Source organism: Polyergus mexicanus, unplaced genomic scaffold (genome assembly GCF_030449975.1).
Source record: "Polyergus mexicanus isolate NDT 795.1 unplaced genomic scaffold, iyPolMexi1.0 SCAF_3, whole genome shotgun sequence".
NCBI lineage: Eukaryota > Metazoa > Arthropoda > Insecta > Hymenoptera > Formicidae > Polyergus > Polyergus mexicanus.
The window spans coordinates 8698836-8982771 of record NW_027223323.1 but is presented as its reverse complement, the minus strand read 5'-3'; the positions used below and the strand labels follow the sequence as shown (position 1 = coordinate 8982771).

The 283936-nt window shown below is 36.5% G+C and overlaps 30 protein-coding genes, 1 long non-coding RNA gene and 1 pseudogene across 63 annotated transcripts in view; 15 read left to right on the top strand and 17 right to left on the bottom strand.

Moving 5' to 3' along the window:
• LOC138931811 (uncharacterized) overlaps positions 1-11494 on the top strand; it is a 121725-nt gene extending 110231 nt beyond the window's left edge. For 2 of the 3 annotated variants that reach the window (XM_070292951.1, XM_070292950.1), the window contains one exon: positions 6608-11494. In XM_070292951.1, coding sequence (XP_070149052.1) covers positions 6628-8034 — 1407 coding nt within the window. In that variant the 5' untranslated portion in view covers positions 6608-6627 and the 3' untranslated portion in view covers positions 8035-11494. The remainder of the gene's footprint in view (positions 1-6607) is intronic. The other variant, XM_070292952.1, reaches the window with a different exon arrangement.
• Calypso (ubiquitin carboxyl-terminal hydrolase calypso) overlaps positions 1-17154 on the bottom strand; it is a 240391-nt gene extending 223237 nt beyond the window's left edge. For 2 of the 5 annotated variants that reach the window (XR_011446682.1, XM_070292946.1), the window contains exons 1-8: positions 16699-17154; positions 16316-16530; positions 15454-16214; positions 15014-15147; positions 13010-13114; positions 12623-12939; positions 12340-12488; positions 12121-12182 (exon numbers count right to left, since the gene is read on the bottom strand). Coding sequence is in view for 4 of the 5 variants with exons in the window: in XM_070292946.1 (XP_070149047.1) it covers positions 12121-12182; positions 12340-12488; positions 12623-12939; positions 13010-13114; positions 15014-15147; positions 15454-16214; positions 16316-16530; positions 16699-16756 (1801 nt within the window). In the remaining variant the exon portion in view is untranslated. Of the gene's footprint in view, positions 1-5299; positions 5450-8356; positions 12183-12339; positions 12489-12622; positions 12940-13009; positions 13115-15013; positions 15148-15453; positions 16215-16315; positions 16531-16698 lie in introns of those variants that run through there. The other 3 variants (XM_070292948.1, XM_070292944.1, XM_070292947.1) reach the window with 3 other exon arrangements.
• On the top strand, positions 13239-15217 carry LOC138931810 (uncharacterized). Its single transcript, XM_070292949.1, has 2 exons — positions 13239-13597; positions 13688-15217. Exons 1-2 carry the CDS (start codon positions 13427-13429, stop codon positions 14960-14962), a joined length of 1446 nt encoding a protein of 481 aa, XP_070149050.1. The 5' UTR covers positions 13239-13426; the 3' UTR covers positions 14963-15217.
• A 513-nt stretch (positions 17155-17667) lies between the features above and the next one.
• Positions 17668-19318, bottom strand: Galla-2 (MIP18 family protein galla-2). The gene is made up of 3 exons (XM_070292960.1): positions 19130-19318; positions 18772-18851; positions 17668-18681 (listed from the first exon to the last, which is right to left on the bottom strand). The coding sequence occupies exons 1-3, from the start codon at positions 19248-19250 to the stop codon at positions 18412-18414; spliced, it is 471 nt and encodes a 156-aa protein (XP_070149061.1). The 5' UTR covers positions 19251-19318; the 3' UTR covers positions 17668-18411.
• On the top strand, positions 19148-22033 carry Oxa1l (OXA1L mitochondrial inner membrane protein). Its single transcript, XM_070292955.1, has 8 exons — positions 19148-19614; positions 19924-20095; positions 20327-20503; positions 20626-20769; positions 20871-20956; positions 21055-21321; positions 21482-21653; positions 21823-22033. The coding sequence occupies exons 1-8, from the start codon at positions 19549-19551 to the stop codon at positions 21978-21980; spliced, it is 1242 nt and encodes a 413-aa protein (XP_070149056.1). The 5' UTR covers positions 19148-19548; the 3' UTR covers positions 21981-22033.
• A 47-nt stretch (positions 22034-22080) lies between these two features.
• LOC138931808 (transcription initiation factor TFIID subunit 6) lies at positions 22081-26105 on the bottom strand. 2 transcript variants are annotated; one of them, XM_070292943.1, is made up of 9 exons: positions 26012-26105; positions 25430-25663; positions 24942-25260; positions 23987-24390; positions 23708-23911; positions 23407-23589; positions 23051-23240; positions 22618-22955; positions 22081-22523 (listed from the first exon to the last, which is right to left on the bottom strand). In XM_070292943.1, exons 2-9 carry the CDS (start codon positions 25577-25579, stop codon positions 22428-22430), a joined length of 1884 nt encoding a protein of 627 aa, XP_070149044.1. In that variant the 5' UTR covers positions 25580-25663; positions 26012-26105; the 3' UTR covers positions 22081-22427. The 2 variants fall into 2 exon arrangements, with proteins under 2 accessions (XP_070149044.1, XP_070149043.1); XM_070292942.1 differs by having other exon boundaries at positions 22087-22523; positions 23024-23240.
• A 638-nt stretch (positions 26106-26743) lies between these two features.
• Positions 26744-30988, top strand: LOC138944927 (armadillo repeat-containing protein 3; the record flags this gene model as incomplete). Its single annotated transcript, XM_070316000.1, has 12 exons — positions 26744-27015; positions 27087-27408; positions 27479-27646; positions 27750-27950; positions 28064-28199; positions 28307-28425; positions 28997-29055; positions 29228-29392; positions 29497-29612; positions 29748-29865; positions 29958-30264; positions 30470-30988. Coding segments are annotated over 12 exons (2163 nt in total), but the record flags the coding sequence as incomplete, so codon positions are not given.
• On the bottom strand, positions 30723-36240 carry Egr (TNF superfamily member 12 eiger). 7 transcript variants are annotated; one of them, XM_070292926.1, is made up of 8 exons: positions 35871-36240; positions 35278-35521; positions 34309-34788; positions 32877-33109; positions 32383-32727; positions 31989-32175; positions 31535-31819; positions 30723-31303 (listed from the first exon to the last, which is right to left on the bottom strand). In XM_070292926.1, the coding sequence occupies exons 2-8, from the start codon at positions 35371-35373 to the stop codon at positions 31097-31099; spliced, it is 1833 nt and encodes a 610-aa protein (XP_070149027.1). In that variant the 5' UTR covers positions 35374-35521; positions 35871-36240; the 3' UTR covers positions 30723-31096. The 7 variants fall into 7 exon arrangements, with proteins under 7 accessions (XP_070149027.1, XP_070149028.1, XP_070149030.1 ...); XM_070292924.1 differs by having other exon boundaries at positions 30728-31303; positions 31535-31885; positions 35871-36239; XM_070292927.1 differs by lacking the exon at positions 35278-35521 and having other exon boundaries at positions 30726-31303; positions 31535-31885; positions 34309-34897; positions 35871-36239.
• Positions 36163-45662, top strand: LOC138931799 (uncharacterized). 2 transcript variants are annotated; one of them, XR_011446681.1, is made up of 12 exons: positions 36163-36298; positions 37938-38122; positions 38269-38673; positions 40344-40714; positions 41142-41667; positions 41871-41927; positions 42120-42247; positions 42333-42529; positions 42827-42943; positions 43612-43794; positions 45063-45302; positions 45608-45662. XR_011446681.1 is itself a non-coding variant. In XM_070292931.1 (9 exons), the coding sequence occupies exons 4-9, from the start codon at positions 40418-40420 to the stop codon at positions 42933-42935; spliced, it is 1314 nt and encodes a 437-aa protein (XP_070149032.1). In that variant the 5' UTR covers positions 36163-36298; positions 37938-38122; positions 38269-38673; positions 40344-40417; the 3' UTR covers positions 42936-43582. The 2 variants fall into 2 exon arrangements, 1 of the variants encoding a protein (XP_070149032.1); XM_070292931.1 differs by lacking the exons at positions 43612-43794; positions 45063-45302; positions 45608-45662 and having other exon boundaries at positions 42827-43582.
• Gbb (glass bottom boat) lies at positions 44331-57237 on the bottom strand. The gene is made up of 6 exons (XM_070292932.1): positions 55523-57237; positions 52293-52479; positions 49287-49441; positions 45691-45879; positions 45474-45550; positions 44331-45275 (listed from the first exon to the last, which is right to left on the bottom strand). Exons 1-6 carry the CDS (start codon positions 55923-55925, stop codon positions 45015-45017), a joined length of 1272 nt encoding a protein of 423 aa, XP_070149033.1. The 5' UTR covers positions 55926-57237; the 3' UTR covers positions 44331-45014.
• A 3326-nt stretch (positions 57238-60563) lies between these two features.
• Positions 60564-62500, bottom strand: C12.1 (spliceosome-associated protein CWC15). Its single transcript, XM_070292923.1, has 3 exons — positions 61960-62500; positions 61437-61740; positions 60564-60913 (listed from the first exon to the last, which is right to left on the bottom strand). Exons 1-3 carry the CDS (start codon positions 62088-62090, stop codon positions 60671-60673), a joined length of 678 nt encoding a protein of 225 aa, XP_070149024.1. The 5' UTR covers positions 62091-62500; the 3' UTR covers positions 60564-60670.
• Positions 61948-74839, top strand: Ziz (dedicator of cytokinesis protein Ziz). 5 transcript variants are annotated; one of them, XM_070292918.1, is made up of 29 exons: positions 61948-62501; positions 62847-62963; positions 63230-63408; positions 63500-63569; positions 63721-64161; positions 64288-64779; positions 64914-65080; positions 65211-65372; positions 65483-65562; positions 65943-66196; positions 66288-66529; positions 66603-66732; positions 66951-67322; positions 67412-67609; positions 67755-67901; positions 67975-68161; positions 68251-68286; positions 68642-68820; positions 68975-69186; positions 69289-69696; positions 69819-70119; positions 70431-70590; positions 70763-70923; positions 71053-71382; positions 71495-71636; positions 71863-72125; positions 72266-72623; positions 72728-73019; positions 73095-74839. In XM_070292918.1, exons 1-29 carry the CDS (start codon positions 62403-62405, stop codon positions 73327-73329), a joined length of 6414 nt encoding a protein of 2137 aa, XP_070149019.1. In that variant the 5' UTR covers positions 61948-62402; the 3' UTR covers positions 73330-74839. The 5 variants fall into 5 exon arrangements, with proteins under 5 accessions (XP_070149019.1, XP_070149018.1, XP_070149022.1 ...); XM_070292917.1 differs by having other exon boundaries at positions 71495-71645; XM_070292922.1 differs by having other exon boundaries at positions 61949-62501; positions 66633-66732.
• Positions 74840-75642: 803 nt separating this feature from the next.
• LOC138944926 (juvenile hormone acid O-methyltransferase-like) lies at positions 75643-77539 on the bottom strand. The gene is made up of 5 exons (XM_070315999.1): positions 77288-77539; positions 77012-77183; positions 76704-76839; positions 75981-76125; positions 75643-75845 (listed from the first exon to the last, which is right to left on the bottom strand). The coding sequence occupies exons 1-5, from the start codon at positions 77469-77471 to the stop codon at positions 75643-75645; spliced, it is 840 nt and encodes a 279-aa protein (XP_070172100.1). The 5' UTR covers positions 77472-77539.
• Positions 77540-78938: 1399 nt separating this feature from the next.
• On the bottom strand, positions 78939-81933 carry LOC138944924 (juvenile hormone acid O-methyltransferase-like). Its single transcript, XM_070315996.1, has 5 exons — positions 81750-81933; positions 81474-81645; positions 80827-80962; positions 79279-79423; positions 78939-79141 (listed from the first exon to the last, which is right to left on the bottom strand). The coding sequence occupies exons 1-5, from the start codon at positions 81931-81933 to the stop codon at positions 78939-78941; spliced, it is 840 nt and encodes a 279-aa protein (XP_070172097.1).
• A 1383-nt stretch (positions 81934-83316) lies between these two features.
• Positions 83317-85179, bottom strand: LOC138944923 (juvenile hormone acid O-methyltransferase-like). Its single transcript, XM_070315995.1, has 5 exons — positions 84993-85179; positions 84716-84887; positions 84415-84550; positions 83687-83831; positions 83317-83519 (listed from the first exon to the last, which is right to left on the bottom strand). The coding sequence occupies exons 1-5, from the start codon at positions 85177-85179 to the stop codon at positions 83317-83319; spliced, it is 843 nt and encodes a 280-aa protein (XP_070172096.1).
• Positions 85180-86662: 1483 nt separating this feature from the next.
• Positions 86663-88182, bottom strand: LOC138944922 (juvenile hormone acid O-methyltransferase-like). Its single transcript, XM_070315993.1, has 5 exons — positions 87999-88182; positions 87723-87894; positions 87422-87557; positions 87001-87145; positions 86663-86865 (listed from the first exon to the last, which is right to left on the bottom strand). The coding sequence occupies exons 1-5, from the start codon at positions 88180-88182 to the stop codon at positions 86663-86665; spliced, it is 840 nt and encodes a 279-aa protein (XP_070172094.1).
• A 1404-nt stretch (positions 88183-89586) lies between these two features.
• On the bottom strand, positions 89587-91452 carry LOC138944921 (juvenile hormone acid O-methyltransferase-like). The gene is made up of 5 exons (XM_070315992.1): positions 91266-91452; positions 90990-91161; positions 90347-90482; positions 89925-90069; positions 89587-89789 (listed from the first exon to the last, which is right to left on the bottom strand). Exons 1-5 carry the CDS (start codon positions 91450-91452, stop codon positions 89587-89589), a joined length of 843 nt encoding a protein of 280 aa, XP_070172093.1.
• Positions 91453-92941: 1489 nt separating this feature from the next.
• LOC138944920 (juvenile hormone acid O-methyltransferase-like) lies at positions 92942-94450 on the bottom strand (annotated as a pseudogene).
• A 3307-nt stretch (positions 94451-97757) lies between these two features.
• Asta-r1 (allatostatin A receptor 1) lies at positions 97758-108176 on the top strand. Of its 2 annotated transcripts, none has more exons than XM_070293013.1 (5): positions 97758-99635; positions 101920-102049; positions 102146-102403; positions 102488-102738; positions 106920-108176. In XM_070293013.1, the coding sequence occupies exons 1-4, from the start codon at positions 99214-99216 to the stop codon at positions 102734-102736; spliced, it is 1059 nt and encodes a 352-aa protein (XP_070149114.1). In that variant the 5' UTR covers positions 97758-99213; the 3' UTR covers positions 102737-102738; positions 106920-108176. The 2 variants fall into 2 exon arrangements, with proteins under 2 accessions (XP_070149114.1, XP_070149113.1); XM_070293012.1 differs by having other exon boundaries at positions 102128-102403.
• A 17258-nt stretch (positions 108177-125434) lies between these two features.
• Positions 125435-144135, top strand: LOC138931788 (trehalase). The gene is made up of 9 exons (XM_070292908.1): positions 125435-125702; positions 129720-129836; positions 132421-132722; positions 133418-133596; positions 133814-133995; positions 134583-134829; positions 135193-135433; positions 138025-138224; positions 142804-144135. The coding sequence occupies exons 1-9, from the start codon at positions 125593-125595 to the stop codon at positions 142954-142956; spliced, it is 1731 nt and encodes a 576-aa protein (XP_070149009.1). The 5' UTR covers positions 125435-125592; the 3' UTR covers positions 142957-144135.
• Positions 131036-149446, bottom strand: LOC138931790 (B9 domain-containing protein 1). 3 transcript variants are annotated; one of them, XR_011446680.1, is made up of 6 exons: positions 148833-149446; positions 148033-148144; positions 147746-147854; positions 146437-146555; positions 145614-145791; positions 131036-131158 (listed from the first exon to the last, which is right to left on the bottom strand). XR_011446680.1 is itself a non-coding variant. In XM_070292910.1 (5 exons), the coding sequence occupies exons 1-5, from the start codon at positions 148956-148958 to the stop codon at positions 145688-145690; spliced, it is 570 nt and encodes a 189-aa protein (XP_070149011.1). In that variant the 5' UTR covers positions 148959-149446; the 3' UTR covers positions 143463-145687. The 3 variants fall into 3 exon arrangements, 1 of the variants encoding a protein (XP_070149011.1); XR_011446679.1 differs by lacking the exon at positions 131036-131158 and adding an exon at positions 143462-145259; XM_070292910.1 differs by lacking the exon at positions 131036-131158 and having other exon boundaries at positions 143463-145791.
• A 76-nt stretch (positions 149447-149522) lies between these two features.
• LOC138931786 (aconitate hydratase, mitochondrial) lies at positions 149523-154457 on the bottom strand. 4 transcript variants are annotated; one of them, XM_070292904.1, is made up of 9 exons: positions 154280-154457; positions 153230-153384; positions 152996-153162; positions 152142-152897; positions 151859-152061; positions 151413-151701; positions 150974-151247; positions 150455-150803; positions 149523-150317 (listed from the first exon to the last, which is right to left on the bottom strand). In XM_070292904.1, the coding sequence occupies exons 1-9, from the start codon at positions 154310-154312 to the stop codon at positions 150180-150182; spliced, it is 2364 nt and encodes a 787-aa protein (XP_070149005.1). In that variant the 5' UTR covers positions 154313-154457; the 3' UTR covers positions 149523-150179. The 4 variants fall into 4 exon arrangements, with proteins under 4 accessions (XP_070149005.1, XP_070149003.1, XP_070149006.1 ...); XM_070292902.1 differs by lacking the exon at positions 154280-154457 and adding an exon at positions 153852-154261; XM_070292905.1 differs by lacking the exon at positions 154280-154457 and adding an exon at positions 153791-153854.
• A 7148-nt stretch (positions 154458-161605) lies between these two features.
• On the top strand, positions 161606-171767 carry LOC138931785 (mucin-22). 3 transcript variants are annotated; one of them, XM_070292899.1, is made up of 10 exons: positions 161606-161967; positions 163832-163975; positions 164252-164397; positions 164602-164774; positions 164869-165139; positions 165255-165377; positions 165576-165746; positions 165829-165989; positions 166082-166332; positions 166528-171767. In XM_070292899.1, the coding sequence occupies exons 1-10, from the start codon at positions 161907-161909 to the stop codon at positions 170727-170729; spliced, it is 5703 nt and encodes a 1900-aa protein (XP_070149000.1). In that variant the 5' UTR covers positions 161606-161906; the 3' UTR covers positions 170730-171767. The 3 variants fall into 3 exon arrangements, with proteins under 3 accessions (XP_070149000.1, XP_070149002.1, XP_070149001.1); XM_070292901.1 differs by lacking the exon at positions 161606-161967 and adding an exon at positions 162972-163099; XM_070292900.1 differs by lacking the exon at positions 161606-161967 and adding an exon at positions 163107-163154.
• Positions 171768-172331: 564 nt separating this feature from the next.
• Positions 172332-176227, top strand: C1q-vp (C1q-like venom protein). Its single transcript, XM_070292913.1, has 3 exons — positions 172332-172465; positions 173979-174144; positions 174347-176227. Coding segments are annotated over exons 1-3 (489 nt in total). The 5' UTR covers positions 172332-172463; the 3' UTR covers positions 174668-176227.
• On the bottom strand, positions 175946-196410 carry Adsl (adenylosuccinate lyase). Its single transcript, XM_070292909.1, has 6 exons — positions 196176-196410; positions 178445-178648; positions 177889-178171; positions 177465-177616; positions 176942-177340; positions 175946-176630 (listed from the first exon to the last, which is right to left on the bottom strand). The coding sequence occupies exons 1-6, from the start codon at positions 196329-196331 to the stop codon at positions 176367-176369; spliced, it is 1458 nt and encodes a 485-aa protein (XP_070149010.1). The 5' UTR covers positions 196332-196410; the 3' UTR covers positions 175946-176366.
• On the top strand, positions 178882-182543 carry Ssk (smooth septate junction protein snakeskin). The gene is made up of 4 exons (XM_070292914.1): positions 178882-178993; positions 180080-180286; positions 180638-180757; positions 180996-182543. The coding sequence occupies exons 1-4, from the start codon at positions 178943-178945 to the stop codon at positions 181095-181097; spliced, it is 480 nt and encodes a 159-aa protein (XP_070149015.1). The 5' UTR covers positions 178882-178942; the 3' UTR covers positions 181098-182543.
• LOC138931791 (uncharacterized) lies at positions 183807-187791 on the top strand. The gene is made up of 4 exons (XM_070292912.1): positions 183807-184551; positions 184932-185140; positions 185368-185553; positions 186863-187791. Exons 2-4 carry the CDS (start codon positions 185051-185053, stop codon positions 187085-187087), a joined length of 501 nt encoding a protein of 166 aa, XP_070149013.1. The 5' UTR covers positions 183807-184551; positions 184932-185050; the 3' UTR covers positions 187088-187791.
• LOC138944870 (uncharacterized) lies at positions 188222-192672 on the top strand. Its single transcript, XM_070315937.1, has 14 exons — positions 188222-188239; positions 188293-188463; positions 188708-188865; positions 188948-189056; positions 189200-189412; positions 189726-189904; positions 189968-190238; positions 190403-190554; positions 190707-191057; positions 191616-191711; positions 191814-191849; positions 191907-192018; positions 192091-192186; positions 192447-192672. The coding sequence occupies exons 1-14, from the start codon at positions 188222-188224 to the stop codon at positions 192540-192542; spliced, it is 2058 nt and encodes a 685-aa protein (XP_070172038.1). The 3' UTR covers positions 192543-192672.
• Positions 191836-199137, bottom strand: LOC138931787 (uncharacterized). Its single transcript, XM_070292907.1, has 4 exons — positions 198871-199137; positions 197568-198043; positions 197114-197314; positions 191836-194953 (listed from the first exon to the last, which is right to left on the bottom strand). The coding sequence occupies exons 1-4, from the start codon at positions 199079-199081 to the stop codon at positions 193829-193831; spliced, it is 2013 nt and encodes a 670-aa protein (XP_070149008.1). The 5' UTR covers positions 199082-199137; the 3' UTR covers positions 191836-193828.
• Positions 199138-200602: 1465 nt separating this feature from the next.
• Positions 200603-205561, top strand: LOC138931782 (uncharacterized). Of its 4 annotated transcripts, none has more exons than XM_070292893.1 (7): positions 200603-200693; positions 201464-201542; positions 201816-201942; positions 202056-202153; positions 203107-203326; positions 203490-203970; positions 204510-205561. In XM_070292893.1, the coding sequence occupies exons 2-7, from the start codon at positions 201504-201506 to the stop codon at positions 204829-204831; spliced, it is 1287 nt and encodes a 428-aa protein (XP_070148994.1). In that variant the 5' UTR covers positions 200603-200693; positions 201464-201503; the 3' UTR covers positions 204832-205561. The 4 variants fall into 4 exon arrangements, with proteins under 4 accessions (XP_070148994.1, XP_070148992.1, XP_070148991.1 ...); XM_070292891.1 differs by having other exon boundaries at positions 201388-201542; XM_070292890.1 differs by having other exon boundaries at positions 200603-200860; positions 201388-201542.
• Positions 205508-280525, bottom strand: Myo10a (Myosin 10A). 4 transcript variants are annotated; one of them, XM_070292872.1, is made up of 37 exons: positions 280439-280525; positions 279883-280012; positions 278976-279263; positions 278483-278519; positions 236789-236873; positions 231024-231134; positions 228925-229013; positions 228788-228851; positions 228596-228705; positions 228061-228345; positions 227793-227970; positions 227453-227731; positions 226745-227074; positions 226348-226635; positions 226108-226265; positions 225642-226019; positions 225091-225434; positions 224503-224971; positions 224221-224423; positions 223877-224148; positions 223551-223727; positions 222809-223259; positions 221806-222599; positions 221135-221239; positions 220379-220848; positions 219991-220275; positions 219692-219903; positions 219392-219587; positions 218205-219195; positions 217890-218132; positions 208951-209324; positions 208069-208372; positions 207244-207824; positions 206900-207032; positions 206598-206802; positions 206260-206396; positions 205508-206197 (listed from the first exon to the last, which is right to left on the bottom strand). In XM_070292872.1, exons 5-37 carry the CDS (start codon positions 236807-236809, stop codon positions 205967-205969), a joined length of 9468 nt encoding a protein of 3155 aa, XP_070148973.1. In that variant the 5' UTR covers positions 236810-236873; positions 278483-278519; positions 278976-279263; positions 279883-280012; positions 280439-280525; the 3' UTR covers positions 205508-205966. The 4 variants fall into 4 exon arrangements, with proteins under 4 accessions (XP_070148973.1, XP_070148977.1, XP_070148976.1 ...); XM_070292876.1 differs by lacking the exon at positions 221135-221239; XM_070292875.1 differs by lacking the exons at positions 279883-280012; positions 280439-280525 and having other exon boundaries at positions 278976-279281.
• A 63-nt stretch (positions 280526-280588) lies between these two features.
• On the top strand, positions 280589-283312 carry LOC138931784 (uncharacterized). Its single transcript, XR_011446678.1, has 5 exons — positions 280589-280812; positions 280959-281491; positions 281894-281935; positions 282541-282857; positions 283272-283312. It is a non-coding gene; the product is annotated as an uncharacterized lncRNA (long non-coding RNA).
• The last annotated feature ends 624 nt before the right edge of the window (positions 283313-283936 follow it).

The window sequence follows — 283936 nt, the reverse complement described above, 5'->3', positions numbered from 1 at the left end:
TGCGTGCTTGCGCGCGTACAGATGTGCACGTGTACGCGCGTATTACGTGAGCGCTGACCGCAATCGTGACACGCACAACCGAGAGCGGTATCGGATGGCCGGTTAGGCATTGTGCACATGCCTTTACGTACACCCGTGCGTACGAGTTCGTCGTACCCAGACTATTTTCGGGCGTTCGCGCGCGCATCCTTTATTCAGCGGTTTTTCTAAAACGCACATTCCGCGAGTAATAATAATATCTGACTGACGCGACGGCTTTCCGACATCGTCTTACGTCATACACGCGCCGAATATATTTATTATGTATTTGTTGATTTAATTCAAATTTACTACAATTTTCTCACTCTTGTGAGTTGGAAATTTATTTTACGGACTCGTAAAAAGCTGTATAAAATTATTTAGCTCCTATAAAATATGTAGTTTTCTTCTCTTAAATAAATTAATTTTATATTATTCCTTTCTCTCTCTCTATCTCTCTTTCTGGCAAGATTTTCCGGAAACGACCCTGCACGAGAAATAAAATAAATAAATTTCCGGGAAGATTGAGCTGTGCGCGGGTGAGGATACGTCACGTATGCATATTATAGGCCATTTCCTCGAACGAGTGTATCAGGACAGGGGAAAAAAAAAAAAAAAAAAAAAAACGCTGGCATCAGGTCAACGGATGACTTAATCGCGACACGGCATGATATCATGGTAATTTTAACTCATCTAGCGACATAGCATAGCACTAATTATTTGTATTCTAAACTACGATGTCGCTTTCGTAAACATGTTTATGAAATCGCGATAAAACAAAGATAATATCAAAAATAACAACAATTCCGCTTTTCCGTACATTATATATACATGTTGCAACGAGTATTTTGTAGAGGCTATTTTTACAAAAATTTATTATATATATATATGTATAATATATAGTCGCATATCTTTAATCGCAATATTATGTGCGAGAAGCTCGCTTCGGGAAAATGAGTTATTCGCGAGTCATTAAACAGCTGCGCGGAAAATTGAGGAAAGATGATGTAGTGCGTTGTTAATCTTGGAGAACTTTTTCCAAGTTCCCCGCGAGAGAGGAATCCGAATCTCGCGAGAGAAACGTAAATGCGAACGACGCATCCGTACACGCGCAACCGGTCACGTGCGGCTTGCCTGCATTGCGTAATACGCGGCGTCGAAACACACACACACACAGTCACACACACACACACACACACTCGTCGATATAACATGCTCTATCTCTTTTCTGTTTTTTTTTCCCTTCTATTCCCGGAATAATAGGTGACACCGAAGATAAGATTTCCTCGAAAAAATGCTCGATTAAAATATGAGAGCGGATACCATACGCGGAAAGATGCGCATTCGGAAGAAGGATTCGCGCAGTTGGCCACAATCATTTTTCCGCTACGTTGTTTATCGCACGGACAACAAGAAATATTAATAGCGCGTAATTCCGTATCGAGTCATCGACGGCGAAATTGGCTAACAAAGTAATTTTTCCGTGACAAGTTGATTCTTTGATATTTCGAAATGAATAGTAGCCTCCTATCTTCGAATTTATGACAGAATCACATTTTAAAAATTATAATATATTATAATATTTTGATATTTAGTTTGATATTTCGAAAGATTTTCATGCGCGCGCTTAAAAGTTGCGCATTACATATTTCAATGAGTTCATCATTAAATATATGTATGTATTATGTGTGTATGTATAATATACACATATCGAGCTAAGTTATCGTACGCGTTTGTATTTGTATCTCCTATATCGTGTATAATAATTTTTCGAAAAAGCACATTGCAAATGTATATTACATATATATATATATATATATATATATATATATATATGGTGTGTCTGAACGAATTAGGCAGACTGTGTCGTAACGTGCCGGCGGAAAATCCGTAGGTGCAGCCTACGATTTTACGCGCAGCCGGCACGATGATTCGGCAAAATAATTGCGAGAGAATCGAGCTGCATACGTGAATCAATCTCATTTATTTTTCCCGATGACGCTTCGGCCGCGTATAAGATCACTCGCGAAATCATTCCGACAAGGCGCGTCACTGTATATATATTTCACGAGTATTATTTAAAGATATCCTCCTTCGCAAACACGGACGAAAAAAACTACAATAGAATTATACAGTCATTTGATAGACTAATAATACGGAAGCGTTAGCGATTGATGGAATTGCGTAATGTTTTTATTTAATCTCATGTTAGAGAATAAACGCGCTTATTTCCGTAGAAGACACCTTTATCACTTAGCGGAGAAATGATAGAATAATGCCGTACGTTGACGTCATAAGAAGCTGTTTTAACCTCGATTTGAATATCGGAATACGTTTTTTCGTATTAACTCTTTGCCAGTCTACGCGTGACGCGATCAATTTTTTTAATAAAATCTGATTTTAACAATTTGCAATTTGCAATGAAAAATATTCGGGGAACAGAGAATTCTATTTATAATTTTACGTTGAAACACTTGAAGAGTATATCTAGACACATACACATGTATGTGTTAGAATACAAATAAAATAGATTTTTGTTTTGCATTTTTTGTCACAAATTATAGATTTATCGTCTCAAGCTGTGCCGTAAAATATGATGAATTCTGATAACAGCAACGCACACATAGATAAGATAAATATCACATATTTACGTAGACCGCAGACTTTGTTTATCCGAATCGAGTCACTTCCATCGACGTATAACGTATACATATATGATGTAATAATCGCGCGCGCGATCAACCGCTGCAATCTGCATGCAAATTAAACAGCGGAAAGGAACCGAAAGAAAAAAAATAAAAATCTTTTAAATTCCCGGCTGGTCGAATCATGGCCGGATTTTTCGCTCGTGCAAAATTTGCCGATTATTCGCGTCTACGTCGTACATACGAGCGGAAAAACGGAACGTGAGATTCTCCTCCTTCCATTCTATCTATCAATCCGACTCTGGACGTAACACGTGGCGTACGTCACGCAGCGCGGTGTTTCCGTATGCGTCACAAACGCGTGCGACTTGAAACACGACCTATCGCGACCGAATCCGATCACGGCCAGTCGTTTGCGCGATTTACGTCGGAATTACATTAGCCAACGATGATATATATTCGCCGTTGATTAACAATTTACGTGTTTAATTAATCATCGATGCGCCGAATACGATGAACAAGCGCATTCGCGGAATTATTTTTTGTCGCGCGAATCATTATCTCTTTCCTCGGTGCGTACACCGAGGTATTTTAGAAAGATACGCGACAACAATAAGCGTGATGTACTCAAATAGACGCATTCGAGAAAATTTACGAGTCACCGAAATAATTCCGAGCTAATTCGGAAACTCAGAGGTGTTTTGGGAGATCGGCGGTCCCCTCGTCGTAGGCGAAAGTGGCTCTAGTTTTGGAGCGCGTCCATCGAGATTTCGCGAAATTGCGATTTCAACGTACATCGCAACATTGCACAAACTTTGTTGGATCTTTGATTTTTCTATGTAGGTATATGTATGTATAATTTGGATACGATAATACGCGCGCGCGTATTTCTATGTAATAAAATAATTTTCATATTTTATTTTACGTTTTCTTTTTAAACGGCACATATTTTGGTATTATTCGATGTCTATTTTTATTCGAATGAGAGCCTTGTGTAGTTGACTTCCGGGCGACGCGGAAAAATCGACAGATCAGATTCCGAGCTTTCAGTAACACGAGTCACACAAAATCGTCGTACGTGTAATTGAGCGAGCGACTGGAATGTCAGAAGATTGCTCAATTTCGACGACGTTTCGTGTCCCGATAATTTATTGCCCATATCACGTAGTTGATACGTATCTGTGTTGATGAAACGGATTGATTTTCGGATTGTAATAGGCCGATTTACAATCCTTTAATTCTCAAGATTCGGCGAGCGTAAAACCCAGTATATAATTTTTTTGAAAATTTATGACGGTCAAAAATTATAATTGTTAATCGATTTATTTTGTGGGATATATCATTCAATATTCTTTTTCTCTATTAAAGGAGGCGTTATAGTGATTGTTAATGCTACTCTTTCCCGTAAGAATAATAAGTACAATGAGACAGCTACGGAAAAGAAATTAATGATTCGCATTCCCGAAAAACAAGCAGCAACAAAGTTGCGTAATATCAGATTAAATAACGAGCGAGAGAGCATGCGTCATTCGGTGAGTTGTCCGATTTCCATATTAGGATCCTAGAAATTTTTAACTTACTCTTCCCCCCTTCTTCGAATTTTCAAATTTTCAGCGTATAATTTGCAATCGGGGAAAATCGTGTCGATAAACTCATCGATCGACTCGGTATCCGATACTCAGTCGTGTTGAATTTGTTTATTCGTAAAATTCGAAGAAGAACACACACACACTTGAAGTTACCTTGATTTCATATTTAGTTTAGATTTTTGATTTTTTAAAGATTTTTATTTTTTAGAGGAAAATCATTTTTTAGTTTTTTATTTTGTATAAAAATTATTTTTCAAGGAAAAATTTTTTTAAATGTTATTTTCTAGGAATAGATATTAAACTTTTTTGCGTACAAGTTGGGATTTTTTTATTTACTTGGTATATTTTTTTTACCCTTGTGAGGATTTTTTTTTGGGGGGGGGGGGTTTGTTTATTCGTAAAGTTCGAAGAAGAACACGCACACTCGATCTTTCCCTCTCTCTCTTCCTCCCTTCCCCCTTTCCTTCTCTTTCTTTTCCCGAAGCATTATTGTTATTCACCAACGAACGCGTAATGCACGTGTTCCGCGAAAACGCATGCGGCTTACATAATGGGCGCAACTGCAATCTAATGCGCTTCAGGACGTCTTATCACTTCGTATGTCACTTCTTTAGAATCTGAAATTGCATAATTATGAGATGAGATAAGCCATTTTATCGCTAGAATTTTGTTTCTCATGCTACATCAATTATGGAATAATAATAACATGCTTGTAAAATAAAAGAAAGTGTATAATAAAAGTAGCTATATAAAACAAATTAAAACTTTTTTACGTAAAATGTATTGTCCATTGTGGCGCAAATAAAAACTAGCAAGTGTAAAAAATTGTTCGTAAAATATAATATAATATAATATAATATATATATATATATATATATATATAACTGAACACACTTTTTCATGTTTTTTTTCTTATAAATGGTCATAAAATTTGGAACCATGTATGATAACCATCGAAAAAACGCATGCATTTTTTTTACGCGAATTCCAGTCTACGCAGAATTATCGCGGTGATAATGAATGACGTGATTAGCATAAAGCGTGATTAAAATATTTGCACATGAAACGCGTAATGGAATTTATCTAATCTAAAAATAAATTCTTTATATATAGATCATACATAAAGATAAATCAACAACAGCCGGATGTGGCTTACGATTAACTCGTGGTATTCTCCGTGATTTTTCAATTATCTATCTGAAAGAGAGAAAGAAACAATGAGAGAGAAGAGAATACAACAAACATTGTATTCATTGTATTCATCGGGATTGCAATTAATTCATGAATATTAATGCGATTCGTACAACAAATATTAAAGGTCAGATAAATATATATTTCCCGAGTGTCACTCGACATTCCACGTGGAATGATTCGGCGAACGCACGTGCGCAGTTGCGTAACACGCAGTTCGCGGGGTAAAGCTTGTATACACATGTACGCGAACACGAAGGCAAAGCCGGAGTATTTTTATTCGCGAGTTAAAAATAAATCCCGCGAGGAAACGCTTTTCCTTGTGTGCGCCGATAATCGTGGACGAGGAGACGAACTAATTATACAAGCTTATGTCACGCATTGATCGCTAATATGATGATATTTCTATCAACCGGTGAGAGAATCTTAGCTTAAAAAGTCGCCAATAATCAAGGATCTATCGCGATCTATGGTCCATTATAAATCTCTAATTTTTCATAAGTTGTCTCGAATCGAAAGAATTAAGGAGAACCGGTGCGATTTCGTAAAACACCGCTTAAAAATTCGCAAAACAACTACGTTTGTCCGCGTTCTTTTTTTCTTCTAAATCGAAAGATGAACGAAGCAGATGCTGGTTGAACCGAGTTCACTGACACCTTCGACCTTGTGAGCGCGACCTTACCCAAGGCTATTTCGCGACTTTGGGCGAGAGAAGCGCCCGCGTGGGCAAGCCTCCCGATCTCTCGGGATTCTTTATCTTTAGCTGTGCGAGTGCACAGCTCTAATTCCCGACCACACCTACATCCACCACCTCGTCAAGACGATAATTGTCTTTGGATCGCCGAAATGCGCGCGGTGTCATCGGACGCGGCCACAAAAATCATTTATTGTTTGATGGAATGATAAAAAATTTCTACGTTTAATTGAATAATTTGTTTCCAAAAATTACCTTAAATTATTATTTAAAAATAAAGATAAATATTATATGTTGCGAAACCTCCTAAGAAACTTTTTATCATACAATCTTTACCTTTTAGTAAAAATATGGATTTAAAAGACAATTTCTCTTTCTCTCTCTCTAATCTTTTGCAAGTTAAAAATTATGCAAACCGACGAGATATCATTTTTAGCTATTCAACTAATTAAAGTCCTCTTTCATTCCAGATGTACTAAGAAGACAAATTATGGTGGCAGAATTTGTCGCCCGCCAGAGTGGATCGCCCATTAATGGTGAAACCGCGTGCCTGAACAGCAACATACCGGCTACGCATACAATGGCACACGGCGGCGGTCATGGCGCGCCCCATAGCGGGCCCCACGACGCCCACGGACCCCTCACGGTGCCCCTGACGCATCCCGGTCTTCACGGCGGGCCGCCGGTCGCGATCCAGCAGCATCAACATCAACCGCAGCAGCAACCGCCACCGCAACAGCAGCAGCAGCAACCGCCGCATCACCATCATCACCATCAGGCCCAACAGTCGCAGCAGCAGCAGCAGCAGCAGCAACAGCAGCATCTTCATCACGACCAGCAGGTAACGACGCATCACGACAATTACTCGTCCAATTTTGACATCCGCAAGGAGCTGTTCTCACAGCGTAAGCAGCGTGAGTTCATTCCCGACAACAAGAAGGATGACAGCTACTGGGATCGTCGCAGACGCAACAACGAGGCGGCCAAGCGGTCGCGTGAGAAGCGTCGCTTCAACGACATGGTGCTGGAGCAGCGGGTGATGGAGCTGAGCAAGGAGAACCATATTCTCAAGGCGCAACTCGAGGCGATACGCGACAAGTTTGGCATCTGCGGCGAGTCTGTCATCAGTACCGAGCACGTGTTGGCCGCGCTGCCAACGGAACCACCAATCAGCGTGAAGCGGGCGAAACTTCCGGCGTCAGCTGCGCTCCTGTACGCTCGCACGCCCAGCCCGGTGCATACATCGGTGATCCATCAGCCGGTGAGTGGCGCCCGATCGCCCAGATCGCCCGGCTCGCAGCTTTACGTGCCCGAGACGACGGCATATCCCGAGACCGAGAGCTTTCAATATCCGTACTCGCATCCGGCGATGCATCATTTGGATACCTCCCCGAGCAGCGCGCTCAATCTATCGTCGCGCGGTCGTCGGGCACAATCGCCGTACGAGCTCTCATCGGGTAGCGGTGATGAGGCTGGCGGTCCCCAGATAGTCTCCCAGAACAATCCGGCCGCCAACAACAGTCTGCCGCACAAGCTCAGGCACAAGTCGCGCATCGGCGACAAGGACGCCGCGAGCGCACTTTTGGCGCTTCAAGGTATCAAGCAGGAACCTGGACCGCGAGCATCGCCGCCCTGGGATAACGAAGGTTCGAGTGACGAGCGCGACTCTGGCATTTCATTGGGCGCCGAATGGACCGGTCCGACAGTTACCGCTGTCTCGGAGAGCGACCGGGAGGTAAAGATGAAGTTGGACCGTTTAGCGTCCGAGGTCGCGTCCCTGCAGTCGATATTCCGCCTTGGAAAACCGGTCTCGGCAGCAGCAGCAGCGGCAGCAGCGGCGGCCGCGGCGGACGGCTTGGTGACCGGACACTCTGCCGCCGCGGTCAGCGGGCCGTGAAGAACACACGACCCGCCCTTGTTTCGCGCAAGGATCGCGCGAGAATCCTCCTCTTCCTCATGGCCGGGATTCTTCAAAATTGAACGTAAAGGAAACGACGTTGAAATGTCATCGTGACGACGCATAGGAAAGGACGGATCGTCGCGGAGTCTGATGTCATGCCGAGCTGGGAATATCGTCGATTGATTGGAAAGAGACTTTTTAAACGTTTATTTAAACACGATTGTAAAGAATTCTCGCGTTTGTGGATGCAATTAAAGCAGATGGATAGAAATCGCGATTAATCTTCGAACGATCAATGACAATATTCATGAGACAAAATTCGTTTTCTAGAACTCAATTCTTATCCCATGATCACTCTCGTCTCTATTTTCATATATATTATATAATTTTATGCAGATTAATAAAATATTGATAAAACTAATTGATGATTCTCTAATCATATATAATCGGCAAGTATGCCAATATCACAAGATGAAAAGAAATTTCGTCGAGTTTTATCGAGATAAAACAAAATTTATATAAATCGTAGATAATTTGCAATCCCCGATTACTATCAGTCTGCTTGAGACACCCCGAACTGATAATCAGAAGTCTCGCCTGCGAAATTTTAATCCCTCAACCTGTAGATCGTATTTTCCTCTTCGATGAAAAAAAAATGTAAGTTATTACGATACACGAAAGACATTAATCGTGCTCGTTTAGAATTTCCGATCGATCTACCGGTCGAAGGACTTACAGGCATTCTTCGCTCTTGATCCTGAAACGAAGCGGAGTTAGGAATTAAGAGTTGATGCGATACTTATAGTGTTGTAAGGTTGTTACGTTATAAAACTCCCGTAGATAGGCTAATATCGTTCTTATATATTATCATTAACTAGACTTTTGTCGATTCGAGCAGTCAGTTGTATCAAACTAAGTATAATCGGTGAATTCTGGTGGATACCACCGCCATCCAAACGAAGCACTATATTACACGTGAGTTACTCACCGATTCGCGCAACCGGCTATCTCACTACCATCGGATATTCATAATACGATTTATTTCAGCGTATGAAATTGGATTATTTCTTCCTCTTCTTTTTCGTTAGATATTCGCATCGTCATATTGTCATCACCATTTTATTCACATGTCAAGCGACGAGCGACAATGACTTTGCATAGTGGAGCTTTAAGACTAGATTTTTCCATATATTAGAATCATTTATTTATTGCCAATAAAATTTTGTGTTACTGTTAATCTTGAAAATGTTTGAAAGTTTTATAAGCAATACTTATGTTGACTTAGGACATTTAGAGATTTAAAATATTTATTTTAATTTCGCTTCCTATTTATTATTTCTTTTCGCGTCTCGAAAATCGCATCAAAATTTCAACAAAGCTCCATTAGTCTTGGAATTTGTCTTTTTTGGTCTTTCGAATTATGTAAACTTGATACGAAGGAAGAAGAATGGCGAGGTTGCGTTTCTTTGACAATCGCGCCGAATTTTCGTCGACGTTTTCTCGCGATTATATATGTTGCCTCTTATTTTTTTATACTTTTGTTATCGAATCACTACAGTATCAATATAGTAGCGTGTCTGTATATATGTATATGTAAAGAAAACGAAAAGTGCATCTATGTTACAAACGCCGGACGAGAAACGCCAATATTGATGTATGTATAATAGGATGCGGAGAATTCTCTCGAAAGATGAAATTTTACGCATATTGAAGTATTAAGCGAGCCTATAAGTGTATGTAACATAGGATATATTTGCAAGAGTGCGTGCGTGCGTGTGCATGTGGTTACACGCACGAATATATATACATATATATTTTTTTTCAGATTGATGTATTTTTCGATATCGTCATTGAAACTAGTTATAACGTGTGTACAGTGTTTAATTGTGTCGTCGTCGATTCGGAGAGATACTCGATATAGCAGTAAGATTTGTCAATCGAACAGCGGGAATCGCGCGAATCGTCGAAATCACAACTAGAACCAAAGTGTGATTTTTTTCCAAAAGCGACAAAGTGACAAATGAAAGGATATCTATTGTCTCGACGACGATAAAGCGAGTAATCGGCAGACAAGTCGACGACGCGATCGTGGAGAAGGAATTGGCGAACTAGTATCCCGCTCGATCAACAGTTTATTTTTACCACATGTGATAAAATACGTGTAAAGCGATAAAGGCGCAAATCGACGTTAATTCGGGAATAACCGTAATATATATATACATACATACATTTTATATATATATATATATTGAGAAGAGGCATCTCTATTTATTGTATATTAATCATCTATGTTACGGCGGAGCGTACGACGACGAGAAAATTGGACGAGTGATTATTAAGAGCCACACAAAGGTAGAAATGTCTCACTACGTCGTGAAACTGTTTATTGTACTGATATCGCTCGCGAATAGGTTCTCGTTCATATTCCTCTCACTCCCCGTATCTTGTACATTACTCTCTTTAGCGTAATCGTTTTATATTTTATACGGTATGTTTGTGCGTAAAATTCCGCAATCGGTGTCGAGAATATGACGGTTCCCGCGAAAAATCTAATTGTCTAATTGTCAACTTTCAATTTTTTGGCTTAAAAATGTACACACAAAAATGCATCGATAATGTTAAATATTAAATAACCAATATAAAAAAATGTTCCGAATCATCGTCGCCGAGCTCCAACGTTGAAAAAAAAGGGACAAAATTTGTCAATAATATATTGTATCTCACAGTCGCGTCACTCGCTAAAATACCGAGAGTGCCTGTAATAACCGAATCATGTGCATTTTTGCCATGACTCCACTACTGATTGCTAATTTGTTGGGATTAAAAGTTTTGATAGCAAGAAAAAAACGAAAGTATTGTAAACGTGTTGTCTTCTATCGTTAATTAACGAACATCCACAATTTTCCGCAATCAGAATGAAATCTCGACATGATTTCAAATTTAATTCTTTATGCACATAAGCGCGCGCGCGCATACGTACACACACCGATTATTCGCGCACTTTTGCCTCGCTCGCGCCTCAAATGATTACGACGAGAGCCGATATATTATTATTACAAATTGTACATACAATCGCACCTTTTTTGCCAAAAAGCAGTTACGAAGATCGCTGGAACACCGGCCGGAGAAGGAATGACATTTTCATCCTCCCACCCATTTTCCCTTTTCTTTCACTTCCTTCTCTTCCTTCCCATTGTATTCCGTTGAAATCGTTTGCGCGCGTTTCGATTACAGTTCCTATGCACTATATTAACGATAAAACAAAGGCGAGGATCGTTAACCCGTCGTCAATTTATGATAAAAACTGTAATTCCAACCAATCTGATAAGTTTGGTTCTCCTTTCTCCGGCTGTTCGGAGATGTAAGTATTTAGATTCTAAGGGACATATCCGCAGCGCGTGTAGTGTACTTGTATATGAATACCGATAAATAAATATTTTCAATGTTTTTGACAAAACCCCTTTTCCTTGTAATTTCTTAACATCTTTCCCTTTTCTCTAGCAATTCGACAAAAAAGTGCAAGACAGAAAGAGATTCAAATACTTTCTGCGCTCTTAATAAATCGTGTATTTGAAATATAATAATAATAATAATAATAATAATAATAATAATAATAATAATAATAATAATAAAAAGTACTCGCCAAGAGAAGGCAAAATGTCACAAATATACCAACGATCTGGATAATATCACGCATGATTATACAAAGAATAGAAAAAAATATATACATCTGTCTGCGTATAAATTTGTATCTTGAGTTGATTCGTAAAAAGTAATTTCTATTCATTGCGATATAGAATTCGAATTAAAATTGTTTCGTATGCGATTGTCTCTAAAAATATCTGTATTACGCTAAAAAGCTAGAAATTTTTTCAAAAATTGAAAACTCGATAATTCGGAGAGAAACTGACGTTATTCTATAGCTAAAAATTGTATATGGCTCTCTTCACAAAAGTGATCATGATCTTTATAAAACTACCAAATGATAGTTTATCCATTATAAACAATTCAAATAGTTCCGAGCCAACGGAATAATGCTGTCCTAAACTTTAAAGTTAGAAAGAAATTACTTTCGTTTCTTACATTTTGTTCTGCCACGGCGTCTGCGCGAGGAATTTTGACGAGTGTCGGACTTTTTCGATGACCTGGAAATAAATGTATCAAAATTTTAGAAACGCGCATTTAACTTGATAAATTAATTTAATAAGGCTTATTAACTTAAGAAGACTATACTTTATACGAATTAATTTTGTGAAAATTTGGTGCGATTAAACATTAATAGATAAGCCGCGAAAAGTCTACCTGTGAACCCTGTTGACCGAAACAGAAGTATGTTTTTTCAATGTTAAATGCTGCTGAACCAATTCTGCCAGCTTTCCCTGCTGAGCGAGCATCGAGAGAAATGTGCAAATAAATTCGTCGTAATTATGCGTCCTCCGACAATCGTCGATCTAAAAGATTCGCATAATTTCTATATCATCCCTCCAGACTAAGATATTCGTTATTGAAGCATAAATTACGGTATCGAATTAATAATCTATCATGAAAATATAGCAGATGCTTCGTAATTCGTGAGCATGCGAACCTTATATTTGTTCCTCTTATCATTCTCATCCTTCAGACTAGTTTCGCACACGCTGATTTCGTGTTCCAAATTTTTTAACAGCGCCAAAAGATCCTTGGGCGCAAACGTATGCGGTTCGAACAATTCCGGATATTTGGAACAGAGCTTAGGATCGATCTTCTCGACCTTTTTTTCCTCCGTAACCGTGTCCCCATTGCTAGTTTTCACTCTCGCGTGAGGTATCCTAACTTCCCCCGATAGGCAGACCTTCTTGTGCAGGTGGCCGCTGTCAGAAACCAATCTCTTTCCGTTTATATTGATATTTCCCAGAGAACGGCCTGTGCGTAAATTACAATGTTAAGTGAAATGATAAATCTTACTAAACTCTGCAGTAAATCTGATACCTACTTAGACCCGCTTCATTCTTCTCGTCACCGGCAACTCTGATCACTACAAATTTTTTGAAATCCTTCGTCGACGTTGGGCTGCTCTGACCGGAATTCCAGCCCCAAGCTAAGAGATATCAAGATATTTTAAATCCTCCTTTCTCTGGTGATCCAAAGTTTCCAAAGAGATATTGTGCAAACAATCTCAAAATACTTGCTCTTATTGTGCGTATAAAGCATTTCCAAAATTCTATACGATCACTAAGAAACTAGCAATGAACGGTATGTTAACAAATAGGTCAAGTAACTGTACATAAAAGGTGCGAAACAAAGTGTCTTCCGGGACGAAGTGTTATGTGTGCGTGTGAAAAGTACATAATATCCATAAGGCAGACGCACGAATTGCACTCTGTAGCAGATTAGGTTGCGCGACAACGAAATGCGGCTCGTATCATTCTTTCTCGCGTGCAGTCCGATCTTTTTGACAAGTTCGTCGCGATGCCCGGAATCCAAGAAGCCGCATCTCACGAATTGCACAATTTTCTACAATTGTGTGAATTTACCTGACGATGGTTATGTGTGGATACCGTCGAAATGTACCGAAGGCTTGGTAAGATGTTAACGAGCAAATAAACACGTTAGAGACATTTCAGGAATTGTAATAGCGCCGCTAACACTAATATCTAAAATATGATTACAGGTATTCCAACCATATTTACGGATGTGCGTGGTTCCTGGTGATACCTGGACGTGCGACTGGACGCTTTCGACCGAGCATACTCTCGTGATGAACAGATACGAAACACTCACCGAACTTGTTGGATATCCAACGGATACAAGCTCATTAGGGTACACGCAGAATCCTTTCTCCAATGTGATCGACTCGTCCTATGTGATCGATAATTTCTCTGAGCCGACGAGTGAAGCAATAACCGCGTATCCTTTGACCGAAATTGAAGAATCGGATGTAATGACGCGCGAGGATGAGGGTGTGAGAAATATTTCATATCATAAGGAGGAGAATTATTTGTACGAGTATTATATGAATAAGCAAGTACCGTTGTCTCTAATGGAAGAATATAAAAATATTATAGATAGTCATTACAAATGTCTAAACGAATTGATTAATCGGTTGCATAATTACAAGAAGCTATTTGCGATATCGAATTCTTTGTCGATACCTATTAGAGATATTACAACTGTAAAACCGCCTAAAGCTATCGCCATATTTGCATCTCACAAACGGAAACATAATATAACGCTAAATTATTTCGTGCAAAGTTATACCGAAGGAAACGTGAAATTAAATGACGATAAGTCAACCGAAATGAAAGAAAACGAGGGACCTCAAATAAATGATAGCATGTCGTCAATCCTGGATAATGCTGTTTCGACAGAGAATACTTTGCAGTTGCTAATCGATAGTCTGGATTATGACAACAATATAATAAGGATTAGTGATAATCTAGGGAACAAACAGTACCTGACGATCGATGAGTACAAGACCGTCGCTTCTCGATTAACATCACGATTCATTATCGTCGTAGCCTGTACGAAGAACGTTCGTCTGCCGAACAGGACCGATTGTAACAGGTATTACACGTGCGATCCGAAAACGGCTTCCGTAGTGGAGTTCTCTTGTCCATTACACACAGCTTTTAACGTAAATTCGCGAATCTGTGATATCGAAAGCTCAAAAACGTGCCGAAACAAACTTCCGGTAAATGAGATATTCATCGAGCATCGTGAACAAACGACAACGGATTTTAACGAAAAATTGATAGAAGAGGAGAGATTGTGCCAGGAGCTCGGTAAAATAAAGGATCCCGCTTCCGATTCTCATTATTACATCTGTTACAGCATGCCGGGATCCGAAGAAATCAAATCGATTCGAATGAGTTGTCCGAACGCTTTGATATTTTGTCAAGGCAAGAAAGTATGCACTACTAGACGATTGTGCGATATGTTGCAATGATGATGAATTGCGAAAGAAAAGCGTGCACATTTCTTTTCCTTTCCTGTTTACCTTGAGTGGGCGAATTGAAGGCTGATCCTATTTCTGACGATGTGTCCGTGCTTGACGAACTGTGAGCCGGCGAGGTTTGAATTCGCAGCGGCGTGGCATAATCCAGAGCGCACATCACTACTTTCTCCATTCCACTGTAATCAAATGTAAATCCGCGCTACATAAGCATATATTCCGATTTTAAAACCATTTTTACAACAGAGAAATAAATTAATCATGATTATAAAGAAATAAATGAGTATAATTGCAATTTTTTTAAATTGAAATAATTGACAAAAAGCTTTATTAAAACGGTGCTTTAATCTCTCTCTTTTTCTCTACCATTACATGTAATCCGCAAAACTTGACCACATTATAAACTGAAATATTAAAGTAAAATTAGAAAAAAAAAAAATCGTACGCACTTTATCATAATAAAAAAAAATAAGAATTTGATTTACCTAGATTCGGTTTTACCAGATGCAATACTGGAAATTGATTCATCCATCACTACTGCAGAATCATTATTTCTTTCGACATTGATAGTTGGAATCGAGGGTTCTTCAATCTCCGTTTTAGTAGGCAATCCATTTTCATCCTCAGTCTTATGCCTTTTCTCACATTGCTTCTCTTTGTCGGAATCGTGCGAGTTTTTTTCGGCATTATTACTGTCTGGATGACTCAATTTAACTAATTGTTGCAAAGCCTCCAAGACTATTTGTCGATTGGTTTTAAGCATTGTTAATTTATGCGAAATAGCGAGACGTCTGTCGGGCACAACGGCCATCAGATTGAATCTGATGTCTTGCAACTGTTCGCCCGTGGCCATGCCTAAACGATCGGTTATGACGCGTCTAAATTGCTCTGTCCATTCCTCATGCTCCTTCCACGGTCCGTGATCCATGGGATAGGGTTTCAAACCATCCAGTTCAAAAAGTCTGCCGTTTATCGGTACATAACTTACAAAGTGAAAAGCTTCCCCGGTAAAACGGCCTGTAGAGACACCGGTGTTCTTGTCTTGGCGTCTCTTGGCTTGGGGCATAGCGTGCGAATTGTGCGCGCAGGCTAGCTCTGGTGTATTACCAATCGCCCAGCCTTTGTTTTCCGGACACATACCAGAGGTATGCATCTTCAATCGAGATAGGGTCGTACCTAAGTGAATATTTGGACAATTCAATAGAACCGAAAGCAGCGCATGAGTCGCGCAGCTGTTGGGAACAACCTGTTGTAAAATAATTATAAAAAAATATACATAAAGATTATACACACAAATAAAAGTGATATAGAGATTTGACATGTTGGGAACACCATTGTATGCTATACCTGCTGCGCAAAGAAAATATTATTGACGATCTCTTCATCTTTGACAAAACTTTCGTCCTGCTCCACAACTTTCCGTCTTGATCGCCGTTCTTCGATCCAACGAAATAGAAAGATGAAACCGTAGACCGGACCTTCGAGAGATTTTTGTAGATCGTAGATCTCTTCCACTTGAACCCCTTTCACCCCAAAATCTTCCAAGAGTAATGTGAATAAGCCTTCAACATATACAAAAAATTCACAATTTCCAAGTGTTACAAATTTACGACGTAAATGTGTGTTTCTTAAAAACTAGGAAAGGAATGAGACACAAAAATTGATACATTTGACAAATTATTGTCAATTACATTGACAAATATATTTCTCATTATTTTTCATCAACATACCCGGATCACTTTCCAGTTCTAGCCAACCCTCTGTTAATCGATTAATGTCAACGGGCATCTTTTAATGTTAATTAATCGAACGCGAGACACGGCAGAAATAGTTCTCCAGATAATGTAGACTTATCGAACTTTGACAGAAAGAACCGCCATGTTGCACCAAAACACATGTCACATGACATAAGTCACGTGGTAGAACGTAAAGCGCATAGCATAGAACGCGTTCCACTTAACGACCGCAACGCTCGCGAGCATCATCTGTCTTTATTTAACTTTCGGTGAACAACAAGGATGAAATGATACTGTAAATGTTGCGTTAAATGAAACGCGTTCATAGTATATCTAGACCGAGCGTTTGCCTTTATTTAAGAAGTGGGGGTAAAGATCACGTAGAAAAGGACATACTCCGTTTTGTGCCCCTTGCGTTCTCTTTCGCTCGCATGTAGCATAGCGTATCTTTCGCTATGTTACATGCGAGTGAGAGAGAGCGCAAGGGGCACGAAACAGTGTATATTCTTTTCTACATGCACCTTGGCCCTCACTCCTCAACACTCGTCTAGATATACTATGTCTATGATAAAGCGTCGAGAAGAGTCGCGTTTCTAAACGGCGAACAAGCATTGATTGACTAATCAAGAGAAAGAAATCTTTGTTTTGTTCCGATGCTTCCAGCATTTGTCCAGCTCCAGAGTCAAACAAACGTAGTTAGAAAGCGAATCACGTTAAAAGAATTTAATAAAAAAAGAAAATTAACAATGTATTTATACGAATAAACGCGTATCACGTATGCAAGGCGCCATCCATAAAACACAAGTTTTATAATCATCATATATATACATACTATTTCGATAAGAAAAATATATTTATATATATTAATATATAAAAATATATTTATATATATTAATTTTTATATATATATATATATAAATTCAATGTTCATAGAATATCAGTATACAAGTATTTTCTCTAAAAGTCTACCCTCTTTTCATTTTATTCTGCTTTTATTTTAACATATTAAAATTATATATATTAATTTTATTAAAACCTTATTTTAATATTCTCTCTCTCTCATAATATCTAATTACACATACCATATACACACATACCACATACACACGTGTATATGATACTTCAAATATTTCTATCATAATTTTTTTATATATATATAAATCTTTAATAATTTTTCGAATCATTCTCCTTTCGACTAATTTTTAGATTATGTAAGATTCTAAAATGAAATCTAGATAACCGAGCAGAAGGAATATACTAGTTTTGTTTGGCTCATTGCTTCGGTAACTGCCTTGTGAGTGTAGTGCGGAAGATCCATGAATCGAATCTTGGTGTTGCCTTAAATATTCTTCCTCTGCTTCTGGTTCAGGTTTAAAACTTCTACAGCTTATGTATTACTGTTTTGCTTCCAGATCAATTGTTATATTTGTCAAACTGCTTCCAATATTTGTCTATTTAAAATCTTATAATTATTATAAGAGCTATTATTTGTACTGCATCCAAAAATTTAAATTTTGCGATATTAGATAAATTTAGATCCAAATAATTTCATTCACTTTTTTGATCAAAAAATTTATGAGAACGATAAATTTGTAGCCATTTAAATTAGTAGAAATTTAAAGCCATATATATATGTATCCATGTATGTGTAAAACAAAATTATGCATGTGATTGTTGTAGAAATGTAAATCTTATAATTTATACATGTTAATTCTTTGGGGCTAAGCATTGATTGATCACTTCAAGTAACATAGAGTTTTCTAAAGCTGCAGCCACTCTTTCCTTATCTGCGAGTTGTTTGTTCACTGCTTCCTCCGAGACATGAGTACCAGGTGAAATTTCCACACTGACCTTAAACCTAGCAGGTAGAGCACGCAGCAATTGTACACGGATGGATAATCCAATTAAAGTGGCCATGCTGCAATGAGGTATTGTAGGTGTAAATTTTACATCTACTCTGTTCCTTTTATCGTCCACCTATAAAGTTGAATCTTTAGCAACTCCAAATTAATGTAATAAAACAATATCTGGAATGTTACTATTTACAAAAATATATATATATGTTACCTCGATGAGGCTCTGTTCTACTACATTTAGTTCTTCCAGAGTCAAAGGATGTTCTGGATCATTAATGTTTCTGATTATATCTACAAATCATTAATTAGTAATCAATATTAGATTCTTTTCTATTTAGAAATTGCACATATAACGCTATATAATTTATAGCTATATTATATCAAGTATGTGCGTATTGTTAAATAATATATAAATTAACAAAGACAATTATTCCTTATTCAATGTCAAATGGCAAATGTCAAATATACATATAGACACATTAGATGTATAAAATAATGCACACATAATTGGCTACAAGATAATTGGAAACAAAAGTCGATTACTGATAATATTTTGAAATTATACATACCAAAAATCTCTCTTGCATCAAATCCATCCGCAACATCTTCATCTTCCTCTTCGGCTGTGATTTCTCTGTCATTCAATCTTTTGTATAGCTTTGGATTGATGTTTTCCAAATTTTCATTCATCGTGAGCCATTGAGGAAACGTTCGCAAGTTCAATAGTGGATGATCTGGAATAGTTCAGTGCAATTGTAATTTTATCAAGAATGTCGGAACAGCACATGCGCAAAGAGACAAAGAGAGAATACCCACACACACACACACATTCTGTTCTATTATTCCATTGCAGTCCCACCAAAGAAAAACCACGCCGCTGTATTTATATATGTATGATGTATCCGTTTCAAGCCGATTCTTAATAAGAAAAGCACAAATATTGCAAATTAATTAAGAATTGATAGTTAAATTAAAAACCGGTGTAAAAATGTTTACACGAGCATCCGCGATCGCTTGTCGACGAGCGCTGTTAAAAACAAATATGATATCACAGGTAAAATATTTTGCAGCTTTCCTTAACGTTTAGGTTAGAGATTATTAGAATTTTGAAATATAAATAAGTCGATATCTAAAAAAATACGACGAGAAAACAATAACATATTAATTGCATAAATTGAATGCAATAATTGCATAAACTTGGAAATTAATTTGAATACCGATTATTATATTGACATTTCATTGACCACATTTCATCTATCAATACAAGAAAAATCTATACTCCAATTTTCTGCAGTAGTAGTTTTGCAAAGGAATATGGTAAGAAATATTATTCCTGAAAAATCTGTTTTGTTCTCTCATTTAGGAAATAATTACTTGTAGACATATTCATCTAATCGGTCAAATAAAAAGAACTCCTGGAAACAATTCCTTGTTTAATCTGCATAAAAACTGCAGAGTTACAGGAATCTCTTTAATTCGTTATGCTAGTACCAATGAAACATCGTCACAGAAGAGTCTATATGATGAAATACCAGGTATTTATAGAAAAATTGTACACTGTTAATATTTCTTTCATTTTCTTAATGCTTTATTATAGCAAAAATGTACAATTATCATACTTTAGTAACTGAACTTAATGTATGAGAAAGAGAGAGCTTTCTTTTATTCTTAATATAAAACTTCTCTCATGTAATTAAGAAAGAGAGAAAATAAAAAAGTTATAAAAGCTATTTTACTATTTGTTAAACTATAATTTATATATATAGATCCACCAACACCATTAGAGGATATAGTGGAAAATATTGTAAAAGTGCATCCAAATGGAGAGCTAACTCTGGAGAGCATAGGACTGGGTGGTCATTCTCCAGTCGGATTTATACAGAGATTTATGGAATTTATGCACATTACTTATGATATTCCATGGTGGACAACAATTGTCATAGGTGTCTTTTTTTATATTTATCTTAAGAAAAATATATAGATAAGATTTAATTATACATGTAATATGATTATATATACAATAAAGTTGTAATACTATTGCTAATATTATTTAAATTGTTTTCAGGTACTCTTTGTGTAAGGATTATTATATTTCCCCTAGTAATAAAGGCGCAGAAGAATATGATCAAATTCAGCAATCACATGCCAGTGATACAAGAACTACAAGCGAGAATGACAGAGGCCAGGCAATGTGGCGATCACATTGAAAGTACGTCAGAAAAATTTTGTAAAGAATTCTCATAATTTTATTACCAAAAACTATGATTGTAAACTCACAGTAACTAACAGAAAATTTTTTTTTGTGGGCAGGTGCACGGGCTGCAACAGAAATGATGCAATATATGAAAAAGCACAACATCAGTGCCTTAAAGAATTTCATAGTACCATTAGTTCAGGTGCATGCAATAATTCTGTACATGTAATAAATGTCCATAAAAAGAGATAAGATAGAAAATATATATATATAGTTTGCTAATTGATGTAAATTTTTCAGGCACCAGTTTTCCTCTCCTTCTTTCTAGCTTTGAGGGGAATGGCAAATGCACCTGTGGAGAGCTTGAAACATGGTGGTTTTTGGTGGCTACAAGATCTCACTGTACACGATCCTTATTACATAATGCCGGTAGTTACTTCTATAACAATGTATATTACAATCGAAATAGGTGCAGATGGCACTAATCTCAAGACTATGGGTATACTTCGATATGTCCTGCGAGCTGTGCCTTTTGTTATGTTGCCGTTCATGATACATTTCCCTGGTGTAAGTATAATAATATCAATGCCATATTATGATTTATTTCTATAAAGATTGATCCAAAAGCGTTTATGCATCACCAAATTTTCATATAACTAATAAGAGCATATATATATTTTTAAATCACATTCTCCAACACAAACGTATCTCTTCATATTATTTGCAGGCTATTCTAACATATTGGGTGTCGACAAACTTTATTTCTCTGGTGCAAACTAGTTTGTTAAGGATCCCATACATAAGAAAAGCTCTCGACATGCCTATAACAATAAAATACAATTCCTCAACGCCTGGCAGTTCATTAAAGAACAAGAACTTCATTGAAGAATTTCGAGAATGTGAGTATTCCATTGTATAGTATTATATCACACATTGGAATAAAATTAATAAATCAAGAATAATCAATATTCGCGAGTATGTAAATAATTATAAATAATAAAAAGGAAATATTATGTATATATATTTTTCACAAAAGAGTATGTGCGATAATTATTATTCCCATTTTAGCTTGGACAAATATAAGAATATCTAAGCAGTTAGCTGATAGAGAAAGAGCAGATGCAGTACAGTTTAATGCCGCTGCTAAGGGTCCTATAATTAAGACATTTAAATATGATCCAACGAAACAAAAAAAACAGTCAACTGTCCTTACGAAAAGTAGATAATTACATTTATAATTAATGTATATTTGATTACAATATGCAATATAATAAATTAATTGATAATTGTATCTATAATAAAAAAAATCGTATTTAATATAGAAACATTATTTTTAATATTTTAACTGTTATGTAGGATATCAATATTTGCAATATTTCTTTGAATGGGGGAAAAAATGTTTGTGTGTGTGTGTGTATGTGTTACATAAAGTTATAAAAATATAGAATACAAACGAAAAAAATTTGCAACTAAATAAATCAAACAAGAAAATACAAAGCAACATTTCATTAGACTTAAGAAATAGAAAACATCTAAAAAAAACCTTGTTTTAATTTGCATAAAAATTTATTTTCTTCTTTAAAAACTATTTGTTCTTATCTAGCGAATGTATTAATTATATGAGGAAGGATTTGGAAGTTCTATTTTCATATGTTTGTCAGTCACACACACTTTCATTGAAACGAGTGCTCCTCTTCTGGACTGAGTGATCCTTCGACATTTTGTTGTGTTACGAAGACATTTTGCGTTCTTGCCGTTAGATTTGTTTGCTAAAAATATGAAAAATATGATTTTTAGAATATTTATAATACATTGAAACTGAAATTTATATATAATATTGATGGATCAATTAACAGATCATACTTGCGTCACTGATGTATTAGTATGACTACTGGCAGACACGACAACTACTTTTGTAGTGGAATTTTGTACATGTGCCTTTTGTTGACCGACATTGGTCTGTGCCAATTTCATTTGTTGAAGCGGTGGTTGTTGTTGTGGTAGTGATGGTTGCTGCTGCTGTGCCTGTGACTGTTGCTGTTGAATTGCATTAGTATTTATATTAGAGGCAGTAGGTGTTTGTGAACGCGATTGCAGAATAACGAATTTTTGTCCACCAGCGGCGGAAGCTCCGCTAGCATTTCTGCTTGTACCAAGCATAATTGTGCGACCAGTTTGCTGTCCAGGACTCGAACTAGTCACTACAATATAACATCATGATAATTATTCATAATATGCATATTACTGCTATTAAGGATAACTCGTTCACCTGTTTGCACAAGTGTTCTTCCCGTACAATTGGAATTCTGTTGCTGATTCGTTGTAAGTGCTGTAGTTGTAGTTGTGGTTGGTAAAGCAACAGGTTGTGTGCGAGCTTTTGCAACTGCAGCACACAATGCAGGACCTATGTATCCATAATCCTGTTTATAATCATCTATGTAATCAGGTGGCGACCGTATTGTTTTCAAAACTGGAGAAACCGATTTCTAAACAAAAAATTTTTTTTTTGCTATACTCATATATTTAATAAATAAGTCAATATATATTTCCGCTTTATAATTTTTTTTTTCATTAATAAATGATTGTAAAGTATTAAATCTTCATGTATTCTATACATTTATAGAAAAAAACATATATTGAAGTCAATTTTACCACAAGTAGAGTTTTAATATGTCCTGCTCCATTTTTATCCACATTGGATATTCCTTGGCCCTCAATATATGATTCAATGCGGTCGGAGATGGACTTAATTTTGGGGATAACCAAAGCTTTGATTACTTCTGGCCCTAATTCACAGAGGCCTTCAATTGCTCCATAAAGAGATGCTAATGGCGTCTAGAGGAAAAAAAAAAAAAAAAAAAAAAAAAAAAAAAAAAAAAAAACCGCTTTAGTCTCATAGAATAAAATATTTTTTTTTTTTTTTTTTTTTTTGATATTAAGCTCTGACTTTTACCTGATTGTTCTTTGCCAATGCTTGACTAAACATACGGGTAACTCTAGTTTGTACATTATTTGTAGAGGTGTTAAAATTTTTACAAATCTGTGCCATCAGTCGAGAAGCAAAGTCTCGTAACGCCCAGTGATTGTCCTGATCTGGTCTCATACATAATTGTCGAGAAACTATGCAGGTTGCAACTGATGGTATCAATTCATGAAGCTAAAAATTATAATATTATTTCAATATATAAAATGAAATAATAAATTAATATTAAAAAATAGCTAAGTCTTTTACATATTTTTCCAGATAAAGACTCGGGTTATCAAGTAGAGCCTTGACCATTCGCATGAGGTAGATGAGTAGCGCAAGATGATTCTGCACCACGTTAACCCGCACACCTTCCGCAATGAAGGTGCACATACGCGCCAACATTTCGTGCAGACCCGGATCTGCTGAGAGCGATTGAAGAGCCTCCGCTCTGCGGGCTTCGTCGGATCCAACGCATGCTTCGGTTATTTCTTTGTAGTACAATTGCTGCTCCACGCTGAGCTCGTGTGTCGCAAGTTGTTTTACATGAATAGTCTCCACATTCCGTAACTTCTGACTTTTACCACCGCCGCCCGGTTTACCAATACCAATGTTTTGATTCTTGCTGGACAGTTTAGTTGTTGGATCAACACTCTCTAGTTTCTGGACATCTATAAAATTAACATGATGATATAGTTTAAAATTTAAGACACTTGCAAATTGTGCTGATATTTTTTGAGATATTTCAGTTTCTTTTTTTAATAATTTTAATATATATACAGGGTGTATCTGAAATGATCCACTAAACTTTAAAAGCATATTCTAGTGGTCAAAATAAGACTTTTTCCTATGAACATGGGTCTGTAAATAAACCCTCCTCCGAGCTAGAGGCCCCTAAAGTTTGGAGAAAAAATTAAAAATTGGCTGCATTTCAGAAAAAAAATGGCAGAAGGTTGAAATTTGATATAGCTTAGTAAATTATAAAGTAAAGTAAACCACTAAAATGAAAACGTATATTATGAAAACATTAATTTGCCAAGCTCAGGGGGGGGGGGGGTTCATTTGCAGACCCATAAAAAAAAAGTCTTATTTTGACCTCTAGAATACACTCTTAAGTTAAAGTTTAGTGCATCATTTCAGATACACCCTGTATATATATATATATATAAAGGAATAATTCTTTGTTTCACAATTGTATTCAAGATAAAAAATCAGATGAAACCTTTGGATACTGGCGGTGGATTTTCGGGTATGGTAGGTTGTACTCCATCAATACACAACCAATGAGCTCGCAATGTGATTTCCAAAGGTAGCTTAGGCCATGTTTGTCCACCAGCCATAGATACAACCTCGTTAAGATCAATCTCCTTTTCCTCCACAAAATGCAATTCCCTCCCACCACCTGATGCAAAGCGGAATGGTATGTGATCTTTAGCAAAAAATCCATATGTTGGCTCAATGTTTTTAATCTTCAATGCGTGATCTATATCATGCGTAGTCATTCGTTGGCGTTTTCCATGCCTCATGAATTTTGCAGCATCCTATAAACCAAAAAATTGTTAAATTTTATATATATATATATATTTAAATAAAATTTATAACAAATAAGGATTGTGATAATGTACTGAAAATATGAGTTTTAATAAATTTGAGATTAATGTCTTTTTATCAGAGATTCAAATTACACAAAATAGAATATATGTAATTAACCTGAATTATTTCTTTCAGCCTGTAGCTAACATCCTCTGCAAGATCCTTTGCAGCCTCATCTGGGAAATTGCCAACACCAATACTTTCTGCTATTACTTTGATAGATTCTTGAGACAAGGTTGTCCCATAAATGGATTCACTTTCACTCATTTTTGAAATGGTTTCAGGTATCACATTTCATATAAATATGACAGTTTTATTTAATAACCGAGTCCTTCTTATTTTTACAGCTTCCTATAAATAAACACAGCACAATATTGTTATACTAATGTCATAATATTTAAGGCTAAGAGAGAAACTCAATCCATAAGCAGAAATAACACACTTTTCCTTGCTTGCTTAAATAAATAAGACATTCACTTTTTACACATTTGATAAATGAATGGGCTAAACAATATATATATCGATTTTGCGATATTATTTTAGAAGAATATGAAGTATTTACAAAAATTAAATATCACAGATGCTTGGATACAATAAAAAATATAATTGTAAAGATAGCAAAGATAATCTTATATCATCATCTATACCAAGTGCAGGAAATTTTTGAGAGTGAAATTACAAGAATAGCATTATTTTTACCTTTCTTCATTAACATAATGATAACACTTCAAGATTATATTACGAAGTTAAATAAAACTACATTACGTTTATTTATGCTAGCTATGCACGCTGATATACATACTGCATACTGCTACGTTGAGCATGCCGGTTGGTCGTTGAATAGAAAATTTCACCTGTGGTTATATAATGTATAGTGTCGAACTGCATGTGAATATCTGCTCGTCGACTAGGAACCAATCAGGATAAAAGGATCAAAGATTTCTTTGTTCTGATTGGTCAATCAAGTGCTACTCTATTCCGATATAGATTTTCGAACATATTCCAGAGAGTACCTCTTGTATTTAAGTATATAAGACTTATTCGACCAATAGTTGACGAGCTTCCGCATCATATCAAATAGGATTGTTTTTCCAGAAATTTCTAAGAAACGAATTCTGCCATTGGATAACGGATGCATTCCGATATTTCCAACATTTGAACGCTGATCGGATGTTGCAAAGAGGAGAAAACGCGAACGGTAAAAGAATTCGAGAGTAAATATTTTATTGCGTAATTACGTTAGATTAATTATTATCCGTACAGAATTATATACCGTGTCGTAATATGCAACCACAGAATTCAAAAGTAAGATTTGTCAGATCTCTATGTCGTTTGGATCGAAAGAGACAGAGTCGCGTACAAAAAAATTCTAGTAGAAAAAAAAGTTATATCAATCTTTTATTGCGAAAATAAAATATTGTATGATATTTATATAAGAACGAAGAACGAGGAGAGCAGGAGAAAGATGAGAAAGAGGCGGAATTAAAATATATCCCATTTCGTTCATCTCTTTCCGAGACTAAAGATGTAGAATCAACAATATTGCTATTGCAATCTAAGGAAAAAGCCACTCTATTGGCAGTTATAGAAACTTTATCAAAGTATGCTAATAAATCGAAAGATAACGTGAAGATACTTTTCGATCTCGGCATCGTGAATAATATTCTTCCTATTATTGAACACAAAGATTTATTTATTCGAAGGTTTGTGCTATATATATAAAATATATGGAAGATAATTTTTTCACCATATTAAGCATTATTATATGTTGTAGATTTGCTGCAAAATTATTGGTAGAAATGATGGCAATGCCAGATGTAACAATTTATTTAATTGAGTCTAATTATTTATTACATTTTGCAAAGTTATTAACAAGCGAAGAAGATATCTTCATGCAAGAATATTTTTCTACGATACTTGCGAGATTGTCCAGAAATTCATATGCTACTGCTCTTCTGGCAAATCATTGTTTAAATATGAACTTTCTTTTTGATGGGATACAATCATCAGATCCAGATGTAAAGAAGAATAGTATAGAGATTCTATATAATTTAATACAGGATCCTGTAGCTGCACGTACAATTTTGAAAACTGAGGTTTGTTATGATTACAATAGAGAGTTTGAGATTCACTCAGTTTACATTTTCTATTTTTTATTGTCATTAGAAATTTAATTTCCCTCTGTTGTATCAACATTTTGAATCATCATATCCAGAGATTCAGTGTCTTGCACTAAATGCAGTTCTTGGTATAATTGAGAGGAATAAAGATGAAGATATACAATCTTTATTCTATGAAACAAATGGAGTTGGAGTATTATTAAATTTTCTGAAAGTTAGAGATTGATATCGCTACATTTTATGCTAATAAAGTTTTTATTTTGAATTATATTAATATATATAATACATATAATATAAATTATATTTATATTATACAGAATGAGTGGAATAATTTACATATTAAAGCTCTGAGAATATTACATTTTGCTGCTGAGAATTCAATTATTGCAGATAAACTTATTGAAATTGGAAGTATTCCACAAATATTAAGTTATATAGAGCATATAGCAACTCCAAAACTTTTTGTAGAGGCATTGAAAGTTATTGTACATATTGCAAACACTTCAAATGGAAGAAAAGTAATTCTATATAACATTTATATTTTAAGATATGTGAAAGAAGAATACTAGTTAATCTTTTCTTACATATGTGTGAGAGATTTGCACACATTTATATAACAACTGTTTGATAGGTTTTACATTCGTATGAGATTATTGACCATTTAATAGATGCGTTACAACGATGGATGCAACCTGATATTGCTGAAGTTGTTTGTTACGGGATTGGAAAAATGGCTCTTTTTACTCCTGCTGCAAAAGAATTTGCAAGCAGGAAACTTGTTAAAATTATTTTAGGTTATATAATTATCATAATTGAGAACTTTTTTCATAATTACATAAAGCAAGAGATTAGGAAAAAAATTATATTGTTTTAGACCTATTAAAAAAAGAGGACTTGCAGTGGTCCGCAAAACATGCTGCAGGTTACGCGCTCAAACAATTATTGATGAGTGATATTAGAAATTGCGATGTTTTCTTAGATATTAATGGACAAGTAATTATATTATAAATTCATATTTAATATATTCTTATTTACACTCACTCGAAAATAGAATAACAAACTTGTCTGATTATATAAAGAATAGTAATCTTGATTTTTTAAGGATTATCTATTGCAATTGATAAAACAATTTGTAGAACAAGTTCCTATAGAAACTTGTATTATTTTCCTTGAAGCTCTGTTTGCTATAGCATGTTATCCAAAGTTTAGAGATACCTTGATTAATCTTGACACTTTTGACACATTTTTCTTACTTTTAGAGGTATATAAAATAACAAGTATTATATGTATATATATATATATATATATATATATATATATATATCACACATTCTAATCTCTGAAACCAATGCACAGTATTTGATAAAAAATATTTATCTTTTAGTCAGTTTATCCATTTCTTGATGAATTAAAAATCTCTTGTTGCAATCTACTTTCTGTGTTATGCTTAGAAAAGAATGGACGATATTATTTTATAAAAGCAAATGGACCTCAAAGATTGTATTCTCTCATTACTGATACACATTCTATCTCAATAAGAAATTCTGCAGTACAACTTGTACAGATAATTTCCAGAGATTTAATTGTAGCAAATGCATTTGTAGAAAACAAGTACCTTTCATAGTAAGTTTGATGCTTACTCTTATATTTTTATAAGTTTTTTAGAGTTTGTTAGAGAAAAGAGAAAGGTCTTTGTTTATAAAAGATAGTATTGAATTTTGAAACATATCCATTACAACTACTATGAATCTATCGAATTTTCATGATAGTAATATATCGTATAATCATTCTGCAGCATGTTAAATAATCCTTTATCTTCGAGAGTGATACCTTCATGGGACACTTGCATAGAGATGCTTTTTAAATCGCATTTACCAATTAAATTTGCTCTTACGGGACGCCTCTCTCTACAAGATCTTACTCAGGATGGATTTTATGTTTCACGAAGGAATATATGTCCGTATGTAAATTTCTACTATTGCAGTAAAAATTTTGTATAGTTTGTCAAATTGTGTGATTGTGACACTTTTATACCTATTCATATTGTTACATTATTTTTTTCAGATTTCCAGTATTGGATGATATCTTTCGATTTAAATATTGTCCATTGGAGCCTATTTACGTAGTAAATTGTGTACAATCGTCGACTTTGTCGAATGTTTTACAGACAGCTGTCAAAGGTAATAAAATGTTACATAATGCAGAATTAAATCACGATTTCAGTAGCAATGGAACATATTTTATTAAATAATATGTTATAGAAAGCCGACATTTTAAAAAGCGATTCGCTTTAAAAGGAATATTTTTATTTATAGAAAATATAAATGTATTGTCTGAATCAAAATTCGGGCGATTACAATACGATCCATATTTTATTGAATACGTGGAATTCTTTAAATGTATGATTTTAACAACGGAATCAAAAAGAGATGTGTTAGTAGAATTTCCAAAAAGTGGTTTGAAATTATATATATATATATTAGTTACACATGATATAAAAGCGAATTCTTTTATATATGATACAGAAATGCGTCAGATAAGTTGACTATCCGATATGTTCCTTTGCGCGCAAAAATGTTAGCTCAATTCGTGGCACGTCAAATGTCCGGTTTCGATTCGACGAGTAAATGCATCGATCATCAGCTTGAAGTTCACTTAAGGGAAATCAAAGAATGCTTAGAAATGAGTGTGATTCCGATCGGACAACTTCGCGTAGGCTCTTATCTCGAACGAGCTTTGCTCTTCAAGGTAATAGCTGATAGAATATGTCTTCCAGCGGCTCTTGTACGCGGGGAATACGGTATATCGTGGGTCGAAATAGCAGTACCTCAAGTAATATTATCACTTATGCTATAGATACATACATTTTTAATTGAATTGCTTATAATCCATCGAATGTCTTCTACAGATAGAAGATTCGAATGAAGAGAAATTATTTAGTGCTTATAACGATGCATGTCATGAAGAAATAGTTATGTCTGTTTCTCCCAGATTGTTAGATAAATCAAATGTCTCATTACATCATAATGAACATAAGATTGAAAAAATATCTTCTTCAAAAGATTATCGATCAATCGTTTATCCAACCAAACTTATAAAACCGAATTTTATCGTTGATTTGATGGATATACCGGGAGACTTGATACCGATCGGGAGTCTTCGCTCAAAATTATATTGCAGTAAAAAGATAACGTACAATAAAATATGTTGTCATTGAAGATTGATTTGCATTATTACAAGAAAAGTTCTATACAAATAGTTTTACTATTTTAATAATACATTTTTTCTCTTTGTTCTTAAATATATATGTATATATTATTATTTCTTTTACAAATATGTCTATGTATGTGTGTACATACATATTCTGTATATTTTATTTATAAATGAATTAAAATATTTGGAGATTCTCTTTATATAAACGAAAATAATGTACAGCACGTAATAATCAAATCATAAAATATATAAAAAGTCCTATAGCAAAGAAATAATATAATCTCTCTACAAACCGAAATTATTAATAATTCACGCAAGAGTAGAAAGGCTGTTATATTACATTAGATATAAATCTCTTGCTAACTTAAAGCTCCCTTTTAAGGGTAAGAAATCGATGATTTTCAAATCGCTTATTTTTTTAACATTGCCGGTAATTTTAAAGCGTTTTAATTTAGTGATGTGTCAATTGTTGTGTTTGCTTCTGTTGCTGTCTCAGTTCTCCGAGTTTCACCAAACCGAAGAAACTTTTATCGTGTTGAAAGAGAGTATATCTTGCTGAACCAATATCTTTTAGGATTAGATGATCACCTGCCTGCAGAACAGTCACTTGGGCTGAAAAACATGAGCGGCTCTTGTGTTCTTTGCCAGGACTATACACCTGAAAATTATATTCGTTATTTTATATTATATATATGTATATCGCATTATGTGTTACATATCTCTATTTTTTACTGAACTTCTTGATATAATTTTATACAATTTTTTATATTTAAGCTGAGCATTCTTGATTTCATCACTTTAAAAATAGTATCTCTCGTTAGATGTACATTAATTTACTAATATTTCTTTTTTGAGAAATATGATAATTGTTTATTTCTTCAATTTTTACCATGCATTGTAGAATAGATTGGTTGTTGACTAGGAGGCGGAAGCCGTTCTCGTCGTGCTCATCCAAATAGTGAATCTGCGCATATGCCAGATACAATCCTGGTTCGTGCACAGTGAGAGTACCGCTAGTGGCGAGCGTAAAGTGTCTGTTCATATCGAGATCAGCTACCCAATCGCTTGGTCGCCATGCCTTGAAGATGTGGTTGTGTCGCGCTCTCCCGTTGCCGGTGTGCTCGTCCTCCGCCGTAAAGAGCGCGCTATCCGCACCGTAGTGAATGGCGTAAACCTGCCGTGGTGCACGTAAATGTCTTCGTGTCAATCTTCGGCGTTCCTTTTTGGCCACTTTGAAATTCTAATACAATCACAATGGCTTCATGTGTTATGACTAGAGTTTTATAATACTCGAATCTTATCAACTTTGCAGCAATCTTGGCACCGACAACTAATATACCCACCTGAATAGATACGTCGGTTTCTTCGATATCGCGATGCGCGTTCCGCCAATTGACTCTTCCACTCATAGCTTCTGAGTTTTCGCTCATACGGTTGTTAGGTCGAGTAATTGTCTCGCTTAATTGGTCGTCGTGCATTGGAGGAAATGTCTCCAGACGTGCGTGGGTATGATACTTCTTCGGGGAATGTCTGTTTCAGAAGATAATTGATTTAATTTGTATTATTTAATGTAATTCTAACAATTATCATTATTATTTATTATGATATTTAGCTTTTAATAATTTTAAGGAGTTTATATTTAATTTTTTTAGATTTTATCTCTGTGCAATAACTCTATTAAAGTTTTCTCAACTAATTATTTAATAAATTATTTAATAAAAATGTTCGCAAACTTACGGTGTTGAGCTTGTCTGTTCCAAAAATGCGATTATTTTAGTGTTATTATTTATGTGGTTTTCATCGCTTGTATAAGGATGCGTTTTGGATATATTTTGGAGAGCCTTCTTAATAGAATATTGTCCGGCGCGATGATAATTCGACGTATTCATCAAAGAATCATCGGCCACTGTATGATCGCTTATAGATCGTTTTAATTTGATATTTTCTTTAATATATCCTGTAGTCGCAGATGTATCTCTCGTGGCGATGTCGCGTTTGTGCTCTGTGTTATTTGCATCGTCAGTCTTCTTCTCGCGATTTAATGACGTTGTATGTTCCTCAAGATTTTCTTGTTTGATATTTCTATATATATAAAATATAATTTAATTGATAATGCGCTAGAGTCCTCTATAAATATACGAATCTATACATTTTTAGAAACACTACAAATCCGTGTATTAATTCTGTTAACTTTTAACTTGTTTTATTACAAAAAAGATATAGCATCTCACTTGTAATTTTCTTCTTTGTTTTCAACAATAGTCTTATGAGGATCCATGGACGTAGGTACCGATGTAGTAGTAGTTTTCAGAAAGTCTACCGATCTAGAGCCATAAGTCAAAAGACGAGAATTATCGGTATAGTCATGCAATGCGGAATCATCGTCATCATAATTAGAGTCATAATCGGCGTTATCAATGTCCGCTTCGCCTGGATCATTATCTTCGCTCGATTCTGCGTACAACTGCAATATGTATTTCGTAAATAAAGTTACGTACTTCTTATAGAATTATGCGGATAATTGAGATTTCTATATGAATCATTCTGTATGTAACAGAATTTTTTTCGTTTAGCAATATAATTATACGATTTGTAATAGGCAATTGTGGTATATTTTTTTGATTTCCTTTTAAACAATAATCGAAGTAATTATTGCATCTAAAAACAACACGAACTATATTCTCAGTAATGGAAAATTCTGCTAAAATAAAAGTTCTGTTAATTAAGATTGCTTCAATCGCGCGAATTTTTCTTTAATTTTAACAATCCAATCACGTATTTATATATGCTCGAATTTTTATCAATAACGTGATAAGTAAAATTGAACATCAAATTAATAAGTGATAAAAAATTGATTTTCATATTTATACGCTTATTTTTACATTTCGATTTATTTGTTTATAATTTCAATTTGTGACAGAAGTGTATCTCCAAAAATATATAGCAAGCAGGTCCTTCTCATGTGAACAAATTGTTTTGCAAGAGAAAGAAAATATGCTCCAGGGAAAGATATAAAAAGGAACAATTAATTTTGATTTAATAGATAAGACCTAATGAGGATCTTTATAAATTCGGATAGTTCTACCCGATTGAAATGACCGCAGATAAGAATGACAATAAAACTGATAGCACATTATATGTGCAATACATTCCTTATTTGTTCACGAACATATTTTTAGCAGAATAATACATTTATTTCTACCTTAAGCAAAATATGCTTAGTCTTCTCCCTTTTCTATTAGATTATAGAAAATTGAAGAGAAAGTGGCTATTAAATTAAAATTGACAATTTCGAGACATTTTACATTTTATTGAATTATAAAATATCCAATATACTAAAGCTGGAAAGTTGCAAATCTCTAGTATTTTGTTTCGTTCGATTTTATTTAGACACAAGGTTATCATAGCAGAGACAAATCGCACTAAAGGTTAAAGATAAACCGTGGATATGTTATACAAAAATTTATATGAAGTTCAATGGTCTGAATGAAATGGTTTGAATTTTTTCATGTGTTTTGTACACAGTATGTACGACAGTTATTAGTAAAGCTCGAACTGCAAACAGAAGCGATATAATTTGCTTTTTTACATTCGATGAAAAAGTCTAGGACTCGGAGACGCGCTTAATGTCAACTTATCATAACTTGTTACAGATATACTTACTTCTTTGAGAGTTTTTATTTCGTTAATGAGATTTAATTCTAGAAATCGCTTCAAGTTATTGACGTCCCTCTTCAGCTGCTCGATTTCCCGCGCGTTCGAACTCAGCTTCCAGCTTACAAGACCGAGGCAAAGAATGGAGATCATGAGAGCGGACACATTCAAAATCATGTTCCTGTTCGGTCTTTGTCGCGATCTGTTGAATCCTTGCTCAAGATCGGAATTTGAGACGCTCAAGTTTTCTCGCGAGAAATTCAAGAAGGAACGCTTTTCCTCTTTTACATGGCCGTTGTTCATCAGTCTCTGTTGCGTTTTTACCACTTTGCTATCTTCTTCCGGTAATGTTGATGTCATCGCGGAAGTCGGCTTATTCGGCAAGATTATCGCTTCGTCTAACTTTGTAAATTCGACGCGAGGATTTACATATTTGTATGCGTCTTTGTAATTTGATAGAATGATTGAGCGTCGAGAGCACAGTTCACCCTGCATCGGTTTTATGACACATCAGGAAATCATTTCCACATAGAAATTACATGCATTGCCGCAAATCGCGAATCTTTTGCTTTCCAAGCGGAGTAATTCACCGACAATACTAAACATTTCATACATTTAATATAATATATCGAACAATAATCCTCGTTGTCTGTATTTGGTCAAGTTTATATACTGCGAGGTCTCAGAAAATATTTCTGCAGCCCTGATTCGGCTAAATAATAATCAAATTTCTAGAGTTGGATGAGTTTCACAAGATCTATTCTGGTTATTGATATATCATGTACAAACACTTTAATCGTCTTTAATAGCTTACTAAATCAATTCAACGTTATCTCGATGCGTTGAGATATGTCTTTTATTTTCTATTCGAGTAACTGTACTTTTTGATGCGTTATGGTGCGAAAATAATCGCGGAAAATCATTTTTATCTAGAATAATTGATATTTCTATAAAAAATACATTTTATAAATAGAATACCGGAAGAGAAATCTCTCTTTCTCTATGAAAAACTTTCCGCACTCGCGCGGTCCACCTGACTGTACATTTTCGAAGATTTACGTTGTACGGAGACATTAAATATCCCGCACCGGTCCTGTCCCGCTTTAAAACCTGTCCGGCGAGTTTTTTTTCCCCTCCTAAAGGTAGAGAACTACAAGAGGACCTCCTCTATTCTCTCCTTCTTTTATATCCAGCCCCGTCATTTTTCCGCACTCTTCTCGTCCTGCGGCAGGAGCGGAAACACAAGGAGAGAATAGACTACATTTTATACCGAAATAAAAATAGGAGAGAATTGAAGAAGAAATATATTGATCCACAATTCACAAAAGAAAAATTTTTACATGTATAAAACTATCTCTTATAAAGATGCAAAAAATTAATGACGTTTAACAAAAGAAAATGCACATTTTTGAAATTTTCATATTATGATAAGGTTGTTTTATCTAATTCGATCCTTATCTTTTCCTGACGTAATCCAACATTTCTTAAATTAGTTCAATGTTTTAGATTCTAGAGAGTTTTGTACTTAGCAAAAAATAAAATCTTTTAACTTTGAAGGAGACAATCTTTACCTCGATTATTCAATTCTTGCTTATAATTTAGGATACAGTTTTTATGTTATCATGGATATTTTATTAATTTAAATTAATCTTTAATCCACTTCAACATTTATTATTAGCGATTCAGCACTTTTCATTTAACGAACATATTCTGTATCTCCATAAAATTTTTTAAAATAAATTTTTATTTTTGCACGTTATATTGCAAAAATCACGTAAATTGTTAGTAAAATTAATCTAATTCGCGGAACAGACATATGTTTATAGCATTCTAATTTTTATCATTGATTATTAACTTTTCCAGACCATTCACACAAAAATTAAAAACGCGTGCAGTTGACAATGCGCATCCGTCGCCTACGATGGGCACAAGTATACTGAAGAACAGAATGAAGCACGTCCGCGTTTATCATTGCGGCGCCTTCGGTTCTTGTCAAACGGTATGATGTTATACTGTACTATCACGCTGTTAAATTAAAATTTAATTTGGATTGAAATCGATTTTTTTTTTATATAATAATAGTTATGTAGCAGTACTTAAAGAACGTTAATTGTAATCCAAAGAGTTTGTAAAATCCTTTTTATAAAAATCGATGAAAAGAAATACGCTAAAAGCTATCGCCAGATTGCAAATATGATAATATGAATATATAAAACGATATTTAAAGAGATTAATGAAAGATGAAAATGAAGAAAGAAAGAGAATAAGTAAATACGCATAAAGAATGAGTCAAATAAGTACACAAGATGAAGAAGATAATCGCAGCGAGGCGATCGCAATTTAGAACTTTATACTGACCACGTTTGCAAGCCTCTAATTACGCTTATTCTGCTTTTCGAGTTGATAACGAAGAAAATATGCGCAATTGTGTGAATATATATAATTCTATGAGCGGTTCCGCGATACATTTGTCCAGATATGATATAGCGAGATTACATATGATTTCATCTATAGAAGATGAAGATAATAGAAAAATAAGACTGATAAATATTAATATTAATTTTTTTATTTATGATCTAAATTTATGGCTTTCGAAAAAGCCATGTTAAACTTCTCGATCTTGAAGATATATTTCGTTATTTAGCTAATCAATTTTTTGACAACAGATATTCGCTATCTAGAATTTCTTGATCGTTAACAAATCATATTGTAGAAACGTAAATAGATAGAAGCCATCGATTATAAGATTCTTTCTTTCTATTTTATCCGTTATGACATCACAGTAATTGACGATCAAATTCTACGAAGAAGGATCCTTTCCTAGAATATATGTACATGACTGTTTGTCTCGCATGAAATGTATATTGTATTGAGAAATTAAATAATTTAATCAAAGATCACATACACATACACAACCGCGCGTGTCTATAAAACTTAACCGCGGTTTACCGAGATAAAGTGAAGCGAATAAAAGTTTTCCAAAATTAATTATAGTTAATCTTCAAATGTATGATTCTTTTTTCTTATTATCATTAATTTTACTACAGATTTTTGTTATTATCGTCTTTATATATTTGCGAATATTATGCTCTAGAGTCGGTATATTGAATATTTCTATTAATGATAATAATATTTGTGTGTGTGTAACATCCGGTTAAATAATATTTACTTAATTGGACACATTTGATTAAAGAATATTTCGGTGCAAAAATGATAATTAAATGCATCGCGATCGCGAAATATATTTGAGTGATATCAAGTTGGAAATTCCAGGACTAACAATCTGACAGTCATCTGCAGTAGTAACGAAGATAATTACATCTAATTGTTGTTATCATTCACACTTTTTCCAGGTATGTCTCTGGAAATACCGAATAGTGAATTCTTTTTTTTCTGCTTGTAAAACACGCATACACGCGCGCGCACACGCACACACACACACACACACACACACACATATATATATATTTAATGTATTATTACGCCAGGATGTAATTAAGAGAATTGTCGAGAGTTCTCTCGTTTTCTAAGCCCTTGTCCCTCATTTTACGTACTCGATGACGCATGTGATATCTGATTACCCAATTTAATACAGACTTAGGGCATCATATGATGACTAATTAGTATCTTTATTACAGAATTTTTCCCAACATGGCATTAATAACAAGACCTACGTGAGCGCGGGACTTTAAGTACAAGAACGTGATAAAATGTCTCTTTGCAGAAACTATGATGAACCTTACCGCGCCGGCAATGAGTAATAATGATTTTAATATGTGAAGTGTAAAAGTGTATCTGTATCAGGAATCATCATTTTATCCGGGTATCCATTTCTATTTGTATTTTATATTCAGTCTATGCCTGTCTATTATTTTTGGATTTTCATATTATATATATATATAATATGAGAATCCAAAAATAATATATATATATATATCTATAATTTTAAGTCTAATAATCTTATTCCAGAGTAATGTATTATCGAATAATGCATCGTCCCGAGCAGGAAACTCGCAATCCCGTGTTTCTCTCTGTGACAAGCAGAACTACGAATTGCAGAAGAATCACAGTGCAGATGGTCCTTGCACATTTTCGTGCATTCCGAAACACGTCGAACGAAGACCTGGTCGCAGAGATATCTTGTCAAGTTAGCGAGCATCGGTAACCGAAGCGAGTAAGGATTCATCACCGATCAAATACGAGCGTGGCGTTGCCATCGCCGTCGCCTGTGGACTTACTATGGACCACAAGGGAGAAGTAAACAAAAGATTTGATGCGCGCGTTTCACTCGGGCGGGTCTGCTCCGAGTGAACTACTTCGATCGATGATCTATCATTCAGCCGTTCGTGAGGAAAGGCGGGAACATATTCAGAGGTAAGTGTATGCGCTTTTTGCATTTGCTTCAATTGCTCTTTCAATTGTTGAACAGTATTAAATTATGCACCAAGTATGTTTGCTTTTTCTAACCCTTGAAATTCACACGAAGATATTTCCTTTGAAAATATCGGGTCACGATTTTTTTTTTTTTTTTCAAGAAAAAATTTTGCGAGTAAAATTATTATCTTTAAAGCCTCCTTAATTTTGAAATTTAAAAATGTCTCTGATGTGTAATTTACAAGAATATTAATTAGAGTATATTAATAATTGTATAGTTATTTATTATAATGAGAGAAATCTGGAAGTAAGATAAAAATGCAGAAGTTATTACTTAGTTTATATCCATGAAGTTTAATAATATTAAAGTGTAATTAAAAAACGAGCTAAGAATACTTTAGAGAATTTATTGGAAAAAATTATTTTAATATGCACAAATTTAACTACTAATATAAACACGAGCATATATACACAAAAGAAACGTGTAACTATTTTTAATTCTCTACTTATAAAGGAATATGCTCGTATATGGTAAAAAATGGCGGGAAATGCGTCACTGTGTATGAACAATGCAATGTTTTGAACAATGTTACGAGCTCTAAGGGGGGTATAGATTTCCTAGTAAATTCTTTCCTAAGAAAAATTCTTTGTATATATCCGAACTACCTGTTTGTAGCCGAGATGCAGCTGTGCTTACGAGTAACACAACCGTATCTTTACGTCACTTATCAATACACATCGTAGATTCGGACAGTTTCGTATAACAAAAAGATAATCTGCGATAAGAACCTTGTAAGAAACTTGCATAGATATTTCGTACTAACAGATTGAAGTCTATTATACAGTAATTTATTTAAGCGTAATAAAAGAAACGGCTTGATAGATGATATACTAAACATCCACCTCTTTTAAACACGTCAAGATTACGCGCAATGGATAAAGTGATAGTGTTTCGGTTTTCGATTTTTTTTTTTTTTTCAAAACACAATAAACAACTGAAAATGTAAACAATGGTATAGTTTCTATAAAGAATAGTAGGTTCTTGGAAGACAAAAATATACCTGGGAATAATTCTTAGAAAGAAATTATTGTTTGTTCTTTTTTAGATTTAGAATTTCCTCAGGTATTTTCTTCTTTAAGCAAAGCATTTTCTGTTTGGAGCTATAGAATACATAATAATTTTATATAATACATATTTTTTTTTAGTACAAAGAAGTAAAAGAACGACGCATACATTTCAAAATAACTTAAAATATAATTTATAATAAAATACTACACACACAATTATATTAAGTAATATATAACTTTATATACAGATAATAATTACTTAATATATAATATTAAGTAATATATTTAAGCATCATACACAGACATATCAATATATGTATTGTATGTATACAATATCAAATTTCTCAATTAGAAACGTTTTATTAAAAAAAAAAAAAAAAAAAAAAAAAAAAAAAAAAAAAAAAAAAAGAATTATAGTAGTGGAAGACACAATTTTTTATTGTTTGATAATGCAATAAAGATAATTATTTATTGTCATATTTATGTCACTTTAAAAAAAAAGATTTGTTTATAATTGTATATATATTGTATATAAATTATCTTACTGTAAACTAATTGCTGGATATTGATAATTGCACATACATATCATAAATGTATTTCAGGCGTCACGGTATATCTCTAAATTATCGATAACGAGATTTCTCCTAATGATTAGAAGAAATTAGACGTTTAGAAAATGGCGAAGATTAAAATATCTTCGTCGATAGATAATGGCACATTAACACAGGATGATGCTGATCTCACAAACATGAAGCTATATATGAATGTCAACGTGAAGAATTTAAAGACCAACAGAAGAGATGTTTTGTTAATTAGTTGTGTAAATGTTCTTCTTCTTATAATCTGCTTTATGATATTCAGAATAATTTCGATTACGACAGCACAAAATGAAGAAAACATAATACGAATTTACCGAACGTCGGAAGAAGTACATCGAAATTTATACAGAAAAATAAAAGATTTAGAAGTACGGGTAAGATGAATAGATTTCAATACAGATTTAAGATTAATTTTTACACGTTTTTTTATGTAGAAAGTTGTTAATTTTATATATATATATATATCTTTGTATGCACTCATCTATACGACTATAAATAAGCATAAATAATTTATATAATTGTAATATATGTTTCGAGTTTCGAGAATTAATCATCCACTTTTTTTATCGGGCGGAATGTGCATCATCTGATGTATGATGAATATCACGTGCACGATTTTTCTGTAGCTTGCTTTAGATAATCACGTATCACATAACAAATAAAAAAAAAATCTAACATTATCTTTTTGCTTTAGATGTGTGTTAAATTTTTATCATTATTTGAAAACTTGCTTTTATTTAGAAATTATAAGAATTTCCAATATTTTAGTATATCATATTTTTACTTGTTCCGGCATTTCAGATAAATAATATTATGTCGAGGCTCAAATACAGTAATCAAAATATAAATAGCGCTCGTCCGTGGCGTATCCCGTCGACAGATTATTCGAAGATTATCATTCGCGAGTCCGCTAATCTATTGAAAATAAAAAATGATCGCCAGTTCAATACTGCCTTGCTGATGGTCTTTGATATGAATAATTCGACGATTCCATCTGCTTCCGTTCAATCACTAGCCACACTGGATCGTCAAAATCATGTAGTTGAAAAAAATAGCAGTATTTTAAATATCATCAAGCCGATTTCGTCGATAAGATCAAAGGACAATTTGATCACCGAATCTAAGATAAAAAACTTGTCGCGTGAAAAGAGAGCTATATTGAGAATTGAAGCGCAAAATTACACGATGACGAAAAATGAGCGAAGCGGTGATGATACAATGGATATATCAAGAGAATCACGAGCGAGAAAAATACAGAGAGACGAAGGAAGAGGTAAAAAACGGCGACTAAATAGAAGAAGGCCCAAACGCAGTCGCAGGCGATTGGGTATATCTGTTTCTTTCTTTTTTTAAATCAACATATTATTTCTAAACTACTTGCTTGATTTACAGAAACAGATTAACTTGCGAATTATAATTATATTGGCTAATAAAAATTTCACTTAATTGATTCGCTAATATTTGGTTAACTCACAATTTATTTGAAGGAAGATTTCTAAACTCGAAAAATAATTTTAATTTGTCTTATAGACCCGGCAGTGGTTACGTTTGTTGGTGCAATACCGGAACAAGAGTTTAAAAATACAGGTATTTAATAATGAAAATAATATAATCATATTTTTTAAAGCTTTTTGAACTTATTAGATCAGCTAAATATAGCTAGATTTATTTATTTAATATAAATTCATATAATATATATTTTCAATTATTTTTAATTTTATTAAATAAATACAAAAAATTTATGTAACATATATCGAGAATAAAAAAAATAATTTTTAGTTTATATAGGACCATGGATCAAAAGTAGCAGAAGCAACGGTGCATATGATCTTACTAAGTTCTACTTGGCAGAGGAAAATTATTCGATTGAAGCTACCATAAGTGGTTTATATATGATCTCTGTACAGGTAGAAATTGAAATAATAATTATCAAATTAATATGTTTAGACATTCCTCTGTTTTCATTTATGCATAAAAAGATCACATTTATAGATTTTTTATTTTGGAAAATCGATAAATCATTCTTATTGGGTGTTGTTAAATTCTGAGGGTTCGTCAATGAAACAAAAGCTCATTACATGTGCCATCGCTTCTGTTAGTACAGCAGCAGAAGTATCATGCTATACGAGTATAACTACATATCTACAGAAAGGTGACAGATTATCTATACAACAACAGGAGAGAAACAGGTAAATACAAATATGTAAATATGTAAACTTTGAAAAATATAAGATATTAAAAAAAAAAAAATTTTATGATATTTATATTTTTTATATTGATGTGATTGTATTTGGTATTATTTATTATGAGAGAAAAATTTTTATTTTTCACTATTTCTTCGTGTCTGTACATTTTCAGATATTGTTGGGTTATTTTTGCTTTACTAATTCTGAGATACATATTATCATTGATCCTGTGTGATAAAATACGTGATATCTTCAAATTACTAATGCAAAATAAATTTCAAATAAATATTGTATTTTTAGATTGGTTAATATGCGAGAGGGATATAGTCAGGTCCAACTTGTGCTACTTGCCAATGATAAGCACAGAAGAGGGCTAAGACATAACGCAAATAAAGATTTACAAGTATAGATATAAATGTATGTTAAGTTGACACACTAATATATCAACAACTGTTTTGGTTATAATATTGCATTTGTAACATCGCAACTGTGACATTGTAACTTGTAACGATCATAAATCGAAGGTTGTGATTAAAATAACTAAAATCAAAGAACTTAAATTTACAAAGGATAATGAATGGCAACTTAAGTTTTGTGATTTTTAAGATATGTTAGTAAGATACATATGATATCGTAATGTTGCTACTATAGCCATGTTCCAAAATTCACTGTCAGTACTGGAAATCTATAATATATATTACATGAACTATAGATTTTCAATACTGGCAGTGAATTTTGAAACACAGCCTATATTTAACAAAGCATATAATCTACCAATGAAAGTTACACAATAGTGTAACTCTTACCTATTCATATAATATCCGAAAGCCATAGACATAAGAATATAAGAAAGACAAGAGCAAGATATGTATGTACCTCTTTAAAAGAGTATGAATTGCAAAATTTGAGTCAATCATACTGATAACAAATTATAATTAATTTCTCAGGTTTTATTCCATAGATATTTTCTTTTTTAATATCTGTTGACAATTATTTTAAATGATTATCTGTTATTTAGTTACCAACATAAAAAATACAATCAATACTTGTAATCTAATGACATTTTATTAATTTGTTTTTTATAGATTTTCTATATACATTTATATTCGACATATACATATCTTTATGTAAGGAAAGGTCCCTTATGCGAAAGAATAATATGCAACTTTTACTTCCAAGGAATCAAATCAATTAAAGATGTAATGTTAGTATTATGGATAATTTGTAGAAAATTAGTTATAAAGACTCGCAAATTGCTCAGTTTGAAGGTAAATATTAATTGATTTTTATATACACTTTTATAAATGCTAGTGAGTAAGAAAAGTTTTATTACTTTTTTGTATTATAGTTAGCTATTAGAAACTTGACATTGTGCCAACGTAATAAGAATAAGTAAAAAAGTATAAAAAGTTATAAGAATAATTTTAATAAAATATCAAGAAGACTTTAATGTCGATTTCACACATGTACCGTTATTTATAATAAACTATTGCATTTTAAAAACCTTATAAATTCATCAAACTTTATTTTGATTTTACTGAAAGACTGTGAAAAAATATGAATTTTGACTACTGTTTATGCTCTGACATTGTGTAACGATATGTATTTATGAAACTGATAAATTAATAGAGAAACTTCATGTGTATTTGATACAGTAAATATTTGTAATTTAGAATTTATTTATTATTTATTTGTATTCATTATGCATATATAATATTCAGTAAAAAGTATATACAAAGGTATATTTACAATGATGATATACAGAACTTACAACCTAACATGAACATGTAATAACTGTCTGGTTTTATATATGCTTGTATAACTAATATACGCGCTAACATGTTTTATTATTAATAATTTATGTTATCATTTTTAAATATACATCTATGCGCCTATACTATAAATAAAAAAACTATTTGGTAATCATGGATCCATTTATAATACGCGACCGAGAAAATATGATTTTTCACTACGAATTAAGTCGATTCGCCAGACAATTTTTTCTTTTAGGCAAATGTTTTATCCGAATACTTTCTTTTTTTGTAATACATTGCAAGGAAACCAGCGATGCCATTATTAATACGATATCGCGCAAAAGATTTTATTATTCGGTTAACTATGTTTTATCTTGTTGACAGTTTGTCTGATTGATGTGATCAATCTACATATTAATCCTTAAATGAATAATCTCTTTTATATTACCGAAATACAATATATATAAAATAGTTGAACAGCATAATAAAATAGGAATTTATAGATAGAATTAATTTATAGATAGAAATAATTTGTATCTTATGTCGCTCCAAAACTGTTATACAAAAACGCTGCACAATAATATTTGTCATTTTTTTATTTAATACATAAAGTATAGGAGAGGTAAAACATGTTTCCTTTGCCTTCTGCTAAATTTGTTAGCTTTTAGACTTGCCGAGATTCCGGTTCCAACAACAGAATTCGGAAAGTAATCGAGAATTATCGCGAAGACAATTTAATGACAGCCGCAACTCTTGACGACCATATTCTTGTATTTTTTTAGAATGACATTGCTTTCATCCAGGAAGTACAGTACCGAGATGGCTGAGAGCTTAGTGGGTGCGCAACAGGGCTTGGGCACTTTGCCCGGGCTCACTAGATGCACCAGTGTTTGAACTATCGCGTGGTTGGTCGCGTTCATATGAGCGTTCAACGGAAAGTTGCAATCCCCGCTGCAATAATACGCATCGTATCCATCTGGCGCGATAATCCAATCCTGTGAGACAAATGTTGGGAAGAAATCGTAAGGAATAAAATACATAGCGTACGTTATTTAAGGTTCCTCGTTGCAGCCATGTCGGATGTAAAGACGACAAATAATTATCTGATCTTTTACTTTTCTAATCGTAATCCAACATACTGCGGCTGCGACGAAGACCGGAAGCTACAAGATATACTGATTAATTCCACTTACCTGCCACTGCAAATCACGAAAACTGACGTACAATGTTTGGATTCTGCATGTTCGCGAGTAAAATGTCGCACCAGTATCTAAAAAAATATCTTTTCGTCAATACAAATATTTCATCAATTTATAAATTTTACTAGGTTTTGACATAGTGAAAAAGATTTTCTAATCAAGTTAACGTATATTTCAATTAAGTCGAAATTATAACATAATATATACATACCAGTATAAGGATTGGTCCGATAATCCCAACTAGTGGATTCGCTTTTCTTCTTCCTTCTGGCATCGCGTTTCTGACGGACTTTGGATTCCCTTATCCCCGAACTCTTGAAATAACCCACCATGAAGGGTTGTCTATCAAGCTCACCCCGAAACTCTACGATCCCAATATCTTCCGGTCTCACTTCATGCACTGTGAATACGATATATTGATTGAAGATGCGAATGGATAACACACTTATATGATGCTAGTTATAATAGTATGTATGTGATAATTTATTCTGGGAATATATCTTTGGAATAAAAGTATAACGCACGCAAAGAGAATTCGGAAAGTATAATCATAAAATAACAAAAGAAAAAAGAAATAATATATAAAAGAGAAAGAAGAAATATGCTGTACAAAGAAGCGGTAGAAATATCGGCATATATTTTTATCGAGGTATCGTTACACATTAGAATCGCTATGCGCTTTTGCGATGCGAGAACAGAACTCCTGTTTACATATTTCTTTACATAGAATCGCCTCCGTAAGTAGAATGTATTGGATAAATGTATGTTTATTAGAATGCGTCTCTCTTAGGATTATTAATAGTCAACCTTCATGAATATTGAACGCTTAAGAATCAAGAATCTCGGCGCAAAGTCACACAGCTGGCCTATCTTAGACATTCACTTTGAACGTACCAACGTTCCAATCGTCTTAATTACTTTGGAAAATTCCAGGATTACAATATTTGAAGTATTTTTGAATGAATTATTTATTGAAACACATATTTATCATTTCTTAAATAATAATTTTATAACATCTAATAAGTCTATCGTTAGAAAATTGTGCTTTCTCTTGTAATTATCTATTGATATCTTTCCTCCCACTTTGTTGCGAATAAAGTCTTGAGAGAGAGAGAGAGAGAGAGAGAGAGAGAGAGAGAGAGAGAAAGAAGCTAATATTTTTTTATATAATATTGTATTCGTTTGATAATTTCAGACGCTGTGTAAATCGATGATTTCTCGGCGCTAAATACTTGGTTGCGGCAAACTATCGTATGCAAATGATCGGGGATATCTGCTATCGCCAGTGGTACAGCAGGCGCACCGCGAGTCCGAGAAAGCTAGTAAATTGACCAGCAGGAATGCGCATTCGCCGTGATTGCGGCGGACACCTGCCGCCGCAGTTGTTGCACTTTGCACGCTTGAGGAATGCATCGATGGGATTCTCGGAGTGGACGGGAGAGACATCGCGAGAGATCGCGTATTCAAGTGCATTCAAGTTCAAGTAATTTTTATCATCTTTTCCTATTCATGGTCGGCTGGCATACACGGCTAGAACCTTAGCAATCGATCAAGGAATGAATGATCGTATTAAATGTATGCTCTTGTATAGTCCCGGAACAATTTCCGATAGACAATACAATTTTTGACAATTAAGACTCTCGTGACTCTCTGATCTTGTTTTCTAATAATATTATTAAAATCGTCACCACAGACTAGAAGAAACTATATTAGAATCAAGAAGTATAAACATATGATTATCGTCAGCTTATATTTCGGATTAGCTTATATTTAGATATAGCCAATGTATCCTTGGAATTTCTCGCGAGAGAAACACGCGGTAGGAAAGAGAGAGAAAGAGGCAGGAATCAGGCGTAAAGATTCGTGAGAGACATGTGACTCTCTGATCTTGCGTTTTATATCGAACGATCAAAGGTAAACCGGTTGCGCGTTCTGAAGAGTGAGACAAGAGGAAAGAGGAAAGCAGCTAGATGAGAGAGAGAGAAGCAAGTAATGAAATAATCTAGGCGCGGCAAACAACAAACCGCACTTGTATATATGCACACACTTATCGATAAATGCGCATACAAATGCACATAGTCGCAGGTGCAATTTGTATACACTTGAATCATTAATATATTCAATGTTATTTGTCATATTGCCATTTTTACTACAATTATATATATATATATATATATATATATATATATATATATATATATATATATTTAAATACAGTTTACCAGAATTTAGCAGATCAAACAGTAAATATTTTTTATTTCAATAAAACACCGTATCCTTTACCGAGTCGAATATAAAGATCTCTAAATATTTGACAACAAAATAGAACAATTTTGGTACAAAATAAATAACAAAAACATCCAATATATAAACATACTTTCACGTTATAACTAAACAAATCAATCTCTTCTGCAAAAACCATTACATTTGTATTATGGGATCAATCAGATTTTTCATTTCGATAATCTAATAAACAAGTGTAACTATCTTATCGATCTTCATTCCTCAACTGTCCTCGTACAGAGACATCCAATGGCCGAAAAATCTCTGCCTCTTTATATATCTTATTTTTTTTTTTTTCTCTTTCTTTTCTTACTTAAGATTACCCGTCCTCTTGAATTCAACGCGAATACATCTCGTATTCGTGAGTATATCTCGTCAGTGTGGGAAGCCATCGTAGAAACGATGTATCTCGAATAGTAACAAAGTGTGCGAGTGAATCGCGAACATGATCAAGCAAACTTATTCAAGGGAATAATTTTAAAAGCAATAATAGAACATGTGCACTTTTTTGCGCCTAATTATAAGATATAAGATATAAGATATAAGATATAAGATATAATTACGTTATGAAGTATATAAAGAGAATATAATGATATCGAGAGGAAAATGTTGGAAACAAAGATTTAATAACAGTTCTATAAAAAAATTATATGAATAAATGTCCAATATTTCGAAATTTATTTTATGCAATTTTGCGACTGTATTATATATAATATAGTGTGTCAGTCTTTTTCTATGACAAGAACTTTTAAATGGGTGAAAAATTTGCAGCATCAAGGAATTACTAAGATAAAACGATAACTAAGTATCAACGATATCAAATATCCAAGAAGACCAGGAAGAGATTCAAGATTCAACAGAGGCGTTGTTAAGCTACTAATCTTTCATATCACGCACACGAGCTAAGCAGAACAAAAGTGTGGCAGTAAGAGCGCTGAACAGGTGTAACATTGAAGAGAGACACGAATACACGATCGTTAAGGATATAATCCGTTAAAAATTACTTCTCCAAATAAACTATTTCTTTCAAAGCTACGTTAAATATCGTACGTAATACAGATGGCCTTTAATTTTTAATGCCTGAAGAATTGATTAATATTGTTTTATCTGTTATATTTTTCTCATGTTTGAAAGTAGGTACATTTCCAAATAACGTAAGAGTTAAAACTCGAATTCGCGCTTTACTTGCGATCCAATCTCGATAAACATCGTATGTGTTTACATCAAGTCGTTCTATATTTAGCGCGCTATTCCCAAGAAGTCGGGCTGAGAAGTTTCGGAACGGAAACACAGTTAATAGGAGGAGACTCTCATCCATAAAGGTGAAGTAATACTTCTTTAAAACTCTTAATGCGGGAATGTTCTCTTTTTTAGAAATATCGCATTACGTTATTAGTAACAACTTCTCCGATATAAGTGGAGAATACAACTCGCTATTTTGAATTTTATAATAAATGCCTTGTAGTTTTTGTCAAGATGAAAATAATAAGATAATATGCAATTATGAATAAATGCACTACTCACCGAAACGATCGGCGGGATGCACAGAGAGATATAGTCCTCGATTTCCATCGGGGTTGTTCACCCAATGATCGAGAGCTTCGGTGACGTTCAATGTCAGCCAACCCTCTTGGCTAGTCGTTATATTTATGGCATCGACGTATTGTAATTCTCGAGTCCTGAAATATTAAAATAAATCATATATTCTATATGATTATACATATCTGGATTTGCACTAAACAATGTAAAGATAAATATAGATTCTTTTATCGTGTAATGTAATTATCATATTAATTTTCCAATCTATACTATTAAATTAATTCGCAGAATCGAGGCATTGATATCGAGGCATGATAATATTACTGACTATTTAAAATTTAATATTAAACAGTTACATGCGTACTCTTTAAAGTCTGGTCTAAAAATATTTAATTTCGACAAAAACTGGTTGTATTATCAAAATAAAAATGAATGCTTATGAAAAGCTTGTGTGCACTCTGTGCATCCTCGAATATAAAAAATTCATGTACATAGAGGAATCCCTTAGATAAATAAATCAAATATATTTGTAAGATAACTTGTTGTGTCACGATACATATATATTTTTATTTAAATCTTAATTCAGATTTCAAACGATTATATTATATGAAAATGTGAATATCATACAAACTTATTAATTACAGTGCAATGACAGGTATTCTTGTTTTGTGTCAATAAGATGTGTATGTGCATGTACATACTAATATTGTGTTTTCAACAGCATACGCATGATGTATCGCGGCACGAAGATGCTTTGTCGTGATTCTCTGGATTGTAATTTCTAATTAATCACGAAGCCTCGCGCGTGCCTTGCATCAATAAGGACTCAGTAAAGAAACACACACCGATCATTGTTCATTAAGCAAATGATCTTCGCAGCATCTAGCTTTTATCGCTTTTCTGCGGATCGATTATCGTGATTGAACGAACTGGGCGTGTTCTTTAAAGCCGAGCTTTTCGATGATTTCTCGTTTAATCAAATATAAAGATTGAATGTGAATTCGATTTATTACTTTGATGAATCTAGATTGAATGCCCAAGCAACCTTTTTTCCGAAAAAGAAGTCGAAATTTTTATTGTAATAGAAAATCAGATCAATTGACATTCAATTCTGCAAAACAATTGTCTATATTATTTATTCGTATAAATAATTTAGATATTATATTATTATTATTTCATTGCATGAAATTAAATATAATAAATTTCACGCGCTTTAAATTTGACATAATCTTGTTTTAAAAGCTTTAGAGATTTTTGAAATTTTTTAGAAGCTTTGTTTCAATCTTCATTTACAAGAGATTGGTATCTCGCCATTTTAATTTCAAATGTAACTTCTCTCAGTTCAAGAAGAACGTTTACCATTGGAATTCCGTAATATAATGATGTACCGCGAAGAGATCTTATTACGAAAGCAACGAGTCGCCAACTTGTCTCGCGACGAAGCAGAGGCAGGAGGAGGAAAAGGAGGAGGTGGAGGATGCGTCACGCATAGTTTGACTTTGATGGAAAGAGCCGAAACAGCCGGCGAAAAGGGTAAGAGGAGGAGAGAGAAAGAGAGAGAGACGCAGCCTCTGAACGCAACTGCGTAGGCGGAGGAGACGGAGAATACGAAGAGAGCCTGTTAGCCCGTCTCCACGGCTAATTTACCTCAATTTACGGAATAGTGTTTCCTGTCAGGGCTCAGTATATCGGTCAGGCTCAGGTCGTAATGCCATCAAAATTCTCGGGGAGGGAGAAAGAAAGACAAAGCGAGACGTGCCGTCGGCTGTCATTCTACAATTCCTCATAGTAAATCAAAAGACTGAAAAGCCGAGCAGCTACTAGGTGACCGAAACTGCGAAACGACAGGATATTGAATAGATAACTAGAACAATAATGGTTATTCCTTCGTAGTTATAAATGATATATTATGATTTTTTTGTATAAGAATAGTGAAGCCGATTATATACATCAAGTAAGCAGATGACCGTTAAATTTTCATATGACTACTCAGCAAATGGCTATCAAAACCTCAAAGAAGAAGTATTATTGAAATTGATTACAAAAATTGATTTTTTAACGAATTTGAAAGGCAATTAGAGTTCTAAAAAAACACAATGCAAGACAATTATCGGATATCTATCGAAATTAATATAAAAGAATACTTAAAAGTGTACTCTAACATTTACAAGCGTTAAGAAGAGTTACGACGACGGCCGTTAACGGTGATGGATTGTTTCATGATTCACGATTTGTGTGACGGAGCGGTACGTCTATTAGATGAAGCGTCTCTAGACAGACCGTCGCCGTTTACCGCCGGCGTAGAGGAGGTTTGCCCTCTTGGATGAACTCACCACGCTTGCCTTTTTACGATTCAGTTCCCATCCGAACGGGATGGCGCCCGCCGGTAGTCCTGTGGCTACCGTCCATCATCTTTGAATCGCGATATACTTTCGGCAGTTATCTACCGATTATCCGTTCCTTGCACAGATAATTTCCTCTAAACTTCTAAATGTAATTATATTTTCCAGGTATGATAATAAGAAGGAAAATTGAATGAACGTCCAAATGTCACTCGTCTTCCGAATAAGAAAGATACAGAAAGAGACAAGATAAAGAAGTCGAAGATGAAAGAGGAGGTCCGGAATATTCTCCTTCTGCAGGTAGAACAAATACTTGGGACTTTTTCGGCGAAGGGGATTAAGGACCTTCTAATTAGAGGTACGATGACGATGTCAAAAACCGCGAAGGCTGCCCGAAGGAATATGAAATTGGTCTAATCCAGGCGTCCTTGGACAAAAGCGAGCGAACGACAAATACAATTTTTCCTTTATACTTTATTATTAATAATGTGAAAATGTTCAATCCTTTGCAAGCTTTTTAAAATTTGAATTTCAATATATCGCGTTCTCTCTAACATTTCCTTTATTTTTCCCATATACATTCTAGATTAAAATAATATAAAATTCTAGATAATTATTATGGAATAAATATATAGAGAATATATCTTACCCATTCTCGGTCTTCAATACTCGATACACGGTGATCGTGTGAGACCCATGATTCTTGCGACCCTTGACGTCCGCCCCGCGGTACAGCCTGAGTTCAGCGCCAATTATATGTTCTTGAGGTGGTACTTCGGACACGTCGAACCAGAGCCTCTTCCCACGTTCATGCCTCACCCCGGGAACATGATGATCTATTTTAAATTACAAGTCTACGATCAGTTCAGGAGTGCTAACAATAATAATCATGTAACAAAAGCTCGCATCATTCGTACATTTGATTTCAGAATCATAAATCTTATTGAACTTATGAGATTTCAAAATTTATACACCATATTAAAATGTATATTCATGACAATATTATGTTTTTGATATGTGACTATAATATTACATCTCGAGAAAATTCTATATGTTTATTATTGTCTTGGTCAAGATTTCGAAAATGTATATATACATATATTTCTATCGTTTTTGGAATTCTACTAATGCGAACTATTTTTAGGGTTGTAAATGGCTACTCTTATCGATGCGACTCAACCTTGAAATCTGTGACTCACAGTTCGGTCAAACCACTTTACGAAAATCTTTAGATTTACAATGGAACGATAATTAGGCTCTCTTCCCGACGAGAAGATAACATTTTTGGAGATATTCGTTATCGCGAAACGAAACCTGCATGAAAAGAGCACCGGTCGATAATGGGACCCTTGGTGAGCCCACTTGAACTCTCCGAGGAGGCCCTTAGAAATGAATCGTGGACAATTCGCAGCGTGAAATCGACCTCTTTCTTTCCGCCAAAGCAGCCGCCGTCCTACGAGCAAAGGAAAGGTAGTAAGAGAGAAGTACCCTTCCTTCCTTCGCAGTAGACTCGATGCCGGGAAGGGGAGGCCTCTAAGTAATGCCTAATGCCTCTACTGAAGTGGGCGGCGAGATTCGAAGAGGGACGCGAGAGGAGAATGAGAGGGAGGGGGAGGACATAAAAATTTGTTTTGTTTTTTCGTTCCGACGGTCGCATTCCAACGGTACCAGATTGCCGGGGCCTCCTCGACTCTCGGGGTGGTCCCAAATAGCTTTTAGGACCGTCTTGGAACGTTCTGTGGCGAGCCGTGCGTTTTTGTTTTTTACGTTGTGCCGCCGCGCTGTACCTTCCCATCGCCTCCCCTTCCGCGTCTCCTTACACGTATGTATGTGTTTTCATATATGTACAGATAGTAAGACATAGAGAGAGAAAGAGAGAGAGGAATGGGATAGAATAAAGTTTCACGAACTTTCTTTTAATTCCCGAGATGATAAATTCTTTGAAAGCGTTTTTGCCATCACTCAATTCGACACATCACTTTGATACATGAATTGTCTTTTTTTCTGTTAAAGAACTAGAATGACACGGTACTTTGATAAACATATGTGCGCATCATGAATGAATAAAAAAAGGGAGCGAACTATTCTCATATGGATATTGGCACACTCCTCTCTCCCGATCAGATCTGTTACATTTAATTCCGTTGGTGATCCATCCATCTCCAGAATCCAGCATTCTAATCTTCATAATTCATAGCCATGCCATTCTCCCTCCGGGCAATTGGCCGTCCCGCTGTCCGCGCGAAGGAGGAAGATTGTACGGGAGGGAAGTAGGAAAAGGGAGCAAAAGGACGCGGGACGAGTTCGGGCCCCCAAGTTGAGACATTTTAACCTGCCCGTGGCTTCGCGCGAGGAAAGAGAGAGAGAAAGAGAGAAAGAGATACTTATTGACTCGTCTTTCCCAGGGGGGTATCCTACGGTTGTAGAGGGACGAGGAGAAACTTTGTACATAAGATATACGGCCTATGGCGAGCGCGTGTGTATCTGAATTAATCCCGTCCCTGTTTTTCGGTTCCTCTGCATCTCTATATTTCTGTCCCCTTATCTCTCTCTATACTTGCCTGTACGCAACGATTTGCGACTTGTTATAGCTACTATCGGATTTATATGCATGCCGCATCTCGCGTCGAATAGTCTAGAACGTTTCTCACCGACGTGAGGACGACAGCGAAATAGAAAACCAGACATACGAACGGAAAGGAGAGAGGGAGGAGGAGGAGGAGGAGAAGGCAGTAACGGGTTTCCGAGGAATCTGATGTTCCCTCTTCCTCTTTCCTTTTCTCTCTTCTTATCTCATTCTCGCGAAATATGTCTCGTTCGATGTTTCAAATCGATTCCTTGTACCATTCATACCATGATCTGCGTCATGAGTAGGAAAAAGAAGAAAAAGAAAGAGAAATTTTATCTTAAATTTTTATCGAAAGTTGCACGGAATTTAATGGCAAAATTGTTAAATAGCGATAATATAATCCTATAAATTTTACATTTGTCGATTATTGTCGAGAAGGTGTGTTTTTTTATCCTCCTCGTGACCTCATCCCTCAAGAACGTACGCGGAAAAGTATTCTTGTTTCTTTAATCTTATCGACTTCTCTTTAAAGGATTTTCACTTTTCTTCAGGAAAACATTTTCGAAAATGCTTAATATCACGTGGAATTCGAAAACTGCGAGAAGATGCTCGAGTATATCAGGTAAAAAAAAAATTTTTTTAGATGATTAATTAAATTAATTTATTTCCTGTGTAAAATTATTTTTAAGACTGATTTTATATAAAAGGAAAACGATTCAAAACTTTTTCTATTTTTTATGTTTTTGTGCGTTATTTTATGCAACATATATTTGTATTCTCATCAACAATATATCAGCTAATTACTTCTTTTCCGAAACAGCACAGAGATGTCACGCGTCAAATAAATCACTGTGTATTTGAACTTGTGATGCGAATGTCGGCGGGTGAATGAACGCGAGGAAGGTATCACTTTATTTGCGTGGTATCTTCTGCGATAGAACTTTTAAGCATAGATCCTTCGATGAATCTGGCATGGATTTTGTTTTCTGATTAGTAAAAATCTGATATGACTTTTTTGCAACTTTCTGAAATTAAAATTGATATGTTTGTATTTATATGTTCTGTATCTTAAAATAAAGTATTGATGAAATTGGCTAAATATTTGTTTCTTAAAAATCTAATTCATGAGAAAATTTTGATATTTTTCTGTTTTTCGTCTATGATTAAGAAACTCGATTGATGTTTTCTGATTTTAATCAACTGCAAAAGTCGGAATTAATCGAAAAGGATCTATCTATTTCTCTAAAATACTCTGTATTAATGTCTATTCTTTTCAGTAGACTTCTAAAATTCGATTCGGAATCACTTACTGTGTGGCGCGAAGGTCATGATAACGTCGCTCTGATCGATCGCCTTTAGATCCTGGCCAGTGAGATCGAACTCTCCAGCCTTGCGATGATGATGTGTCGCATGTTTCTCTTCCTCGTCCTCGCCGAGAGTATTCTTGTAAATGTCTATCAGAAACTTGGGCGCCGATCTCTTGACCTGGGGAGGCCTGCCGATAGTGTTTCGTGGACGATCCGGAAGCCCCAGCAAATTCAGAAACTCATGCTCCAACTCACGTTTTTCACGCTGGCTGACTACACGATGGACCACCGTCTGGTCGAACCCGTTGTCCACGTATAGACCGCTCATCCTCTCGGTGCTACCGATGCTGATTAGATTGCCGAGGATCGTTGTGAGGAACAACAGAATGGAAAGCCGGACTGACATGTTGACGACGTTGAATAGAGGCCGAGGTATATTATTTAATCGCAAGGTTTTTTCTTTCTATCTTTCCTCTCGATTTTCTGTCCGTCTTATTCACGAAAGAAAAGTTTCTGATCTTTATTTTGTTTTATAATTCCTATAATTCTTTTACTGTATAAAACACGTCCGTTTTTTTCAGCTATCAGTTATGAAAAGTTCTACAACTATTTAGAGCGAGTGCTTGAAACGAACGATTCAATAATCACCGAATTAAAAATATTCGATAATTTATAGTAGCTGTCCGTTTCAAGAATCTCAGTATAAACAGCTTACAATCTTTGGGGACTTAATTATTCGATCGCGAGTTGGCGATCGAGATTCTTGAATAACGGTGATTTTGATCGAATGTGCGCGTTGCGATTTCGTTGCCAGGAATATGGACATTGCGTGCTCGCAGACAATCAGCAACTTTTCGTCTTCGAGTGTCCTTAGTGGCTTAATGATCTCGTACTGCGACTCGTTCCGCTATTTCGCCTTCCGCTGGTACCGCGAAAATCTTGAAGAAAACGATTATCACGATCGTCGTTTTTGTTGACGCGTGTCAAATATTCTGCATCGATACAACTGTATCGGGATTTGACAACTTCGATGACAGAGATCAGAAATTTACGGTGCATTGCGTCTTTTCTGATGATCAGTCCAGCGTTTTCGCTCTTACGATACTCTTACGTTATACCAGAAATAACTATCACAAACTCTACCCTTCAACGTTTTGGTCTCGCTCATCTCTTTCTTCACTTGCGACGAAAACACAACATGTCAATCTTTCCGCGCATATCACCTTGTTGATCTTCCCGAAAGAAGCGAGTCAGTCCGTGATGACCGTTGATCGCAAAACGATCGGTCACTTTGCCTGCTCGTCTCGGCGAAGTATATATCCTTGTTCCTTCTATAGTACTTCAGGATACTTCTCCGACACACTTTATTACCGTACTAACGCAATATCGCAGAAATGACAAATCAGGATCAGGACCGATTATCCATGATAAACGACAGTCGTGCTCTTCGATCAGCAATGTGTATTTCTAAAATCATATCGAATGATCTTGCGAGATGCGTCTATCAACAGATTATAATAGGAACCAACACGAACGCTCGTCGTCAATGGACTGTGAATGACTATAGGTCACCGTGGATGACTCCTGGCGACTCTCGCGATGCCAGTGGCAGTCTGTTTGTCTGGCCCATGCCAGTCGTCGTCCCGAGTCGTCTCTCAGCGAGCTCACCGCCTCCCAGGCCCGTACCGTGGGGCCTGATCGGCCCCACTCCCGTCACTCGACCGCCGACGTCGATCTTTTCTCTCTCCGAGCGCTCGCCATTCTGTTTTTCTTCGTTTACGACACGCAAACATATGGCCTTATTGTCATTTGACGTTATTTTATAACAGTTTACACTCCAAATTAGAGCGTAAGTTCTATTTAACAACATCTATAATCTTTAAAACAGAATAACACGTAAAAGAGAAAGAAGACACGCGCGCACACGAGTCGTGATACCTTACAAAATAGAAGAGTTGAGGTTTCTTCGTTATCAATTTAATTTTATACGTTTTATTTAAATACTCTCCAGCATTGTCAGCTGTAATAGTGTCGAAAAATTGAAGTAATAATTGAAATTTTATGATGCTTATTAAAGATAATCCATGTCAAGTATGGAATATACTTACTAAATGCTTACTAAAACTTGACAGGTCAATCATTTCTGATGTTGTACGTGGGATGTCAAAATCATGAAAAATTTACAGGGTCATCTCGACTCCTGAAGCGCAGAAGAAGATGAAGCGAATTTGTGACTCATTATTTGCACGTTCCTGGATCCTAGAGGTAGGACCGCCCCTGATGAACGAGTAGGCGGTTAATATTGGCAACCAGGACTGGTCGCCGATAACTCGACTCTCTTTAACGAGGTGGTATCGTGGATCAGGACTAGAGGACGCGATGGCGGCCCATGTGAGAGGCTGTAAAAAGATTCCTCTATGTAGGTAACTAATATTTCTTTAGCTTGGAAATCATATTCCTATTTACATTTAATAAGATACGACAATAAAGACAGTCGGTTTTGAGGTATCAAGCGATTAAAAAAAAATCATCTATGAAATGATTATAATTTTATGAAATACTTCTTTGAAGATGTCCATTTTATTAGCGCATTTCTTTTAAAATTATTATATTAAATCAGAATAACAATGAACTTGTAATTACTTGATTCTCTCTCTCTTTTTCTTTCTGAGCGACACCATCGATATATTTAGATAAATATAATTTTTGCGTAATTTAGTAAATGTTATGTATATATTTGTATACATAGCCATTTATATTCCATAAAATGTAAAAGGAACAGAATGTGTAACTGATTAGTGGCCTGTGTGTGGTGAAAGTGAATTCAAGCCGCAAATATCAAATAAAGGCGATATATGAGCGGTGTGTAAATAAAAATACATATCGAAACTTATTTACTCATTCTTTTAGATCGATTCGAAAATCAATTAAATGGAATTATTCCTTAAAAACAAATCCGTGTACATTCGTATCAACTTTCTAAAAAGTGTTCGTTTCATTCAAACTTTAATGAATTAATTTTATTCACGGTATATGTATCTGGTATCGTGTATGATTTCAGAAGAGAAAGATTTTCGAGATTATAATAAGATTGCTTGAAAGACAGAGGTAAAGTCTAATACAAGTTTTGATGTGATAAACGATTACGTATAATTAAAGCTTGACAGTTTTTAATTTTTATTTCTCAATCTTATATAAATCGTTTGCTTAATAAAATTTTTAAATATTCTGCATCAAAAAGAACTGGTTACACATGTGATTGCGACAGATAAATATAGAAATGCTTACACTTTCTATATTTATGGGAATACTAATACATTTTTATTTCGAAAATTGACTTGAAAATGATTTTCGATCCAATCAACGTACGTATCCTACTAATTATCCTATACAAATATATAAAAATATATACATAAGATACAGAAATAGATAAAATGAATAGATAAAATGAATAGATAAAAATATCTTGAATTTTTGATGGCTCGATCATAGAAAAAGGTAATCATAGGAAAAATATGTAGAAAATTTTCTTAAAACTTTTCTATATTTTAACTTAACCACATTATATGTAGAATAATGCAAAGTATAGAATATTTTATTTATAATGGTTTTTTTTTTTTTTTAAGACCGCTTTTAGTTTTAATATTTTGCTGTCACTGTAAATTTTCATTTTCAGATCTCTTTAAATTTTTTAGTGGAACATATCCTAACGACGTTATCACCAAATATACATGGAAATTTATTTAAAAATATGAACGCGTTTTTATCGAGAAAATAGATTTTCTAAACGTCATCGAGGGAACCAAAGGAAAATGGAATTAGAGCACAAAAGAAATTTATATTCGAATATTTTTAGATTCAACTGCCGATTTCTCTCGATGATTGGAAATTGACATCAGTTTTGCTAAATGAAATCTTTTATCATCGATTTATGTTAATTCAGATACGCTCCTCTCGAGTTCCGTTGCTTCTTTGTGGGACGACGACTGGCTGCGTTAAGTCGGTTGGCTGTCGATGTCGAGTCGGTGCCAAGAAGTCTACTGGCGATAACCAGCTGCACCGGTAGACTGCCTGCTGCCACAAGCCCCGTAGGGCCTCTGTGGGACCGGTTATACTTGACCCAGCGCGCGATTCGTTGCGCACTGTCCGACAGTCCGAGACCGGATCGCTACCGCATACACACGCCATATACATATACGTACCACACATATAACTTGAAGCATACGGATCGCTGATACGAATCAGGAACGAAATGTCGGAGTAGCGCGGAGAAAAGAGAGGGTAGAGATTGGCAGGAATCCACAGTTGAGAGATACAAAACTTTACGGATCGACAAGATGGGATTTATGCAGATGAATCGCTAAGGATATATTATTCGTTATTAACTATATATGTACCATGTGTACGGGCTCTAGATAATTACGGAAAGATCTACGGAAGCGAAAGACGGCACTCCCGCATACTCTTTCCTTTCAAGCATTTATCTGTGGAACGAACAAATCAATTTATGTTTTGTACGTTTATAGAAAACAAGGGATCTGAATAGGCCCAACACATTAATTATAATTAGAATATTTGATTTAGATAACACATTAATCTTTCACCAATAAATTTTGTTAAAATTATTTTCTTTATTATTAAATATTTTTTGTCACATATGTGTAAAATGAAATATAATAAGTAGAATAAAAAATTTTATAGTTTGGCATTTGTATATCAACAATAAAATAACATCACAGTAAAATAAAAAAGAAAAAAAAATATCCTATAAATATTTAAAATGTCTTTTTATCTAAGAAATATAGAAGACAGCAGAATAACCGTTTTATAATCTCTATATATGCAATCATATTTCGAGTTGTAGATAATGACAATAAGAAGCTAAAGATAGACTATATCTATTGTTTTAGTTGAACAATTATTTAATGTCTATATATATATATCGAAATTAATCTCTCTGACAGTCATTTTGTATTATAGTATCAATAATGGGGAATTGCGCACAAATAATTTAACTTGATCATAATCTTTTTTTTTGTTCTTTATTGTCTAGAATCAGTAATATAATGTAGAAGATGAGAAGAAATGTGCTTTTATTCAATATAATATGTATTAAAAAACCTATTTACAATGTTGATACTGATTAATAAATTATTTAACATACTTCTCCATAAATTTGCGGTGGAATTCGCTTCGCAGAGAATCATTGATAAAAATATCATGTTTCTTCTTAGGTTCGGAACGCGCACAATTTTTGAAGACAACATCATCATCCCATCGTCTTCGTACCTTCATATCCACTCTTCCACTTTGCGACGAATAATTTAACAAAGGATTTCCAGAAAGAATATTTTCCATGCGTATCCTTTCTTCTTCTTGCCGTTTTTCCATCTCCTGCAAAATTTAAAACAATACGTTTTTTTATTCTCTGCAAAATATAAATGTGAATAAAGGAATGAAACTAGTAAGTCCAAATATATTACGTTATTACCAGACTCAGCAAACATCTATTCATAAAACTAATACTTTTGGTCATTTTTTTTACTTATCTCTACAATACATTTCCTACAATCGTTCAAAAATTGCTATATATAACAAACTATGTAATTATTTTTGCAGGCTTTTTATTCCATAACTTTTAACGCATATATTTAAAATTACAGAATAAGTCTATCAAACTCTTTCTTTAGGCTTACTGTAGTTTAACTAATGTTTCATTGAATTGTATATCTAAATTGATTGATTTGCTATAAGTTTCATTTCTGCATCTTCTCAGGAGGTATAAGATATTTATAAAATAAGCAATTTATGACTCTAAGGATTCATATATTTCAACTTTTAAGATAGTTTGTGTTTTTTTACTCTTGATCGATTTTGTAAGATGTTTAATTTATAGTAGCACAGATTTTTTAAATACTTTTTTAGCTTGTTCCTCTGCTCGTTCCTTCTTAATTTTATTGAGCTGAGCCATGAGTTCATTAATGTCGTCTTCATCGCTATCAGAATCTGATTCATCGTCATCGAGTGGATCATCTGCATCTAAGCTAGCCGCAGGAACTTGATCTAGTTTCTGTCTTTTCGCATTGGACGTAGTTGATTCTCTGGAAGATTCAATGGCACGACGGCTTGATCCTTTGTCCTTTTCCACTCGTTCCTTTTCCTCTAATTCTTTCCTGAAGTCACGATTTCGCAGCTCCTCGACCGTTCCCTGTCCGTATTCTCTGCAAAAGAGAAATATTGTAAATAAAGAAAGAAAAGGAAAATTCTTGTAATCTAACCTGAAAATATTATTCGTTAACACGAGCAACTGCGGAAAGATTCTATAAGTTATCGTATATTGATATGCAACTAATATTTATTTATTACTAATATTTATACAAATTGCAAATTTCCGAAGACTTATGCTAAACTTATGATTAACCCCCGTCCCTCCCGTTTACCTGTACTTGAGCTTCGTGTGCGATGGCAAATCTCTGCTACTATATTGTTTGGAAATTGCGCTCAAGTCTTTCTCGCCTCGACCTTGACCTCCCCGGGCAGGCTCGAAAGTCGGCCTCGCCGCCGTTGTCATATTTTTGCACGATAACGTTCGAATAAAACTGCGATTCCGACACAACACTCGATCGCAGGTGCCTGCAATCAGATGTGAGCTGCTGACGCGATTGTTGGTACCGTCCTCTGCGCAACGGGGGCGACGGGAATAGCGTGATGGCCGACGGGAGTCGTTGGCGATCTTAATCGATTGTCACACACACAATAGGTCGCGGGTGATGCCCTCAATTGTTTTCCGGCGAGGCCGCGCGCGGTGACCGATGCGACCTGGCGCGACCGATCTGATCCGGGACCCGGGATCGATTGGCATCGATCAGCCCTGACGTGCGAGATGAGCGAAAGGAAGTTTACGCGCGGCCTGGGGAAACCCGGCATGGCGGCGCAGTTACGGGAAACCGTGTCGCAAGTCGTCCGCGAGAGTACAGTGCAGGTAAGATAAATCAATCTTCGATTCCTATCCCCGGAATTGGGTGTTTACCGGGCCTCACATACGCGAGAATGCTTACGACTATTGCCGGAGCGCGGGAAGCTCCCCTATCATTCAGCATAAAGTGTAAACAAGCTATTGGAGCTTTTCTAAATTTTAAGCTTTATCAATTAAATTTGTCACTTTATTTAACGACGTCCCCTTATTATATTTAATCAAATACAAGCTAGGGTTTTGTAGAGATATTTAAAAAATCATAGACTTTCTATGTTTTGATAATTGTATTATGTAATTCTTCTATCTTTAAGATTTGTATTATTGTTTTATTTATGTATTTCTTTTTCGCAGAATAAACCACACTTGGTCGAACCCATCGACTTTGAGAATTTTATCCTGAAAAATAAGACTCTGTTGCAAAATGATCCTCAGCGAGAATTACTGCTATACCCTCAGGATGATATTTCTGTGAGTTATTGCAGTCTCATACTGCTTATCTATAAACTTGTCAGCGCCATCCGTTTCATTTATAGATAAGGCACAGCAAAAATAATGAATAAGATACGTGATAAAAATATATGAAATATATGCAAAATAAATTTATTTCTAATATATATTTTTAATTTAGTTTTATAAACAGACAAAATTATCTAGTTGAAAAAATTTTAAATATTATTTTTCTTAAAAAAGTGGATAATTATGATTATTATTGTTAAATATATATTTTTCTACAGCAAGTGGTTCTTCCAAGAAGATATCGTAGCATGGTGCCGACGGCACAACATATTACAGAATGCGAAGAAGGAGTGGAAAATCTCCTGACAAAGGAATGTTTACATAGTTATACATCCAATTGGAATCTTATACATTACAAATATGCAGCATACAGTGGAACTTATCTTGAATTGCCAAGGTATATGAACCTAACGTCAAGATTAATTATGATTATTGAAAATTATCTATTGTTTTGTAAATACTTTCCTTTTTTTTTCTCAAATTTCTAGAATATCGAAAGTGGACGATCTAAAGGATGAAGTATATGAAATTGATACAGAAGTGGATCAGATAGATGAGGTAATATTCTGTTTCATTCTAAAAGATTGTAATACTAGTGATACTTTTAATGGATCTTTAGAATTTTAAATTGTTCAAATATTATGTTCCTTTGGGAGCTATATTTTTATTGCATATTTAAAACTAAGCATAGTTGTATATATTTTTGCAGGAATTGACAAAGAACGATGGTATAACGAAGGAAGACTATTTGATGAAAGGTCCTGAGATTGGTAGTACAGATAGAATGTTTGCTCACATCGGTTCGAAATCGTTCAAGAGACGTTTCTGTCATCTTAGGCAGGAGGTTGATGGCACTTATATACTCGAATTTTTCAAAGATGAGAGGAAAGGGGAGGCAAAACTGACAATAGTGATGGATTTTTGCACAGAAGTTGTTAGAAATTCGAAACGCGGGAGATATTGTTTCGAGCTACGAATGAGCGACACTCATAAATCTTATACTCTGGCTGCCGACACTGAGACCGATATGCAAGATTGGTTGTTGAAGCTCAGTTCCGTGTTACAACATTATAAACAGCAAGAAGAAAAACGTGCTGCTTCATTGGAGAGAGCTTGTAACACGCCTCCGCCATCGCCACAACCTATGCAGGTAGCGCAATCATTACTATATCTCCAAGTTATTTTAATCGATTATTAATTCTTCTAATTTTTTTTTATAAAGATCAAAAAACGGACTTTTTCAAATTTATCTAATTATTTTATATTTTGATTTTAGGTTTATGGCACATTGAAGGGCCTTGAACAAAGCATGAATCCACAACTGATAAAGTACTCCAGGGAGACTGACACCAGCATCGCTTTAGCAAGGAGAGAGAACAGAAAAAGACTATTCAGTGTGTATCCTTACATACCTCATGCCAAAATAAATACAGGGCAATCTGCTGATCACAACATAGATCCTTATAAGGAGCAGTTTGGCCATAGGATTTTTGTCAAGTGCGAGAGCCTCAAGTTTCGATTGCAAGCGCCTATCGACGAAAAGGAATCTCTGTGCCAAGTGGAACCTTATTATACAACGTTGAGTTTATTCGACGCGAGAAACGGTAGAAAACTCACAGAGAACTTTCATTTCGATATTAATCACGAAATGGTGCGGGATATGACGAAAGAATTGAGTCCTGCAGGAATCACAACGGAGACGGAAGATATTATTCTTCCTGGGGAATTGAAAAACATTCCTTCAAATTGGATCAAGTATCCGAAACAGGTATGCAATTACTTAAGTACAAGAAAAGCAGGAGAGATTGATAATTTTGCATCGTACATAATTTTACAAATATAAATACGAGATAAAGATTTATAAAAAATACTCAAAGTTTGATAAACAATTATATGTTGCAGGCCATATTCAATATCAACAATCCTCATCCAGATATATTTCTTGTTGTCAGAATAGACAAGTTACTCCAAGGGAACATATATCAGATTTCAGAACCATATTTGAGAGCTACTAAGGATCCAAGATTGGGTTTAAAGGTGCACAAACAAGCTCGAGCATGTTGTCAAAGGTAAGATTGTAAGTTTCAGATGTTTTTTTAGTATTATGCAATACAAGGCACAAATTTCTTGGTTTAAATGAGCAACTAGACAATTAAAGAAATGATTATATAAAAGACTTTGCAATCGTTTTTCTTTTAGACTGGGAAACTATAGAATGCCATTTGCATGGTCTGCAAAGCCACTGTTTAGATTGTATAGTAACGAGTTGGATACATCCTCAGACTTTCCAGCAATATATAGGCAGGAAAACAACAAAATAAAGGATGAAGAATTATTAAAACTCCTTTCAGAATATAGAAAGTATGTGTGCTCATAATTAATTAGTATTATTTAATGATATTTATATATTCTGGAGCTTTTTTAATGTGTATGCTGCAGATATAATCAGATATATCGATAAAATTTCACAGGCCTGAAAAGCTTAGCAAATTGACTGTGATACCTGGTTGGTTAAAAATCAAAATAGAATCTATTATGGACATCCCAGAAAGTGAGTTAATAATACAATGAGTGAATTTAATAATAATACAAAGTAAAATGATAACTATATTATTTAACTTATGTAATAATATAACTTTTAATATTATTAAAAAAGTTGTCTTGGTTTTTGTACGATGATTTTTGCAAAATATTTTAGAAGTATTTCAGGGTTAAAAAAAAATTTACAAATTTTGAGCTTTAAAAAATAAAAAATTTAAAGAAAAATAATTTGAATATGCAATATCTGTGTACAAAAGCCAAACGACTTCTGCATGCGATTTAATTCTTTTAAGTATAATTATTTTAGCAATCCTTGTAACAAACAAGATGATTTTTAATTCTTGAAAGAAGAAATTATAGTCTATATTTTGAACACGGTACGATTTCTAGATACATTGTCGACTTGCCTAGCGCCATTAAAGCCATTTCCGATATCTCCAACGGCAGAGCCGACGATCGAGATCGCCGAGTTCGAGAGTACTTCTGAAAAAGACGTGCATCCGTATACGACGTACATCAATCATCTCTACGTATATCCACAAACGCTTTGTTTTGACAGTCAGAAAATATTTACCCGAGCTAGGAACATAGCGTGCATCATGGAGCTCCGTGACGACGATGGCGAGAATGTCAAACCTTTACGAGTACGAATAATAAAAGATATCTCTTGCATAAGTTTAGAAGAAAATTGCGGAATCTATAAGCTCTTATTTTTCTTTTTGCTATTTGTGATAGGCAATCTATGGAAGACCCGGTACACCATTGTTATGCCTACGAGCATCATGCGCAGTTTTACATCACAACGCAGTACCTTCTTGGTATGAAGAGATCAAGATAAAGCTGCCTACAAAATTGCACGCGAAGCACCATATACTCTTTTCCTTTTACCATATAAGCTGTGATATGAACAAGAAGAAGGAGAACGGTGTTGAAAATTGTGTTGGCTATGCGTGGGCACCTTTACTGTATAAAGGAAGGTAGGCGAAATGTTTGATGAAATCAATAATTTGGAGCTAAAACTGCTGATATATTTGGCACTTTTATCTATAGACAAATACGTCTTCAAAATTCTATGTACAGACTGAACGTGGACGTAGAATCGAGTATCCAGATACTGCCTGTAGCGACGCATTTGCCACATGGATATCTTTCCATACAACCCCTTGGACTAGGGAAAGGGGTAAGAATAATATCGATCATGGGTATTATTAATTAATATCATTAAATGATCACAATGTAATAAAGCATATTGTAATTACATTTAAATAAATTAGTTGCCAAAACAGACGAGATTAAATTTAAAAACAATTACCAAATGTAATTATATTTCTAGAGACATACATATGATAAAACAAATATATTTAATTGATACAAGATGAAATTTGTATGTGTTTGTAGAATGCGGGACCGGATATCACGTGGATCGATTCTCAACGACCTATCTTCACAGTATCGTTTCAATTAATTTCAACGGTATTCACGCGAGACATTCATCTGCACAATCTGTTCATTCACGCTGAACGCATTCTGGACACGAAACCCTCAACGGTACCATCGGATTCAGAAACCTGCAAAATTTTGAAAGCAGCACATGCAGTTCAACTAGTCACTGTTATCACGTTTTTACCTACTATATTGAATCAGTTGTTCGTGTTGTTGGCATGTAATACTAGTCAGGAAATTGGATTGTACGTGATCAGAGTCTTGATACATTTCATAAACATGGTGCATGAAGCCGGGCGCAAGGAAATTCTACAAGCGTACATCAAGGTATAAGAGATTTGGATTCTTAATATTTTTAGTTAAAAATTTTGATTATTTTGTCAATTTATTCCGATTCTATTCATGTTTTTATGTAGTTCGTGTTTGTGCTGCCTCCTCTACGAAATGGCAACGTCACAGTTCACGAGCAATTGGCGAAGCATTTGCCAACTTTACTGCAACCGAGCAACACCGATTTTCTGGTGGTGAATAAGTTTATGCACCACTCGAGTTTCTTTTTTGAGATAATGATCAAAAGTATGGCGCAATATCTCCTAAGTACTGGTAGGATAAAAGTAAGTTGCGTTGGAAATTGTCTGTATCTTATATATGTGTAGATAGTTCGAAATGTCTTGCATTTGCCAAGATAAATTATTATACATTAACGTATCTATTTGTAAAAATCAATCAGTTAATGCAACCAACTAACGTATTTTTTAGATGCATAGAAACGAGCGTTTCTCGAAGAATTATCACGAAAAGATCAAGGCGTTATTGGAGGTAATTATGCCATATCTAATGACCAAATACAGAGAAATGCCAGTGGAGACACATGAATTGAACAAAAGCCTTGCACAATTCTTAAAGGTGTGTAATATCGCATACATATGTATTATATATATGTACCTTTCATACTATCTTTTAATTTTGATTATCACAGCGATGTCTTACATTTATGGATCGTGGCTTCGTATTTCGTCTCATCAATTTTTATCTGGACAACTTTTCGCCCGGTGATCAACGTACATTGCACGATTTCAAGTTCACATTTCTACAGATCATCTGCTCTCACGAACATTATGTATCATTCAACTTGCCGATGATACAGTCGCGTCTCGTTTCCAGAGGTAGGTTCTCATTGTCGCGTGTATGCAAGAATTGTGGTGAAAATGGTACTAATTTATTGTTAAACTTAATTTCGCGTATTGTTTAAAAGATGACAATGATACTGAGAGAGAACCAGAATGTGATGGTACGTTTATATTCATACATCCTCACACAAATATGTGTAGTCAATATTTTCTCATTTATAGCTACATATATATAGTTACAATGTGAGTTAGAGCATATAGTCAGTTATAGTTTAGAAACACCAGTAAAATTGAAGGATTCTCAAGTCGATGAATATATGCACTATTTATGTTTTTTTTTGCATAATATGATCGCATTTATGAAGTAAAAATCCTATATGCACTCTCTTATTTGTCTATTTTATACATGCATTTATATAATACTTAATAGTATATAAATTTCGATTGCTTTGCACAATTAAAGTGAATGTTGAAAAAGTAGATAAAACTGAAAAATTTTTCTTTGATGAACGACAGATTTAATGAATGAATATTGTCTCACGGAGGAATTCTGCAAACATCACTTCCTAGTTAGTCTTCTGATGCAAGAAGTCAGAACTTCTCTTAACGAAATTGTACAGATTCGTAAGGTGGCCATAAGCACTTTACGAGATTTAATGGCGAAGCACGAATTGGACGATAGATATCAGAACAAGGTGCGTGACTTTAAATATTTTTTAAATTTATTTAAGACAAGCCGCACGCAACACTTTTAGAAAAAAATGGTGTTGTTTAAAAAAATTGAAGAAGATTATATTTTATGTGCATTAATCTATAAGTGCTTGTTTTTCTGAATTTTGATTGTTATAGGGTCAGCTGAGTAGAATAGCATCAATCTACATACCTTGGCTCGGAATTGTATTGGAGAATTTGCATCGATTGCAATCAGTACAAGAGAGTGAGATCAAGATAGAAATGAAACAAAATAGTGCAAACAGGGTGTCAACTAGTAGTTCATTTTTGGCAACGAAGGATAGCACTAATAATTCTACGATCGCAGGCACACCCAAGTCCATTCACAGGTATTGCGCTATTCATTGATTTATTAAACAATTATATTTATTGGTTAATAATTGAAAATAAAAAAAGAGGTTTTAATGCTCTCTATTTTGCATATTGCACAGATTGACTCTTCATCTGGATACTCAGTCACCCGTAAGAACGTCTATGCATCTGCGAGACTCGACTTACTTTGCCGCTATTGCGGGTCAAGGATTAGTAAATGGGTATTCTTGCACTAGCGTTGAATCCGATACGTCGACAGTGTCTGGCGCATCTCAGTCTAACATTTCCCAGGAGACCACCATTGTTAGGGAGTTTATGGAAAACGGAACAGGCGAGAAAAAGAGACATTCGCGTACTTTGAGCGTGACACAGTCGTCGTCTAGATGTGATAAATTACAATCTTCGGAAGTGAAGGATATACTACTCTGTTTTCTGTTTATTGTCAAATATTTGGGTGATCATCAAGTGATTGCCTGGTGGCAACAATGCAGCGATACAGAAATATTGAGTTTCTTTACAGTGATCGAGTGAGTAAGAAGCAGACTAAAATAATATAGAAAAACAGAGGAATAAGACTGTTTTTGAAATAATGCAACGACATTCTCTCATTCTCAAACACGAATAACGTTGCTTTCTTTTTTATTTTTAGAATGAGCTTGCATCATTTCAAATATATTGGGAAGAGACAAATAGCCGCCAATGCTGCGAGTAACGTCGGAAAAACACGTACCGTCAAAGCAATGACTTTACCAGCTAGAATGGCACCACCGGACTTTACCACTGAAAATCCCGCCACCAGTACGCTGCAACCTCACAATACAGTTACCAGAGAAAATCTTGTTGAAAATGAAAGTGGTAAGGTGTATCAAGCTCTGCTGGAAGCAAACATGGCAACGGAAGTCGGCCTTATCGCTCTGGATTGCTTGGGGCTTTTTTGTATCCATTTTAAAGTAATTACAATTAGTAAGCTTGAAAATGCTTTATCCAATGATTTTATGTGTAAAATATGTCGCTAATTATTTTTTGGATTTTAATTGTTAGTTGTTTCTATCTGGGATAATTATATCATGCTGTTATGGCACAATTGTCAAAAACAGAAAAATCGATTGTTTTAGACTATAACGGAAAGAAATTTAAAAAAAGATAAATAAATATCTACTTTAATTAAAGAATATTAGGAAAATAAAAAAAAACTGGAGAAATATATTTATTAATTCCAGAAATTAAAATGCATTGCTCTAACACATCTCGTTTTTTGCAGGATATTCTTTTAGCGAACGAAGGTGACAATGCAGTTATGCAAAAGCTTTTCAACATTTATTTATCGTTCCTTCAAGTCGGTCAGTCGGAAACCTTATTACGTCACGTTTTCGCTGGGTTTCGAGCTTTTTTGAACAATTATTCCGTCGCGCTTTTTCAAGGTAAGCATCTTTTTTAAGCTAGAATTTTAAAAATTTTTAAAATTGAGCTTTATTTCTAATGGAAGAGAAGTAAATGCACAATTAATCTTTTTGATAAGGGATTGCATAATGGATATCTTAGAATATCATAAGATATTCATAAACAGCTTGAATAAAATCTCTCATTCTGTAGGTAATGCTGTGCTTTGCGGGCGTTTATGTTATGAGTTGTTACGTTGTTGCAACAGCAAGCTGAGTTCCATACGGCAAGAGTCTTGCGCTTTACTGTATTTGCTCATGCGAAGTAATTTTGAGTTTACTAGTCGAAAAGGGTTGACTAGAGTACATTTGCAGGTACAATACTCGAGTTTATAAGTGTTATGGCTAATTTCTTTCTTTTTATTCTATGACATATTTAAAAACTGTACAATTATGGCTAAAAATAGCATACAATAATCGATTTCCTGTCTCTTCCTTTTATAGGTGATAATTTCAGTCTCCCAAATGCTGGGAAATGTAATTGGTTTAAACAACTCGCGCTTTCAAGAATCGCTGTCGTTAATCAACAGTTATGCCTCTTCTGACAAAGTTATGAAAGGCACAGGTTTTCCAGTCGAAGTAAAAGATCTCAATAAAAGGATACGAACGGTTTTAATGGCAACCGCACAAATGCGAGAACATAATAACGATCCTGAGATGTTGGTGGATTTACAACATAGTTTGGCAAACTCGTATGCCAGTACGCCCGAATTGAGACACACCTGGTTAGAGACGATGGCCAGGAATCATGCCAGAGATGGCAACTTTTCAGAGGTATTTTTACAAATTATTATGCAAAATATAACTCTTATTAAAAAAAAGTTGTTTTGCGAGATTTTTTTGTATAATGCACATTTTAATGATACATACTTGTTTTATTTTAAAGGCTGCTTGCTGCCAATTGCATATCGCAGCGCTAATGGCTGAATATCTGAAATTGCGAAAAATTCATTCATGGGGCGCAGAGGCTTTTGATCATATTTCTGCCAACATATCAAAAGACGAGCGGAATCTTAAGCTCGATGCTGGTGAGATTTGTATGTTTGCTTTATTGTATATCGTTTTTATTGTCTGTGTTGTGTAACACTTGTATTGTATTATACTAGAGTAATTTAATAAATAAGATAACATTAGCAACTGTATGCACATAGCATGTCTTGTTACCTTATTTATTGAATTGCACTTATACATGAACATGTAGATTGAAAATCAAGAGAATAATCATATGAGAGACATTAATATATTTTTTTGTAGGCGTTCAAGATATTCACTATAATGAAAATCTCCTTCTCGAGCAATTAGAAATTTGTGCTGACACTTTGGAGAAAGCCGAGCGTTTCGAATTGCTCGGATATTTATATCGCTTGATAGTTCCTATGTACGAAGAGAGAAGAAACTACGAGGCTTTGGCAAATTCCTATTCGCACTTGGCGCAAGCCTATAATAAAATCGTGGAAGTCACACGATCTGGCAAGAGATTACTTGGAAGATTTTACAGAGTGGCGTTCTTTGGCATGGTGAGAAACATATACTTAGTTAATAATTATATACTTAATTATATACTTATATATAATTCAAAAGTTTGATATGTATATGTGAAGATACAATTTGACTTGTTGTCTAAGAGATATGAGATGTTCACATATATTATATCTAGGCATATTTTGAGGAGGAGAATGGTCAAGAATATATTTACAAGGAACCCAAAGTGACATCATTATCCGAGATATCGGAACGATTGTTGCGCTTATACAGCGAAAAATTCGGATCTGAGAATGTTAAGATGATAATGGATTCTGTGCCGGTGGACATAAGCGAGTTAGATCCCAAGATATCATACATTCAGGTGACGCACGTAACCCCGTACTTCGAGAAGCCCGAGTTGGAAGTACGACAAACCGAGTTCGAACAAAATCACAATGTATCATGCTTCATGTTCGAGACACCGTTTACTAAGGAGGGCAAAGCGAGGGGCAATCCGGAAGATCAATGGAAACGCAGAACTATTCTCACAAGTACAAGCGATTATCAAATAATTTGAATCATTTATACACTTATCTGAGATTTTACTTCGCCTTGAAAAAGAGAATATTTAAAGATTTATTGTTTGCTTTCATAGCACAATATGTTTTTCCGTATATAAAAAAACGTATTGGAATTGCCAAGAAACGGATAGTGGAATTGAGTCCCATCGAAGTTGCTTTGGACGAAATGAGGCAACGTGTTCAGGAATTGGAAGACGTAGCTTTGATCGGACCGACAGATTTAAAGAAACTACAGTTACGTCTCCAGGGTAGTATTTGCGTAACGGTGAACGCCGGTCCTCTGGCCTATGCCTCCGCGTTTCTGAATCCCGCCTTATCTCCGCAATATTCTGATGACAAAGTGGAGGAGTTGAAGGATGTTTTTAGGTATGTTTTATCCTTATCTCGTGCATGCGATATGTCAAAAAGTTAATGGTTTATAATTGCATTGCGATTTTTCAGGGAGTTTGTCAAGATATGTTACACAGCGTTACAAATTAATAGCAAGCTGATCACGTCAGACCAGTACGAGTATCAAGAGGTGTTACGCGAGAATTATCAGAAATTGTGTCAGAGCTTATCGTCCTTACTTGGGGAACCGATATGGCCGGATGAGCAAGTAGGAAACTTCAAACGCAACAGCGCTGCTTTATTCAGTGCCATCAGCGGCGCCAACAATCATACCAGTACAGCCTAAGTCAATAATCTTAGATTATTTATCTAATAGGCTTAGGATTTATGTATCCCTTTCTAACATAATGTCTACTCTTTCAAGCACAAAACTCGTGACAGTTACTTGTAAATTGACGTATTGTATTTATTTTTTTTGTTGTTACATTATTCACACAAATCTATGATTAAGTATTCATATTTTGCAACATTTGGCCTAATAGAAAAGAACTTTTTAATTACTGCCAGATATTTTGAACAAAGCATTTACGAACATTGTAGAAAGATCCTGATTAGAGAATTTCGAAGATGGATTGTAGTACTTTGTAATCGTTGAATCAAGAATTTGACAAAGCCAGCGAAGAAAACTACTACTTCTTAAAGTTTATTGAGTTGATATAGTCCGATAAGTTGCGTTTTAACTAATAGAATATAACCCTTCAGGGCATTTATAATCTATAGCGAGTAAAAATGTACTCTAGTACATATCTCAGTTTTTCACTGTGAATAATGTTAGTCCCTAATATATATTTATGATGTCTGTGTAATCAATTTTGTAAGGATTTTTTATCCTTATTTCTTTATCACAATTTAAAAAACTATAGCCTAAGAGCAGAAATAGTTTAATGGAAAAAACAAAAAAAGCAAGTTATATTATTTGAAGAGTGAATTTTTCATTGTATCTTGATTAAATTATTTTTAATTGTTTACTTGGAAGATTATTTTATCATTGATGTATCAAATTTATAGCATATACATAATCATGAAAAATATGAATAAATTTTTTCATCCAGTACGTGTTATAATATGTATAGTATATTAATAATTTTTAACATATTAAGATATTTTATGTAAAAATCGACTTTTGTACATATCTATTTTTAAAATTCTTTTTGCATGCATATATAAGTGTTGTTACGTAATCGGCTGTTTTAGAAATAACGCAAAGGGAAAGTACAGATTCTTTAATATAGATTGTCAGAAATATTTTTTACTACATGTTATATGAATTTACATAATGCGCTTGCATTATTGGTAGTTCAAAGACGGATCTTTCTTTTTGGCATATGGATCGAACAACTAACTAAGCCAATTATAACGCTTTACAAGAACTGAAATAAAAGTTCATTTATACTATGAAGAGAGGTGGAGACTGTAGCATCCAACTGGCTACGCTTTATGTACATGAAAACAAGTCCGACCACTTTGATACCTTGCAAATGCGCACATAAGTAATGTTATATATTTATAATTATTTGCGAAAAAGCGTGACATAAAATTTTATAAACTGAGAATGTGAGAGAAAGAGAGAAGGTACATATGGGTAAATTCATTTATTATCCGCAAAGTCATCGGTGCGGATATCGTAGACTTGAAATAAGCTTTAACAAGAAATGTTGAAATATATGTAATAACAGAGAAAAATGTGTTTTGAATATGTTTTAAACAAATTATGTTTTAGATCCTTTCTTAACTGAATATGCAACAAATATGTATGCGTAAATTATGCATACAAAAGACTGTAATGTCTGAATTGAGAGAGAGATTGTTTATTTTAATTTTTAAGACTATTTTTATTTTTATTTTGAATGTTTTATTGTGTATAAAACATTTGTGCTATGCTTACAATTCGTAAACGAGATTTTGGATTTCTTCATTCTCCAAAATATTATAACTAGATTACACACATTACCGAAATTCACATATAATTTATTTTGAATAGAATTCTTTTCTATCTTACACAGAATTACATTGCTGAAATTTTATAAGTTACACATTTTTATAATTTTGTGTATTACATTAATAAAATTAAAAACTATATTAAAAAGATTATCGAATTGATTAATCATATTACGCAATAAATAAATGATTGATTGATGTCTCGTATTTATGGATTAGGCATTTTTGAATCGAATATTTAAGCATTCGCAGGTGGAAAATCGATATCAATTTATTAACACGCGATTTTCACCTATAGAAAATTTGATGTTTTAGATTGATCATTTCGAAATATTTCATATCTTATATCAACTGTTATCATAGATAACAGTTTATTTGATCAATCTCTTAATCGTATTCTCGATTATGCATGAAATTTAGCGTGATTTGAATGATCTTTGACCATTCGATTGCAATTATATTTTAAATAATATTTTTTTTTAATGCAATAGATTCGGGGAAGAGTGATAAATTTTGCTAATGTATAAATCATTTCGTAATGTCAATTATATAATAAACGAAAATAAATATTCTTCTCAAGTGTTTTAAAGTTTGCTCGCAATAGAGGAAGGAAAGACAAACAATCTGCCTCTTCGCTATAAATTAATATATGCTGATACAATTATGAACACTTTTGTGCATAAACTACTAGTGCAGTGTAATAAAAAGGAATATCATCATGTAGCTTATAATCACTTTGTCTATCTTTGTATTCTTTAACTTTTTTTTCGTCGAACTTACGTGCAAACTCATTCATGAATTCCTCCCTTAGATTATGCGGCATCTTATCCAAAAATGCAAAAGTGTACTGTGAAGTAATCATGGCTGTAGAAATAAGTAATATAGTTAAAAAAATATAAATTGAAAAAATTAATTAATATAAACAAAATTATGTTACAAATAATAATCTCGTCTAGAATTTAATTTTTGCATGCGTATATATGTAGAGAAAATACTTACATAGAAACTGTTGTGTATTTAGAAATGAGCTCATGTTTCGATCACTGCAATGATGAACTTGAAATCCGATATCTTCAAGTACTTCTTTTAGCTCTTCGTGAGGTCGAGTTGAATAATGAAATGATCCAACATATTTCTGTTTGTCCTGTATTAAATTTAATTAAAAATTTATAGATGAAGTATATCAAAGTGATATTTGTAATATAAATAATAAATGTGCGATATATACATATAAATAAATTTAAAATTAGGATGAAACAATAAAGTTTCTTATGAAAGAAATTTCGCTAATAGCTCGGTTTTTTTTTATTTACTTTGTAACGGCACTGAAGATGATCAAAAACATGATCAAAATATACGCTTGTTACTATTAAATCTTTCGCTATTTTGTTGTGTTAATATAATTTGATTATAATAAAATTTGCGTACAAATTACCGCGCTAGCTCTTAATTACATTCTCTTAGCTTCGTAATATATATGCAATATATAAATAAAGACAGCAATTTTATATTGAAATTACATCGAAAACATTGCGGGAACGGCTAACAGTCACGATATCAATATTTTCATGGATTGATCAGTGAATAAGATAATAAATTATATGCAGAAATTGTAAATATCAGTAGATTTTTAAAATTAATAGAAACGAAGTTCTTTCACACACACGAAAATTATTTTACAATTTTTTTCTTATACTGCATCTTTGATGTAATAATATTTACCCCCATATACGCTGCATACCGTATATCTTTCGCCATAGCTTCCAAAGATTCAAATACGATTGCGGCACGCGCTATGCTTAATATAAGCATAGTTTTACCAGGTCGAAGCATATGATAAATATTCCGAAACGTTTGGCTATTAAATAACAATGCTAAATATTAATTATAATTTTGGAAATATACATTTATCAGGATATTTTTTCAACACATAGTTATGTAAAAATACATTGTTAAAGATGTATAAAATGTATAAAAGTTATTATTTACAAAATCAAATTAATTTATGCTCATTTAATAATTTTTCTTACTGAACGTCATTGCACCACTGCAAGGCGTGAAAAGAAAAAATGTGATCAAATTCTGAAATATATTTCTCGGGCAACTTTTTAGTTTGAATATCCAGTGCTTCGAATTTGAGTCGTTCTTTATCACCGTATGTTTTGTTGGCATATTCAACTACTTCTTCCATAATATCTGTACCTTTATAATACATAATTATTGTATCAACTAATGATAATTTACATCACATAGTGCACGCGTCTGCGTGAGCCATTATATTCTTATAATTTATTATTTTTACTTACCAATCATTGTTACATTTGGATCAAGAAACGGAAGAAGAATATCGTTTGTTATATCGCCGGGTCCACAACCGACATCCATACATTTTCCAGATATATTTTTTAGATCTTTGTCGAACTCATTGAGTAGCAATGATATATTGTCTCTGCATAAACTATCACATAATACATATTGTGCTGGTTCCATGATTTCACGATGTCACTCAAATGACGTGGATATTTAGTTAACAGAGGATATTAATCGCTTTCCTTATAATATCGAGTGTGTATGGTGTGCAGTGTCTTTACGATTATTTCAGGTCACGTCTACCTATAATCTGAATTTTGTTCGCGTCCTTATAGATATAGTATATCTAACTCAAGTGTTGAGGAGTGGGGATCGTCAAAAAATAGGCAGAGATGGTCTTCTATCCTTTACTAACTTCTATACATATTGGATAGAGTAGTTTTATATAAGTCTGACGTAAACACGTGAGATAACAAAAAAAGCATTGTGTGATCTTAGTCTCCTTTCTGTTTAGACTATCGAATATCTTTATTTTTGATAGTATAATTATTTATAAAGTTGATTTTTGATAAGTATAAATAGTATTTAAAAACAAGAAAGAGTATCTAATAGAGATGATGGAGTTTGCATCTCTTCTTATTGCGATATACAATCAGCCCAGATAGCACATAACACTAAAAAATAACGAAAAGATGTTTTTCCTAAGATATTAATACGACAAAGTGAAAAGATGTCTGTAAAACGTTTTTTCGTTTTGCCGAAAAAGATAATATAAAACGGATATGCAACGAAGACGTGTGCGTAATTATGTATACTAGAGACCGTGATACCTGAGTTGGAGACACTTTCTATTTTAATTTTTAAAATTTTATTTTGATCTTTATTTCAAATGTTTCATTGTGTATGAAACATTTGTGCTATGCTTACGGTGGATGAGATTCTGGATTTCTACATTCTCAGAAATATTATAGTTAAATTAAAAATATTTACACACATTACCGAAATCCACATATAATTTATTATGAATACAATTCTTTTCTATCTTACACAGAATTACGTTGCTGAAATTTTATAAGTTACACATTTTTATAATTTTGTGTATTACATTAATAAAATTAAAAACTATATTAAAAAGATTATCGAATTGATTAATCATATTACGCAATAAATAAATGATTGATTGATGTCTCGTATTTATAGATTAGGCATTTTTGAATCGAATATTTAAGCATTCGCAGGTGGAAAATCGATATCAATTTATTAACACGCGATCTTCACCTATAGAAAATTTGATGTTTTAGATTGATCGTTTCGAAATATTTCATATCTTATATCAACTGTTATCATAGATAACAGTTTATTTGATCAATCTCTTAATCGTATTCTCGATTATGCATGAAATTTAGCGTGATTTGAATTATCTTTGACCATTCGATTGCGATTATATTTTAAATAATATTTTTTTTTAATGCAATAGATTCGGGGAAGAGTGATAAATTTTGCTAATGTATAAATCATTTCGTAATGTCAATTATATAATAAACGAAGATAAATATTCTTCTCAAGTGTTTTAAAGTTTGCTCGCAATAGAGGAAGGAAAGACAAACAATCTGCCTCTTCCCTATAAATTAATATATGCTGATACAATTATGAACACTTTTGTGCATAAGCTACTAGTACAGTGTAATAAAAAGGAATATCATCATGTAGCTTATAATCACTTTGTCTATCTTTGTATTCTTTAACTTTTTTTTCGTCGAACCTACGTGCAAACTCATTCATGAATTCTTCCCTTAGATTATGCGGCATCTTATCCAAAAATGCAAAAGTGTGCTGTGAAGCAACCATGGCTGTCGAAATAAACAATATAGTTAAAAAATTGTAATTAAAAGAAGAACAGTAGTATAAAATAAAAAACATTCATGGTACAGATAATAATCACGTTTCGAATTTAATTTTTGCATGCATATGGAGAGAAAATACTTACATATAAACTTTTGTGTATTCAGAAATGAGCTCTTGTTTCGATGACTGCAATGATGTACTTGAAATCCGATATCTTCAAGTACTTCTTTTAATTCTTCGTAAGGTCGGGTTGAATAATGAAATGATCCAACATATTTCTGTTTGTTCTGTACAAATTAAATTTAATTAAAAATTTATATATAAGAAATATATTAAAGTGATATTTTTAATACAAATAATAAGTGTACGATATATAAATATAAATAAATTTAAAATTAGGATAAAACAATAAAGATTCTTACGAAAGAAATTTATTTAGTAAGTAAATAAAGAGCAGGTCGGTTTCTATTTTTTATTTACTTTGTAACGGTACTGAGGATGATCTAAAACATTATCCAAAGGTATTATCATTACGCTTGTTACTATTAAATCTTTCGCTACTGTTATGTTAATATAATTTAATTATAATAATATTTGCATTATCGCGATGACTCTTATATGCCTTCTTTTACCTTCGTATGATATATATAAATAAAGAAAGCAATTTTAAAAATTACGTCAGGAACATTGCGAACTGCTATATTTAACAGAAGCGATATCAATATTTTCATGGATTGATCAGTGAATAAGATAATAAATTATATCCAGAAATTATAGGTATTAGTAAATTAGAATTTAAGGGGGGTTTCTACTTTGTTAGCATTGCAAAATAGGCAATTTTTCGAAATTTTTAGGAAAGGAACTATTAAAAATAGAATGATAAATTTTGATATCCACAAAAATATATCTGTATTGAATAAAAAAAAAATCACCAAGGTATTTGGAGCCCTGGGGAGGGGGGGGGGGAGAGGGAGGAAGCGGATCAAGCAGCCCGGTGAGATGAGTGTGTCGGTTCAATTTCGAGAACCTTCAAAAATTATCTGAAACAAAAAAATCGACAAGTTTTATAATCTGTAGATGTTTGCGCATAAAATAGATTGGAATAAAAAAAATATAAAAAATTTTGAGTGAGTTATGATTACCCAAAAGAAGAAAAATTTTTCCATAAAAAATGGCTGCCTTTGAGTAAACCACAACACACTCAAAATTTTTTACATTTTTTTTACTTTAGTCTATTTTATGCGCAAACATCTATAGATTATAAAACTGGTCGATTTTGTTGTTTCAGATAATTCTTGGAGATTTTGGAAATTCCACCGTCACTCATCTCACCGGGCTGCTTGATCCGTCTCCTCGCCTCCCCCCCCCCTCCCCCTCTCTCCCCCCGCCGCCCAGCATCAAATACCATAGCGATTTTTTTTTATTCGATAAAGATATATTTTCGTGGGTACCAAAGCTTATCATTCTATCTTTATTAGTTCCTTTTCTAAAAATTTCGAAAACTTGTTTATCTGTCAATGCTAACAAAGTAGAAACCCCCCTTAAAGTAATCTTATCTCTTATGTTAGCCACCTACACGTATATACTTGACGGATTTTTAAAATTAATAAAAAAACGAAGTTCTTTCACACACGCGAAAATTATTCTACAATTTTTTTCTTATACAGCATCTTGATGTAATAATATTTACCCCCATATACGCTGCATATTGTGTATCTTGAGCCATAATTTCCAACGATTCAAATAAGGTTGCATGATGCGCTATGCTTAATATAAGCATAGTTTTACCAGGTCGCAGCATATGATAAATATTCCGAAACGTTTGGCTATTAAATAACGATGCTGAATATTAATTATTATTTTAGAAATATACATCTATTAGGATATTCTTTCAAAACATAATTATGTAAAAATACATTGTTAAAGACATATATAAAAGCTATTCTTTACGAAAAAAAATTAATATGAATATAAATATAAGCTTCTCAAGATTAAACTAAAATTAAAATTCAAGGTAAAGGCAATTGGACCATGTTTGCTAACCGGACAAAAACCCACGACCGTTAATCTTTATTTATTAATTTCTATTTGCGACCATGTTTACTAACCGAATAAGACATACGACTGTTAACCTTTGTCATAAGCTAACTTTAATTGTTTTGCGCTAAAAGATAGAGTCGAAACGTCCGGTTTTTGTATACTTTATTTCTATAGAGATTGATATCACAGAATAAAGCCTGTTGCGCTTCATTTACCGTGCTTGGCTCCGATTGCCTTTATCTTGAATTTTAAGTATAGAACAAAATTAATCTACGATTATTTAATAATTTTTCTTACTGAACGTCATTGCACCAATGCAAAGCATGAAAAGAAAAAATGTGATCAAATTCTGAGATGTATTTCACGGGCAACTTTTTAGTTTGAATATCCAGCGCTTCGAATTTGAGTCGTTCTTTATCACCGTATGTTTTGTTGGCGTATTCAACTATTTCTTCCATAATATCTGTACCTTTATAATACAAAATTATTGTATCAACTAACGATAATTTACATCACATAGTGCACGCGTTTGCGTGAGCTATTATATTCTTATAATTTATTATTTTTACTTACCAATCATTGTTACATTTGGTTTAAGAAACGGAAGAAGGATATCGTTTGTTATATCCCCGGGTCCACAACCGACATCCATACATTTTCCAGATATATTTTTTAGATCTTTGTCGAACTCATTGAGTAGCAATGATATATTGTCTCTGCATACACTATCACATAATACATATTGTGCTGGTTCCATGATTTCACGATGTCACTCAAATGACGAGGATATTTAGTTAACAGAGGATATTAATCGCTTCCCTTATAATATCGAGTGTGTATGGTGTGCAGTGTCTTTACGATTATTTCAGGTCACGTCTACCTATAATCTGAATTTTGTTCGCGTCCTTATAGATATAATATATCTAGCTCAAGTGTTGAGGAGTAGGGATCGTCAAAAAATAGGCAGAGATGGTCTTCTATTCTTTACTAACTTCTATACATATTGGAAAGAGTAGTTTTATAAAAGTCTGACGTAAACATGTGAGATAACAAAAAAAACATTGCGTGATCTTAGTCTCCTTCCTGTTAAACTATCGAAAATCTTTATTTTTGATAGTATAATTATTTGTAAAGTTGATTTTTGATAAGTATAAATAGTATTTAAAAACAAGAAAGAGTATCTAATAGAGATGATGGAGTTTGATGGATATTATTTCGACAAAGTGAAAAGATGTCTGTAAAACGTTTTTTCGTTTTGCCGATGAAGACAACATAAAACGGATATGCAACGAAGACGTGTGTGTAATTATGTATACTAGAGACCGCGATACCTGAGTTGGAGACACTTTCTATTTTAATTTTTAAAATTTTATTTTGATCTTTATTTCAAATGTTTCATTGTGTATAAAACATTTGTGCTATGCTTACGGTGGACGAGATTCTGGATTTCTACATTCTCAAAAATATTATAATTAAATTAAAAATATTTATACACATTACCGAAATCCACATATAATTTATTATGAATAGAATTCTTTTCTATCTTACACAGAATTACATTGCTGAAATTGTATAAGTTACACATTTTTATAATTTGTAGATTATATTAATAAATTGAAAACTATATTAAAAAGATCATCGAATTAATTAATCGTATAATGCAATAAATGATTAATGATGTCTTGTATTTTTGGGTTAGGCGTTTTTGCATCGAATATTCAAGCATTTGCAGGTGAAAAATCGATATCAATTTATTAACACGCGATCTTCACTTATAAAAAATTTAATGTTTTAGATCGATTTTTTCGAAATATTTTATATCTTATATCAACTGTTATCATAGATAACAGTTTATTTGATCAATCTCTTAATCGTATTCTCGATTATGCTCGAAATTTAGAGTGATTTGAATAATTTTAGACCATTCGATTGCGATTATATTTAAAATAATATTTTTTTGTTAATGCAATAGATCCGGGAAACATCAATGAATTTTGCTAATGTATAAATTATTTCGTAATGTCTATTATATAATAAACAAAGATAAACATTTTTCTCGTGCATTTAAAGTTTGCTCGGAAGAAAGGAGGGAAAAACAAACACTCTGCCTATTCCTCCTGTAAATTATAGATTGATACAATCATGAACACTTTTGTGCATAAGCTACTATTACAGTGTAATAAAAAGGAATATCATCATATAGCTTAGAATCATTTTGTCTATTTTTGTATTCTTCAACTTTTATTTCCTCGAATCTCCGTGCAAACTCATTAATGAATTCTTTCTTTAGATTATGCGGCATCTTATCCAAAAATGCAAAAGTGTGCTGCGAAGTGATCATGGCTGTAGAAATAAACAATATAATTATAAAATTATAAAATGAGAAAAGAAAAAAAGTAGTATGAAAAAAGATTACAAATAATAATTAAAAATTACAAATAAATATACAAATAATAATCTCGTTTAGAATTTAATTTTTGCATGCATATATATGGAGAGAAAATACTTACATATAAACTTTCGTGTATTCAGAGATGGGCTCTTGTTTCGATGACTGCAATGATGAACTTGAAATCCGATATTTTCAAGTACTTCTTTTAGCTCTTCGTGAGGTCGAGTTGAATAATGAAATGATCCAACATATTTCTGTTTGTCCTGTACGAATTAAATTTAATTAAAAATTTATAGATGAAATATATCAAAGTGATATTTGTAATACAAATAATAAATGTGCGATATATACATATAAATAAATTTAAAATTAGGATGAAACAATAAAGTTTCTTATGAAAGAAATTTTGCTAGTAGCTCGGTTTTTTTTTTATTTACTTTGTAACGGCACTGAAGATGATCAAAAACATGATCAAAATATACGCTTGTTACTATTAAATCTTTCGCTATTTTGTTATGTTAATATAATTTGATTATAATAAAATTTGCGTACAAATTACCGCCCTAGCTCTTAATTACATTCTCTTAGCTTCGTAATATATATACAATATATAAATAAAGACAGCAATTTTATATTGAAATTACATCGAAAACATTGCGGGAACGGCTAACAGTCACGATATCAATATTTTCATGGATTTATCAGTGAATAAGATAATAAATAATATCCAGAAATTGTAAATATCAGTAGATTTTTAAAATTAATAGAAACGAAGTTCTTTCACACACACGAAAATTATTTTACAATTTTTTTCTTATACTGCATCTTTGATGTAATAATATTTACCCCCATATACGCTGCATACCGTATATCTTTCGCCATAGCTTCCAAAGATTCAAATACGATTGCGGCATGCGCTATGCTTAATATAAGCATAGTTTTACCAGGTCGAAGCATCTGATAAATATTCCGAAACGTTTGGCTATTAAATAACAATGCTAAATATTAATTATAATTTTGGAAATATACATTTATCAGGATATTTTTTCAACACATAGTTATGTAAAAGTACATTGTTAAAGACACGTATAAAAGTTATTATTTACGAAATCAAATTAATTTATGCTCATTTAATAATTTTTCTTACTGAACGTCATTGCACCACTGCAAGGCATGAAAAGAAAAAATATGATCAAATTCTGAAATATATTTCTCGGGCAACTTTTTAGTTTGAATATCCAGCGCTTCGAATTTAAGTCGTTCTTTATCACCGTATGTTTTGTTGGCATATTCAACTATTTCTTCCATAATATCTGTACCTATATAATATATAATAATTGTATTAACTAATGATAATTTACATCCTCTATGTGCGCGCGTTTGCGTGAGCTATTATATTCTTATAATTTATTATTTTTACTTACCAATCATTGTTACATTTGGATTAAGAAACGGAAGAAGGATATCGTTTGTTATATCGCCGGGTCCACAACCGACATCCATACATTTTCCAGATATATTTTTTAGTTCTTTGTCGAACTCATTGAGTAGCAGTGATATACTGTCTTTGTTTAAACCATCAAATAATACGTACTGTGTTAGGTCCACCATTGTTTCACGATAGCACTCAAATAATGAAGATATTTAATTAGCAAAGAATATTAATCGCTTTCCTTATAATATCGAATGAGTATGGTGCGTAGGCACTACGCCTTTACGAGTATCTCAGGACGTCAATCTACAATCTATGCTAAATTTTATTTGTATCCTTATAAATATAGTATATCTAGGTCAAATGTTAAGAAGTGGGGGTCGGCACAAAATAAGTAGAAATAGCATTTTGTATCATTTAGTGATTTCTATACATATTGGGAAGAGTAGTTTTATATAAGTCTGACGTAAACATGTGAGATAACAAAAAAAACATTGCGTGATCTTAGTCTCCTTCCTGTTTAGACTATCGAAAATCTTTATTTTTGATAGTCTAAACAGGATAATTATTTGTAAAGTTGATTTTTGATAAGTATAAATAGTATTTAAAAACAAGAAAGAGTATCTAATAGAGATGATGGAGTTTGCATCTCTTCTTATTGCGATATACAATCAGCCCAGATAGCACATAACACTAAAAAATAACGAAAAGATGTTTTTCCTAAGATATTATTTCAACAAAGTGGAAAGATGTCTTTAAAACGTTTTTTCGTTTTGCCGAAAAAGACAACATAAAACGAATATGCAACGAAGACGTGTGCGTAATTATGTATACTAGAGACCGTGATACATGAGTTGGAGACACTTTCTATTTTAATTTTCAAAATTTTATTTTGATCTTTATTTCAAATGTTTCATTGTGTATAAAACATTTGTGCTATGCTTACGGTGGACGAGATTCTGGATTTCTACATTCTCAAAAATATTATAATTAAATTAAAAATATTTATACACATTACCGAAATCCACATATAATTTATTATGAATAGAATTCTTTTCTATCTTACACAGAATTACATTGCTGAAATTGTATAAGTTACACATTTTTATAATTTGTAGATTATATTGAAAACTATATTAAAAAGATCATCGAATTAATTAATCGTATAACGCAATAAAAATAAATGATTAATTGATGTCTCATATTTATGGATTAGGCGTTTTTGAATCGAATATTTAAGCATTCGCAGGTGGAAAATCGATATCAATTTATTAACACGCGATCTTCACCTATAGAAAATTTAATGTTTTAGATCGACCTTTTCGAAATATTTTATATCTTATATCAACTGTTATCATAGATAACAGTTTATTTGATCAATCTCTTAATCGTATTCTCGATTATGCATGAAATTTAGCGTGATTTGAATGATTTTCGACCATTCGATTGCGATTATATTTAAAATAATATTATTTTTTTAATGCGATAGATTCGGGGAAGAGTGATAAATTTTGCTAATGTATAAATTATTTCGTAATGTCAATTATATAATAAACGAAGATAAATATTTTTCTCAAGTGTTTTAAAGTTTGCTCGCAATATAGGAAGGAAAGACAAACAATCTGCCTCTTCCCTAAAATAAATTAATATATGCTGATACAATTATGAACACTTTTGTGCATAAGCTACTAGTACAGTGTAATAAAAAGGAATATCATCATGTAGCTTATAATCACTTTGTCTATCTTTGTATTCTTTATCTTTTTTTTCGTCGAACCTACGTGCAAACTCATTCATGAATTCCTCCCTTAGATTATTGGGCATCTTATCCAAAAATGTAAAAGTGTACTGTGAAGTAATCATGGCTGTAGAAATAAGTAATATAGTTAAAGAAATATAAAATGAAAAAAATAATTAATATAAACAAAATTATGTTACAAATAATAATCTCGTCTAGAATTTAATTTTTACATGCGTATATATGGAGAGAAAATACTTACATAGAAACTGTTGTGTATTTAGAAATGAGCTCATGTTTCGATGACTGCAATGATGAACTTGAAATCCGATATCTTCAAGTACTTCTTTTAATTCTTCGTAAGGTCGGGTTGAATAATGAAATGATCCAACATATTTCTGTTTGTTCTGTACAAATTAAATTTAATTAAAAATTTATAGATGAAATATATCAAAATGATATTTATAATGCAAATAATAAATGTGCGATATATATATATATAATTGAAAATTGAAATGAAACAATAAAGGCTCTTACGAAAGAAATTTATCTTTCATGTCAGCCACCTACACGTATACATTCGACGCATTTTTAAAATTAATAAAAACGAAATTCTTTCATATACGGAAATTATTCTACAATTTTTTTGTAATACCGCATCTTTGATGTAATAATATATTTACCCCCATATATGCTGCATATCGCGTATCTTCTGCCATAGCTTCCAAAGATTCAAATATAGGTACTTGACGGGCTATACTTGATATAAGCATAGTTTTACCAGGGCGAAGCATATGATAAATATTCCGAAACGTTTGGCTATTAAATAACAATGCTAAATATTAATTATAATTTTGGAAATATACATTTATCAGGATATTTTTTCAACACATAGTTATGTAAAAGTACATTGTTAAAGACATGTATAAAAGTTATTATTTACGAAATCAAATTAATTTATGCTCATTTAATAATTTTTCTTACTGAACGTCATTGCACCACTGCAAGGCATGAAAAGAAAAAATGTGATCAAATTCTGAAATATATTTCTCGGGCAACTTTTTAGTTTGAATATCCAGTGCTTCGAATTTGAGTCGTTCTTTATCACCGTATGTTTTGTTGGCGTGTTCAACCATTTCTTCCATAATATCTGTACCTTTATAATACATAATTATTGTATCAACTAACGATAATTTACATCACATAGTGCACGCGTTTGCGTGAGCTATTATATTCTTATAATTTATTATTTTTACTTACCAATCATTGTTACATTTGGATTAAGAAACGGAAGAAGGATATCGTTTGTTATATCGCCGGGTCCACAACCGACATCCATACATTTTCCAGATATATTTTTTAGATCTTTGTCGAACTCATTGAGTAGCAATGATATATTGTCTCTGCATAAACTATCACATAATACATATTGTGCTGGTTCCATGATTTCACGATGTCACTCAAATGACGAGGATATTTAGTTAACAGAGGATATTAATCGCTTCCCTTATAATATCGAGTGTGTATGGTGTGCAGTGTCTTTACGATTATTTCAGGTCACGTCTACCTATAATCTGAATTTTGTTCGCGTCCTTATAGATATAGTATATCTAGCTCAAGTGTTAAGGAGTGGGGATCATCAAAAAATAGGCAGAGATGGTCTTCTATCCTTTACTAACTTCTATACATATTGGATAGAGTAGTTTTATATAAGTCTGACGTAAACACGTGAGATAACAAAAAAACATGATCTTGCGTGATCTTAGTCTCCTTCCTGTTAAACTATCGAAAATCTTTATTTTTGATAGTATAATTATTTGTAAAGTTGATTTTTGATAAGTATAAATAGTATTTAAAAACAAGAAAGAGTATCTAATAGAGATGATGGAGTTTGATGGATATTATTTCGACAAAGTGAAAAGATGTCTGTAAAACGTTTTTTCGTTTTGCCGAAGAAGACAACATAAAACGGATATGCAACGAAGACGTGTGCGTAATTATGTATACTAGAGACCGTGATACCTGAGTTGGAGACACTTTTTATTTTAATTTTTAAAATTTTATTTTGATCTTTATTTCAAATGTTTCATTGTGTATAAAAAATTTGTGCTATGCTTACGGTGGACAAGATTCTGGATTTCTACATTCTCAAAAATATTATAATTAAATTAAAAATATTTATACACATTACCGAAATCCACATATAATTTATTATGAATAGAATTCTTTTCTATCTTACACAGAATTACATTGCTGAAATTGTATAAGTTACACATTTTTATAATTTGTAGATTATATTAATAAATTGAAAACTATATTAAAAAGATCATCGAATTAATTAATCGTATAACGCAATAAAAATAAATGATTAATTGATGTCTCGTATTTATGGATTAGGCGTTTTTGAATCGAATATTTAAGCATTCGCAGGTGGAAAATCGATATCAATTTATTAACACGCGATCTTCACCTATAGAAAATTTAATGTTTTAGATATTTAGATCGACCTTTTCGAAATATTTTATATCTTATATCAACTGTTATCATAGATAACAGTTTATTTGATCAATCTCTTAATCGTATTCTCGATTATGCATGAAATTTAGCGTGATTTGAATGATTTTCGACCATTCGATTGCGATTATATTTAAAAAAATATTATTTTTTTAATGCGATAGATTCGGGGAAGAGTGATAAATTTTGCTAATGTATAAATCATTTCGTAATGTCAATTATATAATAAACGAAGATAAATATTTTTCTCAAGTGTTTTAAAGTTTGCTCGCAATATAGGAAGGAAAGACAAACAATCTGCCTCTTCCCTATAAATTAATATATGCTGATACAATTATGAACACTTTTGTGCATAAGCTACTAGTACAGTGTAATAAAAAGGAATATCATCATGTAGCTTATAATCACTTTGTCTATCTTTGTATTCTTTATCTTTTTTTTCGTCGAACCTACGTGCAAACTCATTCATGAATTCCTCCCTTAGATTATTGGGCATCTTATCCAAAAATGCAAAAGTGTACTGTGAAGTAATCATGGCTGTAGAAATAAGTAATATAGTTAAAAAAATATAAAATGAAAAAAATAATTAATATAAACAAAATTATGTTACAAATAATAATCTCGTCTAGAATTTAATTTTTGCATGCGTATATATGGAGAGAAAATACTTACATAGAAACTGTTGTGTATTTAGAAATGAGCTCAAGTTTCGATGACTGCAATGATGAACTTGAAATCCGATATCTTCAAGTACTTCTTTTAATTCTTCGTAAGGTCGGGTTGAATAATGAAATGATCCAACATATTTCTGTTTGTTCTGTACAAATTAAATTTAATTAAAAATTTATAGATGAAATATATCAAAATGATATTTATAATGCAAATAATAAATGTTCGATATATACATATAAAATTGAAAATTGAAATGAAACAAATAAAGGCTGTTACGACAGAAATTTATCTTTCATGTTAGCCACCTACACGTATACATTCGACGCATTCTTAAAATTAATAAAAACGAAATTCTTTCATATACGGAAATTATTCTACAATTTTTTTCTAATACCGCATCTTTGATGTAATAATATATTTACCCCCATATATGCTGCATACCGCGTATCTTCTGCCATAGCTTCCAAAGATTCAAATATAGGTACCTGACGGGCTATACTTGATATAAGCATAGTTTTACCAGGTCGAAGCATATGATAAATATTCCGAAACGTTTGGCTATTAAATAACGATGCTGAATATTAATTATTATTTTAGAAATATACATCTATTAGGATATTCTTTCAAAACATAATTATGTAAAACTACATTGTTAAAGATATATATAAAAGCTATTTTTTACGAAAAAAATTAATATGAATATAAATATAAGCTTCTCAAGATTAAACTAAAATTAAAATTCCATGTAAAGGCAATTGGACCATGTTTGCTAATCGAACAAAAACCCACGACCGTTAATCTTTATTTATTAATTTTTATTTGCGACCATGTTTACTAACCGAATAAGAATACACGACTGTTAACCTTTGTCATAAGCTAACTTTTTTTTTGCGCTGAAGATAGAGCCGAAACGTCCGGTTTTTGTATACTCTATTTCTATAGAGATTGATATCACAGAATAAAGCTTGTTGCGCTTCATTCACCGTGCTTGGCTCCAATTGCCTTTATCATGAATTTTAAGTTTAGAACAAAATTAATTTCCGATTATTTAATAATTTTTCTTACTGAACGTCATTGCACCACTGCAAAACATGAAAAGAAAAAATGTGATCAAATTCTGAGATGTATTTCTCGGGCAACTTTTTAGTTTGAATATCCAGCGCTTCGAATTTGAGTCGTTCTTTATCACCGTATGTTTTGTTGGCGTATTCAACCATTTCTTCCATAATATCTGTCCCTTTATAATACATAATTATTGTATCAACTAATGATAATTTACATCACATAGTGCACGCGTCTGCGTGAGCTATTATATTCTTATAATTTATTATTTTTACTTACCAATCATTGTTACATTTGGATCAAGAAACGGAAGAAGAATATCGTTTGTTATATCCCCGGGTCCACAACCGACATCCATACATTTTCCAGATATATTTTTTAGATCTTTGTCGAACTCATTGAGTAGCAGTGATATATTGTCTCTGCTTATATTATCAAATATTACATATTGCGTTGGTTTCACCATTGTTTCACGATGTCACTCAAATGACGAGGATATTTAGTTAACAGAGGATATTAATCGCTTCCCTTATAATATCGAGTGTGTATGGTGTGCAGTGTCTTTACGATTATTTCAGGTCACGTCTACCTATAATCTGAATTTTGTTCGCGTCCTTATAGATATAGTATATCTAGCTCAAGTGTTAAGGAGTGGGGATCGTCAAAAAATAGGCAGAGATGGTCTTCTATCATTTACTAACTTCTATACATATTGGAAAGAGTAGTTTTCTATAAGTCTGACGTAAACATGTGGGATGACAAAAAAAAGCATTGCGTAATCTTTGTCTTTTTCCTGTTTAGACTATCGAAAATCTTTATTTTTGATAGTATAATTATTTGTAAAGTTGATTCTTGATAAGTATAAATAGTATTTAAAAACAAGAAAAAGTATCTAATAGAGATGATGGAGTTTGCATCTCTTCTTATTGCGATATACAATCAGCCCAGATAGCACATAACACTAAAAAATAACGAAAAGATGTTTTTCCTAAGATATTATTTCGACAAAGTGAAAAGATATCAGTAAGACATTCTTTCGTTTTGCCGAAAAAGACGACATAAAACGGATATGCAACGAAGATGTGTGCATAATTATGTATACTAGAGACCGTGATGCCTGAGTTGGAGACACCTCCTATTTTAATTTTTAAAACTTTATTTTGATCTTTATTTCAAATGTTTCATTGTGTATAAAACATTTGTGCTATGTTTACGATAGACGAGATTCTGGATTTCGATATTCTTAAAAATATTATAATTAAATTAAAAATATTTACATACATTACCGAAACCTATATATAATTTATTTTGAATAAAATTCTTTTCTATCTTACACAGAATTACGTTGCTGAAATTGTATAAGTTACACATTTTTATAATTTGTAGATTATATTAATAAATTAATAAATTATATTAATAAATTGAAAACTATATTAAAAAGATCTGCGAATTAATTAATCGTATAACGCAATAAAAATAAATGATTAATTGATGTCTCGTATTTATGGATTAGGCGTTTTTGAATCGAATATTTAAGCATTCGCAGGTGGAAAATCGATATCAATTTATTAACACGCGATCTTCATAGAAAATTTGATGTTTTAGATTGATCTTTTTGAAATATTTCATATCTTATACCAACTGTTATCATGGATAACAGTTTATTTGATCAATCTTTTAATCGTATTCTCGATTATGCATGAAATTTAGCGTGATTTGAATGATCTTTGACCATTCGATTGCGATTATATTTTAAATAATTTTCTTTCCTTAATGCAATAAATCCCCGGGAAACAGCGATACATTTTGCTAATGTATAAATCATTTCGTAATGTCCATTATATAATAAATAAAGATAAACATTCTTCTCAAGTGTTTTAAAGTTTGCTCGGAATAGAGGAAAGAAAGACAAATATTCTGCCTCTATCCCTATAAATTAATATATGCTGATACAATTACGAACACTTTTGTGCATAAGCTACTAGTACAGTGTAATAAAAAGGAATATCATCATGTAGCTTATAATCACTTCGTCTATCTTTGTATTCTTTAACTTTTATTTTCTCGAATTTATGTGCAAACTCATTTATGAATTCCTTTCTTTGATTATGCGGCATCTTATCCAAATAATGCAAAAGTGTACTGTGAAGTTATCATGGCTGTAGAAATAAGCAATATAGTTAAAAAATTATAAAATGAAAAAAATAAGTAGTATGAAAAAGAATTATGTTACAAATAATAATCTCGTCTAGAATTTAATATTTGCATGCATATATATGGAGAGAAAATACTTACATAGAAACTATTGTATATTTAGAAATGAGCTCATGTTTCGATGACTGCAATGATGAACTTGCAATTCGATATCTTCAAGAATATTTTTATTAGTTCTTCGTAAGGTCGGGTTGAATAATGAAATGATCCAACATATTTTTGTTTGTTCTGTACAAATTAAGTTTAATTAAAAATTTATAGATGAAATATATCAAAATGATATTTGTAATGCAAATAATAAATGTGCGATATATACATATAAAGTTGAAAATAGAAATGAAACAATAAAGGCTCTTACGAAAGAAATTTATCTTTTATGTTAGCCACCTACACGTATACATTCGACGCATTTTTAAAATTAATAAAAACGAAATTCTTTCATATGTGGAAATTATTTTACAATTTTTTTTTAATACCTCATCTTTGATGTAATAATATATTTACTCCCCCATATACGCTGCATACCGCGTATCTTCTGCCATAGCTTCCAAAGATTCAAATATGGGTACCTGATGGGTTATACTTGATATAAGCATAGTTTTACCAGGTCGAAGTATATGATGAATATTCCGAAACGATTGGCTATTAAATAACAATGCTAAATATTAATTATAATTTTGGAAATATACATTTATCAGGATATTTTTTCAAAACATAGTTATGTAAAAGTACATTGTTAAAGACATGTATAAAAGTTATTTTTTACGAAACCAAATTAATTTATGCTCATTTAATAATTTTTCTTACTGCAAAGTATGAAAAGAAAAAATGTGATCAAATTTTGAGATGTATTTCTCGGACAATTTTTTAGTTTGAATATCCAGCGCTTCGAATTTGAGTCGTTCTTTATCACTGTATGTTTTGTTGGCGTATTCAACTATCTCTTCCATAATATTTGTACCTTTACGATATATAATTATTGTATCAACTAATGATAATTTACATCACAGTGCACGCGTCTGCGTGAGCTATTATATTCTTATAATTTATTATTTTTACTTACCAATCATTGTTACATTTGGATCAAGAAACGGAAGAAGAATATCGTTTGTTATATCCCCGGGTCCACAACCGACATCCATACATTTTCCAGATATATTTTCTAAATTTTTGTCAAACTCATTGAGTAGCAGTGATATATTGTCTCTGCTTATATTATCAAATATTACATATTGCGTTGGTTTCACCATTGTTTCACGATGGCACTTAAATAACGAAGATATTTAGTTAGCAGAGAATATATTACCGCTTCCTTTATAATATCGAGTGAATATTGTGCGCAGTGCCGTTATTACGATTGTCTCAGATATCCACCTACGTACTATTGGTCTACCTTGGATTTCGCTTATGCCATCATAGATATAATATATCTAGACAAAGTGTTGGAATAATGGAGTGAGGGTTGTTAAGAATTAGAAAGAGATGGTTTTATATCACTGACGTCTATACATATTGATGCAAAGTACAAAGTGTATTTTTATAAAGTGTATTTTTATAAAGTGTATTTTTATTTAAGTGTATTTTTTATAAAGCGTATTTTTATATAAGGTTAAACATGCGGGATGATAAAGAGTGCATTGTATGATTTTAGTCTCTTTACTTTTTAGGCTATTGAAAATCTTCATTTTTGATAGTATAATCACTTCTAAATGTTTGTTTTATATTATGTGGTATATGTATATATATAGTCGACACTGCTGCTATCATAAACTGTTGACGGTTGCATCATTAAAAAAAAAGGCTTATAACAGATAGAGACATCGCTTCTCAGTGCAATTCAGTTATATCACTGAACGCGTCAAAAAGTAAAAGGTTGTTGTGCAATCTGTTATTTTCTAACAATGCGTAGTAGAATAAAGAAAGCCTTTGTTTATTGCGAAACAGAAAAGTAGAGAGGATGAAAAGACAGAAATAGTGATTCTGTTCATACAGAAATCTTAATGTTGAGATTGTTATTGTTTATAGATTTATTTTTTGACAGGAGGGATAACTTATAATCTCCGTTATAAGCGAGAGACAGAGAATTGCGCATATAAATCGCTTTTATTATCTCGCGAGAAGTAGAATCGAAGACAAACGTTGTACATTAAAAAAAGAAACATTGAACAATTTACGTATATAAAAATAATTATAAATTTGTAATAATTACACTTAAATTCGACAATTAATTTGATAAAAATTTTATGATCGGTTCAGTTACTTCACGAGTTCATGCTCTTGCCGACTTTTGATAAGCATATTTAGTATTTAAATACAAGAGTATTTAATAGATGACGGAGCTTGCATCTCTTCTTTTGTCGCGACAATACAATCAACCCAGACAGCACATATAACACTAAAAAATAACAAAGGAATGTCTTTTTTAAACTGTCTTTTCGACAAAACGAGATATCTGTAAGACATCTTTTTGCTTGCCCAAAAGATAATATAAAAAAGATATGTTTTCGTCTTCATTTTTATGCTGCCTTTTTCGATAAAGTGGAAAACTGTGTTAAAAATATCTATATCCGGCCAATCAAAAATAATTGTTATTTTATATTCATATTTAATATCAAAACTCAATATATCAATCGAAGAAATAAAAACTGTTTTATCGTGCATGCTTGCAAGATAATTCCGCTCGTAGCTCGTATAGGAGCATCGTAGATGCGCGATTTGTAAGTATACTTTACGATACGCGATTTTTCTTCCTTACGAATATTAGATATTAAACAGGTATTAAATTACATTTAATTGTACGTATTAAACACGTACGTGTTGTACATATTAAATTACGTAATAAAATTATCACGAAATTATTATCTAAATACAACTACATATATATGATCGATACAAAATCGATACATACACATGATCGCGAGATATTTGAAAAATTTTTATTTATTTATTAAAAATAATTAAAATACCATTAATGATATTTCCATTTAAGCGAGAAGTAAGTTAATCTGAAATTGTCGTAAAGTTAGTTCACAATATAAAGTAATTTTTTAATTAAATTATACAGTTTCAATTTCGACGAAGGATAACGTTTATATTCTGTAGAGAGTAGATATTATAAACGGTCAATAATCTCTTTTTCATACGCTATGTATTGTATGTTCTTATGATAATAATTATATTACATGTAATTATTAGCGTAATATTAATTATCCGGTATATTTATAAAAAAAATGCGCAACTTAAAAATGTACAGTTTGATTCTTAATCGTTTAAACGATTGCATTGGTGCAATGGATGGCTATGTTTAACTTTGATAGATATCGAATCTACATTTGGATTCAGCCACCTGTCTGTGCTGAGTGTCAAAGCATCCATCAGTTTCTGTTTACTTTATCCTTCCCTTCCTCTCTCTTTCCCGATTGTTTAAAATGCATTATAGATGTATATACGCTATAAAATACGTATATATAATATACTTTATATATATATATATTATAAGAGAAGAAGAGAGAGAAGAGGGAGATAAAATAAGTGAAGATAAAAGATTTGACAGCTGACATTTTGCAGAGATGGGTCCGAATGAACCCGTTATTTTTCAAGCGAAGATTTTAATATTAAAATTGTTAGAAAAATTACTCCGTATCTAATACCATAAATATTTGATATTTTCGCAAGGATATTATATTGATACTTTGAACTATCAAGGAAAGAAATTGATTCGTCATAGAAACTCGACGCAAATAATTAATATGAGTACAATTATATTTCAATTAGTATAAATTAATACAAATAATTATATAAAAGTATAATATTCCAAAACTATAATCTAAATGCGATTGTTAATATTTTGATTTTATTTAATATCGTTTTCTAGATAGATATTTAGCTGTGTTTATAACATATTGAAAAGTATCGACTTGATATCAAACATCCTAAGCCTTCGTTAGAAGGTAATAGAATGAAATATGGTTTTAACAGATGAAGCTTGAAGGGTAAAGAGAATTCGACGTCTGTATTTTATTTCTTACATATAATTTTTTCTTCTTATCTGTCTAAAACTTCCAATTTTTCACCGAAACAAGTGTATCGCGTTGTCTTTGGGTATATTTGTCACAGAAACAAGAGAAGAAGAGGGAGAAAGGAAAGAGTAATTCGACAAATAAATCGCGAGGGAAGAAAAATCATTAATATTCAAATTTTACAATAATTTCTTTTTTTATTATTATTATTCCTCCGTTACAATCGTCCTGCTTTCAGAGCCTCGCTCTCGTCATTGAAGCGTTCAAATATTTTTCTCTTTCTCTTTCCCCTAAGTAAATACATATCTTACGCTTTATCTCGCGCGTTACAGTATCTTACGTATGTAAGCAGCCCCCTATTTCGGCATCGATTTGAGGATGTGCGCGCTTATACATTCACACACATATACTTACATACATATATATATATATATATATATATATAATATATATAGAGCAGATGGCGCCGCGAATGGTGTCCCCCGTCGTTCACGCGTACACCAAGCCCTCCATTTCTGGCCGCGCGCCGCGCCGCATCGCATCGGGGTGTTTCTGTCAGTGCAAAACCACCCCCGGAGCTGGCGTTATCGGTTAGCGCGCGTCGATATCATTCACAACTCGGCCGATCGCGACAAACATCGCCGAACGAACGAACTTGTCACGGAAATGCAACTTCCGGCGGGCCCGAAGCTATATAAATCCTCGAAGTTCAATCATCGAAGCGATACCGAAGCAATCTCTGCATTCGCGCATCGGGAAGAAAGGAGAAGCGAGCCTTCGATTTTGATCTGCCGCGATTATTGACGAAGTACATACGTAGACATCGTTTTCTGAAAAATCGTTCGTAAAAAAAAAAAAAAAAACTAGCTCGTATGAGATGAGAGAGATATCGCAAGACGTCAAACTTTAGTTGGCCAAGTTGAAGTATTCGGTGGCGAACGTACGGAATTCGTTGCTCGCACGTTATTTCAATGCTCGGTCTAGCGACGGCGATCAGTGCAGTGTTTTTCCACTTAAATCCATCGCGAGATTCCTTGGAATTCAATAAAATATCGTGAAACTTTTAGTTTACGCATATGGAACTAATAGAAAGTAGAACAAAGATAAAAAAAGATTTATAATAATGCAATAAATAACTGACGAATTGTAGATTACAACGACGTAATGAAATAAGCGACGTTTTATTGCAACACGAAGTATAATTCAGAAAATGTGTCGTTCGACGTAGTTGACCACTATATTGATAAACAAATGGTACACACGATTAAGGCAAATTCCAATGAACGATAAACAAGTCTTGACAAGCATATCAAGCAAATTACATGTATTTCAATTTTCGATTATTGTGTGTGCATCTTTACATTGCTCGATGGAAAAGTTTTTATTATCGATACGATATTTTATTTCATGAAAAATTGGCACGTGCCAAATTTTACACAGCTAACGCAAGATAAATCAGATAATATGTCAAGCGGATAAATATAAAATCATTATCAAGACCACGTGTGTGAGCAACGTTTCACTCGCATTTTTAATAATTTGAAGAAAAAGATAGAACTCGCACACAAGAAGTAAAGCATCATCATGTCAACATCCTTATATGCGACCGATTTTTCATCTCTCCGGCATCTTATCGATCTTTGAGATTTTTCAGAATTCGAGATTCTTTCGAAAGCTCGAAAGATGACACTGTGAAGGAGCGATTAGCGATGTCGAAGAGCGAATCGCCGATCGTGTATACTCGATGCCTTTCGATAAAGAGAACCAATTTGGCGAGTGGAAAGGGCACCCTCGGCATCCTCGATGTCGCAGACAGTAGTCGCAGGATCCTCACGACGAGATCGAGATCCCGTTGCTGAGGAAGAATCGATTATCATCGCTATAATATATGCACAGTTCCTATTGTTATTATCTCGGCCGGGCCGGCCTAACGAGCTCATCGCAACGTAATCGAAGGGAGATTTGCATCGATTTGCGAATCTCTGCGAATAATAATGGAGCCGACGATCACGAATCTCGCGAATGCGAGCGACGCTCTCGTCAATTGCAGCTTCGCGAACGAAGTTGCGTGCGAGGTATACGAATTCGATTATAACCGCGAACTAGTTGAGAGCATCGTGGTGGTGGTGGTGCCATTGTTCTTCGGTATAATCGGCATCCTCGGTCTCGCCGGGAATTCGCTGGTGGTCGTAGTGGTGGCGGCGAATCCTGGAATGAGGTCGACCACCAATATCCTCATCATCAATCTCGCCGTGGCGGATCTCCTATTCGTCATATTTTGTATACCGTTCACGGCTACCGATTTCGTGCTGCCCTATTGGCCGTTCGGCAACGTCTGGTGCAAGACCGTTCAATATCTTATCATTGTCACCGCTTACGCGAGCGTTTACACCCTGGTCCTCATGAGCCTCGACAGGTTGGTACGTTAAAATTATCCCCCGAATTGACAAACCGTCGGTGTAATTCTGTAGAAAAATTCTCGGTAGACTATGTTTTATTATAAAACGCCGTCTCTCCGTTTGTATTCCGTCAAATACTTGGCGCGTAATATTTCATATAAAACTGTCGGATATGTCTGCAATAGCTGTCAACAAGTGCGAAATAAATGATTTATAAGTCGTACGACTAGAAAATGACTTGGGCGGAAAATGATTTATATTTATTTATATATTTCCACGATATTTGTTATCTCAATATCTTTAGAAGCGAATGCTTGAGATGCGAAAAAATAATTTGAAATTCTTATTCTTACTTTTTCTTCGGTGTATATCCTTCAGCAAGGAAGAGAGAGCATTCGTTTCGTTTGATTCATATAATCGATAAAATTGATTACGATATAAATGTAAACAACTTTTGGAAAATATCAATTTCTTTTTCTCTTAAAAAAATTTAAAGGATTAAAAACAGAATAATATGATGTAAAATAATAATTGCCTGGAGAGATTTATAGAGTATCTCATTTTATATAATCTCAGCAGATTTTCTTCTCCTACACATTTTTTTTCTTTTAGCCAAAGTTTAATAGACTTTCTTTGCATAATATCAAATTATTTAATATTCACATAAGTAACTTTTACTAGATAATTTACCAATTATTAGACACATCACTTAGTATCGTATTAAAGCAAAATTCTCGTATATAATATGGTTAAAAGACTAACAGTTCAGAGGATATGCTTATTACTTGAGGAACTTTGCTTCAATATGGCCGAATATGAAATAAATTCTTCAAATAATATATATAAGTTTTTTGACCAATTACAAGAGAATCTTACTTTAACACGATGCAAAGGGAATTACCTATTGAATTATTTAGATAAGAAAGAATCTTTTACATTTATAATAAAATAAATCAAAAATAAAAAATATATATAAAAGGCTCAAAAGATAAAATCAATTCATAAAAAATAAAAGTCGATTGAAGCCCAGACACTTATTTACGCCACAATTATTGCGTCCGGGTTCCAATTGACCTTTATTTTTTTATTAATTAATTTTTTCATTTATGTCAAAATCCATTTTATATACATCGATAAAATCTATATATCGATTATTATTTTTGCAATTATTTTTCTTTATGCTACCATTCTTTGTCCTTAAAAACTTGTACGGGATATTTACGTGTGTGACCCGTCTTTACCATAGACTCTTTGTAGTAGCTCCGTAAACCGCTTCAAGCTTTCTGATCATTTGACATTCGATTCGAATCGCCCAGCTTTGAATCGCGATGCGCGTGGCAGTTTGCAAAGTACGCGGAATATATTCGTTTGATACATTGATCTCTGGCAATCTGAATATGCCAATTTCAGGGCGACGTAGATCATTGTAGATGTTCGCCGTCTAACTCCAATATCTCACGTCGATGCCATTCTCTATAGCAACTATATAATCGACAGCCTGGACATTGTACGAGCTCGATTAAATCAGTGCGAGTTACATTCCCATTATTCAATCTCCGGTTGTTGAGATGCAATTCTGCGAAATATCATTATTATATCAATCGCTAATGTTGTGCAATAATGTCTGTGTCGAGTAATCGACACGAATCGAGTGATCGATTCGATATCGATAGTGGGATCGATTTATGTTAGATGGATTGTAAAACAACCGAGGAATTCTTCGAACTTGTCCAAGTTTTTAATTTTTCTCTAACGAGATCGTTAGATTCTCCTCCTGGATGATACATCCAGTCATGATTAACATGTTACAGGATTCTTGTGCAAACGATTGATCTTTTTTAAATAATTCTCTGTATCCTACTTTGAATCAGAATGAAGAAGAACTAAACTTAAGAAAGTTCGGTTACTTTCCGTCGTCTTTCTCTAACTTTCTTCTCCAAAAACAAACATGTACGATGTTAAAAACTGAAGATTATCTCCAAGTTGTGATTTTGTAGCTGATCTTCGAGGCAAGGCCAAACTTCTTAAACTGAGCGATTTAGAGATAGCTTTTATAAATTAAACTCACTCTTTCTCTCGTAAACCGATCGCCACTCTAAACTTTAAGGTAAATTTCTAAAAGCGAGAGATGTCTTTGATCTCGTTACTCTCGTCATTATTATATTCTGCATGAAACTTTACCGAAGCGAGGGGAGGCTTAACCTCATAGGACTCCGCTTACACCAGATTAGCAATTCAAACTATGCTAATGACGAAGTTTGAAAGCGATGAGCCATATCAAGGATAAGAAATTGTCCACAGATATTTGGCAGTGGTGCATCCGATCGCCTCGATGTCTTGGAGAACCGAGAATCATGCCATCTTGGCGATCGGCATCGCGTGGGTGGTGATCCTGGCGCTGTCCACTCCCGCCTTCGTAATCCACGGTGAGGTAAGTGAACGAGATGCGACGCACCAAGCGTATCCCCGAGCAGGCTCTTGTTCTCTTACGAAATCCGCGTGTACGTAGATTCACTACATGTTCCAGGAGGGAGGCGGCCTAGCGGAGAACCTGACGGCCTGCCGGATCCTGTCGCAGTACGACTGGACGTCCTTTCAGGTGTCCTTCTTCCTCATGAGCTACGTGCTGCCCCTGGTGCTGATATGCATCTTTTATATGTCCGTGCTGGTCAAGCTGTGGCGCAGCGCTCGCGTCAGCGCCGAGAGTCGACGTGGCAGAAGACGCGTCACCAGACTCGTCTTCGTCGTCGTCGGGGTCTTCGCCGCCTGTTGGTGTCCCATACAGGTAAAATGGCCCCCCGTTGTTTATCGGAGGGAACCTCCTCTGACGATTTCCTCGTTGCCGCGATTCAATATCGTCGTGTTGCAGGTAATACTGGTGATCAAGTCCCTGAACGTGTTCCCGCTCACCACGACGACGATAATGGTGCAGATAGTCAGCCATATCCTTGCCTATACCAACAGCTGCGTCAACCCGTTTCTATACGCCTTTCTGAGCGATAACTTTCGCAAAGCCTTTCGGAAGATCATCTACTGCAGGCCGCGCGCGGAGCCGAACAATCAGCTGACACCAGCGACGAAGACAACGAGAGCTGGCAGTAGCGGCGATATTCTTTAAAGGTGAGGAAAAATTCAATCTGTCGCTCATTCTTCGTCGCTTCTTTTATTTATTTTTTATTCGCGAAATATGATCGATACTATAACCCGCCGAAGTAACGATTCTTGCTTTTGAGATACCCTGCGTATTACGGAAACGAGGACTTCGAGGTATCACAAATTGCAATTACTTCTTCAATACACCGACTTTTCTTTTCTTCTTCGAGCTTTAACTCTCGAGATGTAATATCGGTCTGAGTATGTGTTTGAATATAACATCTAAAAAAAAAAATATTTATTGCATTTTATTTTTCCAACGTACAATTTTTTCATCGATGAACATTTCTTTCAATGCTTCGCTTTATTTTTGTTCATTTTGTCCACTTTTTATACTTCTTCAGAGAATTTGTAATAAAAAAAAAAAAAAAAAAAAATTTCGCGTTTTATCAATCGTATCGATCTCCGTCGAAGCGATATTATCCGATGTAACGATAAAGGCCGTCGTTACGATCTGGAGGATTAATTGGAGCATCTCTCGTGGCGAGATTTCAGATGTAGGATTCCGAAGGTATCTTTATCAAACATGTTACACTATCATCGTTATTTTTCTTCTTTCTCCTTTCCCATTCTCCGCCTTCTCCGCGAGACGATATAAATTTCTTCTTCGGAAGAGATGACGAGCGGAATCGTGCCGGGGGCACTTAACGACATTACATGATTTACTTGGCTCCAGATTCGGGCCCAGCCTCCTCGGCGCGTAACAAAATTTTCCTCTTTCCTCGTCCCGCTCTCGCTCCTCTCGCCCCCCCTTCCCCTGCTTTCCCCCCTTCTGGGCTCAGCGTGGCGTATCGCCATTAACACGATGACATTTTCACAGCTAGTTTACTCTGGCTACCATTTTCGTCTGTCCCTTCTACACGCGGATATCGGGGCGAGAATTAGAGAAGGACGGGAGGGGTGGGCTAGAGGACGGAAAGAGAGGAACGAGTGCGAGTTTAGCGACAAACGTAATTTAATACCGCAAGGCATTAAATAATGTTAAGTAAAGGCGCTGGCAGCGGACAGATAGAATGGAAGGAAAATTTTCATTTAAAACAACTTCCGCTGACGTTGCGAGTTGCCTCGCTCGAGCGAGAGGTAGCGAAAAGTACTCCGCTCAGACATAATAATAATGACTGAAGCTTCTTTTATATAATGCACGATGGCGAGCCTGCGGAATAAATACATTGCTCGGGATAACACGGGAGAAACACCTCTCTTCTTCTATCTTACGTAATTGTTATTATTCAATAAAGAGCAATTATTTCCGATTGTATTGTTTATTTACGATTGAAGATTAATTTATTTAATTGCGAGAGAGAAGATTGCCGTGCAGAATTAATTTTCATAACTAATTCTCTTTTCGAGGTGTGAGAAGAGAAAGAAAGAAATATGACGCTATTAATATTAATATATGTAAATATTTTATAAATATTATTCAGACACTACTATATATATTTTTGTTAATATAATTAAAGTATTCTCAAGTTTTTTGACTTTATTCTAAAATTTACATATCGCGCTTGTATGCGAGAATCCTATATGGACACAATTGACGTATGCGAAATCTTTATTGCGATGTCACAGATAGATTTATGGCGAACGCGATTTATTACCGCAATCAAAATTTCATTCTATTTGCTTCTTGATTTATTTTAATTCGAAAACATCCTTTACAACGGCATATATTGGAGGCTTTCCCGAGAAGAAAAATCATCGCGACACGTCGAAGGTATAGCAAAGAAATCTTAATCAGGCTCTCCGTTCCCCGGAGAAATTGACGCCTAACCGAAAATTTAATTAACCATTCTTTGATACCGGGTGTGTCGTCGTTTTATGCTGTAGCGATTCGCTCTTTGATCCCTTATCGCGTACGACTATTATATTTTCTTCGTCCTTTTTTCTTTCTACCTTGTACGATAGGACGGGAAAACTGACGATGAACGGATTCTGTTTCGATACGACTTATCCACGTGACATTAACGAAAATTAATATCGAGATCGACCGTTTATTTACAGCCTAACGGGCCTAAAATCGTCAGCTGGCGCGTTTTGTTTGAACTAGTCGGAATTATCAATATCCCTTTGTGGTTTTCAGTCCGTTAAACAAACAGATGATGAGTAGATATTGCAGAATTTAATCCGAATTGATTCATATTTAGATTCCTCTTCTGTTATGTAAACGGGAATACATGATGAATTATACCAGGGCGTAACATATTTCTCGAAGCTTGAATATCGGTCGAGAAAATAAGCTTATTATATTTATTTAGTTAATAGCGTAAAAAACATGATCTCGTAACGATTTTATGTCAATTATCGGAACATTATTAAATGGCTGACAATACAACTACTCGCCGAGGATATTTATCCTGGCAAACAATGTAATTGACATCAAGTGTCACCGAGAACAAAAATTCACCGAGAGCAAAGAATGATACGATCGTGACGACGCGAGCGAACAATTCCGAACTGTTTGGCAGCCCAGCCAGACGGAAACGCCCTATATTTTATACGGATGAGACATTTATGAAAGGATAAGCGATTCCCAGGGTAATCGGCGGCGCCCCGAGAACGGGAGCGCACGGACCGCTCGTAAAAATGGCACTGGGCTCTAGTGCAAACAAGTTTTAATCAAATAGATTTGTGTATGCACGGGATGGTAATTCGATCTTGACTAAAACGTTGAGCAAAATCAGCTCTGCGCGATATTAGCGGCTTTATTTGAGCGTGTCAGTATACGACGATTTACTATCAATAAACAACGCTGGACCAGGATAGATTCGCGCGCGTTGCTTTTATCGTGCTCTCTTTATTTTACTAATAGATTTCGAAGAAATCGATCGCGAAGCACGATCGCATATCGAGATATGCGAAATTAATTGCGTTCGAGGACTACATCTGCTTTCGTTACGCAAAAATTTATTAAATGTTTCGCTTAAAAGATTACTGTGTGAATGCAACTTTTTAATAAAATTTATAAAATAAGACTTTTTGCATTTACGAGAATTTCTAGGATGATTACTCTTTTTAATTTCGAAAATTTAATACCTTTTCTCTCTCTCTCTCTTTTTGACACTTCTAAAATGCTTTTTAATTCAGTGCGTTTTATATAACTATATTTTTTAAAAGTGTTACGCAGTCGAAAATAAGTGAAATTTGTTGAAGTTTTAAAAATTTGATCAGGATATTGATTAGGAGCAAATCCGAAAATAATACGCCGCGAATAATTTACCTTGTTTCATCTCGACAATCGCGACATTATTCTCTTATATTCGTTTTGCATAATTAGTTATTGAATATGGATTTTCGCTGATTCAGTTTATGTAGCGGGAACGTCGAGAGCCATAATTTCAAAGATGTCCCGAAAAGAGTTGTCGCCGTTGCCACGTGATAAATGAGAATTGTTTGGCAAGGATTTAGGAATGTATATCATAGAAGGTTGACATTCTCATGAATTGATACATACGACGTGTCTGCCACACAAGAAATATCACACGCGCGATCCTCATTTGTATAAATATAGCGAGATAAAATTGATAAGAAGCTTTTTGATAAACATTTTTGAAAAGAAATACAGTTTTATAAAAAGGCTTACAAAATAATTTGAAAAATGACTCAGATTAGATCGTTTCACATGTGAAATGTTTCGATATTGCGTCAGTCATAATTTTCAAATAATGTTAAAAAAAAAAAAAAAGATTTTATCCAAATAATTTTAGCTCTATATATATTCTTTTACGTACAGGATTTATTTTATAATTTCATTTCAATATAATCCAGGAATTTTACAGATCAAAATGATCGAAGATTGTTAAGCCCGTTTCACTGGCATATTAATCATTTTTTCATGCTAATGTGTAAACTTTTTATTAAAATACAATTTGTACCTCGTTTGCATAACTTTATGATCTAATTGAAATTTATTGGAGAATTCAATTTTTTAGTTACTTGTTTTTTATTATTTGTATATTTGTTAGATGAAAGAAAAATAGATCGCTTCAACGTAATGTATAAAAACTTAAAATTACAAGAAGAAATCTCTTCACAAAATAATATATGCTACAACGTTGAGGAAAACCTTCTGTAAATTCCGACGTTTTATGTGCGATCTAATAAGTGCAATACGAAGGCAAAGATATGCAAATTTGATGATGTGTATACAGATCGATAACGAGGAGAAGGTCGATCGACGACGTTGGGAAGAAGCTCAAATCAAGGAGGAGAAGAAAGAAGGAAATAGCCAAGAAGCATGAAGAGTTGCGGAGTACGCCAGCCGGCCTCTTTCACTCTCTCGAGGAAAGTCTTCCGCTTATTTCACAACGCGGCCTACTTTCGAAATCTCGTCCTCTCCTACGGGAATTATGCCGTCGAGATCAGGGGATGGTGAATCGAGTCGGAATCGAAGTCTGGAATCCCGAGAAACTTTTTCGACGAGTTATAATCGAAAACATGCAAATGTCCGATCGTTATTTAAATTTTTTTTTTTTTTTTATCTTGAAGAACGATGGAAGATCTAGGTTTCTATAGCTTTTGCAGAGAAGGAAAGAGCAAATATTTTTAAGAAGCATTTTATTGCGTTTCTCGTGATCTTTGTTTTACACGCGACAAGAAAGAAAAAGAAAAAATTTATATTAATATTTAATATATCGCGAAAGTATAAGTCAAAGGGTCAGAAAATTCTAGTGTCCAGTTTGCGCGGAAACACACTTGTGTCTTTATATTTAAATGTTATTTATTGTGTTACAGACACAAATTATCACCGACGACGGCGCGGATCGGCGAATGTCTACGATCTATAGGATATTCGGTGTTCGATGTCATTTGGCGATTAGCGGAAAAACGTGGTTTTCAATTCTTTAAATCTCCGCAAAGTATATATATATACACTTTATATTTCTCTCGATTTCTTCATCGATAAAGAAATTATACTTAAATATCCAAGGCGGGTACTTAAATATAATCTTTACGAAAGTACGATCTGAGAACAGCTTTTAGCAGCGTCGAGATGCAACTAGTCGCAGAGCAATTTGCGAAAAAAAGGGCCTATTATATACCATATATCTGATCGTCAACATCGACACATCTCTCTTTGAGTGGATCTCATAAACTCGATTAGCCGACTACGAATCCTCGAGCGATATTTCGCGAGTGTGAAAATTTACGAAATATTAATAAATGTAAAAAGACGCGGACTCGTTTCCCGACGCTCACCCTTATCCAGGGCAGCTAATTCGAAAGATTCTCAGGGTCGTCGTCAGGAAATTACACGTCCGAGCATTGTAAAGTGTATCAATAAAGACATTGAGATAAAATCCATGTCTCGTTTGCTCGCATTATTGAAGTAAGAGGGGAGGAATGACATTTGATTGACATTTCTTCTTGTATTAAGAGCTGTATGTTCAGAATGTAATAAAGAACTATTTTCGATGTAATATTAAATTTTTCATTAATCTTGTTTACGGATTTTAATGAGAATAACGTACATGCCGGAATTAAGCATTTACATGCGAAAAGCAACGAATCGTCTTTCAGAGAAAGAGCTGTTACTAAGAAGACATCTAAAAGAATTTTCCTCACTAAAATAGCAGCATGATTTATGCTTCGCAGATGACTAAACTTTGCATTAAGCTTCGCAAATCACTAAACAAAGCCAGATTTATCGATGATGTTAGGAAAGAAAATAATTTGATCTTTCATATCGAAGAAATAAAAGCTCATTCTTTAATAATAAAATAATTTATTTTAAATATGCGTCTCTTATTTACTTATTATTTCTTCTTGTATTTCCGACATAAATATGACAGTTCGATTAAAAATTTTGATGAGCAAATGAGTTTGATTAAAAAATTGTTATTTATTAAATTTAATTTATATATATTTAAGAAATATATTAAATGTAAAAACTCATTTTATCTTGAAACAAGAAAGAAGTCGTTTCATTAGTTCGACAAAATTTAATTTGTATTGATGTAGTAATTCGATATTTGCAGATCGTTTCTGAGCCTTAACTACACGCGAACGACGATGCAATGAATTTCCCTTTGTATTGGGTGTAAACGCGAGAGAACATCACCTTTTATACGAACAATCGGCTTAACGAGACGACAGGATGACTTTAAATAGATAGAGTTAAGGAGGCTAATGATCGACGAACAAAAGAAAATCGAATTGCACTTCTCGCGCGCGAGAGTGAATTTCTTTTTCTGTAAGTTGAATGTTCCGTAAAAGAACCGCGAATTTTCCTGCCGACTTTTCTCTACTTATCGTCTCGATGCAAGAATTTGAGAGAGAGAGAGAGAAAGACAGAGAGTGAATTTCCGATAATCGTATTAATAAAATTAATTGATGTGCGACGTGTCGCCCTTTATCGTCGTCACCGGTCGTTCTTGGAGATCTCAATTCTACGCTTCATAAGACCTTTGATCTCTCTTTCTCTCTCTAGATTTTTAAGATCGCAAAAACTCACAGATTTTCACGGTCCAATCGTGAGACTATCTTGGATGCGTCATTTAAAGTGACGAAAAGATAGGTAGCGTAGATGAAACAGAGAAGAGAGAGAAATTATTATTGAACATAGAAGGCCCATTCCCTATTTTTGTCCCTTCTTGAATGATCGCTCAAGATGAACGTTATATATCCGCGTAAGTGAAGAGAAGACCTAGCAAAAGAACTTGTAGATATCCAATCATTTTGTTTTTTTCCTCTTTCAATTATTTCTGTTATTTATTTTGTCACTTTAATCGTGCATTTGAAATTTGCAACCCGAGAAAAAAAGAAGATAAAATCAATTTTTATCGTATAAAATAAAATATCGGCGTCGATTCTTTTCTCCGAAAAGACGCGTTTAATCGTTCAAATTATTGCTTATGAATAAAAATATAAGAGATCATACATCGATATTGCGTACGATTAAATCTCATTCTATTTTCGAAAGGCATTGAATATCTCGCGTTACGATTCCATCGCTGTCGCTGGCGCGCGATAATACGTAAATATGCGAAAGATAATATTTCGTCGCGTAGCAGCCGTGTCGGTCAAAAAGCGTTTTTACGAGTGCGGATAAAATTAAATGGTTTTTATATAATTTACGAGTGTAACACGCCACGTGCATAAATATCGACTCGTCTTCGTGAATGAGAAGAGAGCCCAGGGGACGTATAGTTGCGGAGAACGACTAAGTGAAATTACTTTTCGCTCGTTTAAAAACTAGTTCATCCCCTGTAAATCATAATGACGGAGAGCGCAGACTAGATACATAGCTTGACACGTGTTTCGAAAGTACTCGGATCCTACACCGGTTGACAAGATGGAATAATCCTCGGAGACCTGGAATTTCTTTTGGCAATAAATCGTGTGGAATCTTATTAAGTAAAAAAAAAAAAAAAAAAAAAAGAGGGAGATTGAAGCTTATGAATAAAATCTTGAATATCTGATAATCTCATAAAAGTTTCCTTTATCGGGAACTTGCAAACACGATTTATTGACAATCCTGTTGTTTGTCATCAGTAATAATCTTACTAAATTTTACAGTGATATTAGTATGCGCAGAAATTATATAAAATTTTTCGCGATCTTATCTTCGGACAGTTTTTTATTTTTTTTTAACTTTCCCCTGTCCCGAGTTTGCAGGATGAAATCTGTGGCACGAATGTATACATCGGTCGATGCGATGGTAATCTAAATTACATGTTGGTAAATTAACATGCCTGCCCTGCGATCTTTATGAAACGTTAATGAACCATAAGTAGAAACGCGTATGGCAGGCAGATGAGAAGGAGATAAAGACAGAGAGAGAGAGAGAAACAAAGAGAGATGTGTTTGCGACCGCCTCGGTAAAAGGAAAATAGCAAAGATCGCATAGAAAGATTTGTGTGTGGAGGGGAATGAGTACCTTAAATGGCCGGGAACATTTTCTCGTCGGTGAAAGGCAAAACACCTATCGTCCTAGTTCTCTCTCTCTCTCTCTCTTTCTCTCTCCTCCATCTGTTCGCTCGCGTTCCCTTTTGTTGGAGGATCGATGAACTCTGTCCTTGTGCGCAACAATGAAAAGGAGGCGGACGGGATTCGTACGGTCTCTCTTTTAGGAAAGATGAGAAGCGAAACGAGCCCCTGCGTTTCTCCCCTTGAAGCACGCGCCGTCAGAAAGCAACGATCTTCCTCAATACGACGCAATGGATCCTTCAGAGAGGTATGCGCTTCAAGAGTATCATGTCCTTCATTTGTTATCTCTTTATTCGCTCACAATGGAAAAGCTGAGGAAAGAAATCAATTATCGCCGCGAGGGATTACTTTACACCCGCAACGTGATCTTAAGTATTAAATTAATAATTTCACACGCGGCGCATTATTTAATTCTGCATTCTACCTCATCAATCGGGATCATTTTGGGTGACTTTTCTTTTTTTTTGTTTCGTGGTAATTTTTTTTACTGTATCATTTTAATATTTAAGCCTTCGTTTGATTTTCTTTTAATTCTTTTAACATGATTTGCGAAATACCAGTCTTAATATCCATCCCTATTAGGAGAGATGATAATAATAGAGAATTAACGGGTTCCCTCAGAGAGCCATGATGGCGGTTAAGTACTTATGGATACATTCAGTTATCGGATTATTCCGGCTAACGGGATTCCCACCTCGGCACGTTCCAGGGTTGGGAGTGCTCGTGGCATGATCATCGGCGTCCATCCAATGACCGATTTATAGCTCCTAGATTCTATAGGTTAAACGAAACAACATTCAAACACATGTTGCTGTCTCTCTAAAATTTCGAAAACAAGAATGACTCGTGTTAAATCGCCCAGTTAAATTACAAGGGTTAATCACGATTTTGAGTTTTTTTTTTTTTTTTTTTAACGAGAAGCGGACGATTACGATTTACTATTTATTGTATACAGATTCGCATGCACTTTAAAAGAAGAGGCAATTACAGATCCACGGAAAACGACTCGACGTCGTCACGAAATCTCGCAAATGGATCTTCCCTCTGTACTTTACCTCCCTCAAGAACTTATCGCCTACGTCGTTTAATCTATCCGGCCATCTATTCAGCACGTTGCGCGTCGTGCGACGCTGTAACAATGACCTCATTCCATAAACTCCTGGCATACTCTGAAGAGCATAAAAATGTGCCGGCTGTTTATAGCGAGAGACGTATACAGAAAGCGGCTTTTCATCGGCCGTGCGTTATATCCAGTTATGGCCACAACCCTCATCCAAAGTCATAAGTCGGTTAACCAGTTATGCGTTGATCCACGCGGGATGGAAGGACACATGGCAGGTTTTTATTAACTTTGTACTGCATCCCAAATTCTTCGCATTTCATCCCCCCTATACGGATTTTCATTCAACTCATAGATATTTCTTAGAATCTATTTTCCCTTGTGTAAGCGATTAAGAATCCGGAGATTTTTCTGCGGAATAAGTTATAAGGATACGTGAAAGAGATATAGAGGGACTAAAGATATAGTCTTTATTTAATTCCAAGTGAACTTTATTAAAATTTCAACTTGAAATTTGTTTAACGAGATACTAAGAGACGAGGGGAATTAAAAAGCTACGAGAAAAAAAAAAAAGGATAGCACGCTGTCAACAATTTTCCAAGGCAGTAATTAAGTGCGATAAATAGATGACGCTAGATTTCTTCATTTTTTAGCCGGGCAAATTAATCATGAACAAAGATTGTCGCGAAAGTTTTCAATAGCCTTATACTCTGTGAAAAGATCTTGCAACTAGTGAAAAGCGCTGGCTGGAAAGCAAGAGCCGGCGCCAAGAATTCCGTCGAGATTTCTCTCGCGAAAAATCGTTTTACCCAAAGCGAGCGAAGATTGTCGTCGAAAAATTCAAACATTTGACAAACTGAAAGATCCTCTCTTCTCGAGTGCAAGGACACTCGATATCTAATATCTAGAAAGTTTATCGATACTTTTCTCTATACGTTCTCATCATATATTACTTTATATTAATAATTGTATATACAATTAAAATTCCTTGTGTAAATAAATGTATATTAAACAAATTAATTTATCTGTATTTAATTTAATATATATTGCATAAATATCTTTTTTATTGTGCGAAATTTTTATTGGAATTTATATGACCTCTCTTTTTCCCCTCTCGTTGCAGCCATCTGTATTGATATCTCACACGAGCTGGCCGCAAATAGTTACGATGCATATGGGACATTCTTGACGATCGTCTTGCGCTGCACGTCAAGATCCAAAGTAGGAAGAGATCGCATAATGAGCGTAATAAGCGTACACGTCTCGCGAAATAATTCTCTCAGCGTAAACGATTCGACGGTTAACTAATGAAAACGAGGCCAACAGGGCGAAGCTAATATCGCGTAGTTAGCGTGCTAATGAAAATTTATTTCTTTCTCGTGCATCCCTTCCATACGCAACACACATACGCACAATCGCTACGCAAGTGATACACGTCGCAGACCGAGCCAAATGGACGAGGGCTCCGGAATTAAGAGGGAGGACATCTCATTAAATATCGATGAAGGAACAAGGAGACGCAATTACGAGATTTATAATCAACAATGACAATAAGTATACGTGTAAGGCGATGAATGGTTTGTTCACGAAACGTTGCAATTTGGGAAAACTAAAATAGTCATTCGCAATAAGTGCATAGGATGTTTTATGCGGCTAATGCAGGTTATATAAAATAAACGAGCGTATAACACATAACATATACATACATTCCCCCGGATGCAAAATAGCATAACGACGATATTTAGGTAAGTGGATGATATCCGCGCGAATTTCGTCCCTTATTCCCCGATCGAGGAGATAGAAATGTTTTCGAAGGTAGAAGAATCTCTCTGAAGTAAAATACACACATTACTTTAACTTTAATACATTTATTATCCTTTCCCTTCTCTATACAATTTTAATTTTATTTCAACCTTTGTATTTGACAGCGACTTTTTATTATAGAGAGAGAATATTTCTAGGCAATCCTAAAATAAAAGAGATTTTCGAAATAATTTTACATACGTTCGAAACATTTATATTTAAATTATTCTTTTTTATATCACATGAATTCATTTGAAGAGGATCTAAAATGAGAGTGTAAGTCATCGTTAATTCTTTAACAATTTTTTTCTTTAATTTTTAGCTAAGTTTAATTTTTCGATCTACATATAAGCTTCTCTTTTTATATATTTTAGCGAGCGCATTTTCAATAATAAATAAATAAAATGATTTTATAATAGACTTAGCCTTTATTGAAATTTTTTCTGAAATTTTCTATGACCTCTCTGGATGCAAACGTAGATCGAAATATTAAAGCAATATTTTCACTCGAAAGCACTGTATTAAATTTTCTGGCACGCGCGCGCGCGCGCATCAAGAGCTTCTTCATAATCGACGGATATAATTTGAAACGTGATACTTTCGGCGATACACACGGGACAATATGTAATCAATAAACGATTAACGTAGACTAATAATATTGATTGTAGCGGAGACGAGTTTTAGCCGCAGAGATGGAGATATGTCGCAGCTACGGAGGAGGTTAATCCCATTGAATAGATTGACGAGATCGATAAATGTATGCCGTTTTACTGCTGGAGAGAATGATAAATACGTTAAAACGATTCGCGATTTCATCCGCACATTTTTGGCATTCAAAACCGCAATATAAATTCCTGGATGTTTGCGCGAATTGCACATTTTGAAGCGTGAATCTCGATGTTCAAAGCCACAAATATACTTTATTTAACCCATTTTGAACCATTTTGAGGGGAAAAAAAACTTTCTAATACAGACAGTTAATAAATATCGGATCGATATAAATCAGACGGAAAAATGACAATAGAAAATCACAACTTAAGTACATATTATTGTAAAAAAGACAATAGCCTTCAAATGATATATTATATTAAATAACGAGAGAGAATTCTTTTTTAATTAAATTTGAACTCGTGTGAAAAAAGTCAATATGCGTCGGGGTAGCATTTGTCAGCGAGCATACGGTTGAGTGGTTTATATTTTCCATAGGAAGTGCGATGAGATTCAACAAAGAATAATTGATTGAAATATCTTGAATGAATTGAAATATCTTGGTTTCTTTTTTTTCTTTTTTTTTTCTTTTTACTAACTAAAGCTCTCTCTTTTCAGCGATTTCGAGAGGGGGGATGGATCGGTTTGTGGTGGCACGATGCCATCGCGAAAAGCGAAGCGAGACCGGATATGGTCCAAATAATCCCACCGGCACGAAAAATAAACTCTACCACGAGCACTTTCCCGGATTACGTGCGCTGTTTTGTCAACACACCCGTTCAGCATCATCGAGTGCTACAGGTGTTGACGCTGTTTGTTTTTTACGTCTTGCCGGCATCTTTCGACTGTTAACATCATCGAGATTGTCAGCAAAGGGAAGCGAACGAAAACGCTTCCTCGATAATGAGATAACCGATTATTATTCGACTACGACGCGCCGAGAATTCAGAGAATCGAGAATTGCGAATTTGGAACGCGAAGAGATCGAGGAGATTAAGAGATCAAAGTTTTGGGAAATTTGAATATTTATACAACCAGTGTGCCAGAACTGTCGATCAAAATGATATTATAATTAGAATCGCGAGAAATTGTTTTAGCATTGGTGGGAGAAAATTATTCTCGATTAAAACCAAATCTTATTTTAACCTATCCCTTTCGTTGATTTAAAGATTGATTTAAAGATTGATCGCGGCTAGATATATTTTTAATATCTTAAAGATAATAGCGCCAAGTATATAAACGAGGATCTCGCGGAATCATTATTTGATCGTTCGCGGAGAACAGTTTGCGTACATTTTAAAAATATTCACACATTTTCATCGCGCACACATACATAGACATTTGAGTCGCGATATAAATATCACACAATAGCGGCATTTGGGATATTTCTGCAGGAAAGTGATATAATCGCGACTGGAATAAGTTTCTGAATTTCGGGGGAAGCACGAGCGCGAAGACAAAGACTTTGGGTAGAATTGTCGCAGGAGTATGAAGTTCGGTGACACGAAAAACGAATTCGAGAGAATGAGTCGTGTAATTTCCATGAACCTAGTCTACGAATTCCGCGATCATCTCCCTACAAAAGGGATCGGCCGCTTCGATCGATCCGGGAGAGGAAGGGAATCTAATAAAAGTTGGAAATCAACGCGGTTGCGAAAACGGCCAAACTTGTTCCGTCTTTTAATTTTCAATAGTCCGACTGTGTCTATTGTCCCTTACGGTTTCAAACGCAGAGTCGGTCTTTTTTTATTTCTTTATCTTTTTCTAACGAAAGTTTCGCGACGGATTGAAAGGTATAAAGGAAAAATGGATTACTGGATGACAGTGTTAAGGAAGACTTCTACGAGCGAAGTGAAATTTAAATCGTCCAGTAACGAAAAGTATTATACTGGGCTTATAAAAAAAAAAAAAATCACGGTGAAGTGTCACCGTTACTACGTAAAGGTCGGGCAAAGAGAGGTTCTTTTACAGTTCGCTTATTTCGATATCTTTCTCGAAAGAGAGAATAAAAAAATGAAAGAGGAAAGAATTCATTCATCATAATATAAAATAAATCTTTTTGAACGAGTAGAGATATAAGCAGAATATATTGATAGAAATGCCTAAATAAATGTAATCAGCTAAAAGTCGAGATTAACTGCTCTCTGTTTACTTATTTTATCCAACAGTCGGAGCCAATAAGAAAGTAAATGAAAAATACGCAGCTGACGGATTGAAAACAAAGCCGCTCATACTAATTAACCTAATTAATCTCGGTGTATGAAGTAGAAGGGGGATGAGAAGGGGAGAAAAGCGAGCAAAAGGGCTAAAAGGGGATGCCAATTTAAGGATGGTGAGTGTCGAATCGCAAATTAAATAGGAATCCAAAAAGAGAACGATATTAGATTTCAGATATCGAAATATTTCGCGAGGGTCGTTTCTCCCAGGGCGAATTCTGTCCTCATGTTCCGAAAATAGGGGGGGTCAATGATCGCGTTATTGCCTTATCCCGGCGTATTTTTGGGGTGAGCTCTGTAAAAGTTTCAAATCTTTCCTCTTTTCCATCGTGGATGCTCCGCACGCGCTCGGGGATGCTTACCATAATTCCAATACTATCGATACTTGGTCGAACAGTTTGACGTCGAATCGCGAACTCCGTTAAGGCTCGAGGAGACATGCGGCAGGCATCAACCTTGATTCAATTCATGTCTATCTATCGTTGTCACGTTGCGCTTCGATCAAATTAGACACATCGCGATGAAATGAGAGACGACAGGACGCCAATTCAGTCAACTCTCCGAGCTGATTTGTCTGTGGCAAGGTGACGAGGGAGGACGATGAGGGTGAAAGTGGGAGAGAAACGGAGCTTCTCGCTCGATTAGCGAAATTCTTCAGACGATGATCGATCACCGGTTGCCATACGGAACGATTTATCGGACCAAGTGACGGAGTACCGGCGTTGAATTGACGCAATGACCCGGAAATATACACGAGAATGGATCCTGATCCTCGACAAGTTTCCTTTGGTTGGAACCTTCCCGTCCAATCTAGTCTCGTCACTGTCGACTGCCTCGGGATGTCAACGACAATCGAAAGTGCATGTATATCTAACAAAGAAGAATTTCATCGAGCCTTCCTGAGGTAGGATTTTACAAGTATGTCCCTATAGTAAATATTAGAATCGAAAACATTAGTCGGGGAATTTCGCGTACAGCTCGAATGTCTCGCTTTATGATGCCGATTGTGAAATTATATCCGACGCTATGAGAGACCTCGCAACGAGCGCGCCAGCGATTCAAGCAGTATAATTGGATGTAATTAGAGATTTACCCCGATACATACGATAAACCTGGTACCGTTTCTGTTAAGCTATTATTCAATGTCTATTTATATGTATGACTAATACCGCTATTCAATTCCAAAATTCTTCTCGCTAATTGGCTGGCATTCTTATCGATGTTCAAGAGAGAAGGTCGATTCTTCATTCTACCCGAAATTAAAGAAAGACGTTAGTGAAATAAATAAACTTGAAATTAAAAAATACTTACGATAACAAACGTCCAATTGTCTCTATATCAGAATTACTGGTGAAATTTTAGCAAACGTAGCCACTTGGAATCAAAAGTCGATCTCGTTTCGGTTTACCGTTCTTTTCGTTCGTGACAGTTAAGAGCAAAGTGGCGACGCGTGATATGTTCCTCGACGAGAAAGGAGAGACATTGGTTGAAGCGCCTTCATCCCCCGGGGAGACCTGGAGTGCTCCTGGTCGGACGCGAGTTTCCGTCCGACTCGAATATAAATCGAATCGCCGATGACTCGCGTCGCGCGACCGTAAATATCCGTATACGACTTTAAGCGTCCACGACGTTTTAGATGCCGCTACATAAATTACAACGATTTATTTCGCGAGAGAGCCATTCCCTTCACGATGGTCCTCTAGGATCTCACGGGGAAATTTCACTTTGCTTTCTGGTAAAATGTGCTCCCCCGAGCACTTTTACGGGGACCCCGAGATCTGTGTAAAGTCGCCCGCATCCCTAAAAACATGTAGGACGCGCGCGGTACGTGAGGTAAGTTTGAAAGCCGGAGAGATTCCCTTGTTCTGAGTAAGAGGTAGATTCCTAATCGCTATTTAAAGCAAATATCGTATTTAATAATAAACAAAGGATTCCTCGAGTGAATTCCAATTACCCTCACCGTAAAGGAATGTACACGTTAAGCGATAATAATGTACGAGAGATTTCTCACGTTAGTTTGATGTTTTAGAGATTTTTTGCTTTACAAAAAAAAAAAATTGACTGGAACTTCAAAGTATGTGCAGCTTTTTCGCAGATACCTCGTCTGAATTTTCCGACAAACTCTTCTGAACTTTTAGAAAAACAACTCTTATGATTAAGATAGATCGTCTGAAATTTCTTTCAAACACTCAGATCTGAAAATTTAGACAAAAATGTCTGAAAATTTTTTATCCTATTCGTTTCGAGAATCTATGCTCCTTCTTTTGGAATTCGATGGGAAATATTTGATAAGCGGATTCGATAATAACGGCGAATCTCTAAATTTATTAACGACCCTCCGTAAATGTTCTTTTCTCACATCATCGTTGACGTTACCCTTTCCGTTGTTCGATGAGTATCTTTTCTTCGATATCAAGGGCTTACCTCGCTCTTCGCATAGCTTTCGACCTTAAATCCTCGCAGATGCCTGCAATTTTCTATCTAGCTCGCTCTAAGGTGTTTGTGTGTGGAACAACACCGTTGGAAATTTGCGCTCGGTTACGCTCCCTATTGATCCCCACGATCCTAACGGTCCAAGAGGCGTTTTCACGCCTCGCGTGTCTGAAGTTTCGTTCGGAATGTTCATAAAAAGTCTGATAATGTTTCCATCGCATTTTTCAAATTTACCGCGAGTCATTTACGGGATATATGATGTATGTGGTTGGGTACGGATTTAGTAGATTCCTTTCCATTGATCAAAATCAGGTCAACCACATACACACACACACACACGCATTTATAAAAATCAATAGAACTCTGGATACCCAAATAAGACTCCATTTTATCTTTCGTACGATACGATAAAAAAACGTCATTTGTAAATTTGATAGAGGATATGTATAAGCGTGGAAACTTTAGTAATGTATAATTTTATATTTTTGTGGAGAAACTTTATATAATAATTATTGTTCAAATGTCAAACTTTGAACAATAATTATTGTTCGATAGCGTTAACGTTTGCTCGAATGCACTTTCTGAATAATGAACCATCGTAGGTGTGTCAGAGAGTACAATTACGTCATTCCTGGCGTACACCACGATTCAACAATGGATCGATCACTCTAACCAATCTAGAGAAATATCTCTGTAGAACATAAAACAGATAGGTCTGTTTTTTTTTCTTAGGTTGCGAGATTTATTTAAAAAAAAAAAAAAAAAAAAAAAAAAAAAATCAGAATGTTATTTCGATGCTAATGAATTAATTTTTAAAGCGATTATAAAAGGAATTTAAGGAAACATATGTTTTTTTAAATTGTAACGCGATGCGGATAACGTCGGTGATTTAACGCAATGCGTATTCAAATATGCGTTTCTATTTTAATCGCATGTTGCATATTTTAACACAAGTACACGTGCGAAGAATATTATGAATATTAAGAAAGAAAATGGCGGAAAATATGTATCACTGAGATACAATAGTATACAATATTATAATAAGATCGCATCCTTAATTAAGTTTTTGAGTTTCAAAGTTATTGTCTCTATTCTCATCTCAATCTTTGCGCTGTCGTAATATCAGTTGTAAAACGAAATTACGTGACATCAAGTTTTCATCAATCACGCACACGTAGACACGTAAAATACATACGTTCGTACTCGTTTGATGGAAATTGAATTCTTTCACTGTATCTCGTAAAAAAATGTTGGCGAATATTTCGCAAGCACGGATCTCTCTTACGATTGTTACGTGAAATTCGCAACCCTTTCCTGCCTTACTACGTTGTTCGATTTATCCGCATCCCTTATTTGCCGCGCGTTTGAAATCACCTGCTCGTATACTCGGCCAACGTGAAGGCATCCCTTGGCCCGGAAACCGTGGCCCGGAATAGTACGATACGAGAAGGGGTGATTTTTCACCCTGACGACGTGACACGAATTCGTTAAAATTTCATCGAATTAACGGAATAGAGTCGTATTCACACTAAGGGGATATCGATCGGTCCAAGACATGACCCTTTCCTGCGCTCTGCCTGGATATTAATTATTCATATCTCGACTGCTTCTCTCTCGCACTCTCCACGACTCTCGACCTTTCGTTTACAATTCGAGCTGTTTATGCTTGCGCGGATACGTCTCGGTTTATTACAGAAGAGAGAGAGAGAGAGAGAAACAATTCGAGTTGCCAGCCCGAGTTGCTCAATGCTGAAGATGCCATGTACGTGCCGAATCGATATATATATATATACCCGGGACTTCAATTATTAGCCAAGTCGAGATTTCTATGATTTCCGTAAAAGAGAGAGAGAGAGAGAGAGAGAGAGAGGGAGGGAGAATCGTTCTTCTTCCGGTATAATAATTAGATAAACTGATTTCGTGTCGCAATTTCGTTTCAACGTCGCGACGTAGAATTAATACTGACGGTGTTTGAGATTTTTTTATAGCTCCAATTTCATAAAAGCCACCCTCGAAGTTGCGAATTAGCGAAAAACGATTTTATCGCCCGCGAGCTCGATTCCGGGGAGCTTGATCCTCTATGCTTCTTGTGACTTTGCCGTCGTTCTTATTGCTTTATCCTTTTGTCTTTTATTTGCTACGTCGCACGTCGCGCAACGTCATTAAAGTCGTAAAGTAGCTTCGTGCTCCGTCAGCGAGCATTTTAACGTTACGGCAATTTCTAGAGATGATTATGTCATATTCGCGCTCCAGTTACATTCCGATTGACTGCGAACCGAAACCATTAAAGTTTCGCGCCGCTCATGCGAGATCATATATATATATATATATTTGTATTTATATATATGCATATTTTTTCTTCTCATATATATTTCTCGTACGCGTGTTCCGATGTAAAATTATTCCTTTCTTGAACGAAACGCTTGTAAAACGCCATTAATGAAATTTATGCTCCTGCATATATCACGCTTGTCTGCTCCTATCTCTCTCTCTCTTTCTCTCTCTCTCGAGCGCGATTTTTATGCGATACGGATAATGGGTGGCTACATTTATACAGCGTTAAATGCAATATTAAACGCAATATTAAGCGAGATAATACCAAATGCCAGCGTCACGTAAGACGCTGGCGTTGTAATAACGTGTTACGGCACGTATCTCATTTACTTGGACGTTACGATAGCCTATGCAGGTAGGCTTCGCGTTTCCCCGAAGGCTTTTAAGCAAATATATTCGGAGGGTTCGCTGAAGCAGAACGTGCGCATTAACGATGATTAGTGGCCAATATTCAACCGTGTTCTGAATTTCAGCGAGCCACGGGGGGCGTTATGCCTCCCCCGGGGTCCGCTACCATAGCTCCGTCCCGCGGAGACGGTGATGCGACGATGGTTTTTTAAATATCCATTAGATACACTATTTATTCATTAATCTCGCGGCTATTTTTGTAACATAAAATATGATTTCATTATTGATCTCGAGCGAAACGATTCCGACAGCGTTAAATAATTCCGAAGCAGCATATTTTTATCTCGGATTTAGAGCGGATTTCTAAAATACGAATCGAAAAGATTCAGTCCAAAAATCCCGAATTAGATCTGTCAAAGCGATTTTGAAGCCCGAACTTTTCAGCAGCGTTTTATATCACGCATTGACGTGGTAGAAATTTTTCGCCGCATTTCGTGAAGTTACTTTCTCCAACTGTGACAGCTTAATTGAAACAAAAAGAGAGTGGAAAAACAGACGAACTAAAGTTTCGAATCACTGTAAAGATAAGCGTTTATATTTTTCAAAGGGATGTGAAATGCACAACAAGGTATTTAACGAGTTTAGTTAATCATGAAAAAATATATTTTTCATGCTTTTTCAACAAATGACAATTTCTTTGATTTAATTATCGTTTTTTTTTTTATCTTTTTTTATAATATTTCCTCCTTTCCAGTTAAATAAGATAATGTAACGAATTTACAATTAAATCCCATGAATATGGATTAGTTATTCAAATACTTTATATCATTCTAGGAAATACGTTGAAAACATACTGAAACTAGTTTGGTGCATATCGCAATGTAAAGAACATGTTACAGCTCAGTGATCCATATTCAATTTTGCTCTAGTTGCAAATAAGATACATGAAACCGAAATTATTTTAATGCATTTAAAATTATGCGTTATTATGCATTTTAAATTATTTAAAATTAATAAGTTCGTGCACGTGAATGATAAACAGATGTCGTCGCATAGCTAACGAATGCAGGAAGGGTCGAGAGATGAAATCAGAAGCAAACATTTTGACAGATGGAGGAAAAGTAGTGAGAAGTATTCTAGATATTATGACAAAAAGTGGCGTCTGGGCATCTTTAAGAGGCATTGAAATTATTTATTTTAATTTAAATGGAAGTTAAAATACTGATTAATCATCGCCCCTATCAGATCCATTCGGACCCATCACTGCTGAATGTCAACCGTCACTCGGCCTTTGTTTCCTCGGCGTTTCAGGCAATCCTGGGGTGAAGAGGGAAAGGGATAAAACAAACGACGATTGACACTTTGACGGTTGACATTCAACATAGATGGATCCGAATGGACCCGATATCCGTCGAGCAAAGGTTAATTTAGCTCTGTATACGGTCTGTGTATATCAAGCCTCGCAACAGAGACGGCATATCTTTTCGAGTACTTTAAACCTAATATTATTATAAACATATAAACAATTGAAGAATGAAATTTGCTTTTTCTTTTTTCCTCTTTAACTGAATAATTTTAATTTTAAGCTTCGTAGGAGTTTTCATTTTTCGCGATCTCTCTCGAGTAACATCATCGTTTGACTTGCCAATCCAGAATAGATCTTGAAAAACGAAATCATGCAAGGATCGTACCTCTTATAGACACAATCGTGTCTAGGTTAGACAAATGTTTGCAGGAGGATATAAGCGTGCGAGCGATTTACACGCGAGAAATTATCGCGACGAGCTACTTGACAAGAATGAGCGTACGATGTTACAGGATGTACATATGATACGCGCGATACGCATGTGTGTGTAGGGTACGTAGGGATAAGATAGGATACGCTCAATCATTGTATATCTAAGAATTTCGCATTTCTTTTTTGTCGCAAAAACAGGTTGCCTATAATTTGATACTATATCGTTATCGGTCGCTTCAATTCACGCGTGATTTCGCTTCGGCTGCTCTTAATTAAACTGATACTCGCACTTCCGTTTTCCGCATCAAGTAACAAATTTGCTCTATATGTCCTGTCCCCTCCCCCCTTCCCCCTACCTTTTTATGTTTAATTTCAATTTTATTTTAATTAATGATTTTAATTAATTTAAAATTTGTCTTTAATTTTTATGATTGTACAAACATTGTTTGCAATAAATCATGGGGAAGTTTTAATGAAATTGTTGTGCACCAAAAATCCGATATACGAAAAAGCTTCTCAAGCAAAAAAAGATCTCTTTATATAAAAATTATTTATTTAAATGTTTATTTATTGATTCGTTGAAATTTTATTTTTCATAAAAACGGCACTCGTTTCTCGAGAAGGAAGCGCATTGCGGCTGATGTTTCTGTCGGATAAACTAGGGAGATTACAAAAACACTGAACTTTAATTACATTTAATTTAGACCAGTGGTTGCGAATATACTGTGCGCAGACAAACTTTGTTGTTTTCGCAGGGGAGAAACAGCGATTTGCGCGACGCAAGTTTAACGACGCTAAAAAGTGTTTACGTCACTAGTACAAGTAAACAAAATAAAAAGAATAACTACTACACTTTGTTAGAAATATAAAGGTATCGTGATCTCGTTACTTCTTTTTTCTTTCCTCCCGTTTTTTTTTCGCTCTGTATTATGTTGACCGTGATGCATTAAAAAAAAAAAAAAACCATAATCCGCTATCCTTGTCGTACGGGAAGAACTACTCGTTCAATTAACTTTTTCATTCGTCCGCTCTCCCTATCCTCCCCTCAATCTCGTCGATCTTCCCCATACATGGGTATACACATATTCCCAAGAACGTGGACCGGCCTGTCGAATTTTGTTGTGTTTCAATATCTCGTATAGCGCATTGGAATCTCTTTTGTATTATAGCACATTGACGTTTCTCAAATCTATAATAGTATTGATTCAAGTATTGATTTAATGAAGATAAAATTTGATGAAGTACGCTCCTAAATAAGAGAGGCAATCATTTTTTTTCTCGTTTTTGTTGAGTAAGTGTAAAATAAGATAAAGTAGAGAAAAATCTACAGATGTATAACAAGTTGAATTAAACTTTTCAGATGAGATGGAGAACCAATATATTTTAATATTATGTAAAAAATACTGTACGCTTTGGAAAAAAAAAAAAAAATTTTTTCGCAATCTTTTATTATTAAATTGTATATAGCAATTTCTATCGTAAGAAAATTTCCATTAAATTAAATTGTTTTTAATAACGTTCCATGTATTTAAATTGTCTCTAAATTTTTTGCAGGATAAACTTGCAGCATAAAGTTTATAATAAATAGATTTGTATTTAATTGAAGTAAGAGGAAAATTATAATTTGATATTGCGAAAGTTGGAGATATTTAAAAGCTCGTGTACTGTTTTCTTAAATTTATCGAACTTAACTATTCTTATGTTTCTCCCAAAAATATCCGACGTATCTCATATATTAAAAAGATATTTGTCAGAATTATATTTTGGGATTTGCACACATATGTATATGTTATATGACACTTTTACACGATCAATGATATTATCTTAATGATAGTTGTAATAGTTTCTCCTTTCCTTGATCCACATAATTTACCGCTATCGACCTCACTTTAGCACTTATCTTTTTTGTTTGATAAACGGTAGACACACACACACACACACACATACATATGTATCGGTGCGGTGGTACGTGCTCCTCGCCCGAAATTTACATAGTACGCACGATGCGCGTAATCAGCGGCTAATCGAGGGAGAATGCCCATTCGTCGAACGGCGTGTTATCGGCGCGTGCGACACAGATATAACCCGATCGTTAGTTTTCGCGCTCGGTTATAGCGCCAGAGAGCTGGTCCCAGGGGCACCAGAAGGAGAGACACTCGGGCTCGCATTTTTCCCTGATCACGCGAGCGCGCGTTCGCGGATCCGATCGACGGATCCTAATCTAGTAGATCGAACATTGAACATCGTCCGTGACGATGATGATTGCCTCTGTGATTTTCATCTCCATCGCGATTCCCTTAAGCGACGCGGCCTCAATCGGGTATGACGTCGATGACACCTCCGGTCCCGAGGATCTCTGTGACAGGTGAGTGAAAGTACAATGCAGGAACCAGCGAACGCGCAATCGTTTCTCTTTCTCATTCCGTTCTGCGATCGTTGATCAAGATTGCGACGATCGAATCGATTGTTTCTTTGCAATCTTGTTATTTCTTTCGTGTTTTCAAAAAAAAAAAATGATCACAAACTTTTATCTCTTTTATATAATACAGTTTTTATATAAAATATAAATATAAGATATATACAAAACGCGTATCAAAATTCTAGAATTTTTTCTCCTTTCGATAATCTTAAAAAAAAAAAAAAAAAAAAAAAAAAAATTATTTAAATTATTTCTTGAGCTACTCTAAAGCCATCTTTTTGAATGTCAAAACGAATTTACAATGATGTAAATTAATTTTGATGTAGTCACTCGCTAACGGAAGTCACTCGTGTTATTTTAACGATCCTTCGTTAGTCGCCTCATTGACAGTAGGTGAAACTCTCGCTATTGTCTCGAAGAGACGCGTTTGTACTTCTTTTTAGAATATCACATATCGAAGGGAAGACAATTTCTTAATCTTTATACACTCGCCTCTCTTTTTCGCTACTTTTGGATCAAATCGATTACTTTCGTTACTTTTCATTTTGGAGTTTAATAAAGCAAAAATAATCAAGGACTAATTATGTTACACGATTGATTAACGATTGCCGTTCGCCAGTTATGGAATAAGTTAGTTAGCCCGAGTTTCCCAAGCCTGTTTTAGGCTATTACTGAGGAAAGCAGAAGTTATAGATCCTATTATCCGATTAAGTCTTGCTTGATTACACGATAATGTGAGATTAATTAAGTACAATATTGCATATTTGCTTCCTTATATTAAAGATGGGCTGTCAGATAGAGTAATAGTCATATTAGTTATTGTTGTATTATATATATGTATTAATGCAACTCATTTTACACCCCCCGCCCCCCCCCCCTTCCCAATAGAAGGAAATTCACTTTAACTCTCTACTCTTTTCCTACTTAATGGTCATGCGCATACTATTATAGAATCGTTGTTGTACGTCGAATAAAACCGTGCTAATCATCGAGTCATTCCGGAAACGTAGCGGGCGATAATGGCTTATCTGTTCAGAACCCGATAACCATTCACTTTAACGTATATCGTCATCAACTTTGTAAATTTTAGCAATAACATCTAAAATGCATCGCTAGAACAATGACAGTTGGAGTGAATTTTATTCGCGTATCGATCGGTTTATCAATGACTTATCTTACAAGACTTATCGATGGGCAATTACAATTTAATAATTTTTTTCTCGGATTGTATCAATGTAATTATAATAGAAAAAAATATCAAAAATAAACAATGGTCTTTCAGAGAAACGTGTTTTATAAATATACACAATCTCTAAATTTCCGTGCACTCGGAGAAACGAAAGTCCCTCGACCTCAGATCGGTGTTTTATATATGCGTATAAAAATTCGATGAAAGAAAAAAAAATGGAGTGTCAGGCAAGGTCAAGAGTACACGCGGAGCTTCCTGAATTTTTCATGGAAAGTTTCATCCGCGTCCTCGTGACCGTAATTTCGTCCTCGCACGTCCATTCGAGGATGAGGGAAACATAAAGTGTCCGTTAATAGCGTTTGATTTTCCTCGACGGAGAAAACGTTCCGTTATACGAAAAGTATTCCTTTAGAGTTTTCGGTCCTCCATCTTCCTCGTATCCGTGTTCTCTCGATTCCTCGTCTCCTTTTTAATCCATCAAAATCCCATTATGGGCTACCAGCCGGGAAACGCCCTCGTTCGATTCATCGGGCAGCTCTGAACGAATGATAGAGTTAAGATGTATCGACAAGCTTCACTTACTCATACGAATCACTTGAAATGAAAGACAAGCGGGCGATATATTAACAGCGTTCTCAACAAAAACAGGCTACGTCCGTGACGTAAAAAGTAGAGTATCTCTCTATTTTCTTTGGATGATCATGCCGGATAAATTAAGGATAAACTGCACCAGTGGATAAATCGATTAAGGAATATTATAAACTTTTTTAATTACAGACACTTGCAAAGTATCTCTAAAGAAATTATATAAGTAAATTGCATGCTGTTTTTATCCCTTGTAATAATCTGGGAACATCGAAAAAATGGCGGATCGATGTTCTTTATTTATTATTTCTTTTATGTTTGTATAAAGATATATTTGAATATATTTTCATATAAATATATGTAAAAGATATAAATGTACACGTGATTATTTTGAGTAAACTATTTACTATTTTTTGTACCATGCAAAATATTATCCTATTTTTCTCTTTAGAAAGCACTTTAGGAAAATGGTTTTGACGAGAAAGGCGTCTGCTTCTTCGTTTATGTGAGAAGAATTCAATACCGTGTCAAATCTTCATTGCTCAAACATCGAATGTAGAAGGAGCTCTTCGGATGTCAAAAGCTGTCGCGAGATTGTAAACTTTGCGAATTCTGCAATTACAGCGTGTCAACTTTTTGATAATAAGTGATTGATATCGCAGGATATATTTTATTATCTTTCTCTCGGTTTTCCTTTCGTATAGCGTGATTTCTCTCGACCAAGGAAGGTACGAAGATACGAGGCACGATTCCTTCATGTATCGATGGCGTATTTCTTGTCGAAACGAGGACGGGGCGTTCATTATGCTCCGACGATCTCGTGTATTCGTCGTGAAGACAAAGGGCCTCGCGCAACTTTTCGTCCTGCTTTTCAGCCATGCAACTTTCTTAACTGATTTTAAGGCCCGTCGGTTTCAGGAAGTAGAAATTTCGCATCGGATCGACATCAGTGTCGACGTGACTGTCGAGGAAAAATAACGGTCTTCAAGTTTCACTTAAAGTTGTCATTTCGCTTAAACTCAGATATATTGTACTCATGGTTGCTAGGACAGGCTCTTGGTCATCGTTGGAAAATATATATCGGCGCTTGATATCTTACGATAAGATAGTTGATTGAAAAAGTTTCTTAAACAACAAGAAAAGGGGAATGTAAGAGTATTCGAGATCAGACAAGTGTCTCTTGTTACCTACGTTTTGTACGATATAAATTTCAAGTTGATTCTTCTTTAGAGAAAAACTTAAAAAGGGATCGTTATGTTAAAAGTTTCTTATCTTCAACAATAGCCTGTTTAAAATAATATTTTTGATATGAAATTAAAACATTAAATTAATTAAATTAAAGGTCGAATATTGGATTTCTTTTTGGATTTAATTTGATTTCGAGGAATATTATATACGTTTCCTAAAATAAAGTAAATATATATCACTCTCTTGCTATTTTCGTGTATAATAATTAATTTTAGAAATATTAAGATAATATTGAGTGATTAAATATCTCAACGATATTAACGCCTCATGTACGCATAATTCTAAAATAAAGTAAATTCAAATTATGCGCCGCAATTTTGTTAATCATTTAGCGTGTAATTTCCGACCGCAAGGGTCATGTGCCATTTTGTTTAAATATGTAGTCTGCTCGAGAGATAAATGCGAAACACAGAACGTAAATAACGAGAACGTTATTTTCAAGCATAAAATACTGTCGAGAGCCGTATTTTTATTGCACATCTGGTGTTTTTAAGATAGATAATTTTATTATTTATTCAGTTATTCTTTCAGCTGAAAATTAATCAAATTTCTTCAGCTTTAATATTAAATTAGTACATAATTATATTTGTAACAAGTTGCCATTTCTTTCGAAGCTGTATGACGGTAATTAATTTAATATTGAATTCCGAAGACGCGCGTATTTTTTATTTTTTTCAAAGATTCAAGGACTATGTGCGCGACTATTTTTTAATTCGCCGCTATACGTAATTGTTGATACAATCGCATCAAATACAATTCCGCAAAATCTGTCAATTTAATTCCCGCCTGTCGAACGCACCGCATCACGTACTGCAAACATTGTTATGTACAAACACGCGTGATTGGATTAATCATTTTTATCAAGACCTCATTGACCATGTTTGTTAATCGCACTTTCCCATTTTCCGTTATTCATCTCACGCGATTGTATTGATTTTCAGCAAGGTTTACTGTGGAGGACCGTTGCTGAAAACGGTGCAGCTCTCCGGGATTTTTAATGATAGCAAAACCTTTGTAGATCTCTACCAACTTCACGATCCAAACGTAACTCTGAACAAGTAAGTTGATACCCGTTACAAAAGCGAATCCAACGATATAGCAAGCTTAATGTCTCTCTTTATCTCTTTTCTTCTTTTAAAGAATTATATAAAAGATAGAAAATTATTTCTAAATATTTTTCTACCTTTTCACGAGCAACCATTTTTCTCAACGCTGTTGATCTTCTCTGTTGAATTTTGTATGGCTGTTGCAAAGTAAATTTTCATTGTATGCTTCTATAACATCTTGCGTCAATTTAAATGATTTATGTGTATACATACAATATATATAAAATTTATATATTAATTTTTTTATATATAATTATATTTTATATAATTATTATATGTCGTATATATTATATTATTTATATACGTTTATAGAGAGAGTAATATTGAAAAGAAAAAGAAATGAATAATTTCTCGCAGCGCTAACGATACTTACACAGAAATGATTTCAACGATTGCACACATTTTCTAAATTAACATGCTTTTAAGCAAATGCATATTGTAATTTAAATTTCTAATTAATCGTGAAGCTTCATCATAATATTTCAGATAATATTTCCACATTTCGTTCCACGCGTAATCCCCATTGTTTCAATAATCTGCTACTATTTTTAATAAAGCAAAAAGCAAGCTTTGAGACGAAGCGTTGTATTTTAATATTCATTGGCTGATAAGAGGAAGAGAGAGAAACAGAAAATTCCTTTTTGTATAAATTAATCTTAAATTAGTTCTTCCTTCTCTTTAATATTTATACAATATAGCGAATAAATTGGAATGATATAAAATGAACATGACAAGTATGTTTTTATAAAAGAACAACATGATATGAAATATATAAAGAAGCAAGTAACAGAGTTTACAATAGTTGGATAGGATAAGATAAGATAAAACCTGAATCAATCTGAAAAAAAAAAAAAAAAAAAAAAAAAATTACATATAATTAAGTTTATTTTTTATAAATAATTAATTTAATTTAATTTAATTTTATAATTATTTTAATAATTATTTTAATAATTAAATTAATTTTCAAAATTATTTCTTCTTTTAAGATAAAAATAATATATATATATATATATAAAATTTTCTTCAGTTATATATAAAATCGCAAAGTGATTTATTATTGTAATGAAATAACAGAATTGTCTGGAGATGCGGAGATACAGTCAGTCTCTCCGTGTTTCCGTAATTTCGCGTGCACTTGACAGTTGATCTTCCGGCCGTAAACACGTGATTTGGATTGGAAGAGTGCGAGGGTGTCGCTTTACGCTTGCCTCGCGTACGAGACGTAATCAAATTCCGTGGTCGCCCGTATGAAGGGAATCTTAAACGCGTCACGGCTGCTGAGAGCAAATGTGCGTGGCTTTACTTCACTGACATGCATGATGTATTACGATGTATTTGCAGGCAAATTGAAAATTAAATTGAGCATATAGCGATACTTTTACACGTACGCGATAAGATTCCGTTCCCTTGAGGAACGTCGATTTTATTTACATCCATCGAGGTCGATTTAAAAAAAAGATGTATTTCTCGAATAATCAATCTTTATCTTATCCATTGTTTAAAGATTGAAATAAAAATAGCGATAAAACAATATTTCAAACAAGATTCTCCACTTAAGAGATTCGTCGTTATCTATACTTTTCCGCAGCATTTTGCGTTTTATAAATTTTTTCGGTCTCCGCGTAGACCGTCATGTGGAATTTTACACGCGCGTATGTCACTGAAGATGACGGCGACGATCGTTCGGATTCTTTAATGGACTCGTGTCGCGAATAAATCTGTCGACTACCCTCGCACGCGACTCACTCCGTGCGTCCACGTTAAATCGCTTCCCGTGTAGAGATATTTATGGTTTCCGTTTTACGGCTTCGCATACATCGTTACGCTAGCTTTCGTTCACCCTACGGATTTCTTTCCGCCAAGCGGAATTATCGGATCGAACTTCGTGACTTTATTCTGATCACGATAACGAGCGGGAATGCGAGTACGCGTATTGAAATTATCTTCCGAGAATGTGTATCATTTTATATTATATTGGATTCGCTAGCAAATTTGTTTCTGCAAATGTGTTACATGTGTTGCATAATCAGATAACCTCATATAACAGCTGAATAAATAATCGATGAAATAAGAGATGAGTTAAGCATCGATCTGACGAGGTCAAATTCTTGTTATTAAACGGATAAAACTAATGAAACTGTATTTGCACTGAATTATCAGAAATTTCCTATCATATAAATTATTATCACGATTTTTTCATTACGAGATAAAACACGTGTTTGAATGATGGACGATAAGCTTTATCATTTTATCATACATTGCAAAATATTTTAAAATTAATATAAATTATTTAATTTATATTTATTAATATAATGACAGCAGCTTAGAAGAGATGATAAGCTTCAATATTGTATTTGTGAAATAAAAAATTTCTCGGTAATAATACATGTACCATGAAAAATAGAAAATGAAAAAAATTTTTCCCCATTTTACTATTTATGTAAAATTATTATAAAATTACAAGATCTTTTTTTTATTTATTAAACGAACTTTTAACAATCCAATAAATTCGGAATTGACTCGAAACCTGCCCTAGTTTTAATGTCTTGATGAAAGCAACCAACAACTCGCCTAATCGTTCTGAGGTGGCTACGTTCGTCGGCGAAAACTTTGCCATGCAAGATGAGTTAGATAACTCAACGTTGCCGGATTGGAAGGAGAATCCAGCCATCCTGAAATCCATTCAGGATCCACAGTTTCGCGAGTGGGCGAGACGTTTGAATAATATTTGGGAGACGCTGGCGCGGAAGATAAAAGACGACGTGATGATCAACCCGCAACGACACAGCTTGATTTACGTTAATAACACTTTTATCGTTCCCGGAGGACGATTCAAAGGTAATATCGCGAGAAATTATCATTTAATTTAACTTTAAAGTCAACGCGGCATAAAGCGATTTTACCACTTGTTGAATATTTAGCTAATCCTAATTTACGTATCTTTAAAAAACTTTTTGTGTTGCCGTCGAATTTTCATGGATCTTGAAACGTTTGGCTGTGTTCTTTTATATATTCTTGATTCTTTAAAAATTCTGTACTATCGGCGAAATTTGAGAATAGTTATATACGTAGAGCCTTGATGGCATTAAAGTTGACATATTTGCGACTACTCACTTTTATGTGTTTACAGTGGTAGTAGCCAACGAGAAGCCGTTTGCGTATTTTTATGTGTTTGCATTGCCAAGAGTCAAAAAGCGATAATAATTTTTATGATGTTTGTTATACGCAAATTCTTTTTCTACCTATTTGATTCTTTCTCTTTGTAAAAGTGGAGATGCTCAAAGAATTATTGCAGAGGGACAATAAGATACAAATCGTGAAAATGAAATAAATGAAGGGAGAAATCTTTTTTCTCGCATAATAAAATCGCTAAAATATAATCTATAAATTTTAAGAGTTCTGTTTTTTTTTTTTTTTAATCGATTATCATAAATCGTTTTATTTAAAAAAATGTTTATAACAAAAATATGAAAGAAAAAAGATATGAGAAAAAAAGAAAGCGTTCGCGTACATTAAAAGGATTTTTGCCGCAGAATTTTATTATTGGGACAGCTATTGGATAATCGAGGGACTCTTATTATGTGACATGCCTGTCACCGTTAAGGGGATCATCGAGAATTTTCTCTCCATGGTGGAGAGATTCGGTTTCGTTCCGAACGGTGGTAGAGTTTATTACTTGTCGCGAAGCCAACCGCCTCTATTGATACCGATGGTACGTAGTATGGCATCTTCAACGTCTTTCGAGTACAAAGCACATTTTTCCGCTCCTCTCTCTTTCTCTCTCTCTCTTTGGAATCAGTTGCTTTTCATACAGAGCCAATGGCGAAATATCTTCGTGCGAAATTTCGTCTCTTTTTTCCTTTAAATAATTTCTCGAAGAATTCAAAGTTTCATTTTTGTCTCAAACGCTGAAACGATCTCTGTTCCAGGTCGCGAAATATTACGAGTTTACCAAGGATCGCGAATTTCTCAAGCAAAATATAGCCATTCTTGAGAAGGAATTCGAATACTGGCAAAAGGAGAAGACGGTAAACGTAATGAAGGACGGTAAGACTTACAGGATGGCGCGTTACGTGACAAACAGCAACGGTCCGCGACCGGAGAGTTACAAGTAAGCACCCTCTCGACGGATAGAAAGTACAGGTTGCAGGACGTGATCGATATAACTGTCGAAATGTTCGAAGGAATTTATATCTATCGGTTCTCTTTATTTTATGATTATTATTATTTGGCGAATTTATGAATGTGAATTTTTACTCTCCCGGCGTGAATTTTCCGTGGAAAATATCAATTCGTGCAATTTTTATTCCCTTCCGAGAATTCGAGAGGCGAAGCGCAGAATCGCGATTTTTTTCCTCTACATATTGAATTATGTCCACACACGTAACGTGACGCTCGGCAAGTGGGATCTGTCATCATTTTTTTCTTCGTAAAAGTATACTGTAAAGAAAAATTGACTAAAATTTTAGACGAAGTATCCGCAGTTTTTTTTTCAGACACCCTCTTCTGAACCTTTAGAAAAACAACTCTCTCGAAAGTTCAGACAAAAATATGCCTGAATTTTTAGAAAACTTTTTACGGTGTATTTTTTTACGACAATTGCTATCGATCATCGGTAGATAGGTAGGAGGATAGATTAGTTCACGTTAATTACAACGGGTCTTTAACGTAAGATCAAACGTGTACGTCTTCTCGCAGAGAGGATTACCAATTGGCGCAACAATTGCCGGAGGGGGAGCGCAGGGGGCTTTACAACGATTTGAAAGCTGCGGCTGAGAGTGGCTGGGACTTCTCTTATAGATGGTGCATACGAATCGACAGAAACGCAAATCTCAGCCTTATTAATGTCTCGACGAGCGATATTATACCCGTCGATTTGAATGCGATATTACAGCGGAACGCCCGGTCGCTTGCTCGTTTTCACGGTATCCTGGGCAACCTGGAGGTAAGCTTCTCGCTAAACTGCGTCTTTCCGTTTCGATTGCTTCGTCGTCTCGCTAAGCGACGACGATAATATTATCTGATAAATAATAAAATATCAGAATATCAGGCGGATTCTCCTCTTGATTGTGACACATAAAATTATAAATGAGCTTTTTCCCCATTTCTCTTCGTAATCATGTATATTTGTATAAAGAGAAAAGCGGAAATATATAAGTCGACAATTATAAATGGTATTATCGAATCTCGTCCGTTACGTCCGAGATTGATGTAATATCATTAACGTTTGGCCTCACATCGTTATCAGTCGCGTAACGTATACCCTATGTTGTCGCTATTTGAAAATCTCTCCCCTTTCTCATTCCAGAAAGTCTTGCGTTATACCAAGATTGCCCTGGACTATCAAACTGCTATCGACAATGTCCTGTGGAACGAGGACAAAGGCATCTGGCTTGATTATGATACGAGGAATAAACAATCCAGAAATGCCTTCTATCCCTCAAATTTATCACCGCTGTACACAATGAGCTACAATCGGAATAAGAGTACCTATTATGCCCTGAAGGCTATTTCTTACCTCAAAAAAAATCAAGTCGATTTCTATATTGGTAAGTTTGCATCGATCACAGTTTTTGCAAAAGTAAAATATTCATCTTTCCTTTAACGCGCAAAAGATTTCGCAAAATATACGTTTATTCTTGCTTTCTCGCGCAAAATGTTATAATCGTCGATTTAATCTTTTCTTCGCGATTTCTTGCCCGTCGTTTTGCTCTATCGTTTGCAAAATCCGAACAAATGCGGATTTAAAAGACTCGCATCGAGATTTCTCCGGAATCTCGTTCCGTTCAAGTCCACCGTTCGATTTATTGTTATTCCTTGCAAGCGCTTTTCATCCCTTTCGAAGCAACCGAAATGAAATAAACAAATGGCGCCAAAGCGGCCGAAATAAACGGGATAAAAATAGCGCGTAGTCGGAAAGACCAAAGGTTCGACGATCGATAACGCTTGGTGAACGGATAGCCGTGTGATATTCGGGTATACGAGTTAATCTAACTTTTCGGAAATACGTTGTCTGTGCACGAGATCGTTTATCTTCCATTTGCTTTTTCAAACTCGCCAAAGCCGTTCGGCATTTCTGCCAGTCATTCCGGGAAATCGGAGTAAACAATAATTTCGCCGATTAACTCTCTTCAAAGAGGAACTGAGATAGATTACACATACTACCAGGCATTCTGAACTACGTTCAAATACCAAATTATGTATACGAAAGTTCTATAATATAATACACGGAATTGGTCGACGAGAATTTTAGGAATGCTATAGATGGATTATTTCAAGCAAATTGGAATTCTGTTTAATCGCGCGCATGTAATATCCATCAAAAATAATTGTGTCAAATTATTCGGTGGCGAATCACAATATTTATTACACGATTCCAGCTACAATTTCACAGGCGACAGAATAATGAATTAGTCCTTAATAAAGTATAAAGTGCTAACCGGACAAAATTTACCATATGTCCCGTCGTCACATTTGCATAAAGCCATAAACTAATAGATGCAAATGTTGTCCTTCGCCATAAATAATTTAAACAGTTTGAGAGTTTGGAGATATGCTATTTTGCAAGGTAAGGGCTTTACGTAATTCCAAGTACATTCGTATAAGAACAACTTTGGTGAGTCTCCGTGTTTGCGAGTGAAGCGTCATTATTCGTGATAATGGTGTAACGGGAGTAGAGACGTACACGAGGGGGAGATGTTTGGCGCGTGAAACATCATCATCTATCAATGACTGACTCGCGGTCGAAAAAATTCGACAGATCCTGGGAAAATATTCTCGATCGGATTTATGCGGCTGCCAACGACAGTAATTCGTAAAAGTTCTATCAGAATTTTTCCGCGAATAAATATGTCGTTATTATTCCTCAGCATGGACATCTGGCTCCTTGTCAATATTGACAACTAACTAAAATATCGCAAATTATTTTCAACACGCGCGATACTTTCAGTTTCTTTGTAGAGCGTTTTTTTTTTTTTTTTTTTAACTTTGGTATCGTACAATTTGAAAAGTATTTAAAATTTTAATCAGAGTATTATAATAAAACAAGTTATATTTTATAGAATAATAAAAATATTATTTTTAAGAAGAGCGTAGATAAATTGAAAATTTTGGTAATTGTTCAGATTTACATATATTAGTAGATGGTATATTCCTAAGTAATAAACACTTAAAATTTTGTAGCGCTCTCTTCTGGTTTCAGAGATATGCGATTTTGAAATTTCACAGTTTTAATGCTTTTTCTCAGGTATATTATAAAGTAATATTAGGAAAAGTGAAGTTTGGGTACATTAGATTTGTTTTAGAGCCGATGAAAAAGTGTTTATTTACATTTAGGGAATACATACACAGTCATGAATATTTTGTCAATAAATGTGTTTCACCTATTTTTCGCAGTTCGTTAACAGCTTTTAACATACAACTACATGAATTTTATATGTAAAAATATATATAAAAATGAAAACGATCCGCGAGGTGTAAGTTAATTCGAACATTTATCAAAATTTTTTATAAAAAAAAATCTTTTTAATTAGAAATTAATTTAATAAAAATTTCATTATACTTCCAATGATAAAAAGGAGCGATCAATTATATTTTATCGAAGAATGGAGCAGTAGAGCGTTGAGATTAATTGCGAGTCGACAAAATTTTCATTAAAGAAACATCGATGTCAAATTGATCAAAGGAAGAAAACTATACATGAAAAGAAATTCAGTAAATCGGAACATTTTCTTTCTCTCATTCTCTCTATCTGTGAATGACATATTTAATATGATTCGTCAATCAGTGTTTTAATTCTAGACACGATATTCCGGATTAGTTTTCACTTATTCGATTACTAACGCACGGATTAACGCTGCGACTTGTTTTAATCCAATAAAAACTTATGCTTTCTAATCGTGCGTTCATCAGATATTGCCAGAAATTCTAGAAATGAGATGCGATTTAGATTATAAAAAGAAACATCGAAATTAAACGATCACGTGGTCACGAAGGACCAAGACGTCTTTACATTGGAGACGATTTCGTATAGCGATTCTCTATAATTTCCCGGACTCGATTGTCTCGAATCGAGGAAGCGATATCGAGCTCTCTTGGAAACAACAGTAATAAGAAACAATTGGCTTGCTTATCGTTACAGGTGGTACGCCAACTTCCGTAAACTACACCGGGGAACAATGGGACTTCCCTAACGCGTGGCCGCCTTTGCAATCCTTTTTAGTCGCGGGTCTCTATCGAACCGGGGTGGAAGAAGCGATGGACCTAGCCAAGACATTGGCCGGCAGATGGCTTAGATCGAATTATATCGGTTACGATGAATACGGCAAAATGTTCGAGAAGGTGAGTCCCGTCTCTTTCTTGCACTTGACAAGACCCTATTTATTTTCGCGAACTCCGCTTCGTTGACCGGAAAAGTAACGGATTAAGGGAAAACTTTTTGCTGACGAGTTGTGGCAGATGTTTTACACACACACACATACACACATATACACACACATACTAGGGAGAGTGCGTCAAAAGTATTTATGTACCGATTGTGAGCCTCTTCCAACGGAATAGAGGTTCTATACCGATATAATTCGAGCTAATTTTCGAGAAATCCTTCTTTCAAGAAGGGGACAATTTTTATGATAATAGAGTACATGATATTAAAGTTTGATTATAAAAATATATAAATATAACGCACACTTTTATCGCGCGATCTATTAAACCGATATTTTACCCTCGAAATTAAAGAAGAAAGTAATTAATTTAATATTATTTTAATTTCAATTTACCACTCTTTTTTGTAATGTATATTTTTTTTTTATTTTTCTGTTGGCAACTATCAATGGCAAATATCGATACATCTCGCTGATATCGAAATTAAAAAACGTAACTACATATCAATCCTATTTAACGCTGTTTATCAGAGCAAACATTTCATTTCCGGGAGCGACGCGGTCGCTGTATTTTCTCATGATTTCTTTTTGTTTTTTGGGGTTTTTTTTTGTTTTTTTGTTTTTTTTTTCGTTTGTATGGAAACTCAGTGAGGTATGTATTATATTTCGGAAAATATTCTCGAATTTCGACTATAAGAAGAGATAGTTGCACATGTAATGCACGCGCGAGGGTGACCTCCCTTGTTTCTTCTTGTCGCTCCACGTTATTCTCCATCCGTTCTGGGACGTGGAAAGAAACGGAAAAGGAAAAAAGGGAGAAGGAAAAGGGGGCTACGAAAGCCTCCGGGAAATACGTCCGGTGTACAGCTCGTTCTAATCTGTCTTGTTTTGTTTTGTCACCCTTCGTCCTCGGAGAAGAGAGGATTCAATGTTGCGATTAGACGCACGGTATATATTGAGAGAAAGTATGCTATGTACATTTTATTCGCTTCTTGCTCCCTTTTATTCTCTCTTTCTCTCTCCCATAAAGGAGAAAAATGTCGTCGGTGCGCTCATGCATATTGAGAAGGCAGTATACATAAAATAGCCAGTATCGGGATATCAGAAGCGGGAAAAATCTCTTTATTTTCATTCCCTATTTTTATTCCCCCACGCGTTTGTATATATTGAAATGTTCACCTTTTTATTAAAATCTTTGTTAATTATCTAATTTTTCTATTAATAACACAAAAAAGACGGTTATATTAAATTATCACGAATTAAACTTCTAAATCCTGGACAATTATAACGTTCGTAGAGTGTAACATTTCTTATAATATTTTAATATTTTATCGATTTATCGAGAATTACAATTTTTATATAGAGATGTTGTAATATCTGAAAACATAAATCGATTGCGAATACTTGTCGACAAGTTTTAATAACGCTATACAAATAATTAAAAAAATTTCTCTTCGAGAGTTTATAATCAAAATGAATTTTTTAATATAAAAACATGACGCTGCTGTCTTCGATATTTTTGCTAATATTAATAAAAATCGATTCTTTTTGTGTTCGTGTAAGAAACAGCTATAAATATATTTATGTGTTTATGAAAGAGAGAGAGAAAGAGGCATTATATTAATAATATAACTTGGATTAATATTAATAATATAATTGGGATTAATGAAACTATTTTAACGGGCAAGTTTCGATTGTAATAATTATAAACAATGTGTAGAGAGAGCGAGACGATGAAATTGCAAGGCGTACCTGGCAACTTTACGCGAATCACGTGGCATTGATACCGGAGTATCAGTAACGAGCTCTGGCAGAAAATAGCTGGTCCATCTCGCTGAACAAACATACTCGATCGATTCAATCGAGGTTTCTTTCGTTCGCCTTGTTCTGAAAAACGAGAAGGGAGAGAGACAAGCAAGTCCCTCAGGTACATTCCACTCTGGGGCGAGAAAATTTTTCATATTGATAAATTGAAATTATATGCTCGCGATCTCCGGGCTTGATCTTTTTCCCAAAAAATGTGACGTTTTTATTTATTTTTAATCGATGCGATTACGTTATTCATAAAGTTTAATCAATCGATATATCATTCAATAAGTTTAATCCATGAGTACGTATGTGTGTTACTTGATTATATGTAACGTTGAAAAATAAATTACCGGATAAAGTTATCACAACCGCATTGAATTATGTTGTCAAAAGCGTGGATATGCGTGTGTGTTTCGTTTTTATAGTGCATAAATGAACTCGTGCATAAATAAACTAACTTTTTCGCGTTTGACAGGAGTAAGCTTATAACGCACACGTGCATATCTTCCAGCTGGAGATAAAATAATAAATAATTTTTTAAAATTTAATGCGACATACACACACACACACACACACGCGCGCGCGCGCACGCTATACATAAAGACTACTTTCATCGTAAGAGCTTTAGATTAAATCGCACGGCCATTTACTAATAAAGGAGAAGCTAAAAGGAAAAGTGCTCTCCTGGCACGCTTTTCAGACTTATTTCATCGAGCATGAATGATGGCATGTAAAGAAATTCATTTATTCCAAAGTACGCTGAAAATTACATCTCTCTGCTCCTCCTTCTCCTCTTCCCTCTTCCTTTTTAATTTCATAATATGGTTGACGAACTGACTGGTCCGGAATATTAATTATTAAGTTTACGCGCATTAAAGCACCATGTTTTTCGTGTTCGATTAAGCCAGAACAATTTATTTCAGTTAATTTCTGGTTTGTGTCGCCGAGGAATAGGCTGTTTTATTACGAATATACAGAGTGTCGTGCAAATACATTCCGTAACAAACTCGAAAAGGATAAAATTCTAGTTGATGAAGAAAAGCAAAATTAAACAAATATTTGATTTTCTAGAATTATATAAAGAAGTAGATTGTTTAATTAATCCTTTCGTGAAAAATTGACTCTACAAATTGAATGGAACAATCTATAATCGTAACGTTTGAGACACTCTATACATTTACTAGTTTCTCGCAATCTACCATATTTTTCAAGTATTCCTCTCCTTTCAGAACGCTTTGTGATTGTCAGAGGGAGAAAAAGTATACGTTCGCGTGTTTATGTGCATCGCGAGTCGAGCAATAGATTTTTGTATTACATTCCCATTTGCAGTCAAGAACATATAATAAAATTGCAGAAGCAAATATCATGTGGATGCTGCAGAAAAAAATCAATATCTCTCAAAAGATATATTTTAAAATTTTTGCTAATTATTATCTTTTGATGTAACATCATTCTCGCATTCGACAAAATAAGTGACTATTTTTAGCACGTGGTAAAAGAATTCAAAAGCATATTTTTCACAAGAAAATGACAGATGATAACGATGCGTGATTTAAATCATGAATATAATTAAAGAATATTCACCGAAACAATATATTGACAGTAAGTTGTTTGTCAAAAATTCGCGACAAATATAAATATTTGTTTTCCTAATTTTTTTTTTTGAAAATGTCGGTTTTTTTTGTTTTTTTTTTTTTTAATAATATATAATATAGCTCGTTTTTATAACTTTATGCAATTTCCACAAAATGGGTCAGATGTGTACCAAGCGTACAAACCGTTTTCCGGCATTTTGTAAGACGCGCGCAATAAGGGGTTAGTAACAATTTAAAATTCGCATTGTCGTGAACAATGAGAGGAGTACGTCATACGGGGATGTAATATCCCGTTATTGTCTCGTTTGGCGTCCCGGTCGTACGGAAGAGAACTGATGGAATAACGAAGAGCATTTCATCCCCCGCTCTACCCTTCCCGATTTATATCATATCGCTTCCGAGTCGGAAATTGTTATAACAACGTCAATCGTGCGCCTTCGACAGGAGGGGCATTCGCGATCATTTATCACCGATATGACGTTAATGAAAATAAATACGTCGATACGTTCCTATCAGTCTATTAAAATCTTTCGTTATGACTTTCCAAATCTATGGAAACGATTTCCTTTCAAATGGAAAATGTTAAAAATTCTCAAGCTAAATATTCGCTATTAAAATTAAATACAAGATCGTATCTTGTTATCTTTGTGCCATTTCAATTTCGCGTAGCGATTCGAGATTCCTGATTGATTTTAGCTTTAAAACTACATCGATGTTTTTCGTAAAAGTTAGAAATTCTCTTTGAGTGAAAAAAAAAAGAAGAAAATAATAGTAATAATTTAAGATAACAATTTGTACAATTTACTGCAATAAACTGCAATTTTGCAACTTTCTATTCTTGAGAATTAGAAAGGAAGGAGACGCGAATTGTAGCAAAATATTATAGCTCGTACATTTGTACGCATAGGACGGCTTGAAACCTACGCGAGTATCCATTTAACTAACTGACGAAAAGTTCATCCAAGTTCTCTCGATCAGACGAAATTAGATTTCCGCATGGGGTAAGCTTTCCGCGTTGAGAGATTAATCCGCGTCGCGGATGGCAATCGCGACGATGATATAAAGCGCCCCTTGATTACTCGATGCGACTTTATTTGTGATTCGGGAGTGTAATTAGTTCACTTTTAATTTCAGTATAGCGCGATACATCCCGGCGAGGGTGGCGGCGGTGGCGAGTACAACGTTCAGGAAGGCTTCGGATGGACAAACGGCGTCGTCTTCGAGTTCCTCCGTCTTTTCCCGGACGCCCAGTCCTCGGATCGGTACGGCAATGATATTGATAGTTAATGCACGTGGACGGATAAGTAGCTAATTGATCCTAGAAGTGAGCGTTAGCTTCGTTCTATGTAACAATATAAGTACTACGGAAAGAAATCGATACGGATCTCTATCGAATTTTCGTGTCAATTTCTTTTTCGAATTCAACTCTTAAGATTTAAAATCAAAGATTGACTTGTGAGTACGTTTTTTTTTTTTTTTTTTTTGTAGATTATTAATATATTAACGTATTAATTTCTCGGATGGAATACTTTTCGAAATTTTTATCCGTCCCCTTTAATCACCGGTGTTGTTGAAGATATTAATTAGTTTTCAATTTTGTAAATATTTAATAAAATTTATGAATCCCCCCGAAAAGTAAATAAGAAATCAATAGAAATATCAGGTGTGAGAGATTACACAATATCTCGAAGCGAAACTTAATATCGATTTTTATAAAAAAGCGATTATATTAATGTAAATAATTAACTTGGAAATTGTTTTCCGAAACTTTATTTTTACAGCATAACTAACAAACGTAATTTCTATATAAACATGAAATTTATCGAAAAATATATATGTAGAAAAACATATGCTTTAAGTAAAACTCTAAGTATTAAATAATTATTAAATGTTTAATTAAAAGATAAATATAGATAAATCAAAGTACTTTGTAACGAATCTAGTCCACAAGGGAAACCTTGTAAGGGCAGCGCAAACATACCCCGTGCTTTCAGATTTTAAATTACGCAGGTCTACTCGATCATAGGACGCGAATTGAGACGCGAAAGAATTGTAACTGGCAAGAAAAAAATCTTTCATTTTAATTTTTATCATTGCTAGGTATAATATATGAAACGTATTGAATTACGGGGAAGATGTCCAACGTCTCTGTGATCGCGATCACTTGTAGCGTGATATCGAATTAGCGTAAGAGTCGAGGCTGTCCCTCTCCTTTATCTCCCTTTCTCCGTCGTTCAGTATCGTTGCATTTTCAGTTGCGAATCGCTAATTTATTTCCTTTATCGTTCATACTGTCGGAAAATTCTTTTCTCCAAAATAGCTGGACTTGTTTGACGGACATATTCGATTTACGGTACGAGATTGAAATTCTTGAAACTGTAAAACTCGTATCACATCAAGTTACTACTCTTTCGCGATTAGAGAATAAGAGAAAGATTAATATGGGTATTAACATGGTCATTAATGTCAAATAAATATGAATTATATTATTTCGTACGTATGATTATTTTTATCCTTATCTCGCACTGTCTGTGCAATCTTCATCCATTATAATATGTAGCTTCTGTGCACTCATTCTTCATATTTTTTAATATCATGTTGTTAAGAGCTTGATTTATGCGCGCGATGTAGGAGCGAAAAAAGAAAACATATAATTTGCATATTAGCGTAATTGGATCGCGTATTCTGTTCCGGGAATCGATCTTGTTAGTTCACGCGAGAAAATAACAATAACGGAGAGCAGCGTCCTTTTATTTGCAGTCGCTCGCTTATTTCGACTTGTATGTTTACGACCATCCCCGGTCTTCCCTATAGTTTGCAGTACTTTCATTCTAGCTACCTTTAACGCGCGTCCCGCTCGTAAAATGCGACGACGTCATCTCCCGTGCACTCTAGCTTGACATCCGGATGGCTCCGCGCATATAATCGCTTTACGTGCCCGCGATACATCTAGATTAAAACTCAGCCGCCCTTAAAGCCCGTCTTACGATTTTTACCTTGCCTGTTATTGAATTATTATCAACGCATCTCCAGCGGCCCTGTGAAACGCATACATTTGACAGATTTTGATCTATCACATTCTGATACTCGAGGAATTGTTGCAGAAGTATAATGAAAATGAGAAAGCTGCGATGTGGATTTATTTTTGCGTGGCTTGTCAATATTTTGTACATTAAATATCCTTAAAATAATATCCGTCGAGTTTTAAAAGATTTTTTTTCTACATGTTGCTTATATCAGTAATAATATCGTATAATTTTGCGATTAATCAGAATTTATCGTATTTCAAGTTTGCAACGTTTATTGCAAGAACAAATATATCTCTATTTATACATGATCTTTACATGTCGTTCACTTTATATTCACAACATATATATTTATCTCATAACACGCACGAGCGGATATACCCGTTGTAATTCTTGCATCATCTGGCTTTTCCGCGCAGTAAAGTGCAATGCACTCCACCGTCCCATTCGAGATGAAATCTCGAACGCAATATTCAGCGATATGTAAAACGGTTGCTTCGATCAGCTATATATAATCGCGCGAAAAATCCAAGGCTGTTACAGTTCTTCCGGCCGTCAAGATACCTGTGTATTTCGACGTTAACGAAGTTTTTAATCCTCTTTCGGAAAATCCGGGATCAGTCGTTGTCTATTTTTCCGCGACACCTATCTCGTAACCATATCTACGCACATCGCGCATTATCTCGCCGAATATTAAAGCCGCGTTGAATTTAATAAGTCCCTCGTAAAGGATTAGTTCTCTGTCTCTCCTTCTTTTTTTTTTTTTAATACAAAATGCCTATTAGCGTGGAATTATATTTTTTTAATTCTCTCCATTTCATTACGGTCGACACCGGGAAAAATAGATTGACGGATTATACGGGAAAATCACACTTCGATTATTCATGAGAATATTATTTATGAAGCGCAATATTGTACCTTTCTTGATAAGATAATCCTACGACAGGATAATCCTCCTCTTCTCGTGTTGAGGGAGTTTAACGATCGCGTTATCATTTCTTCCATTTCTCGCCGTTGTCGTAACCCAACTTGAAGAAATCCTTCAAAACGACGTTGAACGTTACGGTTACGACTCCCTCGATCCTCATGCGTGTGACTGCAATATTGCGAAACAAAGAGCTTGAAGAGGAAGCAGTAAACGTTAGCGAAGGAAACTTCCGCACGTGGTAGAATCTCAGAAGTTAATAACAACCTCTAAAGTATTATTATTATTATTATTTCTATTATTGCTACTATTATTGTACGATTATTGATATCGCAACAAACTTTGCCGGAATGTGAAAATCGTGCAGTAGCTGAAAAACTTCTTGATATATATCATCAATCTTTATTATCAAAATGGGGAAGTCGTTTATAAGAAATTATTTTGAAAAAAAGGTATCTATTTTTAATTAATAAAATAAATAATATTAATAAATAAATAATAAATATTAATTAATAATAAAATAATAATATTAATAATAATAATATATAATAATATTAATTAATTAATTAAGTAATCAATTCCCCCTTTTCCCCGAAGTATTATCTTCTACATGACAAAGTTGAGAGATTAACCCCTTTTGCTCGATTCTGAGAAAGACGAGATAGAACGATTTAATTTGATGACTTCGCGAATATATGGTACATACGGCATCGCTGATCTCACACTATCCGTTTAACAGCCTGTGCTGGATATAATTAGTTTAACGTTAATATATACGGAGGCACTAATGAGAAACGTCTCGATGCACTTTCTTACGTTCTCTGCCGCCGCCGGATGCTAGTATGGCGGAATCAATTAATTCCGGTCTCCTGCCGGTTAACCACTCGATGAAACGCTGCAGCGTAGACGACGATTCCGGTACGTAGATAGATACCCTGCGTGATTTCGAGATTTTAGTAAAGCGTGTTTGGTCAGAGGGAATACGTTCAGAGGATCTGACACATTTCAAAAGAAATGATGTATGCGGAGTGTTAGACATATATATATATATATATAGAATTATGATCGAATATCCATCTTCGATGGATTCGACTAAAAGAGTGTCACTTGTGTCATGTAAATATATATTTTTATGTCGCACACATTGTACGTATCGCATTTTTCTTTATCAAGTTTCTTGAGCTCTCTGTCTATATCGGGGTTTTCCAAATATTCTTGAGCACCATATCGCACGTTTTGAATATGGAGAATTTTGCTTTCTGCATATACGATTTCTATGCATGCTAAAATTCAATATTTCATCGGAGAAATCCGTTTTCAGGAATGGTAGAGAGAATTATATCGCTCAATTAAAGATAATGGATTTACTTCCCCGTCTTTTATCGTATTTTCTATTTTTATATTATTGTAAAAGTGATTTATCGTGGGAACGCGTCGTATATAATCGCTGGAAAAAATTCTTTTTCCGTGAAATCCGGCGATCAGCTTTTCTGGCGCACGCGACGCAAATGCGTGTTTCACATGGAATAATAGAATGGCAGAAAATACGTATTTCCTCTCCGATGTATGCGCGATACATGCAATGTATGCGAATGCAGAGATGCGAACGTTTACCTTAAACCGCGAAAATAGATGAAAGATGCGAAAAAAGATCGCGAAGCATAACGTATTGTAGTTGATAAAAAAATATTAAATCACATTCAAAGAAAGAGATTCGTTTCTCTCGTTGGCAGCTAACGCTATCAACTTTATGAATAATAATTTTATTTATAAACGCTCTTTCTCTCTCTCTCTCTCTCTCTTAGTGAAAAAGTGTCGTTTCCCGGGCCACTGAAAATTTGAAATTTATTTTCGTTTACTGATCGATAGACGGGTTTGAAAGAGTTTTGCCAAAGGTCAACACAACGCAAACTAGAGATCTTCTATAAATCAATGAATAATGCAATATATATTCGACCTTTTCTCACTTGTTGTAATACGTCTGGATTACAGATCGCAAGATAAATATTTTCCGTAAGAACGCCGAGACTCGCCGCCGTGAAAATATAAATATTTTTACGGCATAAATTTCCAATGTACTTTCAAAGATTTATATTTTCTTCCGCGTGCATTACTCGAACAATACCTTTTCTCGTGATGTCCCGTTTTCAGAGGCAAATGGCACACTCCGTATCCTCTAATTACGTCATGACCGAACAAATCCAATCCGTAGATCGACATAATAAGCTGCGGCCCTGTAATAAATTATGTATTACTCGTAATTTGGAAAATGCGAAACATGATACAAGCGGACCAAGAGATCTTTTTTATACGTTATTATATTTTATATATATTCTTTATGCTTATACATAATGCATGAAATGAAGATGAAAATAATAATATATATAAAATAAAATCTTTGTTTGCTCTTACATCCGTGTGGATTTGTACTTTTGAACGTAATGTCCAGGGGAAAATTCCAAACGGCGAGATTTCTCGGATCATTGCTGCATTTACACATTTGCGTCAAACCTTCTTCGATTCCCTGTAAAAAAAAAAAAAAAAAAAAGAATAATTAAAACATATAATACAAATAAACAATACAATTTTTTGCATGTTATTAGCCTCTGCAAATAACATAATGCGATATATGCCATTTTTTTTACATATTTAAAGTATTATCAAAATTAATGATCGGTCTCTCGACTATAGTTAATCCTATTATTTAACTAATTTGATTTTCCGAAGCTGTATATTATGTAGACTAATCTATTGTCGGAACGAAACATACACTAATAAATACAACAGTTTCTCTGTATATTTGGAGAATATTAAATCCTGCATAATTTATAAATTTTGAATATTAATTATAATTAAATCTATGGAACTATAGATACATAACTCTTGCATTTTACATCAGGCAATGATTCATTGTTAGCGAAAGATAAAAGCGTAGAGAAAAAAGCAATAAAATATATATAACAATCGATGGAATTTCACCAATTAATTCGATTCTCCCTCGGTCAGTATTCATTAATATAAAAAGGAAACGTTATATTTTGAACACACATAGACACATACACGTAAGAAGATTATATACAATTTTCTTTTAGATATAATCCAATATGTTGCAAAATGGTTTAGATTGCCGAGAGGATTCCTTTTGTGACGATTCTAACGTGATTTGATCTCTTCCTTTGACTTCCTTTTATTATTTTATTATAAGAGTTTACCGTGACTACGCTCCATTCCGGTCCGAAATGAAAACTGTATTTGCAGTAAACGTTATCGGCATCATAGAACTCTGCATGCTCAATGGACCCGGTAATGGATAGAAAAAATTGTCCTTCCGCTGCCATATTGATCGAACAAAATTCAGCGTCGATTTCTATTTAAACATTTAACAATAGAATAAACTATAAGACACTCAAAGAACAATTGCAAAGGGACCTCTTAACTTTCTGTTTGTGGCATTGTACGTTACGGTGTCGCCATGGAAACGCACCTGGTCGAAACATATGTGTCGTGTCAACGATATGGTAAGTAGAGCATTTCTTGACAAATTTTTTCCTTTCATAATTTTTTGTCACAAATTAATTTAAATGGCTGAGGAGTCGACGTTATTTTCAAATAAAGTAACCAATATAATTATTCTTACCTTAATTGATTTTTTCAACTCTCGATGTCTTTTATCAGAGCAATTAATTTGCAAAGCACTGCTGAAAAAGAAAATACTCCAAGAGCTAATCTTTTTTTCCATATCATTTTTAGAGCATATATCTTAAAGTTAAACTTAAACTTTTATAACTAATTTTTATTTATTTTATTATTTCTATGAATCTCATATCATTTATTTTTATTAATTAATTTTCGTCTTTCTTATATTTCTTTCAAGAAGATTCTTAAAATAAGGAAATTAATCATGTGCGAGACTCGTTGACTAATAATTTATTTGTTCTCGACGGCGAGACCACTACATTCTTCACCTAATGTTAGCCAACAACTAAAAAATGACGATTACCAAGCGCTTCCTTGGTAATGATGAGTAATATGTACATGTAACAACGCCATGATCGCGTTGTACGCGATTCCGAAACGAATACGCATCCGTTAATAAGATCGCAATTACTTTAATGTACCGCAGAATAAGGGAGAGAGTTTCTCAAACTATTTTTCATGTCGCGTAAGATGTAAGTATTGTCAAGTAGAAGCGCGAGGGCGTGCGAAGGAGGAGGGGTGGGAGGGAAGGGGGGGGGGAGAAATCAATGATAAAGAGAAAATGATTTTCCTAATAATAACCACGCATCTAAATACATATCTAAAAGATATTTAAAAGATTAAGATCTTTAGATGCTTTTACGATATACGTTTAAACATTCGCGTCACGATAGATTATGATGGCTACCAGGCACTATGGCGTATATATAATTCGCTTATCTCTAGGAGACAGAATTATGATAACGACGTTATGCACCTCGATCGACCTTGCTTCATTTCCGCGACGTGGCGATACGTTCTCTCCATTTTCACACAAATGCGTTACGCGTAAATAACAATCGGCTAATCTCCGGATACTCGATTTATCTGCTCGAAAGTTCCTTCATACGATTCAAGGCGGAGCCGGCTTTGAACCAACCGATCTGTTGCTCGTTCAGTGTGTGGTTTAAAGCAATGGTGTCCACTTTGCCATCCTTGTGCTTGATTTGCGCTTTTACTGGCTGTAAGGGTGATAATGAATAAGTCGAGGGACATGCGGAAATCTTATACGGAAAGTTAAAAAAATAGATCATAGATGTTGGATGCTTTCAGATTTAACATCCTGCAGTTTCACGCGAATAAAGTGTCATTCACAAACCTTGCCAGGTGCCAGATCCTTCAATCCAAGAAGACTGATTTTATCGTTGGGCTGGATCTTATCGTAATCGGCGGGATCGGCGAAAGTCAAAGGCAGGAGACCTTGTTTCTTTAAATTCGTCTCGTGGATACGAGCGAAGCTCTTGACGATGATGGCGCGGCCGCCAAGATGACGCGGTTCCAGAGCTGCGTGCTCCCTGGAGGAACCCTCGCCGTAATTCTCATCGCCTACGGCGACCCATTTCACGCCCTTCTTTTTGTAATCGCGTGCAACGTCCGGCACGGTGCCCCAATCGTTTGTCACTTGGTTCCTGATCTTGTTCACCTCGCCATTCTCGGAATTAACAGCGCTAAAAAAAGAACAAATAAAAAGTTTGAAATAACATTTATTGATTTTACAAAGAAGCTGGTAAAAAAATCCGTATAATTTTAATTTGTTTATTACAAATTTTTATATTAATATTATATTAATTTCATAAGCGATTTGTCATTCCTTGCATGAAACATCCAAGTAGCTTACCCGATAAACAAGTTGTTGGAAATATTGTCGAGATGCCCACGATATTTGAGCCATGGTCCGGCCGCGGAGATGTGATCCGTCGTGCACTTGCCTTTGACCTTAATTAAAATCGTCAGATCCTCCAAGTCCTTGCTGTCCCACTTGTCAAAGGGTTCGAGCAACTGTAATCTTTGGCTCTTCGGATCCACGTCGAGCTTGACCTTGCTACCGTCTGCCGGCGGTGCATCGTAGGTTTCCACACCGGGATCGAAACCGCGACTAGGTAACTCGTCACCTGTACAAGCACACAGATATATTTATTAACAACAAACACATATACATATATATTCTATAAATTTTTGCATTAGAAATTGTATAAGCATTATATGCATATTTTCTCTTTCTCTCTTCAATGATAATTATATGCACAAACATACACAAATTATTGTTGTCGACTAACCATACGGATTGTCCAGGAGAAATTCTTTCCCATCTTTGCCTTTTAGTTTGTCGCTGAGGGGATTGAAGTCAAGTCGACCAGCAATGGAGAGAGCGGTGACAAGCTCGGGGCTGGTGACAAACGCGTGAGTCGCTGGATTAGCGTCGTTTCGACCGGTAAAGTTTCGGTTGTACGATGTGACAATCGTATTCTTGTCGCCCTTCTTAATATCCTGACGATCCCATTGGCCAATGCAGGGCCCGCAAGCGTTAGCTAATACCGTGCCGCCAAAATCACGAAGAATTTCAGCCTAGAATAAATTAACGTAATATAATATAACGTCATATAATGTAGTTTCTTGATACTTTTTTATTATTCAATAAATCACATTTTGAGGGATAATTTTTTTGCAAATATTATGCATTTTAAAGAGATGCGTAATATTTGCAAAAATGGAGAAAACTTACAATTCCATCGCGCTCGATCGTTGCGCGGACTTGCTCGGATCCAGGAGTGACGTTGAATGCGGATTTTGCCTTCAAACCATGCTTCAGAGCCTGCTTGGCGATGTTTGCGCATCGACCCATGTCTTCATAGGAGCTATTGGTACAGGAACCGATCAGGCCAACCTTGATTTCGTTTGGCCAACCGTTCTTCTTTGCGGCATCGCCTGTCATGTTTATACATATCTTCATAACAACAGAGATAAAAAAAGCAGATCTTTTTTCAAGTTTCGAACGCTTTAATTACCTAGTTTAGAGATCGGATGAGCCAAGTCGGGTGTGAAGGGTCCGTTTACGTGCGGCTCTAAAGTCGACAGGTCCAATTCGATTATCTGGTCGTATTTGGCGTTAGAGTCCGCCGACAACAAGCTCGTCTTGTGTTGATCGGCGGCTCCGGCGATTTCCGAGCGTCCAGTTGCCTTCAGGTAATCCTGCATCCTGTAATTATATGGGAAGATTGAGGTGGTAGCGCCGATCTCGGCGCCCATGTTGCAAATGGTGGCCATTCCGGTACAGCTGATGCTGTCAACGCCCGGACCGAAGTACTCCACAATGGCACCGGTACCGCCCTTGACGGTGAGAATACCGGCCACTTTCAAGATGATATCCTTGGGGCTGGTCCAACCCTTGAGCTCGCCCGTTAGCTTCACGCCGATCACCTTGGGACACTTGAGCTCCCAGGGGATGTTCGCCATAACATCGACGGCATCGGCACCGCCGACGCCGATGCACAGGCAACCTAGACCGCCACCGTTCGGCGTGTGCGAATCGGTGCCGATCATCAGCAAACCCGGGAAGGCGTAGTTCTCGAGGATGATTTGATGAATGATACCGGAGCCGGGATTCCAGAAGCCCACGCCGTACTTAGCGCTAGCGGTTTGTAAAAAACTGTAGACCTCCTTGTTGATATCCTTGGCGCGACTGAGATCTTGAGTTCCGCCGACTTGTGCTGTGATCAGGTGATCGCAGTGGATGGTGGAGGGTACTGCCACCTTCGGTAGACCTAAGAGAGAAAGAGAAAAAAAAATTCTTTGTTCAGTATCGCGATAATTTGTAAAGTCCTGATATTGATGATTGAACGTCGATGATTAGTAATCTTACCGGAACTGATGAATTGCAACATTGCCATTTGCGCGGTCGCGTCCTGCATTGCGACGCGATCCGGTCGTAATCGGAGATAGCTGGTGCCACGGACGATATCTTGCTTTTCAGGTTCATCGAGGTGAGAGTAGAGAACTTTCTCGGATAGAGTCAGCGGTCGATTCAGTCTGGAAAGAAAAATTATCGTTTCAGAAAGCGATACAAAAGCGATTTTCCCGTTTCCTGTCTCCTTACCTCTTTTTAACTACCTTCAGATTTTCTTCTAGCTTGTCATAGGGCAGATAATTAGCCGAGTCGAATTTTGATATTGCTACTTTTGCGGCGGCGAAGCTCAATGGACTCGCGCTGAAGCATCGTTGCTGCACGTCCGCTGCTAAAGCGGACAGTTTCTGCAAAGTAAACAGAATCATCTTGCAAAATAATCGAATTATCTTGATGACTTTTTCAAACGTGTTTGACAGGTGTATATATAGATTTAGAAAGAAATAATATCGATCGATGCGTGCCAAAACTTTTATACGCGTATATGCAACGTCGTTTATTTCTGATCACAATTACGTAATTATAGCCGAGATGCGTGACATTTATTGCACTTGAGAGAGATATTTTTTCGTAGATAAACGATGCAATAAATAATCGTCGACAATGCGCAATAACAATTATGATTGGCGTCTTTATATGCGATACGTGCTTTACACAATTTCTTTCTCTTAATATATATTTTTTATTTTTTCGGTACAACCCCTTCCCTACCATTTCGATCCAACTTTAAATCTCGCGCCCCCCTTCACACACCTGCGCCATATGATACGCATTGAAATCTAACGTCCTCTAAAAGCGAACAGTATATACACACACTTTGGCACACGTGATTACGTAACGTCTCTGAGATATATTTCATCTCGCGATATTCCTTATTTTTGGACTCGTTCGAATTTACGAATATTTATTTGTGGAGTATCGGGCGCGTCCACTATATGAGCCCTTTTCTACTCCAATGGCCGGATTTTCCAGCTCGTTCATCGTGCTCCGAAAAGTCGGAGCAGCGAGAGATTATGAACACAAGGAAAGATCATCCCGTGCACTCCGCAAAACGTCGATCACTCGCACTACAGCTTCTGGTGAGTCTTGCTGTTACAAGACGCGAAGACCCCGTCAATCGTCAGGGGTCAAACAGTATTGACCTCCTGCGAAGAGTGGAGGGAAGAGAGAGGTTCCGTAGCGCGCGCATTCCTTTGTATCTCGCTATTTCTCGCAGATCCTCGATTCTCCCTTCGTCTTTACCTGTGCACGAAGAACACGCGTGCAATACGACATGCTGGGAGCGAATTAGTGATCCGCCGAGTCTGTTAACTCCCGTGCTCGAAGGGCGCAAGCGCCTGATGGAAAATGTGTGACGGTTTCGCCCTCGGTTGACTCTCGTGGCAGCTCTTCTCGAACCGGCCACTACAATGAAACTGAGGAGAACATTTCGTGTCGTTGGTATCACTTTGTTTTGTGCGCCTGCGCACAAATTGGTGTTTGCTCTTGTGTCCCGCATCACAATGAGAATCAGACCTATAGAGATATAGGTAACTGTCTGTTAAAAAAAAAAAAAAAAAAAATGTCATTGATATTTTATCGAAAAATACTAGTCATAAAAAGATGTTTAATAAAGATATTCAATAGTGTACGAGATTTCTGGGAATCATTGCAATTAATAAATCAAGAAGCTGTCAAAATTATTTCGAGAAAATGTCGAGAAAGAATAAGATAAGATAAAAATATATCGCATAGTTTGCAACATCTATCAACGTTAGATACGATAAGACCTATCGTACGTTGTGTACGAATAAAAAAACTTAAAAAGAAAAATCTTTATTGCATATCTCTTTAATGTTCGCTATCCGAATTCTGCAAGAATTAATTCATATTTTTCATTTTTTAAACAATTTTATTTTATTTACTCGATATTTATTAAAAATATTATCTAGCTAATTCAAAAAATTCTAAAACGTTTGTTCTGAAATAAATCGATAACTATTTCGAAGGGCTCTCTATTACTGGCGAAACGTTTCGTTGCTGGAAGGAGATTTAGCAGCAATATGTAGTACCAGCAATCGATAAAAGTCATGAAAATACTTTGCGATCGCTATACTTTGCGTGACATTAAACCGCGATCCCGTCGTTTTTATCAGAAAAATTTTAATAAAAAATTTTGAGAGAAAATTAATTTCTACCTTTAATAAAATAATCATTATTGCCATTTTTTTCAAAAATGATATTTATTTATGGCAAAAAAATTATAGTCACTAAATCTTCTTTATTAGTTGAGTGCAATTATAAAATTGTTTCGTATATTAATATAATGTCAATTATCTTTCTCTCGGAATAATCAAAGACTAATATAAAATAGGCAAGTGCTGGATATTTTTATATTCAATTAAGTTTTTTTATATTAATTCAATTCATTCGTTCGTTATTTAGAAATAGCGAGATATCGAACAGAAATCCTCGGGGTTAAAGGATTATTACGGCGAGGCTGAAAGAGTATTATAGCTGCAATGGGTCCTTGACACGATTAATCCGTTGTAGGTGGATCAGGGTAAGTTTCGACACCACGTGCTTCTCTTGCCGCATTCGCGCGCGTTTACTATAACGATCCGTTTGTCGATCGGCGATTTATCGGAACGCGAACGGATTTACTTTCATCCTCCGTTAAAGGTGTCGTCGAGTCGCTTTCGCGAGGTAAAAATCGCAAGTATTATATCTCGCAGTATTATACCTCGGATTATGCATAATGACGTTTGTGACATACGCAACGACAAACTGACAACGATCGCGAAAGAGAAACTCGGGAGAGCGGGATTCCAATTGAAATTGCGAAGCAATCACACACTGTCAAATTTAGATCGAGAATATGTATAAAGAAATTATATAAATATTACGCTGTCATTGGGCGGACATTAATTCTAATCTAAAATGAGGCGAAGAATCGAAAAAAGCAGCAGGAAGTCCCTTTCTTACTTTCCCGAGAGAAAGAGATCCTGCTGAGAAATGTGTGTCTTACGTATACACGCGCGATTATAACGTACTTTTCTCAATTCATTAATTTTTTTTATAATTTTAAAATCACTATTTTTTATACAGCTCCCTTTTAAAATTTTAATAATAAATATCGTCTTTTAAATCAAATCAATCTCTATTTTTAAGAAATTAAAATTTTACTAATCTATTTGTCGACTAATTTTTGACCAAGTGATTGTTTTAAATTTTAAAAGTGTGATATTCTATTTTTACATCTATCTGACTACGACGCGATGTGAAATTTACTACGTACGCGCGTGCGTAAGATTATCATTCCACATCTATGACAATGACTTATCTTTCGAAGGTCGTCTGTAAAAGCAAGGAAGATGACCTTGTCGATTTGACAAATTCGGTCCAAAGAGCAATTGACCGGGTTAGTAAAACGAGGGCGTGTATAATAAAATATATGATAAACCAGGACGCATTGCATCACATTTACATCGTGTCACGTTTAGACATAGTCATTGTTTAGAGCAGTCGTTACAATGCAATTCTGCAACGGTATCGGAATTTATATTAGCATTATAAAAGAGAGACGCACATGATTTTATCAATTTGTAGAAATATCGAAAGACGCAAATAAGAACGCATCAACATATTTTACGTTTATGATATTTTACACTATATCTTGTGTTTCGATGTGTGACCTAATCGACCAACCGACGAGCCGCGGGCGATAATGGCGAAAGAAACGGTTTGCTCCAGTTTCCCCGAGGCTACAATTGTGTGAGTTGTTACACCCCCGCTTTTTAGCGACGCGCCACAATAATCATTCACACCTAACCGTAGAACCGTTAAGACCGTTGATTCTGTCAAATTTCCGAAAGAACCGGAGCTTCTCTATATACGAATGAACGAATGAACGAATCGTTATTTGATGCATTCCCTAAAAAAAATTTACATTTTATTTTTTTTTTCTAGCAACTTTGCGGTGGCAAAGTTTTTTTTTTTTCATTTGCAATTCTGCTTTTGACGTTAAACGCACGAACAAACATTACGCATTGCGGTTTCCCTCGGGCGTTTCCCGACGTAACGTTGCCGATATAAAGAACGCGTCGCCTAGGGCTTCGTTTCGATGTCGGCCGAAAAATCGAACTCATGGAACGAATTAACGCGCGAAAGGAAGAGGCCACGTGAGCTGTCGAACGTAGCCTCGTTCGCGAAATCTGTTATGACAGATACGCTCCTTGCACGAAAATTCGACCAAAAAGAGATATTTGTCCGAGAGAAAAAAATATGATCTTTAATTTTTCAGCAAATATTACACATTTCCAATGAAACCTTGCTCGTTAAAAAATTAGCAATCTGTCAATTTAGATTCGTTCCGGTAGAATTGTCACGGGATTGACACGCGAGTTTTAATAACGACAGTGAAGGAGACTTTAGAAACAGATCTCTTGCAATACGATGCGTTGCAAAGAGACCCGGACGAAAGGAATTTCGGCGAATTTGCCGCGCCGAGAGACCGGGCGTGTCTGGTCAAATCCGGTCCGCGATCCCATAACCGGACGAAAGAAACCGGGGTGCGCTCCGGCATGACGTAATTCTGGAGAAAGCGGACGCGCGCATATGGACGTGCAGAGTTCGCAAAAAGTATATACGGAGACCTCCGACGCGTCGCACCATCAATTACGTGAAAATTATTATTATTTCCTGCACTTGTCAAACAGCGTACCCGCGCCGAAGGTCCTGATGCCTTCAATGACGTTGCATGGCAGGAATCCTCTTTCAATACGAAGATAATCCACCGCGTGCCTCGTCGATTCGTAATGCAGGTAAGGAATCTTCGCGGCGAGAAGATAATTGCTTATACGGGATTTAATTATCACACCGATAAACCGTAAATGTCATTTAATCTTGAACCGATGTAATTGATCAAATCTTCCATGTGCTTTTCGAAAATTACTTTGCGAGCGAGTGAACTCAATTAAAAAGCTATATATATATATTATATATATATAGCTTTTTAATTGAGTTCATCCTCTTATTTTTTCTCGTTTCTTAAATCATTGAAAAATTGGGGTATCCTTGACAAAATCAGGAGACAAGTGGTACATGTGTGAAGGATAACGCATACTTTTTCCAGAGATATGATAATTTATCTGAGAAAATGGAAAATCGTTTGACGTAACGGTATATATTTGTTCCAAGGCTGATCAAATTCATAAAATTGTCATCGGCAATTATTTTAGAAAAGAATCAGTCGTAACAACAATCGGTATTTCTATCTCGATAGCGCTTCCGGATAAAAATCTCCTTAATAAGTATCTTCTTCATACGGTACAAGTCGAGGTCGAAGAAATTTGTCGAGGAATCTATGGGCTTCCTATAAAACATAAGCGCTATATTATTTCTCATTACAAAACACGTGACGTCATTAATTAGCGAAGCCTCGTAACAACTGTGCTGCGAGTTTATTAACGCGCGTGTATACGTTGCGTGGGATACATCACCGGTATGATCTACCTTATTTATCCTTTCGAGAGAACACTGGAAGGTTTTACTCGCGAAAAGATAGGAATTTTTCTCCACTATCCCTTGTCGTGTTGCTCCTTCGGACAACGCAAATAGATACAAGGCACTCCGTGTTTAGAAGAACTTGAAATTTTATACGTTCTCTCTCCTTTCGTGTTGCGTAAAAAGAATTCAAGCTACCGTATACCTATATATAAAAATCCAATAAATGTACAATACACTGGAAGTAAAGAAGAAATGTATGATAGCTGTTGTTGCAAATCGCATTTTCGCAACAAGTTGTTTTCGACGAAGGAGTCGCGTAGTGTTTGCCGCCGATGCTTGCAAATCGATCAATCTCTCGATAGATCGGTCACTTGTCGCGGTAAAAGAACCACACCCGTGGCTTTACACCCGCGGGCCTCGCCGAAGCACCGTGTAGCCGTTTACGTAAAAGAAGGCAAAGATGTATTGCCACCATAAAATACGCCTCCGCGGTCGTTTCCGTCCTCTCCCATGGATAATTATTATTTATTTATAACTTAAATGTCGTGCGCGCGCGAGAGCGAATTCGCCTTCCAATCTACTTTTATGATTTTTCTCAGAAGCTGATGAATATATAGACTATATATAGACTTCATTTCCTTTTCATCGATTACACAAATATGCAAGAATATTTAATATAATTGTAATTAAATAATAAAAAGTATATTAATAATAAATAATAAAAAGTAAATTTTTGTCTAACTTTTACACGCGTCAAAAATTTTTTTTCTGTCGATTAGATATGTTCGTGTTCTCTAGAAACCTCCTCCGCGATTTCACAGTAAACATCTGCCTGCTTGATGCTCTTTTAATTACGGTTTTATTTGAATCCTGGCCTTGCGCGTGTCCTACATTTAATTTTTTTCCCCAGAGAATTTTGACTTCTACTGTTGGATATGAAGGTCCAGGCGCATTTACATCATTTATGAGATTACGAAGTTTTCTCACGATACTGTACGCGATTCAATTGTTCTAAATCGATCCTTCGGACTAGGTAGCTGTCTGAAAACTGATGAAAGGAAGCTAAAATACCTCCGAAGAGATGACAGATTATTTAATTAAGATTTCTCTTTGCGACTATATTTTTCATCGAGAGAGATTTCATCGGAAAATCCAAAAGCTATTCATTTTGCACAAAATTTTAAATTCTTTTTTGTAAATAAATACCTCTTGCGGACTTTCACGTATACTGCAAGCACATTGCGGATCTAACATGGACAATGAAGGATATATCTGAATCGTTCTGTAACTGTCAGTGAGCAATCCGTGCTTTGTAAAAAGACCTACTACTAGAACAAGTGTCTCCTTTTCAAGTGACCGTTGCCGTTTTTACAAACGTCGTAATTTTCCAAGAGATTCCTTTCCCTCATCTCGATCCACGCAGCACAGAATGCGTGGACCATGCCTCTCGCATCAGATCACAGCCTGATAAAACTCTACAAATTTATATACTCGTTTAATGGTTGTTTTATAGTCCCTCTTAATTCACTTCCTTGCACTCTTCAAATGACAGATATTATAAATTAATTTGTAATATGTTACCAAATTGTCAAACAGAATTACGATTGCGAAGAAATGATTGCAAAGGCATTTAATTTTATATTAAATATTTTTACTTTAAATAGAAAATTGCAATATCTCTCTCTCTCTCTCTCTCTCTCTCTCTCTCTCTCTCTCTAACAGAAGAACAAGAGTAATTGTGATATGGTATATTTTCAAATTCATAATTAAAAATCTTTTTCGATAGCGCGATGCTATGGTCGAAAATAGATCTTAAGCGAGAATAATTATTGATGACTTGATGACTCGTGACGAATAAATAAACTATGGATAAAACAGTCGTGCAGGTAGATGCTTTTCCGATTATATAAATCTCCTTTAATCGTTAATAAAATGATGTAAATTACGCTAAGCGAGTTAATGCGGAAATAACAGTAAGAAAAATATAATCAATAATTTATATAACAATGATAGCATTAAAGTAGAATATTCGCGACGTATCAGGCAATGCGTGTTGTTGTCTTTGAATTTTAAAGTAACTTATGGTAAAATAAAGAAAGTAATCTCGAAACGACTGTAATTTGTATCGTTGGATAAAACTTATTGTTGATTCATTCGGCGACGGTCCTTTCGATTTAATGCTCGTTCGCCAACTTTGTAAGACTCTGATCGTAAAATTTTAGAATCAACCGACGCTCGATCGCCTTTGTCGTAAGTTTCTCACGATCAGATGGCAATGACAATGACGGATTTCGATTTCGCTGGAGATCAACAGTGATATAGTAGATTCTACGGCGATATATAAAGGGGACTCTGGAAAAACGATTTTATTAGATGAAATTTTTTACGCTAATACCAGAGAAATCCAACGAGAACCATAGCAAAGACTACAATTAGATTTCATTGACAAGCTGTCTTTCCTTTAGAAAGATTAGAGAAAGGTATATGACGATAAAAGCTTATCGAACATCGACTGCTCCGTACGAGAGTGTACGAGAGATTCAATGACGTAATTATCCAGATTTAAGAAAGATTCATCATTGATTAGCATATATAGCAAACGGATACCGAGCGTTGCACAGAGATGACTCTCTCGCGTTCCATCGCAGGGATAGAACGAGATTCGCGGTGATAGTTTGATCCAAACAATCGCGGCGCGCGTTTCTAATAATCTCTCAAGAGCGATCCCCCGAGATCTTTCGAGACTTATCGAGGCTTATCGAGAAGCGACATCATCGAGATTCGAAATATCCCAGTTAAGGCACGCTTCGATAGAAATTCGCTTTTACCGGCGAATATCGGCGAGAGCGGCTGACTCTCGTGGCTGTCCAATTTTTTATCCGACGTAGAAGGGTTCGGCGAAGAAGGAGAAACCGTGCGTTACCTTGTCTCGTGCATCAAACTGCGTAACGCGGAAAGTGTCCCCCGAACTGGGACAGAACCCCACCCGCGATCCCGCATCGATATCCCGATAGCCTCCGGTCTCTCTCCCCCTTTTTTCGCCTCTCCTCGGCTCGTTCTCTCGGTGCCTTCCCTTTCGATCTTTGGTCCTTGCTACCATCCGGCCGAGATTGGCGAGGTTTACTTGTAAGAGAGCACTCGTCCTCCGAAACTTCAGTACAAAACGCGCGCTTGAACTCGAAGGATCCTCCGTTTGATAAAGAAGAGAAACAGAGAAAGGGGGTGAAAAGGAAAGAGCGAGAAAGAGAGAGAGAAGAGGCTCGTCAACTTGTACGGGATATCTCGATGCGACGTTTAATGGTTCAAGGGTGATCCCTTGTGCGTCTGCCCGACTGTGATCCATCGCGATTTCGGTGTTTTTCATCCGGAGATTTTGAAGAAAATGTGGGGTCGTGAGGTTCTTTTGGTATCGTTCGCGCTCATAGCGCTTGGAACTACGACGAGTAAGTGTAATTTTTCAACACTGAGGAAAAAAAGTTGTTGTTAATTTGACTAAATTCGTCCAACTAATTACTATTTCTTTGTATTTCTTTAATTGAAATATTTAACTATTTAAATCAAATATACCTCATGTTAGATTTAATTATTTAATATGTCGTATTTGACTTAAAGTATTAAGATATTTCAATTAAAGAAATAGTAATTAGTTGGACGAATTTAGTCAAGTTAACAATTTTTTTTTCTCGGTGAAGCTATAAAAATCTTGATATATTTTATTATTTTATTATTTTATTGTAATAGACAAAAAAAAATTTTCCTTTCAGTATATATAAAAATACAAATAGAAAAAAGAAAAAAGAAAAGATAAAAAAAAATAGAGTAGAATTATGATCTAATATAGAAAAATTAAGAATAATAAGAGGATTAAATAATTAATTTTTAAGATAAAATCAAACAGTACATTTTATATGTTTGCTTATTGCTTATTTTAAGAGAGAATTTGTAAATTTAACAATTCACTTTTTGCATAATTTGTTTATATATATGTATATGCATATCAACGAGTTTATTATAGATCAAAAAATTATTTATTAAAATCCGTTTTTAAAATTACATAAATTATGTAAGAAGAAAATTTTATTGTTATTCATCGCTGGCATTGATTTATTTGTGAGATGGCCTTTTATTTTTAGTAGCAAATAAAAATTATTTACGATCAGACATTTATTAAGGTTAAGACATTATTGTTACTATAATAAGTAAGACATAATTATAGACATAAGTGTCTGGATATAAATAATTTTTATATGATATTTATATGAATTTACATGAAGTTACATAAATTTTAACTGGAAACAAAAGACTTTTTGCAAATAAAAAGCTTCAAAAGGCAGTATATGTCTCTTTTTTCATGTAATGTCATTAAATTAGTTTAAAAAAAATATATGTGCAATATAGATTATGCATTATATTCCGTATATTTCTCAAATAAAATAAAAATTGAATGGCACATGACATAACACACAGAGTTAAATAGGACGCATCGGCGCGACCGATGCGAAAAGCGATCTTCTGCCGATTGCGTTACCACGCGTATCGGATACACCGCCGTTCTTTAAGGTTGAATTACAACACGTAAGACTGGAGCAAGGATGATACCATTTATATCATCGATCGTATGCAATGTCGCGTGAGGCTTTGACATTTTTCTAAGATCCACATAACGCGATGATCAAGACACATTTTTTTTTTTTTTTTTTACTATTAATATCGGTCTATTTTATAATTGAATAAAATGAACCGAGTGCCTTTCGCTCTTGCTTATCGAGATGAGTGCTTTAAACAGTAAAGTATTGTTTCATACGAAATGTTATATAATATATCGTTAAAACGAATCCTTTTGTTTCTGCCTTTTCATGTTCAAAATTCGATCTCATTTTTATTCGTACGATTAGAATCGAGCTCCACGAAAACGCACGTGGCGCGTAAGTGACATTTGTAGTATTTGTAAAAGAGTGTTTATATATGCAATGAGAAATATAAGCGAGCGTCACGCAATGCGACGTTTAACGCTCAATCAATCGTGCGATAATTGCACACGGTTATTACTTCAATGTATCCGGGACCCGTTGATTATTAATCAGTCTCGCATAAACCGCGGATGTTTAATCTTTCGCGGATCATCCTCCGGTTTCTTTCTTTTACGGGGAGCGGGCTCGCGTGATCATGCAAACGACTGGTATAGCAACAATCGTAGCTTAACGCACCGATGACCGGTGGTCGATGATGTCAACAATTGAAACTCCCGTATATCTCCGTTAGGTAATAATATTTCTTATCTTGGATGCGCGTTTTGATCTGTCGTAGAATGCCCGAAGAGAAGAATGTCGCCGGTCAGAGAAATTCTCTGCTACACATCCGCCTTGGATGCGCAACTGCTAGCCGATTCCGTATGCAGCTGCACCACTTTGGTGCATCAACATTATGATGTGCGGAACCTCTCGGTTTCCCGTAAGTTCAGTATATCCCGAAAGATAATACACATACGGTATATCGTTTTTAATATTTTATTGCGAGTCGCAGTTGAGAAGATAGATAAATATATTAACATCGATTATGATGAAAGTGATGGGTTCAATTTTTGAAGAAATTTAAAACAAAGAAAATAAAGAAATTTAAAAGGAATTTAAATGAGATGGATATAATCGATTTTAGCAAAATAGATTTTAGCAAAAATTTTTTTAAGTTGAATTTTTATTTCAAAATAAATGATTGATGGTATTTTAGGCATTGTCGATTTGCGAAAATCCTTGAAAGAGATGCATCCGCCTCTTCAATTTGTAATTTCTATATATGACCCCGCGATGATGCTCAGAAATTCCGCCATGGTTCGGCAGGCAGCTGTCGCTCGTATCATCGCCGTTATGAAAGAGGTAGAGTACGCTCGCCTTACTATCATTTTTTTTTTTTTTTTTTCAAAGCGATATTTCTGACTTTATTGAATAGATATTGGATATTTTAATAATCGAGCAATTAAGTATCTGGAATAAATTGAAATGTAAAATTGTAAATATTAAATCATGATACACAATGTATAGTGATACACGAATTAATAAAAGAATCTTTTGTCTTTCAAGGTGGATGGCGTGGAAATGAATGTGACAGCGGGTTCCAAAGAGCGTCTTTATAATTTCGTCAAAAGTCTGAGAGACGAGATGATACGAAAATCTTACGACAGGAGGATTTTCCTAGCTTTGCCTAGTAAACCGGAGGATCTGGCCAAGCAGTTTGATGTGAAAGAACTCGCAAAGTAAGAACTCTCTCGTATGATTATTCGTTCGACGAATTATTTTTAACAAAATATTTTTTAATTGTCGATTTTTATTTTTCTTTTTTTTTCCTAGATATATCGATTTATTTACCCTTTCGACGGACTATATGACAGACGAGGATGGAGCCTTCGTCACCTTTCATCCCTCGCGTCTGATAGGGCTTTTCGACATGCTAAACACAGACAGCTTGGTGGACTTGATAAGCGAATTAGGTGCACCTAGGGAGAAGATTATGACGACTTTGCCGGCCAGTGCATACAGATTCACTTTGAAGCACGAGGCCGAGAACGCTCCTAGGTCGAAAACTACGGAAAAAGAGCCCACATCGATCGATCGTAAACAGGTGCATACGACATCCGTCCGTTTAAATTGTATTTTTTTTCTGCAGTTAAGAAAAAGAACGAATCTATTTTGTGATTGCATTGTCTACCCTCGAACTAACTTGTTCCTCATCTTAGCTTTGCGAAGCCATAAATGACGGGGAATGGATCGTGGAACGAGATGAAGATCTCACGGCACCGTATGCATTTCAAAACAAAACGTGGATCGCCTTCGAGGATAAGATCTCGGTTGGAATAAAGGTTCGTACGCAGATCTGCCGAAAAAAATTTTGCCTGCTCAAAAAATATTACAATCTAATATAAAAGAAAAATTAAAAAAAAAAAAAAAGAATATTTCAATAAAAATCAGTCATAATATCGATATTATTATAAATTGAATAAAACGATGCTTGCTTTGTAACAATCGATCAGTTTGTACAATAGAATGCCTGATTTCAGGGGAAATACGCGTTGCTACGGGATTTGGCGGGATTGGCAGTGCGAAATATAGAAAACGATAAAAAAACCGAGTGCGAGATGCCACTCACGGAAGAAATATATCGTTCCTTCACGGAATTTAAAAGAAAGACGAGGCAAGCCGTACTGAACGCGCTGGAAGACGAGCTTCATGTACATATAAAGATTTATTTATATATTTCATTCGGTTTATTCTATTTTTCCAGGATTGTAAATCATTGCAATTAAATTTCAGCAAACTCAATTCTCGTATCCCAATCGAGCGAGAACGTCCAGCTTCCGCGTCATTCGCGTAGTGGATACGGAAGGACATATTAAAGCCGTGCGCGAGAACACGCAAACCGAGTTTGTCTGTCGAAGACAAGGCTATTTTGTTCATCCTAAGAGTTGTAACAGGTGATAAAATAGCTAATAAGACGATTTCTATCTGAAATCAGATTTAAACACAAGAAGGATATAAATAATCTTGTCGTTTCATTGTTTCGCAGATTCTACCGCTGCGTGAAATTCAATCAACAGATAGATGACTATTCCGTTTTTGAATTCGATTGTCCGGCCGGTCTGTCGTTCGACGAGCGCACCGAGGTCTGCGTCTGGCCGGGTTCCTTGCCCCAGGGCTCGCCGTGTCCCGGCAGCAGTGAGATCGCTCCCGTTGCCCCGAAGAGATTCGAGTGCTCTCAACCCGGCTATTATGCAGATCCGCAAAATTGTCGTTGGTTCTTCGCTTGCATGGACTTGGGTACGCTAAAATTATCACATTACTATTATTGTTATCATTTATCGTGTATATTTTTTTAAATAGCGTAATTGAAGAAAATATTGTATACTTTACATTTTGTAGAATTATTATAATTTCGTCGATAATATTGTCAATATAATTAACGAAAAGTTTTGTTTAAATAAATATTATATACAACTTTTTATATATCGACAGGTGAATCGGAATTAATGGCGTTCGAGTTTCGCTGTCCATATGGCTTGGTATTTGACGAGAAGAGATTAGTATGCGAGTGGCCCTGGCTGGTTCCAGCTTGCTCGGAATCTGGATCGGCTTATACCAGGACGGAATATAATTACGGAGGATACACCGTAGCGGGAAGTTCTGCGGGAGGCGCTAGGGGAGATGGTTACATTACCGGTGGTTTACCGGAATACTCCGTCACGGCCGGTCACTCTAACGTAGGCTATTCTGAAACGACCGGCACTGGTGTCCATGGAGCAAATTATTTTACAGGATCCACCGCGGAATACCTCGGTAAACATACTTCTGGCGCTGACGCGGCTTCTGGATACGCGGGATCGTCTGCGGGTCCAATCGCTATCGATTATTCTAAACCGAGCGGGTACGGAGGCACGATATCCTCTATTCCGACGTATACCGGAGCGTCCGGTATACACGTCGGTTCGATATCTCCTGCGGAGGAAAGTAGCACAGGATATTCTGCGTCGAGTGGCAAAACTAGCAATATCGGATATACTGTATCCACCGGACACAGAGCCGGTAGCGGATATTCTGGTGGATATACTGGGCCATCGGGAGGAATTACCACAGGTTTCTCCGGATCTACCGCAGGGGGATATTCCGGAAACGTTGGTGGAAGTCGCTTGACAGGGGGAGATGTAACTTATTCGAGCAGACCTGTATCAAGCTATTCTGTAGCGGGCGGGTATACGGGAGGTGTTGATGCGAATATTAATCCGATAGTAAGTACAGTGACTTATCCGAAAACATCGGGCTATTTCGCGTCCACAGAATCGCCCGGATCATCTGTCGATATTGGACGCGTGGATTCCGCCGGTTCTAAATTCGTCGGCTCGACGAATCTATACACAGGCTCCAGTGCGTTTAACGCGGGTGGTCACTCGGTTTCTACCGATATTTATTCAGGAGCTACGTCAGCCGAACGTCAGCCGTCATTCGATAAAACCGGCTCGTCATTTGGAATTGGATTGTCTTATCCTGGAGCTACCGGCGGATCATCTACACAGGTATATCAAGGATCGATCGGCGCGGAATATTCCAAAGCTACGAGCGGGATTTTGCAAGGTTCGACAAGTTCAGGTCGAGTCTCGGCAACTGGTTTCGATAGCGGTGCCTCGAAATCCGTCTCCGGGCATACCGATGTTACGATCGCTGATAGTAAACACTTTGTAAGCGGTAGTGTCAATAGTGTACCATCTTCTGGAGTGACAGGCGCTTCCTCGACAGGAGTAGGATACAACGACGAGGAAGGATATACAGTTCCTGTAGTTCTAGTACATGGAGAACCGATCTATCCCTTGCCTGGAATAACAGAAGCTGGAACGAGAGATTATACTGGAACGCCAGGTATATTAAGAGGTTACGGAAAACCCGGTTTAACGAGACCTCATTTAAATATTAGCATTTTCGGCAATGAAATTTCCACCGGTTACGATGTTCAAAAAGGTGCTACTGGTACGACCGTGACTGGGAGCGGCGTACAAGGAAATATTCATACCGATGATTCTATTTCGGGGACTATCTTCACTCATGGAAATGTTCCTGGTACAATATCATCTCCTGCCATTAATCAAGGCGCTGTTTTAACAGGAGGAGTACAACCTGGATATATCGCTTACGAAAAAGCAGAACCGGGATACGTGATTAGAGATGGGTTGAAAACTGTAGATATCGGAGCAGCTAGTCCGGGAACTTTAATATACGGCTCGCCAACTCCCGCAATTTCGGTATCCGGTCCTTCGACATCCAGTGTAGTTTCGAAAGGTGACATTACCCCGGGTATTGTCATTTCTGGACATACCGCTCCTGGAGTATCTATAGGAAATTCCGTTCAATCAGGAAACATCGACAGTTCAACCGGTAAATCGTACGTGTCGCAAGCAGAAACAACTTATCATGGTGTCAACGGTGCCGCAACAAGAGGATGTTCGAGCGGTTCTTGGACGGTTCTTGGACGGCCAACGCGTCCTCAGAACTATCAAACTGATGTCGGATGCGGCATCGGTGCGATCAACACCGCTTACGATACCGGCAAATACTCAGAAAGCGACGTGCCGGATTATAGACCGACCAGCGCCACTCTTCCCGATTCTATTGTATCTGGAGGTAGAATAGAAGGTACCGGCGGTGTTATTTTTGGTTCTACTTTACAAGGTTCGACTACATCCGCGCCAGGATATTCATTGCCTACAGCAGCCGTCTTCACACCGAGTGGATTCACGAAAACTGGCTTAACCAGGACAGGTATAACCACTGCCGTTCTTGGAGGTGGTGGTAGTTACTCAGTAAGCACAAGCGAACGCCGACCTGCCTGGAATCCAGAAAATATCAGTGAAAAAGCATTCGAGGGGAATGTGGCCGGATATACGAAGACATCATCTAGTAGCAACGCCGCTGATTTGTCTGTTACCTTGACTCCACCTGGGTATTCTTCGACAACTCCGCCGAGTCGTGTCATTGTACAGTCGGCTCCTTCCAGCTACTCGTATCCTAAGCCAAGCATTCAGCTCGGAACAAGCGGCGTAACATTCGTCTCATCGACAATTTCACCGATTGAGAATAATTTATCAATTACGTCGTCCAAGCCGTTCTCGATTAATGTATACGACGGATCGTTGGACAACACTGGTGTAGCGTTCGGATCTAAGGTACCAACCGCGCCCGATCGTCGCTTATCAACACCGACGATCTCGTCTGTAATTTACACTACTGAACGTCCAGAAATTTATAAAACCACTCTCTTCGAAGCGGCTAAAATTCCAGTAGCTGTATCGACCGTCAAACCTATTACCGGTTACAAGACGGTGACTGTCCCTCCGAATATCCCTGTCTTAACCGATGACCGGTTTATTCAACAGACTGGTAATTCACAAACTGCATCAGTATCAACATCTGGCATCGGTTTAGGAGCGTCTTTCCAACGGACCGATTTCAGCGGCAAGAAGAATCATGATTCTTCTTTAGTTTCCGTATATCTTCCAGCAAAGTCAACTAAGCCCGGTGTAATCACGTCTACTATAAGATACGATATACCTGCGGTAACTATGCGTCCAGATCTCGTCGGGGTAACGTACAAGAAACCTTCATCGTTCACATATGAAGGTCCTTCTTCGATCACGTCGCCTACTACCTTCAGACCTTCCAACGTATATTACAACGGTCAAGGATTCTCGACGGCATCTTCCGCAGGAACAACTTCTAGCGGCAGCTCTCCGACAAACCTGGATATTTCGAGAGAAAAGATCGACAAATTAATTACAAATTATGATAGAGGCAGCGTGAGGTATATGCCAAGCTTATACGATACCACCGCGAGCTCAGGATTCGGTTCAACCATCAGCAAACTCTCCTCTGAAAAGTCAAGGTTTTCCGTGATCGGCAGTACCGTCGCCATCACGACGCCGTTCGGTTCGACGACATCCTCGTACCAAGTTACCACGAAGTCCCCCGAAGACAAAGGCAAGGTCATCGTTAAATGGAGCGATCTACATCCGCTTCTTCTAGGCAAGCTCGGAGCGGAATGTACATGCAAAGCCGATCCCTTCGCCACTCTTCGCGGCCCGGTGAGGAAGTTGATCGCCTCTTCCAAGGGCAAGGTGGATCTCGGCAACTACGACGAATCCGAGATCTACGTGGATCTCGAGAACAATGGCTCCTCCGAAGAAGACAGCACCGATTACGGCGATTATCCGATGCAACCCTATAAAATTAGCCCGCACGAAACGACGAGGGACCATCCGCCGTCGTCCTCTTACTTACCCGTGTCTTCAACGACGGTTAAGACGAGAGATTTTGGTCCAGCGGTAGGTTTTCGTAGGGAATCATCCGCAGGTGACGCACCTTTCGAGGTCCACCTTGGTTTTCGAACCGGCAGGAAATTGAAGGATGATGTCAGTCCATCGACGAACTCGATCGCTCACGAGGAAGATCCTGATCAAATAATCAACAGCGCCACCGATTGCGCCAGGCCGGGTCTCTTCAGACATCCTAGTCTCTGCAATAAATTCTATGCCTGCCATTGGGATCAGTGGAAGAAGAAATTCACGCTTCACATCTTCAATTGTCCGATCCACTTGACGTTCGATTCGAAAGCGAGCGCGTGCAATTGGCCGAGTAAGGGTCCAGCTTGCCAAGACGACAATCTATTAGTATAAATTCGTTATTAGGCGCTTATATCTCTTGCCGTCTTCTTTATATCTTCACAGTATCTTTCTCTTTTGTACATATAACAAATAGAGGCGAAAGTTTAATTGTGTAAAAACGTTAAAATCATTTCTCAGATCGTTCGTGTTAATCCAATTTGAAAGATTGATTCGATCATTACACAAACAATAAGATATTGCGAGTGCAGCGATATATCATTAAATATATAAAACGACTTACTTTCACGCACGAATCGATCTCTCGGTTCTTGGGTCGGTTGATAGCGCCGTTGATTGAGTCCATCTTGACACCTAGATTTCCCCCCTAAACGTTTGCATTGAATAGAACCGATGGTATATCTCGTTGAAATGAAACTCGTAGCATCTTAGAGAATGGGCTCGTGAAAAGGTTGAAACGTAAGGGAAGGGCTAAATCCAAGGCGATCGAGATACAGGCTGCGGGAAAGCGTTGTCAAAGTGAAAGTAATCCGTGCCCCGTCGATCTAATTGTAAATCGCGAAAAACTCTCGAGTAGTGTACGTATTATTTATATATTTCTATATTCCAAATTTACATGTAAATATTGACTAAATCGTTTAAAATACTCGTTAATACAATAATAATGAAAAAATAATAGCGTTATCAGTGTACAAAATTATCAAGGCGCTAGAAATATAAAATCTTTTGAGAACGCAAATATAAAATTTACTCTTTATTTAATCTAAAAATAAAAATAGCGCTTTTTTATAAAATTTTTATTAGGTATAGCAAGCGTCTCTTACTATAGGTAATCTCTTTATGTTGTTTTTCATTTGACGTAATGATATCGCATAATTGATATACTTTCCGATCAATTTTGTGCTTTCTTTTTCGATATCCACGATGCTTCATAATATTCCTACAAAATAATAAACTTTAAACGTGATTCTTATATCATATGCTATGCGTTTACGATAATTTTCCATTTCTATCGCAATATTGTCGCAAAAATATTATTTATTTGTCGCTAATCAAAGAAGCTTAGCGATAACATCACTGTATATTCTTTCCTGCAATTCTGACAATGCTTTGATTATTGTGTCATCAAATACTGTTATGTCTTTAATAAACGATAATTTGCATGACACCAAAATGTACGTTCGTACTTATTAACTGATCCCTATTTTTTGTCAAAATATTATAAAACTTTAGCGAAACTTTATCAGGCACAAAAATATTCATCCTAAATATCATATTATATTATTATTTTTTTTTAATTATATGTTTGTTAAATTACATCTTTGTTAGATTCTTAGATTCTTGATAATTAAAGGCTATTTTCTTAAAGATCCAATTATAATCGCGTTTGCTTTTTTTTTATTTTTAGACTTATATTATTTTGCATTTGGATTGTTTGTATCAAAAGAAGCATATAATAATTCTTTATTTCCAATGTTCACTTTCCTTTCTCGTTGATAGAGATGGGAAGTTGTCGCTTTTGTCACTACTTGACTAGTCGACTTGCCAATCGATGATTGGAGAGGGGTCACGATTACCAATCAGCAAGAAAGAGAACACTCATCGCGAATAGAACGGGACGCAAAACGAAAGAAAAGGCTAGCATTGACGTGCGACCCGTTAGTTCGGGCTAGGAGGTGATATAAAGGCGTACCGGGATCCGTCTTGATCCAATTTGTTGCTTGTAACACGAAAGGATCAGTTTAATTCAGCGGGAAGTCCGTCGCTGCCACACCACATTTTACCATCATGTAAGTTTCTTACTTGTGTTGTCTTATCATCACAATTAACATTAACACTTGATTATGTCGTTTTTATCAAGCATTAATTACAATTTGTAAAAGTTTTCAAAAACTTCTGCTACAACCATGTAGATTGCAAAAAAATTTATTAAACTCTTTTCTTTTAATAAATAGAAATTAGATTTCAAAAGAATTGAATTCAATCTCTTTCTTACATGTTTGTCTCACGCTGATTATTTTATATTCCATGATAAATATAAATAATCTGCAATTACAAATATACAAGAAATTAAGATTCCACTAGTTAAAAACAAAAAAAAAAAATTAAGGAAAAAGACGGCATAAAGAGCCAAGTATTTAGAATGCAAAAACAATATTATTTATTGATTAAAACAATAATTATAAGAACGTTATATATATTGTTATATGTATATATATATATAGTTAATAGCGTTTATTGTAATAACAAAGATAAATAGATTCATATTTTATAAACGACGTAGATCTGATTTGCATGAGAATGCTTCCGAGAGAAGAGGTTTACAATAACAGCGTATAATAAAATGCTAATCGATCTCTCTTTATCATATTACGTAAATGCAAAAACAAAAACGCGATAATCGTTGACCTTGCGATCGTCTTTGCTGCAGTTCCGGCTATCAATCCGTCAATGCAAATAATCCGCTTATTAGAATTCTAAATATTTTTTCGATATATTATAAACACTTATGCGAGTTCAAGATAGCAGTATTGAAACTTTAGTATTATTCAATTGCAATTACAAAATTTGCATATTTAATTTTTGTAAATATAAATAATGCGATAAGAAAATTGTTTAAAAACTTTTACGATGATCTTACGAAGCAAGAAACGAGAGAGTGAAATAAAAGCCAGAGAAGACGAAGCTGGATACTTGGTTGAGAAGTAGCCGCAAGCAGTGAAAGTAGCTCGAACCGACTGAACTTTATCGGTCACACTGGCGATTAAACGTCAGTCGAGCAAAAAGAGGCGACATGAGCGTAAAAATTTTCTTCACGCCATATGACGTTACGCAACCACGTGTTATCGCCTCTCGGCAGCGCATAGGCGCCTCGTGTTCTTTATCCCAGCTTATTTTCGCGTAATTTCGAAGCGCATCGCACAATTTTTCTCACTTTGAAATCGATATTCTCTCATGAATTAGAATTCCGCGTACAAGAATTAATTAGTTGTCGCATTTTTCAGACGAATATTAAATGCTATTTTTTTTTTTTTTAGCACGTTATAAGATTCGATAAAGTCGAAGGCTTTATGTTTAATATAATTTAATTTTAATTTAATTATCAAGGAATTTGCAGTTGAAACTTAACAAAGTGTCAGGCAAAAGAGCAAGACATCTTTATATAATAAAGAATACTAGATAATAAAAAAATCAACGATCACCTTTAAAAAAAAAAAAAAAAAAATCTCTGAGAATACATTTTCCATTATATTCAAGATAATGCGCGGAAAAATATATACTTACTGATTTGCATTTGAATAGGGTGGTGTGGGCGGTGCTGATATTGGCAGTGGTCGCGTTGACCGATGCAGCGGTACCAGATCCACCGGAAAATTCTGGTATCACTACGATCGGCTCCAAGAAATTGGCGACTGCCGCCGATTGCGCCGGGGTCGTCGCCTTCTCTGCCACTCAAGGCTCGGTGAACGTAAGTCATCATCGTAATAACACAAACAAGCCGAGATATAGATAATTATAACGCGAGAAAATAAGAATATCTCTACAAGTTAGTAGATTATTTTAAAATTAAAATTTCAAAAATCAGATAAATATTAATCATTGCGATAAATCTGAAATTTTATCATTATCATATGCATTTATACAGAAAGTGATACGTGTAAATGTAACAGGAAGCTAAACTCGTTCTCGCCGAGACTCTGGTGGACAAAGGAGTCGGCTACGCGGCGGAGACAGGCATCTTCACCACGCATTGTCCAGGCCTCTATCAATTCAGCTTCGCCGGGTACGGTAGCACGGATCTGCGGTTGACATTGAAACGCAAATTGAATAAGTCCGACAGCTGGAGAACAATTGTCAGCGCCGGTCCGGGTGGAGGAAGCAATCTCATCCTGTTGAACGTCGAAGCCGGTGATCAGTTAGCCGTCTTCGTTGAATCCGGAAAGATCGTCGACGGGGCTACTTTTACGGGTCATCGCGTTTACAAAAGATAAACTGGACCGTTAAAATCTTTAATGATATCAGGCTGGTCATTATTTTATAGAAAAACAAAATTAAAATTAAGGAAAGTGATCCTAAAGGGAAATCCGTGATATATCAATGTAAAAATATTTGACTAAATCCTAGAATCTCATTTAAACATTGAATACATTATATACGTAACCAATCTAGTAAAGAATACCGAATTTTATCAGATCATTTTTCATCTTACAAGTCAGTAATTTTTAAAATAAATCAATCTTTTAAAATAATATAAAAAGATCAAGTATTAAAGATTGAAAAATTAAGATATACACGCAATAAACAAAATTAGCGATAATATCGTACTCTTTTTGATAAAAATTCTAAAATTCTCATCAATAAACATATTATCATCTAAAAAGAAAAAAAATTAAAACGCTTTTGCAAAATCAACGTTATTTCATTTAAAATTCTTTCTTGTGTGTCAAAATAGAGTTCGTAATTTTAAAACTTGCCGAATTTAATATTTTAGAATAATTATATTTTTCTCCGCTCTCGATCATTCGACTAAAATTTTTGATTGATCCAATAATTTTTAACTAAAAAGTAAAAACAAATTTCTAACTATTTTGTAAATTAACATAAACTTTTTCAGTTCTTTCGTCTTTCACTTCTTTCGTTTTGCTTTCTAGCGTTTTCTTCTTCATATTAACTTTCCCCTCGCCAATTCGTTTTTCACGACTTATTTTTCTCGCTGTTATAGATTATTAACGTGATATTAAATCAACTTTCTCCATTTAATTTACGTGCGTTTATCTTCCTATATTTTCTTTGATTATATCTCTAATACTTTCTCTAGTCTTTATTGTTCTCGACTGTTTCTATCGCTGTCCTCTTTTGAAATTGTTTTTCTTCTCAGTTCTTATCTCTACTATCTGTTATAAATTTTATCGCTCTTTGTTTCATATTTTTTTTCATCTATCTTTCTTTTGTGCTTTCTTTCAAGATACTTGTCTTTAAAAATATTCTATTATTGAAATTATCGTGTATTTTTACTTTTTTGTTTCTATAATTATTCTGCCTTTCAAACTCATTGTTATTATGTCTCTATCTTCTTATAGTTTATATTTTCTACAGATCTTTCACGCTTCTTGCCAAAAATTTTTTACTTTATTTCTTTTCGATATTGTTTTCTATTTCCGATTTAATCTTTACATGTCTGTCTATTTCTTTTTTCGTTTTTATCTATCTACCTATCCATCTCCTATTTATCTACCTGTCTATTAATCTTTTTTCTATCTCTCTCTCTCTCTCTCTCTCTCTCTCTACTTTTTTCACTCTGTTTTTATAATAAATGTCGCAAGCCTTTGCTATTACAATAATTACGTCGGAGAGAAAAATTGTAAAATTGACAGAAAATAAAAAAATAAAAAAAGAAAGATTTTATGGTAACAAAAGAGGAAAGATTACAGACGACAATGGAGAACGTGTGCGCGCATCTATGGTGAACAGTGCGATTTATTTTTATACGAATTATTTCATCAATGTAAAAAAAATATTAACAATGAATAAAATTATGTGTATGCACATAATTTCATATCCCCTCCCCCCCCCCAAAAAAAAAAAAAATCCAGTCACACACTCTCTTTAGTTTAAATGATAATCTGGTATTATACGTAGATTTCTTTGGAAGACAAAATGTTTTTACAAAACTAATCTCTTCCTCGAGGATCAAATATTGAGTTCGACAGTCTCACTTTCTAGTCCCTTGTAATCTTCGAGCATAGGATACACCTCGTCTTCGAGGAACTCGACGACTTGCTCGGGCGCCCTACCAACGAAAGTCGCTGGGTCCAGCAAAGCGTCCAGTTGAGATAAGATCGGCGTAAAGTACGGATCTTTTTTGATCCTATCAACTAGATCGTTATCTAAACCGTGTTGCTTTACTTGCGCTCCGGCTTCGTGTGATAACACGCGAATCTTTTCATGGCAAACCTACGTCAAAAATATATAAAAGAGTTTGGATTTATTAATATAAAAAATATTATTATTATTATTATACTTCTTTAATAATGTATTATTTGAATTATTATTATAAAAAATAATATTATAGAGAAATTTGCGTCAAATAAAATTTAATCAAAAACTAATATCAAAGTTAATCAAAAATTAAGAGTTCACATTCAAAAACTTAATTAACAAATACTCATTAATATTTTAATATCCTCTTAAAAAAAAACATAGTTGCGTAAATTGTTCCAAAATTTTTATGAGGAAGAGAGAGAGAGAGAGAGAGAGTCGCATACCTGTCGGTCGCCGCCGGTCTTTACCACAGCCATTATCACATTCTCCGTAGACATGAAGGGCAACTCTTGCGCCACGTGCCTGGCGATGACTTTGGGATAAACGACCAATCCTTCCGTGATGTTCTGAAGGGTCATCAGGATCGTGTCGGCCGACAGGAAAGCCTCTGGCAAGGTAAGCCGACGATTCGCCGAGTCGTCCAACGTTCGTTCCATCCACTGGGTCGCCGCTGTGTGAAGAACGTTGTTTACCAGTGTCATCAGGTGACGTGCCACGCTGCAGCATCTTTCGGAGCGCATCGGGTTACGTTTGTACGGCATGGCACTCGAGCCAATCTGCGTACTCTCGAAGGGCTCCTCGATTTCCTTCATGTTCGCGAGAAGACGAATGTCCGTGCAAATCTAAAAAGAAAATTAGTTCGAGATCAAGTAAAATAATTTTTTACGACAAAAGAAATAAATAAATATTCCATTCTTTGACAATTATATTTTAACAGCTGTTATGCAGAGTATTAATTTTACTTACCTTGTGAACGGTCGCGCCGAGTGAACTCAACACGTTCAGACATTCTATATCGACTTTTCTACTGTACGTCTGTCCGGTAACGGCGTAATGCTTTTCGAAACCAGCCATCTTAGTGACAAGATCATCTAATCGCTTCACCTTTTCCGCATCGCCTGTTAATATTAATTTTTTAGCGATTAATTTCCGAAATTTCAAGATTATGAGCAATCTTTCAATTCTATCACGCTTAGTTTTCGTAATTTTAATTTTTCTTGAGAGATCCGAGTAATAATAATTCTATTATCATTAATAGAAAAATTAGATTTATATTTAGATAACATTTTTTACTTAATCTAAAAAAAAAAGAAAAAATAGATTCCGTGTGCTCTCGTGATTATGTATTCTCATGATCCATTTTTCTCTTGATGAAATAAAATAGACTAACCGTTGAATAGCTGAAGGAAAGACGCTTGGGTACCAGTAGTGCCCTTGACTCCGCGGAATCTGAGATCGTTTCTGGCGCGACGAATGGCCCTTTCGTCCATCACCAAGTCCTGAAGCCATAATGTCGCCCTTTTGCCGACCGTCGTCAGCTGCGCGGGTTGAAGATGAGTGAAGCCCAAGGTGGGCAAGCTGCGATGCTCGAGGGCGAATTTCGCGAGACGCCGAATTACGCTGGCCAATTTCGGCAGTAATATGTCGAAGCCTTGACGCAGGATCAGGAGGTCCTTTGCAAGAAAATAATATTAATAAATCAATTGATTCTGTTAGTCTCAAAATAAAAATTTGAAAAATACTATATAATGTGTTGAATTAAAATATAACAATACACTTAATATGATGTTTTTGACAAAATTAAAAAAAAATTAATTTATATTATATAAAATTAAAAATCGAGAGAGATCTCATTTTTTATAGACATGATATATATCTCTCTCTCTGTTGGTATTTGCAGTTATAAGGATAATATCCTTCGAAGGAATAAGATTAACGAAACGTACCGTATTATCGCCCACGTAGCAGCTGGTCGCACCGAGGTGGATGATGGGTGCAGCCAGTGGACACTGTTCACCGAAAACGTGAACATGAGCCATCACGTCGTGTCTCGTCGCCCTTTCCTCTTTGGCGACAGCTTCAAAATCGATGTTGTCCACGTATGCCTCCATCTCGGCGATTTGCTGCGGCTTAATGGCCAGGCCGAGCTCCTGAAAAATCGTCGTTGCTGATAAATATTTTTGAATGATACCATGTCTATGGGGATCTCGCGCTGCTCTGTTCTAGTTGTAAAAATGAAGAATGTAGACAGTTTAAAATTATCACTCGATAAGAGATCGCGCATGTGCGTCGATCCTCTACGATTCTTATCCTCGTTACAACGTATACTCCCTGTATCATCTGATTAGATAAAGAGGGCTTGGTTCTCCGCTTCGAGAGCACGACGCGGATTTCATTTTGTTTCGTTCGTTTTCACGGTGATAGGTGACGAGGAGTCCGCAAACATGGTCTCCCTACAGACTATCGCGAGTATAGTGATCAAAGTGTTAAAGTTGGTGAGAAGATTGTATTTTTGGCTTTCATGTCACGTAATCAGCGTGAAAAGTGTATACCTGTGGAGAGAGTTTCACAGAGTGTCTGAAAACTATGATATTTTTCTTAATCAATTTGGAGTAAAAAGTCGAGAAAATTTTCTTAACGAGAACATCCACTTCTTACTTAATTTTGATTGACTATTATTTTATTAGAACTTAATTATAAAAATGTATTTAATATTGAATGTTAAAAAATTACGAAGAAAGACATCCAATTAAATCTTTCGCGAAAAAACAAGTCGACTCCAAATTGATCGATCAATTCTCTCTCTCTCTCTCTCTCTCTCTCTCTCTCTCTCTCTCTCTCTCTCTCTCTCTCTCGGTAAACTTCTTTTAGAAAATATAATTGTACAGTTAAATTATATAAATAAAATATATATGAAAGAATGATTATTTTAAGAATGTAAAACGAAATTACGATACAAAGAATTTTGTTTCTTACTTAATGTAACTCATGTCACGTATTGCAATTAGCAAGTTGTTCAATGAACGCGACTTTGCCATCAATAATTTCAATCGTGAAGAATCATAAAAAGGCGTGAGCTGGAAAATCATCATAAATACAGTCATTCAAGGGAGATTCTTGCAAGATGTATATGATTCATTTTGACTGCCCTTATCGGCTTGCGATAACGCACGTTGTTTAGTAAGCGATACGCTACGCTGCCGTCGGTTTTAATGCATGAAACTATGGAATGCTCCAGAAAACCTCTATAATGATAATAAGACTATCGTATTTCGTTTTTTTACGATCATTAAATTTTCAAAATTTCGAGGAATTAATTATTTTTCGGAATTCCGGTAAAAAAACTTTTATTAAAACATAAATTTAATTTAAAATTAAAAACTCAGAATAATCTCTTGTATTATTTATTTATATTTTCCAAGCTTAATTTTATTAAGCTTATTCGATATTTAAAAACAGATTGCGATCTGAGAAAATTTATTCTAAGTTTTGATGAAGCTTTGATAAGCTTTGATATTGTATAAGTTTTTCATGGCACTTTGCATACAAATAATATATTCTCATGATTTATCAATTTGCAGGTTCTCAACCTCATCATTCTAATCCTGTATCGCACAGGGTATGGCGGCGAATTTTTAGGTGTAGGTGGAACTTGGAACTTAAATGAGGACAAGAACCCCGATGCCGAGATCGTCGCTTCCGGTGTCTTCGTCGGCTTCTTCATCTATACGAGTGTCGTGCTCATCAGCTACTGTTTCGGTAATACCGATCACAAGAAGACTCTTGTTGTAAGTATTTGTATGCTGACGTACAAATTTCAATTAAAAAGTTATATTAAATTACAGGAAAAAACTATAGTATCTCTCTCTCTCTCTCTCTCTCTCTCTCGTGTCACATTTTTCACAAGAGAATTATATTTCGAGAATTAAAATATATCGATGGAATTTTCGATACATAAAATGTATTAAAAGTGACGATTATTCTCTTCATTTTCTTTTTTTTTTTTGATAAACATGAAACATATATTTTTCTTTCATCTGTTGAAAGAGATAAGAGATTAGATCACCAAACTATACACACTAGTGTAAAAGTTCAATAATCTGACAATCTTGAAATAATTTCATCGATCTCTTCTACAGGAAATCATCATGAATTTCGTCGGAACCTTCATGTTTATAGCTGTAGGTGGCACAGCTCTGCATTATTGGCACGGTTATCAGTCTGAACAAAAATTCATATACGATGCGCCAGAGAGGCAGGTAAGTCGAATATATCCAACACATAAAGTAAAATCATAAAAAAGCCATCGAAAGATACAGGTATAAGTTTCAATTTCCAAATATGACAAGACAATTCTTTTTTAACACACACTAAAAATAACGTAATTTTACAAAAATTGGTTAAAAAAAAATATATATATATATATATATTTAAATGTTAATTATCTCTAAAAATAATCTTTCGAAATATTAAACCGAGAAAATTCTATGATTTCAGATCGGCCTGGCCGTGGGCTCGTTATGCGTTTTAGAAGGTGCGACGTATCTGGTGGATCTCATATTGAGCTTTCTCCATTACGCTAAAGATGAATTTAATTAGCATAAGAGAAAAAGTATTATAAGACGACGTCGTTGACACATCGACAATATTTATCATTTCTTTCCGTTTCATTCCATCAAAACCAAGTCGCGTTAAAATTAAAGATATACTAATGAGTATCGCAAAAGCTTACAGTATTAAATTATCGCCATTAATTATCTCTATATTTCCGAATACATCTTTTTTATTAGATATATGTATTTCGGTATGGAAAGTTTCTTTTTGTAAAAAAATGCGAATAATCTTATCTTTCTTTAAAAATTGAGAAAAGAGAAATCTCTCCTCGTTACGCATTTTTATACATATTGTTATTTGTATTGATATCTCTCCGTTAAAGACACATGTAATGTGTCCAATAAAATTTCACACGCGAAGAGTTTATATATATAACAAACTGATTTATAAAATATATTTCTTATATACGTAAGAGAATCAATACTTTCAATCCATTTTTATTATTCACGTCTCATGTGTCGTTCCTAGTTTTAAAGCAAATCAAAGTTAGATTTAAAAAATAATTAAAAAAGAGGAAATTTAAAAAAAAAACTGGTTTTAAATCAAATCAAAGTTAAGCTAAAAATTAAATTCAACTTTCAAACTCGCATTCGCGACGCCGCTGTGAAGATTTGTTTCTTCAAGTCTGACACGTACTTGATAATACGTATATCGGGCGATAATTATGAGTGTGACCCCTTTGTTTAATCGACACTCGGCCCGCGAAGGAGAGAATGTAAAAAAAGCGCAGTCGAGAAATATGTGAACGGCGCCCTTCTCGACATAATCGTCGATTACTCTACGACGTACGTCCACCGGATGATTTCATCATATAAGATCCTACTAAGATCCCGTCCTACCGCATCAATTAATCTATTTGACCCGGCGATCGTCGCGGATGACCGACACGATTGTACACCCACCCGCGAGCCGGGTACATAATCGCGTTAATCGCGGGGGTCACGCCTAATTTCGCTAACAATAAATTATTAAGCTGATATATAACAGGCCCAAGTATATTATTTACGCTTTAATATAAATACTTATACGCGGAAAGGAAAAACTCGATTTGAAATAATTTGTGGCTCGAGACACGAGCATCTTTTCCTTCATTTTATTCTTCGAAAAATCGTGTTTGAGAAAAGAAAAGAAAATATCGATTACCAGAGAAATAATCAGAGCCCGAGATGTTGAAGAAGTAAAAAAGTCGACGCAATAAAAATGTAACATTCCTCTTATCGTCGGCGAAGAAATTATTACATAAGCGTTTGTATAGCCGAGACGAAAAATAATTCTTGTGTAAGCTACGTAAAAGTTTCATCGAGGGCAAGAATTGACATAGATACTCAGTAATCGCGATATGAAAAGTGATAGATTGCAGCGAACTCGTCGTCGTACGAAGTACGGATCGATATGGCGATTCGTTTCCGACAATGGTTAGTTAAAGTACAAGTATAGCCTGTATGGAAAGTGCGCAGCTGATGTATAGTTGCGTGCTTTCTGTATAATAATAATTTTTTGCGCAGCAGGCGAGATACTAAGTTCAAAAAGAATCCAACTTGCAAACGCGCGCATAATCTAATTTAATTTCATATTAATTACTTTAATGTTACATCTTCGATGATAATATAAATTAATTATTTAAAGGTACTTATGTATCGGAGATACATAAATTAATAATTCCTCTAAATAAAATAAATTGCATTAATACAAGATGTGTTATACTGTTGTATAAAATACAACAGTATAAATCTTTGTCTATATTTTTGGATTATTAAAAATCAATTCTTATAATGAAATATATATAATATTATTTATTATTATATTTATAATATTTATAATAATATTCAATAATTATTTTAATATTAAAAATATAACATAATATAATATAATATAATATATATTACATATAATATTAAATAATATTAAATAATTAAAATAATATTAAATAACACGTTTCCTCTTTTCTCTTGTCATAAATAAATTAAGACACAGTATAGTAACTGCCAATCGCGTCTTACAATCAGGAGGTTGCACTAATCGTATTCCGAGTTTAAAAGTCTACCAATTAGAATCCAGCATATCGTGTGCAAGTTAAAAATAATCGCGTTGCCATAATTATGTGAAACGTAATAGGCGCGCGCGCGCGCGCATATTTGCATGTAATATAATAGCGAGCCTTTTCAATGCACATAGCAGGCAATCCGCGGAATTACGACGTGTCCTTGCACCATACCGCGACGTCAAAATAGCGTCGTGAAATATTATAGAATCGAGCGTGTCGTTTCGAGCGGAGAAAGTCGCAGCCGCGAAAATTTTCATTACAAAGTTTATACTCTTTGTATTATTAAAATTAAATAATTTTTTTTTTTAAATAACGTAAGTATAATTAATTAGGCGATAAATAAAATGTCCTGTAAAGCTAAACTGTATTATTGAAACGCGTAAAGGGCAAATGTATGTCTCTGGATTATAAAGAGGAAGAGATTTCGAAGAGAGATAGTATTATTATACATCATATATTTTTCTTCCTTTTTTTTTTATTTTTCATAAATTGAATAATATACATCGATTAAGTCAACCTGTTGCAGGAAGAGCTGCGAGAGTCCTTGGATGACTGTCTCGTAACGCACCATTATTACGTGTCATTTAATCGATGACGCAATAGGGCGTGCACGCAATATAACGACACTTCGCGCGTCCGTGACATGTTGGCGATACAGAACAAGGAAAAACGCGACCGGAAATCTGGCGATGTCAAACGCTATCGTGCGTGAAAGAGCCCGACCTCGTTACGTTTCTCGTCGGGCGAACACTTTATCGGAGGTGTCGCGACTTCGTTTAATCTTTTCTTTATCCGGTTACGTCCAGACGCGTCTAATGCCCTCCCGTAATCATCGACATCATTAACGATATTTTCGGTGAAAGTTCCATAGTTATTAAATGAGTGAAAGCCCCTTAGAATTACGAAATCTGAGGCATCTCGCGCGCCGGCGGTGCTTAGGTATCGAAGCATCGATTCCCCTCGTCTTCGATACCTAAGTATGACTTCTGGTCGCGCGCGAGAAACCTCCAAGCCTCGTACTTCGCTTGCGCGAGAATCGTAAAGCTCGTAAATGTCGCATATACCGTACGTTCTGCGTTTCAGTTCGAGCTGCGCCGCTGCATCGCATGGCACGGTTTCCCCTTGATACGAGAGACTCGTTAACGTTTACGTCGCGTTGCGTGAATAAGGGAGGAAGAAAGCGGAAGGAAAGTGCGGAACACCCTGTTTTATTTTTTCAAAAGTGAAAATAAAATAGAATATTATACAATATACGAGATATCTACTATACGGAGCGTTGTGTCGAAGTGAGGACTCCGTTATTCGCTCGCGACGCGAGTGTACACACGTGGACGCTTGTCAGGTGACTCAATGGACGGAGTATTTGTTAGGCGTATTACTTGAGGCCTATTTAAGGTATAACGAGTTTCAGTCCCAGCGACTCACGTGACATAACTGCGTGCATTATTCATTCTTGAAAAAGAAAAAAAAAATACGACTTAAAAGACAGAGCGTGAAATTATTATTAGTTACTGAATACTTCATGTTTTGAATTTATATCTTACTTTGAAAGAAAAATGTATGACGTTCTTGTGTAATAGATTTTATTGACAAACAATCGCAATGAATAGGAAGAATGGAATAAAAAAATTGAAGGAAAAATTATATTTTACCGATCAAATAATTTCGTTTTACAGTCTTTTATTCGCGCCACGTGAGTCAACCTTTTTGAGTTCAACCCTCCGATTTACATGCGTCTCCCCTACGCGCGATGTCTATCGCGTTTCTTGTTTCAGGGGCCGCCAAGACTGCAGAGAGGGTTGTGCGCGCGACAAAGAAAGAATCGATCGCCATTGGATCCCATTGAAAATCCTTCAAACTGGGCGACAGAAAGGGAAAGCATCGAAGAGTGAGAATGGCGGACGAAGATCAGCAAAGTCAACGATCGGCCCCTAGAAATAAAATCCTGTGTCACCTGCCGATCGCCATCAAAATAATTGAACTGGCGAGTATCATTAATTAATTAAATAACGAAAAAAAAATTGTAAAATTTTCCATCACGTTTTTGTTCAATCCCGTAATTTTATTTTCGCGATTTAACATCTCGATTCGCGTGACACTCGACGATGCGTCTCATCCTCTCGAGGTTTGCAATGCAAACTTCACCTCGCGACAATGCAATAGCGCGGATTGCAAGTAAACATTTTACGTAACGCTCTTAACACAATGCAGATACTGGCCATTTTTGCGATCGGTCTGGCGGTCGATCCGATGAACTCGTTCCAGCGAATCTTCAACAGGCCGCGATTCAAGCTCGACGATGCCGCCACTATTTACGTTACAGTCGCCGGCTATATTCTCATCAATGGGCTCTTCGTCATCAGCCACATGCTCGGTGATCGTGTGCCAAAAAGAACGGTAACGTCTCAGCGATATATCGCAAATCACGCTAATATTTAAATAAAAATTAGTTTAAAGCTCTCGTTCTTTCTTTTCACGACACATCTTCTGTCTTTAATTTCTTTGCAAAGAAGAAAAATATATGCGCTTGTATTTTATATACCCTTGTTCGTGCAGGGTATAAGACAAAAGATTATACGATGACTCCAAGGACATAAACTTTACAATTATTATGTTTCTAACATTTTAATAAGAAAAAAGATAAATTAATTCAAATTAATCATAGAATCTATAGATAAAGTTGAAAGTTGAATATTTTTCTTTTTTTTTAATAAAGAGACATTTTTACAGAAATAAATTTTGACAGGAAGAATAATTTACTTTTGTGAATATGAAAGAAAAAAGATAATTTAGAAAATTACATATAAATATATAGTATGTAAATTGTTTTGCTACAAGTTACTTCATCTTTTTTCTATAAATATTCAACAGGGATTAATGGTCAATCTTGCTACTGCTATCCTTGTTATGTTATCCTCATGATAAAGAACGACGCTGGTCGCAACTAGATACGCCTAGTTCATTTGTACAGCTGAGTCATTATGAACGCAGCGACGACGTATGCGTTAATTAGCGGACGCATCAAGGCCTCGTTACGCGAGGCTCGCTACATTTCTGATGTCGTCTTATACATATTAATCTTAGGAATGTGTGTATGTGTCTCTCTCTCTCTCCGAATAAAAATCGCGCGGTGTTTATCGAGCATATTCTAACTATTGAAACGAATCAGTCGAGATATCAAAACCCGTGAATCACGCGAATAAAAACTTTTCAACTGTGCAAATTCCTCTATACGTATATCTTATTACGACGCATGATCGATGATACAATGCCAGGCAAGATCTTGACAAATAACCTTGAAATAATATATCTTGGCTGTAGGAATAAACGCGACGATAAATAATAATAAGTGACTTTTATTTTACACGCAATGTATGTTTGATCTCGATTTAATCAAATCGAGTCGCACCGATGTCAAGTTTATCACACATACTCATTAATTTGAAACTGAAAATAAAAAATATATTGATTCTTCCAACAACGAAATTATATTAATTTCTGAAATACTAACGATAAGAGTTATCAAAAAAGCTAGTCGTTATATGTGAAATAAATTGTGAAAAGCGTAATGCTATATGATACATATGATGACAGATCGCGTGTATTCATTCGTTATCGCTAGTAATTAAAAATAGACGACTGTTGCGTGATTCCCTTCACGAATCAAGAGCGAATTTGATCGATAATAATTAATTTATTGTTACAGTTGATAATGTTCGCGTTCGTGGGCGCGATTATGCACCTGGTAGCCGGAAGCCTCATGGTCCACAATTGGCGTCAGATGAACAATTCTTATCATTACGTGTACAACAACGAGATCTATGCTAGCAAGCAATACATGGACATGCTTATATCCGCAGCCGTATTTACGTTCGTAAATGCGGTCGTATTTGTCGTGGAAATTATCGCCATAATAAAATGGTCATCGTGAATATCACACGTAAAAGATCCGACAATCCAAAGGAGTTGAAGGACTCACCTGAGTTACGAATGATTCGCTTCAAAGAAAGAAACAACAGATCTTAAATTTCCTTTTTATTATGATTAACTGTACCAGTTTTTCGAAATTTCTTTTTCGAGGAGGAAATGCTAAATCAATATAATTTTAATATAGAATAGGAAAAGTCCTTCAAAGAGACTTAATTAACAAATTCAAACCAAAAAAAAAAAAAAAAATATTGCATATTATCACAATTTTAACGGATATTATCTGCTTTGAAGAAAAATGATAATTTTTTTAAAATATTGACTTTGTAAATTGATCGACGAGCAAGATTGTATTTTAAAAACGTAATAATAGTATTATATATCGTCACTATAGTGTAGTATATAAACAACATTGTGTATATCGTTATAATTAGAAAAATTAGTAATAATATAATTAGATTCATAGAGATATAATTATGTAAGACAAGACCAAAAACGCGAAATAGCAACTACTGCGTGTAAAATCGCAATTTGAAAAAAATTCATTACCATTCGAGCAAAAAGTATTTATTCGCGTATGAATCCGTCCAGTATATATATGTTTTGTATTCAAAGAGCATTTATTTCTACAAAGTATATATTTAATAAACAAATCTTATAAAAAGCTTTTCTCTCTTTTAAGCGAAATAAAAAAGATATTTCTTCTCACCCGTCTTATATTTTTCATTCTTTCTCGTCACTATATTTATCTTCCTTACATAAAATTCATAAATAAAAATAAAGAAAAAAACATATATACACGAAGTTGGTCATTCCGTGACATAACCATCTCGATCGTAGAAACAAAAATGTACGACGTGTCTTCGTAACTGTCAAAAATTGTTTTAAACAGAGTTTCCTTTGCGTTATATATTACATTGATATCTGTAAAAAAAAAAAATAATAATGGCAGAGAGCGAAGACAGAAAAAGCAAAATGGATATGATAAAACTATCCTTTTTTCGGCAGAAACTGCTGCAGCACAAGACAAACAGATGTGTATCGATTCTGATTAAGCCGCTAAGGATATTTCAATTCGTGCGTATATATCTGATATTCTATTAGATTTTTGAATTACTAATTTGACATCGGAGAAAACATGTTGAAATTAAGATCGGTACGGATCGATTTAATCTCGTCTCGCCCTCTAAAACCTTTCCTCGATGACAGTTCGCGGTGCTACTGCTCTTCGCATTCACGATCTACATGATCGCTATGGATCCTACGCCGATAAGCACTCCGGGCTGCATTCTCTTGATCGTCTTATCGGGTATCTACGTCTTCGTCTTGGCTGTCGAATTGATCAGCCATTTTGCCGGCAGCGCCTTGCACGTTATTCCAGTAATTTACATACCAAAGTGTTTAAATTTCTAATTTTCTCTCAACTGTTTCGATGAAGATTAAAATCGTTTGGAAATTTAATTTAATTTTTATTTTAATTTAATTTAATTTTTCTTTATATAATTTATCTCTCTCGAGACGCCTGTCGGGAAAAGCCATTTATCGACGAAATAGAAAAAATGAAAACGATTAATGTAATGTATATATTTCATATATATTTCCTCCATAAAAATTATTTGCGCAGATGTGCGTGTTCTCCATAATCGGCCTCGCATTTTTCGCCACTGCCGGGATTTTATTAATTCTTTACAATTATATGGGACTCATGGTGCAAATGGCGACAATAATACTGTGTCTATTGGCAGCGCTATTCTTCTTGCTCGACATCACAATGATATTCGCGTGAGTCTCGCGATTATCCGTTAATCCTTCGCTAATCTTCGAGAGACGCGGAAGATTCCTTACATTTTCTATACGCTTGTAGATTTTGGAAGAGAAAATGCTCCGTCTGTAAACGATGTTGTTATTACGAAGGAGCGGAGTATTTGCTACGTAAAGACGAAGAACCGCTCCCACCCGATGCCAAGGTAAACGCTTGCAGAAAAAGATCTTTAAAATTCTACATTTAATCCACGATAGAGAATTAAAAAGAATTGATTTATTTCAATCTTACAACGGTGTAAATTAATCAGCTATTTTGTGTCCTGATTAATGTCTCTCGAGAACAAATATATAGATAATGAAGCACGACGTGACGACCAGTCTGAGCGACGTCAGAGTACCCGACGAATTAAAGACCGTCGCCAAACCCGATCACTCTTACCGTAAAGTCGAATATGCTCGACGAAGAGAGTACGTCGATTCTCCTACCTGCGTCCCGTCATTATGCAATCTCAGTATCGCCCAAATCCAGACGGAACCGCGCGAGACATCCGTCGTGGAGATTCAAGTGAGCGAGATGATAAACATATCTTCCGCGCAAGTTCTTTATTTTATTCAAAAACAAATCTCCTTTTGAAAACTCTGATTGAAGGAGAAAAAATAAAAAAACAATCAAATCGATATTTTTAATATTAATTAAAAATATTAAGAAAAAAATATTTTCTAATAAATATAAAAATATTAATTAAATTAATAATTTTATATATATATATCGCTATATCGATAAGATTAATTTGAATTAATGAAGTTATTATTATATTATTTTGCGTACTATCTGAAATTCATATGTGCTCGCTTTTCCCTTTCTCGAACGAAATTAGACCCCGAGCACGGTCGTAAAAGAAACGCCAATGCAGACGTTCGCTAAATGCGAGTTTTGCCAACAAATGATGCAAAGCACCGTCCCTGGCGATGCTGCCGAACAGTATTTGCCGCAATGGTCTTATCCCGCTATCGTGCAATTCGTCCGTGGAGGGACCGGCATGCTGTGCTGTCCCGGGTAATTTGTACGAGTGATTTCTTGTACGTGCGAAGAAATTCGACCTAATTCCTTCTCTCGCAGATGCAAATGTGCACCGCAGACTCAACAGCAGCAGCCGCAATCGCAGTCGCAAAAGCAATCTCGACCGTTATCAATGTCAAAACATGGGGAATCGCCGGTTCCTGGGGCTCCGGGACCAAACACTAGCAGAATATTGACGAACGAGGCGACACCGCAGGTTACGAGTAAATCTGATATACACGAAACTGTGTCATCAAATCCTTATCATTCAGGATCAGAAATCTCTGGCATGATTTTATCGAGGATACCTTTCTCGTTTCTTAATTATTTTGTTTGCCATCCTAGATATATATCGCTTTGAATAAAACGACTCGACAAATTTTTCAAAGCTGTTTTATTTATTTTATACACATTATATATATACGTATGTATATGTATATAGATCTGATCCTGAATCTCACGGTATCACTGTATTGTGCATAAATGTTTATAATTATCCCCAAAGGTTCGAAAGACAAAATCACCGATAATGCGACAAAAGTAACAAAAGGCACCTCTCAAACCATCAGCCAAAGACTCACTGTCGCCTCCTTCTACGTGAAACCGGACAAGATGCAAACACCATCGAGTAATCCAGTAAATCCTGCGTACGCGCGTCGCAAATTTACTTAAAAGTTTTTAAAAATAATTACGCGAGTATTTCACTGACGATATTTAAAATAAAACAAATATAATACAATTGTCGAATAATTAAATATTGAAAATTACCATTTAAATTAAGGTCCAATTAATCTTACAGATCTAAGCGAAAGGTCGACGTAACGGAGGCAAAGAGAGACGGGAATACGACAAGCCAACCCAGACAAATATTGACGGAAGATATAATTATGATGCTCGCTAAGGGCGAGGAACCCGCGTTGGTCCGAGACATAATCGTCCAGTCCCTCGTCGGGAAAACAGATAACGAGAGCACAGAGGATAGGAGAGAGGAACTGGTTAAAGGAGTCAAATACGATGAAAAGATGGAAAGAAGTAAAGGGGGAGGAGGAGAGGAGCGCCAAATGACAATTTATCATCAGTTTATGCACGCATCGGGAAGAAGCGTGTCGAGTTTGAAGGAAACGACGACGAACACCGTAGGCACGCAAATGTAGGCGAAAGGTCTCTCGAAGGCGACAATCGATTCAACGCAAAGTTTTGCGTAGCTGAATCGACTGTCGCTTCACAGGGTGTCTACCAAAAATTTTAAAAACAAAAGAATTCCCCGATTTTTCAGATATTTTTATTCAAAATTCCGGGTAAAAAAATATTTTAAAGATTTTTTTTAGCGCATTTTCTAAAATAAATTCTTATACGTTTCCTAATGCTAAATTCTAATGACTAAAGATTAGAATTTACTGCATATATTCAATATTTTGTTAAAACATTGGATATATATAAACAGAGATATATATTTATGATATATTTTAAACACGTAATTCACTTTTGTCGACTGCTTACAATAAAAAGAGCAAAATTATCAGAAAAAATTTAAAAAAAAAAATTCTCTGAATCTTGATAAAATTCCACGAGAATTCTCCGATTTTTCCAGGTACAGAAAAAAAAAAATTTCTGAAAATTCCAGATTTTTCCAGAGAGTAGACACCCCGGTATTACATTTGTCTAAAGAAATGGATATAATATAATATGGAAAACAATTGTTTTTCAGAAGCGAAACGCTGATCTCGCCGCTCGCCAGCAGTAGAACAAAATCTAAAACATTGTTGCATTTGAAATCGAACAAGGTGGACCCAATCAGAGACGCGTAAGCAAGCGAAAACTCTCGTAAATAATACACGATAATTCGAAAATACGTTATAATATAGTTATAATTAGTTTCAATTATATTACTTGTAATATTATCTAGAGACATATCCGATCCCATCACGAAAACGCCGAGGACGTTTGTGAGCTCGGCTATTCAAAAAGTATAAAAAAATAAATTCTGAAAAAAAAATAGATTACAACAGAGTGTATCTCGCTTCTCATTCGTATTCCAGGACGAATGTGCTGAATCACCGAATCCGATCGAGCATCGGACGAACGATGATTGCTCGCACTGCAAGCGACAGGTGACTTTAAAGCGCGATGATTTCCATTATTCCGATTGTATATGAAAATTTATCAGTTGCACATATTTTTAGAGTTTAACACCAACTTCGACAAACTGCTGCAACATCTTCAAAGAGAAAAGAGGAAGATACTTCTGCGAGTTTTGCGCCCCGTCAGACAGTAAAAGGGTAAATATTCTCTCTTGTTACCAATATATATCTGTGTGCTATAAAGATTTTTATTCCAACTTTTTTCGGGCGGAAGAAATTTCTCCTTATGTTACAAACGTCTGGCTAAAACAGATTTACTTGTGTGAAAAATCATGCAAACAAAATAATAAAGATATATCTAGTCAAATCGATCGTGATAAAAAAGCAATCTTTTTTTTTCTTCTTAAATTACTTGATTTGCTTTTAAAAAGGATACGTTCTTTTGTCGCCTTTTACAGATAACGAGCAGGCTCGAAGTCACCGATTCGAAGAAGCTACGGTGTGCCAATTGTCGATTATCTCTTCGTGCGCGAGGCATTAAAACTGTAAGTTGAAATTAGCCGATCTGTCAAAGATCGTCGGCGAAAATTGAAGATGATCGAAAATATTTTTCTAGTCGCAGAATATTAAACTGAAATCAGACGCTTGTCCAAAATGCGGTCAATCGCAAAGACAGACGGCGGCTTCTTCTCCTTCCTCCATGTAACCCGTCGCGATTACATACGTTGTAACAAAACTACAGATATCTCACGCCGATATAGAGTAGCTATTGCGAGAATCGTGACCGAAAGCGTCGATGATATCGTGATTGTCTTAAAAACTCATTCCTTATAATATAATAGTCATTAGGAACAGCGATAAGTAGTAAAACATATATACGTTTTTTTTCGCGCGAAAAAAGAATAGGAGCACGAGAAAGAGAGAGAGAGAGAGAGAGAGATCGCGTTGATTATTAACTGTAACTTAATATTAGATAATATTATCGGGAGAACACATGATTCGTACCTTCTTTGTAACATGATACCAATTTCTGCCCTGGCGCGTGTGCTTATAATCCGCTGAAATATTGTAATGTGTACGGCCATTTACTGTCATTTTTACCTTCATTTTTTATAATTGCGCAGTCTTGTATTGTTAAAATATATAGCGCGATTTCGAATAATATTGCATAATTGTTTTTTTTTTCTCTGATAACGCGTTCTCCAGAACTTTCTTCTCACCCCGAGCGCGCGACGATAAAAAATAAAAATATAACGATAAAAAATCTGAGGTCTTTTAAAAATCATGCGATTATTAGAATATTCGGATTGGCTCCTATTTTATCTGTAAATAAGTATAGGGAGTACGTTCGCGGCGACGCGAATGTAAAACTTAATCCGGTATAAATCTTCTCGTTTTGCAAACGAGATCATGCGATCATTACGCATCGATCGTAAAAAAATAAATCTATGCCAACGATTATACGTGGTTTCAAAGATATTACTACTAGATTGCATATTTAAAATGCTATAAAACGAACGAGTTATATAAGCTAAAGGAACTAGATTGAGCTGTTAATAACGCTTGCGCGTAAAAAAGATCCTTAACACTACCTATACGCGAGTCTTTGGCAGCATCTATGGCAATATCGATAACAAAAACAAAAAAAAGAGAGAGAGAGAGAGAGAGAGAGAGAAATATCCTAATATAATTATTCCTCATTAGAGTGCGTGAAATAAAACGTAAAAACGCCATTTTTGGTATCTGATCGCCGTCATTTTCTAAAATCTGCGTAAAGCAATCTTCAAAAAAAAAGAAAAAAAATGAAAAAAAAGAAGACAGAAGATAGATAAAATCCTTATCACCAAGCGCGACCGGTTGTCGTCTGCTTCAAGATCGGTCTCGGACGTTTGTCATCGTTGCCGTTCATCGCGTCGAACGAGATGAAGCACGGTGCCGTCCCGCCATTCTCCGACCCGTAGATTGGCGAAAAATTCAACATGATATTCGGCGAATAATTCTGAACGTAACCGGACGTATTAAAATCGGCCGCGGTGTCCGCAGTTTCCGACTTCCCTGGAATCCTCTCGCGCCGAAATTCGCTGTCGACGATGAGATCCTTATCTATCACGATCGATCTCATCTGGTTGCCGTTATACAAAAATGATCGACGATCGCAAGCCGCGAGCAAAGACACGCGCGCCTGCTCGTCGGGGATATTATTGACGAGCGAGGATTGCGGATAAGTTATGATCGCATCCTTCGGACACAGGTAATTCTGAGGTTGCACTAGGACGTAGCACGATGGGCGATTCTGATGATACTGCGCGCCCTGATATCGAACGGCATCGGCGACGATCAGCTGATTCTGGTCGATCGTCTTGGCGAAAGAGTGAGAGGGATAGCGATGATAATTGGGAACGCTTCTATTGAGAGACGTTATCGCTTTCGGCAACGAATATTTCGCGTTGTTCTCCCAGTCGTAACGTGCAGATTCGTACGTCGTATTAGGCGATTCCTTGGAGCTGCCGGAATTGGCGGGCGAGCCGGGTAATTGGGAGACCAGATTGGAGTTCCACATGTCAAAGTTGCGGAAGCTATCTACCGCGTCGATATCGCTCTTCTGGCGTGTCTGCTGATCTTTGACGACGTCCAGCATCTGCACGTTGTCGTTGATGTCGGTCAGTATCCCCGTGTCTTTATCGCGCGACGAGAAATCGTCCAGGGTCGCCGACATGCTTAGCATGGTGGCGTAACGGGTGCTGTTGCAGTTGCGAATAGATTTGACGGGATTGTCATGATCGTTGTCACTTGTACCGAGCGATGACGGCGGGCAGATTGGCGGAAGTTTCTTCTGGCAGCGAGCATTAAACTCGCTCTGCATTGGAACCGACGCTAACATAGCTGTCTTCTTATTGTTACATTGCAGATACTTTCGAACAATGTGCACGCCGCCCTTATCGTCTACCGTGCCACGATCCTCGTACTGATAATAAGGAATATGCAAAGTTCGGGAGGAGAATAATTAGATTTTGTGCGAACGATGACGTATAGGTCTGGTTGCACCGACGTTTATCAATATTAATCTCGTAATGAAAAGTTTAAAAAAAGTTTTAAAAAAATATCGCTAATAAAAAGTATCTGAAAGACATGAAAATCTTTTTTGGATTTTCTTTTTAAATATTGTATATAGTAAATTTTTGTGTGTATTGCTTTGCTCAAACGACACAAGATATTAAACACATTATTTTATTTATTACGTTTATATATTTTATAAATGTAATAAATATAACACGGAAAAGAGAGTTAATTTTAATTGATATTTACTGTCGATGCAAATCGACCGTATCGTTGTAACTAGTTTTCAGAATACGAAGAGAGTTTTCAAGTACCGGAGAACAGTTTGTCAAGTGTTATATATTTCTTTTGTTGTAGATAAAATTATAAAGTAATATGCCATATTGGAATGTGTATTTTATTATTTCTTTAAACTTACGATAATTAACTGAGAAGGAAGTAAATAAATTCCTTAAGCAACCTTATTAAATTTTTTAGAGTTCTTATAAAGGAAATTAAATAATCAATGTTGAAATTTGTGTAAAAAAAAATGTATTTTAATATATTTTTCATTACATAATAATTAATTATATTCTTTTGTATAACTTAGGTCTTCATGCTAAGACCTTACGTCTTAAGAAGACGTTTCAAATAATCTTCGTAGAGCAGATAACGTGTTTTCGAAATGTCATGCGTAAATCGATAAGAGATGTGGCAATATAAACACGTTGTAAATTGTTTCATAATCCTCTCGCAAAGCTCATTGCCGTATATTTATTTGTCATAGATAAGTGAAGAAAAAATATTTTTCTATCCAAAAATATTTATATTATTTATATATTATTTATTTGTTATTTCTTGTATTTATATTTTTCATAAATCTTTCATTTAAAAAGAATTTCGGAAAACGATTTCAAAGACGAATTCGCGTCTTAGAACTGTTGCAAATCACGGTATCTAATATCGATTAAATATAAATATAATTTTAATCATTTCGTGTAGAGTTCATTTTCATAATAAATACTCTTCACGAGAGAGCCAAAAAAAACGCAAAACTCAAATATAATATTAACGTTATATTCGCAGGGGATGTAACGTCGATAATACAACACAAACGAATGTACCGGTGAATCGTAATTTATCGCACATACCATCTCAGCCTTAGCCAGGTAGATCCAGAGCTTGCGCCACGTGCTGAATTTATTTTGATCACTAAAATTGTACCGCATCTCCTTGGAGGCGTACCGAGTCGACAGAGGACTGCGATAATCGCAATAATCGCTGTTCTGTACTTTCGAAACGCTCATTGTGTAATCGAGAGAATATTCCACGGAAAAGAACTGTCCGGCGCGACCGCATGAATGAAACTACTCGACGCGTACGCCGATCAGCTGATGCGATCGATATCGCCGAGTCTGCCCTCTGCCCGAATCTGGCCGAGCCGAATGACAAAATGAGCGCCTCGCGACGAAAAACATGCGAAACCGCTTCGAATGAGCCGCTAAATTCCGTCGATAATTCAGTACAATTTATGTTGAAATATTATTTGATGTAATCATATGTTCATTCATCAATTTCATAGACCAACTTTTACCTACGGTCTTTCTTAAGACAAGGATATATAAAAGTTTATTCTAAGGTTGCATTAAAAGTAATTGCATCTTAAATATTTGATTTACATTGATTCTTTAACTCTGTATTAATTACACGCATCCCAATATGACATAATAATTAAATTTAAAAAATGAGATTTATAAATCTCAAATATTTATATGAATGAATAAATATGTACGTGTTGTTACTGTCTCTCTTCGTTTATTTTCGATTTCAATTGGAAGCAATGCTGTACAGAAGATTCGTTTAAAAAAAAATATATATAATTTTAAGAAAGTTAATAAAATCATTATTTAAAAAATATATTATGTGTATGAATTTTTATGAATAATTATTAATTTTTCGGAATAAAATAAAACGGCCAAAAGCAGACTCGCAACTCATTAGATTAGATTTAATTGCTTCCATTTTAATCGTTGAAATCTGATGTGTTCGCGGGGGAAAAGTGGAAAAAAATAAAAAATTTTCTACTTACCACATTAGAAGGATCCCAGTCAACACGCGCCCATTCCACGTGTACCTCGTTACATTTGAAGAGTTTCTCGGGTCTCAATTTTCGTCTCGCCAAGGCTGCATTGCGATGCGATTTAAAGGAAACTATAGCGTAGGCCGCATCGTGATTAGGAAATCGATAAATGGACACGTACTCGATATCCCATGCCGATGCATATATCACCTGGCCGCATACGAATAGAAAGAGTTAGATATTTTAAAAATATGAGAAAAATCATAAAATCCCCCCAAAAAAAAGAATTCTTTTTAAATTCTTAAGAGCTATCAATGTAATAAATAAGATAGTATTTAACGCGAGAAAAAAAATAACAAAATAAGCAAAAAAAAAAAAAAAATACAAGTTTTAATAAATTGCAACTTAAATAAAAAATAAAATATAAATGTAAAAAAACAAAGAGAGAACGAAATAGACTTACTCTGACAACCTCCTCCGACGCGATAAACCACGGCAACGGTCCGATGTAGAGCTTGCACTTGTTTACGCTCGCCAGGACTCGTATCTTCTTGCCCGGCGAGATCTCGTACTGATCTAACTGCGCGATCGCGCGTCCCGCGTCCTCCGGATTCGTGTACATGATAAAGCAGTAGCCCCTCGTCAACTCGGCCATATCCACCATCAATCGTATCTGGAATATCTCGCCGATCGTCTTGAACAGGGGATACAGGGTGTCCTCGTAGATCGTCTTCGGGATACGGCCGACGAAGATCTCGCAATCGATACCGGGTGTCGGGCCGATCCATCGGACCGGCTGGATGCTGAGGATCCTCTGACCGTTTATCTGGGTGGAGGCCAGCTTGTGTTCGTGCAGAAGCCGAAGGACGTTTCTGTGGGTCTGCAATTGTCGACGTAACGCGGGACATATGAGCGAGCTCTTTGGATTATTCTCGCCTCCTGTACATTATTAAAAAAGATATACACATGTTAGATTAAAAGAGATTAAGAAGTGAGAGAAATTTATTGGGAACAAGATGTATTTTTTTTTTATTTCTGTTTCTAAAGAAATCTAGTAAAGAATGCGATCTAGATATAAATATATATATGTATAACACAATTATCTTTGAAAATATGTTAATATTAATTTAGATTAATTTAGAGAGAGAGAGAGAGAGAGAGAGAGAGAGAGAGAGAGAGAGAGAGAATGAAATAATAATTAATATTTGTCGTTTCGATTGAGAAAAGAATAAAAGCTTCTTCAATAATTATTGAAATAATTTTCAACAAAAGCTTTCAATAATAATGCCAATAATAATCGCAATTATTATTGGCATTAGATTATTTATAGTGAATCTCTGGATTATTTCACAATATAATATACAAAGTATATATAAAAGTTATTTTAATATTCTATATATAATCTTAATCGAATATCAATTGACCTATCCAAGAAAATGTATACAGTTATATTCTTGTTTGTATACATGATACAAATAATAAACACTGCGTAACCGTATCCATGACGAAGCATTGTTCGAAATAACACACACACGCGCACATTCTCTCTCTCTCTCTCTCTCTCTCTCTCTCTCTCTTTCATCTTTCGCCGCGCACGTATTATTCCGGAAGAGAAACACATGAAAGAAGAAACGCAGAATATTTTTAGTTCGCGCGACGTCACGTGCGTGTCATGTGTGTGTATGTGTGTATTTCGAGCGTATTAAAATGTGCGTTCTACGCAATAAGAAAGAAAAGAAGAGAGAACAAAGCATCTCTCGACTCACCACCGTTGCGGAAATTTTCCAAGTCCAAGGACGTCTCCTCTTCCGCGATATCCATCCTACTTTCATCATCCGATACGGGATAATTCGACCATAGGACGGATTCCTCGCTCCTCGATTTCATCCTCTCCATCTCGCGCTTGTTCTCTTTGTTGCCGCCGCTTTTCCTTCGATTATTCCCTCGTCGACCGCCCTTTGATTTATTGCTCTCCATCACGCGCGATCAATAAATCGATATCAGCTGATTCAAAATGATTTTTCGCCAGCGGTCATAAGAATAATATATATACACATTTATATACGCATTATGCATGTGATATTATCATTTATATGTATATAAAAACATATATATATATATTATATATATATATATATGTATAATATATTTTCTTATGTATCGAGTTTATTGCGGGGTCTAGCACTCGAGAATCGATCTATTGACGCGACGCGACACGTGACGAGCTCTGATGCTACCGGCGAGAAGAACAGCCGGGTTGTGCTCGCTCATCGCGAGAAGGGACAAGGATTTTGGATGCCCGTCAGGATTGGCGGACAATTTGACGTGGAAGGGATGATAGGTTCGCGGTCTCTCTCGTCCACACACACGTTGCATTTCTTCTCCTTCAGACGAGACGAACGAGACGCGAAATGAAGAATTTTACTCGGCTCGATTTTCATCTGTTGATCATCCGCCGAGACGGAGGATTTATAGCCGGCATCTGTCAAACAATTGATCTTATCGTGTGCCGCGCACGGTGACTTGATATCTATCGCATGTTCGTTACGCGTGCTTTTACATTTCACGCAGTACGCATCCGTAAAATCATGACATTATTCGCATCATTCTGTTGTATAAATATGGTTTTATATAAAAAAAATTGTTTTTAAAAATATAAAAAATAATTTCCTTATTTTATTTAATTTGATAATTGGGATTTATCATAATCTTATATTGTTTTCAATTGCTTAGCTTTATTTTGTATTTCAATTTATATATAAAGCATCCATTTTTATTCGAATGGATATCTTTCTTATTTTCTCTCGCGATGCTATAAATAAAATTTGTATTTGTATTCAAACAATTCTATAATTGTATGTTGCTTGATTTTGTAAATTCGAAAAAAAAAATTGAAAATTATCGAGAGATTTACAGCGTTTTTGAATAAAGCAAATTCAATCGCTCTGAGAGCGATTAATGATATCATAAACTTTCTTTTTGGTTACTAGAGATATTTGATTATTAGATTAATCGAGGCAAAAATATCTTGTGCTTTAAAATCAAAGTAACTTCAAACAGGATGTACTTTATATTATTTATATTATATTATTAATATTATTAATAATATTAATATTAATCAGATTTCCAAAACTCATTTTCAGTCGTGTACATATGGCAAATTGAGTTTAATCGATATAAATAAGAAAACGCTATGAGATTACTCTCATCTTGTCTTCTCAAGAGACGTCGAGAAGTCGGATATACGTAACAAGTAACGAGATTTAATATGTGTGGCGAACGGGTTCAAGGTACGAGGAGAGCGCGACGACGAGCTTCTCCGTGACACATATCCGCGGATTCGCATCGTCCTGCGCCATTGCACCGTGTGTGATAATAGCATTGTTATTTGTCGTTCGCATGCAGGCAAGTCCTTATTACATGACACACGCGGTTCCGCCAACCTGTACGCGAGCAACTCCACCTTCGTTATTTCTTCTCATGTCAGTCGTCGCTCGGGCGCGTCGCGACGTGAAGCTTCGTTTTGCGATTCCGTCGTAACATTTTGCAGCGGGTGATAACGCAACTACTTTCCATTTATCGAGTAGCTGTCAGTAGAACGTTTAGCATAGTGTAGCGATACCGTTCAAAGCGACGTAAATATAAAAGTTTTTTTTTTTTTTTTTTTATTTGAAAAAGAAACGCTTATCACACATTCATAGACAGTTTGGAGAAAATAAAAAAACGTGTGCTGTGTTTCTTCGCTGCATTTTTCGAGTATACTGATGATTAATACGCAAATAATTTTTAAAAAATTAATCTTGCATAAGAGATTTTTTTCATTCAAATTTTATCTATTTCAGATATAAGATATCTTTTCTTAAATATTGTATGAATCGAAATTTATAATTAAAAGATTTATTTTATGTATGAAAAAGACAGCTTAAGCAGATTGCTTTCGTTTGTCAAAAATTTCTTACTTTTCGTAATTATTTAGAAATTATGATATACTGTATACATGTAATACCGTAAAAAGAAAAAGAAAAAAAAAACACTAAATATATTCTATTAGACTCTATGATTTTTTAAAAATATTATTATTAAATTGTAAATTTTTATGACAAGATTTTAAAATTTATACTGCTCTGTAATGTAAGAAAGATTCATTGCCTTTTCTATTTTGACCTGGAAATGACTACAATTCTTTGGCTCGAAGCCAAGGATGTCTTGATGAAAGGAACAAAAGCTAATTATTAATGCGAATAGCAACTTTTCAAAAGTAAACGAGGACGGTTTGTTAATAGCTTAAGAGTTTACGTAATGCTTTGCCGAAAAGGGACGAGAATTTCGCAAACGACCGTTCATTCCTCGTTCCTTTAGTCGTTCGTCTTTGGAATCGCATTTCTTTAGTGATAGCATCATGTGGAACCGCAAGGTTTTCATCAGAATAATCGAAGTGGTATGTATACGAATACTTTATTTAAAAAAAAAAAAAAAAAAAAAAAGTTACGAGAGAAATTTATAGTCTAACGCATTTATCGCCCCATGAAATGAAAATTATTTCTAGATATTTTAATACGTGTAATATTCTAAGGATAATTATTAATTAACACAAGATATTTACGATATCAAATTATCACGATATTATCTAAGAGACCTTAATGATGTTAGCTGAAAAGGAGGCTAAATGATGATTAATATAAAACATGAAAAAAATTGTCCGCAATTGCAGCTCTTATGCGTCGCTTGTGTCGTGGCACTCAGGGTGACGGACGATGAGAGTCGAAGGGTGTTTCACTACTTGAGGAATCGTAGCCGGGAGTGGTCACTGTTGAACAACGTGACATGGGGCAGCATAGGTAGCATATTATTCATGATTCATCTACATGTACGGAGATCCTGCGTGATTCGCGTCCAAGAATGGGCTCTCTTAATTCTTAATATACTCATTTCCTGGTTTCCGCGAATTTAGGAGCTGCTCTCGCAACGGCGACCTGCGGCGGATACATCATCGTAACGACTGGTCTCTTGATCGCCGCGGCTACCGGGGAACTCCGCGGTCGGAAGACGGTAATAATTGCTTTCCTTTTCTCATACGGCTAAGGAATACACGTCGTAGATGCGTTTCGTAACGCCGGCCGTCAATGTACGTCGACAATAATATGAAACCCGTGGTAGGGATACATGCGTGGCGTAGACTCTCGATCTTACGGCGAGATTAGAAGAGTAGCCAGGTAGACGATGGAAGCAAATTATCAAAAATGATTCGAGTCAACGAAATCGTTGTTTCCTCGATTGTTAGATAGTGTGACGCGTCGATATATCTCTAAAAAAAAAAAAAAAATGACAGTTGACTTGAACTCTCCTGGAAACGAGATATATTAAAAGATAGGAGAACCGTTGAATCGATTTTTACGTGGTACATATCATCCTGAATCTCATCTTGTCGGCGAGAACTGTCTTCCTTCTTGCTGCGAGGAGTCCGTCCGGGGAGAAGCTTCGCGTAACGTTACACGATATGGCGGGAGGATTTATTTCGACGCGTCGAGATTATTCCCAGGCGCTTTTAATTTATTCCGAGGTTGGTCGCGAGTGAAAATACGCAGCGCGTAAATCTCGATAGCAAGAGAGAGAAACGGTGGCGTGAGAAAATCGGTAGCGCGACGCGATGTCATTGAGGGGCCAAGGATAAGAATGTTCTCCTTTAATACAGACTTTTGCACACGTAATCGCAGCCTCGGTCAATCGAGACACGTAATGTAAATCATTTAATGACTCATAATTGAGGCTGGGCCGATCTCGAGCGATCTGCATCGCGTTAGCTGTCGTTCTTTCCAGTGTTTTCTAAGAAAATTCCATGTCCATCGAAAATAGGCGCGTTTTTCCTTCATAACATGAAGACTCGCTTTCCGTTTGAAGATTCTTGCGTAATAATGAATTTCCACGTATAATTAATCGATTATGCAAAGCGATAAATAGATCGCATTCAAATTAAAATATTATCAAGTTGGATTAAAATTCAGGAATTCTTTCTACTCGGATTGGGCGTGATTCTCTTTGGGATAGTCGGCGCCTTGTCGTTGGCATCAATTGACAGCGTCCCCGAGGATCTGGTCGACAATGCTGCAGTCCTGGGAGCGCTGTGCCTGCTTACAGCGTTGGTATTCATCGGGGATTTACTGATGAGTCCGCCTCGCAAAAAGAATAAACAGGACGAGGCGCGAATCCTGGAAAAAGATTTAGGTGAGCTAATATATATTAGTTAAATCTCGAAAGAGATTCGTTCGATTCGTATCTCGTATCAACAAAAATGTGTCGCGAGTAATTAATTAAATTTTATCTATCTTTATTAATTATTCGTAATCCAAATTTTTTTCTAATAAATATATCCAAAAAAATACCGCAGGCAAGCGGCAAGTAACGCCAGTGGTGACCAGTGAGGATACGAAATCGAAGCCCAAATCGACCATCGTGAAAATTCCCGAGGATGAGGACGGTCGCGCGAACGACGCTTTCCAGAAGGCAGAGGATCGTCTCGCCAGATCCCAGCGGGAATCGTCGGTGGCTCGTTCGCAGGATGACTCTCGAGACGATCGGGAATTTCGTGGCGATCAGGAACCGAGAGAACGAGAGCAGAGTTTCGAAAACGGCCGAGTTCTACGCGACTCGAAGCGATATCGCGAGACCGAATCCGATCGCAGGATCGACGAGTCCAGGATAATGTACAAGAGCCGGGACATTTATCAGCGACCGATCGACGAAATCGACACCCCCCGCTTTCCTATGGAGTATGAGAAGGGAGATCCAATGTTCGCGAAAATCGTCAATCCCAGCGTGAAGATTATGAGGATCGAGCGAGACGTCGAAGAGGCGCTTAACAGCTACAGGTGATTTCTTGTGTCGACTCGGAATCCGTCGTGTTATCCTAGCTCGGAAATTTTTATTTAAGCATCGGCCTACTCAACAACCGTCTTGGATTATGTCGTCAGGAGCAGGAAAGCGCACGCGAACGATTCTTGCGTCATACGAATGATTCGATAAACTGACAATTTAATTTTCAAGGAATAAATTGGTTTTCAAATATTTTTCTATTTTTATTTAAAAAAAAATTTTATTTATGGATGCACGAAAGATTTAATCCTCGAAGAGAGATTTCATCCTTGAAATTATAATCGAATCATTGTCATACACATTTTTCCTTTCTCGTTGAGTTTTTTTAATATCCATAATTAGAGACTAAAAAAAGTGATTACCTTAGTCAGAATTAATATCGAAATAGAGAGTCATTCTCGTTGCGGACGTGAGTTGCAAGAATTGCTGGCAAAGACATTTCCTTGTTTCTGATGTTTATGATTCACGATATTTGACGCGTCTCTCGTGTCGTGCGCCGATACTTGAATATAATTTCATTTGAACGCGAATTCAGGTATTCGGACAACAGCCAGTACGACAATGTGCCTGTCAAAATGCGCGGTCCGTCATCCGGGATCTTGAAGGCTCATCACCACGACGTGTCCTTCAACGTGCCACCTCCGCCCAAGGAATATCGATCCGGGGGACGGGAAAGATCCAAGGACGAGATCGAGATGCTGGAGGAGTATCTCGGCGTGCTGAGAACCACCGGGACGCAAACTCCGAGGATGCCATCGTCGCCGACCGATCCGGGATACGTTCGGCATACTGCAAGTAACTGGCCGCAGGACTTTAAGTCGAGCACTCCAAGACCTAGCCCCGATCGCAGAGTTTAACCCTTTCATAACGCTCTCAATACATTTTTTCATCATGTGATCGATTAGCTCATATATAATATATATAAGAACACAAGTTTCTTTTTTCGTGTAAAGTAATCGATTTTAATTGACTCTCTTCAAAAAGCTCACTAATTTCGTCACTTATATATTTCGCTCTTCAAACGTCTCATCAAACTTTTTCACGAATAATTTAGCCATGAAAGGATTAAAAAGTAATTAATATATAATATATACAACCGTATCTCGTATACTTGATATCTTGTAAGATTTAAACTTAATTGTCGTGTACACGAGATGCTACAAGTAGCGTTTATACTTAAATAGCATTTACAATCGTGAAATAAATAGGAGGGATATTATACACGGAACTATGACTTTTACATTATAATTTGTATCTATCCTTTTAGAAAAAGATATTGTAGACGTGCGATGTAATGGAATAATGGAGGTAAAAAGGAAATAACAATGCATATTTTTACATACAAATTTCAATATAAAGTTGATACGTCCGTTCACATTGTACTCTTATATATCCATACGTACACGATTATTATTAATAATCTTCTGACGATAAACATATGATCGTTGTGTGGCTAGTCTCCAGTATAGTCGTCAGACGTGCGTTAATATCAGTGTTAATATTACGTCGCGGAATGAAAATCCTTGTTTGCTCTTATATGTTTTTTTTTCTTTTTTAAACGATATAAATAAATGCTGTACACACATACACACAAGTCCATATTTTTCGACTTATATCTCCATTTAACATAGACGGTTTAGATACTTGAGCATTTCGTTTCTTTCACGATCCTTCCTTCCAGCGAGTCCTACGAATATCCATCCCCTTATCCATCCTGGGTCATTATCTGTGGGGCTCCGGATCTACCCTACCTGGTATCCTATATAGTTCACACAGTAAACACACTCTAAAAAGGTTGGTATTCTTTATACACGAATCATGTTGTTAAGAACGGTACCACGATATGTAGATTATTCGGCGGGCTTCAGCTACGATATCCTCATGCCACATCGATCGAGAGCTTAATTCGATTGCAATTATGACCCTGTAGATTGATTAATCCGGATATCGAGTATCGGTCGTGAAGAAAGGACCATCGTCGCGAAGGTGCGCTTATCTCATGCCGAGTCCGACGCCGACATTCTGACCGTTGGACGTCCTCTGTTCCATGGTGATGTATTGCCTGATAAGTCGGGAGATTTCGTGCGCCTGCTCCGTCTGCAGTCTGGTGATACGCTGCTGCATCAGATTGCCGCATTTCATGTCGAGGTAGAGCGCGCCTTCCTCGGACTTGACCTTCCTGGTGGAGATCACCTCGGAGTAGGGATAATGGTACAGTGTTTCCTGAAATAATTATACGTAGAAAAAAAAGGGGAAAACGCTGTCGGGAAGAGAAAGTAACTCACGTGGGTGAGTAGATCGATGAAATGCACTCCGTGTCGATTCAGAGCGAGGATGTGATCCGCGCCCTTTTCCTTGCCCTCGGGTACCCGTTTTACCGCAAAGAAACTCGAGCCGAAAAGCGGCCATTTGGACAATATTTCTAAAAATAAGAGAAATATTTCTATATAGTTTTTAATCCCTTGACAATTTTCTAAACTTTTATCGCTCTTGATTATTTCTCAGGGAGAAACCTTTTTTTTCACCATTATTCGTGCACGTGTAAGATATAATTTGTGTGAAATACAAAATAGTATTACGTATAAAACGCTATTATTTTTGTCGCGAAAATGACTCGACTTACCGAGCACTTGTGCCTTGCAAACAGCCGCCGAGGAGTGCTGAACGTTGTTCCAAGCCTGCTGGACCATATTGGACCATTGTTGCGGCCTAGGTTCCCTCAAGCTGAGCGCCGGTTTCGGCAGCAGGTACTTAATCTCCTTCGTCGCAGGCTCGTGCGCCATGTCAGCTGCTCTGTGCAGCAGTGCCGCTATTTGCGCCATGTCATACTATGAAACACGCTCGTCATCAGTTAATCATTCTTCACTTTAGTGAAACTTTCTCTCTCTCTCTCTCTCTTAAGCAGATGTCGCGTGGTATACTTACAATAATTTCCTGAGGTAAATGTTCTCCGGATATAACTAGTAGAAGTCCTTCCAGATAATCGGGAGCGATTTGATTAAAGACGACTTCTATGTACAACGGTGCATCGAGTCGCAGAGGATAGTACCAGACAGATCTAGAAATATTTTTAAGAAACGTTTTTGCGAATTTTGCGTGATATAATAAATTTGCAATTTCTGTCAAACCAATCTTCATCTTTTTAATAACGATCTCGAGCGCTTAAAATATATTATATAATAATTATATATAAAATAATATATATATATATAAAAAATATATATATTTATAAGTATAGCGATGAAACAAATACGTGACTGCGAATATACCTGCAGAATATTAAATAGAACACTTGGTGATTCTTTTGAAGCTCCGTGGTCACGTCCAGGACGTACTCGTCTCTGGCGAGCGGCATGGTGAATGCGTCACCATCGACAATGCAATACAATGAGAACTCGTCCATCTCGTGCAGATTTCTCACCGAAATGACGCTGCACATCTCCTCAATAACGTCCTGGACGACGGTTGTGCATTTCGTGTTAATGACCCGTTCAGTGCCACCGGGCAGCCGGTAGATTTGCCTCTTCGCATTCCTGCCCGCGCTGATCGCCATGATCTCCTCCACGCTCGGCACATTCTTACGACCACCATACTTAACCGTCTTCCGGAGATTCTGCAGACAGACCATCGCGGTGCCGTGATAGGCGCGACGTTTGTCGTACGCCGCTGTCTCGAGGTACTTCGTCAGGTATGGCCTGAGATTCTCGCTGCACGTGAAATAGGCGGCGACGATGCTGAAGATTCGCCAGCCACGCTGACAGCTCTCCGGATTCGGGCTCTTGTTATTAGTGGTCTGTTTCATCAGCTGGCAGTAAACCTCGTCGCGGAGCTGCTCGTGCTTGTGACAGTGCTGCAAATACGCGAGATGCGCCATTCAATCAAATCTCTCTTCTACTAATTTACTGTATTATTAATTAAACGATTAACTAACAAAAATTGAAATTAGCAAAAACACAAAGATGATAATAAAGTGCAATAAATACTTGTATTTAATTGTTATTAAATGATTGATATGTGATAGAAATATATACGAAACGTTATGCATTCTAGAAGGAGACAATGAAGTCAGAAAAAATAGTCTGATACAAACTTACCATAAGGATGGTATAGACGCATTTGACTTCACTGGTCTCGGGCGGCAACGGTTGGTCGCCCATGTATCTCATCAGGCACAGGAAGCACTCAATGGCCAGGACACTCAAGTCCGTCTCCAGCCTAAGCAAGCTTTGTTCGATGGGCACGGCAGAGTATTTGACGAGATCCACCTGTTCCTTCCAGGTCCACTCAGTACCATCCGGGTGGCCTTTGCTCTTCTTGCTCTTCTTCTTGCTCTTCAGTGACTCGATCACTTTAAGAGACCCGCTGATCGATCCATCCGCGGTCTTCAACATCTCGAACCTATCGAATTCGAGATGTTCAATCCTCCTGTTTGCTTGCACGCGCGCGCGTTAAGTAGCGCGACCATATCGTTCTCCAACGCGAGTACGACGGAATGATAGTAGGGAAGCGATAGTAGGGAAAGGACATTGCGTGGTGCACGATATGATGTCGGATCAATATCTCGCACCAACCGCGTTATGCTTTCTCAACACGATTCGCTTGCGTAACACCGTTAATAATAATGTTTCGCATTAAATTCCCTGCAATTCGCGCGTGCTCTTGATATCAGCCGGAATTGAGAAAGAAAGATCTCATTTTAATTAACTCGCATCCCTGTAATTTTTTGACATTTATCATCAGAGAGGGCAATTATTTCCGGTTGTAAATAATCATCTTAAAAATTACTTCGTATTTAATTAATTAATATTAAATATTAGTATTTAATAAAACTTTGATATGTAGACTCTCTCGTAATTCGATTTAAATTTCGAGAATACTTAATCGCTCTAAAATCTTTAATAAATTAAATCGTTTTAATTTACGACTAATTACGGGGCGTGAATTAATATCATTTTGAAATTTTATTTACGACTTACTTTTCTGTGCTTTGACGGAAGTTTAGCATGGCGTATTGCAACAGGGAGTGCTTGCCATCGTTGATCGAGACGGGTCCGCTTTCGTAGATGCTGTCCTCCTGGAGTCTGACGTTATCGTCCTGCTGTCGCCATTCCTGGCTCGGGCTCAATAGCTGATTCTGCAGGTTTTTCTGGTGATTCGCTTGGTTGACAGCTGACACGTGGTTGGGCACGCGACCGATCGATACGTGATTCTCATGCTCGGAGATTACGTGATTGGCATGATTGTGAGACTGGATGTGATTAACGTGATTCGCTTGCGACTGGATAGTCTTCGTCATTTGGGATACGTGATTCTCGTGATGATTAACCTTCTGGAGCGGCTTGTGATCGATCTGCAAATCAAGTATATAATTATAACGTAATATCAATTTTTATATCGATAACGATATCACACAAATTTATAATAAAAATTTATAATATATTTTTATTTTATTTTTATTTACAATATAAATTTAAATAAAATCTATATCAAAATCTGAATTTTCTAATAAAAAGTTTTCAAATTTATTATCCATTTTGTAAAACCATGTTGTAATAAATTCACACAAATTTACGAGATAAAGTTTCAACCTTTAGTGCATTACTGTTTTTTTTTTCAGGTTTATTATTTTGTTCATATGTATTTTATATATCGATGATAGATTATATTTCGTAAAAGTTTCCAAGCAGACATCACTCATGCCGCGTGTGTATCGCGAAAGCGATTTCATTTACGAGCCGGTAAACAGATCCATTTTCCGCGCTTCTCTATTTCCCTCAATTTTCGTGCCGCTTGCATTTCCTTCTGGCGCTATCGCATCGCTCGTAGCATCGATCTTAGCACGCGAGTAAAACGGGTTTACTCGCGCCTGTCAAGTGTACCGCAACCTTGTACAGGAATGCGGCACAAGACGGCCATCGCAGGTGTCGGCGTATTTCTTCCTTTCGCCCTTCGCTGTAAGGAGGAAGCGAGGGAAAAAAAAGGAAGTAGAAGAGAGTAAATTAGCGACACAGCTTCCGAGATACGCGGCGATTTCTCGTGCGCGTCGGCCTAATATCAACACGCTTGGGTAAAAGAAGCGATAAGGCATCGAGGAAGACACTCCTTCGCTCGTCTTTCTGCTTTCGTCGATTATCGAGATTTACGACGGAAAGTAGGTGATTACATCCTGTACATTTCTTAATATCCTCATCGCGTACATACGGCCTCTCTTCGATATCTGTTAGAAACCTGGACCGCTCGCGTGTTCTACACACACGGTTTTCTTCTCTCTCGAAAAATAGAGAACATTGATCGATTAAATACGCCGACAGATACGAGAAATAGTTCATTGTAATTATTATTAACAGATAAAGTATCATTCGTATCGATTGAGGTGTGAGAAAAAACTAGCACCTCTTTGAGATAAGAGGTAAGAGAAATCGGCTAAGATGAGATGATATTAACAGCCTAATAAAAGTTCCACGATAAGAACGTATAATATGTCCATGATAAGTACGTAAGTAAAATCGAGATCCTGTCTTTCGCGCGATTTTGTCTGGTATCGCGAAGCAATATTGAGTGTATCGAGAATCGTCGAGAGAAGAATAACCAGATGTCGACCCTGACCTACATAAACGTTAATGCACCGAGACGCGACGTGAGACGTAAATGCGGTTGCTACGCATTCGGATAATTATATCGCGATAAATAACCGATGCGACGATCTAATGATGACAAAAATGACAGAAATGAATTATGTATGTCAAACATTATTTTTAAAAAAATCCTGAATCTCGCAGCTTTCCAACAAACAAAAAATTCGTATTTTTTTGCATCCGAGTCGTATGTTGATTAAGTTGATTAAAATAAATTCTTTTTCGTATCTCTAAATAACATAAATATATATTTTTACAGTGTGTCTTTTGGAAATTTGTATGAATAAAAAAGTTAAATTATATTATCTAATTAACTTAAGATTTTTTACTTATATCTCATCAGGATTTGACTAATCTAATTCTTAAAATAAATATAACAAATAATAAAAAATATAAATTGTTTCTCATTTATACTTAATAAATAAATAAATAATATTTTCGTTCCGTATGATGAATAAATAAATAATAATGTTAAATAAATAATATTTGCGTTCTGCAATTTACTCGATTCAATCTATCTCGGGATGGAGACTTTAACGCTCGGATTCATAGATAATAATAAACGTGACGAATGGAATTGCAACCTGATAACTCTTGACTTTCTCATCTAGTTTCTTCAAGGTCTCCTGGATGGTAGTGAGTGTTTTATCGTTCGTCTTTTCCTCGTTCTGCGTCTCGCCGTCGTTGCACATCGTTACATCGTTTTGCGTTCTCAGCTCCTCGAATCTCTTCAGAATCTCGCGGACGCTCAGCTTGTTCCCATCCGCGTTCTCCTCGGTGATGGTCTCCATCTTCGCTTTGCGTTCACCGTTAGCTCGCGCGACGATCTGCTCGCCGTCATCCTCCTTAATAATATTACTTTTCGATTCGTCGTCCTTCAACTTCTGCTGGACCGGTTGCTTCCTCTCTCGAGTATTTTTCGAGGCCGCTACGACATTTCTGCTATTTCTCAGCTCGCAACCTTCCTCGAGCCTGAGCTGCTCGATGGTCGGCTGGCGATCGTTCGCTCGCACGATCGAGTGCACAAAGGGCCTTTGATCCAGCCTGGACATGTCTATTCTAGGAATGTTCTCGTAGTCGAATTTTTGCTGGCCGAGAGCCTCCTTTTTAAAAAGTTCCGCGCCTTGCTTAATATTTTTGTTCACGTCCAAGTGCTCGGAGTCCAGCTTCTTCTTCTCTCTACCGCCGTCTTTTGCGAAGAATTTGATGAAGCTGCTTCTCTTCGTCTTGGACGTTTTGTCCGGATGCGAGGCCTGTTCCAGAAACGCTCCCGAATCATCGGTGTGCCCGTACTCGTCGCTGCTCAACTCGGATTCGGAAGACTTCATCAGAAGACTATCGGGAGAATTCGTCTTGCGATCTTCGTCCGATAAGTTCTTCATCTCCCTGCCTATGAAATTATTCCTCTTTCGATAAATGAGCTTCGAGTCCTGATTGTCATAGTGCCTCCAATAACCCTCGTCCAGACGGTTCAAGGGACTCTCGGGCGTCAGTCTGCGTTCCCTCATGTCCTTTCGATAATCCGAGATGTCCTTACGAACGAGATCGCCGGATTCCAGTCTGCGCAGAAACTCGGAACGACGCACGATTCGCTGCACATTGCTGAATGCTTTGGGTTCAAGCTTATAAAGCTCATTTTCCGAGGACTCGGAGTAGTCGGTGAATTGATTGAGAATGTCCGGACGATGCTTCTGTCGACGTCTCAACGTCGTTGGCAATTCAGCCCAGTTGCTGATGAGTCTCCTGGAGAACACACCTTCCGTATCAGATACTTCTCTCTCCATCGCGATAGCGTCTTAAGGGAAAGCGGATCTTAATGGAATGCATGTGTTGATCAAATTTGACAAGATACAATTATTCGTATATCCGTATCTTGTTCCTAGAAATTATTCTTCAGCCAGTGAAGTTCCGTAGCCCTTCTAATTCCAAACAATCGCAATTTCACTCGGATCTTCCGAAGAGGAGATGTAGATCACGGAGGAAGGACCGTCCGCAAGGAACATGGTGAGAACATGGCCGGAAGAAGACTCTCGTGGGATCGCGGCCGAACAATGCACGCTTTTAATTATAATTACCTCGCACCAACAAACTCTTCCCCGTCGCGGCGAGCGAGAAAGCTTTCATGCTTCCTTGCCAATTGTCGCGCCGTTCGTCGCACGGCATTAAATACAGGTGCGAGTGAATTTTTGCTTTTAAACGAGAAGGAGAATTCTCGTGGATCTGCTTGCGAAGAGGATACTCGCCAGATGATGACGAAGTAACGGGCTTTTATATGCGAACGATCGTCATCTCTCTGCTGGAACAAACTGCTGGGAAATCGGAAAACAACGGATGGATCGATCATGTGATCTCGCTTACGTAAATACCAAGTATCCTTTCGATCTTACACTCGCGCAAGATCGTTAGCGATCGTGCAACGATAATCGCCGTCACGTTCCGTTCATCGTCGTTTTTACGCCGCCGTTTTTTACCACGCGTAGCGCGAATGGCGCATATCTCGTCTGCGAGAGAATAATGGTCGTTGATTAACTATACAGTCTAAATGGAGAATCATACATTAACGATCGAGCATCATTATCATTATTTATTATCGACCTTGTTGAACGTTGCGATTCTACGGCTGTGCAAGATCAAAGTCTCTCGACGATGTCATGTTTTTCGACGTGTTTATTTGACACTTGATTATTCCTTGTCATTTTTAACTGGCATAAAAAGATGCTGCTTTGGCATAACAATCTTTTAAAGTATGTGTGCCGTTTCTTTCCAGGAAACAAATTTCTTTGTGAAAGTTAATGAAGCTTCACGTTTACCTATTTTCTATAAGTTTATAACTGTATTTCTTTATAATTATTAGCTTCAGTATCAAAGTATCGCGGCGAGCTATAGCTTCATTTGCAATTGTTTGTAGACTTTTTAAACTCGCGTACAACAAGATATTTAACAAATCTTGCTCTTCTCCCCCACAAAAATTAGCGCGGGCAACGTCACTGCTGTCTTCCTGTCTTCCGGCTTCCGGCACGAGGGAACCGACTTCTCGTTTTTTTTACCAACGAATTGTTGGTAAAATACTTGGCAAAAAGCCTCCTTCGTCGGCTTCGCACTTGAGAGTCTTGCCGTGGAGCGTGAATACACGCTACACTTCGCGGCACGACGGCAGTCGATGAACTGAGGTAATTCTCGTCGCCGCAAGGCTTCCGATAGGGTACCGGCCGTTCTCCGACGGTGCCCCCTCGGAAAGACGGATATCTGGGTCGGGTGCCCCACCATTATCGCGGGTCCTCGCGGTATGCGTGGCGCACGCTAGCATGGAAAATCGGTGCTACCGTCGAAGAGGAGCTCCTTATACCGCTCGATCTTGTTCGATCGGAACGTACGTTCTCGATTAATTCACGTACTTATATGTATACGTACATAGAGAGAAAGAAGCATCGTTTCGCATACACGAAATGTCTCTGTACTTAAATAATCGAGATGGGGTAATTGTACTCTTTTTGTTTTCTATCAACAATGATAAAATGCTGATAAAGTAAAAATTATTGTAAATATTATTCAGTTCGGGTTTCATCGCACCTTCTTTTATTGCTGCCATGGCCGAATTTTTAATATTCAATATTGTTTTTTTTTCTTGTAATTAACCGTCAAAAGTAATATTAGAAGAACTTCGATATATCTATTTACACTTATAATAAGCTTAATGAGCGAGAAATTTGTTAATAAATTAAAAACAACGAGTCTCTCGAAAGATTTTTTTTTTAAGAATAATTCAATCTGACAATGAGTTGGTAAGAGATCTTTATGGATGGAAGAAAATCCCTTACATTGTATCTAGTGTAGCAATTTCGCGCGCCGCGCGAGCACAGCAATGAAATAGAAATCGGAACCGGAAGAGGGAGGAAAAAGTCGGAAGCGATAGCTCATTACGCGAGATTATTGTAATTTGCGGCTCGATGGGAGCTGTCTCTGGTAAAATCTTGTCCCACGCTTGAATACCATCCACGGTTTCAGTTTTTTCCGCGTGCGTTCTCTCGTCTATTGAAGGGGGAAAAAAAAGGAACCGGAATTTTCAAAGATCCGTGAAAACAACGACTTTCCGAGTTCACACGATTGTTCACAAACGACGCACCTGCTCCGGAAACGATCGATTATCCGTGGGCCCTTCTGTGCCCTTAAGTCCTCAGGTACGTAGCTTGCACAACACGTGTATACATAATCTTTCCAATCTCGAAATTATTCTTACGTAATACCATTTATACTGTATGCATATATTTTCATTCGCAGTTTTACAGTAAAATAATAATCATCTTTTTGTCATTCCACTATAAATATCTGTGCTTTTATTCTGTGGTTTTCCACGTTCATCGAGAAACTGATTTCCGTCCTCGGAGAAACGTCAGCGATACTTTCTCACTACGCGACTCGTTTCTATACCCGATGCGTGTACGGAAACTTTTTCCTCGCCCCGGTTTCGGAGAACGAAACGTATTTTACGTGATCCGGATCGTGAAATTTTTTTGTCCGATGTAAGAAAGACCGGTCAAACGATAGCGAAACCGGGAAAACTTTTTACAATCTGACATTTTCTACGATTATATGCTCCTTCGTTCCGTAATACTACCACTCGACGAGATGTCACGTGAGAATGTACGGTATGCGCGAGCCAAGTGAAATTAAAATTATCGTTGTTTATTTCGCGGGCTTACGACACGATGCTATTATTTTAATGAAAGGTGTACTTTGGCCTCGAGATACTTGATTGGATTGTCGATTCAGCAGAGAGATGTGGGATGATTATATCGAACTTTCATTCATAGCATTTTCCCACATCATATACGAACGCTTTTAAATGCGTAATCTTATTGTGTATGGAGGTTTCAATATATATCTCTTTGAATTAAAAAATTTATAATTTTAGAAATTCGAGTGACTATAATTTAACACCATTATTTTCTTGAAAGCAAATATATTATAAATATATAGACAAGATATATTTCTTTATCTCGAAATACCATCATAAATGCCTAATTGAGTAAAAAATAATTTCTTCATTTGAAAAGATAATATATAATAAATTAGCGTGTTCTCAAAAAGAGAGAAAGCTATGAGTTTTAATGAGATATAATATTTAGAGTTTCGATACTTCTTTTCTATTTCGTGTCAATTAAACAATTAATAAATAGAACCGTTTAATTCGAAACTATAGTTTTATCGTAGCTGCAAAGATCTCAAACAAAAGAATTTGAAAAAAAATTTACACACATATGGTATATACAGATCATTCCAAAATATCTTTCCTCGAGGATTGACGCAATATAAAAAGAAAAGGCTTAAAGGGAATTTTGGCCAATACAGGAAAGAGAGAAAGGGAGAGAAATAACGAGCACCGTTTCGCATTAGCAATTCAAACCGCTTCCGGTGTCCGTATAAGCGCGAGGTACGAGCAACCATCAGTAAATACGAGTTAGTTGAACTCGGACTCGTTCGAAAGAAGTCCAAGTACCTGGTTCTTTTTTTTTATCGAACCATCGTTTCTTTGCGCGAGGAGTAATATGAGTCAAACTATAACGACACTGCGTTATTTGATTGATGACTCATTAAAAAATTTGTTAGACAATTTTTTTTCTAAATATAAAAATTATTTTTATCACATTCTCTCAGTTTTCAAAATATCAATCATCAAACTCTCCATTCTTGATTTGCTCGTGAAAGATGTACTACTTAATGATGAAAGAAAAATATTAAAGTGAAATGAAATTATTAATCCATTGGGAAAAATGCACTTGATAGACAATGGAGCTATACAACTTGGCTTTCTACAACTGTCATTCGATCCCCTTTTGCGTTGCCGACGATTCTATCCACATGATGTTTTCATGAATACTGAATCGCGTATTTTTATATATAAACGACGTGTCGCATTCCTCCGTTCCGATCCTTTGACATCATCCCATCGATTATAGACGTCGAAGGAACATATGCTCATCTCCTTCAATCTCGCAACGAGAGAGGGACAACGGTTGCACGCACTTCTTCGCGATTCTCGTTTCTTTTACCGTTACATAATCCGTAATGGAATTCCAAATTGTGCGCATTTAACGCGCTGCCGTTTATGCGCAAATTGCTCCTCGAGAAAAAAAAAAAAAAATTCCAATCGGATTCAACGGAGGACAAACAAATACACACTCGATTGTCAAAGGCATGATGTGAAAGTGAGATAGCAGCGAAAGTTCAATGTAAAAGGAGTCGTGCGACATAGGAATCATAGTTTTTAAATTACCTCCCACATTTCAATAGTATATTACATCTCTTACATCGAAACGCGTATAAGTCGAATGTATGCTACATCGTAGCAATCGCTTTAATAGACATTGAATTGAAAATTTGATTCGACGCATCTCATACAGTCATTTATTCTCCGCTTAATTTTCTCTTTTCCCGAAAAAATATTGAGAGACCCGAGAGCCCGCAATTTAAAAGTGAAATCTTTGATAAGTTAAATATATTGGAAAAGAATTTAGTATTCTCTCTTATTAAGAATTCATTTGTATTTAGCCATCGGTATGTCTGTTCGAGAGAACGTTCGTCACGCTAAACGATTCTCGAATCGCGTGCGGCGACGATGCATGCAGGTGTAGATGATGAACAGGCATACCGCGTGTTATGAGAAATACGATCTCTCTCTCTCTCTCTCTTTGCGTAAAAGACGAAGATAGACGTGTCCCTTTTTTCTCCCTCTTTCTTTCTTACGCAAAAAATCGTACTGCGTGCCTCACGATCTTAATTATTTACTAAAAATGAGCGCGATCAAGATTCTTGAAGTCAAATATATTTTGACAGCATAAAAAAATGAGAGAAAGAAAAATTAAAATCTTCGAAGAATCAATGCTCTTCTCATCGCAAAATATTGCGATGGCGAAAAGAAAAATAAACGCTCGAAAGGAATCTTCTCGATGGCGACATTCTCGCGGGAAGTCGATATTGCGCCGAAAACGAACCGGCACAGAAAAGAATAGAGATATCGAGGTGCGCTCGGTAATGGATCGCTGATTCTCGACAACGGAAAAGCGGGAGGAAACAAAAAGAGGGACGAAGAAGGAGGCATTGGCCAGCATATATGACCGCTCACCGGAAACGCAATTTACACTAGGCGTTGCCCGCTCACAGGTCGTCTCGTTATAGAATACGAGGTGCACCGTTATCGTTTCCGCGGCGATCCATCGCTAATTAATCGCGGACGAGCAGGCTCGCTTAGAGAAAAAAACAAGGAGGTCTCCTCTACTCACCAGTCTGATGTATCTGCCAATCATCTCCGCTAGCTGGGGGGCGCGATTTGTGTGGAGGGGTAGCCGAACTCCCGAGGCGATCTGCAACACACACACGCCTGCTCTCGAGGAATTAACGGAGACGATGTCCTCCAACGGCAATGTCTCCAAGATTATTAGATCGCCGTTAGGCGTGCGTTTGATTAGTCGAAGCCCGTGATGTGATATCGCCACATGTTGCGTTTCCGGATGCTGCGGCCCGATCTGCGATTCAAATTTTCTCTATTTTTAAAAGAATTTTATGTTATTAGCTTAAAAAGAGTCAAATAAATTTACCGATACGGGAAATATCCTGGCAAAATACAATGGCCATTGCTTCGCCATATCTACGATGTTCTTCTTGATCGTGATCTTGTGCTGTGTGCTCTGGAGATTGTCCAACGTGACGCCATAGTTATCCAGCATTTTCAGCATGTTCTGCCGATCTTCCTTTGCGATTCTTATGCTCGAGGTTGCCAGTACGTCGTAGGCGACCTGACAGAACACCAAGTGCAATGCAAGAGGACTATTGAGGGTTTCGTTCGGCGCAAAGACCTCCTTTTTGACCCTCAAGGTCCACGTTACTCTGTTGTATGTGAAATGCGCGGTAGATGTTTGCGGATAGAGTTTGGTGTTCACCACCTCCTGGACCTTCTCGATTTCTGGCTTGTCCGCGGGCGGCAATACCGGTTTGAGAAACTCCGGCCACTCCTCGATCTCGATCCTCTCCATCTTGTCGGTGCGATGGGTCGACGCCACGCTCGATCGCCTGTCCATCTCTCGATCGAGCTTGTTGAAGCTCTGCCGCGCGACAGTGAACGATTCTCTCGTGTTCGGAATGACGCCGAAATCTCGCGGCGACGGCATTCCGAAGCTGTCGCGAGATTTCGGAGATACATCTCGAGTCATGCCGAAATGATCGCGCTTACCGTTCGAGCCATCGAACGCGTACTTCGAGTCGAAGAGTTCCGAGTTAATTGTAAGATCGCGGCGCGAATCGAAATCGGAACTACGATCGCGCGACAAGCTCGCGAGATCGGTGCTGTCCTTTCCGTAAAAATCCTTCGACTTGGAATCCTGAGAACGAGGTTTCTCGTAATCATTTCGATAATCGGCGTGATTGTCGCGCAGATGCTGCTGCGAAGCGAAGATATCTCGGCTTTGACTGAACATCTGACTCTTAGAAAAGTGATCGAAGGTCTCGGAGTCCGGAGATGTGCGGAAGGAATCGCGTCCTTTCGGCTCGATCGGTGCTGGTGGCGATCGCGGTTGAGGTACACCGGATTGACTAGAAACGAGTGCATCATTTAAAGAAAAACAAATATTACGCTTGGTATATAAAACAAGATCTTTTTCTCTCTTAATTTTTAAATTTTTTTCAAAGATTTGAGCAAAGCTATTTTAAATATCATTTTAAATTTAGAGGAAAAATTTGTTTCGTCAAAATTCGTTGGATTCCCGATAACATTTAACGATATCAATACCTGTTGCTGTATACACTGCCGCCTCTTGGACTCGGAGCTTGCGGTGGCGTGATGGGTGGCGGAGGCGGTACAGGACGTTCCATCCTTTCAATCTGCGTCCTTACCACCTGAGCTTGCGTCATCATATCAGTTGTGCCCTTGGAAGTAACGCTTTGAGTGTCATCGATAGTGGAAGCATAATCATCCCATCTACCACCTGAAAAAAAAATAATTCTTTCGATATCTAGATATATTGTGACATATATATATAATTTTTATCTCTTAATATACTTTTTAATGTACGAAAGGCAATGTAATTACCCAGTTGTTGTTCCAACAAGAGCTTTCTATTATCCTCCAAACGTTTCACCTTTCCATCTTCTCGTGGCAGAGCGGGTTTTTCGGCCGTCTTCGTAGATCTCACACTGTGATTTGCCGTTACTTTTTCTAACCTTTGCCTCATTTCTGAGCTGAGCTTCAATTTTCCTATACTCCCCGGCGATGGTCTCTGCGCGCCCACTTCCAAGGCCGATCTGCAAAGGAATTTGGCGATTTACATCATTTCTTGGATCGTGATACAAACGCAATACGGAAAGAGAAATATCAGAGGTCTCAATTACTTTGATTTTTTCTTTTTCTTTTCCCCCTCCTCCTTGTATCCGTTTTCGTGTTTGGCCGCGGTCGCCGATGGATGCGCGGTCATGGATCGGTCTTCGTTGCTGACGATGTTCTCGATCTCGAATTCTTCCCATTCGACACCGCCTTCCGTTGCGGGTTCGCCATCGCCTTGATCGTATTCCTGATACTGCGGCGTTATTTTGCGCTGTTGTTGCTGCTGACGCATCTTGAATTCTATAAAACTGTCTTGTCCTTGATTCTCGTTCGAGTCGCTGGGCGGCGGCCATCTAAATAACATTGAAACAAAAATGGAAGAGTCAAGATTTAACGAGATACGAAAAGAGTCGAATTAATCCAAAAGTTTCTTGGTAAAACTCGATTCGAATTTACCTCCATTTTCCGATGCGCACCGTCTTCGCTCTTCCATATGGATCGAGAAACGGTCTAGATTCGGAAGGATCGTGTGATTCCAACGGCGGTGGCATCGGTGGAGGCGGCGGAACACCTTTGTTATTGCTACAATTGCTGTCCACGCTGCTCTTCCTGTTTTTCAGCTCACTAAGCACATTAGTAAAATTGCTTTGCACGTTATTCTTGTTCAAGTTGGTTCGTTTCACCTCCGTCTGTGCCGAGATCACCTTCCGATCTATCGCTTTTCGATCCACGCTAATCTTTCGCGCATAATCGACGCTCGTTTTTCTGACAGCTTCGGAATTTTTTCTCGGCGGACTCTGGGATCTGTGAATTTGTGCTTTCACCGTCATCGTTTCCTGTCGCTGATTCGTCGGCGTAGATTGTGCAAACGTTCCCCTTTTCTCGGTCGACCATAATTCAACATCGTCGGGTTCTCTAAATGAGACCTGATCAAAAAGAAGATTAGATAGAACTCTCTCAATCGGCGATGATTTTGAAGAATTATTTACAATGATGAGAGATTCGAACGAGGATCGACTCGAGATTAAAATTTATTGGGAAGAGCTGTGATAATCTGCTGAATAAAACATTGCATGATCTGTGGATAGAACCACGAAATTCCGAATATCTCCCTTGGATTTTGCTAGATAAGATATTTACACGATACTGCGGTAGTCGTCGGGAAGCCATACTCTATACAGCGTAGGTAGGTTAGTTAAAATCAGTAGATACCTTGGAGTAGCGTCCGATAGAATCATTGGGCCCCGTATGGGCACCGATTGGGGGAGCTGGGGGGACAAGATTCATGCTTGAGGGGCCAGCGGGTAACACCGTGCTCTGGAAACACACACCCGTGCCGTGACGCGGCTCAGAAACCCATAGGATCGTCCAGAACGACGATATACCTTCGTTAAGAGTTAGCTTTCATTAGACGCGGGTATTGCCGGTTTCGGTTACCAATGGTGGATCATCGAGTTAATGATGATTACACTTGCGATCGTGATAGAGCCGCGACGATAGCGGTGAACCATTCGTGATCGTGCTGAACATGCAATATCCGCCTGTGATCTAATTATCGTGATTCAACATCGAGAATATTTGATACATTATTATAATAATATTTATATATTTATAATTTTTTGTAAATTTTATTAATAATAATTTTTATTCATAATAATTTCTTTTTACTCTAAAAAAATATATAAATTCGAAAACATGCTTAAATATATATTTAAAAATTTATATTTAAAAAAAATTAAAATGTTCTGGCTACTGGGTAAATTGGCAATTGATTTAATCTATTCAAATCACGATAAGAAGATCGATCCGGTACCGGTAAATACGTAACTTTCGGACATTAGACTTTATACATGAATTTCTCGCTTCTTTTTTTAATCTCTCACCGGTTGCTGCGTCGAGTTCTGCGGACTCTGGACCAACAGTTGCTGCAGGGCTTGATTCTGCGCCAGTAGCTGCTGCTGTATCTGAATATTTTGCGCCATCGCGCTCTGGAGAAAGGCTCGCTGAAGATTCTGCTGATACGCCATCATATCACCGCTCTGACCTGGCGGCGAGTTCGGGTACTGAGGTAAACTGAGCCCCTGCATGCTGTAGATCGGGATAGGCATGAAGCCCGCACCCATGCTCATGTTGGTGTTTTGGGAGGATGGAACCTGCTGAGCAGGACTATACATAGGCATCATCATCGGCGGCGACATCATGCTCTGGGCGATAGGGCTATAATTGAAAGCCGTATTCTGATTAGGGATATCCATATTGCCACCTCCTTTGATCCTCGCCGACAGTTCACTCGCGTTGATCTCGGCATCCTCGCTTCCCGCCAACATTCCTCCGATAAAGTCATCGACGGTGGCGAACTTGGCTCGGTAGTCAATTCCTCGTCGATTCTTGACGACTTTTTGATCGCCAGGCGACCTGGATATGCGCGAGCCTTTTATCGATGCGGCTAAACTGCGAGCGTCCGACAATTCGTCAAGGTTACCATCCAGCACGGGCATAAAGAGTTCATCCAGGAACTGGTCTACGTCGGACGCCTGGCTAGGCACGCGTACACGTCGCACGTGCGATGCCAAGGAAGGCGCCTCGCTGGTATCGGACATGGCGGACGATTTTACCCCGTATTCGCTCTTTTCGATGTAAGCGCGACTAGACTGGCTCCCCGGTAACGCGCGTTTGCCTGGAAGTGAGAGAAATGATCCGCGTGAGGTCGATACGGAAAAATCGAGTTGCATAATTGCCGTGACTTTCTCCGCGATGGAAATTCTACATCTTACGCAAGAGTGAATTAAATAACGAAAGTGGGACCGTTAATATAATGCGTACAGATTTGTTAGAAAATCTTCGAAAATCTCGGAAGATTATGATAATTTTTTCCCGTCTATTTACCAGGATATTGCGATTTGATGAACCTCGTCTGCGATCTTATGTAGCTCTTATCGTCTTCCGATCTTCCGGTTTGACTGACCGATTGAATGTCCGGGTATTCAAAATCGATCGTGAGATCCTCCTCCTCGATGTTTGGCTCCGTTGTCCTCGTCGCCCTGCTGTATTTCCTCTCTTGCGTAACTTCGCCTCGGGTCATGTATTCGACGTTACTGACTGCCGGTGTCTCGCCGATCCTCTCCAGACTGTGATACCGCTCGTTCAATTTGGACGAGGAGAGGCCGAGATTTGCAAGTTTCACTGGCGAGGATACGACCTCTGGTTGTAGCAAATTGTCTAAACTTCGACTGCGTTGCTTCTCCTTATCGAAGTACCGATCGTTCAAGGCGGACTTTCTTGACAATCCCGTTTCCGTCGTCGTTTCCAAAATGGCCTCGTGCGACTGTTTTCGCATCTACGTATATTATATTTTTTAACACTTTTGATAATGGACTGATTTCATTATTTTATTTCTTTCTAAAAAAAGTATTTTTAAATTATTTTTCTATTATTCCTTTTATAATTTTTTATGCACGAGTGAATATATAAGAGAAAGAGAACAAATATGGACATATTTTAAAAATATATATTATTATATAAATATTTATATTTGATTATATATGATTTATATTTTTCTTAGGATATTATATTTAATCAAGTATTTACTAAACTTTTCTATTTAAAAAAGAAATTAATTAATACATACGGGCGGCTTAACAACAGGCGGTTGCGGCGGAGGAACAACTGGCCGTCTAGGTACCTGGATTTCTGGCTCAACAGGTTTATCAACTACTTTCGGCACTGATTTTCTTTCTAGAGGTTGGAAGGTTTTTAGGATAGGAATTTCCATCTCTTGTTCCAATTCACGAATAACTTGAGCGTGCTAAAAAAAGAGATATCCCATTAATTCAAACGAGAAAAATTATCTCCTTTAAATATTTCCACTTCGTTGCACTTAAATTATTAATTTTTATAAGAAATATTTTTATATCATTATATATCTAAAAAACACAAATACTAAAATTTACGCACTTCTCGCTTTTTTATGGGCGGTAAGCTATTTTTGCGTTGTTCCAGGAACATATGTTTCGCGGCCGGGAAAGCTGGCGCCAATTCCATCTCCGAGATCAAATCGAGAACGTAATCGAAGCCGTTGGTCTCCGTTACGATGGCATCCGGGCCATCCAATTGATTCCAGAGGGTGATGGTCCAGCCAGTGTTCTCTACTCCATGATTACGGACTGCGAGATTAGCCAACTCTTCGCACGTCGTCCAGGAATCTATCGCGCATGTAGTTGTCTCGCCTGTAAAACAACAAGTTACCGATTAATTTATCGAATTGCGCACTTAATTCAATGTATTTGAAAGTGATTTACCGTCGTAAAAGCCGACACCGAGCGCCATATTTACGCGGTTCCTGTTGGCCCGCCATTCTAGAACGCACGGTGGATAATTCCTAGGTACTTGATGCACCGTTTGCTGATTGTTATTCATCACGCGGTATACAGTTCTTTCGCCTTGCAACAGTTTGCGTTGGCAGTAAGCTTTGTAGCCGTCGTAGGCGTAATCGGAAACGTATCTGATTGAAGAATTTTAATTAGAGGCAACTTGTGCATAATGACCCGTCGTACGCGCGACAGCGAATGAACAACACTTACTTCAGGAGATATTTAAAGAGAATGCCGCTGGGCTGGAATGCCGATAGACAGTTGGTCAATAGCAGCCATCCTCTCTCCTTGTTGGCATCGTTCTCGTTCTTCCACGTTTGATTCGCCAGCTGACACAGTATCTCGTCCCTCAGCTTCTCGTTCACGATGCCCTTGTTAACAATGTAGTCGCCCAACGCTTGCTCTCGTTTACCGTTAAGATTATTCTCGTTCATAAAGCGCAAGATCATCTTGAACATCATCAGAGAATCCGTATAATCTTGATCGCGCGCTTTCGCTAGGAACGGCGTCTTGATCGGCTCGCGCTTCATCCCGAAGATGTGGCTCTTGAAATAGATGTTGGTAAATTTCGAGAACTGATACTGATCGATATCAGGCGACAGATTGTAAGCGTAATTTATCGGGATGACTTGGCCTACGACCTTGAGAAGATTTCGCTCGGTATGCGTGGGTTGCCAATCTATGAAGAATATGAAAATTCGAGACACGCCAAAAATAAAAAAAAAATAAAAAAAAAATATTTAGATTCAAACGAACTTACATTATTGAAAAATTTTTATTGATTTGACAGAAACGTACCGTCAAGTTTACTATAAATGAAGGCCAGTTCTGCGGGAATCTCCAAGTGATTTACGCCGGCAACAGCTCGCGAAGTTCTCTCGTGTTCCTCCCGTTGCTGCTTCGCTTTCGCTCGCTCCTTACTGGCTCTCTCGATCTCCGCTCTTTTCACCATTTCCTCCTTCAATACCGTGAATCTTTCACGTTGTTTCTTACCTCTGTAGAGCTTCTGTGCCATCAGCGCGCCCTTCCTCATTGCGTTGAATTGCTTACGTTCGCGGTAACCGCGATACACCGCTTGTATTAGCACCGTGCTGCGCGAAATGTTGAGGAATCTTCTGCGTGCCAAGAAGCCTCTCGTATATCTGCAAGAGAAACCGTTACAACGAACCGTTTCCCTAACCGGGAAAGTAATTCGCACATTTAATTCTCATCGCTTGTAAAAAATAAATAAAATAAAATAAAAAAAGTAAATTGAAAGAAATTGATTTTTGTGTAAAACACACATCTTTGCGAGAGAAAAATCGTAGAAAATATTTTTTTAAATCGCGAATATCTTTTTGCAGATATACCTCTGCACTGTAATGGCCGCTCTCTCCAGAATCAACGCTCTATTGTACTCTAACGCTCTCTCCAACGACTCGCGCAAGAATACCCTTGTAAGTCCGAGCTGATACTGCGACTGCGCCTCTTTCGGCGCGGCTCTGTCCAAGATTATCCTGCAGAGCTCCTTGTTGGGTGCCCCTCTAGGTAAATTCGTCGAGACGAGGTATCGATACCGATCTACAAAGTGCCCGAACACGAGGCGAACCGGATAGCCAGTCTTCCTGATGCGGATCGTTTCCAACATTCCAGTGTATCTTAGCTGTTCGAGTACGCAAGGCATGTCGAATTTCATCGGTGCTTTCTCGGTGTTTGGCTTGATGCAACGGACAAACCACGGATTACATCTGCAAGCAAAATAAAGATTTTCGTCTTCCGCCAGTTTTTAATATTATTAAAATATAATATCAATTGGAATTGCTTCGGAATACTTACTGAGACATAGATTCCAATAGCTGCTGCAGGCTATCGTGAAATCGAGCCGAGACTGTTGGAGTTCTCGGTTTCATAGTGACAAATCTGCCATTCGGCTTATTCACCGTCTTGTTAGCTTCGTGGGTGGTTCTGACGTGCTGGAACATCTTGCTGACCATCTGCAAATATCGTGACATACACATATGCAATGTATCGTTGTCGAAAACTTTCAATATTTACTAACGAAAAAGGAAAACCTACCGAAATCTTGCTGCTAATCAGCAACTCGACTACGTCCGGTCTCAAGGTGTCCCTGTTCTTATCTAGAAAACCTTCCACGTTGTACCAAACCTGCCCGGCGTAATGTCTGATCGCAAATTCAGCCGAGTTCATTCTCGGCCTCGAATACAGCTCGCTTAGCGCATGATTGTAGTGACACTTCTCCAAGAAAGAAAGATCCGTCGCTTTAGGGAAGTTACTCTCGTCGTCCAGCAGATGAAGAATGCCCACCGGTTTTTTCGCAATCAAATGAATGACCGGTAAATTGTCCTGAAATAACGCGAGAAACAATCACGAATTATTTATGAGATTTATATGACTTTGACGAGATTTTAAACTACACAACATTTATTAATTGCACTGCTAAAATTAATCTCACTGTATAATTTATGGTGGTCCAATCAATCTTCTCCTTCGCATACTCCTGTTGCTCGAGTTTAAAGATGTGTTTGTTAAAATAAAACTGCAGGTTTTCGTTTGCGTAATTGATGCACAGCTGTTCAAAGCTGTTCTCCGTGAAATTTTCGAAACCGAAGATATCCAGGATCGAAATGGCAGCTGTCTGTTTCGTACCCTTGTAAACGATATGATTGACACGTGCGACTAGCCACGAGAACAGGGAACTGTATAGAGCTTTTGCGAAAGCGTCCCTGGCGTCGAGGGCTTGGTCAATATTCAAGGCTGTGAAAACTCTTTCGTTCCTCGCTTCCTATAAGAATAAGTACGTGCATTTATGCATTCATATGCAATCAATTTAAGAGAATTAGTACAAAAAGATCGTAAGACAAAACTATTCATTTTTATGTTCCTATTTCTCAACACTAGCCTAATATTCCCGAATAATTTTCTTTTCATTTTCTTTCTCATATTTTTGGCTATATTTTAATCGATATTGTTTACTGAATTAGCTCTTTATACATTTATAGTAAGCATATTTAAAAATTATTTTATATATAACTCAAAAAATGTTAATGACATTATATCTACTTTTTTTTTGTAAAAGATAAAAATAATTTTAATATATTTTTAAACGCATCAGCCTCCTTAACAGTCGAAACAATAGATTCGAATGTAAATGAGAACTTACTGTCGTCTTCGTAGTGAGTGCTCGGATGATGCCATCGGAATTTACTTGAAGGAGGTGAGCCGCCCAACGTATCTCAGCGTCAGAACCAACCTCCACTCCTTCCTGGCCGTGCCTCATCTGTTTCCGGTGAAAGTAAACGTTTCCCAGATGCAATACGCTGGCTAGAATCTTGAAAATCGTGTCCTGCTCCTCGGACGTGAAGCCCAGAACCTGCATCGCTGACAGAAGTGCCTTGAAATCTTGAACATCGCTCTTGCCATCGATCTCGCAGTTTCCACCCTGAAGAAGCAAATGTTATCATTTTCCTAGATAATAGATACGGAGACCTTCTTTGACATACCTGATTTAAATAGAAATATTTGTCCGGTGTAAGCAGACCGTATTTATCCCTGAGTTGCTGATCGAGTCCAGCTAGAAGTTCATAAAACACGTGGTAGTTTCTCTCCTCCGAAGCCTGAGTTACTATCCTACTCTTTTCTAGGAGATATTGCGTTATTCTACCGCCTATGATCGCGCCGCTAGATAGAAACAGAAAAATCGTTCGATATTTGCATAATGACACATCAACATAACAAGGAAAAAATTTTGTCTTTCAACATCACACTTACTCTCTAAAATGAACCTCCAAGTATTTTCCAAATCGACTGCTATTGTCGTTTCGCGGTGTCTTGGCATTCCCGAAGCTCTCCAGGAGCGGCGTCGCCTCCAAGATCTGCTCGGTGACAAGATTATTCGGCGCGCGATTGACAGCTGCGAGATATTGCATCACTAACTTTGTAGACTCTGTCTTTCCCGAACCAGACTCGCCGGAAATGACGACCACTTGATTGGCACTCGAGTTATTGGCTGCAGTTACTTGACTGTACGCGGAGGAACCCACAGCGAATAAATGCCTATAAAAAGATGCTCGAATAAAATAATCGGTTTTGGATAAAAATTCATCATAAGACGCAATTCAATTTTTGTAACATTTATATAAAAAGCAACATAGATGTAAAATAAAAAAAAAATAAAGTGAGCTTTATCGATATCTTAATAAATTACTTGTGACTACCGACAAAATAATCTTGACACGTATCTTTATTTAAATATGCTCTGAGATTGCGTCTTATTACAAGCAAGTGAAAGGATTAATATACTAACGGCGGAAGTGTTCCGAGTATTCGTCCTTCGTAAAGCTTCACTTGATCCAGTCCGTAAATGTCAAACATTTTGTACGGATTCACCGCCACAAGGATACTTCCCGTGTACGTCTGAAAAAATTAATCATACAAATGATTATTGGTGTCAGTTATTAATGAGATTGTAATAAATAAATCCAAGAATACTACGTACGTAAATTAATTCCTTGTCGTAACGGATCTTCAAATTCCATAGTAACGACGCCTCGTTCAAATCCCTAAAATTCATTCAAATTTAGCAATGTCACGATTACACTGATTAATGCACAATAATGTATTTTATTGACTCACGTCAACTGAATCATATCCTCCACGCCATTTTGACCCAAGTCCTGCCTGGGCTTCACTCCATTCAGATTGGTGAGAGTGAAGATTTGCGGCTTAAACATACAATTGTACACGATTACTCGCCGCTTCTCCGCACGAGAATTCAGCCTGATAATATGCATTTGCGTAAACCTGACGATGAGTTTAGCGACGATTACCCGACGACACTTTTCATTCGCAATTTCTAACGGCGCGTAAAAAACACGGGGAAATGCTCGAAACTTTCCAGTTGAAATGAATTTTGCGATAGGTTCTTTTCTCGCATTTTCTCGGCGTGGTTTGTAAGGAGAATGTCCGACAAAAAAGGAGGATTCGTGCGGATTCACATAAGACGCGAGAGAGCCACTCACGTGAGGCTTAACCGGATACCGGCCTGTCTACGTTCGCAACTGCAATTCCATTGGCGTCGGCGATAGTGCGTGATGGATTAAAAATAAAATTTCATCCTACTTAGTACTAGTATCAGTATTTTATTTTAACCATGCAATCTGAAAATATATGCAATGATAAATTACTGATAAAAATAAGGATAAAAACAACTTATATATATATATGTATAATGTATACATTTTAAGAATTTGAAAACTTTAAAATATTTTAATTATAATAGATAATTACCAGTTGAAACAATAAAATAATATGTATTTTTAATATATATAGAAATTTTCATTCTTGAATCCAGAATTCTTATTAAATGAAGGGAGTCTTTTACTGTTGCAAAAAATACTAGATTACTATTATTTATAAAATAAAGTTCAACATATATATTATCTTTTTTCTGACGTTCAAAAAACTTATCTGAATAGAAAAATAATTTCTTCTTTAAAAAGATTTATAATGAAAAATTATTCTCTCTCTACTCTATTCCAGGATTAAAGTTATCTCGTTAAAGTTGCGAATTTCCCTTTTGAAAGTTTACGAGCAATTTTCAATTATAAAATGATTTTAATTCTTAGAATATTATTTGAATATACGATAAAGTTCGAATATTATTTGAAATAAAAAAATTCGTAAAAAATCTTGAAAATCTTAGTCAATATTATATAATTACAATATAACAAAAATGCCAAATGTAATATAAAAAGAATTTATATTCAAATATTATATAAATATAATATTATTATGTATAAGAAAAGATTTTTTAAACATTTTCAACATACTTTTAAGAATTTTCTTTTTCGAAGTAATTCGATGTGTTTCGAGCCATTTGCTAGATTATACGCTTTAAATTAGTCCAGCAGTTTTTTTTTTTTTTTTTTTTTTTTTGCGTCGAAGACAACTGACGTGCTTTACGCCAGTGTATCTCTTATAATAGGACACCGAAGAGTGCAGCGCTGCAACTAGTGCACGACAAAGTAGGGGAACACAAAGCAGGCAAGGGAGTTAAATGATCTGTGGTGGGTGTCGTCGTTGCATAATGATGCGGTGCTGCCTAATGGAAACTATACGTCAACAACGTGTAAATTTTGAATTCTCATGCGACACCCACACGCGCACGATTACGGGGAGAGATCGATGACCGGCGGTGCGATTCCAAGGCCCGGGAACGCGAACTTGAGATTCGCAGAATAAAAAAAGTGAAAAGGGTGGAAACCAGATTGAAGCGGGCGCGATGTGAGAGTCGTTCTCGTCTAATTAAACATTCAAATGCATAAGGCCGCGCTAGAAAGTCAAGAACCGACAAACAAATTACTCGGATGCTTTGCTCCCTTCCTGCTTATTTTTAGATCTGGATCGCTCCATGATAAGCCGCAGACTTGAATCAAAGTGACTTCTTCAACATTCTATACTAGCTAATTGTATGATATTACAATTTAATTAAATTAATCAAAGGATATATCTAAATATATATTTAGAGAACCAATAAGTGTGTAGTACAAGTTTAAAATACAAAAATATTAGGGGAATAAAAGGGCTTATTTATCTGTCAAAAATGAACGTCGAGCCTATTTTTCTCTCTAAATTATTGAGCTATCAGCTTTCATTCAAATCTACCGTTCGTAATTATGCACGGTTAGTCAATGAACGGTTATCAAGCGCTTTCTATTTCCAGGCTAACTTACCTTGCCGGCGATCACCGCTTGGACTGAAAGCACGTTGGCGGCTCTATGATATTCCAGAACCTCGCCAGGTAGCACATGGCCGACACCAGGGTCGAACCACACCAATTCACCCTACAAGTGATATTATTATATTTAATTAAAGACAGTAACGTAGATTCTTAATATATTTCCTAATATTTCAATTAGACTTATATTTTTGCCAAGTTCAATTTTTTTTCAAAAAAACATAGTAAAAATTGCCAAGTTTAATTTTTCTTTAAAAGAATGTATTAAAAATTGTGATTTTAATACATTTATACATATTAAGTTGATACTCATTTTTCTAATATCTATTTTCTTATTATTTTTAAATTTCAATATATTATTTAATATAATGCGCGTAGAAAATCTTTTCCGAAAATACGTGATTTTAAAAAAATTAGATTTTCCTTCTAATTGTTCAACGTAATAATTTTTTTTATATTTATATATAAGTAGAGTAAGAGTATCGCGGGAGATATAAAATAAATTCATTCGGAGAGATAAAACTTTTAATCAACGCTTGATATTTTAGATTTTTTTTAATCATTCCCTGGATGATGATATCGAACCGTTTTCAAGTTCCACGACGGGAAGCTACGGGTCATAGGAGACGCCTGCACCTTCCTCTTCCCGGTACAAAAGCCGAATATCGACGACGATATTTGCGGAGAGTTGGATCGAGCGCTATTAGCGTCGCTCAACGCTCTGACATGTATCGGGATGCGGGTTGCCGTCTTCTTCACATAATTCGATCTCTCTTTACTCTGCTTCGTCAACAATCCACTGTTGGAGGCTCGCTTCTGCTCGTCAGCATCCCTCGCTGCAGACCCCGTCGACGTCTTCCGTCCGAGCTTGACGTAGCTCGGCAACGTCGTCGGTCTCATCGTTGTTTTTACGCTCTCCGTTTGTCCCTGCGTCAGCAGCGAGCTTTGACACTTTGGTCTACACCTCGTTTGTCTCTCGTTGGTCCACGTGGAGTCCTTTCGAAGACACTTGTCGCGGGACGACCAAGAAGAGTCCGTTCTAGAATCACTTCTCGCGGACCAATCAGTGACCCGGCCAGACGCCTTTTCGGCATCGTTCTTTCCAGCTTTGAAATTCCGCAGCCGCTCCATGTCTGATTTGGAAACCAGTATGGCGTCGTGCCTGATCCTGACCACGTCCTGATCTCGATCTTGATGTATCCTTCGCTCCAAGGAGTCCATCCGACTCGCGTTGTCGATTATCCTCCGTCTGGACATCGTTCTGTCGTTCGACGGCTCCGGCTGTTTCTCCTCGCGAGATTGAGAAGTCACCTGGCGAGTGACCTTGCGCGCGACCTTGGCATAAATATCTTCACCACCGGCGTCACTTGAGTATCTGGACCGATCGAGTGGATCGGGAACGGGATCCCGCAAGTGTGTGATGGCTTTGGTCGTCGTCTCCGCGCGTTCACCGCTCGTCCTTGTCCTGGAAAATCTCGTCAAGGTGTTCGAAGAAGACGCGGGATCCCGCAACGTCGCCGCGCCGGTCGGCAGAGACATTTTCCGTCGCCGAATCCTTCCGTAGATCGGCGCTTCCCTTCCGGCGGTCTCCCTCGTCCTCGAAGAGACGTACTCCTCTAATCGAGGTGTCCTCGAAGCGTGCAGGGTCTTGGGCAGAGTCGACGGCCGCGAGAGATCGCGATCCTTAGCCAAGCGACTCGAAGGATTCTGGAGATCCGTGGAGGATGTTCTCGCGATATCCCTCAGCCGCGGACTCGTTTCTACGCTCGCGCGACGACGTAGGATATCCTGTCTCGAGACTTTCTTCAGGAGCGAGGAAGCGCGCTCGACGGTGTCCGCTTCCCGTAGACGAGCTCGCCTACCGATCGACGGCAACGTCGTCGGTCTCCTCGCCTGCTCCCTCTCCGCGGGACCGAGATGCCTCTCGACTTCGTCCTTGACGGCGCTCCTGCGCCGTAGGATCTCCTTCCTGGAGACGGTCAGGTTGCGCGGTAGCGTGTAAAAGAGCTCGCGATCGCTCGCGTCCTGCGACGGCCGGGCGGAAGTGCGGTACTGCTGCCTGATGCTCCTCGCTTCCGCCGGCACACCGCAGGAATCCGGAGCGAAATACGGCGAATCTGGGTCTGGGCCGCCGTCATTCCCATTATGCAACGCGCGTCCGCCGGATAACGGTTCCACGCTCGCGTAGAAAGCTTCCGAAGAGTGCCGCGAAAAGTGATTCCGCGGGGTCGACGATCGACCCACGGACCAACGGCGTTGCTGTTGTTGCTGCTGCTGTTGCCGTTGCTTCGACGAGCCCACGTTGGCCATCGCTGGCGAGAATATGATCGGATCGGCGTCGCGCGCTTCATGTGACAGATGACAGAAGGACAGTCACTTGCCTTCTCCCAGAAGAGAGGTCTCTCCTTTTTTCTCGATTGCCGATAAAAATTTAATAATATTTAGCTTTTCATCGGCACTCAAGCGTACAATTTTATTTACGATAAAATATTTTTTTTTTTCCAAGTTTTTTTCTGAGCCAGAATTCTCGCGTTTTGTCGAAACTTACGTAATTAATTCTTCTTCGCGTATGCTTATCTCTGTGCATACATTGCATCACACTTGCATAATATAAATAACGCGGCACGCAAAATCGCGTGAGTGAGGATATTCGTAATTTCGATTTCTATCGATCTATCGATCTCCTCGAAGATGCTCTCCTTAATATCTCGACTATTTCGACAAGGACATTTCCACGGGACAGGATACACAAAATTTTCCCTCCCCTTATCTTCCATCATTTTCTCAAACATCGCGTGCGGTATGATTGTAGCAATGCTGCGAGCTTCGAATCGCGTCTTTCAAGTTCGCTCAATCTAAATAATAGCCTTCTCTCGTGCATGATGAACGCGCATGTAGCGTTTCAAGTCAATGCCCGCTGCACAACTCTCTCGGACGTGACCCGAGGTATCGAGCACACGCGGCACACATCTTTCACTCGCGATATTCGAAATACCCGATAACGCCGAGATATTGATAAGATATCGATATCGTGTTCCGAAAAATATAGTAAAATGCAAATTCACGAAGCTCGTCCCCTTCCCTTCAGCTGAATATTAAATACTTTATCATGATTCTCTGTCAGAGTTTTCTGTTCATTATTATAATAGAGATAACATTAATGAGAATATATAAATATATAAATGAATTATATATCTGTATAATTATTTTTATTATCCTTTACATTATGTATTATCTATACTGATTGTTAATTATGATTTATTCAATTTTTTGATAAAAAGAAAAATGAAAAAAAAAAAGAAAAAGAAAAAGAAACAAGAGCGGAAAACGCAACAAGAACATCGTCACGGTCACCCGAACAAGTTTTCTAGTTAGATACCAGTTGTCTAGCCACGCATCGAGAAACGCTTCGTCTTTCGACCAGTAAAACTACGCGTCCGCGAGAAGTAAAGTTTTTACTCCCGTTGGAAACCAACCAACGGAGTAGTCGTCGAATATCTCGGAATGGACAGAGAATCTCGAGTTCCGACGAAACTTCAGTTTCTTCCACATTAGCCTCCTTTCCGACGATACATCATCGCTTTTCCCGAGATTTATTTCCAATTTATTTATCCGGACAGACCGATAAACTCTTATCGATGAATCCCGTCACGATCGCGATCGCGATCCCCGAGTCCGTTGGAGAGTCCGAGAGCCCGCGTCGTCGCGCATGTTAAATTCGGCTTAAAAGAAGTTAGGAGGCCACGAGCGCGAGGATGGCTTCTTTCTATCGGGCACATTGGGTCAGTCGGCAAAAGTCCGTGCTGCGCACGCGGAATTCGTTAACGATGCCCCTCGGCGAGATGTCAACCTCGGTCCCGTCATCTTACTCCTCCGTCATCCTCCGAAAACTGATCCTTCTCTCTCTCCCTCTCTCTCTCTGTTTCTTTTTTCCTCGGAAGAAGAGCCTCCGTTTCCTCGCGGCTCAAGAGATAAATAATCGCGCGATGCGAACGCTAGGATGTTCGACGCGGCACTGGAAGTTGCAGGCCTTCCTCTCCGCAACAATTGCCTCGGGTACGCAGTGGCGTATGCGATTTTAATTAAGATGCGCTGCTAATTAGGCCGTACCCGAAGAGCGGTCCATATTCCCGATCGAACGCGTTGCACTAATCGCCGTCACCGGATCGCCGTTTTACGACTCCAAACTTCTCCAACCCTCAATATACCTCCCATCTCGATGGCTCCACCACTCTCGGCGAGAGTCTCCGATTGAACTCCGATTTAGAGTGCTCTCCTCAGAATACAATACGTCGAAATCAACGTACGCTACCGACGCCAGTGGATCGAAGCGCTTTGGGGTGGAACCAAGCGTGCCTCTCTTCTTATATAAATTACGCGCTAAATAAACGCGCACACATGCACGCGCGTTGCATGTGGATTCTGCCTAACGGCCGTGGCGAGTTGCAGAAGAGCGATAGAAATTGTCGATTGCGGGGAGCGCAACTTTAAGATGGGACACGATTATTTTACTTTTCTTCTCCTCCTCTCGCAATGTCCTTAATTGATTTACCGGCATTGAGGTATCTTTGTTTATTAATTATCTAAATGCCATTTCGAATTTCACTTTATAAAATAAAAAAGAAATGAGGGAAAGGAACGATTCACTTACGTAATAATTGTTTCGCTTAAAATTGACTAGCGAATCAAATATCCGAGGCGCATAAAAAAGAATCCGTAGCGATTTCACATTTTCATTTTCGATATAATATCAGTTATTCGGGATTCATTTCAATTTCGTTGATACCCTTACACGCTTACTCCTTCGGAATGCTTCCTTAATTATTCCGCCGTTCATTATCCGCGACTGCATGCACGGGGAGCATCCAGAAGTAAAAGTGAGAAACCGCTACTAGCGCTTGCAGTCAGTCTATATTCCAAAAGCGTTCGTACGAGAAAATTTTTCTGCGGGTTTTCATATTATCATCGTTATTGAAATACTCTTAAATTTTCAATTGAGCAAGTTGAATAAAAAATAATCTTTAATAAAAAATTAAGTATTAGATTATATATCAATTCAATTATTCCGTTATAATAAAATTTGTAGTTGTAAAATTAAATAAAAAGTACGATATTATTTTATATTTTCTTACAATTTGGAAAATTTTTCATGGTTCATAATTACAAATTATTGCCGTCTCGCAATATTTATACATCATATGTTTAAAAAGCTCTCTTTACAAAGTATTCTAATTCTTTAACTTTATTACTGGAGAGATTCTCTTTAATTACTCTGTAAAAAAAAAAAAAAAAAAAAAAAAAAAAAAAAAAAAAAAAAAAAAACTTAATAACTTCGCTCTAATTTTTCTAATAATCGCGCTTTGAGAAATCGACGATCGGATCGATTATCGAAGGATTATCGAAAGGAACGTCGCGTCAGACGAGGCGTTTGAAAGTGGCTGCTGCGAGTAGTTGCGATGCAATTGCGTGTACGCAGATCATTGACTCCGACCACGCAATGATCCCACCGCAGTCGCGACCACGTAAATATTTTGTAATGCCATGATAATTCAAAAACGATCATCTCGCGGTGTCTACGAGTAGAAATTGCGTCGCTTTGTAATAAACAATCTCGAGACAGATTTGAAAAAAAACATTCATTCGACAATCATTAATTCGCAACACTCGTAGAGACATATTATAATCACGTGAAGAAAATTCAGGATGAGTTTAGATTTTTCAATCGATCGAGATTATAGTTGATGATAAACATCGACTCACCTTTTGCCACTCGGCGTACATCTTGCAACGGCGTTAAATCGATCCCCGTGCGAGAATATCCGTCATTTTGTACAACCGGTCTGCTCTGAAACAAAACAATCTATGAGTCATTTTATTTCAACTAAAAAAAAAAAAAAAATAAAAAAAAACTTAGCTTTTAATGCGACTCGTATATAATTATTATTCGAGTACAAGCTGTCAATCAATGTCTATCAGGTTTCAATGTTGCGCGCGTGCCAAGAAACGTTATTACGACGATTGCATGTAACGGAAGCATCGCCCCGCGTCCAATTTGTCCCGCAACTTCCGGCATAGTACCAAGAATATCAATGTTTAACTGTGAGCTCTTTATTTATAAAGAGCTCGCAAAAAAAAAAAAAAAAAAAATCTCGAAATCTTTTATTCTATTGCTGTTTTTTAACGAGTTTATCTTACATTTCGAAGGAGCATTAGTTCGACGCGAGCGCAGTTTCATACCGATCATAATTACACGTTCGGAAATGTGGGAAGTGTCGCAATAAGTATTCAGCTCTACGAGATTGAGATACACACAACCATGCGTATATCTATATATCTGCGACGCGTATTAGATATTCGTAGACATCATTTATACTTTTCGCTGTATATATGCCGTCATTCTGTGCTATAAACTGCACAAAAAAACAAGCCGTATTTTTTTCTTACACATAAGGAAAGAATAATCTTGATAATTGTAGGCGTCATAATCTGTTATAATAATCATAAAGAAAAAAAGAGATAAAGTCTTATTATATGTATCTCCTTTTTTGAGATTCCCTTTTCTTATTTCATTACTTCTTGACGATTGACGTAACGCATATCTCGCGTTTTTTATTTGCCTAATTTATAATTATATATTATTGTACATTATTATTATATCTTTATATAATTATATAATTTATGTTATTACCGCTTTTTTCATTCTTATTACTATTTATTAATATATTTACATTTAAAATTAAATTTATTTTAAGAATCAAAATTATTGTAAATTTAAATTTATATTAATTATTTATTATTTATATCAAATTTATTTTAAGAATCAAAATTCGGGATTATTATTTTCTACAAGTTTCGGAAACAGCACCAAATGTCAACTTGGCATTGTACTTTTAATAAACTAAGTCTTCAATGCGAAAAATTATTATTATTATAAACAATTATAAACGAAATATATCATCATTTTCTTTGTTAAAGATTCGAGAAATTTATTAAGAGCCTCGTGAACCTATCGTGCCAACCGGCCCTGCGTATCGCAGCGTGCGAGTGAACATACGTATATACGCTCACGTGCACTCGGCGCGGATAAATCTCGCGGGTAAAGCCTCCGGTAAAAGTAGCGACACAACCGTGCGTCCTTCTCCGCATGCCGACCGCGGAATGCATTTCGCAATTTTATGCTAATTCATTCAGTCACCCTCGAACCGCGACAACACTCGCGAGCGAGAAGGACGCGTAGGTTTAGATTTAATGGAGCTGGAAGTGGACGGGAAAACAATGGCGAGGCATGGCCGACATCGCCGATTGTACATTGTCCGCCACAAGCCACGATGTCTTCCATCATCGCCTCTCTTTCGGCGACTCCGACACTCCACGGAAAAACGGCTGACCGGTTTTGCGCCACGACATTCGCTCCGTGCGTCATCCTCGCCTTCTGTCAGACGAATGTATTTAGCGCCCAAGTCATCGAGTCTTGTACGAAGGTTCTTTTATAAATGTTTGTAACGAGAATTATAAGCCTATAAGATAAATTTAGGTAGAAAAAGTCTGGAGAAGATTTAAATGACGTCTCCATTCTGCGACCATTTTTAAACTTTAATAAAAGACTGTACGAGAACAATAAACACATATTTTCTCTTTCTCTTCCGATGATATTGTAGCGAGACGAGAGAATAGGAACTCCCCGCGATGCAAGTTATCCAGGTCAGACAGAGAAAGCAGCAACAGCTCGCGGTGATACAAGAATCTTATGTAATTCATAATCGTGTCCCTTTTTCTCTCTCTTTCTCGCATGGGCTATCGAAACGAGAAGTTAGGAGAGATTAATCGTGCGTCATGTTGTCGCTTGTACGACCGGCTTGTTTCAAAGTCACCATAAGCTGGTTCGATTCAAACGAGCGTTCGGGGATGCGAAATTCTTGCGCGAAATTCAAGTGTGAATAGTCTCGTCGATAAGGAAGCACTTTCTCTCTTCAAGTTTTCATTATTCTTTCCGTATCATTCACACGATCGGACTTTCGTCCACGACGAATGGCAAACTCGCTCGCGTGTGCGCGATCGCGCTGTCTCTTTCCGGCGTCACTCGTTTTCGCCTTTTTTTTTATCGCCTTCTTTTTATAAAAAAATATTAAAAATGTGAAACTTACGAACATGGAGTTTCTAATAATTCAAAATAAAGGCGTAAAATTTTTTTGGTATTATCTCAATGTTATACTCTTATGTCAAATCGTATGTCAAACGGAACAAACCGTTGGAAATTTTAATCGAAATATTAATAAACGCCAGATTCTACGCTATTAAAAATCTTTGTTCAGCCTTTTCTTAATTCTATCAATTTTGCACATTCGTATCATATTTCTGACTCGACTAGCAAATTATATGAGATTCTCTTTAATTCGAAGGAACAAATGATTTAAATCAACATGTGCACAAAATACATTACAAAATGCTCCTCAAAGTGTATATTTCCACGACTGCTAACCATTTATTAGCGTGCTACTGTGTGTGGGAATTACTATCTAAAGCAAAAGTATTATGAAGTCGCTCGTATAAGTATTTCCACAACGTAACTCGCTTGAGCTTCACGGTACGTTTATTTCCATTTCCACGATATAAAGTAGAAGAGATGGAGATAATTAAGCAGACGTTGAGATTCTCTTCAAATTTCCGCGAATTCAATGGGAGCTATTAACGGGAACGTTATCCTCCACAGTCGCAGATGGATGCAATGTCCTTGAATACTTTCGCCTAATAGCGCACAATCGGTCCGAGTGTCGCGCACGCCATTTTAAAGTCAGGAACGCGCATGAAACTTTGTTCCGACATTTGCAAAGGGTAGACAATTCATCACGGTATTCAGATTCTTAATTAAATTCGAGTCCCCCTTCGCATCGCTATACATTATGTACAGTTATGTGTAAGATATTTATGAAATCCATTCATTTTCATCTTGTTTTTCGTTACTTCTTCTATCTTTCGATGCGAGTAATTTTGTACAATATTTTACAACCGAAAACGGATATATATATATATATATATATATAACGAGATACAAGCTGCAAAGTTAATATAAGAGCTGAATCTCTCGATTTTCAACTGGTTTGGTGAGGTTCCGAGCTATAATAAATGCCTAGTTGAGTGTTAATTTAACCTTCATCCGTTCCTCGGGGAGAACAGGTATACAGATCGAGAAGTAAAACTTTTCCTACATATTCACGTTCTATATTTTTTTAAATTAAAATTATTAACACGCGATTTCGAACTCACGATATATCTAAACGACATTTTTTTTTTTTTTTTTTTTTTGAGCAATTAAACATGTTTCTGTTTCTCTTTAAATTACACGGAGACGGAGATTAAAAATTGACTTGTATTATTTTAATCAATGAACCCATCGCCGTTTCAACCCAAGATTAATGTATATTGAAAGAAAACAATTCTTTTTAATTTCACACATAAACAATCTATATCTTAATAACAATCGTAAATGTGTGTAATCGTTTACATACATATATATATAAATTATAAAAATAAATACTAAAAAATTCAAGAAAATGTACGTATGATCATCTTTTAATATATTATTTCTTATTTACATTAGTTTATGATGATTATTGCAATATACGAGGAGTGCATCCAAGAGATAACATCGTCTCAACAGGCATCGATGTCTCTGCCGCAAAATCTCCGATTATCGTTTGTGCAGGAGACATCGATCGCGACGCCGCCCGCAAGATGACTTTCTCAGAACTTCTCCTCTCATGATCGAGACTCACCTCGTGGCGTCGTAGACGTCAATCGTCGATTTTCCGTGAGGGAGAAAGAGGGAGAGAGAGAGAGAGAGAGAGAGAGAGAGAGAGAGAGAGAGAGATAGAGGTAAAATCCTAGCGCGGGCCACCGAAGGAGAGACGAATCTCCAGTCGAGCGACGTGAGAACCACGCGGATCCTCGAGATCCTCAGACAGGGGATGAGAGAACGCGGCGATCAACGAGATGATGGATCACACTTTGGAGCACACTATTGCGCAAACTGCTCCGAAATTGAAACTGTACGCGAATCTGTAACCAGGGCTTGCCCGTCCCGTCGCAATTTTCGATTATACTCAATTACTCGAGCGTCGCGGACGATCGAGCAACAACTGCTTCCATGACGCGATTCCGGATCGTGGTATGCGGTCGCTCGACCTCGCCTAAGAGAAAACTAACTTCTACCGCCACCATGAGGAGCCACCATACACCGCGATGTGTACCGTTACGCACGCGGTCTACAGGTGTACAGGTGGTCCCGAGTTCCGGAGACCTGAGGCACCAGGTTAATCTATAGTTAAACCGGCGCGGTCGATCCGGGCCGTTTGAAACGACCTGTAAATCGCAAGCGAGGCAGCGGCGTATCTAGCATATTGGAATCCTGCGCAGCGCATAAATTCTTCATCCAAGATTAATCGAAGATTATAAACAAATAGCAATAAGAGAGAGTAGCGGGAAATGCACATTTATCTTCAAAATTTCGTAGCTTTCTTTGTTACATTTTTATGGGCGAATATTTCTCGCACAAATCTCTTCTACTTTGTATGCAAATACGAAAATAATATAGGAATCCGTGTAATAAATACATGTTAATTTATTCACGGACAGACACAAGAGGGGAAAGGAGTGGGGCAGACAAGTTGACGAGGGAGAGATTTTGCTACCCGGTGAGGATTCTTTAAAGAAATGAAAAGAAAAAAAAAATAAATACGGTTTCGTTTGGGTCGACGTCACGTTACCTTGCGTGCGCCACGTAGCAGGTGCTTGCAGGTGTGCGTTTCTTTTCCCTCCCCTTCGTTTATTTTTCCAAATACGACACGCGGACAGGATTATCGCGCTCTAGCCGGAATCCCTCAAAGAGGTCATCTAATCGGCGGCCGTTGTCCTCGAAGCCTGATATGGGGGGACCTCTTTCTAAAGACCTACAGCGTCACTTTCGTGGCAAACCGGGTCTCGACCATGCGTCAACGAAATTGACGGAATTCCTGACGATCGAAGCAAACCGGAAAAAGGGGGATTCGATGTAGTAACGATGGAAGATGCTAAATGATTCGGAAATTCTGTTCTAAATAATTATATTGTGCGCGCCGATTATTAATTAAATTATTCTTAAAACTAGATCTAGATCTTGTTTTATATAATATGGCAAAATAATAAAAATTTGAAAGGTATTTTACTATCGTCTTCGAAGAAAATTTTATTATCCATTTTTAATCGTTTAAACTTTTATAAATGTACACGATTATAATTATAAATAAAATAATGTAATAGTATCAGTTCTATTTTTTAACGATTAAATTATTATTGATAATTATTAATAATATAAAAGGCACTTCGAGATATTTTTATATTATTTTTAGAAACAAAAACTATACATTTACATTAATTAAAGAATAAATAATACAAATAAATTATTGAAATTTATGCTGATTATAACTGATTTGGTTTGTGTCTCTTTATATTTTTACAATTTCCGCGTATTATAAATACTTTATCTATTTTAAATCGTTTTTTATTTTACGACGCATGCGAGACGCTTATCTTGGATTTAGTTAAGTTAACTGGCAAATGTAACGAGCGAGTAACATCGCCGTTATTTTTACGGATAGGCATTCCTCATCATGAGACGATTAAATCAAAGCCAAGGACGTGATAAGAATGAGAGAAATGTGTAATGGGACATGCGTTTTACTAATTTTACCACGTCACAAAATATATAACATTATTTACACATTGATCTAGTGTGTCACACTTTAATTACCGTTAACACTTTCCAGCCAAAAATGTAAAGAGTTTTCGAATCACGATGTCGGATTAAAGGATGAGTGCATTTGAGAATCGTCGCGGATGATAACAAAAAGGAAAATATCGTATATAATCACATCAGACTTTTCGATTCTAAGTTTATTCAATTATTCTTCGGAATAATTATTCCTTTGGAAAATTATTGTCAATTACCAAGTTTAAAATAAAAACAATTTGTAAGTTTTTTAAATCTCTTACATATAGAAGATGACTATATATAACTGTTGTCAAGAAAGAAAAAATATAAATAGTAATATTATATTTTTATATAATAAAAATATAAAATATAAAGGATATTTTTATATAATAAAAATATAATAGTAATATTATATAAATAAAAATATACAAAAAATATAAATGGTCTAATTAAATTCTGTTCCCATTTTAATTCTTCGATTTTTTCTTGCAAGCAGAAATTGAAGAAGAAAATTCTCGATTAGCGGTGGCCAATTAGCCGGAATCTAATTAGCGACCGCTGACCGATCCCTCGAGACTTCTATGTTCGACACTTAGTAATGCGACCGCGTGCACCGTAATATCGATGGTATGCGAGTAATGCGTTATAGGTTCCCATTCACCGTTCCTTCGATTTCATGAGCGCAAGGATACGCGATAGCCTTCGGCGATCCGAAGGAATTCTTTAATCGATCGTAATCAGCGATGCGTTTCAGCAATCTTTGAAAAAAAAAAAAAAAAAAAAAAAAAAAAAAAAAAAAAATGCATCCGCTTTCCTTGCTTATTTATACGCAATGGTTTAAGATACCGGCCATCTCGAGCAACATCGAAGAGGAGAAATGTGTGACTAATATAATTGAAATCGTCGATATTTACAATACTACAACATTTATAATTTTCGTAGATTTGATTAGATAATAAATGTAAGACGATTGTATCCATCGCGAATATCTGTGTTCCGATATAAAGACTAGTGTGACAAATCATTCATTTATATATATATATATATATATATATGACGTACCGCCACACCTTAAGACAAAACAAAGTTTATATGCCCGTTTTTAATAATAGATAAAATAATTAGAGATTTTAGCGAGTCGCTTAATTAGCTACTTGCTATCAACTTAAAATATCAATTGCTTTGAATAACATTAAAGTAGCACGTGTATAGATAAAGTTACGAGGAGAATTATCACTTGTAGATAACGAGGATAACTATTGATGAGAAATTTTAAGTAAAATAGAACAAAACTTGTGCGATGAAGATGAATAACATACAGTCTTCTTATCAGTAGAAGATGTTGGAGCTCACGCTACGTAGTATCGACTGAATTTGAGATATTGATTAGTTGAAATATCGTATAACGTTCGAAGGTAAGCTGCTCGCAATATCATCGAGAGCCAACAAGGAGTCTACAGAGTGCACTCAAGTGCAATAAATTATCCGTTTTTTGAATATCATTGAAAATTCCATCAATCAAAATCTCGTTTGTTATTATTAAATAAACGTATTATTTAAAATTAATTCCATTAATTTTCTTTTAAATTTTAATACTGTACGATGTATCATTGGTGTGATATCCGTGATGCATCACACGTATACCAATACATCTTCACCTCGTAATGTCTTAAAATTTTATATAAGAATTTTATGTAACAACAATTCCTTCTCTATTATATTTCAATTCTCTTTTTCATCTTTTTTTTTTTAGATTCTGTTGTTGATCGTTATAATTCTTTTTTTAAAGTAAATTATAAAAAGATCTCGTATTTACACAATAATTGGTGCAGTTTCTCTTTTCGTTAGAATTTTTTTAAACAAATTGCGATAATGTAATCGAGATAAAACGTTACGGAACTCTTGACAGAACTCATCAGCCACGATAAGGGGTGAGATATGATTTTTTTTTTTTATCGGTGGCTTTTCAAGCGTTGCGTAAACGGCCGCGACAGACGAGCATATGTCACTCGAGTGCGCGATAAAATCAACACCGAATTACACTCAGCCGCTAAATGATACGAATAAAGTCGGCAAACGAAAATATTCGCGTTTAAAGATGTCAACCATGTGCTAATGTAACAGCATTGTGTACAGGACGAGTTAAAAATTAAAGTCGACGAAAATGAGAGAAGTGAATACTTGACAACGTCTTGTTTCTCAATTATTTTTTCAATTATATTCTAGTTGCGTTTCAATGGAAATATCGTTCTATTTTTATTGCCAATACATCTAATGCCTGAAATTGAAATTTCCGAGAAACAAAGATTTTTATTTTCTCCTTTTGTTAAAAAAAAATCATCGACTTTAAATTCATGATGGAATATGAGTGGAAAAAGAGTGGAATTTCAGAAGGATTATGAGATATCTTACATAGATGATGACGATTACTTCGATACAAAGCTTCGAGAAATGTATGTTTGCCAAAGGAATAAAAATTCTAGAGATAGGGTTGAGTATATGTGCTTAGGATATCGTATAACTCGATCATACTAACTCGACGGTAACAATTTTTCTACGGCAACGCGTTCCCTTATAATTCAAAGGCGACGCGCATCTATTGATATGGATGAAGCATCTTGACTTTTGATATACGCTCGATTTCAAATGGAAAATCATGCCTGGATTGGATTCGCGCGCGTGATCAGAAATAAAGTTACATCTCCCGATGATACGCTACCGTCTCGACTTTTGTCGTGTAAAGATAAGCTTGACTAAAAAAAGACGCGTATCAGAGCGAGAGCGAGATGTCTCCCTTATGACAATAACTTACAATTTGTGGTGTGTGTGTGTGTGTGTCTGTGTGTGTGTACTTTAAACGAAAGTAAGTTTATCTATTTAAGTAACTTATCTATTTTTCGTTCGCGTCCTCACGCACGGCCCCGCACTCACTTTATCTCAATTCCGTCTCGGAAGATTCCTTCGGAATGAATATGCGCGGTGAGTTTGGGAGGAGAGAAGAAAAAACGACGAGATCTCGACAAAAAGAGAAAAGGTGGGCGGAGAGAGGGGGGAAAGAGGGAGACTTTTGGCCCTCTTGCACAAACACACTGTGGCCCCTCTCTCGCCGCAACTTAAATTGACTCGATAAAAGTTCGCGGAATAAAGCGCCACTATATCAGAAACATCTGCCAAACGTTATTACAACTTTGAATAAAGAACGGCGGCCACGAGAGAAGCGTGGGTGGTGGAGGGATCGCCGTCGCCGCCGCCTTGTCGTCCTCGCGACGACGAGGATGAGGAAAAAGTTGCAAGTTCGCGTTCGAAGAGCGTGGGAAAGTTCGCCCGTAAATCAAGTCGTTATTTTAATTTCGCCAGCCTCGTATTAGCCTTCCCGTTTCCGTCATTCGTTTTCATTTCGACGATCTGCGTGTCGATCTTCGACAATAATCTCGTAAAGAAGGGTGTGCGCGAGATATCGAGGTAGGATGGGGTAGGAGCCCGGCCCCGGAAATGGCTCAACAATTTTATTGGAATAAGGGTATGATGGGAATAATAAAGATAAAATCCTAAATACGGCCAATATTTTACCTCCTTCGCTTAATGTAATGCTATTGGGATTCTTACAGTGTTTTATCAATGATCGATTTATCAAGAAGAATTTAGATTCTCTCGAGGGATAAATTGCCATGAAATTTATGGCGTACAAAAATAAAAAAAAAAATAAAAAATTAAATTAAATTAAGCGATTACGTCGAATCGAGTATAATTTAATTAATGTTTAGAATATTTCAATAAATATATGAGAATTATAGTTTTCAAGATTTATCAAGATTTTTTTTTACGTTGTTAGATGATTATTTTTGACGATACGTATCGGATCGAAAATCTCTTCTTAGACTCATCCGTCAGACACGAAATTATCTCTCTTACAATTAGTGCAGTCCAATCTCATCTTACGATAACTTTATCGATTTATCTCGATAACCCCCCATTCCCTTCACGAATTTTCTTTTGATATACGCGCTACTTCTTATCTTCGTGATTGAGGCAATCTCTATCTCGACGGTTTTGTTCCTTCTTCAGCGACTCAAAGCCACTCTTATTTCAGAACCGGCTCATTTCGGCGTTTCGCGGATGCTGTGAAGAATCGATTAGCATCGTGTCTGTGCGAATATACCGTGACGCGTCCGAGGAAACACAGCCAAGACCGAAACTCCCCGTCCCGAAAGAAGTCAAAGATGCTAAAAATCGTAGGGCCTTGCCGGTCCGCACGCAATACCAAAGTTGCACGGCACGAGCGATCACGGACCGGATCAATAGCATCAACAGCAACTTGTCTCCAAAGACTAAGAGAAAGTAAGCTTAACTAGAATTAGAATTATTAAATTCCGAGAAAACAAAAATAATATTGAAAATTATAATAAATTTTTTTAAACATAACAGTATAACAGAATCTCTTCAAAAATTCTTTTTTTTTTTTTTATAATATAAATTTCATAATTACCTAAAATAACAATTTACTATAACAAAACTAGAATTAAATTAATTAATAAATTTATTAAATCTAAAATATATATAATTCATTATATAATACTGTATATTATACATGTAAATTTATTATAAAATTTTTTATATGTAATATATATATATATATATATACATAAATCTTTCCTAGAAAGTTAAAAATATATTTTGTAAGATACGTTATCAGTCTAAGCAACCAGAAATTAATATCTAAAATAAATCAGTCACTATCAAAAACTATCTCTACCGAGACAACGGTCCTTCTACGATAGAGTTCAAGCATCGTCTCCGCGATAATTACGACGTGCGAAACGGCGTCGCGGATTAATTGTAACTGCATCGCGCCGCCACCGATTCGCCTAATTAATTCGGTTACTAATGGCCGCCGCGGCGTCCCCGACTTACCGGGGTATCGAACGTGCCCGGTAGCGAACCCGGGCGGAATCGAATGGGAGATTCCACGGCTGTCGTGCGCGACGATGGAAACTCGGGGCTCGGAATTAAATCGTCAGAAATCTCATCCCCCGCGGGCCCCCTTCCCGCCTCTCCCTCGCGCTCGAGAGCTCGATTAATTCCGATCGATCCGAGAAGCCGGGCGGCTGCTTCTCGATCTTCTTCCGTGCCCTCCGGTCGTTTTCACGCCGCGATCTTCACGATCGACGATCTATTCCGATTGGAATCGTCTCTCACGCCTCCACGTAATACACTCGTATTTGTAGCGTAATGTTTTTACTTTAGTGGATGGCATTTTTCTTTTTCTTCTGAAACTTCCTTAAAATTCCCACGGAATCTCGAAATTTCTTCTAGTTTTTCAGTTTGACGTTTACGACGTTGATTATATTTTATCTCGCTTATTATATTTTCGTTAAAATTTTAAAACTCTAAATAAAATGTTGCTTTTAATATATATGTTTGCGTTAGATATTGCATTTTATTTAAACAATGTTATTTATGAAAAAAATGAATCGTGAGGGGTATTCCGCATGTTTAAATCCTTTCTCTGTGAAAGTTATAATTTTATTTTAAATTATATAAATATCTAAAATTATTTTATAAATATCTAAATTTATTTTTATAAAAAATAAATAAAGAAGACATTTTCATATATACTTTTTCGTTTTTTTTTCTTTCTTTCTTCATTTTCCTTGCGAATGGTTACAAGTATTGCTGGAATTTTTCGTAGAGAAATAAATGACGGCTCTCGAACGCAAACGCGTTCAATCTGTTCGACGTTGTAAAAAAAAACAAAAAAAAAAGACGCATTGACACTCGAGGCATTGAGTTTGCATTCGAGAGTCGTTATTTATTTTTCTGCGAAACAGCATGCTCTCTGTCGTCAAACATTTTTATTTCTTATCTGATATTCTACGGGATTGTAAATTATGGAAGACGAAATTTATTTAAAGCAGTGCGTGCATTCGTGTTACTTTATATTTCATGCTCTTTACACATTACTCAACGAGTACTTATAATTCCTATTCATTTGGATGGTTTGTAGTGGCAAAGAGGGATGAGGCTCGCTAATGTAACGTGACACTCGCAATTCTCTCTTAAGCGTATGCCGGAAATAGCGATGGAACAACGTTGAAATAACGATGGAAATAGAGAATGACATCAAAGCGGGACGAATGCCCACTTGACGCGCGAACGGGCAGCAAATCCAAGAATCTAATAATTCCAGAATATATTCGACGAATTCTTTAAACATACTTATATAAAATACGAACTTGAGAAGAGCTTTATATATATATTTTCAACATTATATATGGTAATCATTCTCGCGTAATTAATGTCTCAAATAATAATAATAAAAAAAAAGGGATTGAGTGTAAAAAATGACACGACTAAGCATTTCTCGCAATAATTGTTTTATGCTATAAAAAAATAATTGCTTTATCATCTTTCTTATGTTCTTTGCATCGGATTATCGCGAGAGAACATTCGTCGAACGCAGTGTCCGTTGATTTAGCAATTCTCGAGAAATACTACAGGATACTTCCGGTATTCGGAATGATTTAGTTCGCCCATTGGCGGATTGTACGTTCGCACACGTTCGAGATCTCGCAGCATCAATAATGTCTAATCACCTCGGTGCGGAGTCGATCCCGCAGTTCGGTCGCGCAGTGCAATTTCGTCCTCTAAACGTTCGCCACAAATCACGACGCGACGACGCCATCGCCGCTGCCGCCGCCGCCGCCGCTGCACGCGATTCGGGAAGCTGCGACTCGACATTTAAACTCGGCCGGATTATGGTTGACCGATAATTAATCGCCGCTATCGTGCACGAACGAGCCGCGAGTAAGTGTTTAGCATCGGCAAATGACCGAACGATCGATCGTTCGACAACTCAATAGCGAACGGAATTTTACGCGCGCACTATTGATACAAATTTGGAGGGAGGCATCAAAATTTTCGAGAATTTTCGAAATACGTTTAACATTGTCCCAAAATTTTCGAATTATTATTTCGAAATTATTTTTTTATTATTTAAAATGTGAAAAACAAGATATATACGACAGATTCTAATAAATTATTGTATTTTTTAATCCTTTAGTTTTTATTATGGTTATAATTATTGTTCCCCTTGGAAATTATATATGTATATATGTTTTAAATTTAGTCACATATGTATACAGGCTGTTTAAAAACGATAATCCATTTTTTTTTTACGTGTATTGCTCGTTCTTCCAATAATTTCGATCATGGTCGAACCATTTCGTAGACTCAAAATTGTTCGTGCGCCCCCAAAGTGCCTCGCCCTTACTCTCGTTCCTCACGCATCGTTAATCGAGGGTATAGTTCCTGCAAACATTTTTGCCATCCACCCCTTCGTCGTGCGCGATACTTCCAGGATCATTGCTCTTTGATCGGTTGGCCAGAAACGATAAGGAGTACATATTTATTTCCAGGTGAACCGAAGCGAATAGCGAAGACGCGATGCGGAAACGATGTCTGGATGTACGCGAAAATAAACGAGGCATTGCCTCGTACAGTTCCGGTAGAAAACCCATGTCGCAAGCGCGAAATTTTCATTCCTCTTTTAAAAAAATATACATTTCAAAGCGGGCGAGAAAATAAAATGTAAGAAATTTGTAATGCGATGTAATAAGCACATGGCCTGACTTAATTAACACAGAGTCATTTTATTAGTTTTGATTTTGGAGATTCTAATAAATTTTCTCACTCTACGTAAAAGTTTTTTTTTTCCCGTTCAATACTCAAGTCGAAATTTTGCCCCAATTTTCATTTTCAATTTTTGCATGTTTATAGATTCTAAAGCATTTTGATAAATTTAATTTATGGAATTCAATTCTCTTATTTTTTCCATCTCGAATAGACATTAAATAAACAGCTTTCCATTTAGAAATTTAAAAGAAAGAAATTTTCAATAAAATTATCGATTAAAGCGTGATTTGATCGTGTGTTTAAAGTATCGAAGTAAAGAAATTAAATTGAAAACTGAGGTGAAAAATAGAAGAAAAATTTCGCGAATCATCGATGTAATCTAACTTTATCTCGTATAAATCGACGCGTCATCCAATTCGGCTTTTCATAATAATATTCCGGCATTCTGAGGAATAAGAAACGAAGAATGTTTTAAATGACGAGCGTACGGAATTTTTCATTTCGGCTGTATGCGTGGTTTTGTATTCCGAAGAGGCAGTCGTGCCGCCGCACATCTTTCTTGATCTCCGATCGAGCCGTCGCTTAGCGGAGCGTGAAACACATTTGCCCGAATCGCGCGGTGCCTTAACCGCGCGAGCTCTTATACATTCGATCTAAATCTACTTTTCGTCCGAACGGAATACATACTTATAGCGTATCTCTGGACGTATGATCTACGAAAAGATCACGAAACAAAGAATGCGAATATGACATACCGGCGTCTCTCACACAGATCCGCGAGATTCTATCTTTCTTTGAAACGATTTTATTCTATTTGAAGAGTTTATTCGATAATTTTTAAATGAGAGCAAATCTAGAAATCTAGATAGTAATTTTAAGAGAGAGAGAGAGTTTTCGATTTTCCTTTTTTCTCTCTTATCGGTGTTCAAGTTTCCAGCTGAGTTTGCAGTGGATTAAAAATTCCCGAATATATTCCTGCATTCGTCGAGAATAATTTTCACTCTATAGATTAATAGTTCAATATATATTCTTCCTATATTTCATTCATGTAAACTGTCTCGTGAACTTTTAAGCGATCCATCGAGTAAATTCGCGTGTTTGTGTACTCAATGCTATAATCTCGAAAATAATATAAACTACAAATAAAATAACTACATTTCAGCTATGGAGTAGACACACTAATTACGAAATGTCCGAAAATCACCCGAGGATGGCGTCTTAGAAACAATTTGCTCTCGACAACGAAGCCACCGCGCTGTGGTCTCTCGTTGGCGAATTTTTATCCGCGTAAACGATTTGCGAGCTGCTGCGTCAAGAGAAAGAGAGAGAGAGAGAGAGAGATATGCGGAGCGTGCGACTACGAGCGAAATTGAGCGCCAGATAATTGTTTCGAACAATCCTGGGTGACGCTTTTCGTCGGTTCCTATGGCAACGCGAGCCACCGCTCGTCGGTCGGTCGGTCGGCAATCGAAACTGTCCTCCACCATGGAACGAAAAGAGGGGCTGCTACCCCCACTGGATTCTACCATGGATGGAATTGTGGTAGGGAAAGAGACGTAGGCGGAGCGAAAGTCGTTCCAAGAAGTTCTCGCAGGATCCGCCTCTTCCGTTCACTCCGTGCGGACGTTCCTTTCGTAACGTCGTGACGCTTCGCGAGTTCCGTTTTTATTATCCGACTTTTAAAAGACGGCCGCGACGTCGCATCGATCCGCATTAGCCGCTAATTTCACCATTTCATTCAACCCCCTGTCGCGCGACCGGCTTGATTTTTTTTCAGTTTTCGCATCCTTCGATCCACTTTCGAGCCCAGATTCGAACATAGATTAATGTCAAAAATTCGGAATCAGCTGTTTATCTAGACTAATGTCAGAAATTCGGAATCAGCTGTTTATCTTTTTATCTTCCCGAATAGTTTCTTCTCGTCATTTTTTGACATATTTTAATTTCGTTCAACTCTACCAACTCTATCCGTCTTCAAATCCCTTGACGCGCGCAGAAAATTATTTACAAATAAATGTTATATTTATGAAGACGTAAAAAATTGATTAAGAAACAATTATAATTAACGGTGTTTTTAATAATATTTTTCAAAGAACCAAGAGAAGATTAAAAGAACTTTATACATACCCTTCAAATTTCTCGAATTTATATTTTATCTATCGAATTTTGACGACTATAAGCTACGACAAAACTCGATTAACAGTCGTACCTCTGGCGTTGAAAAATAAAGCAAATGATGGATGGTAATTAATTAGCTAGGACAAAACCGGTAACGAGTATGGCGCATGCAACCGAGTCGTCGCGGTTCTCTCACGCGATATCTCAAGTTCTTATGCAAAGGCGACAGCGTGCATACTTGTATAAAGCTGACATTGCATCCAGACAGGCTCTTTCAAACGATTAATTATTTACTAATCTGTAATGCAATAATAAAAAGTTAGACAACTATATTAGGCATTCTTTAAAGTTTTTTAAAAGTTTAGCCTGTGTTTATATCGTAGATTAAGTTTAAAAGAATTAACTCAACGCGACATGCATATGTATATTACGGACATGTTTCACGATAATAGAGCGACATTTTTTAATAGATACTGAAAAATATCCAGTATCAAAATATAAAGGAAATATTTTTCTTTTTCTTCTAAACTACCAATTTACATGTTTATTTTACGTAGTATCTCCGAAATATCCAGATACCAGTCTACATATATATATATGTCGTTAAAGTGAAATAAAAATTAAAGATAATAAATTCGAAGACTAAACGACGAAACTGGCTAAACTAGATATATTTGAAATCGGCTTGAATCAGGATGTCCAGATTATAATGTACGATGAAAGAAACGATCACCGCACCGTATAACGCAATGTAACAAATCCATTTATGGTTAACCCGGGAATTCCAACCGTTCGTCGTTTGCGCAACAAGCTTCATTAACGGTTCTAATTGGATAGCGCGATTCAGGATGATCGATGGATCAGCCTCGATTCTGATCCTAGAGGCAGATCCTACCTGTATTCCGCCGGTTTCTCTCCGCGTTTCGCGGATGTACCAACATCGAAAGCATTTCTGCAAATGCGGTACGAACGGTTGCGTGATTTATGAGAGTAGGTAGCGGTGTAATTAGTGGCGTTCGCGTTCGGCCGCGCGATATAATTTGCGATAAAAACGGTGGCAACAATATAAACACGAGCGAGAGCTGTGCCTTTCAAAGAGGGCTAAGGATAGCATTGTTCTCTTTTTCTCAGATAATTTATAAAAATAATTGTAGAAAAAGAGTAAAGAAGTATCTCGTTAATAAATTAGAGGGAAGAAAAATAATGAAAATCATTTTAACTGCCTTTATCGAGATATTTATTTTCTCTCTCTCTCTCTCTCTCTCTCTCTCTCTTTTTGAGATATCAAAACAATATTTTTCTCGTATACACAATTTTATGTAAAAATAACATTTCCGCCATATTTCCAAGTATCGCGTCCGTTACTTCATCTCGCAATTCGTGGCAGCTGATGCGCGTGAATGGTGGGGAGATCTAGAAAATATGGGCGGGTCTCGGTCCTATCAATGCGCGCATTGGTGTGGAACGATTCTTTGTCGTTTCATGTGCATCGTGCGTGAAACGGGATGCATCTTAAATAATACGGCATTATTACCTTTTTTTTGGATTTTTCTATATGTCTAAATTTCCCCTCCCGTTTGAAAGTCTCGAGTTTTTAAGTTAATCAAAAAAATCCATCGGTTTTTTTAAATCGATTCAATTTTTTTAATTTAAATTAAATCAATTTTAAATACAATTTAACTTTAACATACAATTAAATCTTAACGTCATTGAACCGTCAAAGTCCTAGGTAGAAAAATTTAAAGATTTTTAAATCTCGGACCTCTAACACCTTCAAATGTTAAGATCGCGCTAGCGGTTCGAATCAAGCTGTTTCCCGGCGTGCTAAAATTCTTGTCGGTTGTGACAGGAGGCAATTTGACAGTGTAAACAGTATCCGCAACAGATTAACTCGCCGGAGAGAAACTTTTGCTCCTTCGTGAATCGGAGAAGTATCGGACGACCGTACGATGATTATCGACCGATCGAAATTGCAGGCCTCGCTGTAATTCACGGACACCGTGACTAATGGTTGTAATTAATACCACGCAATACAACCGTATCATGCCGTACGTTTGGTAATAGGCCTGGCAGATACGTGCACGGTATACCTGAGGTCGTCCCCGTAAGGTGTCATTGATACACCCGATATTAAGATCGTTCCAGGTATAATATTGATATACGAACAATCCCCCTCGCGTTTCGAATATAAATTGATGTAGCCGAGCACGCGGATGCAGTAAAAACGAGGAGTCCGAAAAATAGACGCAAGGATGCGAATTAAATCTTCTAGATTTTTAAAAGATCGGAGAAAAGTTAAATTAAACTTTCAAGAATTCACAGATAAAATAAAATATAAAAAATACGCGCTCTTATTCATAAAAATAGAAAGAATGTTGCGTGTTTAAGGTATGCGGAATATAATTTGAGAAAATCCATACGGTCTCGTTATATACAATACATATAGCGTACTATAGAGAAGTCTAAGCGGGGAGAATACAATAAAAACAAAATTAATAGAAAACAAGACGCGGGTAAATCGTACGCGCGGAGACTCGCGCGCGCGCGAAAGCGGACGTATTAATTCACCGCGGAAAGGCAGGATGAATCTCTATTATGGCATTCTGGATATTCCATTTCCACATGGTTGCCGTGCCGCGGTGATATAAATGCTAATTCGTGACGTGCATCCTCCGATCGACGTTGGAGGGATACCGCACCTAATTTTCCTCCTGCCAAGAGATCCGGCCGGCGCACCGTGGCCAGAGACAGCTGATTTGTGGAAACGCACAGAAACGCGTCCCTTTTACTATCGTTGCTGTATCATTCGATTGGCGATGTTTACTTAAATATAATCTCTTTTGATTTTTCTCATTCCTTGACGGAATGAAATACATTCGAGTCCAATGCGACGTATCTCATTATTGTGACTGACATCGCGATGTATTCCACGAATCAAGTAGAGATTAAAAAGAGAGAGAGAGAGAGAAATAATTATACGCTCATATTTTTAATTTTTCAAGATATCTAATTGTTCCGAATCAATTGCGTCAACAGATTGCTTCCTGCCGTTAGATTCCTCGTTTCGGAATTTAATGTCAATTTAACCCGATTGAAAATAGTTACTCGACCGGACTCTTGGCTCGAGTGTCTCTAGGGAAGACGTAGAATTGTTACGCGACGCTCGAATCATCATACGAAGGACGCGATTCCATCGGATCTACCACAAAGGGCTGACGCGAGAACATCGCTTTGTCAGCGCGAGATCCCGGGAGTATTCGGCGACCGATTGGTGTCACCGAGCGCCCCTCCCGTCAGTCTTCCGAAGGGTAGTTGGTAGTGAACAAAAGAGGGAAGCTAGTTCCGCTTGGTTGATAGGTACATCGATAGAGGCGCATTCGTTTTGTCGATGATAATTTACACGCGTCAAAAGAATTTTCGCGTCGGAATCTGGTCGCATCGCGAAACTTGTGGCCATAGAATAAAGACACATTATTATTATTATTATTATTATTATTATTATATTATCATTAAAGAGATTAAAATTTTATTATAAGTATTTTATTTGATAAAGCAAGGATTTATAGAAAGGTTTCTCCATTCAGAGAGATTCGTTAGCGACGCGCTTCCTTTTATACTACTACAAATGTTGTACCCGCACAAAGGAAGTACTAAATAGATCCTAAGTAGGGTCTGTTGAACAATAAGTTCGCACCCGCAGCACGCGCAGGGGTCCTGTCGGATCGAAACACGTCAGCTAACGCACAGAATCCCCTTTCGCGGTCCTACGGGACTCGTCCCGACCAGCCAAGTCGAAAGATCGATGGAAACGATAAGGAGACTATTTTTGATCAGTCGCCACATCGCGTTACGAGACGACCGCGATGTGATCGGACGTTAATTACACTATGTGTGGATTTGATCATCGCGATGGCTCGTGTTTATGATTGTTGCGAAACACGCGATTTTATCGACGACAATGGACAAAAATTCCATTTCGTATCTTTAAGAAGAAAATTCATTTAATTTATATCATAGATTTTTCATTCGCGCGATCCTTTTTGATGATCCTCCACTCTTTAAAGCCTCTCGCCCTCTCCTTTTCATTATCACTCCGGCGAGGATCGCGCGTTCCATTCGAGTGAGACGTAAACACCTGAGAACGAAGCCGGCACCTAACAAGACGCAAAAATAAATTGAGAGACGCGAGATTAATGAAACGCCCGCCGGCGGCGGCGAGCGCGAAAGGGCGGAGTGTAAAAAACGGGCCCGTGGAAGAAGCGGATAAAGAAGAGAGAGAGGAACAAGATCGGGGGGTCGATAGCCAGACAAAGAGAGAGACCGACTAGCGAGTCTACTAATGCGAGCCTCGTCGCTTTGTAACAACACACACACACGTACACACGCACACGCACACGCACACACATATACATGCTGTGTGTTCGATCTAATTTATTTAATGTTAATCAATTTAATCGGGCAGCTCTCTACAGAAATAAAGAATCATTTCTACAGATACAAACCCATTAATTCTTAGCCAATCCGTGCATCTAAGGATGCATGCTTCGTAGAATGCATTTACATTTATCTCTAAGAATTGGAAAAGTATGTGATACATTCATCAATTTTCCATCTCTATATTATTATTATATTTAATATGTAATTACACTTTAATTGTGACTTTCCGTAGTTATGTTTTCCGCCTAATTTATATCAATCTCATGTGTATTTTTATTAACCGTCTATACTAGAGGTATTCTTCTATCTCGTTGAAAATGGATTAAATAAATGAATAATTTAATTAATTATTGTATTGTATTATTATTTAAAATGTCTCTTCGCGCAGGGAAAAAATCGTCAAACTATCGACTTTGACTTACGAGAGATATAATTTCGCAGAGATCACGATGCATCGGATATCACACACCAAATTTTTTAAAACTTTTTACAATTTTCATAGCTTTCCAAGACATCGGCTTGGGACGCGGCTAATGAACTTATGAGCGAACATTAAGAAGCGTCAGAACAGTCTAGGAATAAATTTTTCATCCGAAACATGGTCTCTCGCAGCTTCGACCTCTTTTCCCGAAACTCGTGAACCTTAAGGTTTTAACAGATCTAAGGTGAGAAGGGTGAAGGGCAGCATCTCGAAATCCCTTAACGAGGAAACTTTTGTCGAAACGAGCCACTTGGAAATTTTCGAGGGTAGCTTTAAATATTTCAAACTGTCTTCCCCTTTCCTCCCGCATTTTCTCTTTGTACTCTTCGTCGCTACGGCCGTTCTAATTTAACGCTAGGTAACACGAGTGGGAATCGTCGAGCTCACCCTTGGTAACGTGTATTTAGACTATCGATAGATTGTTTCGTGATTCAACAAGCAAATGCGCCGATTCTCTGCCTGCCTGATCGGGATTTGAATTTTTCTGACGTGTACCATATGTAACATTATTGTCGTTCCGAATGTGGAATTCTATTCGATAAATTATTTTCAAACATTTTTCGAATAAAATTTAAGAATTCTTCTTCATCCTTAACATATCTTGATATTTTTTATTAAAAATAAATTTTAAGACAATACTATCAACCTTTGGAGTAGGAACAAAAAAATGTTTTTTCCTATTATAATATAATTTTTTCAATATCACAATAATATTGACACGCAATTGATAAATTATTGCATTGTTTTGTTCCAAGTTTTGCGTTAATTCTTCCAGCCACCTCTTTTCGCATCATTAGAACAAACGATAAATAACGATCGCTTGGATGTCGCATAAAGATCAATTCTCTCAGGGACAAGTATCGAAATTTCGTTCAACGTAGAACGCGCGCCACTTATCATCATCAGCATTATCTCATTAAGCAAGGGCATGCTGCGCGCGCGGCCAGCAGTATTCGAAATTCCATTTCGCGCTCAGTCAGGCGGAAGTTAACGTGTGTCCGGCAATAATGAAAATTTTCAAATTTCACGCTCGATTATCCGACGCTGCCATTTGGCGCGTTTAGGATCGTAATATCTCCGCGCGATCTGTCCAGCATCCCATTTAATCTCCAGCTGCTCGTTTGCGAAACTTTTCAAATCGTTTGGAAATCTCTTAATTAACATAAAGCCATATTTTTGCGACAAGTAGAAACATTCATGGGCGCGTATCTTTTTATTAATTAGAGAAAATATATATCTATATAAGAAATAGTTTATTATATATATTCATGGAGGAAAGATTTTATTCCTCCTCTTGCCTTGTATTTTATCCGTATTACCGCGCAAGAGAGACACTCGGCGAATAACAATGGGAAAGAGCGTCGAGATGAAAGTGTGTGAGAGACACAACGATCACGTATGTATTCCGCACGTGTCGCTTACCGTTTTGCATCAACCCCCTCAAATCCGCGCTTTTTATTTATTTCGCGCCTGTGCCCGCGTCGCGTTCCTTCGTCCTTTCCTCCGTCCATTGCGGGATCGGTGCTGTAAATCACGGCCTAGTCTCCGAGGTGTCGCGCGCAGCTCGTCTCGTTAAAAAATCATCACCGAATTAAATCGAGTCGCCCTTCCGTCGTGTAAACAACCCCCTCACGTTCCGTGTATAGATTTTCGAGCGGCCCCCTAACGTGTGTATCCTACCCTAACCCCCTTTTCCATCCTCTTTCGGGACGGGGGAAATCGACTTTGGCCGCGCCGGCTCGACCCTCGATAATAGATGGTACCCCTGGGTACCGCAAATGAACCACGAAATGCTGCCAGTGTCCAGGACCAACCTGTCATTGGTCCTTGCCGGGACCGGCGGCCATCTGTCCATTCGCGATCGCGGTGATTCTGCGCCAGAGATACGAGAGATAATACAGATTTCAAGCAGGAGATCGTACGACGTCAATCGTGCTCAGTTTTTCGATTAAGTCGATGCATGTTTCAAAAGATCGAGGAAACGTGAGTAATATATAATTGTAATATTCCAAATATGGCTGTTGGTAGTGTCGAATAAAAAATATCGATATCGTATTTTTTTAAATAGAATTATTATATTATCAGCAAAGCAATAAATTGTATATCATTGGAAAGCGATAAATATCATTAATTATAATTGGCCTCGATTATAAATATAGAATAGCAAATCATATAAAAAAAAAAAAAAAAATTTAATAATAGCTATTTCAAATTCAATGATAATTTAAAATGCATTTTATAAAAAAATCAGTTGACAATGGCTGTTTCAATCAATAATCTTTTAAAATATGTCTTATAATATTACGTTCAAGATAAAGTTATATACAATATATATTCTGTTGGAAAAATATTTGAGTTTTTCCCCAAGTGTATAGCAATCCAAAATAAATAGAAAGAGTCTTCAAAAATTATATCTTATAAATATGTATAATAATGTTTCTGTGAAATTTCACTGTCACGGTCAATGGGACAAAGGAGCTTTTAATCTACGGCATTTTTATTCAATCGATTTAAGAGAGATATTAAATATAGCTCTATTTTGTGATATATGTAAGACGTGCATATCTGTGTATCTTTAAAATGAATCTTACAAATTATAGTAGATATAAATTACGTTTCGGATCTTTCGTACAAATATGGGAAAGAAACTCTGCTACAAGACGATGTTTCGCGGCGCGATACAAATAAATATTTTTAGCTGCACGCTCGGAGCACTCACGGATTAAATACATATATCACTAAACGGTAACGTTATAGCGTAAGCGCGGCTCGTTGTTCCATTGGCGGCGGCTTAAAATTCCGTAGAAAGAGGCACAAATCATCGGGGCGGCTCTCCCGGGAAATATCGAACGCGGCCATAAATTGCAGATCAAAACGTGTCAAACGGTCCGGTCGCGAAATTAAAAGTGACGGGCGTAGCGGCCTCGCGTATCGGCCGCGCCGCGCGAAAACCGAGCCGCCATAATTGTGAGTTACGATGATCATGCCCGGCCGTTTATTTATTCGCCGTTGCGCCCGTTATTTATGATGAAAATGCATCAGCGGACACTCTGTGTCCGATGTATATTACGTGTATCGATGACGCGTCGATATTTCATCGAAAAGTCCCGAAACTCGCGCGCGCCACCCCCGGCCACCGCCCCCCCCCCTTCTCCACCCCACAAATCCACTCCCTTCAAATTTGTCACCGAGAAAATTAGAAGCGATGAGAGCGGCCCGCATCTTTTACGGACGTTCGATTTTGTCACAACTAGATTGAGGTATTTCCTTTCGACGTCGCGCGTCGCCGGATCGCCAGATTTACTACTCGTGATTAAGAGAACGGTCGAAATATATTTTAAATGTACTTTATAGAAGACTCTTATCGAGATCAAACTATTTAAATGATATTGGAAGATTCTTTTCATATTTTTGCCAACCCTTACACTTTAAAAGGCATCATCATTTTTCATCACGTTAGAAAGACTCTCCCTTATTCCGTATATTATTATTTCGTACACACAATAATACGATAATAAACGCAAATAATAATATTTTCTTATCAGTTTAGAGAACGCTTTATAATATTCTTATCTCGATTTTTCTGTGACATCTTCGAGATGTGGGGCGAAGCCGCGCGGAGTTGCCAGCCAAGAGTGTCGAGACGATAAAGGATAAACGACAAAGGGAGCGGGAGGATGGGAGGGGGTAAAAAGCATTACAGAGGCACGCAGGTGCCACCAGGGTGCCGTTACTTAGCCGCGCACAGCTCCGGAAAATTGTTTACCGGATTGTTTAAACGAAATTTACTAAAGCTTACTGATTTTATATCACGCCGACGCAGCCCATGGGAGTCGCACAGGATTATACATTAACGAAGTTAGCCGTGCACAGATGGGGGATGAAAAGAGAGGTGGACCGGCGAAAGGGGTGGTAAGGGAGGGGGGGAGATGGTTTCGGGCTCGGTGGAAATTAGCCGCGCGCTATAATCGTCGCGAAATAAACGCGCTATTTCACGCTTCGCGTGAATAAATTGAAAAAAAGAATCGAGCGAAAATGACTATCGAGAAATATATTTATGGGCGCCCAGACCGACGATGTGATAAATTCGCGTGAGAGAATTCGCGTTTAATCTCAGATTTTTTTTTTTTTTTTTTTTTTTATTTACCCTCCCGTGGAATTTTACTTCAAATTTCATCCGCCCGCGCGATATTTTTTACTCATCAATTATTCGCCCGACGCGTGTATCTCGTACTGCAACGAGAGAGGGAGATCTACGGAATCAGTATTATCGCTCGCTGTATCGTATCGCGTACAGTTTACAGATTTATATCACGAGATTCAACATTAGGATATTTTTGTCGCGAAAAATTTCACGCGAATTTTGTCGCCGGGCGAACGCTACGCGAAAACGCTCTTCGTACTACAGCTTGCATTGAAACGCGATAGATGCTAATAAGGAGCCCGGCGATTCTCTCGATTCCGGAGCGAAATCGGGAGGAAGCTGCAGAATATTTATGGAGTAAGAAGACCCATATGCCGCGACCGCGGCGGCCACCGAGAACGTACCGTTCCACCGACCCATCTGGCCAAAGTGCCGATCGTAATGTCTCGCCGGTTATCATCTATATAATTTGAGGTAATATATTACCCGATAATTCGTTGCTCATTGGCGCAAGATGCAATTACGGAGCGTAAACGGGCAGCGGGCCGCGCTATACGTTCGCCATATGTCTCGCGGATCCCGAGGATTGGCAATTTCTGATCCCGATCTCGCGATGCCTAAATCATTTAAGGACGTTGCGTCACGCCCTAAATAACTTAATCCGGCAGGTGAGCGATACCCTTCTGACGGAGTGCGCTCGATTTCGGAACCGAGCTCGATACTTCATCGCTTGAAGGAACCGCCGAATAAGGCCCGACTGATACTTGCATTCTATCTTTCCTTTTCATAAATGAATTATGTCATTTAATTAATATTTTTTTTATTATACATAAATTTCTGCCTTTTTTTTTTTTTTTTTTTTTTACGTTGATGCATATATAAAATTTCTGATTACGTTATCGTTTCGCATTTTCTCTTCCCTTTGTATATTCCCTCCACTCTATCTAGCATTAAACGTGCACTATAAAAGAATAAATAGAGTATTATTTTCAAATTATATTATTCGTATCGTATTTAACTTTAATAGAGGAGGCAAAAGAGATCGATATTTATGGTTCATATAAAACGCGATTAAACACAAAGCTGAGTCCGTGGAGTTTCTTTGAGCGCTCCGTTTGCTGTCAGCATCCTTAAGACGGTCCGTCCGCGCTTTCCCGCCGGGGAACTCGAGAGCAGGCAATTAGCTCCGGGGTTAAATACCTGCCTTTGTCCCCTCCCCCCCCCCGCCCCTCTAGCCCACCGCCCCACGACGCCGTCGTCTCGCGCCGAGACAGATTAGACTCGTAATAAAGTGCTGGGGGTGTAGTCACGGCGGAAACGGTGCACGAGGGAGTCACTAAGGCGCCGCGCGCTCTCTCGTTGGAGCCCGCACCGAAACAGATTTAAACTCGTTTCTCCTCTCTCGCCGCATGCGCCGCGGAACTTTCTCGCGTTTTAATTAACCGGCCGTGCCGCCCCGCGTATACCGCCGTACTACGCCGCGATCTCGGTCCGTAAACAACCTGGAATGCTGTCACGGATTTACTACGAATTACTGCTCGATTATTCCGACATACTCCGTTTCTTATAATTATCACTAAATTAATTATGTCCAGTACTCGAATATATGATGTATCTTCGAAGGTTTCATTCTAGGATATTGTTAAACGCGTCGATCAATCATTGTTAACGATTGCAACGCGATGTTACACGCGAAAATGAAAGAAGAATCGTGAGGTTTATGTAAGAACGAAGAGGAGCATTCCTATCAAAATTTAATATAGAGAAACAGCTTGATATTATTGGAGTAGATCTTTCGTGAAATTATATGTAAATGTAAAATAGTAACTTAAACTTGTCTTTTTCTAAGAATTCGCTAAATTATTCCTTCTCGTAAAAATTAATTCAATTTCCCTGTAATCTGATTAAAAAAAACAATATATTAAAATTCTCTTTACGTTCTAACCGCATATAATGTTCTCCCTTTCGAAGAAATTCTTCTCTGAAAAAATAAAATTTTGCTATTTGAAGAAAATATCATCTTATTTTCAAACAATCTTCCGGTATGAAGAGAAATTCGACGAGCGCAAAGCTCGGCGGTTAAATAATTAAGCCATTGATGGAAGAACCCAATTTTGCGGTGGCGCGCAAAGATCTCTTCTCTCCTTGCCGAAATTTCATCCCGCGTCGATCTTAGGAAAGAGAAACTCGTTCAGTCAGCAGGACCGAGATAATTCGTGAGGAGAAATTACTTAACTCTCGGATGATACATAAATTAAGTCGGAATCGTAAAGGGGCCCGTGCCACAGTCGCAGCCAGTTAGCGTGAGGGTGCCCCAGAGGGCAGTACAAACCCCCGCCACAGTTTCCGTGGAGCTCTTTCTGTCCCCCCTCCCCCCTCCCCCCTCCTACCTTCTTGCCGCCCCCGACCTTCCACGTTCCTTCCATCTCGCTCAACCCTTTACGCCGCTATCTAATAGAATTACTCTCTCGGAGCTGAAGTTAACCGGATTGAAATTGCCGTCACATTTTTATCAAATCTTGTTAATTAATGTCTCGCTTGTGCGAAAGTATATATTATTTCTGCTAGCAATAATTTTTACCATCTTTAATGTGTCTAATGATATTTAACACGATTAATTTGTCAATTAAATTTTCATACAGCTTTCAAATTTGACTAATATCTTTTTTCTTTTCGATCGATAATTATTGTTGATAGCCGTTGTCGCAACAAGAGCTTAAAGATATTACTTTTAGAAAGAGCGTTATAAATTTTCGAAAACGTGGATAAGGAATTTTCGAAACGTAAAACATTCCGCGACGCTCCTTATATATATTTATTCCTGTCTAAAATCTCATTTCGACTGAAATATCCGCTTTATACCCGGCGGTACGTGGGTTCGCGGTATGATTTTTCATTAAAGTGTCTCCCGTAGCTGAGATATGGCCGGCACATTGAATGTAGCTGCTCCCAGAAGCGAGAGAGACGGAAGGAGGGGTTCTCGCCGCGCTTATAAAGCGCGCTTTCGCGGGCGGAAAGGAGAGATCGCAGAGGAGAAGGAGCGTTAAGCGAAATGTATGCGCGCGTTTTGCGGAATATCGCGGCGGTGATGTACATCCCGGCCGCAATGCTCCCACGAGTGCGATAAAGATGCCGCCAACGCGGAAGTTACGCGGCAGCGGAGAGAAATACGTCGAGTTTGCTTCATCGACTCGGCATCAACATCCGAGATGCGGAGAGATTAGAGATGCAAGCGTCGAATAAGCCGATTCTAATTAATTAACGCGTGGCTCGATCGAATGTATCGAAAGTCAGAGGATATCGATATCTCGACGACATTCTCAGAGATAAATCAATACGACATCTCTCGCGGAATAATAAATACGGGAACGTATAGTCAGGATGGACAAAGACGCGTTCCTCTTCTCATTACCATCGTTATTGGGGTGTCGGTGTTAGCGCGACGCCATGTCCAATTTCCAATTTTCCCCCGGCGTATAGCCGAAAAATTAGCTTATCGCAAACGATAATCCTCGGCGGCCCCCGGGACAACGCGAGCGTGCGCCCGCGGATTATACGCCGGAGAACATATTTCGTAATCCGCAGAGATATACCGCCGTTCCGTCGTGATCCCTCTCTCCGTCTCCTCCTCCTTCACCCTCGGCCAACCCTATCCGAGGGTGGCTCGCCGTATCGAGAGAGCGACGAATTATTATTACGAAGATACTCATGTATCTCAATGACGCATCGCTTCGCACGGGACTTAAGCTTTAATGGAGTCTCCCGCTCTTTCTTTCTCTTCATCCTTCCCCCTCCCCCTTTCTCCCTTTGTGCTGGTGCGAGTCTTATACCGGCAATATCGGGGCGGTTTTCGTTTCGGGGTTCGAGCGGTTCGATGGAAGATAAATGACACGTGGACGATGGTTCGGGAGTTGTCCGTTCCGATGTTTGCCAACGCAAAATCGAGCAGATCTTGGCGTTTTTTTACGTGCGATGTACTTATATGGATACGATTTCACGACGAAAGATTTCCTCAATAGTTCTTGAGGCCCGTTATTCCCAGGTGATACGAAGCGTAGTTCTATCCTCTTCAATTCTGTTTGCCCAAGATCGTTTTCGATACGCGGGCAGGAAGTGAAACTTATTCAACGTACAAATTTGAAGAGCGAGACTACTCGTCGAGTCGAGATTCTTTTCCGTGAGAAATTAATTTTCAATGTGTCAAAAAAATTTGCGCGACGAAAGATTCTCCGTGAAAATCTGGGATCCTGATAATTTAAAATAATCGAGATACTAAATACTTCTTGATAACTAAATAGACCAGATTTCTCATCTGATATCGATGCGTCAATTCTCGCGGAAGATGCCGACGGTTCGCAATTTTCGTCCGCGTCTCGCATCGACGGACGAAGAGAGCTATAAGCGGATATCGATTATACGCTAACGAGGCGCGCTCTCGCCGGTTCCGCCGGATCGTCCTGATCAAACACATTAGCCCCGACTTCCGGTGGAACGCGGCTGCCAATGGAGCGGCGTCCATTGTCGGTGAACTCGATGACGACCCCCATTGTCGCCTCGCGCGTTTCACGACGTCGCTCGTTTGTCGAGGAAATGGGAAAGTCGAGTGGCTCTCTCGACCCTCCGTTGTATCTGGGTTGCCGCAAAATAGGCACGATCATCCACGAATATTTCCTACGAGAAGAATCGTCCATCGATGACGCGGCATCGACGACGAGTTCATCCGCCACGCTGTATTTGCGTTTTTCATCAGATATTTTTCACTTTTCAAAATTGCATATCCAATTTTCCAGATTAGAAGCCAGCAATTTTGTTTTGCATTTATAGATGAAATTAAGAAAAAAATATAGAATTTTTTATATTAAACTTGTTAGTGGCACAAAGCTTGATTAAATCTGTCAATCTGATGCCAAAGACAATTTCATGGAAGGGAAGATTTTTCTCAGACTTTGATTGTCAACGTTAAGTATGTAATATTTTCGCCGCGTAATTTGAAACACTATACATGGATTACATTTGCGAAGCGTCAAAGATCGCGGATCTATAAATGCCGTTGATAAAAATTGACAAAGCCAGTGAAATTGATGCGATCGATTTTGAAAATTCTCTCACGCGTAGTCACGCTACCACCCTGGAAGTCCATTGATTCGCGTATCATCGTAATTTCACGGTGCGTTACCTACGCGAAATAACTCGGGGGACCGCGTGGCGTTTCTGCCTACGGCTTTAAACAAGCCACGAAATTGGTTTACTTTTCGGCGCGATCCCTCGCCTCCCCCCTCGGGGGTCGCCCTAGAATCACGCCACCCTCGCGAGGCGGCTAAAAAAGCAGCCAGCCTAATTTCCTACACCTCCCTCGAAACCTTATCTCCTCCTTCGCCCCCGTCGCACCCCCGTCTTTCTTCCACAGTCCCGTTGACTTTCGTCCGGGAATTAGCCTTTTAAATTGGCTCACCTATAATCCCGCTAACGTTGAGTGGTCGCAGTTTTCCCGAAATGATAGAATCTCCTTTTCTGCGCAAAGTCACTTTAGTCAAAGGAAATAATTAGCGGACGCAGAAATCACTGGAAAATGTCGTTAACCCTTTAACGGAAAAAAAGTTAACAATTGTCTTCGAGTAAACGAAATAATTTTCGTCGAAGAATGTCATACTATGATCAATATTGTAATAATTTTATGATAACTGTAATTATGCGTGATTATTTTCTGTATTTCAAATTTAAACCAATGCTTTTTATATTTGCAAAATATATTTAGAAATAATCGTAAGATTATATATATATATATATATATAAATATAAATTTTATAAAAATGTATACATCACATTAATAATATATTTTCTCTCTGAAAATTTATAATAAATTAAGCAATATAACTATATAATATACGATGTATGAAGATGGACACTTGAAAGATCTAGCTGAATGAAATGCGTATAAATATCTTGGCGACGGTTACAATACAGCTGAGGGTGAATAGGATGTCGACGAGATTTCCTTGGATTTACTTTTCGCCATTCTTTTTTCCCCGCAATCCCAAAGTCCATGCGATCGCATGGATAACATCCCCGTGGACGTCTTTGATCACAGCGGGCGGCGGCCCCAATTGCGATACCGCGAGGAGTCGGACAATTTGCTAACCTGGCGAAAATATGTTTGGGATTCGTAGTCCCCTTTCTCGGAGAATCCGTTTTACGATTATCGTAAAACAGCAGCGGAACGGATCGTTTTCTACCGCTGTTCTCTTTTAGTACACTTTTCGAAAAGGGGCCCAAAATTTGTTCGAATCGTTTAACTTTGCGAAATGATTGTGGATTATCACAAGTTTGTAATTGGCAGTTCTTTCCGTTGATCGTCAATATTAAAAAAATTTTTTTGTATATCATCATCACAATTTTCTCTATATAATCATCATCACAATTATATTAGAGATACGATATTAAAATAGAAATTATATGCAATTGAATTTCTCAGTATTAAGCAATCGTAATTTAATAAAAAAATTGTTTAAACTTTGTTGCATCTTTTCTATTATTCATTAAACAATTGATCACACAGTGTGAGAAGAAAATATTATTATTAATGATATGTATTTTTAAAACTCTTCCTGCATTTCATTTTCTCACCTAAATAAATAGCAATCGCATGATTCAATATCATCGTTGATTATCGACGGAATCATCATATTTGTAAGGTCTTCTCTTTTATACTTTTACAGTCTAAAATCGAGACATTCCGTCTCGCCGTGAATCGGTTCAACCTCGGAAAATGCGTTTCGAACGCGCGTCGCTCGCACACCGCATCTTTAACGCGTAACCGCTCGTGCATATGGCATCGGGGGCATCGGTACGCGATAACAGCCAAGGATCTCCCCCAACTGCGTTATGGGACCCGTGGGATTTCGGCCGCGGGCTACGCAACCAGAGCTCTCCACGACCCTCCACGATCGTGGGTTTGCGTAGACACACGCGCGTTACGGGCTCGCTTCGAGGTCGAGCTCGCCATTTTTGCTCTTCGCGAACGATTATCCTTCGCGAATACAAGACGAGGGCGAAGTAAAGCCAACAAAATAGGATAAATATAACGAGATGATGCGTGATTTGTTTCTCGCGGCAATATTGAATGAAGAGGCTTGCGCGAATTGCAAAAGGCAGAGGAAAAAAAAGAGAAGCATTTTACGATAAAAATATTTTCAGATAAGTATAACGGAACTATATTAATGTAAAGATTAAAAACACAAAATTTTTCCTTCTAAAGAACCAAGAGTCCACGATGTATCGAGACTTTAAAGATCGTCCAATATTACAGCGCGCTATTATTAAAAACTTTTGCTCGGATGAGATTTGATAGAGCAAGAAAATTATCGATGAAAAAAGAGACGCGATTATCGTTAAGTCTCGACACGCCCCGGGCATGCCGACCGAGAGAATTCAACTTGTGGAAATCCCAACAGATTGCCACGGGGGTTTGTCGAGATGCGGCGGTGGCGGTGGCGGCGGGTCCCTTTTCATGGTGGTTTCCTCATAAATAAAAATAACCATCGCAACCCCCGAGGGATACGTATACGCGATATCGCTTTCGTGTCTCTCTGACGCTCGCAGGAAATCAGTAAGAATCGGCCCGCTATTCTCTTCTTTTTTCTAGATATGCCTCGATAGATTTACTTCCGATATCACAGATATATTTTTGGCATCGATATACTTTATATATCTCTCTTTGATATTATAAATTATTATTTTATTACTTGTGAAAATAATCTCTTACTTCAATCTGTCTGTGTGTTTTTATATGTGATTACAAAATAGCTAAATTATATAAAATAATGTATTATAAGCGCATCTTTAATTATTAACTTGATTTTGAAATTCGTGATAATTAATATAATATAAATATAAAAATGTATTATATCGTATAAAAGTTGAAAAATTCGTCGAGTGAAATTCTGAATCAATTTTCTAAATCTCACCGTGTAAAACGATTCGATAAATACAAGTTGCTCGCAATCCACGAAATGTTGAATTAAATCGGCTCGGCATAACGATCGTTTCGACGCGATATTTCTTTGTTGCTCGAAGACACGTGAAATCCCACGAGCGGTACGTCAGAATCTTAATATTACAGGATCCGCAACACGCGCGGCGATATAGTAACGATCGGCATTAAATTATTCTTGCGCACACACGCGTATATATAATCGGCGACGCGTATAATAGCAGGTATTGAAACGCAAATAGAGCGAATCATCCGGCCGATCCGAGTCCGTGGATCGTTTCTCTCTCGTAAAAGTCTCGCCTCGTTACCGGTTTCCAACCCCAAGGAGAGTTTCCGCCGAGCCGTCAATTACTATCACGCGAGCCTTCGGACGATCGTGCGCGAGAACTCTCGTCGAGTTCTCGCGGATGTCTGAAGACTTGACGCGAAAAAAGAAATCTCTAAATGGCAAGAATAAACAAGAACTGAGAAGAGGATATGCCGAGATATATAAGGAGCAGATGCGCAGATGCAGATGCCAGAGAGATGAAGAGAAGATTTGAAAAATTTGAAGATTGTACGAGTGTTGAGACTTGAAAGAGTTCTCGTACGTATCATACACGAACTTACACATCCGAGATTATTGTATCTGTATTGGACGTAACGGGATTCAGTTCTCATTTCATAGCCCTTGAGCCTGAATTAGCGTCGATATCACAAAGGTGGCGTTTCGCGTGGACCGACGCGCAAAAGGCAGGGCTTAGCACCCCCGTTCCAAGTACCCGCTAAGCTCGTTGGGGTGATTTGCTAAGCCCGCTAACAAATAGAACGATAGATGGCACCGTTCCAATCCCTGGCCACCCCCGTACCGCGATCCCTTCACTCGCTCGGCCGAATTACACGCGGATCACAGCTCCTTGAGCTCCGATTTGACGCACTTCACTGTGCCATTACCGAGATAAATCGTGGTCGTGCCGTATTTGATAAGTCGAGTCCCCGAAAATAATTTCAAAACTAACACCGTCCTCTCTCAAGGTTTTTTCTTCTCGAATAATAAGAGTTTAGATTAGATCGAGAAATCTACTTTTCAAATTTAAATGTTACAAATTGTGAGTTACGATTAATTAAAATATTTACTATTATTTTTCTTAGACATCTCTGATACTAAAATAAATATTCGAGCGAGAGAAAACAAAGTCGGATTTATAAAGCAAAAATGGCATACAATATCAGTCAGAGAAGATATAAAAAAATCGACAGAAAGAACAAAGACGGAAAAAGGAATACGCGAGAGCGCGCGCATATGTGCGAGAGAGAAATGGGGGAAAAAAAAGAGAGAAATTTATTTTACTCCGGGGTAGAATCCCTTAGAGCACGCAGAGAAAAATTACAAAATTCTTTCTTATATATGTAAAGAAATGAGATGTAAAACAAAAATATTGCGATGGTATACGGGCAGACATTATATATTATAAAAATAGATGTAGATAGAAACACCGAGATAGAATAAAGAAAATATTATAATGAAAATGCATATTAAATATACAGACCATGTAAAGAAACGGAATGAAGAGAGAGAAAAAGAGAAAAGGAGAAAAAAATAGGGGGAGCAGAAGGCAGACAATTGAGGTGGCTCGAAAAAAAAAAAAAAAATGTCGCAACGCGTGTTACATGAAAAATCAAGAAGAACCGACAAACGTAGGCCCGCGCGACATCGTTGGGGGAAAGGGGGGAGGGGAGGGTGAGGTAGGAGAACAACAACCGAATTTCCACCCTCGCGACAATCGAGCTCGTATATTCCGATTAGAGGGTGGCATTCACTTATAAGCCATATCATAACACTTGTCCGCGGCGCGTTACGATCCCTCGCAGGGTTACCGCAAAGGGAGAAAGAGCGGCGGGGAGAGGGACGGGGCTGGAGGCCGCGGGGGTGAGATGACAGGATGGTCGCCGGCGGTAGCCCGGGCTTTTCCTCTCCTCCCGGCTCTCTGCCTCTGGGGGACAGATTTACGGCCACCTTGGGTACTGATTCACCGGTCGCCGCCGCCGCCGCCGCCGCCAGGAGGTTGCTCCTGTCCGAATGGACCCGGCGCCACCCCGGGTGCGCGCGGGCGCGAAACAACCCCGAGCGACGCCACATGTTCGTTCGTTTCGAGGGCGGTCTCGCGAGTCGTAATGGCCTGCTCTCGCCGGCGCTGAATTCCGAGCTCGCGATTATTACTTTATGAGCAGCCGAGATTGTATCGCTCGGCGCGCTCGAAATTTTGCGGATACGACCGGAAGCGATTATTCGCGGCTAGACGCCGCGACGCGGTTATCGATGAAGCGTTTTACCGTACCGTCTATATTCGGTATCAGTTTCTATCAGGTACGAACGGTGGCTATTATTCAACGATAATTAATAACGAATGTTATATTAGTTTAATAATTGATATTGACGTAGCAATAATAATTAAGTAATAAACAAGATTTTTTTTTTATTTTTAGATTCTTTCCAAAATACGGTATATCTCTCTCGTTTTCTCCCCTTCGTCTCGACTTTCGTTTTTTCGCTCTCGCGTGTTACTTCCTCCCGTTCGTTCTACCTCGTTTTTTAAAACCAGCGGGCCGCTTTCACGGCGCTCCTTTTATGGCTGAATTTGTAACTTTAAATTGACGGGCTCGCGCGCCCGCGATCCCTCAGTCGCCCTTTAATGCGGCTCGCGCACCGTGAAATTTCGTAGTCTCTTTTTTTATTGTCCTCGCTTTACGACACCCGTTACGCAGACAAAAAAAAAAAAATGATAGAAGCTTCCTCCGATCGCCATTAAGACGATCGTTGTTGAAGCACTGAGGAATTTTCAAAGTATCGAATACCGAAAAGCACAAACCATTAATTACACGTTCATGCTTTCCTCCTTTCGCCTAAAATAATCGCGCGTGTATTCAGATAAATCATCATACTCATTATGCAAAGTCATATATGTTTGTGCGACTTTTATTATGTTGATTTATTTTAATAAGAGCCAAAAGTCATCCTCTTTATATGATAATTTATGCGATACTATATGAATCATGCGACAGAAGAAACTTTCAGTATAATTTTATACAAAGTAGGGTGAATGAGCATTCTCTTCGAAATGTTATAAGACATTACTCAAGATACGTGACAAAGAAGTACCCATTTAAATAATATTTTCGCGATATCAGCTGTTTCTTTCAACAATCTTGTTATAAGAAAAAAGTTAACCGAGTGTTGATTTCAAATACTGATTTAAAGAGAATGAGTAAGAAAGAAAGAGAGAGAGAGAGAGAGAGAGAGAGAGAGAGAGAGAGAGAGAGAGAGAGACGGAAGAATACCTGGCTTATGTTAGCGGATGCCGACTCCGCAACACGACGAATCGCACGCAAAACATAGCATGCCTCCTAAAGACGTTATTTGCGCGGCGCAAATCAGCCCGTTCAATTAAAACTTCTTCGCCCACGGCCGCTGGACCATCTTCCTAACGCACGTAACGTCTTCATTCCACGATTGTTACGCTGACGGATAACGAGCGGCGTGTACGCAACATCATCCCGACAACGTCGGACGTCCTGTCCTGCCTCTCTCTCTCTCTCTCTGATCCCCGCTTCCCGACTCATTCTTCCTCGACCGCGAGCTGAGCGTTATTAAAGAGACTACGTTGAAGAAATCGCGTCCATCCCGCGGCTCTCTCGGCGTTCGTGAAAAGCTGAACCGTGATTACAGCGAGAGATGCGCGGCGGAGACTTTAAAGGACAATTTTCACCGGCAGGATATTAATCTCTCTCTCTCTCTTTCTCACGGTATTGCAAAGTGGATATTAAATGAATATTTTTTAGATGGAGAAATGAAACGTTAAACGAGGGACGCGATTCTACGTAATATGTAACTGCGAATGGATAAAAAATATATTTCTATTGAAAGTTGTTTCTCTCACGGAGTCTGCGTCTAAAGTTTAAATTTCATTGATTTTTATGTAAATAGGAGAGCATTTGAAACCTGATCCCGAACGATGGAGATCGTCCTTAAAACTAGGCATACGATGAGAGCCTCCAGGTGGAAAATGGAGCGAGTGGAAGGAACAACGAGAGAGAAAGAGATGGCGCGTTGCCGTAAAAGCTACCGTAGTGTAGTGTCGAGATGATGCGTATAACGTTTAACATTTAGGCCCTTAGAAGGTTGTGGCTCCCTGTAATTATCGTCGAGGCGCGGCGCCTTGAGGTCTTCATTATATAGCGAGTATCCTTGTTATTTTTCTGTACCGAAGCGTATACGCGCATATACGCAAGAGCGTGCACGTTCGTTTGCGGCGAAAGAACGAGCGGAAAAAAGGGTTCGGGTGAGGCATCGTAAAAAGATGGCGGTGTGTGTGGGAAGGGCTTATTCGCGTTTGCGTCCGCGTAATCGAGAATTTTGCACCGGAACAAGAGTAAAATACGAGACAGTGACGAGAGACCCTTTGAGCATACTCGATCAACCGCGAAATGATTTTACTCTTGTTCCTCGTCCTGTTTAATATCTTGCAATTTTTGAGATATTTGGAAAATTAAATTTAAGATTACACTGTATATATTTTTTTTTTGCATTGTTTCTTCATCTATTTTACGTGCAGAGAATTATCGAGAATTAATTAACAAGTTTGAGAGATTTTACGAGTAAATTAGTTGTTTACGAGAAAATAAATTGTCGCGGAGACATCGACCATCTCGCGTCGCGCGAAAACGCTTAAATAGCACAATAAAATCTACAACGCACTGTGTAAAGCGCCGGGGAAGAGAGAAGAGAAGAGCGAGGAGAAAAATACGGAGAAAAAGAATAGAATGAGAGCTGCAACGCGATTTCTCGCCGCCGTTTATTTTAATTTTGTATCCGTCTCGGCTATTCCTTTGTTCTGTCCGAATATGCCGCTCTCATTCCTCTCTTCGTCTTTTTATCCGCCAATCATTGTGCTCGAACTGCGCTACAATTCGTTATATTATGGAAATGAGAATTCTAGTAATATTAACGCATTTGTTTCTTCTCCTTAAAGTGTTTTAGATTGTGTTTTATCTAGAATAAGAGCCATTTAAAAAAACCGGAAAATTTTTTTACGTTTGTCTCAAACATTTCTCTTATATTAATCGTCGCTATTTAGTTAATAATAAACATCTCTTTTAAATTATTATAAATTAATTACCTTAAATTTCACACAAGCTATTGCTTTTTTATGTCAAGAAACGTATCTTGCATACATTAAATAAAGACGACGCATCCAGACAAAAGTCAACAATATTCACCGATTCGCGATGCAAATCATGGTCAATTAATTCGCGAAAGCACGGTATTCGATGGTAATATCAATTCGAGCACGCGCGTCACTCATTCGGGATTTGCGGGTGCAAGTGTCTCGTCGAGATGAACATAAAGTCGATTCCCGGTCGGTCGAGATGAAAGCGTCGCGTTCCAGGGCGTCCGACACCTTGTTAAACGAGTCTCGGGGCACGGCGCCCCTCGGAGAAAACGACTATTTGTTAGGAATTGTTCCTCCGATTTGTTCCTCCATCACGAGTCTCTCCTCCCAATGGTGGTGATACCCTATGGTGATCATCCCGCGGATCTTCCTTAACGGAATCGATCGAATCGGTCGTAGATTGATCAGCCCGGAGCACATTACGATACTTATAAATATATTTCATCTGTATAGGGCTGCTATATCTCTCGTTACTTTAATGTAAATATTTATTTTATAAATATTAAAATCTTATTTTGTATAGATATTAAATCTTACTTGCTCATTATTTATTCAATTTATTTATATTTATTTATAATATATAGAATCTTATCGATTTCTATTTTTTATTTTATAAATTGAACAAAATTTCGTGTATTTTTTTATCGTCTGTTTCACAAAAAAACATCATGTGAATTGATTTATTTCCATACAGATTATACGAGAATATCTTCTTATTAAAAGTTTAATTAAGTTTAATTGGATTGTTTCTCGAAAAAGTTTTACTCTTTTAATAATTGCGGCCCGTAAACTATTTTACAGAAACGTTTCTATTTATCGTGCGGTTGCATAATACGTTCGATTATTAATTCGATAAAATCGATAGAAAATATCAATTTAAATTTAATCAAAAGTCCAAATAAAATCAAGGCCGAAGATGGAGCAAATTCGAGGATTTCGAGGCCGCCCCATCACAGCATCCGAAAGATGTTTTCGCGGCGCGAGAGGAATCCGAACGCTTTCGGTGTTGCCATGGCAATTAATTACCTTCATCCCCTAGTCTGTAGGTGTGATTATAACGGGTGTGGCAATCGAAAGTTACCGGGAATCGATCTACGTTGAGAAACGCGCCATAAATACGGTAATTACGTCGAGATTATCGTTTGATGCAAATTATCTCTTTTCGCGTGGCGATGTTTTTCACACGTATCTAAATTTATCACCAACATAAATTCTATTTTCATGGAATGTATGGCTTTATCCTATTCTTTTGTATTGTATCTCTCGTTTTATATCTCTAAATATATAATTTACAGCTTTGTATTTGAACTTTTATATACTATATATTGTTACTTTATAATTATCGTATACAATTCATAAAAATGTATGACAAAAGTTTTTAAATATTTCATCTCCTTTAATATAATTCTTTAAAATCTATTATTTCCAAAGAAGAAAATATAAGCATGGTAATATTAAATATGATTTTGCAATCTGCAAATTGACTAACGCAATACATTCTAACAAACTTTCTAATAAAATTGTAGAAATCACGGAATAAGAAGAGATTATTTGAACAAAATATCGACAAATAAAACAGCAAAAGGACTATCGAAGGGTAGAACTATATCCTTGGTCGACGACGATGGCTCTGGCAAACCGAAAATTAGGCGACAGGGAAAAGGGACAGGAGTGAAAATGGTAAGAGGAATAGCGGGCATCCTAGCTAGCCACTTGTTATCAGTTACACTATTATCCGTACAAACGTATTCTTCTTGCATCTTTGAATGCAAGATGATAAAGTAGATAAAAATAGTAAAAGAAATTTGAAAACGAAATGTAGTAGGCAATATATAAAAATTTTTGATACAAAATGTAATACGTATAATTTAAAAATATGATTAAGTAAAATAAATCGACATAAATGACCAGTTCTTTGCTCACTTTTACATGTTTAAAAATTATCGATGTTTTTAATTTTTCCGAATTTTAGCGTTTTCGAAATGCGTATGTCAAAGAATTATTATATAGGAGGGCTTCCAATCTCTCTTATTAAATCTTTTTCCAATGCCCGTTTCCGTACATATTTATTCATTGTAATCATCCGTTTGAAAAGTCTATTTGTTAATAGTTAACGTGTGACGATGCGCTAAAGTATCGGGGAGAATTCCGTTTGACTCGCGGTAATATGTATCTGCGTCTCTGTCGGCGCGATCGGCAATCAGCGCGGTCGTTCACATAGTTACGACGCGGCGTAAAATCATAATCCAATTTGTCCGAGGAGAGGCCGCGATGGATGCGGGGTAGGTCAATGAAGTCGTCGCACCTCCAACCGGACCGAACGTTTAATCATCATAAATTTCGCGAGAAACCGCAAACCGGCTTTCCCCCGCGGTGCGAGAGCGAACGCGAGTCACACTTGCGAGGATCTCGAGACTCTCGCGAGGACCTTTAGATATTAAGATCCGAAAGTTACAATCGAATAAACGGAGCTCTTACAAATTATGTATTAAATGTATTTTTTTTTTCCCCTCGCAATGATTGATCCGCATCGAAAAATTTTGGATGTGTATTTCTTTCCGTGTATATATATATATGTTATATGTTTCGGATTTAATTTCATGAAATTAATTTTTTATATCAATCCTCCCCTTGTAGCCTCTTTTCTATAGCGTAACCTTTATCGAGATACCAGTAAATTAAATGTTTTGTCGAAGAGCGAAAAGATATTGTTATGTTAAAAGTAGTCTTCTCATAATTTTTGTATTCATCTTGAAATCAAATCTAGAAGAGCAACGGAAAGAAATATCCAAATTTTTGTTGCGGATCAATCGTTGCGATAAAATAATTAGTTTGCTGAAAATAAAATATTATATTTTGGATAAGCGTGAAAAATTTTCTTTTTTCTCCATTCACTTATTTCTCGTTCCACGATACATTTTCATGCATCTTATCACGTGCTGGATCCGATTTTATCTAACGTGCGTATCAGTTATTTGTCTATTGCAAGAGCTCGTTGACTTTATCGGAACGCATTCTCCGAAACGTTTCGCCATCGCGTATTGTTGCGCAGTGTCATAAATTTTGCGACGAATTATTCGCGGCACTGACGGCGCGATTTGCGACGAGACGATTTCTCGAAAGCGTTGCTCGCTGACGAGGGATCGGAGAGAGAATCGGGGCAACCCGGTATCAATCTAAATTACAAATTCCATCGAACAATGACGCGAGGAGGAAGGATCTTCGACCCGTTTAACGCGAGTGGCCGACAGGGAGATTGCGCTTACTTGGCCGAGTGCCAAGCGTACACATTAACTTAATTTATTTGCCCTTTATTCGGTCATCAGTCGCGCCGCCCAGACGTTGACCATCTTTGCGAATTATTCGCGAAAGAGGAATTATCAACGGGAGAGTGACAAATTGTACGCAGGATACAATTTAAAGCTGTCGAAATTATTGATTGAACTGTTTCTAGAAACTTAATACTTGACTTGATAACTTGTGTAAGATAATTGAAACTTTCTTCTTTCGCTTTTGTATCCAACATGAGTATATTGTTTTTATTTCATTATTTTTATTTAGCAAGATTATTTAATTCATGTTTCAATGTTACAATATTAACATCTAATCTTCCGCTTATTCCTATTTATTTTTGACTCGATTAACTTTTGGCAATTTAAAACAATAATATTTAATTAAAAGATTTTTCACACTCACCGGTACGATGCGCAGCAGCGGAGTTGTTGTTCTTGATCTGTAAAATAAAGATATATCCAAATTATTAGAAAAATCAGTATTTAAAATATTAATATTTTAAAGAACAATTATTATACATAGATTAAATTTTTTATCTGTTTCCTAAACTTTATAATATTTATTTTCTAAAGTAATAATTAATTAAAAAATTACGTATAATTCTCGAAAAATGAATTTTTTTTTAATTTTAAGTTTTACGAAATATGATAAATAAAAATTTTATTCTAATATAAAAATAATTTAATTAATAAATTTTAAATTTTAAACAATATTAAATTATATATATATATATATATATATATATATAAATATCAATTATTTGACATTAGATATTTTTTAAATATTTTATACAAAATAAAAAGAATTCATAAAACATTTTATGTATAATACATTACAATACAATAAATTAATTAAATTGTTATTAAATTAATTAAATAATAAATAAAATATTTACCTCATAGTTGCTCCGCCGATACCCGATTCCCTCCTTGCATCTCCTCCTCCTCCTCCTCCTCCTCTCATATTCATCCATTGTCTTTTCACTATGGTTTTTGCGAAAATACGGCACTCGCAAAAATACTGTTAATTACAATTAATTATGCGCGCACTAATCGATCGATCGCGCGATACTTTACGGCACTCCCGGCGTTAATCACATGCGACACGCGCATCATATTTCGACAAGAAATTATTCACTCGACATTTAAAAATCGCGCGATGCCACTCGTTGCGAGTATTATCTCTGTTATTGAATAATATAGGTTCGAATTTCAGAGTGCAAGTTTACTATGGCGTTATAATATAAGCGAATAAATATAAGAGTGTCAAAATTAAAGACAAATATCTGCAGAATAAAATATCCTAAAATACGTTACCTCGCACGAGACATTTCGATCAAATATAGCATATAAAATACGTTTCAACATATTATCAATGATGTATAATATCGAAATTTTACGGAGACAATTGTTAAAGTATGTAATTAATTACCACTGTATGTATAAATTAAAAACGTTACAAAGATGACCGAATTTAATGACCGAAAAGTTTCCAAATAATAATTTCGCTTTGATATCGCGCGACATTACATAAATTAGGTTAATAACATAGTTAAGATGTATCGTGTTCGAAAGTATATCGATATTTATTATACCCACGATGTATTTCCTTTCTTTCTTTTTAATGACTACACGTATCAAAGTACGTATGTTTCTATCGGCGGGCGGCAACGAACTACCAATATATTTCCAACATACCTATAAATCACGAAATAAATATATTAGTAAATAACGGAAAAATTTCAAAACAAACATTTTTATAACGTTTTCATATTTTTGTCTTGGAGGATAATAATACACTACCTGCGTGCGGGTCTCGATATGTATACATACGTAAACATACGGAACACGCTATTGTTTACATTTCACGGCTCGCCCGGCCGGTCCTTGACATTCCATAGCGAGACTCGGCAGTCGGCGGTCGACGCTCGAGCTGAATTATACAATATTGAATTATTAACAAGAGACATACTACGCCATTATTCCCATGTCTATACATGGGAATAATTCTCTTCGCGCGATTCTTTTACATGTTGCGATCGACGACTAATTTCTCGCGAGTTATTCATTCGACATATAAATCGCGAAAGAATAATAAATGATAATTATAAATTATTATTTTAATCCCATATCTTTATGATGAATCGTATATATCTCGTGCCACGTTCTATATCTTTCGCCAATTTACATATAATTCTTCCGAAATTACCGCAGTTATAACCTACAATTGGTCGATCACTTTTTTCTGTTGAGAAAGCGCGATAATATTATACGAATCGCAAGAGCTCGAGAGATTAAAGTAAAGCGAAAGAAATACATGGATGGTTTATTAAAAATTGATACGAAATTCAAAAAATACCTTTGTCTTATAGAGCGTCAAATATTTCTCGCGAGCGGCAACGCACCTTGACCTTTCGCCTATCCCGGATTATTTGGCTCTAATTCTTTTTACGACGTGTAGTGCGCTTGTCGCTCACGTGAGGTCGCTTTGTTGTCATTCGCGCGACGGGATATGGCGGTGTGTATATACGTACGTGCCGCCGTACTTGTTCGGTGTTATTGAAGGACGAAGACGAAGAAGTGCGAGAGAACTCACATCAGTGGCACGAGTGATCGTAATTAATATCGAAACGTGATCGCCCGGAGATACCGAAAGTCGTCTATTATATATTTTTCGTGATCAGTACGAGTAATCTGCCACCGATCGTTTATTGCGAAGCGAGTTAAGATCGAGTTAGGCCGATATTACATTTGTCGTACGACCAACTTTTCAAGCGCATTGATTAGCTAATTTCTAGGGACTCGAGAAAGTTTCTATTTTGCGGCCAATCAATATGCTTAAAAAGTTGGTCGTACGACAAATGTAATATCGGCCTTAGGTTGGATTACTTGGTCGACCCGCGCGACCAAGTAATTCCCGCCAATATGCAGCCCGTATCCTAGCAACGGTTGTTTAACATGAAGTGTGCATAGAGACCGTTAACGGTTCATTTCGCGGGCTTTCTACGTCGCGGATAGGAATCCGAGCGGACGAGAAGCACGAAGATCATCGTACGACGTAGTTTTCGCGCGTAAATTCCGCTCGCGACATGATGAAACGCGCGATTCCGGGAACCGTTGCCGTGAAAAGTGTCGAGTGATAGCCGTGTTCTATCGATTAATGCGCACGCGATCCTAATCAACCGTATCTTCGAGTGTGCGAGTGCCAGTGCCATGAGAGAGAGAGAGAGAGAGAGAGCAGCGAATATGTTCCGATATACATAGTTATTAGTGAAAGTCTGTAGTTTCCGTATATTGTACGTATATTATAGATTTTCTGTGACTGACAGTGTGTATATCGGAATGTCAAGATAAACACGAGAGGTGGAGCAGGCCCGGGGTGGCGTCAAGTAACAGAGGGGGCGACTGTAAGGTGAACACAATATATGTATAACATATATTTATTGCTCCTTATCTTTGTATAATTTCTGATAGCCCGTTTATCTCTGCAATAATGATTTTTATTACTTAATTTTTATTTAATAAAATAATAAGCTATTTAATAAAATAATTACAATAATTTATATATATATATGTATCTTGTTTAAATCTTATAATTATTTAGATTATTAGAATTTTTATTTTCTTTATTATATTTTATACGAGTTTTTACATTTCTCAAAGATTCTCTCTTCTTTTGTGAAAAGTGAACGTAATTTTTTTATTAAATATTTATTTAAAATACAAGAAAATTTAATTACACATTTACTTTCGGAAATAGTAATTTTCTTGAACAATGGCTTTTATTTAATCTAGATATATTTATATTTTACAGATCAATGATGTATATTACAATCCGCTGTTACGCATCGTATCGGTGAGTCAGAAATCTCACAATTAATATGTTTATATAAATATAAACATATATTATAAAATGTATATATAAATCGTCGATAAATAATTTAAAGGAAGAATATTATAAAAATTATTATTTTGGAATTTTTCTGTTCATTAACAATACATATATTTATTTCACGATTTATGTGTTGGAAATGCATCACGCGTATAATAAATAAATAACGATTATATATTTTCGGACACGATATGTCTTAACTAGTTATTAATCTAATTCATGTAACATCGCGCGATATTAAAGTGAAATTATTATTATTTTGAAATTTTTCGATTATTAAAGAAATTTAATTATGTGTATAAAATGAATCGACTTCGAATCCAACAGCATTGTAACACCTTTAATTCATGAATACAATGGTAGTTAATTAGATACTTTAACAATTATCCCCGTAAAATTTTCATATCAAACACCATTGGTAATATGTTGAAACGTATTTTATATTTAATTGAAATGTCTCGTGCGAGACAAGATATTTTAGAATATTGCATTTTAGAATATTGCAGACATTTGTCTTTAATTTTGACACTCTTACCATATATTTATTCGCTTATATTATAACGCCATAGTAAACTTGCTCTGAAATTCGAGCCTATATTATTCAATAGAAGAAATAATACTCACAGTCGAGTGACAATCTTGTCGAATGTCGAATACGTAATTGCTCATTGAAATATAATAAGATGCGCGTCTCGCGTGTAATTAAACCGGGAGTGTCGCAAAGTATCGCGCGATTGGCCGATCAGTGCGTGAGTAATTAATCGTAATTAACAGTATTTTCGCGAATATCGCAATTTCACGCGAGTCATGAAGAAAGAACAATGGATGAACACGAGAGGAGGAGGAGGCCCAGGGAGGCATCGGGCATCGACGGAACAACTGTGAGGTAAATAATTTATTTATTATTTAATTAATTTAATAATAATTAATCGATTTAATATATTTATAACACATATTATACATAAAGTATTTTAACAGAAATTTTTTTATTTTGTATAAAATATTTAAAAAATATCTGAAGTCTTGAAATATAATTGATATTTTCATATAAGTATATATAAAAAATTTTATATTTAAAATTTATAATTAATTAAATTATTTTTATATTAAAATTAAACTTTTATTTATCATATTTGATAAAAGTTTGAAAAAAATTTTTTTGTAAGGATTGTACGTAATTTTTTAATTACACATTTGTTTAGAGAACAAATGAAAAATTTAGTTTACGCATATTAGTTACTTTCAGAAACATTAATTTTTGAAACTGATTTTATAATTTAAATATTTTTTTATGTTGCAGATCCACGATGTATACTACAATCCGCTGTTGCGCAATCGTACGGGTGAGTCAGAAATCTCAATTAATGTCAATATTACTTAATTGAACACAGCTAAGAGGAAGAACATTAGAAAAAAAAGTTTAATGTCATTATTTTTTTTTAAATAATTTTTTTGGATAAGAATAAAAAATACATGCTAAGCATAAAAGTAATTAAAATTCTTGCAAAACAAAAATGAATTGTCAAAATTTAGAATCGAGAGATGCTTTGAATATTCCAAAATATTCGTGTATAAGTTTAAATATTCACATTTTCATATATTTAAAAAGTTTTGACAATTTTCTTCGCGTTCTGTGTTAGAAATACAAAAATACCGTGGGTACCCTTTAAGGATTTCTTGGACTATAGAAAAAAATATAAAGCGCAAGTTTGGCCATATAATTCTCGAAAATATAGAGTCGATGGGGCAATAAGTTCCACGCGGGACAAAGTTTGGGGTAACCGCGATAGACCGCCCCTAAGTACGTACGGGGTGCCTTCGAGTTCGTATTAAGTTTTCGGGGGATGTAAAGCACGATCGTAACAAGGGGTGGCTTTCCTATGATTTCGGGACGAGACCGCTAACACATAGGGACCAGCGAGACGCGTTTGTGAAACAGGGTGGATTTCAACCGTTATTGCGCCC

Excerpts from the sequence above, each read along its gene's own strand:
- LOC138931810 (XM_070292949.1), top strand. The coding sequence starts at position 13,427 with ATGCGGCTCGTATCATTCTTTCTCGCGTGCAGTCCGATCTTTTTGACA. Across the intron at positions 13,598-13,687 it reads CGAAATGTACCGAAGGCTTG|GTATTCCAACCATATTTACG; the intron begins GTAAGATGTTAA and ends ATATGATTACAG.
- Galla-2 (XM_070292960.1), bottom strand. The coding sequence starts at position 19,250 with ATGAATGAAAATTTGGAAAACATCAATCCAAAGCTATACAAAAGATTG. Across the intron at positions 18,852-19,129 it reads TGATGCAAGAGAGATTTTTG|ATATAATCAGAAACATTAAT; the intron begins GTATGTATAATT and ends AATGATTTGTAG. Across the intron at positions 18,682-18,771 it reads TAGAACAGAGCCTCATCGAG|GTGGACGATAAAAGGAACAG; the intron begins GTAACATATATA and ends TCAACTTTATAG.
- Oxa1l (XM_070292955.1), top strand. The coding sequence starts at position 19,549 with ATGTTTACACGAGCATCCGCGATCGCTTGTCGACGAGCGCTGTTAAAA. Across the intron at positions 20,957-21,054 it reads TCATAGTACCATTAGTTCAG|GCACCAGTTTTCCTCTCCTT; the intron begins GTGCATGCAATA and ends TAAATTTTTCAG. Across the intron at positions 21,322-21,481 it reads TCATGATACATTTCCCTGGT|GCTATTCTAACATATTGGGT; the intron begins GTAAGTATAATA and ends TATTATTTGCAG.
- LOC138931808 (XM_070292942.1), bottom strand. The coding sequence starts at position 25,579 with ATGAGTGAAAGTGAATCCATTTATGGGACAACCTTGTCTCAAGAATCT. Across the intron at positions 23,912-23,986 it reads GTCTTTATCTGGAAAAATAT|CTTCATGAATTGATACCATC; the intron begins GTAAAAGACTTA and ends TATAATTTTTAG. Across the intron at positions 23,241-23,406 it reads ATATTAAAACTCTACTTGTG|AAATCGGTTTCTCCAGTTTT; the intron begins GTAAAATTGACT and ends TTTTTTGTTTAG.
- Egr (XM_070292924.1), bottom strand. The coding sequence starts at position 35,373 with ATGTCTCCGTACAACGTAAATCTTCGAAAATGTACAGTCAGGTGGACC. Across the intron at positions 34,789-35,277 it reads AAAGAGAGATTTCTCTTCCG|GGTGAACTGTGCTCTCGACG; the intron begins GTATTCTATTTA and ends AAACCGATGCAG. Across the intron at positions 31,304-31,534 it reads AATCTATTCTACAATGCATG|GTGTATAGTCCTGGCAAAGA; the intron begins GTAAAAATTGAA and ends TATAATTTTCAG.
- LOC138931799 (XM_070292931.1), top strand. The coding sequence starts at position 40,418 with ATGGCGAAGATTAAAATATCTTCGTCGATAGATAATGGCACATTAACA. Across the intron at positions 41,668-41,870 it reads ACGCAGTCGCAGGCGATTGG|ACCCGGCAGTGGTTACGTTT; the intron begins GTATATCTGTTT and ends TTTGTCTTATAG. Across the intron at positions 42,248-42,332 it reads TATATATGATCTCTGTACAG|ATTTTTTATTTTGGAAAATC; the intron begins GTAGAAATTGAA and ends TCACATTTATAG.
- Gbb (XM_070292932.1), bottom strand. The coding sequence starts at position 55,925 with ATGTCAGTCCGGCTTTCCATTCTGTTGTTCCTCACAACGATCCTCGGC. Across the intron at positions 49,442-52,292 it reads GTATTGAAGACCGAGAATGG|GACTCGAGAATTACAATACG; the intron begins GTAAGATATATT and ends TTAATATTTCAG. Across the intron at positions 45,276-45,473 it reads TTCGTGATTTGCAGTGGCAG|GATTGGATTATCGCGCCAGA; the intron begins GTAAGTGGAATT and ends TTTGTCTCACAG.
- C12.1 (XM_070292923.1), bottom strand. The coding sequence starts at position 62,090 with ATGACAACGGCGGCGAGGCCGACTTTCGAGCCTGCCCGGGGAGGTCAA. Across the intron at positions 61,741-61,959 it reads CACACGAAGCTCAAGTACAG|AGAATACGGACAGGGAACGG; the intron begins GTAAACGGGAGG and ends TCTCTTTTGCAG. Across the intron at positions 60,914-61,436 it reads CAGAGGAACAAGCTAAAAAA|GAGATGGAAAAACGGCAAGA; the intron begins GTATTTAAAAAA and ends TAAATTTTGCAG.
- Ziz (XM_070292917.1), top strand. The coding sequence starts at position 62,403 with ATGAGCGAAAGGAAGTTTACGCGCGGCCTGGGGAAACCCGGCATGGCG. Across the intron at positions 69,187-69,288 it reads ACACCCAAGTCCATTCACAG|ATTGACTCTTCATCTGGATA; the intron begins GTATTGCGCTAT and ends CATATTGCACAG. Across the intron at positions 73,020-73,094 it reads GAGTTGAAGGATGTTTTTAG|GGAGTTTGTCAAGATATGTT; the intron begins GTATGTTTTATC and ends GCGATTTTTCAG.
- LOC138944926 (XM_070315999.1), bottom strand. The coding sequence starts at position 77,471 with ATGGAACCAGCACAATATGTATTATGTGATAGTTTATGCAGAGACAAT. Across the intron at positions 76,126-76,703 it reads GGTATGCAGCGTATATGGGG|GACAAACAGAAATATGTTGG; the intron begins GTAAATATTATT and ends AATTTAATACAG. Across the intron at positions 75,846-75,980 it reads AAATACACAACAGTTTCTAT|CCATGATTACTTCACAGTAC; the intron begins GTAAGTATTTTC and ends TTATTTCTACAG.
- LOC138944924 (XM_070315996.1), bottom strand. The coding sequence starts at position 81,933 with ATGGAACCAGCACAATATGTATTATGTGATAGTGTATGCAGAGACAAT. Across the intron at positions 81,646-81,749 it reads ACCAAATGTAACAATGATTG|GTACAGATATTATGGAAGAA; the intron begins GTAAGTAAAAAT and ends TGTATTATAAAG. Across the intron at positions 80,963-81,473 it reads CATTGGTGCAATGACGTTCA|CCAAACGTTTCGGAATATTT; the intron begins GTAAGAAAAATT and ends GTTATTTAATAG.
- LOC138944923 (XM_070315995.1), bottom strand. The coding sequence starts at position 85,179 with ATGGTGGACCTAACACAGTACGTATTATTTGATGGTTTAAACAAAGAC. Across the intron at positions 84,551-84,715 it reads CAGTGGTGCAATGACGTTCA|CCAAACGTTTCGGAATATTT; the intron begins GTAAGAAAAATT and ends GTTATTTAATAG. Across the intron at positions 83,520-83,686 it reads GAATACACGAAAGTTTATAT|CCATGATCACTTCGCAGCAC; the intron begins GTAAGTATTTTC and ends TTATTTCTACAG.
- LOC138944922 (XM_070315993.1), bottom strand. The coding sequence starts at position 88,182 with ATGGAACCAGCACAATATGTATTATGTGATAGTTTATGCAGAGACAAT. Across the intron at positions 87,895-87,998 it reads TCCAAATGTAACAATGATTG|GTACAGATATTATGGAAGAA; the intron begins GTAAGTAAAAAT and ends TGTATTATAAAG. Across the intron at positions 86,866-87,000 it reads AAATACACAACAGTTTCTAT|CCATGATTACTTCACAGTAC; the intron begins GTAAGTATTTTC and ends TTATTTCTACAG.
- LOC138944921 (XM_070315992.1), bottom strand. The coding sequence starts at position 91,452 with ATGGTGAAACCAACGCAATATGTAATATTTGATAATATAAGCAGAGAC. Across the intron at positions 90,483-90,989 it reads CAGTGGTGCAATGACGTTCA|CCAAACGTTTCGGAATATTT; the intron begins GTAAGAAAAATT and ends GTTATTTAATAG. Across the intron at positions 89,790-89,924 it reads AAATACACAACAGTTTCTAT|CCATGATTACTTCACAGTAC; the intron begins GTAAGTATTTTC and ends TTATTTCTACAG.
- Asta-r1 (XM_070293012.1), top strand. The coding sequence starts at position 99,214 with ATGGAGCCGACGATCACGAATCTCGCGAATGCGAGCGACGCTCTCGTC. Across the intron at positions 99,636-101,919 it reads GTCCTCATGAGCCTCGACAG|ATATTTGGCAGTGGTGCATC; the intron begins GTTGGTACGTTA and ends AATTGTCCACAG. Across the intron at positions 102,050-102,127 it reads CCTTCGTAATCCACGGTGAG|ATTCACTACATGTTCCAGGA; the intron begins GTAAGTGAACGA and ends GCGTGTACGTAG.
- LOC138931788 (XM_070292908.1), top strand. The coding sequence starts at position 125,593 with ATGATGATTGCCTCTGTGATTTTCATCTCCATCGCGATTCCCTTAAGC. Across the intron at positions 132,723-133,417 it reads TCCCGGAGGACGATTCAAAG|AATTTTATTATTGGGACAGC; the intron begins GTAATATCGCGA and ends TTTTTGCCGCAG. Across the intron at positions 135,434-138,024 it reads TCAAGTCGATTTCTATATTG|GTGGTACGCCAACTTCCGTA; the intron begins GTAAGTTTGCAT and ends TTATCGTTACAG.
- LOC138931790 (XM_070292910.1), bottom strand. The coding sequence starts at position 148,958 with ATGGCAGCGGAAGGACAATTTTTTCTATCCATTACCGGGTCCATTGAG. Across the intron at positions 148,145-148,832 it reads CGGAATGGAGCGTAGTCACG|GGAATCGAAGAAGGTTTGAC; the intron begins GTAAACTCTTAT and ends TTTTTTTTACAG. Across the intron at positions 147,855-148,032 it reads AAGTACAAATCCACACGGAT|GGCCGCAGCTTATTATGTCG; the intron begins GTAAGAGCAAAC and ends AATTTATTACAG.
- LOC138931786 (XM_070292902.1), bottom strand. The coding sequence starts at position 153,896 with ATGAAATATATCTCAGAGACGTTACGTAATCACGTGTGCCAAAGT. Across the intron at positions 153,163-153,229 it reads CTGAAGGTAGTTAAAAAGAG|ACTGAATCGACCGCTGACTC; the intron begins GTAAGGAGACAG and ends TTTTCTTTCCAG. Across the intron at positions 150,318-150,454 it reads AGGATCTGGCACCTGGCAAG|CCAGTAAAAGCGCAAATCAA; the intron begins GTTTGTGAATGA and ends TCACCCTTACAG.
- LOC138931785 (XM_070292899.1), top strand. The coding sequence starts at position 161,907 with ATGTGGGGTCGTGAGGTTCTTTTGGTATCGTTCGCGCTCATAGCGCTT. Across the intron at positions 164,775-164,868 it reads GATGTGAAAGAACTCGCAAA|ATATATCGATTTATTTACCC; the intron begins GTAAGAACTCTC and ends TTTTTTTCCTAG. Across the intron at positions 165,378-165,575 it reads AGATCTCGGTTGGAATAAAG|GGGAAATACGCGTTGCTACG; the intron begins GTTCGTACGCAG and ends GCCTGATTTCAG.
- C1q-vp (XM_070292913.1), top strand. Across the intron at positions 174,145-174,346 it reads CCACTCAAGGCTCGGTGAAC|GAAGCTAAACTCGTTCTCGC; the intron begins GTAAGTCATCAT and ends TAAATGTAACAG.
- Ssk (XM_070292914.1), top strand. The coding sequence starts at position 178,943 with ATGGTCTCCCTACAGACTATCGCGAGTATAGTGATCAAAGTGTTAAAG. Across the intron at positions 178,994-180,079 it reads TGATCAAAGTGTTAAAGTTG|GTTCTCAACCTCATCATTCT; the intron begins GTGAGAAGATTG and ends ATCAATTTGCAG. Across the intron at positions 180,758-180,995 it reads ACGATGCGCCAGAGAGGCAG|ATCGGCCTGGCCGTGGGCTC; the intron begins GTAAGTCGAATA and ends CTATGATTTCAG.
- LOC138931791 (XM_070292912.1), top strand. The coding sequence starts at position 185,051 with ATGGCGGACGAAGATCAGCAAAGTCAACGATCGGCCCCTAGAAATAAA. Across the intron at positions 185,141-185,367 it reads CCATCAAAATAATTGAACTG|ATACTGGCCATTTTTGCGAT; the intron begins GCGAGTATCATT and ends AACACAATGCAG. Across the intron at positions 185,554-186,862 it reads ATCGTGTGCCAAAAAGAACG|TTGATAATGTTCGCGTTCGT; the intron begins GTAACGTCTCAG and ends TTATTGTTACAG.
- LOC138944870 (XM_070315937.1), top strand. Across the intron at positions 188,866-188,947 it reads GACATCACAATGATATTCGC|ATTTTGGAAGAGAAAATGCT; the intron begins GTGAGTCTCGCG and ends ATACGCTTGTAG. Across the intron at positions 191,850-191,906 it reads ATCACGAAAACGCCGAGGAC|ATTACAACAGAGTGTATCTC; the intron begins GTTTGTGAGCTC and ends AAAAAAAAATAG.
- Adsl (XM_070292909.1), bottom strand. The coding sequence starts at position 196,331 with ATGAGCGTTTCGAAAGTACAGAACAGCGATTATTGCGATTATCGCAGT. Across the intron at positions 178,649-196,175 it reads ACCTGGCTAAGGCTGAGATG|GAGCTCGGCCTGGCCATTAA; the intron begins GTATGTGCGATA and ends ACGATTTTTCAG. Across the intron at positions 177,341-177,464 it reads TCGGCGCGACCGTTCACAAG|ATTTGCACGGACATTCGTCT; the intron begins GTAAGTAAAATT and ends TTTTCTTTTTAG.
- LOC138931787 (XM_070292907.1), bottom strand. The coding sequence starts at position 199,081 with ATGGAGAGCAATAAATCAAAGGGCGGTCGACGAGGGAATAATCGAAGG. Across the intron at positions 198,044-198,870 it reads GGAAAATTTCCGCAACGGTG|GAGGCGAGAATAATCCAAAG; the intron begins GTGAGTCGAGAG and ends AATAATGTACAG. Across the intron at positions 197,315-197,567 it reads CGTCGGAGGAGGTTGTCAGA|GTGATATATGCATCGGCATG; the intron begins GTAAGTCTATTT and ends GTATGCGGCCAG.
- LOC138931782 (XM_070292893.1), top strand. The coding sequence starts at position 201,504 with ATGTGGAACCGCAAGGTTTTCATCAGAATAATCGAAGTG. Across the intron at positions 202,154-203,106 it reads AACTCCGCGGTCGGAAGACG|GAATTCTTTCTACTCGGATT; the intron begins GTAATAATTGCT and ends ATTAAAATTCAG. Across the intron at positions 203,327-203,489 it reads AATCCTGGAAAAAGATTTAG|GCAAGCGGCAAGTAACGCCA; the intron begins GTGAGCTAATAT and ends AAAATACCGCAG.
- Myo10a (XM_070292872.1), bottom strand. The coding sequence starts at position 236,809 with ATGTACGCCGAGTGGCAAAAG. Across the intron at positions 228,852-228,924 it reads GAGGATATGATTCAGTTGAC|GGATTTGAACGAGGCGTCGT; the intron begins GTGAGTCAATAA and ends AATGAATTTTAG. Across the intron at positions 226,636-226,744 it reads GGACCACCATAAATTATACA|GACAATTTACCGGTCATTCA; the intron begins GTGAGATTAATT and ends GCGTTATTTCAG.